Source organism: Delphinapterus leucas, chromosome 10, assembly GCF_059928025.1.
Source record: "Delphinapterus leucas isolate spDelLeu-1000000601 "Yukka" chromosome 10, BTC_Dleu_Yukka2, whole genome shotgun sequence".
Classification (NCBI taxonomy): domain Eukaryota; kingdom Metazoa; phylum Chordata; class Mammalia; order Artiodactyla; family Monodontidae; genus Delphinapterus; species Delphinapterus leucas.
The window spans coordinates 19,839-301,319 of NC_143138.1; the positions used below are offsets into that span (position 1 = coordinate 19,839).

The following is a 281,481-nucleotide window of genomic DNA, read 5'->3' on the forward strand; positions in this document are numbered from 1 at the left end:
TACCTGAGGCCTTGAGGCTGTGACTACATCAGGCCCTGATCATGTCTTTAACTAAGACCCTATTGCTGATCCAAAAAAGGCCCTGATGCAGCTCCTACATCATGCCCTGACAGTGTCCCCAGGTAAGGGCCTGATGCTAGGCCTCACTCAGGCCCTGTCGCTCTCCCTAAGTGAAGCACTGACACTGCCCCTACCTGAAGCCCTGATCTTGGTTCTAAATAAGGCCCTGATACTCTCAGTGACTAAGGTCTTGACACTATCCCTAAGTCATTTCCTGACACGATCCCTAAACTTTACCCTAACCCTGTCCCTAGCAACTGTACTGCCTCTTATGCTAACTGAAGCCCTCATGCTGTGCCTAACTCAGGCCCTGAATTTAGTCCCAAGGCCGTGACACTGTCCTTAAGGTCTAGATGCTCGTCCTAAATCCGGCCCAGAACTGTCCCTAACTAATGCCCTAACACTATTCCTAACTGAGGCCCTGACACTGTACCTAACAGAGGCCCAGATGCTAGTCCTATCTAAGGCCTTGACACTGTCCCTAACTAAGGCCCTACTGCCATCAATATCTAAAGTCCTGGCATTATCCTGAGCTAATATCCTCACCCATGTCTTACTAAGGTCCTAAAACTGTCCCAAAGTAAGCCCTGATGCTATCTCTAAGTTAGGTCCTGATAATGTCTTTAATGAAGACCCTAAGGCTGATCCTACAGAGGCCCTTATCCTGCTCCTAGGTCATGCCCTGACACTGTCCCTCACTCAGGCCCTAAAGACAGGCCTCACTGGGCCCTGTTGCCGTACCTTAGTTAGGCTCTGACGCTATCCCTACATCAAGCCCTGACGCTGATCCTGATTAAAGCCCTGACGCTGGTCCTAACTAAGACCCTGATGCCCTCAATAACTAATGTCTTCACGCTATCCCTAGCTCATTTCCTGACACTATACCTGGCCTGGAAGCTGACTCTGTCCCGAGCTAATTTCCTGCTTCTTATCCTCACTGAAGCCCTAATGTGCTCCATAACTAAGGCCCAGACTAATGCAAACTAAGGCCCTGACACTGTCTCTAACTACGGCCCGGAGTCTGTCCCTAATATAGGCCCTGCTGCTGGCAATAACTCAAATCTGGACACTACCCTGAGCTAATATCCTGACCCATTTCTAACCAAGGTCTAACCAAGGTCCTGACACTGTCCCTAAGAAAGCCCTGTCACTGTCCCTAAGTGAAGGCCTGATGCTAGGCCTCACTCAGGCCCTGTCACAATCCCTAAGTCAGGCTCTGATGCTGTCCCTACCTGAATCCTTGATACTGGTTCTAATTAAGGCCCTGATACTCTCAGTGACTAAGGTCTTGACACTATCCCTAGGTCATTTCCTGACATGATCCATAAACTTTACCCTAAACCTATCCCTAGCAACTGTCCTGTCTCTTAAGCTAACTGAAGCCCTTATGCTGTGAATACCTCAGGCCCTGAATTTTGTCCCAAGGCCATGACACTGTCCCTAACTAAGGCCTAGATGCTCGTCCTAAATCCGGCCCAGAACTGTCCCTAACTAATGCCCTAACACTATTTCTAACTCAGGCCCTGACATTGTACCTAACAGAGGACCAGATGCTAGTCCTAACTAAGGCCTTGATACTGTCCCTAACTAAGGCCCTGCTACCTTCAATATCTAATGTCCTGACAGTATCTTGAACTAATTTCCTGACCCATCTCATACCAAGGTCCTGAAACTGTCCCTAAGTAAGCCCTGATGCTGTCCCTAAGTGAGGCCCTGAGGATGTCCCTAACAGAGGCCCTGAGAATGTCATTTACAAAGACCCTAAGGCTGATCCTACTGAGGCCCTGATGCTGCTCCTAAGTCATGCCCTGCTACTATCCCTAGCTAAGGCCCTGATGGTAGTCCTCACTCAGGCCCTGTTGCTCTCCCTACGTCCGGCTGTGATGCTGCCCCTACCTGAAGCCTTGACACTGGTCCTAAATAAGGCCCTGATGCTCTAAGTAACTAAGGTCTTGGCACTATCCCTAGGTCATGCCTTGACACTATCCTTAGACCTTAAGCTTACCTTGTCTTGAACTAAATTCGAGCCTCTTATGCTAACTATATCCCTGATGCTGTCCCTAACTAAGGCCCTGAAATTAATCCCGAGGCCATGACGCTGTCCCTAACTGACGCCTCGAGGATCATCCTAACTCATGCCCTGACACTATTCCTAACTCAGGCCCTGACATGGTACCTAAGAGAGGCTCTGATGCTAGTCCTAATGCAGGCCCTGACACTGTGTCTAGCTAAGGCCCTGCTGCCGTCAATATCTAAAGTCCTGACATTATCCTGAGCTAATATCTTCACCCATGTCTTACTAAGGTCCTGAAACTGTCCCAAAGTAAGCCCTGATGCTGTCCCTAAGTGAGACCCAGAGGCTGTCCCTCACAGAGGCCCTGAGAATGTCTTTAACGAAGACCCTAAGGCTGATCCTACAGAGGCCCTTAAGCTGCTCCTAAGGCATGCCCTGACACTGTCCCTCACTCAGGCCCTAAATATAGGCCTCACTGGGCCCTGTTGCCCTACCTTAGTTAGGCCCTGACGCTGTCCCTACATCAAGACCTGACACCAGTCCTGATTAAAGCCCTGACACTGGTACTAATTAAGACCCTGACGCTCTCAATAACTAAGGTCTTCACGCTATCCCTAGCTCATTTCCTGACATTATCCCTGGCCTGGGAGCTGACTCTGTCCCGAGCTAATTTCCTGCCTCGTATCCTCACTGAAACCCTAATGCTCTCCCTAACTAAGGCCCAGACAAGTCCTAACTAAGGCCCTGACACTGTCTCTAACTAAGGCCCGGAATCTGTCCCTAATATAGGCCCTGCTGCCGGCAATAACTAAAATCCACACACTATCCTTAGCTAATATCCTGACCCATCTCTTACCAAGGGCCTGACACTGTCCCTAAGAAAGCCCTGTCACTGTCCCTAAGTGAAGGCCTGAGGCTGTGCCCAACTCAGGCCCTGAAGCTATGCCTACCTGAGGCCTTGAAGCTGTGACTACCTCAGGCCCTGATCATGTCTTTAACTAAGACCCTACTGCTGATCCAGCAAAGGCCCTGATGCGGCTCCTACATCATGCCCTGACAGTGTCCCCAGCTAAGGGCCTGACGCTAGGCCTCACTCAGGCCCTGTTGCTCTCCCTAAGTCAGGCACTGATGCTGTCCCTACCTGATTCCTTGATACTGGTTCTAATTAAGGCCCTGACACTCTCAGTGAGTAAGGTCTTGACACTATCCCCAGGTCATTTCCTGACACGATCCCTAAACTTTATCCTAACCCTGTCCCTAGCAACTGTCCTGCCTCTTATGCTAACTGAAGCCCTTATGCTGTGAATACCTCAGGCCCTGAATTTAGTCCCAAGGCCGTGACACTGTCCCTAACTAAGGCCTAGATGCTCATCCTAAATCTGGCCCTGACACTGTCCCTAACTACGGCCCTAACACTATTCCTAACTGAGGCCCTGACACTGTACCTAACAGAGACCCAGATGCTAGTCCTATCTAAGGCCTTGACACTGTCCCTAACTAAGGCCCTGCTGCCGTCAATATCTAAAGTCCTGAAAGTATCCTGAGCTCATTTTATCCTGACCCATCTCTTATTAAGGTCCTGAAACTGTCCCAAAGTAAGCCTTGATGCTGTCCCTATGTGAGGCCATGAGGCTGTCTCTAACAGAGGCCCTGATAATGTCTTTAAGAAACACCTTAGGCTGTTCCTACTGAGGCCCTTATGCTGCTCCTAAGTCATGCCCTGACACTCTCCCCAGCTAAGGCCCTGACTCTAAGCCTCACTCAGGCCCTGTTGCCCTCCCTATGTCAGGCTCCTACGCTGTCCCTACCTGAAGCCCTGACACTGGTCTTAAATTAGGCACTGATGCTCTAAGTAGCTATGGTCTTGACACTATCCCTACATCATTTCCTGACGCTATTCCTAGACCTTAACCTAACCTTGTCTTTAGCTAATGTCGAGCGTCTTATGCTAACTAAATCCTTGATGCTGTCCCTAACTGAGGCCCTGAATTTAGTCCCAAGGCCGTGAACCTGTCCCTAACTGAGGCCTGGAGGCTGTCCTTAACAAAGGCCCTCAACTTATCTTTAACTGAGGCCCTGACACTCTCCCTAATTAAGGACCGAGGCTGTCTCTAACTAAGGCCCTGAGTCTGTCTTTAACTACTGGCCTCACTCTTTCCCTAACAAAGGTCCTGGCACATTCCCTAACTAAGACCCTGACACGGTCCCTAATAACCTGAGCTGTCCCTCATTAATGCCCTGATGCGGCCCATAAATGATGTACTGAAGACGGCACTAAGGTCCAGACGATGTCACTAATGACCCAAAATGTCTCTTACTAAGGCCCTCAAATTACCTCTAACTGAGGCCCTAAAGATGTCCATAACTAAGGCCCTGACACTATCTCTAACTAAGACCCTCAAGTTATCTTTAACTGAGGCAATGACAGTGTGCCTAACGAAGAACCTGACAGTGTCTCTAACTAAGGCCCTGAGTCTGTCCTTACCTAACGGCCTCACTCTTTCCCCAACTACTCCCTGACACTGCCCCTACCCAAGGCCCTGACGGTGCCTAACTGCCTGAGCTGTCTTTCACTAATACCTGACCCTGTCCATAAATAGCACCCTGGTGATGTCCCTAACGAGCAGCCTGAACTGTCTCTTACTAAGGCCCTCAAGTTTTTCTCTGAGGCCCTGACACTCTCCCTAATTAAGGCCTTGACACTGTCTGTAAGTAATGGCCTGATGCAGCTCCTACCTGAGATGCTGCTGTTCTCACTAAGGCCTTGAAGTCTCTACCTGAGAAGCTGACACTGTTTGTAACTAATTTCCTGACTTTTCCCTTAACTAACATCCTAATTTTGTCCCTAAATAACGCCCTGACACTGACCTAACTACGACCCTGACGCTGACCCTATCTAAGGTCCTGACGATGTCCCTAATAGACTTAGATGTCCCTCACTGGGGTCCTGACCCTGTCCATTACTAAGGCCCTGAATATGTGCCTGAGGATGTCTCTGACCCTGTCCTAAGGCCCTGACCCTCTTCCTAACTAAGGGCCTTGATGCTGTCTCTACAGAAGGCCCTGACACTGCCCCTAAATAACGGCCTGACACTGGTCCCAAGTATGGACCTGATCCTGTCCATAACTAAGGCCCTGAAGATGTCCCTCATTAAGTCTCTGACACTGCCCTTAATAAGCCCCTGACACTGTCCCTAGCTAATGGCCTAAGCTATAACTTACAAAGTCCCTAACACTATCCCCAAGACGCTGACACCCTCCCTAACTTAGGCTTTGATGCTGTCCCTTAGTGCCTAAGTGGTCACAAAATAACACCTTGATTGTTACTAAGGCCCTGAATATATCCCTAAGAAAGTCTCTGAAGTGTCCCTAACTAACGGCCTAAACTGTCTCTTACGAAGGCCCTCAAGTGATCTCTGAGGGCCTGACAACACTGTCCCTAACTAAGGCCCTGTTGCTGGCCCTAACTAACGTCCTGATGCTGAACCTAACTGAGGCCCTGATGCTCTTCCTAACTAAGGCCTTGATGCCGATTCTACCTGAGGCCCTAAAACTGTCTGTAACTAATGACCTGACTCTTTCCCTAACTAACACCCTAATTTTGTCCCTCATTAATGCCCTGACACTGGTCGACACTACAGCCCTGATGCTGGCCTAATCTAAGGCCTTGACGAAGTCCCTAATAGCCTTAGATGTCCCTCACTGTTGGCCTGACCCTGTCCCTCACCAAGACCCTGACCCTCTTCCTAACTAAGGCTGTGATGATGTCTCTACCTGAGGCACTGTCACTGTCTATAATAACGGCCGACTCTTTCCCTAACACCCTGATGCTGTCCCTAATATCTTCATGTATCTCTCAATAATGCCCTGATCCTGTCCCTAACTAAGGCCCTGAATATGTCCCTAAGTATGTCTCTGACGCTGTCCTTAACTAAGGCCCTGATGCTCTCTCTACGTAAGGCACTGACACTATCTATAATAATGGCCTGACTCCTTCCCTAACTAATACCCTGATGCTATCCCTAATTGAGGCCCTGAAGATGTCCCTAATACCCTTAGGTGTTCCTCTGTATCACCCTGATCCTGTCCATAAATAAGGCCCTGAATATGTCCCTAGGTAAGTCTCTGACGCTGTCCCTAACTAAGGCCCTGATGCTGTCTCTACCTTAGAATCTGAAATTCTAATGTCCTGACCCTCCCTAACTAACATCCTGACGCTGCCCCTAAGTGAGGCCCCGACACTCTTCTTAACTAAGGACTTGCCGCTGTCCCTACCTAAAACCCTGACACTGTCTGTAACTAATGACCTCTTTCCCTAAATAACACCCTAGTTTTGGCCCTAACTAATGCCCTGACACTGGTTCTAATTATGGCCATGATGCTGGCTCTAAAGCCCTGAAGATATCCCTAAGTAACAGCCTGAACTGTGTCTAACTAAGGCTCTCATGTTATCTCTAAGTGAAGCACTGACACTGTCCCTAACTTAGGCCCTGATGCTGTCCCTTATAGTCTAAGCTGTCACTAAATAATGTCCTGATCCTGTCCATAACTAAGGCCCTGAATATGTCCCTAAGTGCATCTCTGATGATGTCCTTAACAGTCTGAACTCTCTTCAACTGATCTCTGAGGCTCTGACACTGGCCCTTCCTAAGGCCTCACCCTGGGGTTGTCCCAGGCTGCTGGGCAGTTTTCTCTTGTCCGTATCTCTAGCCAGCTGCCTGCCATCAGCCACTCTAAGATTCTGCGATGCAGTGGTCCCATGTGGGATGTGCCTGTGTAGGCTCACCTGCGGGAGGAGAGTCATGGCCACTCCGCCCTCCAGGGGACTGCGGCTCAGGGTAGGAGCCTCTCAGCCAGTGTCTGGACACAGGGTTCTGTGTCCTTGTTTGTTGTAAATCCCTTGGAGTTACCCCTAACATTTTTGAATGGATATGCCCCCCTCTGCATATTTATAATATAAATTATTTACCACATTAAGATCCAGGAATGACATTCTCAGAATGAGCAGGAGAACACTGGATGCCCCCCCAATGATCTATTACTTGGAGGATTTAAAATTCTAATGAGAAAACACTCACTCTCCTCACCCTCTTGGGCGTCAGCACAAGGCGGGAATCAGCTGCATCCTTTATTTATCCCTCTGATTTTCCAGAACCTTTCCTTCCAGGAGAAATCTCTGGGCTCTGCGGGAGCTGTGAGTGGTGGCCGTCAGGTAAATCTGAGACTGAAAAGCAAGAGGAAGAGAGACAGAGGAAGAGATGAGAATAGGTGACGGGGAGAAGCAGGGGCGTCCACATTCAATCGCAGGCTGAGAGTCTGGGTTAGTCTCCAGCGAAGCTAAGGACCACCAGGGTCTGGCCCCACTGGCCTTGTCACCTGGTGTGGGGACTGGGGACAGCCAAACCTCCATGGCCACTTTCAGAGAAATAAAGAAGGTGGGAGGGCACCCTGAGAGCCAGATGGAAAATGGTCATGCTGTGAAATAATAAGATGCCCTTTCAGAAAAGTGAGGACAGTTCTCTTGGTTCTCAAAGACTTGCAAATACTCTGTATCCTTCTGGAGGCATGCTGAAGCCTTCAGCCTTTGAGGGCAGTAATGGGAGTGCATCTGGGCTCAAAACCATCCAGCACTCACTCCCTGAGGGTGCTGAGGATGACCCGTGTCCACCCCTCGGGTGCTGTGGGGCCTGAAATCCCTTGATCACCGAGGACGGGAGGGACCGCACAGACACTGCACTGGACCACCGGGGGCTTGGCTGGTGGGCTACAGTCCTTTACCAGATACATGGTTTGCAAACATCTTGGGCCATTTTGGATGGTGGATTATCTTATTCCTTGCTCCTTTTATACACAACTGTCTTTCATTTTGAGGAAGTCCAATTCATCTATTTTGTCTTTTGTTGCTTGTGCTTTTGGTAGATCTAAGAAATCATGACCAAATCCAATGTCATGAAGATGTACTCTCATGTTTTCTTCTACGAGTTTTATAATTTTGGTTCTTGCATCTAGGCCTTTGTTCCATTTTGCGTTGATTTTGTATATGGGGTCGGGGGAGGTAAGAGTCCAACTTTACTCTTCTGCATGTGGATATCCAGTTGTTCCAGAACCTGTGCTCACTGTTTGGGAGAAAATACCTGCAAATGATGCGACCAACAAGGGCTTAATTCTAAAATATACAAACAGCTCATACAACTCAAAAAAGAAAAAAAAATCAAAAAATAGGCAGAAGGTCTAAATAGACATTTCTCCAAAGACATACAGATGGCCAAGAGGTACCTGAAAAGACACTCCACATAGCTGATTATTAGAGAATGCAAATCAAAACTACAGTGAGTTATCGCCTCGTAGCGGTCAGAATGGCCATCATTAAAATGTCTAGAAATAAATGCTGGAAGGGGTTAGGAGAAAAGGGAACCCTCCTACACTACTGGTGGGAATGTAAATTGATGCAGCCACTATGGAAAACAGTATGGAGATTCCTCAAAAACTAAAAATACAATTACCATATGAACCAGCAATCCCACTCCTGGGCACACATCCAGACAAAACTATAATTTGAAAAGATACATACACCCCAGCATTCACAGCAGCACTATTCACAATAGCCAAGACATGGAAGCAACCTGAATGTCCCTCAACAGATGAATGGATATAGAAGATGTGGTACATATATACAATGGAATATTACTCAGCCATAAAACAGAATGAAATAATGTCATTTGCAGCTACATGGATGGACCTAGAGGTTATCATACAAAGTGAAGTAAGTCAGACAGAGAACAACAAATACCATATGATATCACTTATATGTGGATTATAAAATGAGGCCCAAATGAACCTATCTACAGAACAAAAACAGACTCATAAATATAGAAAACAGACTTGTGGTTGTCAAGGGGAAGACAGGGGAGAGGGATGGATTGGGAGTTTGGGATTAGTAGATGCAAATTATTATATATAGGATGTATAAACAAAGTCTTACTGTACAGCACAGGGAACTGTATTTAATACACTGTAATAAACCATAATGGAAAAGAATATGAAAAAATGTATATATGTATGTATGTATGTATATATGAATCACTTTGTTGTACAGTAGAAATTAACACAACATTGTAGGTCAACTATACTTCAGTATCAATTAGTTTGAAGGCACTTTTACAAATTAGGTCTTATTTCTCTTGTCCTTTCATCCTGGGACAAATGTATAACAGAAACTAGCCTGGATTACTCCGGGATGAACTCATATCACACAGGACTTTAATTGTTGAATAAACCATGAATACCAGTTACACCATGGGATGTCCTGACCAAATACGAAGTTTGTAAACCTTGTATCAAGCCTGCAGAATCCACTAAATTTGGAAATTCAAACTGAAATGAAGCCACCTATCCCATGACTTCTCCACAACTAGTTATACAATATCAATTGGAAACCATATACAATCAAATGAAGGTAGACAGAAACAACTATAGCCTTCCTTTTTTTTTTTCTTTTTAGATGAAGATGGTATTTAAGGTGATGTCTTGGGCCATTTCAGGGTGTTACTCAATTTCCTGGGTATCTGCCATGCACACAGGAGGTACACATGTTAGTTAACTTGCTTGTGCAACTATATGAAGGTAGTTAATACCACAAAACTGTATGCATAAAGTGAATTAAATGCTAAAGTCGTGTTTTGTATTTTTAATGACAATGAAAAAAAAGTGCAGCGCTGATATTTGTTACAAAAATAAACATTCTTAGTGAAAAAAGCCATACAGAAAAGCCCACCTAGATCCCATACTCATCTTGTCTGCTTCAAATCCATCACGGTTGTCCAAATGAGGGAGAAACTCAGTAATGGGTCCAGAAAAAGAAAACTGGGTCAGGATGGAAAAAGACATTTTCATACAGTTGGGACAGTAGGTGAAAGTTGAAGTGGGGCTGAGTATTAAATTATAATGTGGACATCAGGATTTCTTCATTTAGGGGTTATGTGCTGGTTCCTTGGGCAAAACACACTGAGCATTTTGTGTGAAGTGGCAAACGTGAGTACTTTTTGCCATTATTGCAACTTTTCGGTACATTTTAAATTACTGGAAACTAAATTACTTTTCTAGACAACCATGTCAATATCATGCCAGAAAATCAGATAACAGAGACATCAAATTTTGTGATAGAGGCCAAGACTTACCCAGACCACGTTCAACCAGAGTTGTGATACTTATTTCCCTTGTAGGAGTCCGCATGGTATGAAGAGGCACCGTGGGAAGAGTATATTAGTAGCTACCATCTCTTGGGTCCTGTGGATTACGTGGGGTGCAGTAGAAACTGTGAGATTTTAGTATTGCAATTTTTCACATTACTTCAAAAAATATGTTAAAAAATAAATTCAGTAAAGTTTCAAAATACGGAATCAATATACACAAATCAGTTTTGTTTCTATACACTAATAATGAACCACCAGCAAGAAAAATTAAGAAAACAATCCCATTTACAATTCCATCAAAAAGAACGAACTATTTAGCAATAAATTTAACCAAGGACACGAAAGACCTATACTCAGAAAACTATAAAGCATTGATAAAGAAACTGAAGACACAATAGAAAACAATATTCCATGCTCATGCATCAGAAAAATTACTATTATTAAAATGTTTGGGAGAGGGGGAAGATGGCGGAAGAGTAAGACACGGAGCTCACCTTCCTCCCCACAGATGCACCAGAAATACATCTACACGTGGAACAACTCCTGCAGAACACCTACTGAATGCTGGCAGAAGACCTCAGACCTCCCAAAAGGCAAGAAACTCCCCACGTGCCTGGGTAGGGCAAAAGAATAAACAGAGACAAAAGAATAGGAACGGTACCTGCACCAGTGGGAGGGAGCTGTGAAGGAGGAAAGGTTTCCACACACTAAGAAGCCCCTTCGCAGGCGGAGACGGCGGGTGGCGGAGGGGGGCAGCTCAGGAGCCGTGGAGGAGAGCGCAGCCACAGGGGTGCAGAGGGCAAAGCAGGGAAATTCCCGCACAGAGGATCAGTGCTGACTGGCACTCACCAGCCCGAGAGCTTGTCTGCTCACCCGCTGGAGCGAGCGGGGCTGGGAGCCGAGGCGCAGGCTTCGGTCAGAGCGCAGGGAGAGGACTGGGGTTGGCTGCGTGAACACAGCCTGAAGGGGTTAGTGCACCATGGCTAGCCGGGAGGGAGTCCAGGAAAAGGTCTGGAGCTGCCGAAGAGGCAAGAGACTTTTTCTTCCCTCTTTGTTTCCTGGTGCGCGAGGAGAGGGGATTAAGAGCTCTGCTTAAAGGAACGCCAGAGACGGGCTCGAGCTGCGGCTAAAAGCGCAGACCCCAGAGACAGGCATGAGACGCTAAGGCTGCTGCTGCTGCCACCAAGAAGCCTGTGTGCGAGCACAGGTCACTCTCCACACCCCCTTTCCGGAGAGCCTGTGCAGCCCGCCACTGCTAGGGTCCCGGGATCCAGGGACAACTCCCCCGGGAGAATGCACGGCGCGCCTCAGGCTGGTGCAACGTCACGTCAGCCTCTGCCGCCGCAGGCTCGGCCCGCATCCGTGCCCCTCCCTCCCCCCAGCCTGAGTGAGCCGGAGCCCCCCAAATCAGCGGCTCCTTTAACCCCATCCTGTCTGAGCGAAGAACAGATGCCCTCCAGCCACCTACACGCAGAGGCGGGGCCAAATCCAAAGCTGAGCCCAGGGAGCTGTGCGAACAAAGAAGAGAAAGGGAAATCTCTCCCAGCAGCCTCAGAAGCAGCGGATTAAAGCTCTATGATCAACTTGATGTACCTGCATCTGTGGAATACATGAATAGACAACGAATCATCCCAAATTGAGGAGGTGGACTTTGAGAGCAAGATTTGTGATTTTTTCCCCTTTTCCTCTTGTTGTGAGTGTGTATGTGTATGCTTCTGTGTGAGATTTTGTCTGTATAGCTTTCCTTTCACCGTTTGTCCTAGGGTTCTATCCGTCCTTTTTTTTCCTTTGTTTTTTCTACTTTTTAAAAAAATTTTTCCTAATAATTATTTTTTTATTTTAATAACTTTTGCTTATTTTACCTTATTTTATTATCTATTGTCCTCTTTCTTTCTTTCTTTCTTTCTACTTTCTCTCCCTTTTATTCTGAGCTGTGTGGATGAAAGGCTCTTGGTGCTGCAGCCAGGAGTCAGTGCTGTGCCTCTGAGGTGGGAGAGCCAACTTCAGGACACTGGTCCACAAGAGACCTCCCAGCTCCACGTAATATCAAATGGCGAAAATCTCCCAGAGATCTCCATCTCAACACCAACAACCAGCTTCACTCAACGACCAGCAACTACAGTGCTGGACACCCTATGTCAAACAACTAGCAAGACAGGAACACAACCCCACCCATTAGCAGAGAGGCTGCCTGAAATCATATTAAGTCCACAGACACCCCAAAACACACCACCAGACGTGGACCTGCCCACCAGAAAGACAAGATCCAGCCTCATCCACTAGAACACAGGCACTAGTCCCCTCCACCAGGAGGCCTACACAACCCACTGAACCAACCTTAGCCACTGGGGACAGACACCAAAAACAACAGGAACTACGAACCTGCAGGCTGCAAAAAGGAGACCCCAAACACAGTAAGATAAGCAAAATGAGAAGACAGAAAAACACACAGCAGATGAAGGAGCAAGATAAAAACCCACCAGACCTAACAAATGAAGAGGAAATAGGCAGTCTACCGGAAAAACAATTCAGAATAATGATAGTAAAGATGATCCAAAATCTTGGAAATAGAATAGAGAAAATGCAAGAAACAGTTAACAAGGACCTAGAAGCACTAAAGATGAAACAAACAACGATGCACAACACAATAAATGAAGTGAAAAATACTCTAGATGGGATCAATAGCAGAATAACTGAGACAGAAGAATGGATGAGTGACCTGGAAGATAAGATAGTGGAAATAACTACTGCAGAGCAGAATAAAGAAAAAAGAATGAAAAGAACTGAGGACAGTCTCAGAGACCTCTGGGACAACATTAAATGCACCAACATTCGAATTATAGGGGTTCCAGACGAAGAAGAGAAAAAAGAAAGGGACCGAGAAAATATTTGAAGAGATTATAGTTGAAAACTTCCCTAATATGGGAAAGGAAATAGTTAATCAAGTCCAGGAAGCACAGAGAGTCCCACACAGGATAAATCCAAGGAGAAACACACCAAGACACATATTAATCAAACTGTCAAAAATTAAATACAGGGGGCTTCCCTGGTGTCGCAGTGGTTGAGAGTCTGCCTGCCGATGCAGGGGACACAGGTCCGTGCCCCGGTCCAGGAAGATCCCACATGCCATGGAGCGACTGCACCCGTGAGCCATGGCCACTGAGCCTGCGTGTCCGGAGCCTGTACTCCGCAACGGGAGAGGCCACAACAGTGAGAGGCCCGTGTACCACAAAAAAAAAAAAAAAAAAATTAAATACAAAGAAAACATGTTAAAAGCAGCAAGGGAAAAACAACAAATAACACACAAGGGAATCCCCATAAGGTTAACAGCTGATCTTTCAGCAGAAACTCTGCAAGCCAGAAGGGACAGGCAGGACATGTTTAAAGTGATGAAGGAGAAAAACCTATAACCAAGATTACTCTACCCAACAAGGTTCTCATTCAGATTTGATGGAGAAATTAAAACCTTTACAGACAAGCAAAAGCTGAGAGACTTCAGCACCACCAAACCAGCTTTACAACAAATGCTAAAGGATCTTCTCTAGGCAAGAAACACAAGAGAAGGAAAAGACCTATAATAACAAACCCAAAACAATTAAGAAAATGGGAAGAGGAACATACATATTGATAATTACCTTAAATGTAAGTGGATTAAATGCTCCCACCAAAAGACACAGACTGGCTGAATGGATACAAAAACAAGACCCATATATATGCTGTCTACAAGAGACCCACTTCAGACCTAGAGACACATACAGACTGAAAGTGAGGGGATGGAAAAAGATATTCCATGCAAATGGAAACCAAAAGAAAGCTGGAGTAGCAATTCTCATACCAGACAAAATAGACTTTAAAATAAAGACTATTAGAAGAGACAAACAAGGACACTACATAATGGTCAAGGGATTGATCCAAGAAGATATTATAACAACTATAAATATTTATGCACCCAACATAGGAGCACCTCAGTACATAAGGCAAATACTAACAGCCATAAAAGGGGAAATAGACAGTAACACTCATAGTGTTCATAGTAGGGGACTTTAACACCCCACTTTCCCCATAGTAGGGGACTTTAACACCCCACTTTCACCAATGGACAGATCATCCAAAATGAAAATAAATAAGGAAACACAAGCTTTAAATGATACATTAAACAAGATGGACTTAATTGATATTTATAGGACATTGCATCCAAAAACAACAGAATACACATTTTTCTCAAGTGCTCATGGAATATTCTCCAGGATAGATCATATCTTGGGTCACAAGTCAAGCCTTGGTAAATTTAAGAAAATTGAAATTGTACCAAGTATCTTTTCCAACCACAATGCTCTGAGACTAGACATCAATTACAGGAAAAGATCTGTAAAACGTACAAACACATGGAGGCTAAACAATACACTACTTAGTAACACAGTGATCACTGAAGAAATCAAAGGGGAAATCAAAAAATACCTAGAAACAAATGACAGTGGAGACACAATGACCCAAAACCTATGGGATGCAGCAAAAGCAGTTCTAAGAGGGAAGTTTATAGCAATATAATCCTACCTTAAGAAACAGGAAACACCTCAAAGAAACAAACTAACCTTGCACCTAGAGCAATTAGAGAAAGAAGAACAAACAACCCCCAAAGTTAGCAGAAGGAAAGAAATCATAAATATCAGATCAGAAATAAATTAAAAAGAAATGAAGGAAACGATAGCAAAGATCAATAAAACTAAAAGCTGGTTCTTGAGAAGATAAACAAAATTGATAAACCATTAGCCAGACTCATCAAGATAAAAAGGGAGAAGACTCAAATCAATAGAATTAGAAATGAAAAAGGAGAAGTAACAACTGACACTGCAGAAATACAAAAGATCATGAGAGATTACTACAAGCAACTCTATGCCAATAAAATGGACAATCTGGAAGAAATAGACAAATTCTTAGAAATGCACAACCTGCCAAGACTGAATCAGGAAGAAATAAAAAATATGAACAGACCAATCACAAGCACTGAAATTGAAACTGTGACTAAAAATCTTCCAACAGACAAAAGCCCAGGACCAGATGGCTTCACAGGCGAATTCTATCAAACATTTAGAGAAGAGCTGACACCTATCCTTCTCAAACTCTTCCAAAATATAGCAGAGGGAGGAACACTCCCAAACTCATTCTACAAGGCCACCATCACCCTGATACCAAAACCAGTCAAGGATGTCACAAAGAAAGAAAACTACAGGTCAATATCACTGATGAACATAGATGCAAAAATCCTCAACAAAATACTAGCAAACAGAATCCAACAGCACATTAAAAGGATCACACACCATGATCAAGTGGGGTTTATTGCAGGAATGCAAGGATTCTTCAATATACGCAAATCAATCAATGTGATACACCATATTAACAAATTGAAGGAGAAAAACCATATGGTCATCTCAATAGATGCAGAGAAAGCTTTCGACAAAATTCAACACCCATTTATGATAAAAACCCCTCCAAAAAGTAGGCATAGAAGGAACATTCCTCAACATAATAAAGGCCATATATGACAAACCCACAGCCAACATCGTCCTCAATGGTGAAAAACTGAAAGCATTTCCACTAAGATCAGGAACAAGACAAGGTTGCCCACTCTCACCACTCTTATTCAACATAGTTTTGGAAGTTTTAGCCACAGCAATCAGAGAAGAAAAGGAAATAAAAGGAATCCAAATCGGAAAAGAAGAAGTAAATCTGTCACTGTTTGCAGATGACATGATACTATACATAGAGAATCCTAAAGATGCTACCAGAAAACTACTAGAGCTAATCAATGAATTTGGTAAAGTAGCAGGATACAAAATTAATGCACAGAAATCTCTGGCATTCCTATACACTAATGATGAAAAATCTGAAAGTGAAATCAAGAAAACACTCCCATTTACCATTGCAACAAAAAGATTAAAATATCTAGGAATACACCTACCTAAGGAGACAAAAGACCTGTATGCAGAAAATTATAAGACACTGATGAAAGGAATTAAGGATGATACAAAGAGATGGAGAGATATACCATGTTCTTGGATTGGAAGAATCAGCGTTGTGAAAATGACTCTACTACCCAAAGCAATCTACAGATTCAATGCAATCCCTATCAAACTACCACTGGCATTTTTCACAGAACTAGAACAAAAAATTTCACAATTTGTATGGAAACACAAAAGACCCCGAATAACAAAAGCAATCTTGAGAACGAAAAACGGAGCTGGAGGAATCAGGCTCCCTGACTTCAGACTATACTACAAAGCTACAGTAATCAAGACAGTATGGTACTGGCACAAAAACAGAAATATAGATCAATGGAACAAGATAGAAAGCCCAGAGATAAACCCCCGCACATATGGTCACCTTATCTTTGATAAAGGAGGCAGGAATGTACAGTGGAGAAAGGACAGCCTCTTCAATAAGTGGTACTGAGAAAACTGGACAGGTACATGTAAAAGTATAAGTTTAGATCACTCCCTAACACCATACACAAAAATAAGCTCAAAATGGATTAAAGACCTAAATGTAAGGCCAGACACTATCAAACTCTTAGAGGAAAACATAGGCAGAACACTCTATGACATAAATCACAGCAAGATCCTTTGTGACCCACCTCATAGAGAAATGGAAATAAAAACAAAAATAAACAAATGGGACCTAATGAAACTTCAAAGCTTTTGCACAGCAAAGGAAACCATAAACAAGACAAAAAGACAACCCTCAGAATGGGAGAAAATATCTGCAAATGAAGCAACTGACAAAGGATTAATCTCCAAAATTTACAAGCAGCTCATGCAGCTCAATAACAAAAAACCAAACAACCCAATCCAAAAATGGGCAGAAGACCTAAATAGACATTTCTCCAAAGAAGATATACAGACTGCCAACAAACACATGAAAGAATGCTCAACATCATTAATCATTAGAGAAATGCAAATCAAAACTACAATGAGATATCATCTCACACCAGTCAGAATGGCCATCATCAAGAAATCTAGAAATAATAAATGCTGGAGAGGGTGTGGAGAAAAGGGAACACTCTTGCACTGCTGGTGGGAATGTGAATTGGTACAGCCACTATGGAGAACAGTATGGAGGTTCCTTAAAAAACTACAAATAGGGCTTCCCTGGTGGCGCAGTGGTTGAGAGTCCGCCTGCCGATGCAGGGGACACGGGTTTGTGCCCCGGTCCGGGAAGATCCCACATGCCGTGGAGCGGCTGGGCCCGTGAGCCATGGCCACTGAGCCTGCGCGTCCGGAGCCTGTGCTCCACAGCGGGAGAGGCCACAACAGTGAGAGGCCCGTGTACCGCAAAAAAAAAAAAAAACTACAAATAGAACTACCATATGACCCAGCAATCCCACTACTGGGTATATACCCTGAGAAAACCATAATTCAAAAAGACTCATGTACCAAAATCTTCATTGCAGCTCTATTTACAATAGCCAGGAGATGGAAACAACCTAAGCGTCCATCATCAGATGTATGGGTAAAGAAGATGTGGCACATATATACAATGGAATATTACTCAGCCATAAAAAGAAACGAAATTGAGCTATTTGTAATGAGGTGGATGGACCTAGAGTCTGTCATACAGAGTGAAGTAAGTCAGAAAGAGAAAGACAAATACCATATGCTAACACATATATATGGAAATTAAGAAAAAAAAAGAAATGTCATGAAGAACCTAGGGGTAAGACAGGAATACAGACCTACTAGAGAATGCACTTGAGGATATGGGGAGGGGGAAGGGTAAGCTGTGACAAAGTGAGAGAGAGGCATAGACATATATACACTACCAAACGTAAGGTAGATAGCTAGTGGGAAGCAGCCGCATAGCACCGGGAGATCTGCTCGGTGCTTTGTGACTGCCTGGAGGGGTGGGATAGGGAGGATGGGAGAGAGGGAGATGCAAGAGGGAAGAGATATGTGAACATATGTATATGTATAACTGATTCACTTTGTTATAAAGCAGAAACTAACACACCATTGTAAAGCAATTATACTCCAATAAAGATGTAAAAAAAAAAAGAAAGCAAGGACTAGAACAGATATCTGTACCCCATATTCATAGCAACATTATTCACAATAGCCAAAAGGTGGAAGCAACACAACACATCCTTCAACAGATGAATGGATAAGTACAGTGTAGTATATACACAATGGAATATGATTCAACCTTTAAAACTAAGGTAATTCTCACACATGCTACAATGTGGATGAACCTTGAAGTCATTATGCTAAGTGAAACCAGCCAGACACAAAAAGACAAACGTTCTATGATTCCACTAGTATGAGGTATGCAGATAAGTCAAATTCAAAGACAAAGTAGAATAAGGTTGCCAGGGGTTGAGGGGAGTTAGTGTTTAATGGCTACGGTTTCACATGGGGAAAATAAAGTTCTGGAGATGGATGGTGAGGATATTTTTACAACAATGTGAATGTACTTAAGGCCATAGTACTGTATACTTACAAATGGTTTAAATGGGGCTTCCCTCGTGGCACAGTGGTTAAGAATCCGCCTGCCAATTGCAGGGGACACGGGTTCAAGCACTGGTCCTGGAAGGTCCTGCATCCTGCAGAGCAACTAAGCCCGCGAACCACAGCTACTGAGCCCTCATGCCACAACTACTGAAACCCGTGTGCCTAGAGCCCATGCTCCATAACAAGGGAAGTCACCGCAATGAGAATCCTGCACATGGCAACGAAGAGTAGCCCCCACTTGCCTCAACTAGAGAAAGCCTGCGTGCAGCAACAAAGACCCGACACAGCCAAAAAGTAGAACATAAAATAAAATAATTTTTTAAAAAGGTTTTAAAAAATGGTTTAAATGGCAAATGTTATGTGTGTTTAATCACAATGGAAAAAATGAATGAAATAATGATCAATGTTACAATGCGGATAAACAGTGAAACCATCCCAAGTGAAAGAAGCCATACAGAAAACCACCCAGATCATGCTCATCTTGTACACTTTCAATCCAGCAAGGTTTTTAAAGTGAGGAAAAGCCCCAGTGATGGTTCCAAGAAGAGAAAACTGGATTCGAATAGAAAAATACATTTCCACAAAGCTGGGGCAGCTGGTGAAAGTTGAAGCGGGTCTGTGGATAGGATTATAATGTGGAAACCTTAATTATTCCTCACTTTGGGGTTATGTGCTGGTTCCCTGGGAGAGTGGCCCTCCCACTCTCACAGGGTAAAACAAACTGGAGTATTTTGTGAAGGTGGAAAACTTTATACTACTATTTAAAGTTTTTTATACACTTGAAATTTACTAGAAAATAAAGTACTTATCAAAACAACAACATCATACCACGCCAGAAATACATACATCAGACTCTGTTATAGAGGTCAAGCCCTACCCAGATCCAGTTCACACACAGTGGTGATGCTAATCACCCTTGTAGGAGTCCACATACTACAACAGGCACCATGGGAAGATTATATTGGGAGCCACTATGTCTTGGGTGCTGTGGATGACATGGATGTAGATGAAACAGTGGGATTTCTGAATTCTAGTTTTCCACATTCAACCACCAAAAAACTGTTACAACTAAAAAATGAATTCAGTAAAGCTGCAGGATACAAAAAAAAAAAAACAATGCACAAAAATCATTTGTGATTCCATACACTGATAATGAACAATCATAAAAAGAATTTTTTAAAAAATCCCGGGCTTCCCTGGTGGCGCAGTGGTTGAGAGTCCGCCTGCTGATGCAGGGGACGCGGGTTCGTGCCCCAGTCCGGGAAAATCCCACATACCGCGGAGCGGCTGGGCCCGTGAGCCATGGCCGCTGAGCCTGCGCGTCTGGAGCCTGTGCTCCGCAACGGGAGAGGCCACAACAGTGAGAGGCCCGCATACCGCAAAAAAAAAAAAAAAGAATACTGTGAAAATATGCATTCTAAGGTGGAACTTCCCTGGCCGTCCAGGGGTTGGGACTCTGCGTTCCCACTGCAGGGGGCGCAGGTTCGATCCCTGGTTGGGGAACTAAGATCCCGCATCCTGCATGCTACATGGTGTGGCCCCAAATCTTTTTTAATTTAAAAAGAATATACATTCTAGCCAAATTAATGTACACATTCAATGCAATCGTTACCAAAAGTCCAATGACATTTTCCGTAGAAACAGAACAAACAATCTTAAGATGTGTGTGGAACCACAAAGGACCCAGAAGAGCCAAAGTGACCCTGAGGAAGGAGAACGGTCTGGAGGCGTCTCCCTCCCTGATTTCACACTACATTACAAAGCTACAGTCCCCCAAAAGTGTGGAATTGGCACAAAAACAGGCACACAGACCAGAGGAACAGAGCAGAGAACCCAGGAATCAACCTACAGGCATGTGGTCAGTTAATTCACAAGAAAGGAGCCAAGAACATACACCAGGGAAAGGACAGTCCCGTCAATAAACGGTGCTGGGAAAACCAGACGCCACACGCCAAAGAACAACACTGCACTCTGTCTACACCACACACAAAAGGGGCCAAAATCCCAGTTTTCCACATCAAGCCCTTCCTCTCCTGGGTCCTCTGAAGACAGACACCCTCAGTGGTCAGCCACGCACAGGAACCTTCTGCCCACTTTTCCTCACCTTCTCCCTCAGCGGCATCACCTCCCGGCAGGTCCTGAGGAGACCAGGCTCCTGTCAGCATGAACTGGACCCCCCAGTGTCCCAAAGCTGAAGCCCCAGCGGGTCCTGAGGAGACCCGGCTTCTGTTAGTGTGGACTCGACCCCGGCTTGTCCCGAAGCCCCACCATCAGCGTGGACTCAGCCCCGCGTGTTCCAGAAGCCAAAGCCCCAGCAGGTCCTGAGGAGACAGGACTCCTCTCAGCTTGAACATGAACAGCATGATGTGAACAGACATCCAGACAGTAAAAGTCATACAGAAACAAGCTCAGCATCATATACCATTAGGGAACTACAAATTAAAATCATGAGATATCACAGCACACCTATTAGCACTGCTAAGCTCCAAAACTATGACAATACCAATTGCTAGAGGGTGAGGAACAAAAGGAACTCTCCCTCACAGCTGGGGGAATGCATGTGCTGCCACTTTGTAAGACAATTTGGCAGTTTTTTCCAAAGCTAAACAAGTCTCAAGTTGGGATCCAACAATCACACTTCCAGTATTCAGGCAACTGCTTTGAAAATCTATGTCCAAATGCAAACAAGGATGCACTTATGCACAGCAGCACTTCCATAATGGGTAAAAACTTGAAGAAATCAGGATATCCTTCAAAAGATGAATGCATAAGCAAATTGGGGCACATCCATGTCAAGGCGAGTAGAATATGCCACCCCAAAATATGTCTCTCTGGCATAAGGATTATTGGTCTGCTTAAAAAAAAAAAAAAAAAAACGACTTCCCTGGTGGCTCAGTGGTTAAGCGTCCGCCTGCTGATTCAGGGGACACAGGTTCGAGCCCTGGTCCAGGAAGGTCCCACATGCCTCAGAGCAACTAAGCCTGTGAGCCACAACTACTGAGCCTGCACTCTAGAGCCCACGAGACACAACTACTGAGCCCATGTGCCACAACTACTGAAGCCCGCACGCCTAGAACTTGTGCTCTGCGACAAGAAAAGCCACTACAATGAGAAGCCCGTGCACCGCAATGAAGAGTAGCCCCTGCTCGCCACAACCAGAGAAAAGCCTGCACGCAGCAACGAAGACCCAATGCAGCGAAAAATAAAATAAATTTAAAAACAAATCTCAGAAAACTGAGATTGCCGTTTAATGAAGGACATTTACAACAGAGAAATCTCCATTTATGAGGGTATGTCCCTCTTTGCACCAAAAATAGAAGAATAATTAAATCTTAAGTAACTCTTTTCAATGGGGAAGTCCTGACTTAAATGTGCAAACAGTCATACCCTTGTTTACTGTGCTTTGCATGATAACCTGCCGTAACTGGCCTTCCCCCCTTCCCCAGCATCTTTCTTCTGTTTTTAGCTGAAGACAGTATTTAAGGGGATGGTTTTGGTCATTTCAGGGCCTGACTCAGTTTCCCGTGGTATCCCCCCTGTATTCAGAAGGTATACATGTTATTAAACTTCGGCTTTTCTCCTGGTAATCTGTCTTTTATTACAGGGGCAGGGGGGGCCTCAACCAAGAACCTAGAAAAGTAGAGGGAAAATTGTTCTTCCTCCCATACACGTGCAGTGGAATACTACTCAGCAGAAGAGAATGCACCACCAACCTATGGAAAGACATGGATAAATCTTCAGTATACACTGCTAAGTGAAAGACTCCAGTCTGCGGAGGCTGCACACAGCATGACCCCATTGATGACATTCCGGGAAAGGCAAAGCTACGTAGATGATAAGCAGATCATGGGGTGGGGGTTTGAAGTAGTCCATGTGATACTCTAGGGTGGATACCTGTCACTATGCATTTGTCTAAGCCCACAGATGTGCATAGCCCAAGGGGCCAATCATAATCTATTCAAATTTAGTTATTTAGGATGTAGGAGTGTTGCAGGATGGAATACATAATGTCACAGAATCTAATTGTATTAGAAATATATGGAAACAACTCACTGTACGGGATGGGATAAAAGGTGCTGACCTAAGTTACCTTTGGAAATGAATGGAATCTGTAGACTAAAGGCAAAATGGACCATATATAAACAGTGGGCTTTATTCTACAAACTTCTTTCCAGGGTGTAGTAGCTAACAATTCTGAAACCTCTGCACATATAACCTGGAAAGGAGCAATGCACAGATAAATGGCAGACGGTGGGAGCCAGGGAGCCAGCCACAGCCTTGCTGTGGGAGTGGGAAGTTACAGATAAGCAAGGGGAGAGCCTATGCCCTCATAATCCTGGATCTGGGCTTCCTGGGAGGATGTGGACTGGCCGGGGGAAACACACAGAACTTCATGCTGGGAAGACCCTGCAGACATAGGAATTTCACACCCCATCTTTCCACCCATACCTTCTGGAAACATTCAGCCCTCCATTATCAGTCAATTGCAGCGTTTAAGACATTCTCACCCCCAGGCAGATAAAGGAGCATGAGGGTCTTGCTTACCCCTAAGCTGTCCCAGAATCCAGGCCCTGGGGGTGGATCCAGGTTGGGGGTTCCTGGGCCTCTGACCAGCAGGTGAGAGGAGGGAGGAACACTGGTCCTGAGGACAGAGGTTCCCTCAAGTCTGTGAGCCCAGGAGCCCCGATGGGATTCATTCCCAATGCGGACATGCGCAGGGCCTGCAGTGGTTCTCTGTTCACCCTGGGCCCTTTGATGAAGCCATGGCAGCACTGGGCCCAGACGTCTCCTGGCGGTGTCTCAAACTCTGACACAGCCGTTTTACAAAGGAACAGGAGAATGGAGCTGAGCCCCTGACGGCCACTCCTTTCTGTCTGAGTTGCTTCCACCAGGACCGCAGTCACCTGCACGTAGTCTGCTGTGACCTACCTGCCCCCACTGGCCTTTCCTCTCCCTCCCTGCGATGATTCCCGTGACATTTCCAGCCTGGATCCCTCTCCCAGGCCAGACGTCTCTGTCCAGCCATTGCATCCCCGTCTCACCTTCGGGGCTAACAGGCCCCTCAGAGGACTGGGCCCGCAGCTCCCCACACCCAGAAGCAGCCCCACCTTCCCAGGTTGCCGAGCCCAGGCACCGGGTGTAACCGAGCAGGACCCTACGGGGACTTCCCAGGACAGACCCCTCCCCCATATCCTCTGCTGTAGCTCCTCTCGGAAGTACCTGGATAACAGGGTCTGACACACGCTTCCTCCACCACCAAGCGGAAGAAATTAACTACTTGATGATCATGAACAGGTAGCCCCGGAGCTTCTGGTGCCTAAGAATTTATAATGTTTACCGCCTGTTACCTCACCATCAACCAGAGAATTGTGCACCAGCTGATCACATACCCTGCGACCCCCCCCTCCTTCACCTGGCCTTTAGTATTGCTTTACTGAAATCCTTCAGGGAGTTCGGGGTTTTAGAGCACAAGCCACCTGGACTCCTTGTATTGGCACTTGTACAATTAAGGCTGCACCTTCCTTCACCACACCCGGTGTCAGTAGACTGGCTTTACTGCACTCGGGCAAGCAGACCCAAGTTTTGTTCAGTAACACTGGCGTCTCCCAGGCTCCCACCCTCCTTGTGCCCCAGTGACTGTCATCTGCTCCTCCAGTCTTGTTGCAGCAAAAGTAGAAATGAAGTTTTCCTTCCCCTGAGAACAAGGAAAACAAAGGGAACAGCGAACAGGCTAGAGAAGAAACATAACCTGGCCTGAAAGAGTTCATCACTCCTTGTTTTACTTTGTCACTCATTTGTAGTAACTAGATTTGTACTTTACAAAGCTAACCTCACTCCCTGACACTATGTAATTTACATTCGGCACCCATCACCCCTGACTCTGTGTGAGTTACACCCCCTGCCTCTCACTCCCTAACCTTATTATGTCCAGCAATTACATTCTACATGCCCCTCATAACCAATCACCCCCTATAGTTTTTGCATTTCAGAAACGAGGTCACTGCCGATAAACCAGAGGCAAACGTATGCAATTACCAGACTGCTGGACCCCAACTACCGGGCAGCCTGATGCCAACTGTGACTGTTTTGAAATAATGCAAAGGAAAGGAGGAATGCAAGACCTTCACTACTTTTATCCTCATCCTATACCCCGGACTGCGAGAGCCCCACATATAAAATCTTCCCTAATTCTCAAGGAGGGGGGGGTGCCCAGTTCTTGAGGTGCTAGCCAGCTGTGTCTTCCCTTCTGCCTGGCAGAAAAATAAAGCCATCTCTTTTCCTCCAAAACCCATCTCCGTATTTCTGTTCAGCCTCGGTGCACAGGGAAGCCAAGATTTCGACAACAGTCTGTGGCCAGTTCCCACACTAATTCCCCTCTATGCCCACAGCCCTGGCCCAAGCCCGATCTTGTGCCTGGTTCCTCCATCAGGCCTGACAAAGCTCCCTGCCCGCACGGTGCGTCTCACATCCCACCCCAGCCTGGTCTTTCTGAAGCATAAACGAGACTGACTCTCTCCCGCCTGTAATCCCCCAAATGTTTCCCCACTTTCTCTAGGGTATCTGCCGGGAGAGACACCTGCCAAGGCCCTGAGAGTCCCCGGCATCCCCACTAGGCTGCTGGCTCCTGGGTTCCCTTCCTCAGCAGGCCAGGAGACATGGCAGGAAACCCAAGAACTGCTCACCTCAGGACGGGGCAGGCACTGCCACGGCCTCATCAGAGAGAGCAGAGAAGGGGTCCCCAGCTGGGACACAAACTCTGCACGAGTGGCCTCTCCTTGAGCCATTACATCACCTCGTGTGACTTGAGGGAAGGAAGGACTGAGGCACACTTGGTTCCTAAGGAGGATGGTATAGGCTCAGTCACATCCCCCCAAATTCACATGCTGAATCCCTAACACCCAGGACCCCAGGATGTGGCTGTATTTGGAGATGGGATTTTTAAAGAGGTGATCAAAGTAAAAATGAGGCCTGTAGGGTGGATCCTAATCCAATAAGATTGATGTCCTACAAGAAGAGATTAGGACACAGATAGGCACAGGGGGAGACCATGTGAGGACCTGGGGAGAAGATGGCTGTCTAAGCACCAAGGAGAGAGGCCTCAGCAGAAGCCAGCGTGCACACACCTTGATCTCAGCATCCAGGACCGGGAGATAGGTCCATTATTCAGGCTGCCCTGTCTGTGTTATTTGTTACGGCGGTCCTGAGCAGACTCACACGCAGGGTAACTCAGGGCTCAGACTGGACAGAGCCCACTCTCCATCCCCCTGTGAGTTACAGGAGCCCCAGGAACTGAGGAGGGGGTCCCTGAGGGGAGGCACAAGATAGAAGATGCTAGGCATTAACATGGCTGCATTCACGTTACACGTGCCTGAAGTCCAGTCACACGAGATGGTTTTGTCCTGTATGTACATCGGCACCTTCAGTCTGAACTGCAGATCTTTGGCTTCACCAACTCCACTGAGAGCATTAGCTTCCCTGCTGTGGACCATCTCCTATAGGATTTCCAGAACCACAAAGCATTGAAGCTTCACAGGACCCAGTGTCTGTGCGCTACCGTCCAGGCGACCCTCACAGGAGAGCCGCGCAGCTGCCCATCAGAACCCATTTCCCTTTTTCCTGTTCACAGCTACCCTGCACCTCCCAGCCTTCCCACTCCTTCCAGCTGGGGCATAGTGTCTCGTGTTACCAAGGGAAATGGGTGGAGGTGGTGAGGGCCTTGGCCAGCCTGCATCCTAGGACAGAAGGCATGATGCCCACCTGGTCACCCCACCCTGCTGGTTGGAGCCCTCACCTGGAAGCAGGGAGGAGAAGCAAGGGGGACAGAGCCTGGGACCTAACACTCACCTGCCCTGGACTCTCACAAGAAGGGGACACACACATCTTGAGCTCCAGCCCAGTTTGGGGAGACACTTTGTTCCAGCAACAAACTTTACCTTAAAACCCAAGGTGCTTTACAAAGCCCTCCCCAGCTGTCACAGAAAGTCAGGCTTCATCTCATCACACTTTTCTCAAACCCCAGCTCACGGTGAGACCACCTCTCAGGTGACGGTGTTTCAGAGCAGCCCCTTTAAAAGGTCCCTGGAGTTCAGCTCTCCCAGCCCTGCCTTCAGTTTAAGGGAGAAGTTTCCTTGACAAACCTTCTCTGTTTCCTTGACAACCAAGCTTCACAATCTCCCAAACTCTTCTCCTTCAAACGTTCCTATTCTAGGCTGGATGAGCCTAAAGAGACAGTGCTGTCATCACGTGCCAGAAAACGATTCCAAGCCCGTAGTTATTGGTCACATGATGCTATTGATGATGAGACCCCAGGAGAGCCAGCTTTGCAACATAACCATTTCTGGACTCGGCACTGGGTCCCTTTCCACGGACAGAGTGGAGTGGCTGTTTCCACGGACCCCATGGTAGAAGAGCTCACCTAATGCAGCCAGGACTTCATCCCTTCCAGGTGATTCCAGGGTCCTCACTCTGCCCAGACCCCACCCACATGGCTGCTGTCTGTGCCAGTCTATACGGGACCTTGGTAATCTACTAAAATGAGGGTTATTTTATACACAGACAATGGGTTGAATGCGGGCCCCAAAAGATGTGCCCCCCCAGAACACGTGAACAGGACCATATCTGGGAAAATGGTCTTTCTATATGTAGTTAAGGATCTCAAGGTGAGGTCATCTTGGGTTAGGGTGGCCCTCAATCCAATTGAGAGAGTCCTTATGAGAGACAAAACAGGAGAGACTCAGACACAGAGGAGAAGCCACGTGAAGACAGAGGCAGAGACGGGAGGGATGCAGCCACAAGCCTGGGGACGCCTGGAGACCCCAGAAGCTGGAAAAGGCAGGAAGAACCCTATCCTGGAGCCTCTGGAGGGACTTCAGTCCTACAACACCTTGATCTCAGATGTCTGGTCTCCAGGACTGGGGGAGGATGAATTCCTGTTGTCTTAAGCCACCCAACCCAGCTTGTGGTCATTTGTTACAGAAGACACAGAACAGTCACACCGACCCTGCTCTGTAGGATCCTGGAGTGTGGGTCTCATTAAAGGCCAACAGAGGCTGGATTGCAGAACCCTTCGAGTCAGCATTGGGCCCAAGAAATCCTAAAGCAGTGGCTGGACACCAGAACGTTGAGGGGTCAGTCGGAAGCCCATCCCTAAGGGTGCCGGCTGCACACGGCCTCCCCAGGTTTTTACGCCTGTACCTGTTGGGGATAAGTATTTCCAAGCTGATTCAGGAGCTTTGATGACACCGTTCATGTTGCTAATTAAGAAACCACTAGTTACACAGATGGGTCCTTGCTCCAGTGGTAAACAATTCTGAAGTTGGTCAGAGGTGGGGTATTTCTCACGGGCAGCCAGCAGCCCCCCGCAAGGAGTGTCCTCGTTGGAAAGCTGGGGGACCGTGGGGAGGCATCTCTGAATAAACAAACGTGAGCTGAGCCCCAGGCCAACTGCTGCTGAACTTTTCCAACCCTTCCCAGGTAAAACACCTGAACGTGTGCAAGGACCTTACAGGTTGCAGGAAAGGGCTCGGAGCCACATCCCAGTCACAGCACACATGCCAAGTTGGTGCCTGCAGGCCAGGCAGGATGGTCGTGGCCCCGGGCACTCTTCTGGAAGCTTTCCACTTCCCTACATGAGCTACCCCTCCTGTCCCGGCCCCCACTGCTTTTATCCTTCCTCACCTCTGCCTGAGGAGAACTTCCAGCGGCAGGTATGGGCAACAGATCCTCTTCCTTAGTATGTGGAAGCCTGGCAACTCCTGCAGAAGGCCCAGCAGAGCCCCACTCAGATGAGGCCACCCACAAGGCCACGGCCACTCACTCTCTCCCACCATCCCAGCTCTGCGGCTGCTGGGGGGGCAGAGAATATGGCGTCAGGCACAGCTGCAGGCGCTCTTGCTGCCTGGAGGGGGTATTGATATAGCCCTCAACCCAGGCACACCTGGGGAGGGCTGGCCAGCCGGTTCAGGCTGCCCACGTCAGCCAATCCTCACCCCTCAGGGGCTCACAGTTGCAGAAATGGGCCTTGCTGCACCGGCCAGGTCCAAGGACAGGTGTGGGATCCTGAGGGTCAGGGTGGACATTGGGTTGCAGCTCTGGCTTGTTTCCTAATCATTTTATCTGGCCCATGAGTGAGAGGCAACTTCAAGGAGACCCCTCTCCTCATGAGAGGAACCCAGGAGTCAGGGAGAGGAGGGGTGGTGGGTGGAGATAGAGGCACAGTTCCCCAGCTGCAGTGGAAGCCTCTGGAAGACCCGGTGGAGGGGGTCTGCACAGAGTGACGCCCGGGGTCACAGACCTGTCAGAGCTGCTGTTTGTTAGTTCAGGTCCTGCTCTGAGATGCTCAGGGTCAGCTCTGACCAACAGGCGGGCTGGGGGTGCTCTGCAATGAGGGCTATGTGCAGGGTTGCTGGGTGCTGAGCCCTGCTGGGTGCCTGCCCAGGTGAGCTCTGTATCCTGGGAGGAGCCTGATCACAAGAGCCCCTTGCGCTGGGAGGGGCATGTGAATGGGCGCCCTTTCTGTGCAGCCGGCACAGGGTAACTTAGCAACGCCCCTGTGGGCAGCCCTGGGATGAGGTGAGAACCACGAGACACTGCGGGGCCCCCTGAACCCCAAGCTGGGCTCATCAGAGAGATGAGGTCAGTAGGCGGGTGCTGACCTCTGTGCTGTGTGAGGGAGGCCCCATGGATACTTCTTGTTTCTTCCACCTGACACCAAAGAGGCCTCCCCAGTGCAGAGTGGACAGCTTGCCTGGGGCAGGTGGGAGCTCCGGATGACCCTGCAGGGAACACGGGAGGGAAGGACCAGGAGGGGAATGGACGCCCAGGCAGAGCCATGGGGCTCGGAGCCCGAGGGGGCCTTTCTGGGTCTGAGCTGGGAGTGGACGGGCAGGAGGTGAATCTGAGCCAGGGAAGCTGCCCTGGTGATGTGAGGCTGAAACCGCTTCAGAGTGACAAGCCTCCCAGGTGACCCCCAAAACGGGATTGAGATGAATCCCATTAAAGGAAGGTTTTGTAACATGAATCTCGCTGAAGGGTGGGTTTGCAAAGTAAATCCCGCTAAGAGGAGGCTCTGTGAGCTGGTCCCGGGAGGGGGGTGAAGGGAACAAGTGTGGAACCTGCTGCAGCAGGCAGTCCCCCTGGGCGGGCGGTGGGTGCAGACCCCGCTCCGTGGTCCCACATCTGTGCTTCTGGCTGGATTACTTGGTTTCTCGGAGCCTCAGCTTCCTAGTCTGCTCGTGGGGTGATGGCAGCACGGATGGACTAGTAATTTGCTCAGAACAGGGTAGAAAGAGGTCTTGTGGAAATCTCGCAGAACACCATCTGCAGGTGAATCACGGATCTGTCTTTAGGGTCAGGAGAGCAAATCCAAGCATATTTCCAGCAGAACCCGGGATGGTCTCGGTCTGGTGGATCCTCCTGTTTTCTGAATCATGGAGAGGGAAGACTCTAGTGGACACTGACAGGTCCATCCCACACCTGAAAGCGTCTGGGCCTCAAGACCCAGAAGCCCCCAGGCCCTGTATCTGGGCCTCTGAGAGGCAGGAGGGACAGGCCAGCCTCCTCACCTGCCCCCTTCCTGCCAGAATACGTGGGGCCCAGGCCAACATCAGGGAGAAACAGGGATGGCAGGGGCACATCCCATGCGGGAAGATGACACGTGGCAGCTTGTGTATGTGACGTCCACACCAGTAGTGTGGGTTGGTGGGACGTGGACACTGGGAGGTACAGGTGGTGGGTCTGAGCGAGCAGGGGGTCCCCATGGACGGGGTGCGTTGAGCTTTGCCTATGCCAGTCCTTGGACTCCACTGGCTTTCCCTCTCCTGGTCACCAGGCAGGAGGAGCTGAGCAGGGTTGGTGTAGTGACCATTCTCACCCTGTCGGTGCTTCAAGCTCTAGGTCGGGGAGCCTGTGGAGTGGGAGTCCAGCAGTACCCACCAGAGAGGCCTGGAGAGGATGGGCAGGAAGCACTGGTGTGGTTATCACCTGTGTGGAAGCTTAGGAGCCAGTGTCCGGCAGGAGCTCTTGCCCTGCACGTGGGTTTCATGTCCACAGCTCAGATCAGCTTCCAGTGGCTCAGTTTGTTTGCTAGACACAAAGCAAAGTCCTAATATCTAGTATGTCCACTGCCCATGAAAAAGTACATCTGATCTGGTGCCAGGTGCTGCCTCTGGGCCCCTTCTGACTGGACGCCTGGCAGCCAGTGTCACCGTGTCATGATTCTGTGTCAGGTGGTATTGGGCATTGAGGGGTCCAGGCCCATGAAGGGCCATACTGTCCACGGAGCCGGTGCTGTGGCTGTAGGTGTGCCCTCCAGTCACTCCGTGGGCAGAGACCACCGTCCCCGTATGGACGAGGAGACTGAGACAGGTGCTTGGGCTGACACCTGCGCTGGGACCTGTGGCTGGCATGGAGAATGGTCAGCAGGGGGCATGAGGTCAAGGAAGACTCTGTGTGTTTACATGGACGATGTGAACGTCAGTGCAGATGCAGAGCTGCCTGCAGACACTGCTATGAAAACCCCTGAATTCTTTCTTGAGAACATCAGGGGGTGGGCCTTCAGGCTACAGAGCCAACAGTGCCTTCTGCTTGCTCTTGTGGAGGAGTGGCAGCATAGGCAGGGGACCAGCCCACAAAAACCCAAAACAGCTCCCCGAACGGCTCCCGGAATGGCAAGGAGAAGAGGTTCTTCCATCTACTAGACGTGGAGGGAAGGGTTGGGGTCGACAGGGCCACCCTCACCTTCGGGGACTTGCTGGGAGGCTCACAGGGCTCAGCACACACTAGTGTGCTCACAGCTGAGGTGCGTCACGGTGCACAGTAGGGATGAACTGGGGCATCCGTGTGCCGGCTTCCTCCCGCCTGCTTCTTCCCACGAGGTTCACAAGAGTGCCTCTTCCCCCAGCCACAAAGGGTAAAACCGTGACATTTCCCCCCAGGGAAGCTCATTAGAGACTTGGCCCACAGCTGGGGCTGGTCACATGGTGGTGTCTGCCCTCACCCTCCAAAATGCCAGTGCCCAGGAGGGGAGCTGGTGTTCAGCATGAGCCACATGGTTTGTGCAAACAGTGTAGACGCAGAGGGCTGCCCCTAATCAGAGTGAGGGTTTGGATCAGGGCAGGGAGCTGCTCACCAGAGGGCAGGGAGTTGCTCACCAGCTGTATTAGCTCCCTATTACATAACAAATAACCACAAACAAAGGCTGAGGACAGCAGAAACCTGGAGACCCAGTCCTGGAGACCAGACGTCTGAGATCAAGATGTCCCAGAGCTGAGCTCCCACCAGAAGCTCCAGGGGAGGGTCCTTCCTGCCTCTTCCGGCTTCTGGGGGCTCCAGGTCCCTGGGCTTGTGGACGCATCTCTCCAGTCCCTCCCTCCATCTTCACGAGGCTTCTCCTCTGTGTCTCCTCTCCTATCTCTTAAGGACAAGGTCATTGGATTTAGGGCCACCCTCATCCAGGATGACCTCATCTCGAGATCCTTAATTATATCTGCAAAAATCATATTTCCAAATACGGTCCCATTCCCAGGTTCTGGGGGTCAGGACATGGACATAACTTTTGGGGGGCCCCCGTTCAACCAACTACTGCAGCCCAGTTCCCAGACACCAGCTGAGGGCCATCCTTGCTGACTGACCTTCCTCAGGACAGCAGTCAGGCTAGAGACATTGTCTTTCTGCATGGAGGTGTCTTTTGTTTCAACTCAGTGGGTGTTGGGAGGGGATGCTGCTGGCTGACTTCCCCGTCTTTCCTAGGACCATGACGAGGTGTTCTCCCTGGGGGTGCGGGGGCATCATCAGGGCTCCCTGTACAGCCTCTACACTGACTGCCTGAAAGGCCAGGTCATCATCAGGCCGGGTGAGAAAGTCTCTGATGATGGAGAACACAGCTGCCCTTGCCTGGTGAGCCAGGGCCTGATGTCCACCTTGTCGTCAGTCATGCCTCCCTACATCCTAGGACAGGGTCACACATGTGTATACAGCAGGATGCACAGCAGTGCATGCAGCAGGCCTGATGCCTACTTCTGCCCTGAAGGTGAGGGATTAGTGATGGTGGAACCTCCCTGCACGACATGGGGCTGACCCCGGGAAGGATGTTGAGGTGAAGCATTTTGGGAGCATCTGGAAGGAGACTTCACCTGTCAGCACAGATGGATTAAGGACACCACCTGAGGATGAGCAGGTGGGGGAGCCCAGGGAGGGTCCTGGGTCAGCCCTGAGGCCAGACAAGGGGTGTGGAGCTGGGGGTGATGTTGGTGAAGAGGAGGGGCCCAGTTCCACCACCTCAGGCCCAGCCTGACCCTGGCCCAGAAGAGAAGGGAAGCCAAGTCCCCACTGCTGAAAATACCAGTGTAATTGTCAGAAATTCACCCTCATCTTCGCTGCGGGGAGAAACCTGCAAACTTAATTGCAAACAGTGTTGGTGTTGAGGTGGGAGAGTGTGGGCACTTGGAGCCTAGAAAGGAGGGTTTCCTGCGGGGAACAAGGCCACAGGGAGACGGGCACAGACAGGGATGGACGTGGTTAGGGGCTGGGCATGGGATGGGGGGTAGGGATGGACAGGTGCGTGGACAGCAAGTGTCCAGCACTGGAGCATGAGGTCCCATTCTGAGGTCTTGGGAAGTCCATGCATCTTCCTGGGGGCCTCTTGGGGTGATAAATGCTGATGGTCAACACTAACATCATGGAAATATTTCTTTCATATAATTATATGCGGAAAATTTTACAGAAAGATACATATGGTATGAACACATTTGTTTTAAAACCCTCAACTACCAGAAATAGATTTGTATAAATACCTATATGTACATTGATGTGAATGCAAAGAATGGACTGAAGACATGGGCCTGGTTACATCTGAGCAGGGAAGTTGGTTTAGACGTGGTCAAAAGAGATCTTCACATCAATCAAGTTTTTTTTTATTGATTAAATGTTTTATCCCAGCATTGTTCATTATTTCTGCAACTGTAGAAATCAATAGAGTTTTTTAAAAAAATCTAAAACAGCAAGAAAATTGTGAAGCACGAAGTCTATGGGTTGTCCATGACAGAAACCCAAGCAGCCAGGGCCCCTAGGCATGTCTATTCTAAACCGCACGTGAGGGGACTTCCCTGATGGCACATTGGTTAAGAATCCACCTGCCAATGCAGGGGCCATGGGTTCGAGCCCTGGTCCGGGAAGATCCCACATGCCGTGGAGCAGCTAAGCCCGTGCACCACAACTACTGAGCCTGCGCTCTAGAGCCCGCGAGCCAGAACTACTGAGCCCACATGCTGCAACTACGAAGTCCACGCACCTAGAGCCAATGCTCCACAACAAGAGAAGCAACCTCAATGAGAAGCCCGTGCACCGCAACGAAGAGTAGTCCCCGCTCGCCACAACTAGAGAAAGCCCGCACAGCAACAAAGACCTGAGGCAGCCAAAAAAACACAAAAATGTGTTATTAAACTGCATGTGACCCACAGGATCACAGATGTGGATGCTGGAAAGGGCCTTAGAGATGTGACCAGCTTCCTCAGCTCAGTAAAGGCATCTTTTAGAATAAATCACAAGATAGGGGTCTGTGGTAGGGAATAGGGAGTGTAGATTATAGAAACAAGGGTTCTCCAGAACCAGTGGAAATTCCGGTTCATTCATTTTTTTTTTTCCAGTTCATTCTTAATTTTACTTTCATCTCAAAATGGCCTTGCCACATTAAATATTTTAATAAAATCTAATGCAATATTGGGAAACCCTTCCAAATGCTCTTTATTCCCAAGTGATGGTTGGGCCTCTTCTCTCCCATCTCATAATACACCCTCTTTACCCATACTCCTGAATTGTTCTCCCCCCTGGTCACCAAGAACCTTGCAGCCGTTCTAGCGACTACTTAGTCAGACTTCTAATTTCTACAGACTTCAGACTTTTAGGGACAATAAGAGCTTACTCCAAACTTCTTCTTTCCATAATTTAAAAAACAAAAAAGCAAACAAATGAAACAAAACCTTCTCTGGACCCTAGTTTTTATTCTCCCTCCAGCCCCTTGCATCCTTTTACTTTACCATGCTGTCTTTACCTTTCTCTTTAGACCAAGACCCTGAGGGGGAAATTCCCTACACCTCCATCACCCAATCACTTTTTTTTCTGGGCAGACTGCTGAACTTGGGGGATTTATTGCACCCAGGTTATACTCAGCCGCAAATGACAATAGAACCCACCCAGGATGGCACAGGTCCAAGGCACTGGGCCATAGGCAATGGTTTCAGTCCCTGTTAGGGTAGCTCTGTTATCAGATGTGCTCTTGACTAGGCAGAATCTGTTGATGAAGACAAGGTTTCACACATTGGTTGAGTGGGCCAAGTCCCAGCCAGCAGTTCAGTGTCCAGCACCTTGATTCCACGCTCCAGCTTTTATGCATTCACTGTACCACCCTCGGCCTGTTGTTTTGGATCCTTGCCCTGCCGTTTTTCTTTGAGCCTTTCAGCTGTCTCATATGCTTCTTCCTCCAATTCGCCCTCATGGCCCAGAGGGATCAGAGTGGAACTAGGGCTGTGGCACACCATTCTCTCTTTCATTCCTGCAAATCCTGCTGGCACATTGATTTGCATTGGTCAGTTCTCTCCAACAGCAAAGCCAATGACATTTGCATTAAAACATTTAAATATTCTGATTTACTTGCTGTTGGTCATACATTCCTTACTTCTCCTTCATCTCTGGTCTTTCCTTCCTATTACCCCTTTTTTCTAACAGTTTCTTAAATGACAATGTTCCTCGTTTCTGTCCTATTTCTCTCCTTGTTTTTCTCCTCTTTTCTTCCTTCCTTTTCCCTGTCTTTTTCTTCCCTTTCCTTCTGTTTTCAGTCTTTGCACCTCCTCTTCATGGCCTCGTCCTCCCTTGAGGATGTACTCTTGAACTCATCTCCAGACCTCTCTCCCAGTCATTGCCTCCTGGACGTCCCCACATCTGTGTCCCACAGGCACGTTGGCTTTGTCCAAGACAGACTGTATAATTCTCCCTCTAAACTTACTTATCCTTCCTGCCTCCCCAAAAAGTATCCATCCCAGCTATATACTTTTGCATCATCCTTGTTTCTTCCTCTATTCTTAATCAATTTGATCATGCCAATCCCATCTGCTCACAGGCTAAAATCTTAACTCTTGGCATATCACACAAGGAACTCCATGATCTGAAACTGCCAACCTCTCTCCAGCCTCATCTCTGACTGTCTGCATTGCCTGCACACGTGTACCTACACACTGGAAAGTCTTTACGGCTCTGCGTTTGGTGCCTTTGCTCAAGCTGCCCTCTTTGATGGAATCCTCTGCTCCCATTTGCCCACTCTTGAAAGCACATGTCTTTCAAGATTCAGCTAAAGTTTCTGTGATACCCCCATAAAACTATTCTTCTTTTCACAGGTAGAATTTACAGCTTCCTTTTTATATTTCCTCTGTGCTCTGGGCACGCTTTTTTTTACTGCAACAAAAAAGACATTTATATGTCTTAATTATTAAATGATAAGGCCCTTGGAGACAAATTCAGCATTAGTCACACAGCAGGCACTCGATGAATGTTTATTGCATGAATAAGTGAATGAATGAATGACAATAACTAACTAACTAAACTAGGGAATACTCCTGCTACAAAGGCAAAAATCAGTTTTTGTTTCTCAGTGGCCATCCAAAAACCCATAGTATCACTGCCTGGATGTGGGAGCGGACACTTGGGGGATATAAGAGAAAAGTCACGATTTTCATTGTATTGTCCCATCTTCAAGCGGGAAAATTTCTGAAAGAGTACCAAGTTGTTCAGTACTATGAATGTATTGGAAGTCCAGAAATGAGAAAGATGAGCATGTATGTCCATGGTCCCTTAGGATTTCATGTAGGAGCACAGAAAGGATGGGGGCGATCTAGACTAGAATGAGCAATATCTCTTTTAAAAAGAGGTGAGCAAGCAAAACAGCAAAACAACTGCTAACGTTCCTCAGTGTCTAAAAACTTCAACGATCTTCACAAATACTAGCAATATTTCTATGCAATTTTCAAATGCTGTTTCAGTTTTCAATTTCAAACATAATTTCACTGTAGCTCCACATACAACAGGCGCTAAATACAAGAAGGGCTCATTTATGCGGTGTTAGAAGCAGAATGAGGAGGACACAGGTCTTCTTAGATCTAACAGTGAGGCCAGGAGAGCAACTCATTTCAGGGGATCAGGAGATCTAGGCACTCAGAACATAGGAGTTGGCAGAGGCCTTACTCATCATCTAGCCTACCTAACCCCCTATCCAATATCCTCTGTGATGTCATTCAGGCTCTGCCAGGACGTGAACAATAATGGGGAGCAGATTATCTTCCACGGGAATAGATGGGGAAGCATTCCAGGTGAGGGAAAGAAAGGTATATCCAGAGAAATGCCAGGGTGATAGCTACGGGCCTGTAGAAGGTAGCTTCTGTGAGAAGATGTGCTCACATCTGGACACGTTGAGTGTGAGAGGATATCAGTAAATTCATAGGCAGCTGGCCTGTGGATGGGCACCGTGCTACATCTGAGTATAAGTGAGAGATTAGACCCCTGTAGGGAGAGATCCATATAGAAGCAGGAATTGGAGCCATGGGGCAAATGTTCTCCAGAAGTTTATTTTTAAATCAACTTTTCAGTAAGAAAAAATCCAAAAGGTGTGCCAAAAGAAAGTACTTGGGTACTTGGACTAGTGTACTTGAAACAGTCTCCTGTTTTAAAGGTGAATGGGTCTGTAATTTATTTTTACTGTGTAGGTCAATATAAAAAATCTGCTTTGCAAAGGCATAAGGTCTCTTAGCATAAATAAAATACAAGAAAATATGAAATATATAATGTGATCGACTGGCTTAGAATGCAATCAAATTCATACACAGTACTGCGACACCTGGCTGAACTGCGTTTCAATTTCCACATTTCTTTCATTTCCTTTATGAAAGCTACACTAAGAAAAAAAAACTCCCCTGAGTATTCTCATGATACCTTTGGTGAGTGAAACAGTAATCTCAGCAAAGTTCAGTCTTGGTATCAGAAAGGAAAATTTCAGGGTTTTGTTTTTTGTGGTTTTTTTGGCGAGGGAAGACTAACTGCCATTCAACATCAAAGACACAATATTTATTAGACTTATTTTTATTGAGAAGGTAGTCATTTATGGTTTAAGATATTATGCTATGATCTGCTGAAGTATCATGCGGTTCTAGCATATTATGAATGAAATTCCAGACAAAGGTGGAATATTTACTAGGAAAAAGGTCAACATTTAACAGTCCCTGAGAATGTACATTGAATGTTGTACATCTATATAGACCTAAATTAAAAATGCAAAGGTGACGTAATAAATAATACGGGCTTTTCTACTAACAATTGATAAACTTTAAAGGATATTAAAGTTTATATATATGCTAGTCTGTTGAGGAAAATTGAGATTCAACATTGTCTTATAAAGATAATCTACTATGGTTACTTTATTTATTTTTAACATCTTTATTGGGGTATAATTGCTTTACAATGGTGTGTTAGTTTCTGCTTCATAACAAAGTGAATCAGTTATACATATACATATGTTCCCATATCTCTTCCCTCTGCGTCTCCCTCCCTCCCACCCTCCCTATCCCACCCCCCCAGGCGGTCACAAAGCACCGAGCGGATCTCCCTGTGCCATGCGGCTGCTTCCCACTAGCTATCTACCTTACGTTTGTTAGTGTGTATATGTCCATGACTCTCTCTCACCCTGTCACAGCTCACCCTTCCCCCTCCCCATATCCTCAAGTCCTTTCTCCAGTAGGTCTGTGTCTTTATTCCTGTCTTACCCCTAGGTTCTTCATGATATGGTTACTTTATTATATTTATAGAACACTTTTGCTGGGAAGAAAGCCCTTAGTTACATTGATCGCCCCATGAGGGTCTATGCAGTCCTTCAGCACTTAGGTCATCACATCAGATCAGCAGGCGACAATGAACAGGCTAGTCACTGCAAAGTTAGGGCATTAGACCAAACCTCGGGGGCAAACAGATGGCAACCTGAAGTGGGCATCCTAGTTTTCTACAACAAAACCCTCTAACAAATACATTTCCTGTGATAAATATCCATGGTCTCAAGGTGGGACAATTAACAAAAACCCCAAACCCTTCAACATTATCTAAAAGATTTTGCCCTATCTAAACAAACTGATAAGCGCATTTTGTAATGACAACGTACAAAATAAGTATAGATTTAACTTAAAATTTATTGTAAAGGATACGTAAATATTTGCTAGACTTATCTTTCTAAGCACAGGCTAATGGTTAGTTAAGTACTTGACAATCTCAAAGCAACTGCTCCCTCTAAGGTCCCTGTTATTGAAGTTTGAGGCATCAAACCTCGTCCTAATTTTTAACCAAGGCTGAATTCAAGATATCAGAACCTTATAATTTTCTAAATCCTCTTAATGATGTAGAGAAGTTTATTTGGACATGAACATTCCATCAGACAGTGCTTCAACTATTTAGCCTAATATCAGGTAACGTTCTCCAACAAAGCAATATTAACAAGAGGGCGAGAGGACGCTTTTGGAGGTAACATGTATGTAATGGCACAGACTGGTGACAGCCACGGATGTATACTTATACCAAACTCATCAAGTTGTTTACATTAAATATGTACAGCTTTTTGTACGTCAATCTTACCTCAATAAAGTGTTTTCTTAAAAAAAGAACTGTTAGAAGAGGAATAGGCTGCTTGGAAGGTAATGAGGTTTGCTTCAGTGGAAGTGACAGATGGCCTTCCTCAAAGGCAGAGAAGAGGATGTCTATATCCCATCCAATTAAAACTTTAGAAAGTGCAGGCCATAGACACTGGCGAGGGACCTTGGCCTTACTTCCAGATGCTGGTGACTCAGAAATCCTACCACTGCTCCCCTTCACCCCTGCAGGCCTTTTGTAATTGGGCACCATTGAAACTGCATTTAGGGAAAATTACAGTGTGTATCTCTTAGCCACTTAATTCATAGAATGTGCGTAAGGCAATAGCAATGTTGATCAAGACACGGATGTAGGACTGATTCCAGCCTGTCCTCCCAACTTGGGCCTTACCTACTCCTTCCTGGTGGCACAGGTATGCATAGAGAATCTATCAGTGACGGAGGAACCATCTCTCCTCACCAACCACCAGGTTTCCTTCTCAAAGTCAACTTCCTGCTTCCAGGAGAGGCTGCCTGAAGCTCACCTCTTCTGCACTCTCACCTGAAGAATCAGTTAAAGAGGATGGGGGGCTTCCCTGGTGGCGCAGTGGTTGAGAGTCCGCCTGCCAATGCAGGGGACATGGGTTTGAGCCCTGGTCCGGGAAGATCCCACATGCTGAGGAGCAACTAGGCTCGTGAGCCACAACTACTGAGCCTGCTCATCTGGAGCTTGTGCTCCGCAACAAGAGAGGCCGCGATAGTGAGAAGCCCACGCACCATGATGAAGAGTGGCCCCCGCTCGCCGCAACTAGAGAAAGCCCACGCACAGAAACGAAGACCCAACACAGCAAAAATAAATAAATAAATAAATAAATAAATAAATAAGCTTTCATTTAAAAAAATTAAAAAAAAAAAAAAAAAGAGGAGTGGGCAGCCAGGGACCCAGACTCCGGAGAGAGGGGGAGAGCAGTGCTCTCTGTTTTCTTCTTGTTCCTCCCCAGGTGGCCCACAGCTGGAGGGCCGGCTGGGCAAACAGATTCTGGACAACCTTCGGCGTAGCTCGGAGCCTCCTTATTGGCAATTACAAAGCAGTGGAGAGAAAGGTGTTTCCAAGAACAGAAACTAGGAGGAGCTGGGCAAGGGTAACTGGGAAAGATTAAGCAGAGGAGGCTGCTTCATGTGCCCTCTGCGGCCTTTCTCCCCCACAGCGGTTCTGCAGAGGCAGCAGCTGCCATAATGGAGTCTACGCCATCAAGCAAGGTGAATTAGGGAGAGTACCGGTAGGGAAAGTACCTCCAAATCTCCCACACACGTTCTGCCACCTACCCATCAATGCGAACCTCTTCTAGTATCTTTTCTCTTTTTAGAGCTGGTCTTCCTGCAGTGACCTCAGCCTCATTCCAGTCATACTATTATTATCGCCATTTACAGATGAGAAACATTTCTGTGTTCCATAACCCTAGCAGGGTACGCATTTAGAATATGGTCTGCCCTTTGAGAAACTTACTGTTTCCTTAAGAATTTTGTGCCAGATGTCTTCCTTTGTTCTTCCAGACCCATTCTCCACCCTGACTGGTGCAGTGGAAGACAGACCAGAGTGGGCCACACAATGGCCCCGCCCTCTGATTTCCTGTTGGGGTCAGCCTGCAGGGATCCTGGGGGAGACCAGAAGTGAAGAGGGAAAGAGCTTCCCTTCAGGCCCAGCCGTGTTTGTGCAACCATCATTGCTCACCTCTCTTCCTGGGTTCTGGGCTCTCAGTATACTTAGAAGTGGTAAGTGCTTCCCTGTCACAAGGGCAGGAGTAAACTTCACTTTTCTTTGTGGTTTCCCTATTCCCTGTCCACACTTTTAAATAGGCTCCTTTATTAAACCCTTCTTATATATTCTAATTTAAAAATATCCTAATCACCTGTTTTCTGCTAGAACCCTAAAAAAAAATCAGTCTTACTCACATAAAGCAGACAACTATTTAAGAGGGAAAAAAAATGTTGGTAAGAACTGTAGATTTCAGAGATGGAAAAACTGATGTGGAACCTTGCTGTAAGACCTCAACCAACCCCAAAGGCCACCATGCACGGACATGTCATTCACGATCCAGGGGAAGCACCTGTTTCCCTAAAGCCTCCTAACTAGGACTTAAGCCCAATATTAAGGAGTCTCTTCTCTAGCTGTGTCACTGCCTCTACCCTTGATGTTTTCTTTTCGAATGAAACCCTTCTACATAGATGCAGGATAGCAGTTGAAGTTAGTGCTACAGTGTGATGCAGTGAACCAGATATTTTCTTCTCTGAGTAGAGGGTACCTGAAGTCTCTAGGAGTTCTTGTGTACCTGGGATGAAGATGCCAAATGGTATGGCAGGATGGGAGGCAGAGAAAGGCAAGTGCAGGTCTAGAAGGCAAACATGGGTGTGGAGTCTTCTCCAACCACTCCAATGTGTTCTCCTTACTGGGCTTAGGGCTTGACCTTGCTTTTCAAAAAGACAAGCTAAGGACAAAAGTGGAAACAAACTAAACGTCTAACCATTATGGCCCAGCAGCACAGTGAGGTGTGCAGGGTCTTGTGAAAACTGTGTAGAAGCATGGGAACTGTTCATGATACAGTGTTAAATGAATCAAGCAGAACATTGACATATGCCATGGTTACAGCTCTGCAAAGTGTATATGAACAGAGATTCTAGAAAGATAAAAGCGAACAAAGAAAATAGGATTATGGGTACTATTTTTCGTCTTTTATGTCTTTGTTGGAAGAGGTAGTCCTCTGTGGGCCTCTTGCCCCCTTAAACGCCTTTCTGGGAATGCCAGGGTACAAGGCCCTGACTGTCCCTTTAGCCATTTCTCAGCATTGTTTGTGTAGCTGGTAACCTTGAGAGATGTAACAATGTTCCCCAGACAAAGAGCAGGCTTGCTTACTACTTGCTATAAAAGCAGTGGATTCCCTAAACTGTGTTCCTCAGCTGTGATGCAAACCACTGTGCGTGTAGCATCGATTCCAGCCCATTGTATCACCTGCGTGGGAACCGAGGGCAAAGGGAACTGACTCAAGCCACTTGCTGTGCTGCGAGTCCTTTGTCTCTGGCCCAGAAGTCTCAAGTCTTCTGCCAACATCCATTAAACAGTAGTAACAGGTTGATTTACACAGCTTATAAGGAGGGTAACATCCAATCTCAGACCAATAGTCTTTAATATTATCACAAAATCAATTTGTAATTATTTCTTTAATATTTCTCTTTCCCACCAAACTGTGGATTTTAGGGGAAAAGATTTGCACCTGTCCTTTTCACAACTGTTCTCCCAATGCTGAAAGTTCGTAAAAGCTTCAACAAACATTTGTTGGGTGATGGATTGAAGTAGCAGAGGTGTCTAAGAAGCAAGTTCTGAAAATGAATTCAAACCCAAATATGGGGTTTGTAGTTTGGAATGACATTTTGCAATCATATGTCCCTATTGTTCAGCAACAATTAAAGCACCATGATTTACTGAGTACCAGACGCCAGGCCCTCTTCTGGGTGATTTTCCAAAGCTATCACATTCAAATGCTCACACCCTCCATTTTCCAGGCACCACCTTGTGTATCGTCAACCCTAAAGGAAAGCCGACAGGAATAGCGAGCAAAGGCTGACCTTCCTGAGGAGCTACTGTGCACCACACACTCTTCTTGGCTCATTAGGTGTGCAAACTTGTATAACCATCACATCTATTCTGTGAGCACATACCTTTATTGTCCCAGTTTTACAGTTGGAGAAATTGTGGGAAAGAGTGGTAACTGACCCGCCCACAGCCAACCTGCTGCTGAATGGTCAAGCTGCAGGCCGAGCGCACAGTCACTGGGCTCATTTTCTCAGAGACGAAGAGAGTGAAGCGAGTGGGTGTGAGTTCCTTTGTGGAGGTCAGCCAGCTGAAAAGCCACAAGCAATGTTGGAGCTGAACCCAAATCCGAGACCCAGTATCATAACCAACCCCAAAACTGACCTCTTTCTATGGTCTGAGGGCCCTTACAGTCCAGCCGCTGCAGCTTTCTGGTGACTCTTGCCAACTCTGCCTGCCTGGTGGCTGCTAATGGATTTGCCTCCCTCTGGCCCATGGCCTCAGACAAACTTTAGACAGAATCCCTGGACGTGTCCACAGGGTCGGTTGTTGCAGCATGAAAGAGGTCAGAGTTCTCACATTGGTATTCCCGAATCTGAGGGCAAGATTTGGAGATGGGGGCTCTGAGGCCCTGCAGCTGTGTGATTCTGAGTCAGCCACACTCTCCTCAGAGCGTCCTCATCAACGACAGGCCTGGGTCAGGTGGACTCTGAAGTCCTTCACTCTGCTTCTCACACATCACCTGTTGCACCATTTCCTCACAGCACACATTTGTGACTCCCTTTGGAGGGCCTGTGCTTTTTCCGTCCCCATCAGACCCACTAAGTGATGCTTCCTTACCCTCAGTTCCTTTCTGCTGCCCTTGACTGCGCCAGGCCCCTCCTGGCTTTCTCAGTAAGTTGCATATCAAAATTTTCCTACCCTATATTTTCTTCCCACAGGGCAGGAAAGTTTTGATATCTGTCCTTATACTTGCAAGGATACTTGCATTTGACCATATAAGTTGGAATTTTGGCTCTCCAGTTAATATTTCATTTCTTCCAGGAAATCTAATGCCTCGACTCTCTTAAACTATCTCTGTTGTAAAAGGCTTATATTCCCAAATATATTCATTCTTCCAGATCAGAAACAAGTCCACTGACATACATGATATTAACCTTGGAAGTGCCGATCCTTTATCTGTGTGTGGTAGGCAGGAGACTGAATGAATTAGCTAGCATGTCATCATTTACTAAGTGAATGAACATTGATTTATTGAACACTTACTTCCTATGTGCCAGGCACTGTGCCTAGGTGCCAAGAAGACACAATGAACACGGAAGGAAGGATATACTCAAGTAGTCTATTGTCTAGAGGGAAAGACAGACATGTACAAATTATTATATATTCCATGCCACAACACATCAACACACATGAGCAAGTGATAAACCATGTGGGGAGACCCAGGAAGGCTTTACAAAGGAGGTGACACCTGTTCTGAAAGCTTCATCTGAATTTCAGCCCACAGACCATATTCAGTGACTACTTTTCCCCACAGCTCTGGGCAGGACTTGACACAAAGATAGGTCAGTTAATGTGCGTGAAGCTGTAACAAGTTTCTCCATTACTTTTGAGTGGCAAAGGTCCTCTAGAGGGAGCCAGATGACTGTGGGAAAGGAACAAGCTTTGCGACATCTCTAATTTTTTTTTTTAAGATTTTTATATCACTTTTTCTGATTGAAGTATAATTGACTTAAAATATTTTATTAGCTTCAGGTATGCAACGCAGTGATTGGATATTTTTATGCATTATGAAATTATCACCACTGCAAGCCTATTTACCATCTGTTATCATACAAAGTTATTACAATATTATTGATTATATTCTCTATGCTGTACATTATATCCTTATGAGTTGTTTTTATTATAACTGGAAGTTTGTACCTATTAATCCCCTGTACCCATTTAGCACAGCTCCCCAGCAACCACTAGTTTGTTGTCTGTTCTCTGAGTCTGTTTCTGTTTTGTTTTGTTTATTTAGTTTTTTTAGATTCCACATATAAGAAAAATCATACAATATTTGTCTTTCTCTGTCTGACTTATTTCACTTAGCGTATTACTGTCTATGTCTTCCATCTATGTGTGTCCCCAATGGCAAGATTTCATTCTTTGTTATGGCTAAGTAATATTCCATGTTATATATACAAATATATATATATATAAAATACCTGTATGCATCTCACGTCTTCTTTATCCACTCATCTATTAATGGACACTTGGGTGGCTTCCATATCTTGGCTGTTGTAAATAGTGCTGCCAAGAACATCAGGGCCCATACTTTTTGAATTAGAGTTTGGGGTTTTTTTTCAGGTAAATACCCAGATGTGGAATTGCTGGATCATATGGTAGTTCTGTTTTTAATTAATTTTGAGGAAACTCCATATGTTTTTCCATAGTGGCTGCACCAATTTACAATCCCACCAATAGGGCCTGAGGGTTCCCTTTTCTCCACATCCTGGCCATCCTGTTATTTGTTATCTTTTTGATAACAGCCTTTCTGACAGGTGTGAGATGATATCTCATTGTACTTCTGACTTGCATTTCCCTGATGATTAGTGACGTTGAGCATCTTTTCATGTGCCCATTTGCCATCTGTATGCCCTCTTTGGGAAAATGTCTGTTCAGATTCTCTGCACACTTTTTAGTTGGATTTTTTCTTTTTCTGATGCTGAGTTGTATCAGTTCTTTGTATATTTTGGATATTAACCCCTCATTTGATGTATCGTTTGTAAATATCTTCTCCCATTCGGTAGGTTGTAAGGCACCCTCTTTGATGTTTGTGCAACTCCTCGTTTGCAAAACATTTTTGTTTTAATCAGAGTTGTCCCCAACTCCAAATCATTGTGTATGTATTGTCAGTTATTCTATAAATCTGGATGTTTCTTCCTGAGCAACTTTGTAGCTTCCCTTATTAATGTAAGAAATGAAACTGGATTTCCAGGTGGCACAGTGGGGAAGACTCGGCGCTCCCAATGCAGGGGGCCCGGGTTCGATCCCTGGTCAGGGAACTACATCCCACATGCATGCTGCAACTAAGAGTTTGCATGCCACAACTAAGGAGCCCAGCAGCCCGCCTGCTGCAGCTAAGACCCAACGCAACCAAATAAATAAGTAAATAAATAAATATATTTTTAAAAAGAAATGAAACTGGAGTCTGCTAATAGTACTTGAGTGTAGGTAACAATTCTAGATCTTTCCATAAAATTTAACACAAGGGTCCTCATGGGGAGGTTCCTTTCTTTCTCGTTTGAATGTTTATTCTCGCATTGGCTTGGCCATATCTCTGAAGGTGGTTTTTTGTTTTTATGTTTCTTTTGAAGAAAAAACAAGTCTTTGAGGCCTGTCTGTGAATTCTTGTTACTTCAGAACATAGCTCCTTTTTTCTGCTTTTTTTAAAGAAAAAAAGGCAGAAATTTATTCTCTCACAGCTCTAGAGGCCAGAAGTGTGAGATCAAGGTATCAGCAGGGCTGGCTCATTGTGAGCGCTCCTTGTGGCTGGCTGACAGTCGTCAGTATACCTGGTCCTTGCCTTCACCTTCACATGGAGCCGCCTTGTGTGCCTGTCTGTCTCCAAATCTCCCTTTTTTAGGAGGACTGCAGTCATGTTGAACAAGGGCCAACCCTAGTGACTTCATTTTAACTGGGTAACCTCTGTAAAGATTCTGTCTCCAAATAAGTTTATATTTTGAGGTTCTGGACATTAAGACTTTAACACATGAATTTGAGGGGAACACAGTTCAACCCACAACAGTGCCCAAGCTAGAAATCTCAGACTCAGCTTTCAGTGTTCCCTCCCTTGCTCCCTAACCCCAATCTTTAGCCAAGTTTTGCTGTTTCTCTCCATGTCCACCCCTAGTCTGCACCTTCATATTCAGGTGACCTCTGCCCTCTGACTCATCTCCTCCAGCCAGTTCTCCCTTGCAAACCGCTGTGGTCCTAAAATCAACTGGTACCAGGTTTGTCACATTTTTTTGGTTTCTCAGGGACACACAGTGACTCTCTAGTATTAATTCATTTAATCCCCACACTAACACCCCTTAAATGTGGATACTATTACTATTATTATCCACATTTAAGGGGTGTTAGTGTGTGGATTAAATGAATTAATACATGTATTATGCTTAGGTGCCAGGGACATAGTAAGTACTCTACAAATGTCACCTACTATTATTGGGACTAAATCACAATTACTGCAGGACATGATTCCTAAGTCAAATTATTGCCTGAGGTAGCTCTGGGGGTGAAAGGATTACACAATTTTGTCTGTACTTTCTACCTTCTGAATTTTTAAGAAGTGGAGCGCCGTGGGGACATTCCCACTGACGAATGACTCCTTCACACAAGAGGGGCATGATTTCCCTAGAACGTTGTGCCTAGTCTTCCAGATCGGCTACCTCTCAGAGGGACACCTTGCACGTTTCAAAAAGTAACTTCCTTAACGCACATCTGCTTGGTTTTCCTTCCTCTCTCTCCTCTTTGTTTCCTTTTTTCATATTTAAACTTTTGAGCATATTAACAAGAGCGAAAAATTTCCCCCAGTCCCTCTTTTAACTGCAACATGATTCAGCACACTTCTGATCATTCTTTTATTCTGGATATGTGGTTTTTCTTGACCTTTTTTAAGGACCTAGTTCTATGTGCTTGTCCTATGTGACTTACCGTGATGCCAGAAATAGACGGTGATTAATTACACTGTTGCTTTTTTCTTTTTCTGAAACCACAGTCACATTAATGGGTATCTGTCATTTGACATCTATGAGGTACATTTTGTGGTTTATTAATCTGAAGCCAGGATTCAAGGGAAGCACAATTCTCTTAGGAAGTTTATTTGGATGCTGAAAGAGTGTGTTTAGGACCACAAAGCAGTTCCGAGATAAAACTGGGATTTGATTGCTAAAGAATTAATGCGTTGAATTTCATGCAAGAACAAAATATCAGCAACGAGAAGGTGGCCCAGTTACTCTGTTGTGGTGGAATTAAGACGCGTATGTTACCAGAAATCACACTCTCCTTCCGTACTCTCTGGGGTAGATGCTTAGCTGAGGCTTTCTGGGATGCAGTATCATGTGATGAGAAGCAATAGGAAGAGTTGTGATGGGTAATGGCAGGTGACTGCTTTGTAGCATTGTTTTCTTCTAGAAGGGAGGTAGGGATCTTAATGGGAGAAAGAAACAAAAAGGACTAAAAGGTAATAGCTCCTAGAAAATATGAAGGTGGAACCAAGAACTAGAGGAATTAATGTTGTTAAGGGTTATAGTAGCTTGTGATGTCATTACATAATAAAATATAAGAAAAGTCATGATGTCTGTAAATACCTAATATCTGAAATAGTTTAGCAAAACTAAAATAAATAGATGAGAACAATAAAGATGGAGGACTCACACTACCTGATTCCAAGAATTACTATAAAGCTACAGTAATTAAGTTAGTGTGGCATTGACCTAAAGATAGATAGGTAGGTCAATGGATTAGAATAGAGAGTGCATCCAGAAATAGAACTATACAAATACAGTCAGTTGACAATTGACAAAGGTGCATAAACAGTTGATGGAGAAAGAAGAGTCTTTTCAGCAAACAGTGTTGGGATAATTTACATCCATATACAGAAAGATGAGCCTCGACCCATACCTCATACCCAATGCCAAAGCTAACTCAGAATGGATCATAGACCTAGGAATAAAACATAAACTATAAAACTTCATGAAGAAAATATACCAACTTTTAACATTTTGGTATATGTCTTTGTAGTATTCTATTCATATAAAATCATATCAGACTGTATATACTATGTTTGTAACCAGTTTTTTGTCACTTAACATTATATAATTAACATTTTTCCATTTTACTAAAAGGCTCCTCTTGCCGCTTCATTGAAGGCCATCCTCTGGTTCTAGGACAGAGGAAAGCTATGAAGCAGGCAATTCGTTAAGAACTTGGGCTCCTACAGTGGAATCCAGAAACACACTTGGTGGCCCAGCTCATCCATCCTGTAGGGTGGCCTCAGAATGAAGAACACAAACCTTTTCCAGTGACAAAACTCAGAACTGTGCTGGAAAATCATGTACCACACAAAGAATCCTGAAATTAAAATACCTGAAAAGAGAGGTGTTCTCCATAAGTTACCTGCTGTAGCTGTGGGGGCACACAGATGACTTCCTCAATGTCAGTAACTGACACTTAGAGTATTTGGCCTTCTTCCTCTGGGCTCAACTGCTTGTGTTTTCCAGACCACAACACTCTGCAGTGTCTGTGTCTATGCCTGCTAAGATCTTAAAAAAATCCCAAGCCACATAAATTGTAATAAACCAAGACATTTTGAATTCTACCCTTTAAGTTTGTGATCACATGTAAAAATCATGTCCTGGGTGTAGGTTGGTTGGTAGTGATGAATTCATTGTAGGAAATGGTCATATGACTTCCTTCTGGAGGAGAGGCCTCTGGGGGAGGGAATGCTTTGGCCCAAGTCCAGGGGACACAGGTATATTTAGCCTCTCATAACCATGAGCTGCTGGGGTTGAGTCAGACCAGTTTTACTCCTCTGTGAGGTCCTCAGGCATCACTTGGTGTATTGAGTAGATTCTATTCTCTGTCTCAGTTTCTCCATGTGAATGTAAGACCCACTCCATAGGAGCAGAGGCTGGACCACATCTGTTTTTTTCACCTCTGTATTCCAAGCATCAAACAAAGTGCTGGCATCTGATGGGTATGAAATTAAAACTGTGTAGGATGGATGGATAGATGGATGGATGGATGGATGAGTGGATGCATGAGTGGCTGGGTGGGTAGATGGGTGGATAGGTGGATGGATGGATGGATGGATGGGCAGATGGATGGATGAGTGGATGGATGAGTGGTTGGATGGGTGGATGGATGGGTTGATGGGTGGGTGGATGGGTGGATGGATAGATGGATGGATGGATGGATGGATGGATGGATGGAAGAATGCATGGATGAGTGGATGGATGAGCGGCTGGATGGGTGGATGGATGGATGGATGGGCAGATGGATGGATGAGTGGCTGGATGGGTGGATGGATGGATAGGATGACATGGTACTGATTTGTTGATCCTGTAGTTCAGTTTGAGTGCTTTATTGAAGTCATGTACCCGGGTGTCACACACCCCAAACATCAGCCTTCAGTTTAGGCAGCGCTTCCTCTCAGTCATGAGAGGAACAAGGTAATGAACACTCCTTTGATTTCTCTCTACTCCTTGTAAAACCCCTCAGTTTGCTCACTAAGTACATCAACAACAACGGAGATTTGGCACAATCCTTGCAGCCCCTCCCCTCCTGGCCAGGGACTTCCAGCACGGCAGGATTTGTCTTCCAAGCCATCTGCATTTGCTCATTAGGGCCACACATGTGTGTCCCTTCTGTCAGGTGTCCAGCACAGGCCAACCACATTCAGCCCTTTGGTAATGTGATTCAGCCCACCTGTGACGATGCTGTCACCCACTCACCTCAGGTGCCCAAGCAGGCACACTCCTCCCTTGTAGACTGTGGGTCTGTGCCATTCTGTAGCTGCCAGTTTGCTTCCTTTCTCAGATAGAGAAAAATTGATAAAGGGTCCTAGGCGAAAGCAAAGAAAGTAAGCTTTGGGGTCATTTTACGACAGGCATAGTAACTTGAAGTCAGGCACCTACTGGGCTTTTTAAAAGTTGAAACCCATACAGGACTCCCATTACAATCTTGGCATATCCCTTAGGGCTGCCCTTCTAGGAACCCACATTATCAGGCACTATCGGGCAACAATCAAGAGATACTTGCTTTTTGTTCACCTCGGTAGAAGTTTATTGAGGGCTGAATGTGGCAGGTACCATGAATTCTTGCTTAAAGAGAATTTACAACTTGGTTAGGATAAAAGGTGATATGATTAGAGAAGAAGGCAAAATACCCTCAGAAGGTGAACTCTACACCCTCCTGGTCCAAGAGGGAAGGAGTATCTTTCTCTGCCCTCAGGTGGAGAGTCATAAAGCAACTCCTAAAGTTAATCTATTAAAAAAGAGAAAGTTTAAAAATTCTTTAAATGTAATGACATCACACAGACAACTTATATCCATTCAAATATAAGTTGGAAACTGTTAATAAAATGAATCGGAACCACCTCCTAAAAAAATAAATAAATAAAACCTTCAGGGATTTAGGTTTCAGTTTCAACTATCTGAAATTTAGTTGCAAATTTAGGGGTAAATAACAAAAGCCCTCTAAACAGAAAAACAGATGCAGCAGGGTTTATGCACCCTACGTAAGTGAGCTCCATCTTCGTCCGGTTGAAAGAAGCATAACACTCCTGCTTACTAGACAAAAACTAGTTAACAGAAGATATTTCAAGCAGAAATAATGCTGCCAGAGATGGAATCTCTGAATTTAAAAGAGAGACAGCTGAAAGGGAAGAATTATATAAACTATTTTATAATATCAGGCACAAGAACTCAAAATGCAGAATAGTCTTAAGACATTTTACTATTCAAGCAACCAGGCTTACAATTTCATGGCTCCTCAAACAAAGTACAACACACTTCAAATGTCACCTGATTTTCTAACGTGATTTCTGTACACAACGGTAAGCTAGATGTTGGGAACACTGAGGAATTTCTTTTAGATATGATGGTACAAATAAAAATTCCATTTTCAGATCAGCCCCTAAGAGTAAATGACCTCCATAATACAACTGCAATATTTATAAATTGCAGTAAACATAACAGAAAACAATTCTAGAGCCACTGTCTTGTTTTGCTTTTTTTTTAACACGTGAAAGCCATATGGTAATACTAAAATAAGCCCATAGTTTGCAACTCTCCCCAGACCACTGGTCTGGTCCAGAGCCCAGGCCCATTTGGTGGAGATTGAATCACCCTTAGGACCAGTGCTTTTGCTTGATTTCCCACACAGACCACTGGAATCCAAAACAGGTAGAAATATGGATTGGGAATGTTTCATATGAAAGGATGCAGTGAGGGTTAGCACTTGCCTCAGTAAGGCCAGAAGAGAGCTGATTTGTCACCAGAACAGGTTAAGGACATTCTCCTCAATTTGCTGCATCTATTCTTTACTAAACCACGGAGGGCAGGGTCAGACCCCCTTGTATCCCCAGCACCTACTGAATGGCACATGGTAGACAATAAAGGTATTCTGAGCACATGAAACAATGAATGGAGGTAGATATCCTTTCCCAAAGAAAAGCAGCCACTGAAAGAGGAAGAGTCACCCTAGCCTAGGGATGGGGATCTAGGTCCCCACTGCCTACTCCCAGAATGTCCAAACTCAGGGGCTGGAGGCCGGAAAGCCAGGCACAGAGTGGCATCTGGAGCCACTGGGAACCCCAGCACCCCATGTAGCAGGAATTTCTAGGGAAGCAACAGCTAATAAGGAAGGGAGAGGAGAAGTATCCAGAATACTCAGTGTCAACTGGTGGTGGCATGAGAAAGAGAAAATGTACTAGCAGCCAGAGGTGAACTCATTTAGGTAAGAGACCTGCTAAAATGAATGTTCCTACTAGAAAATCTCTCAAGCCATAGGAAAAAAAAGTAAACTGTGTTTAGTTCCCTCTGAGAAACAAAAGAATATTCAATAGAAAGAATGCCCAAAAAATGCGTTAAAATTTTAAAAGAATTCATTATTTTTCATGAATTGAAAGAACGTTCCATTATTTGCAAAATGCACTGATGTGCTAGATAAATGGGAATTATTTCTCCCAGTCTGCAAGTTATTTTAACAGCTGATTAGAGTTCTATTTTTTAAAAAAAGTGTGACTCAATAGGATAAATCTTCCAGTCCAGTCTAATGTTAGAATATGTCTATACATGGTTTTTGAATGTCTCGATTTTCAGATTCATAAACAATGAAAATGATCTTCAGCTACACCCACCACAGGAAAACAGCTGTAATAACCAAAGGTAAAGGACTGTGTAATACATAGAACCAAAATGAATACAGCTGAAAGTAAGTTCTGCTTTTTAGATTTAGTTCATTGTTAAATAGCTTGTCAGACTAGCAGGAGAAAGTAGATAATTCAATAGCAAGGAAGATTGAACTAGTATGTTTCAAAATGATCCATTAGTCATCCAGATAGATCATGCTATTGCCAATCCTTTGTTGGAATCCCATCTGAGCGTCATGGTTCTAGGAACTATAGGAATTCCAGTCACTGATTATTCCTCAACAGATCAAACACAGCAGAAAAGTGGCAGACTGCAAAAAAAAAAAAAAAAAATCAACAAAGGCTAAAATCCTTAACAGAAAAAGCTCCTAAAAGTCAATATGAAAAACAAAAACAACTCAATTTTTTTAAATGACAAAGGATATGAGTAGCCAATTCACATAAGAATTATAAATGGCTAATAAGTATTTTAAAAGATTTTCAAGCCCCTGAAGATCAGGAATACACATATCTGACAACAAGATAGCATTTCCGGGCTTCCCTGGTGGCGCAGTGGTTGAGAGTCTGCCTACCGATGCAGGGGACACGGGTTCGTGCCCCGGTCCGGGAGGATCCCACATGCCACGGAGTGGCTGGGCCCGTGAGCCATGGCCGCTGAGCCTGCACGTCTGGAGCCTGTGCTCCACAACGGGAGAGGCCACAGCAGTGAGAGGCCCGCGTACCGCAAAAAAAAAAAAAAAAAAAAAGATAGCATTTCCAGTTATTAGGTGAGCAAAAGTTTAAAAGATTGCTAATATCCACTTTTGTGGAGAATGTAGGGCATTGTTTTCTAAGCATGATCTGAGGACCATCTGCATGAGAATCATTTGGTGGGTTTATTAAAAGGCAAATCACCGGAACCTGGAAACAACCCAGATTTCCTTCGAGTGCTGAGCTGACAAACTGTGTCAGGGCCACTACTAGAGAGCACTACTCAGCAACGAAAAGGAACGAGCTATCGACAGGCAACAGCTTGGGTGCTTCTCAACGGCATTACTCCAAATGAGAGAAGACAGTCTCAAAAGGTTACATACTGTGTGTTTCCAGACTCAAAAGGAAAAAAATTGATAGTGGCAGAGAAAAGACTAGTGTTCAGCAGGGGTTTGCAGTGGGGAGGCTGTGAGTACAGCTCCATAGCATGAAGGAGATTGCTGGGGTGTTGGAACGCTTCTGTAACCCAGTTGTGCTGGTCACACAAATCTACTACCTGTGTACAATTCATAGAACTGTACATGCCACCTCCCCAAGACTCAAACTTAACTGTGTGGAAATTGAAAAAAAACTGACAAAAATATGTATGGAGCCCACCTCAGACCTAACAATCCAATCCCTGGGCAGGTGGGGTTGGGCCTGTGAGCTTTTCCTAACAAGCTCCCAGTGATTCTCATGGACAGCAAGTTTTGAGAGTCACCAGCCCTCATAATTATTCATACGAGGGTGAATTTGTACTACGTTCTAGAGGACAGCTAGGAATATCTGTCAAAATGTGGAATATGCATATACTTTCACTCAGCAATCCATGTTTTAGGAATTTACTGCATGGATATACTCAGAAGAGTTTGCAAAAGCATGTACAGACATGGTTGCTGCAGCTATACACTAGCGAAAATCGAGAACAACTTAGTCTTCCACCAACAGGGAATAGCAAGATAAATTACGCTACAGCCATATTGTGCATTAGTAAGCATGCAGTGGAGAAAGAGAATGTGCCTTTAGTTTCATGTACGTATTTACATTCTAATACATCTGGGAGGAACCTTCCAGATGTCAGTGAACATGCTGCATCCCCAGGGAGGGGCTTTACCTGCACTCACCCTACCCACTAAGAAACTGAGAATGAGTAGCCACATACGAAGCTGGATGTGCAGCTCCTTCTGAAGAATCGGAAGGCCTGGCAGCTGGTGTGGCTCACACACTCTGCCCTTTCCCTCAGCACCGTTCTCCGTGTGTGTTATCAGGTACAGGAGACCTTGAGGTATGACGTACCTAATGAACCAAATTTTGTGTTTGCTTTTTTGTATGTGTCCCTGGGTGAATTGAAATTGATATGAAAGGTCTAACAGAAAGATACAAATTAAATCAAATTTAATGTTTTTATTATTATTCTGGGGCACCTTCTCTCTGATGAGGCTTTACACACGTTGTGTCTAATTCTCACAACAGCCTTAGGGTGGATTTTGTTATTCCCCTATACAAATGAGGAAACCATGGGACAGGGAGGTTAAGTCACTTGCCCAAGGCTCCCTACCCACCCATCTCTTTGTCCCCTTGGGCTCCGCCTACCTTTCCAAGTAGGTTCTGAATTGACAAACCAACCCATAAAAATAAAATTCAGCCAATATATAAGCATATTTCCATAATTTCACGTTAATTAAACAAATATTGATTGAATGTACACTGTGCAACAGAAACTATCAGTTCAAACATTATTTAAATTTGAAGTATTCGAGGTGAACAGCATCCATTCTGTTTTCTGCGCCTCCCTGGCTACGTCCCCGAGCGAGCTCTGGAAGAGTTCTTCTCCGTGTCCATAGCCCTCATCCTTCTGATTGGACCACGATTCTGATGGTTAGTTCCCTTGCTTACCAGTTGTGGAGGCTTTTGGATATCACTCCTTCTTACGTGAATGTTTGCTTTGTAACTCTTCCCTGATATGCATCACATCTCCCTTCCTCCTTCATCTCTACTGCTAAGCTGTCTCTTGTTTTCAAAGCATATGTGACTCTTGAAGTTCCTTCTGTCTGAATTGACCTTCTTTACTACTCCCTTGACCTCTCTAACAGCCTCAAGCTTCTGGTCACATCCTCTGAAAGCCTTCCCTGCCCAGTCACCTGGCACTCTTGGTGGTCCCCTCTGCCATGGACTCTTCTGCAACTGCTGTGAGTTTCCTGAGGGCGGCCTTACCTCTGTGTATCTTCCACAGGTGGCACAATACCTGTCACCCACTGTGTGCCTAGCACATGCTGCTTGACCCAGCTGGAGACTGATCAGGTGAACAGCACTTACAATGGACTGGCCATTGGGGAACACCTCTGATTTAGTTGTTGTCAGAGCCCAGACCCCGTGATGCCGTCTCTCACCAGGCAGTCGCAGGAGTGGCCAAACTTGAACCTGATGGGAGGAAGCGCAGTCCCGGAAAGGCTTTCACAGCTCCACCACCTCCTGGCTTCAACGGCCTGGCTGTTAACACAGTTTGGGGCTTGCCCCAGAAGTTGTTTCAGACAGACCGGGTACTAGCCCCACCCCCACCCGAAAGCCCTGACACCCCTTCCAGTCACCACTCCAGGAAGAAGGTGCTAATAAACATTCAAGTCTAGAGTCAGAAATTCAATGTTGATGTTGTGAGATTGTTGTTTTTATCCACAAAACATCTCTGTGTTCTGCAAAGCCCATGAAAACAAGCACCCGGAGGAAACAGTGGTGTGGCCCTCACTGCCCACCTCTCCCCCTGCCACCTGCCCAGCATTGGTCATGTATCCCTAGTTGCCCTGAAGGAATTTTCTGAAATAGAATACCCTCTCGTTGCCTCAAATCCAATGTGTCTAAACACAAAACTCGGTCTCCCACTCAAAACGCACTCACTACAGTCTCCAGTCTGCGGCCTTCCTGGCTTTCGGGCCTCTGGCGTAATCTCCCGCTCGCTGCCCCCTGAGCCTTCCTGGCTTTCGGGCCTCTGGCGTAATCTCCCGCTCGCTGCCCCCTGAGCCTTCCTCTCTCCTGTGCGATTAGCCACTAGGTCATTGTACTGATGAGAGGCTACCTTCTCTGCAACTCTTTTACATTTGTGTTTCTCTCTCATTTCCTCAGCCACCAGCAAGTCCAGACTCCCCTTTTCCTCCTATGTTTTCTGACCAGCAATGTCTACGGGCAAGGCAGGGCTCAGATGCCACCTCCAGGATTTTCCATTATTCTCTGAGCCTCTGGATTCACTATATTTCACTTCATGAAATGTCTCTAACCTGAGCTCCATCCTTCCCGCAGCTCCAGGACCTGGCATCTGGGTGCTCATGTGGAAGGGTTATCTGCTTCTAGAAAGGGAGGGAGGGAGGGATTATTCCACTAGAATACTCACTGATGTCCTTGTTTCATGTTTTGACCCCAGCTGAACCCAAGAGTTCTCAACTTTCTGGGGGTCTGATGTAAGCTATGGAATCCCTCCTCCAAAAGATGAATAAACCCACAAAATGATGGGTTTATTTAGGGAATCATAGGCCTCCAGAAGCCTATCCATAATCTCCAGGTTAGAAAGCCCTGCTTCATCCTTGCACCCAATTGAGAATGTTACTGTCAAATTAATCTTCCCAAAGTATGTCAAGAATCTATATCAGAAATGTACTGTCAAGTAGAGCAGAACTTCTTTGGCTTGGCACTCTTGGCTCTTTACTAATTGGCTATGCTTCTGCCCATCCGTATGTATTTACTACTCCCCAGGGTATAATCGGGCTGTTGATACCAGAGAGAAGTGTGTCATGCTCGGAAGTGACCAGCACTCTACAGCAGCTTTCTGAGCAGAATAGCCACCAGCAGTGCCACATACTGTCTTCCGGGACGATGAGGCCACATTTGCTGTGCAGTCTGGCCAGAAGCCTATGGGGATATCTACACAAGGTCTCACCTCCACCCATCAACTTTCTTCCTCCCTCCAGCTCATATGCTGTTCCCTTTACTCAACATGTGGTTCTTAGCTGGGACAGTTGTGCCCCCAGGGCACACGTAGCAGTGCCTGGAGGCATTTTTGGTTGTCACAACTGCGGAATGGGAGCTGCTGGCATCTAAAGGGTAGAGGGCAGGGGTGCTGCTTCATACCCTACAGCGCACAGGACGACCCCACAGCACAGAACCTTCAGGCCCCAAACGTCAACAGATCTGAGGCTGAGAAGTCCTGGTCGCCAAGGATCTCTCCACCAACAGTCAATCCTGAAACTTCCTCAAGTCCCACCGCCTCACTGAAATTTCCCAGGTCCTCAAGTCTACCAGGATCGTTCCTTCCTTAGACCCTAGCCTGCTTAGCATCTCCCCAACCTGCACAAATTAGCACTTGACACTTATATGTTGCCGAATCTTGCATTTGTTTCATCCCATATCCTCAATTAGGTTACAGGATCATTAAGGACAGTGATGTTTATTTTTCTATAGGTATGAGCATAAGGTACATATGGAATAAATACTTGTTCACCCAAGTAGTTCCCTGAGCACAGAATGAAAAATAAACTTAAATTCTAAGCTTAATTAAGCCAGTGCTTAAATTTACTGGCTCCTCTGAAGGATGCCAGGGTATGGAAGCAAAGGAATCTTGTTTAAATATAAAAGGGAAGTTCTAGAATTTCCACAGAATTTAAACTCTTCTTATGCTGAGGAATATACCTGGAAATGGAAGTCAAGTATCAGCTAGAGTCACAACTGTCCTTTGAAATTTAAATAAAATTTGACTCAACCCTTCAACAATGGGGAAAATCAGCATTTTTCCCGCCCAGTAACTCTTTGGGAAGTTCTGTGTGCAGAAGTCCCTTCTTCTGCTGAGACGCCCTCACTCTTCACCCCCGTGGCTGCCTGGGTGCTCAGCTCCTGTTCCCGTCTCCTGAAATCTCCCACAGAGGACTTTTATGTGTGCAGAAGCCTTTAGGGATGGTTAGAGGGACAGGGTGGAAAATGAAATCGTAGAAAGCACTATTTTTTTTCAGACAGCCCTATTTTTGCAAGTCCCTCAGTAAACCCAGTCCAGGAGTTTCCCACAGACCCTCCTTTTGCTCCAAACTTCAGTCTCTTGCTATGTCGCTCTGTGCCTTCTCTGCCTTCTTCCCTTTTCCGAAGACCCTCTGAACCACTTCTGCAAAGCAGCCAACAGTTCCTGCACCCCAAGCCGGCTAGGCTGGCCTTACCCTAAGCAAAGACAGTTCTCTTCCTAAAAAACCCGCCCGCCTTCTGTTCCTTCCTCTGCACAGACGTAACCTTGAGTCCAGTGAACAGAAGCATCTGCAGAGAACGCAGAGCTCCGCAGGGAAGGGCAGGTGCGTGGGCTGCCCTGTGGAGCAGGGACATTGCTGGTATAGCTCTCACCACTTCGCTGTGTGTCACAGTGGTTTTCTTGCTATCCAGATCTTGGAGGGCTGGGGACACCTTTAAAGCCCCGTGTGCCAGCCAGTCACCAGGCTGGCTGGGCCCCTCAGAACCAGCCAGCGCACCTCTGGCCGCACCCTTGCACCAGGTAGATGCAGATAGAGGCCTCGCTCACAATAAAGAAACACAGGTGAATGCGCGCCATTTGGGCTGGGCTTGCTTTTGCTGATGCACAAAAAGTGCCCTAAGGTTCTTGACTCTTATTTTGTAAGTGATACAAGCTCATTATAACCTCACTGGGAGAAACGATCTCTGTGAATATTTTAGTGCATTTCCTGCTCTGAGAAGGGTCCTTAGGGAATAAGACAAATGACTGGGTCAGTTTTACCCAAGGAAAAGGCCCATCTTATTTTACAGGGTCAGAAACCCCTTCTGACCTGCTCCTGGGAAGTGTCACATACCACCCCTTAAGTTAATATGGATATCCCCTGCGGAAACTCAGAGGCTTTCTTAGTTCTTTTGCCCCTTAGAATTATTTGAATTGTTCTATAAATATTTATTGAGTGCCAACTATTGTTACCAGACACCCGTCTAGGTGATGGGGATGCACTGGAGCAGACAGATCTCTACTCATGTGGCTCTTCCTCATGGGAGGAGATAGAGGAGGTGGGCACTCCCCTCATTTCTCTGGGCCTCAGTCTCCTTCCCGAGCAAATAAGGAAGGTTGGACCAGAAATTAAACATCTTCAGAACTTGGGAAACTCATTTGACAATGCCTGTGTGTTTTAAGAGAGAACATTTCTTCAAGGTTTCTTTTTTTTATCTTTTAAAATTATAATGAGCTCTGCATTTTATTTCCTGACGTGTCCAAGTGTTTTAAAACATGAAAACAATGCTTAAAATGATTTATCATGGAGTAAAAATTGTACTCTGGGAAAACATACCTTGATTATCCAATGACTGACACACCTACTCAGAAAGACACTCCACCTTGAGAAGCAGGACTCTTCCTACTCTGGTGGAACATGGGAGCAATTTCTACTGACGTTTTCTGGACAGCCAGTGCAGAAAGCAAGACATCCAGAAGCATGGTGCTTGAGGTGGGCAGAAGAAACCGCTGAGTGGGAACACATTTTCAGAAAATGGAAGCTGAAGACAAACTTCCCAGTTGTGCCACTGATGGGGCCTGAGGTCTGAGCCCTGTTGCTTCAGTCCTTGACAGATGAAATGACTTAATGCATGTTTTGAAGCTCCCAGACGCTTTCTATGACCTGACGTAATCCTCACAGTTACTCCGTGAGATGGAGAGCTTGGTCCCTTTTTTACAGATCTGAAAACACAATTAAAGAGGAAGGGCAACTTGCTTAAGGTCATGCAAATAGGGGACTCAGACAATGCCCCCTAATACCAAATTGGTTGCTTCTTCCCTGTACTATATACACTCCCTCTCTGGACCTAAAATCCCTATAAATTACTTAAAAGTGCAGACATGCTACACTGGTCACAAAGTGGCTTTGTGTTTTGCTCACTATCAGGTACCAATGACATTAAGCAAGGTGCCTAATGGAAGCCCAAAGGCTGGCTGGGAATGAGCTGACTGGCTGACCACATCTCCCTTGGGCTAGTTCGCCTCCAGGTGAGGAGCCTGAACCCAGGTTCCATAGCGGTGGTGAAGGGCCTCCCTGCCTGTGTCTCCTAGGCACCCACATCTACCAGCAGGCTCTGGTAGCAGCCTGGCTAGTCTCAGTTGACCTGACCCATTCACTGAGCCCTTTTCAGAGTAGCCATTATGTGTGAACTCTGCTGGGAGGCCTCTAGGAGGAAGAAAGACTTCTTAGAAGAACTTCTTTAGAAGCTGAGTTCTAAAGAAACCTCCAGTGTTCTTCATCAGGCGAGGACTTTTCTCTGCCTAAGAGATCGAGCGGTGGCTGCTGGGGCGGGGGATGAGGGGAGGCACATCGAGGGTCTCCATCAGGGAGCTTTGGCGGGATCTTCACAGCACTCTCTTCTTCCTGCCCTCCCCTAGGTGAAAGCAGCTTCAGTTTCTTAATCTGTAAAGTGAGAACAATAATAACCAATTTCAATGGTGTTTTCCTTTGAATTTTGAGAATTGAGCCTGACTGTCTTTAGCATTATTCTCCTCTACTCATGTGCCTAGTTTGAAATCTGAATCAACAGTTCTCAGAATAATTCAGGTTTGGGTGTGCGTGGAAGGAGGAGGGGTGGGGGGCCTGGTCAGTGGTTTAGAACTTTGCGGAAAGGTTGGAGATGTCACACTGGCTGTCAGCAGAGGTGTGTGAGAAGCTCAACCACAGAGCTGTACTGGGAGGGCAGGGCTGGGTGAGGTGAGGCTCATCAGAGGTGGTGATGAGGAGAGACTTCAGTAACACAGGAAAAGAAGGAGAGCAGGAGGGAATTTCTTTTTGGCCTGCAAGGGAACTTGTCTCTGAGGAAGGGGAAAGCACAAAATTGACCACTGCGTAAGCAGTTACATCGCACGCCAATGTTCACATACTGGTGAGATCAGTAAAAAGAGAAAGGGAAGGAGACCGCATATATCATGAAACTAAGCCATAAATAATGAAAGTACCAGTTACTCCCTAGGAGTATCTGTTTCTAACTGACTTTTTGTTAGATGGGGCAGGTATAAGCAAAAATAGCAAGACCAAAGCAGCACTTATTTTCTGTGGATAATAAGTGAACATGAAAGGATATTTCCTACACTGATGTATGTGATGGGCCAGGTGCCAGCTGAGGTCTCCCTATCCTTGAGAGATGTTTCATGGCTCCATCCCTTTATCCCACATTCTGTGGGAAGCCCATTGTCCCCTTTGGGACACAGGGACTCTCCTGGGCACTGCTGGGTCCCCTTTTCCCCTTTCTGCACTCCCTGAGCTCACAATCTCCCTTGGGTCTCGGTTCCCACAGCTGTCCTTGTCCCTCTCCTCTGCACAGATCCAATGTGGAACTTATTCCTTTTGTGTGAATCCCACACACCCAAACCAAAGCCCATGATATTAGGTGTGTTGCAAAATGTTGCAGGTTCAGTGTGAGAGGGACTGTCAGTAGATGTGCACAGATACCAGGCTGCTGCTGTCTTCACCTTTCCCGCCAGCCTGTTTCCGGGGCCCTTGCCCTCAGGCTACCCTCCTCGTGGACATTCCTCTCCCCACTTCTCCACTCTCTTGCCTCTCAAACTGGCTCCCCATTCAGCCCCTCCCTCAGCCTGAATTCAGCCCTTCCCTTTGCTCAGCCTCAACTTAGGCCTTCCCTTTGCTCATGAAGAACTCAATGACCCTGCTAAAATGAATGGTTTTATCCCTCAGTAACATGGAAGGATGTGCAGATCCTTTGAAGATTTCAGGTTTTCCTTTTCTTTCTCCTCCACCAGTGTCTCTAAATGCAGGGGAAAAGCATAGAGGTTTTCCCATTGGTGATATCCTTTGTGTCCCGTCTTCCTAGAATGCAGCGCATAGAAAACAAGCATTAGTTTTGAACAGCCAACATTTTTCCTGTTTCTTCAATAAGTGAAAATGAGTACTATTGAATAATGCACTGTCATATTACTTGTCCCTAAAGTGACGCTTGCTGCGCCATACTCACCTAAATGTGCTGTAGAGGCCTTTCCTCATTCTGCCTTCTCAACCCCAGACCCTATTTCCACACGTGCCTCTCCCCGCCCTCCACCACAGGCAGCGGTCTCCTCCTCTCTCTTCCACATCACCAGAATCCCATCCTGCCAACTCCAAGATGAACACCTGACCTCCCGTGCTGGACCTGCTGTTTATTTTCTTAGTATTCCTTGTAATTATTTCACACAACTTTGTCTTCTCTCCTTAATTTTAAATGGACTACTTAAGGCTTCAAGAATTTCAAGCCTTGAGGTCATCTAAATACATACACCAGCAGTGATGTGTCCTTGGTTATGTAACCCTATCAGCCTAAGTGTCTGTCTCCTCACCTGCACAATGGAAATGAAAATAGTACCTTCTTCAGAAGTGATGCTGTGAGGATTAAATGAGATTATGCTTCAAAGAGCTACGCACAGTGTTGCCACATGAGAAGGTCTCACTAAATGTCAGCTTTTATTATGCTGCGGATGACGATCAAGACGGGAGGTGTGAGCAAGACGAAGAAGATGAAGATAATCTGACCAAGTCAGTGAAATAACTGATTGGTCAAGCAAGGGAGACACACCAGCCCAGGAAGTTACCCGAATTATTGTGGACCAGAAAGAAGCCAGGTTGTTAGCTTGACTTATTAGCTTTTCAGCCTGTGATGGCATGTTTTGCAGACAATATGGTTTCTTGGGAGATTGTTCTAGCTACCACAAAGAGCACAGTGTGTCCCCTCTGCAAAGACCACTCTTGGCCAATAGTAAGAATAGAAAGTGATGACAACGATCAGTCTGCTGGCCAGATGGGATGCAAGGGGAATTCTTCCACAGATCATTGTAATTCCCCAAACTGAAAACTTGACCAAGTAGCCAGAAGGTTCACAAGGGGCCTCTGCTTGTCAACCCATGGCAGTCTGGTGGGTTTCAGGCAGGGTATCAGTATGAGCTTCTTTCTGCAGTGCAGGCTGGCATGTTGCTTCTGTCCTGACTCAAGGACCTACTCATGACATTCTGACTCACCAGCACCTCTTCCTGCAGCTTCTCTACACAAGACTCTCTCCCCCAAGGGCTAACGAATGATAAAACTCATAACCAACAGTTATTAAACATGTACTAGGTGTCAAGAGCTGTGTTATTATAGCAGCATAACAGCCTTATGAGGTGCCTACATCTGTTATCCCCTTTTTACAGAGGAGAAGACTGGGCTGTGATGTTTGGGTGAGTCTCCCCAGATTACAGTTTGTAGCGAAATGCAGACCCGAGCTCCTTGGCTCCAAAGTCCACATTCTTAACTGTTGGACAAAGAGACTGAGCACATCTCAGCCCACGTAATTTAGGGTTATGGTCAGTATCATAGTTAACAGATTAAATAAGTGCATATCTGGTATGATTTGAAAGGCAGTAAATGGCTATTTAAAACAAACAAGCAAAAGCAACAACTAAAACATCATCTGTATTTCCTGAAATTCTTATATTGCTCATCTCTTTAGATCAACACCCTAAGACTCTATCTACTAGGGAAAGAAATGTGCTCTATTAAACAGACGCTATGTGTCAGGCAACTGCCAGGGATCCTGGGCGATTCTTGGGCACATTAAAGTTTGAGAACCTCGCCCTAGAGCATGTCTCCATTCTCTCCGCTTCACCCGTCTCCCCTTGTAGATGACTCAGAACTCTCTCTGTTCCTGAGCTCAACACCACTCTTCTGGTAATCTGACAGTATCTGCACCCAGCTATCCCTTTGGCACTCAGTGGCCTCAAAGTCAGACTTTTTTTTTTTTTAATAAATGTATTCATTCTATTTATTTCATTTTTGGCTGTGTTGGGTCTTCATTGCACGCAGGCTTTCTCTAGTTGCGGCGAGCGGTGGCTATTCTTGGTTGCGGTGCACGGGCTTCTCATTGGGTGGCTTCTCTTGTTGTGGAGCACGGGCTCTAGGCGTGCAGGCTTCAGTAGTTGTGGCACGTGGGCTTCAGTAGTTGTGGCTCGTGGGCTCTAGAGCACGGGCTCAGTAGTTGTGGCACACGGGCTTAGTTGCTCCGTGGCATGTGGGACCTTCCCGGACCAGGGCTCAAACCCGTGTCCCCTGCATTAGCAGGCGGATTCTTAACCACTGCGCCACCAGGGAAGGCCCAGACTTTTTAAAAAATCCTTTCTGACTTCTCCATTCTAGTCAGTGTTGACACCATTTCTTTACCACCCAGGCTGGAAAACTCAGTCTCCCTGGATTCTCCCTTTAACTTGAGAGAACCAACTGAGTCCTATAGATTCTGCCTTTGGACGCTCCTTGGAACCTCCTTCCTCTGCTTCCCTCTCCTGTGGCTTTGTCCCTGTTCAGGAGCTGTTTGTTCTCCACCCCACCCACCACCACCAGGACTGGACGAATGGCCTATGCTGAGAGCCACTGTCCCAACTCCTGTCTCTCCCCACCACCGCCCCTGTGCACACCACCACAACTCGGACCACATCATTGCTGTCAAGGCTTCCCACCATCAGATGCTGTCACTGAAGGTCGTCCACAGGGCGGCTCTAACCTGCCTCGGTGCCGCTTCTCCAGCTCCCAGGCAAGCCCTGGCTCTTGCTGCCCGACCACAGCCCCTAAAGTTCTCTCCTTTGGAGTGCTCTTGCTGTCTCTCCACATAAACGCTCCGGAGTTTTTATTAAGACCCTTTCAAAGGCACACTTTCTCCAGGGCTTTTGCTGGTGGCTTCTGCCGCTCCGTCCCAGGAAAGAACTTGAGGACAGGACATGTGAGCCTCAATCCCGACCCAGTGCTTAGCAGCTGGATGGTCACAGAGAAACCAGCCCTGCAGAATGGGATTGAAATGGATAGGTAGGTAAGATGTGGAATAATGGGAACCAGCCTATCTTAAGCACCAGAAAGACAGTGTTTGAATCTAAGCTTAGCCCATGGTTAGCCACGTGGCCATAGTCGAATTGCCTGGACTTTGATTATTTATAATTTGATTTTCTTACCAGCAAAAATGAGAATAAGTATCTCTTTTAGAGAAGTTCTGTGAGGATGAGAATTAACAAATGCAAAGTGTTGCATACGTGACCCTCGACAACGGTGTTTTTATTGTTAGTATGCCTCCTGTCCAATAAGCATTGCACACAGTTACTGTGATTATTGCTCTCAGCGCTTTGCAGCTCCCTTGAAGCCTTATCTTTCTTTGCCATGTTTTCTACTTATTTTAAGATTGCCTTTCCCTTGACTAAACTTGGAACTTCCTAGAAGAGAGACTGCTTCTTACTTATCTTTGTATCTGTCATAGAAGCTAGCAACATGCCTGGCACACAGAAGTAGCACAGGTATGTGGGATTTGGTTAAATCTGAGAAGGAGAAAGGAGTCCCAGGTAGGCATGGAGGGTGGGAGGGGGTGTCCTCTGAGGCACAGCTGCGGGCAGCCTGAAAACAGCAACAGCAGAGAGACCCAGGGCAGCCAGGGTCATGGGTTTTCAGGATCTGGCAACTTCACAGTCCGCCTCGTGGGGAGGATAAGAGGCTGTGCTGCCGTGCGGTGTGATGTTCATGAAGGAACAGAGCCTTCAGTCACCCAAGCTTGGGTTCAAATTTGGGTTCTGCACTTAACCAGCTCCCTCAGCCTCCGTTCACTCCTCCGTAAGAGGCCAAATAAGAATAAGATGATGAGCTCCAGAGGGTTTTGAGAAGACGGATTCTCGGCAAAGTGCCTTGAATAACAATTTTCATCTTTCAATGTGATGACTGAGAGATGTGAAGGAAAATGGCCAAAGGGCAGGATTAGCTTAATCGCTAATCCTGTAGAAACTCCACCACATTACACCATCTCTTTGGTTGTAGGAAACCCCCCTCTTGGTCCCTGCCTTCCCATGAGCTAGTAACACAAATGCCAACTACTGGAAGTGATGCTCTACATCATGTGTCATAACCACCTGCATCCAGGGTGTGCACATTGGGGTGGAGGCACACCGGGTGAGGGAGTATGGGCACATGGGCTGTCATCCACGCTACTTAGAGCCCAAAAGGAGCTGAGAAGTCCAACAGTGGTCCGGTTATTGTCAACTTAATGCTGAAGGAAGCTTCAAATCCTGGCTTGTCTGACTTCAAAACCAGGCTGTCTTCTTGAGGCCACGACATCTCAGAAATGAAGAAGACATAGTCCCAGTTCTTAGGAAGTTCACAGTCTAATCCCAGATTTGGAGAAGAAATGAACTGATTGATTGATATGATCAGAAGGAAGAAACATCACACACCCTTAATGACCAAAAATTAAAACTAAAAAAGCCCCAAACTCTTTACTGACCAACTTCCTCCTACACTCCCCTGCACTTTTATCTTCCCTTCTAAGCAGAGGACCAGGGCAAAGACCAGACAACAACCTCTCCTCTTGTCTGTTTTCTGACATCTGTACTTTTGGGGAGAGGTACTGCTTCCTGAATTAATGTTCCAGAATCAGAGCAACTTGAGCCGTGAGATTTCTAAATCCCATCACATGAAGTACCAAGTGTGTGTGATGCTGTTTGGTACAGAAATCTGATTTCCTAAAAGGAAAATGCCCTTTTAGCACCAGCATTCATATTGAAGGGAGGCTGCAGCACCTCACTGCCCTGAGGGACCGAAAAGGGGCAGGAAAGCTGGTCGAAGATTCCCCTGGGCGAGAGTGTTGACCTGAGAGACGGTGACGACTTTTTTGAAGGTCCTTAAGCTCCTTGAGGGGTTACATTCTGAGGATTTACCTTGGAAGAAAAGAACAGGCTGGACGAAATAGGGGAAATATATGCTTACATGGAGGCATATAATAGACTATAGACCCAGAAGCAGCCTTGGAGATTTAGTCAGTCCAACCCTCTCATCTTACACACAAATTGACTAAGGCCCAGAGAGGTGAAGGAGCACGCCTAAGGCCACACAGCCAGCTAATGGCAGGAACCAAAGTTTCTTAGCAGCAATTCAACACTCTTCCACCATGTCAAGCTGCAGAGCAATATCTTACAGCCTTGGTGGGAAGTGGGGAGGCCAAAGCAGCTGTGCAAACCCCCAACCCTCCTCACAGGCTCTGAGTCCATCCTTTCCCAGCCTGGAGTAATAGACTGATGTGTCAACATCTTTGAGGAGACAATCCATGTGTTGTTCGCTTTCTATGTCTTCCCAGCCCCACCTCCGTCCTGCCAAGCACCACATCTTGCAGGGAAAGTGAAGCAGGTGCTGAGGGCATGTGGGCCACTTGCTGGGGCTCAGTGTGGTGAGCTAACTGAGCAAATGTAAAATAAAAGGATAAATCAACGAATTGCCTATATTTTCTTTTTTAAAACCTAAATCAATATCCTCCCGAATTAAAAAAAAATGAGTGAGTTTTAAAAATATAGATACAAGAAAAAAGTATTTCACATCTGCTCACTCTTATATATAACGTTTTTCACATATTCAGACTGTATACATCCGAATATCCTTAAATATTATTTTATACATTTGCTCACATAAGCCCTGTATTTTAGTTATATTTATTCCTAAGTATTTTTCCCTGTTTAAAAAAAATTTCAAACCCACAGAAAAGACAAAGGAACACCTAATCTACCTTTCACCCTAGATCTATCAATTGTTAACAGTTTGTCATATTTGTATTCCCTATCTCTTTCTCTGACAAACCGTCTGAAAGTATGTTGCACAAATCAGATCACTTTACCCCTAAAAGCTTTTGCATGTACTATCTAAGAACAAGGACATTCTCCTACATAACCACAGTAGCATTGTCGCAGCCAAGAAATTTAACGTATAAAGACATATAAGTTTTTTCGTGTGATTTAATTTGGAGCAGCATGTGTTGAAGAAATCTGGAAAAATTTGATGCTACTTCTACCAGATTGACTTGAAGCAGCAAAGTCTCAATTTTGCATTAATGCCAGTCTGGGTTCTGCCATAACCTTCACCACCTTGCCCACCCCCTGCAGATGTTGGCCTTTTCACACCTTAGGCACAGGGACTCTAAAGAAGCAGGCTCAAGGGAGGCTGCATCCCTTCTCATGCAGGGGCTGGCTTTTAGGCTTCTCAGCCAAAGTCATGAAATATTAGTATTAGACTAGCTTTAGAGGTGTCTGGGGATCTTGCTGATTTGAAAACATATATAGCTTATTTCCATTTCATGGAAGCCTCTTGTTTTCTGTCAGACAGAGCAGAGCATCGTGCAGATGTATTTTTCACTTTAACGTGATGCACTTACTTACTCTGCCTTCTGAGGTGACGTTTCTAATCGAGGGTGCTAGCAAGGCGCCCAAGTTCCTGTAAATGCTCCCACAGGCTCCAAGTAGCTGGCTGTGTGAAACTACAGCTGAGTGGCAAGGGAAGGCACAGTGACACAAAGAGAAGAGAAGTAACGAGTATTCAAGGAAGCACACCCAAAGGGTTAAATTTGAAAAGAGCCGCAGGAAACGTGAAACAAGGGCTGGTCTTCATGGAGAGACTAGAAACTTCTAAAAAAATTTAACACAGTTGCCAAAGACACAAAGAAGCAACTTGCAACCTCTAGCAGGGCCCTTAGAACACTTCTAACTCTGAGCTTCCTTAAAATGGATAGCTATGGTGACTTTAAAATAAATAATATCCTGCCTTTGAGGGCGGAGATGCTCAATTACGGGACACTTGAGAGTGTACTGCTAGGTCGGCCACTAGTTTTTGGCTGCAACGAAGTCCTCAGTTTCAGTCATTTAAACATGTAGAGTGGCATCTGGGGAGAGAATACACTTTCTGATAAGAAAGGAAACTTATTTTTTTTGAAACTGGTTAAAGATTGTCGAGTTTGTAATTCCCAGAGCTGAAAGAGCTATACTACTAAAGGAAGTGAAGACTGTGGTCCTGTATTTGTAAGATGACTAACAAAAACAAGGAAAATGAATGAACTCAAACGCGTAACAGACACGAAATTTCCACTCGGCTTCTTTCCTAAAAATTGTTTTTATTTGTCCCAATATTTTCCTCAAAAGAAAAAAAATGTAAGTGGGTTGTAAAGATAGATAGTTGGCATCTGTTAGGGTGGAAACTACCGTATTTTGTAATGGTCAGAATAGAAACATCAAACAACGCAAACAAGCTAAAAACTTTGCATCAATGCCCATACTTCAGGTTCACTTTTTAAGTAGATAAGCAAAGTTTTAAGAACTTGTAAACATACTAGATCTGTTGAGGATGGAAATCTAGACCCTTGTGCTTTTCTAAATAATAAAATGTACATTGGCCTCAGGAGGTGAATGTGTGCTTCTGAGATTCTCTTTCTGTAATGTGAAGGGTCAGTGTTCTTTTTCTTTTATCTGATGGTGGAAAATGTCATAGTGATACATCCAATTATATATTCTGCTGCCTCTTTTTCTTTCTTCTATTTGTCTGAGATCACACATTTGACTTTCCATGTCCCTGCGTGGTCCAGGGAGTGGAAATTCCGAGAGGCCTTACATGGGGAGTCCCCTTCCCTCCCGCCCCTCACATCCGAAGGCAGAGCAATGGAGGTATCTGAAGTCTGACAAGCTTGGCTCTAAAAAGGGACACTTTTTTTTTTTTTTTTTTGTGCGGTACGCGAGCCTCTTACTGTTGTGGCCTCTCCCCCTGCGGAGCACAGGCTCTGGACGTGCAGGCTCAGCGGCCATGGCTCACAGGCCCAGCCGCTCCGCGGCATGTGGGATCCTCCCGGACCGGGGCACGAACCCGTGTTGCCTGCATCGGCAGGCGGACTCTCAACCACTGTGCCACCAGGGAAGCGCTAAAAAGGGACACTTTTTATCCCATGTATTTTCTTATAAATGTGAGGGTATCATTTATTTTGGGTGAAAGCCTGCACAAAAGTGGTTTAGTAAAAAGCACATTAGAATTAAGCTGCTTCCGCTTTCATGCTTGTAGTTTCATTCCTAATTTATAGCTGTCAGAATTGAAGCTCCTGGGTTTTGCAACAATGACAGTAACAAAATCCTCTCCCACTTCTCTGTCTATTTGCTGATGAATTTGGGGAAGAGGGGTTTGGGTTTGACTGGTCCTCCCAGCCTGTGCTTTGTGCAGCCTCTCCACAGCCAAACACAACATCCAGTTACCAGAACAAACTTATGTCCCTACTTCAAACATAGACTCCCTTCGTTATTGTTCATTACAGCAGGTGACAATTCTCTTGGAAGTAGTTTTAGAGGAAGTCTTCCAGCCCATATGGCCCTAGTTCAGCTTATGTGGCAATTCACTCGTGTAATCTTACATGGTTTTGTCAGTATGGCCTGTCTCCACAGTAATGTTTTAGCTTCCTGGATCTCATTTTGTCTGTCTCTCCACTTGCAGTGTGGGAGAATGATGGCTTAACCACAGTCCAGGTTCTAGAAGGCTTGTGAAGCCCTCGTGCACAGTCTAGTTGGGAGAGGCATGGCTGGGGAGGGGGTGCTGAGAGTCAGACTCAAGGCTGCATGTCTCGTTTTCAGGAAGCAGAGCTGCTTTCTTCTGCGTGCAACCAGCCTGATCACCTGGGGCGGGGCAACCACGTGTCAGGCCCAGAAGCAGACACTGTGGGTACGTGCGCTCATTAAAGCCCGACAACAACCCTGTGAGGTAGATCAGATGACCATCCCTTTCCAGAAGAGGAAGACCAGGTCCGCGAGGGCTCACAGTGATGACGTAGGGTTGGAAACCTCTTTGCAGTACAGCATGGCAGGTGGTGGGGAAGTGGGTGCCCTCAGGAAGCCCTGCCAGTGCCATGGTTGAAAAGCTACCACCTGCCTTGGGCATCAGGCAAACAAAATACCTCATCCCTGCTTTTCGAGTTTTTATCTGAGTGGCTTCATCAAAGTTGCTTAACCCTCTTTCATATGTAAAACAGGGGTCAGAAAATTTACCCCACATTTACCATGTGAAAGCAATTAACTGAGGGCCAGTTCTGCCATAGGTGCTCAGCACATGTTAGCTGTGTTCTGCTCACGCCTGCACCCTTCCACCCTCAATGCCCCAGTGACTTCACACACCGTGCGGAGGGTGGTGCCAGCTGCTGCCTGCCTCACTCCCCCATCCTCTGCCAGCCTAGCCGGAGCTGCACCAGCTGCCCTCCTGCTGGGAGAGGGTGTCAGGGGTGAAAGAGAGTGTTTTCTAAGGGATGAGATGTGCAAATTTCCCAGGCACTGATTTCTCTTTTAGCTCTATTTACCCCAGTTGGAATTTAATAGCTCCTGAGTGGTGCTTATTCCCAGGGACTAGGTTGTCCTGAATAAGAACTGCGGGAGGCCTGGACAGGAAAGCGTGATGTTTCGGACCTCCACCTGTGACACCCTCTGGAAACATCTAAAGGACTTGAGAGCGTGGCAGAAGAGCCATTCCTCCAAGAATTACTTGCAAACATTCTTCCAACTATGTGCTGGACAGTCTTTAAAATGAAAACTAATTCTTCCTTTACATATGCCCGTTTTGTGCCAGGCACTACATGAGGCTCTTCACCTACCTTACTGCTAATTTCTACACCAGCTCTATGAAGTAGGTATTACTATATCCATTTTAGAGACGAAGAAACTAAGCAGAAGTAGAAATAGATTTAGGAAGTGACAGAAGCAAGCTTCAAGTCCGGGGCTCTCTGGATACAAGTAACCTTATCCCTCCCGCTCCATCTTTGGTTCTCACCTCCATTGGCTGCACCTCTGTTCCACCTCTCTGGCTTGGGCAGAAAATCAAACCCCCTAATCCCAACTCTGTAACTTCACCCCAATGATCTGAGCATTTATGCCTCACTACAAGGGATCACTCCTCCTTCTCTTCAAAGAGTAACCACCGCCTGGCCAGGCCAGAGTACCACTCTCTGCCCCCACCTTCCTGGGCTCCAAGTCACCTTTGCCTTCTCTGCTCCACCTCTGTCCCTTGACCCTCCAGTCCCAGGTCTCTCGACTCCATTAGTGCACTGGCCCCCAAACCTCCTGTCCGGGCGGATGCAGCCTCAGGCCGGGAAGTAACTTCATGAAGGAGGTGACTCACCTTGCAGAGCCCCAGAGACAGGATGTAACCTCCTTTAAGGGCACTGGCTCTGACCCTGCATCTCCACTGGCCTCAGGCGGGAGGCAGCATTTTGTGTGCTTAGGGCTCAGGCTCTGCCCTCACAGGGAGCTGGGCGCATAGCCAAGCCCCACGTGGCTGGGAAACCTGGGCTTTAATCGGCCATTACACTCTTTGTGAAATGGGAATAAAGTCTCCCAGCAGAGTCCTTAGGAGGATCAGATTAAAAAAAAAGAGAAACCTTATTTGACGTCCCTCCCATTACTGAAAGGCAAATAGATGGCAGTTGTCGTCCATTTGTCTGCATTCTTCTGGAGCGGCGCAGGCGGCCACGATGACACGTCCGTCCGCGGCGGCCGTGGGGACAACAATTAGCTGTCTCTGGGGACACAGCTGGGATGATTGGGTTCTCTCGGTTTTTCTCAGATGTCTTCACTCCAGACCCCCAGCTCCCTTTCGACCAAAGGTAAGCATTTTTCTGAAGGAGCGGTCAGTCTGCGGACTTGGAGTGAAGAGAAGTCCTTTCGGACCCTGGGCTGGAGACCCCGGCACCCAACCCTCTACAGCAGGGGCCGGGTCTGCAGCACCTCCCACCTAGGAGTCACTGCTCACATGCGCAGTGACTTCTACCCCGGCTGGGCCAAACATCACAGGTGAAAGGCAAGGCCTCTCACAAGACTGCCCTCACTTCTGATGCCAACCACGAGCTCCAGGGTCCCCAGGCCACCTGCACCTCTGACCAACAAGCTATAAATTCAGAGGTTCCCACAAGCCCTCAGGCCTGATCATTCACTGGATGATTCACAGAACTCAGGAAAATGGTACATGCATGATTATAGTTTCATTATAAAGGATACAAATCAGGACCAGACAAAGAGCCTGGGGTCCTGAGTGCAAAGCTTCTGTGCCCTCCTCTCCCCGTGTCCTCAGGAAGTGTCACCCTCCGGGCACATCAATGTGTTCACCAAGCAGGAAGCTCCACTGAGCCTTGGGGTAACGAGTTTATTGGGGTTTCATTCCACAGGCATGATCGATAGAATCACTGGCCATGAGGTTGAGTCAATCTCCAGCCTCCTTCCCTCCCCAGAGGTTGGGCCGACCTCACGTGGCTCAAAGCCTTGATCCTCTAATGATATCATTCGTCTTCCCAGTATGGCCAGCCCCCATTCTGAAGTATCTAGGCTCACCAGGAGTCACTTCATCAGCATAAACTATCAGGGCTTACCATGAACAGCAAAGTTACTCCAGTCACTGGGGAAATTCCAACGATTTTAGGGGTCCCACCCAGGAACTTGGACAAAGGCCAGTTAGATTCTTTATTAGGCAGGGGTATGTGTATCTACTTGCATGAGCCTTCACACACATGCACATGTATGTGTCCTCTGTCATCCAGAGGATAAAACTGTATCTCCTTAACATGCCACACAAAGTCCTTCATTATCTGGCCCCACTCCTCCTTCCCAGCTCTCCCTCCGGCTGCACAGAGCTCCTCACTCTTCCCGGGACACCAGCCCTTCCACTACTTCCCAGGTGCGCGTCTCATCCTCACTGCCTGACGTGAGGCTCCTTCATGGCCAGAGAAGGAGCCTCGTGTCCATGGCCCTCGCCAGGGAAGCCCTCGCCAGGGAAGCCCTCGCCAGGGAAGCCCTCGCCAGGGAAGCCCTCCCCAGGGAAGCCCTCGCCAGGGAAGCCCTCCCCAGGGAAGCCCTCGCCAGGGAAGCCCTCGCCAGGGAAGCCCTCCCCAGGGAAGCCCTCCCCAGGGAAGCCCTCGCCAGGGAAGCCCTCCCCAGGGAAGCCCTCCCCAGGGAAGCCCTCCCCAGGGAAGCCCTCGCCAGGGAAGCCCTCGCCAGGGAAGCCCTCGCCAGGGAAGCCCTCGCCAGGGAAGCCCTCCCCAGGGAAGCCCTCCCCAGGGAAGCTCTCCCCAGCTCCTTCCAGCAAGGCTGATTGTTCAGTCTTTGGTGTAGCCAAAGCTCTCTGATCAGATTTCTGTAATCATAATTAACATGATTACTTTTCTATTTAATTTAATAGTTTTCCCCACTTGATTTTTAAGCCTGTGTGTACATTAAATGGTGTTTTTGGCTACAAGTAATAGAAAAATCTGGCTTACATCACAAGGACTTTTCTAGTTTACTTAATAAGTCTAGAGATAGCTGAATCCAAAGTGTTTCAGCCACTCAGTGATGCTGTTGAGGACCGGGTTCTTTCCGTCCTTCTACTCTGCCACCCCTGGAGAGCTGGACTACCTGCCGAGTGTTCATCATCTAATGTGGAGAGATGGCAGCTGCCACAGTTGCAGGCATCATATGTCTTCACAGTTGTCCTAAGCAGGAACGGAGGGGAGGAACAAAGGACTTGCTCCTCCTGCATTTCTCTCCCTCAGAAGTAAAATAGTTTTAAGTAGCCCCCAGCACACTTCCTCTTATATCTCATTGGTCAACACTGGGTCACAAGCTCTCTCCTAGACCAGACCCTGGCAAGGGGAATACATTGCTACACTTTATTTGAGCTGTCATGTGTTCCCTAAGCACAAGTGAGGTTGTTTTAGGAAGGAAGATGGTGGGAATGGCTGGGGAGGGGTGGTCCTTTGACTTGGAGTAGTTGTAAAATGTGTCCTTAGACAAGAGAAAGGCAGTCAAGGGTATGAGGAAAGGAAGGAAGGAAGCAAGGAAGGAAAAGGGAAACAAGCAAGCAGGCAACGGTAGGAAGGGGGAGAAAGGAAACAAGACAGAAATATTTAAACAAAACAAAACGTAAAAAGGCAAGGTTCTAGCTTGTAGAAATTTTTAAAACTCAATTTATATTACAACTAAACCATATTATCATCACTTACTATGGCTTAATAGTTTTCAAACTTTTTGAAGCAAACTAACTTCTATGTCAAATAAATAAAATCTTGGTTTTTTTATTTTTTAAATTTTTATCATTATTATTATTATTATTATTTTTTAATTCTATGGGTCAATATAAGACAAAGATAACCTATTTTCCATCTGGAAGTGACTTGCACCACACACTTTTTGGCTTATTCCTGGTTTGCTCTTGGGAAAAAATGCTCCTTCCCTTTTTAGAGTGAAGATAAGCACTTTCTTTGGAGATTGACAGGGAGACAAAGCAGAATTAAATAATAAACTTCTGCAAATTTCAAATTTAATTTTTTTCAAAGGACCAATTTCTCCCAATCCCTCAACTTGTGTTGTCCTTGTTGAAGTCCTCCCTAGATTCTCAGGCAGTGCTGGTGGAACCTCAGCAACCGTGCTCTGGAAAGATGGATGAGCCTTCCTTCCATGATGCCTGCATTGGCAGAAGGGCAAGACAGAAGATGCACATTGGAAGTTGTGCCCCAGAAACAAAGGACAAAGGTGCATGATTTCATCCCTCCTCACAATGTCTAAAAGGAGAGAGGGGCTCAGCCAGGCAGTGGGTGCTGATGTGTGGACCGATTCTCACCTTCCTGCTGCCAGATGGATCCAGATCAGTTTCAATGGTTTTGAAATGAAACTCACCTGGTGTATGTGGTTTGGATTCATTCTTCAGGTGTAGGTGCTCCCCAAGGTCAAATTGAAACCCTCGAACCGGTGCCTCTTAAGAGGCCGACCCTTGTAAGTTATGCAATGCGTGCTTCAGACTCCCATCACCTGAGACAGGTGGATTCTCACAGGCTAGCAGGACCCACCTCCCAGCCAGTGACCCCCTGGAGTCCTGAGCTGACAAGAGAGACTTGTGTCCAGCACTGACTCAGAATGAAGGCATCTTGGACCCCAAAATAAACTCCCTTTACTCTAGACCCTGCCCCCTTAATCACATTTCCAGTACACAAAGATGATGTAAATCCTTCAAATTTATACCCAGATAAAATCATTATAACTAAATATATATATATATACACACAGTATGTATGTCCACACATATGTTTTTAAGTGTGTGTGTATATATACGATTCCAAATCTTGCTTTTTCACTTAATGATATGACTTGCAGAATTTTCCATATGATCATATTTAGACCTACCTCATCTTCTTTAATAGCTGCAAAATATTCCATGGTATGTATATGCTACAATTTATCTAGTCTTCTGTTTAGGAAATAGGAGGTTTCCTCTCCTTCCCTCTTTTTTGTTTTTTTAGCCTTACAAATAATGCTGCAATAAACAGCCTTAGACATAGATATCGATAGATAGATAGATAGATATGATACCTATTTACTTAAAAACACATGTCCATGGGGTATATAGATTTGCCTGGAAAAGAATATATGACTTTTAAATTTTGACAGGAGGGCTTCACTGATGGCGCAGTGGTTGAGAGAGTCTGCCTGCTGATGCAGGGGACGCGGTTCGTGCCCCAGTCCGGGAAGATCCCACGTGCCACAGAGCGGCTGGGCCCGTGAGCCATGGCCGCTGAGCCCGTGAGCCATGGCCGCTGAGCCTGTGCATCCGGAGCCTGTGCTCCGCAACGGGAGAGGCCACAACAGTGAGAGGCCCGCGTACCGCAGGAAAAAAAAAAAAATTTGACAGGAATTGCCCACCAAAATTATTGCACAAATTTACCTTCCCACCAGCACTGCAGGAGACTTCCAGGTAAACCTCACCAAAACAGGACTTTATCAAATGTTATTTGGTGCCATAGTTAAATAGATGGCCATGTACATTGCACTGTTACTTTGATTTGCATGTCTTTAATTATGAGTGTAACTGAGAAATCTGTTTGGTGGCTATTTACATTTTTATTGTCACGAACTGGATGTTGGTATATTATTTTTCCATAGAATTATTCACTTTTTTTTTTTTTTTTACTAATATAACAGAGCTCTTTGTACAGTAAGGAAAGAAGCCTGTGGTCCATCATGTTGCAAAATTTCCCCAGTATATTGTTTATCTTTTGGCTTTGTGTATTTTTTATGTAAAAGTTTAAAACAATTTTTGCAAGATTAATCAATATTTTTCTTTATTACTTCTGGCCTTCCTTTATCAAGATGATTTTTGAGATCAACCATCTTTTCTTAGAACTTACAGTTATAACTAATTTTAACGTATCACACAGCTTTTAAAAGATGACTGTTAATTCATAATCTCAGTGATTCCTGGGTGATGTTCCTGTGAAAGCTTTGGCACTTGTAAATGCACTTTTGTCCTACGTGACCTTTTCTCAAGGAAGACAAACTCATTAGCTGCTTGTCCTTCCCATCATATTGGTATGTGAGAAGATGAGTTTTTGAGGACACTGAATGCTGGTTAAATAATTATATGAACATTCATGGTAACAGCTGCCAAGTTTCCTGATTTTTTTAATTGTGAAAGATTCCTGGGCTGTTAGAGTCCTAATTTAATCTACAATTTACCTTATTCAATGGTAGTGCCATTTATTTTTGTTTAATTAGAGTGATATTTCTTTTGATGAAATACTTTGAAAGAGTGGCCTTCGGGACACGCTGAGCATGTTCAGTACTCGTGTCTATGGTGGGAAAGGGTGGGAGGAGGAAGGAGGGGGATGGGGCTTGGGTGAGCCAGCAGTATTTTCCATTCAGATTCTTCTCTGATGCCCTGGGCCGTGCTTCCCTTCCTTTTGGAGTATAACTTGTGGTTCTGGTTCCTTTAGGGAATGGGTCAAGTCATGCTAAAGGTTGCTGTGGTGGGAATGCATATCGCATATCAAATGGGAAATTGTTCTTCAATCACTCACACCAGTGCTGCGTTATTTTTTTCATTTACTTTTCAGTAATTTCAATACTTATGTAATGAACATGTATTAATTTTACTTTTTAAAAGAACAATGGATGTGGGAAAAAATTAAATAACAATAGTGTAGAAATTTAACTCTTGTTGGGTGAACAGAGAAGATTCCTGAGTTCATTCATTTTGAAACAAATGTGGGAGGGTGAGAATACACAAGCTGATAAGGGGCCCTAAAGATCAGCTGGCGATCAGATGTCCACGTGACAACAGAGGCAGAGACTGGAGTGATGCAGCTATAAGCCAAGGGATGGCAAGGATGGCCAGCAACCACCAGCAGATGGGAGAAAAGGAGACACGGCCTTGCCGACACCTTGATTTTGGACTTCTGGCTTCCAGAATGTGAGACAATAAATTTCTGTTCCTTTAATCTACCCAGTTTGTGGTAATTTGCTATGGCAGCCCTGGAAGCTAATACAGATACTGAGGCTCATTAAGTAGAAAGTATGACCAAATCCACTCAGCCAGGATTCACACTGAGGTGTCCCTGATTCCAAAAAAGTGATGTTTTTTCTGTGCTCCACACTGCCCTTCTAAGGCCAAGTGAGTGGTGGAGGTGACCTCACGGTGCACCCCTCAACCCCACTGCACTGGCAAAGACAGAGTGAAAGGAAGCGGGAGGATAAACCTCTCCCAGGGGTGTTACTTCTGCTCTGAGCTCGGCAATCATGCAAGCAGGTTTTCTCAAAGCAATAGCTACCACATAGAATAATCACAACTCCGCAGTTCAGCTAAGGAATAGTTACCTTAGGGACACAAATCAAGTTAGAAAAGGCTTAATAATAATAATAATAGTGGCAGGAGAATCGCTCAGGTGAAGGGCTTTGCAAACATCAGAGCATAAGTGACTTTCTTAAAGACACACAACAGAGAAGTGGGGTTCTGAGTTTTAACCCTATGAACTGACTCTACGCCAAGTGCTGCCCTAATAGAAAGTTGTCGTAAAGGATGAGCGCGCGAGAGAGCTTTGAGGGTGTAATTAGGTCACTTCCGCCAGGGCTTCCAGACAAAAGTCTCACTGTCAGCCCCTGGGGAGGATGCATTTGTCCTTTCAGACTCTTGGCCCAGGAATCTTTTTTTTTAATTTTTACTTTTTATTGGAGCATATTTGATTAACAGTGTTGTTAGTTTCAGGTGTGCAGCAAAGTGATTCAGTTATACATATATGTGTATCTATTCCTTTTCAAATTCTTTTCCCATTTCAGCTATTACAGAATACAGAGCAGAGTTCCCTGTGCTGTCGTTGTTGGTTATCTATTTTAAATATAGCAGCGTGTACATGTCAATCCCAAACTCCCCATCTGTCCCTCCCCCGACCCTTTCCCCCAGAAGAAACTGGATGTGGCAAATTGGAGGCTTGCCTGGGGGGGCCCTAGCCTTCAGGGAGGAGGGAGGGTGGGACTGAGAGACGCAAGGGAGGAAGGAGGCTCCTCTCCTCTCCCTCCCGGCCTCTCCACATGCATATTAAAAGTAGTCCATAAAATCTCTTCCTTTCAAAATACCTGGGTTTGTCGTTTCGTACCAATTACCCCAATCTTTTCTTTTCTCCTCCTCTTCCCTGTTCCTCTAAAGCTTAAAGTCACATAAACAGATGGCACTGGATGAAAGTAGTGTTGGGCGTGGGAGGGAGACGCCGTGGGCAGATGGACCAGTGCCAACAGAGGGTACTTGTGCGTGGAGGAGCTGCATCCTCATGGATTGTCCTGATGCAGCTTTTCAGTGTGTCAGGAGTTGTTCCCAAATCCCGTGTCAGAAATTCATCACATCTTATTAAAAGGACTATCTTATTCGTATACTCTCTTTTCTTTTTCCACAGTGAACACAGAGGAGCCTAAAGAGGATTTAAACTCAGGTTTAAATCAAAACTCCTATCAGTGAACATAAATATTTTCCCATTCAAAAAAGAAAAGGGAAAAAAGGTTTTGGAAACTTCCTTGGTGACTTGATTTTCCTTCACTTGTTGTGCTCTCTCTTCTCTCTCTCAAGGCCTCTTTCCATTTTTTCAGACATCACAAAGTAGAAAAGAAACTTATCTGACATAGACTCATCCAGGACGAGGAGCCCACCACACACCGAAGGCTGTCAGGGTGAATGTGGTTAATCGTTTCACAGAAGAAAACCTCTTTCTGGGGAGAGCAGAGAGAGAAGACGTTGAATTTTTTGCTCACTTGGAATTGACAAAATAAAATTGCAGAACTGGGGTCTGTAAGACCAAGAGGGACAGAGAAATAATGAAACAACAGCTGCTAGAACATCTCACCAGCCTGTGTCTTTCACAGCCCCACTGCCCTCTCTTCATGCTCCTGGAAAGCCAGGTCTCTGGGGTATTTTATCTGGGATGCTGATAGGGGAAAAGTAGGGTTCTAGGAAGAACTGTTAAAACAATCAGGAGTTTTGGATTTCTGACCTCAAACCTGCGTGGACAATAAATAGAACTTTCTATATCCAAAAACAATTTCTTCTTCCGTGTCCGTTTTGCCTGTTGGGAGAAACTTGTTTTCAGGCAAGTCAGGCCCTCACCCCCTCCCACCCCCCAGGATTGTCTTCAAATACAAAAGCAAAGCTCTCTTTCTACAGCCCTGTCCACCTCTGGAACACTCCGGTGTGCAGGCAGTCCCTCTACTGATGGCTGCTGGTGCCACACTGGGCACCCAGAGACCTAGAGAGCTTCCTTGGGCCATCCTCCCAGGTGCACCATTTCTATTTTTGCTTTCTTGGTAATTCCCTTTCCTCCTCTCGACCCCCAGCAACACTGTTCCACAAGTCACCTAGGACTTTGGAGGAAAGTATTCTGTGACACAAAATGCAGTGAAAACTCTACACTAATGTTGTTTTTTGATCCTATAAAGAGAAGGAAAACCCCTAAGTTGCTGCCAGCCTATCTGATTTTTTGTCTTCTTTCGTGTTACTTCAGGACTCCAAAACATCAACTAAAAATCAGAGTCTTGTCACAGAACAAAAGAAAATGCCATTTTCCCCATGATATGGATAAGCAAACACATACACACCAGTTCTCAGGGTTGGGCGTGCTGTAGCACCGTGCAAGTCTCATTCACTAATCGTAGAAATATAAATAGTATACAGCCTCGTGGTGAGTAACTTGGCAGGTAGGCATCTAAAACCCTTACACATTTGGAACACTGATCAATTCTACTTGGAAAAATTTTAATTATATGTTAAAAGTGACTCATATACCCAAAAATGTGTGTACACCATATTTATTAAAGTACGGCTTAAATAGTGAATAATTTGAAAACATTTAAAAATCCAAAAATGGGCTCACTATATATTTTAGGGTATTTTCATACAATGGAGAAAGTATACAGCCATTAAAACTTGTTGTAGATGAATATTTAGCCACATTAAAAATGTCACTGATATATTAGAAAGTTCATATTACAAAATAAGATTTATAGTATTGTTTTTATAGAAACATATTTATATTATGTAATATGAATAGAACAAAGACCAGATAAACCCCTAAAAGCTGAAATGTTATCATTAGTATTCCTAGATTATGGGCAATTAAATTTTTTTTCTTTTTCTAAAATGCTCACAATGTATTTTCTATACCTGTATAGTTTATAATTAGAACTTTTTAAAAGAAATTCACTGGATGAACGAGACAATACTTTTTAATATTTTGTTCTTTCCATCAAAATGTTCTCTCCAACATAAAGCCCAATAGAAGGTAGCACAGTGCTCAGCCCCTGCATACTTTATACAAGCTTGAAGAAGAAACTTCACAGAAATGAAAACTATTTGTGTTTCACACACCTGTTCTAAACTGGAGGCTAAAGATAACAGCTCCTGCTGAATTCAAAGCAAATTTACAAAAAACAAAAACAGTCTCCTCAAAAAACAAACAAAAAACCCCACCACCTACCACATACTCTTTCAGTGAACACTAAATTCACTTTCTAGTTGATTGTCCAGTTCCTCCCTATTATTTTTCCTGTAAAATGAGCCACTAAATTCATGATCACTCAAACCAGAAAGCTCTTATTGATCATTAGCAACACTGAAATCCAAGAATATAGAAATTGCACAAACCAGAGACCAAATCTGCAAAGGACAACCGAGAGGATGATCTAACAAAAGGAATTGCATATATAAAGGAGTGGTATTTATAGTATATATATATATATATATATATATATATATACTTTTTTCTTTAATATTCTTTATGATACATATATATATACATAAAAGAAAAAAATTATAGTTGGAAAGTCTCTTAGTAAATAAAAGGGCGCTCTTACTATATATCACTACATTACTATTAATTAATTTTAACTTTTGAAAGAATGTACTTCATAGAACTAAAAAACCACTGATGGTGCAAAGTGGAAACAACTGTTGAAATAATACATTTATTTGACTTGACTGTGTGCAGCATCTTTGCTCTCTTCCCCTGCCACACTCCAGAACACCAGTATCTCCCAGAGAGGAGCTTCTACACAAGTCTGGTGCCCCAGTTCTTATGTCTGGTGCCCAGCTTTTTGCAGCTGCCACCCAGAAGACACCCCTGATCACCTGGCTCTAGAGGCCAGGGGGGCTTAAGTTCCTGGGTTCCATTGAGACTGTCACAATTGGAGGGACAGTATTTGGCAGACTACTGCTCCCAGGGCACTGCAAACACAGCAGGCTGAAACACACCTCAGTCTTTCTGAGAAGGAGGCCTATTTGCCTGTCCAGAAGCTTCAGCTTGAGGAGCAGGCTTCTGGCATGCAGCACTTACAGGGGCCTACAAAGATGCTCCCAAGAAATGGAGGCTGGTGGAGGCAATCTTCATGCTTTGCCTCTGCCTTGCCCCAGATCACCAGTATCTTACAGAAAGGAGTTTATACCCTTCTCCGGCACCTTGATTTTTGTGGTTACTGCCAGGGGACACCTCTACATCTCCTGGCTTTGATGACTAGCATGGCTTATGCTTACAGGTCCCTCAAGACTGTAACCAACAGCAAAAGAATACTTAAATAACTACCACCCCCAGGGCACAGCAAGAGGCAACAGACCAAGGAGCTCAGTCTTTCTGGAAAGAGGCCTATTAGCTAATCATCATAGCTGCAGCTTGAGGGGCTTCTGATTAAGCACACATCTAAGGGCGGACTGTAAACCTTTCCTGATACCTCTGAGGGTGGGCACTGTGTTCATGCTGTCCCTCTGTTGCATGCCAGAGAGCCAGCATTTCTTGAAGGGGAGCTCTTACACATGTCTGGTACCCCAGTTTTTATGTCTGGTACCCTGGCTTTTGCAGCTGCCATTCAGGAGACACCCCTTTGCCTGAGTCTGGTGGCTGGGGGGCTTGCATTCTTGGCTCCCACAGGACTGTAACACCTAGAGGGAATGTTCTCAGAAGGCTACACCACCAGGGCTCTTATACAGGTACAGGGCACTGCACAGAGGGCAAAATGAAACACATTCCCAAACTTTTTGTGAAAAAGGCCTACTTGCTTGTCTTGGAGTGTCAGCCTTAGAGGCAACCTTCAGGTTTGGTACATCTAGAGGTCTATGGATGTGCTCGCAGGGAACATAGTCTGGAGGATGCCATCTTTGTGCTCTCCCTCTGCCTCACTACAGCTCATCAGTATCACCCAGAAGTGAGTTTTTATGCTCATCTGGAGCCCCAGTTTTTGCAAACTGCTGCCCAGGGAACAACTCCAGATCAACTGGCTTCAGGGGCCAGCAAGGCTTACACATGTGGTCCCACAGGACTGTATATATTTGCATTATTTAAAAGCTGTTACCTGAGGGTCTGGCTTCCAATCAGCCTGAATCTAAGTGCTGGCTGAGATCCTCCCCTTGGGGACACTGAGTGGTCTCGGCACACCTTCAACTACTAGGAGTTATTAAAAATAAAATAGGTTGCTTCAACAACCACAAAGGTTCGAGAGACATCCAAGGCCATGATTGAATGATAAGGTTTTCCTACACAAGGCCAACCCTTCAAGATTGGGAGAAGTGGCTGTTTTATCTAATGTGTAGAAACTAACACAGAGAGTCAAGCAAAATGAAGAAACAGAGGAATATATCCCAAATGAAAGAACAAGATAAAACCTTAGAAATACAGCTTAATGAAACAGACATAAACGATTTACTTGATAAAGAGTTCAAAGTAATGGTCATAAAAATGCTCACCAAACTTGGGAGAAGAATGGATGAACACAGTGAGAACTTCAACAAAGAGATAGAAAATATAAGAAAGTTCCAAATAGAAGTCACAGAACTGAAGAATACAATAACTACATGAAAAAAGACACCAGATGGATTCAACAACAGACTAGATGAAGCAGAAGAAAGGATCAGTGAACTCAAAGACAGGACAAAGGAACTCACCCAATCAAAGCAGCAAAAATAAAAAAGAATGGAAAAAATAAAAAAGAGTGAAGAAAGCTTAAGAGACTTATGGGACAACATCAAGCAGACTAACATTTGCATTGCAGAAGTACCAGAATGAGAAGAGGGAGAAAGGGGTAGAAAACTTCTTTAAAGAAATAATGGCTGAAAACTTTCCTAACATGGGGAAAGAAACAGAAATCCAGATCCAAGAAGCCCAGAGATTTCCGAAAAAGATGAACCTGAAGAGACCCACACCATTACACATTATAATTAAAATGTTGAGAACTGAGGCTCAAAGAAGTGAAGTTGTCCCTATCACAAGGTTAAGTAACCAGATAATATCAGAGCCAGGGCCAGAATCTAGGTCTTCTCATTTCTAGTAGAGAAGTCTTCACCTCCACCACATTCTCCTAGATCACGTCTCAGAATAGTGACACAACTTCCACTCCCTAGAAATGTTTGCCCTCTACATTGCCTAGGCACCTGAGGTTCTTGACTAACTACTGCTGCCCAGAAAAGGAAGTGGAGTGACTCAGTGAGCAGGCCCATTGCAGCTCAGGGTGTTGGAGTGCTGAGGAGACTCCGTGGGGATAACTCCTCTCTGTACCTTGAGTTATCACTATCATCATTTCAGCATCCAGTTCAGTGACTACACTCATTTCTTTGGACAATATTATGAACGATGGCTTATAACTGTTTATTATTTTAAAATCCATCTATTGATCTATCCTCGTTGATTTTACAATCCCATTTTTCCTATTTCTCTGTGCCCTTTGACCAGGAGTTTAAAAATAATATTAAAGACAGGCAAGTTATTCTTATACTTGAACCAATTCCAAGAACAGTGTTTTCCAGAGCAGTGAATCAGGAGGGGTTGCTTTGGCCTGAGTAGAGGTAGAGGAGCATTATTACGGCCTCGGACTGGGTCTAGTGCAAGCATCTCCTCTGATTAAGCACAGGAATCCTCTGAGATGCAATTAAAGGCACTATTGCCTTGGTGGCTCCTTTACATATAAAAATTTTTTTAAATTATTTTATGGCTGTATTGATACAATGACAAAATCCAGGTTGGAGTCATCATTATATACTCACTATTATTATATTTATTGTTTCTTCTGATTTTAAAAGAAATTAAAATTAATTATTTTTGAGGGTAGCATGGGCCCTGGGCCCCATGTCTCCCGTGCCTGTTGGAAGAGTGGGCCCTGATCAGACTTAGATGGGCTGAGGCAAATCCTGCTCCTGTTGCATACTCTTCGTGGTATCATGAGTTCCCCAAAGCCCTGTTTCTTTTTCTCTAAAATGGGGATGATCATCAATCTTCTACCCAGGGCTGCTGTGAGGATAGAAGGAAATAATACATATAAAAGGAATATCCACCCCCATCCCTCCATCTCCTCCCTTTCCTGGGAGACTGATCTGCAGCATGTGTCCTGGATTTCTCCCTTCTGTAATAACAGACAAACCACTGGTCAGTGGCAGAGCCATTAGCAGAATCTAGTTTTCTAGATATCAGCTCATTTTTCTCCCTCTGCTCTTGTCAACACGTTCAGAACATTGCTAAAACTTTCCCATGATGATGATTTCCAAATGATTTCATATCTCCCCATTTGTGCACAAACACAAGCTAACCTCATGTATAGAATAATTCACCTTGAGCATCTTTTTAAAAATTAGCTAAAAAACAGAGTTACTTCAACCACAGGAGACAGAGGAGGAATAACGTCCAATTAATGGTGAAAATATCATTCATTGATTCAAATTATTTGCTTTATCCTTTTACGTGTCAGGCACCAGAACAGTCTTATAAGCCAACACATTGGTATCTTCATAACCAAAATTCACTGTGAAAATAGACAAAGCATTTTTTTACAGTTACTTTTGGTACCTCAAAATCTTTGAGACAAATGCTCTAAAGCGTCATGTGATAGGCAATCGTATGGCTTTTCCAATAAAGGAAGTGTGACAGTTTTTACTCATGTAGGATAATAGGCATTACAAAACTGGCAGTAATGACTCCAGAGTTTCTAGTATAATTACCAAACTCTGGTGCAGTGGTTCTAAACCATTAGTTCTTAAGGCACAGACTTCCAAATCAGAAAAATTTTGGTAGTATTTGTGAAGGGTATAAAAGATAAAGAATGAATTAAAAAAATGAGCACAGAATTATTTATAATGGAGAAAAGTAAGGAAGTAAAAACACCCAACAGAAGGGATTAGTTATCAATCATGGCCTATCCATATGATGGAATGTTATAATATGGATTAAATTTTGGGGAATGGGATAGTGCTCATATCATGCAGAGAAAAAGCTGAAAAAAAAACAATAGTGATAGTATGATGCTCTCTAAATGGCACACACACAAAAAATGGTGAAAATAACCAAGATTGATGCATTCTGTAGTATCCTGAGGCCTGCCTTCCTCAGCTATTCATTTGTCATGAACAGTTGTGGAAGATTCTGAAGTGGGGGAAAAAGTGGGTGAATATATGGTGCAAATGATTCTTTTTCATATAAATGCAATTTAATTGTGTCCCTATTGGAAAGCAATTGATCATTGCCCTATGGAAGAACAATTTTAAGACTATTTGTAAATTCATTTTATAGTTCCTTATTCCCTCCCTATATGGTTCTTAGAATTCTCCCTTGAACTGGTTGTAACATCTTACTGCTTCCCTTATTTAATTAATGAGTACAATAAAACCTTTGATACATGTTCATTTTATATTTGTATTAGAGTCTGATTTTACCTTTTTGTAAAATTTTTCTTTGACATATTTCATCACCAATGATGAGATAACTCTTCCCTCCTTTATACAACCTCATCACCATCTGACATGGACCAAAGCCTAAAACCAGGTCTTTAAATCATTGGCCCATGATGGGTCTAGATTATCTGACAGAAGGAAAAGATATCAAGTAAAACAGATGTTATAAGATGAACAACTTCACTATGAAAAGTCTGGAAAACCAATCTCTGGTTACTGGTTTGAGATCATCAGATATGCATACTCTCCTTTGATAAATTTTAAATGTATGTGTTGTGCTAGGCTGAACTACAGGAAATTTCTATCTTATAGGTTAAAATTGTCAAATATCAGCATATTCAAACCATTCAATCTAATATATTATATATATATATAATATATGTATATATACACATACATACAGCACAGATTTATACAGAGTAAAACCCTAAATGATAATGGAATTTTCTGGGCTAATTTAGGAATAAGCAGAGAACTGCATTTCTTTGTGTTTCTCTGTTTCTTTAAGCTCTTATTTGTGAAACTTTCTGTGAAATGTCAAGAGGAGAAGCAGTGCAGTATTGTAAGAAACTTATTAATCCAGGAATGAAAAGACTTTTAGTCTAACTCTTGCTCTAAACTGTACTCATTCCATTAGCAAACATCACCTTAGAAAACTTTTCTTTGTTGATGAAGGATCTTGCACTTTATCTGGAGTACCATTTTGACAATCTGTTTTTCCTGATGATCTGGAATGAACAGGAAGTAAAGTAGAGTTGGAGCTTGAAATTCTCTGTTTTACTTTTGGCTGGTAAGCGTCAAGTTTTGAAGAAAAGCAATTCTTGATATGAAATTGTTTTTCTGATTGACTTCTTTCTACCAAAGGGGAGAGCAGCAAACACAAAGCCTGACTGAGATTCCTTTAGCAGAGTTTCAGTGATTCTGAGTTTGACTCTCCTATATTTTCATTCTACAGAGCACATCCCTCCCACACAAACTCACACTCTCCCATATCCATCATGGTGAGTGTGCCACTCATGAAGATAATGGCTCAGGCATGCAGGAGTAGGACGATGCCCTGCCCATAACACCACATGTGCTCTTGGTGCCAGTTACGGCAAAGACTTGCGTTGAGTCATCTTCAAGTTCTCACCTTCTCCTCGGCAGTGCATGTGACCTTCAAGCACAGGTCTTAGAAAAATGACCAGGATGATGGAGAGACAAAAGAGAAAGGGTACACACTTTTTTATATAATAGCTTTATTGAGATATTATTCATATACCATAAAACTCAACCTTTTTAAGCATCAGATTCAGTGATTTTAATGCATTCAAAGCATTGTGTAATCATAGCCACTAATTTAGAACATTTTTATCATCCCTTCCCAAAAAAAATCTCTCTTACTCATTAGTAGTCAACTCCCTATTTTCCTCTCCCCCAGCCCCTGGCAACCAGTAATCTACTTTCCATGCCTACGGATTTGCCTATTCTACACATTTTATATAAAAGACTCATACAATACGTGGCCTTTTTTGTCTGACTTCTTTCACTTACCACGTTTTCAAGGTTCATCCATGTTGTAGTATGTATGAGCACTTCATTCTTTTTATGGCTGAATGATATTTCATGGTATGAATCTATACCACATTTTGTTTATCAACTGATGGATATCTGAAACTTTTCTACTCTTTGGCTAGTATAAAAATGCTGCTCCTGTGAACATTTATATACAAGTTTTTGTGTAGATGTATGTTTTCATTTCTCTTTTTTTTTTTTTTTTTTTTGCGCTACGCGGGCCTCTCACTGTTGTGGCCTCTCCCATTGCGGAGCACAGGCTCTGGACGCGCAGGCTCAGCGGCCATGGCCCACGGGCCCAGCCACTCCGCGGCATGTGGGATCCTCCCGGACCGGGGCACAAACCCGTGTCCCCTGCATCGGCAGGCGGACTCTCAACCACTGAGCCACCAGGGAAGCCCTCATTTCTCTTTTTTTAATTGCAGTAGAGTTGATTTACAGTGTTGTGCCACCCTCTGCTGCACAGCAAAGTGACTCAGTTATACACAGAGACACATTCTTTTTTTATATTCTTTTCCATTACGGTTTATTACAGGATAATGAGTATAGTTCCCTGAGCTATACATTAGGACCTTGTTGTTTACCCATCATTTCTCTTGAGCATATATCTAGGAGTGGAATTTCTAGGTCATGTGAGAACTCTGTATTTAATATTGTGAAGAACTGCCAACGGTTCTCCAAAGTGGCTGCATCACTTTACATTCCTATAAATAAAACAAGAGTGTTCCAATTTCTCCACATCTTTGCCAACACTTGTTATTATTTGTCTCCTTGATTATAGTCATCCTAATGGGTGCAAAGTAGTATCTCATTGTGGCTTTGATTTTCGTTTCCCTAATGGCTAATGATTTTGAGCATCTTTTCACGTGCTTATTGGTCATTTATACATTTTGTTTGGAGAAATGTCTCTTCAGATCCTTTGCCTTTTTTTTTTTTTTTTTTTTTGCGGTACGCAGGCCTGTCACTGTTGTGGCCTCTCCCGTTGCAGAGCACAGGCTCCGGACATGCAGACTCAGTGGCCATGGCTCACAGGCCCAGCCACTCCATGGCATGTGGGATCCTCCCAGACTGGGGCACGAACCTGTGTCCCCTGCATCGGCAGGTGGACTCTCAACCACTGCGCCACCAGAGAAGCCCCTTTTGCCCTTTTTTTAAAAAAATAGGTTATTTTTCTCCTTATTATTAAGTTGTAAAAGTTCTATATTTATTATGAACACAAGTCCCATGTAAGACATATGGTTTTGCAAATATTTTTTTGCGTTTTATGAGTGGTCTTTTCATTTTCTTGATGGTGCCTTTTGCAGAACAAAAGTTTTAAAATTTGATCAAGTACAATTCATCTATTTTTTCTTTTGTCACTTGTGACTTGGTTTTGTATCTAGGAAGGCTTTGCCCTATTCAAGGGTATAAAGATGTACTCTTATAATTTCTCCCAAGAGTGTTATAGTTTTAGCTCTTACATTAAGCTTTATGACCCACAAAGAGTTAATATTTGTATATAAGGAAGGAGACAAACTTCATTCTTTGGTATGTGGATGACCAGTTCTCTCAACACTATTTGTTGAAAAGATTTCCCCATTAAATTGTCTTGGCGCCCTTGCCAAAAATCAATTGACCACAAATGTGAGGGTTTATTTATGGACTCTAAATTCTTTTCCATGGATCTACATATTTATCCTTATGCCAGTACCACACTGTCTTGCTTTCTGTTGTTTTGTAGGCTTTGAAATTGGAAGGATGACCCTCTTCTAACTTTGTTCTTACTTTACAAGATTATTCTGGCTATTCTGTGTCCCTTGATTTCCATATGAGTTTTCTGCCAAAAAAAAAAAAACAAAGCCAGCTGGGATTTTGATAGGATTTTGATTTGCATTGAATCTGTAGATCAATTTGGGGAGTATTTTCATCTTAACAATAAGTATTAGGTATTCCAATCTATGAACATGGAATGTCTTTCCATTAATTTAGGTCTTCTTTAATTTTTTTGATGATGTTCTGTAGCTTTCACTATACAGGTCTTACATTTCCCGTGTTAAATTTATCCCTAAGCATTTTATTCTTTTTGAGACTATTGTAAATTGAACCATTTTCCTAATTTCATTTTCAGATTGTTCATTGCTAGTGTATAAACTCAATTATCTTCTGTACATTGATCTCGTACCCTGCAATCTGGATGAATTGGTTTATTAGTTCTACTATTTTGTTTTGTGGCTTGCTTCAGATTTCTGTATATAAGATCGCGTCATCTGCAAATGAAGAGGGTTTTAATTCTCTCTTTACAGTCTGGATGTCTTCTTCTCGTTCTTGTATAATTGCCCTGACTCAATCCTCCGGTACAATGTTGAATAGAAGTAATGAGAGTGGACATTCTTGTCCTGTTTCTGATTTTCGGGGAAAACTTTCAGTCTTTTACTATATAGTGTGATGTTAACTGTGAATTTTTTATAGAGACTCTTTATCACATTGAGAAAATTCCTTTATATTCTTAGGTTTTTGGATGCTTTTATTATGAAAGGGTGTTGGATTTTGTAAAATTCTTTTTCTCCATCTATTGAGATGACCGTGTAGCTCTGTTAATTATTCTATTATTATGGTGTATCACGTTGATTGCTTTTACAATGTCAAACCAACCTTAGATTCGTTGGCTAAATCTTATTTGAATTAATCCTCTTTATATGTTTCTGGACTCAGTTTGTTAGTATTTTGTTGAGGACTTTGTGTCTATATTTTTAAGGGATTATTGGTCTATAGTTTTTTTTTTAATTTTTATTGGAGTATAGTTGCTTTATGATATTGTGTTAGTTTATACTGTACAGCAACGTGAATCAGCTATATGTATACATATATCCCCTCTTTTTTGGATTTCCTTCTCATTTAGGTCACCACAGAGCACTGAGTAGAGGTCCCTGTGCTAAACAGTAGGTTTTCGTTAGTTATCTTACACATAGTAATGTATATCTGTCAATCCCAATCCCCCAATTCATCCCATCCTCCCTCCCACCTTGGTATCCATACTTTTGTTCTCTATGTCTGTGTCTCCATTTCTGCTTTGTAAATAAGATCGCCTATACCAATTTTTTCGGATTCCACATATAGACATTAATATATGATATCTGTTTTTCTCTTTCTGACTTACTTAACTGTGTAACAGTCTCTAGGTCCACCCATGTCTCTATAAATGACCCAATTTCGTTCCTTTTTATGGCTGAGTAACATTCCATTGTATATATGTACTACATCTTCTTTATCCATTCCTCTGTTGATGGACATTTAGGCTGCTTCCATGTTCTGGCTATTTTAAATAGTGGTCTGTAGTTTTGTTTTCTTTTCTTGTGGTGTTTTCATCAGGTTTGGGTACCAGTGTGATGCTAGCTTCATGGAATAACTTGGAAAGTGTTCCTTCATGTTCTGTATTTTGAAAAAGTTTGTGATGAATTGAAGTTAGTTATGCTTTAAACATTTGGTAGAATTCATCAGTGAAGCCATGAGAGTCTGAGCTTTTATTTGTAGGAAGCTTTTTGAAGACTAATTCAATCTCTTTACTTGTTATATGTCTATTCAGATTTTCTGTCAGTTTTGGTAATTTGTTTCTGGTACACACATGTTAAAAGAAAAAACTTAATTTGAAACTTCTTTCCCTCCCTCTCATCTACCTTGTTAATTCATCTCCCTGACAGTCACTGTAGAAAAAAATGAGAAAGAAAAAAATACTATCTGTTTACATATTGCAGATTCCTTTAGATTTTGCTGCCCATGGTTTCTCTTCATATACATGGTCTCCTTCTAGCTACTGCTCCTTGTCTTGAAAACTACTCAACTATAGAGAAACATAAAAAGTCGGGGGGAGGGTGATGAGGTGGGGGAGAGACTGCCCCAGTAAGATTTAAGTCCATTTTGCTTGGCCACGTGGATAAAAAGGTAGGCACACCAAATTTCACTAATGCCCCCGTGTGGGCATCATAAAGCTCTTATAGTGAGTAACTGTTAACACAGGTGTGATGATTCATAACTTCAGCAGAAATGAGAACATGAAATCCTTTATTTCCTTCCTCCTTAGGATTGTTCAGAGGGAGAGAATACTGTTTCTTCTAGGAAAGTAAATTGCAAGTTTCTTTCCTTTCTTTCTGAATCAAATCTTACATTTATTGATGGAGAACCACTTCCACAAAGAATGAGGTAAAAAAGATTACAATTCTCATATTAATTCCAAGGTGATTTAACAAAGAGGCATCAATACTGTTGTTATTAGAAGGAGATGAATTATTTTCCCCTCAATGTACTTTAAAAAATGAAAACTAAACACCACACCACCAACAAATACCCCTTCAACTTGTATTCAGACTTCAGTGAGAAAAATTATTTTAGCAAAGTTAGCATTTTCCTAGTATTGCCCCATCTTGGATTTGAGCTTTTAAATGGTCATGGGCAGTGCCTTTTCTTCTGAGAGGTTTAACAGCCTTTTCTGCAGGCCATTCCCTCCAACTCTACCTGCACGGTAATATTTTATTTTATTTACCAAGAAGTAAATGTTACAGTCTTGGGGACTAGACTGCACAGAAATTATCTAGCAGTTGTGTCCGCTGAAGGGTTTCACTGCATCTGAATTTGCCCTAAACACTCCCCACCACTGCACGGCTATTAGGTCACGAAAGGAAGACCAGCAGCTTCTCCATGACCTGGACCCTGGCTTATGGTTTTACAGTTAACTGTGTGCAACCCTGGAATAATCATTTACACTCAATTGTATAGTTTCTCTTACATTTTCTTAAAGCTGCTGTTCTTTACCTTTATAAAAATAATGCTGATTCAAGTTGACTGCCAGTCTTTTCATTTACTGATAAACTTGTTATTTTGAAATAATTTCAGACTTGCAGAAAAGTTGCAGAAATAGCAAAAAGGACCCCTTCACCTTCACCCTTTCCTTCACCAGGTGTCCCCAGGTGGTAGTATTTTACCAGATTTCTTTTGCCTATGTTAATATTTTTAAAACAGCAGTGATCTCAAGGGGGGATTGTGGAATGTGTGTTCTCATTTCATCAGGGGGCAGGCAATCAACTATCAATAAAATGTAAAACATTAACGAGGCAGCTTTGTTGCTATCAAAACTCATCTCCAACTTTCTTAATCAGTGTTTTTCTTGTTTTCCTTCTTAGTTTGTTTGCTTCTGGAGCCCTGTTTCAGAAAGTCTTAGAACATACTTTCTTGTCCATTTAATAAACATTGCAGGATCTGAAAAAGCCTGTCCTCAATTATTTCAAAACTGAAACTAAAGCAAGTTTTAGCATGTCAATCTGATATTGTAAGCTACACACAGGAAGCCCACGTTTGTCATAGAGTGTCTTAGTTCTGAATGGTAAGCAAGGCATTTTTTTTTTTTTTTTTTTTTTTTTGCGGCACGCGGGCCTCTCACTGTTGTGGCCTCTCCCGTTGCGGAGCACAGGCTCCAAACGCGCAGGCTCAGCGGCCATGGCTCACGCGCCCAGCCGCTCCGCGGCATGTGGGATCTTCCCGGACCGGGCACGAACCCGTGTCCCCTGCATCGGCAGGCGGACTCTCAACCACTGCGCCACCAGGGAAGCCCTAGCAAGGCATTATTGCTTCTTATAAAGTAGTCTATAAAGTAAGGCTAACACTCATTTATCAGCATGTATAGCTTAACTCAGATATTAAACAAATTAAAGAGACCTTTATTTTCTACCTGACAGTGACAAAGTAAGTGTCACAACAGGTAGAATAATAACAAAACAAAAATATTTAATATGTCATGTTTATTTTCTAGTTTGAGAGAAACAAGGACATTATTTTGACACTATAATTACTCTTTTCCACTTTCTTTCTTGTCCATGGATCTTATCTGCACAGACTTAGATTATTCATAATCCTTGGTTCATGACACACTCACCATTGGTCCATATCTGGCTCTTTTATTAATTTACCTATTTATTTATTTATTTTTAATAATATAAAAACACCCATGAACCCACTACCCATCATCACCAACACACAAGCCAGTACTTTGGCAATAATTTGGTTCTAGTGTTCTGGTCCTCTCCCATTTTATATCTGTGCTTCTCCCCACCCAGCATTTAGGACTGTAGCCACCATCCTAAATTCTTTGTTTATCATTCCCTTGCCTTTCTTTTTAATGTGAATTTTTTTCTTTGCTTCTCTTGATTAGCAGATCAACTTATTTTGTTTATTTTTAAGTCCTTCCCAGGTTTCACTCAGATATGCCTTTCACATAATTGTATTTGAGAGAATGTTTTTGTTCATCAGTGTTGGGGTAATCAATTCTTCATTTATTCTTATGACTGGCAAGGGCAGGGGAAAAACCCCATCTCACTGGACAATAAAAACAAGAAGTTGTTCTGTGAGTTGTCTTAGTTACCTCATGCTGAGTCTTCTCATGACACGCCAGCTTTGGGGGGCTTCTCCTCCACTCATTGAATAGTACCTGTGGCTAGCCAAGTTCTGTGATGACTGACACTGTGAGTTTCCTTTTCAAGAGTTTTTCTATATGATGGCTGACTTATGAACCCACACTGAGGAAGTTTTAAACAAGGGAGGCTGACTTTGGGGGCGTTTGGCTGTATTATCCATTGAGGTCAATGGAAGTTGGTTCCACAGGAAGGGAAAATTACAGAGTAGTACAAAGAGTACTGGCTTCAGAGCTTGGAGACATGAATTGTAGTTTCGGTTCTGCAGCAAACTAGCTGTGTGACCTTGGGCGAGTGGTTTTGACCTCTCTGGGCCTCAGCTTCCTCTTCTGTAGAATAAATACTTAAACCAAATAATTTCTAAGGGCCCTTTCAGAGGAGGAACCTGCAGAAAGAGTGGTTAAGTAGGCTGCTGAGGGTTCCAAGGCTCTTCCTTCAGGCATTTAGTTGTAGAGTCAACATTCAATCCCTTGAGCTCCTACAATGTGCCAGGGATACAGGGATGAATAAAACACTTATGGCTCCTGGCCCAGGAACTCAGAGTCCTGCCACACTGGGAAGTATTGTAAAATGTATTTTTCAGTCTGACTTACTAAACGAAGATCTGCTTATGGACAGGACACCATGTTAAGAGTCTTGAATGTAAGCAACAGAAGCACACTGGGCACTAACTTAAGCAAAAGGGGAGATTTATTTTAAGAAAACAGGGGTATGGAGTGTTTCATGAAATCATAAGCAGAAATACAACTGGGATTCAGTAAAAGACCAGAGACATTAGCTTGTTTGTAAGGGGCACCCAGGAAACCATCTCTCTCCATCTTTATCTCCAATTCTCCTGTCAGCTTTCTTCATTCTTCATTTTTTCAGTAGCTGTCACTTGGCAGAAAATAGCTTTGACAATTACACTGTTTTATATGGAGGGAGACATACTCTTTTCCTCTTGGTCTCAATTCCGAATTCCTAGGAAAGAACTGTGATTGGCCCATTTCGTGTCAGCCACTCCACCCTCCCAATCCAATCTACTGTGGCCAAGTTGGGGTGGAGGTTAGGGAGGTTATGTCACACCAATATGGCCTCTAGCTTTTCCACTACAAGGATGGGGTGTGGGAGACATGCCTGGGAAAGGCACTCTGGCCTCCAGCTCTGACAGAGGCCCATGATCAATACTGGCTCACTCATGTCTCCATTCTAGGCTCCAGCCCAGAACAGGTACTCAGTATATGCTTTTTTTGGGGGGAAAGGGTATAGTTGCTTTAAAATGTTGTGTTAGGTTCTGTTGTACAACAAAGTGAATCAGCTGTATGTATACATATATCCCCTCTCTCTTGGACCTACCTCCTACCACCCCCCATCCCATCCATCTAGGTCACCACAGAGCACCAATAAATGCACAAATGAATACTATCAACTAAAAGTGAAATTTTAAGGAAAGACTCAGCAAGAGAACCCCATTTTGGGCTTTAAAATGAAAGTAAAAGAATATTAGCCCAAAAGAACAAGTCACACAATCCTGAAATAGATGTTCCTAGAAGGCAGTGAAACTTGACACTAGACACAGTGCATATAGAATCATGTATTAATCCATGCGACAGAAAGAAAGGTTGATTATGACCCTTAGGATGAACGTGTATTTTCTTATAAGGCGTCAAACAAAAAGGAAGTGGTAATAGAATGATATCTTTTTTGGGATTTCAGTGACTTCGAGGTCTTTCTCAAAGCTCCTCACATTCCTTTAAAAATAGACACCAGAAAAGAATGGCCAAGGTAGACAGGGAAGCCCCTTTGCAGTTTACCTTCTAGTGGTCATGACCTTAAAGTCTAAAGAAAGCTTCGAATGAAGACTTGTGGCACTTTAGAGCTGAAATGAGCCTAGCACAACATCTCACTCTTTGCCCTAATTCTATAGAAGAGACTCAACTATTCACTGCCAGCTAGAGGCAGTGACCCAGCTTGGTGTTCTGGAGAATCACAGTCTTTAGCTGTCACTAATGTTATGTGTGTACAATACTTAACATTTGTCCTGCCACTCAGAGCTGAAGAGGCAAATCAAGAGCAAAGGTGCAGACTAGGACCGCTAACAATTTAGCTATTACTGACGCAGTAAAGAGAAGTCTGGCCCTGACCTGGATGTGCTCAGAGCTAAGCATTGTGTTTGCACCCAGTTACTTGCTATGTATCATCTAAATTAGTGCTGTTATGATGGTGTTTTGACCTGATTTGTGCCTGAGTATTCGCATCCTCCCGGGCCTGTCTAGCAAATGCTGTCAAAGCCGGGCCCGAGCCCTGCTGGCCCCTGTGTAGGTGCCCAAAGGAGGGTTACAGGTCAGCATTTATACAGTCAGCCAGCTGGTCAGCATATGAACACGCTGTGGTAGGCGAGCTGTAATACTGTATGTTACGTTATATTTATTTTTTATAGACAGAAAGATATAGATATGTATGTATAGATATATATATTTAGATAACATATTTATATAAATGTATATATTAAATATATAGATATATAGCTTGCGACAAGGGTATCTTTTCCCTAGATTTTATCTATTTTGTATCTCATGGGACTTTTTTAAGGGAAGGAATATTTGGCAATTTTATTATTAAAAATGTAAAGCTGATCACGTTAAGTTAATTTAAAGTTTTAACTTAGATCTAAAGTTCCTTGGGGAAAAAAGCTCATGAAAAATGTTTCAGCATCAGAATTCCACTTGTATCATTTAAGAACAATATACCCATTTACAAAGCCAACATGTTTTCCTCTAAAGCACTGAATGTGCTCTAGGAAAACATACTTCCTGGAGAAGTGATTTCCTTTTGAAAATGTATTTTATTTGGCTGTGACTGTTATTGGTTGGCTAATGATGAGAAACCTCCCATTGGTGAGGTAATTCTAAATCTGATGCTGTCACCATAGGGGAAAGAATTTCCCCTATGAGAAATTTCTAATTTCTTGCTAAGAGGAAGGAAGTCAGTGCCTGGGACAGATAATCACTTCCCTGAAAGAATAACATCTCTTGATAAGTTGAACTTTTTAAGCTTAAAAAATAATTTTTAATGCTTAAAAATTGAAACTATTGCTATAATTGATAAAGTGGATACAAATTAAAGATTACATGTGTAAGGTAAGCATGGAAAATAAATTTTATGGAAATAGAATTTCTCGGATATTCCTCAGGTCAGAAGAAGGTGTGGGCCAGGTCTTTTGAGAGCAACCCAGAAAATGTTCTATATCTCATACTGGTGGAGGTTAAAGGAATATCTACATATAAAAGGGCAATAATATTATGTGCTTTACTGTATGTAATTTATACCTCATTTAAAAAGTCCAGGCAAACTAGCAAGGCAGCTAGAGAGCAGTGCAGAGAGCTTCTCTCCACACTTGCTATCAGCTCTAACCATGCCCTTCTCTGCTCCTGGCTCTGAACCAGCCAGGTACTCTACTCAGCTTTGACAAGTTGCCTGAGGGCGACAGAGAAGTGGTCTGCACTGCTCCAGCTTCCATTTTGTTGCTGGGGAGGAATGATCGTTACCCACTCCTGATTCGACTCCTCCCCCACCTGCTGGAATTTGGAAGGGGAACCAGATGGTGTGCAGCCCCTTCTGCCTCTTTCCTCAGCACGAGATGCTCATGGGAAGCCCACGTTTGCCATGGCTCCTCCATGCTGCAAGTCCTGCAGAGACAGACCTGCCACGAGGGGAGGACTCTGACATTACCTGTGACTGGGTTGGTAAGCCCATGCTTGCCTGTAAATATAAGTTATTTCTTCATTAATATATCAACTCATCTACCTTATTTCTTAATTGGTTCAAGCCTCAGGTGGGAATGAAATGCGACGATCGTTAGGTTCCCACAAAGACCCTAACAATTGCCTTCCAGGCAAGAATAGATAAAAAGCTCCCTGCTTCTCTGAAACTAAAACTGGCATACCTGATTTAAGCCTTGCTAAAGCCTTGTAGAATTATTATATAAGAGTATCAGCTGACTTTTATTTGTTAACTTTTAAATATCTTTCATTTTGAGGAAAATTAAATCTACTATTATTTTTGATGTTTGAGAATGAATTAATGACACACAGACACAGAAGCCAGATGTGGATCAACATATTGGCTTTGCTACTGGTAAGGTTAGATTAAAAATCTTGGCTTGCACCCAAGGCCCAAATGGTCTTCAAGTTACCACCCACCCACAGGCAAAACAGCTGTAAGCCTCCCCCAGCAAGGGCAGCACCTGGCTCCTTGGGCTCGCCCCAGGAGGGGACGAGGACAGGTGCATCCTGTGGCCAGGCTGTTTTAAAAAATGTTGAGAGAGAGAGACAGAGCACCAAGGGGAGGGAGGAGGGGGAGAAGAGAACTATATGTTGACCCTGATCCATAGTGGGTAGCATCAGCAGTTAGCCTTGCTGAAGAGTTAGAGAAGGGAAAAAGAAGAGAGGGAAAAGGTCCTTTCCAATACTTCTGAAAAGTTGGGTTGAGGCAGGAGCAGGTGGGGTCAGGGAGATGTCTCCCTTTGATGGATGATTCCAGTAGGTCACCGAGAATGTTATTGTGAGCCAAAACTGAAACTAGGCTTTGCCTAACAGGCCTTTGCTTGTAATGCACCAAAACTTGAGAGCCCAGCAAAAGTTTTAAATATCATTTAAAAAAGACTGTGCATGCATTTAAATCCCACCTCCCCAACAAATACTCTGCCACCAGCACTATAGCCTCACCAGAAGAGGTCATGAGCCCAGATCAAGTCTCAGGCCAGCCTGGGAACCAGCAAAGATTATGGGACTAGAGACTCAATGTCCCTCTCTGGGCATAGGGAGTGTCCCTCTCTTCCTCTCCCCTTCCCTTTGCCGGCTGCATACCCTGATGCTTCTTTTGATTTGAGGAATTTTCCCTGCTGCTTGTCTCTAGCATCCAAATTCGTAGTTAGGAAGCTGAAGGTAGAAGAGTTCCATTCCAATAAGTGTTGGAATTCTCTCAGCCAGTGACCTATTGAGTACTTACTATGTGCTATTCTAGGTGCCAGATATGCTACACCAAACAAAATGGTTTCTATTCTAGTGGAAGGAAGCAGCAGTGAACAAGTGATTAATTTTTGGAGATAATTTTGCTTGTGTGTGTTTGCCTTTTACATGCTTTCACATAAACCAGTACATTAATAAGACATATTTCAGTTACTTCAAAGACAGTCATTGAGACAGTTCTTTGAGGAGTGATTATTGTAAGAAGGCATGAGTGACAAATCACAGACACCAACACAGAAACACAAAATTGATTTATTGACCATTCAGGCTGTGCAACAAACACTTTCATTTGAAAGCTTACTATATTGCAGGAAGTATATTAAAACCAAAACCTGATTCCTTTTTAATTGTGGACAATAAACCTTGAACTCACATCTCCGCTTTGTTTTAAACAGATAGCCAAAAAGCAATAGTAAAAGCTTTTGGCCTTTTCTGTTTTCTTTCAAATAAAGACAAGTTTGAGAGGCAGATTTTCAAACTTATTCTTTAACCAAGTCACTTTATTGATCTGTGCCCAGTGACAATTGTTTCTTGGAGCCCACATCCTCGGGCTGCCTATGCTTTTTGCCCTTACTGGCTCTTTATAAACAACCATTTATTTATTTTGCAATCCAAAGGAAAGACACTTTTGTCAGATTGCAGCCTGTTGTCTGTATGTAGACTTATAGACTCAGCATGGGAGGAGCCTGAGACACCATGAAGTCCAATCTTGCCTGCAACATACCTGAGAGATGGTCATCTATTTGGTGGCTACAGGGCCCCAGTGAGCACATGCACTTCTGAGAAGGAACAACTATTCAATTGTTGTCCAGATGTGATTGTTAGAAAGTTCCCTCATGTATTGTGATACACCACATTAACAAATTGAAGAATAAAACCATATGATCATCTCAATAAATGCAGAAAAAGCATTTGACACAATTCAACATCCATTTTTGATAAAAAACTCTCCAGAAAGTGGGTATAGAGGGAACATACCTCAACATAATAAAGACCATGGATGACAAGCCCTTCACTAACATCATACTCAATGGTGAAAAGCTGAAAGCATTTCCTCTAAGATCAGGAATAAGAAAAGTATGCCCAGTCTCACCACTTTTGTTCAACATAGTATTGGAAGTCCTAGACACAGCCATCAGACAAGAAAAACAAATAAAAGGCATCCAAATTGGAAAGGAAGAAGTAAAACTGTCACTGTTTGCAGATGACATGACGCTACACATATAAAATCCTAAAGACACCATCAAACAGCTACTAAGGCTCATCAATGAATTCAATAAAGTTGCAGGATACAAAACTAATAAACAGAAATCTGTTGTATTTCTGTACACTAACAATGAACTATCAGAGAAATTAAGGAAGTCATCCCATTTGTCATCACATCAAAAAGAATAAAATACCTAGGAATAAACCTACGTAAGGAAGTAAAAGACCTATACTCAGAAAACTATAGGACACTGATGAAAGACATTGAAGACAACACAAACAGGTGGAAAGATATACCATGTTCATGGATTAGAAGAATTAATATTGTTAAAATGACCATATTACCCAAGGCAATCTACAGATTCAGTGCAATCTCTATCAAAATACCCATGACATTTTTCACAAAACTAGAACAACTAATTTAAAAATTTGTATGGAAACACAAAAGACCCCAAATAGCCAAACCAATTTTAAGAAAAAAGAACAGAGATGGAGGAATTACACTCCTTGACTTCAGACTATACTACAAAGCTACAGTAATCAAAACAGTATGGTACTGGCACAAAAAAAGACACATAGATCAATGGAACAGAATAGAGAGCCCAGAAATAAACCCACCCACTTATGGTCAATTAACCTATGACAAAGGAGGCAAGAATACACAATGGAGAAAAGACAGTCTCTTCAATACTTGGTACTGGGACAACTTGATAGCTACCTGTAAAAGAGTGAAATTAGAACATTATCTAACACCACATACAAAAATAAACTCAAAATGGAATAAAGACCTAAATGTTAGACTGGAAACCATAAAACTCTTAGAAGAAAACATAAGCAGAACAGTCTTTGACATAAATCATAGCAATATTTTCTTAGATCAGTCTCCCAAGGCAAAAGAAATAAAAGCAAAAATAAACAAATGGGACCTAATCAAACTTGAAAGCTTTTGCACAGCAAAGGAAACCACTGACAAAATGAAAAGACAACTTACTGAATGGGAGAAAAATTTGCAAATGGTATGGATAAGAGGTTAATATTCAAAATATATTAACAGCACATACAACTCAGCATCAAAAACGCAAACAACCCAGTTAGAAAGTGGGCAGAATACCTGAATAGACATTTTTCCAAAGAAGACATACAAATGCCAACAGGCACATGAAAAGATGCTCAACATCACTATTCATCAGTGAAATGCAAATCAAACCACAGTGAGATATCACCTCCCACCTGTCAGAATAACTATTATCAAAAAAGCAAGAAACGAGTGTTGCTAAAGATGTGGAGAAAAGGGTACCCTTATGCACTGTTAGTGGGAATGTAAATTTGTCCAGCCACTATGCAAAACAGTATAGAGGTTCTTCAAAGAACTAAAAATAGAACGTCCATATAACCCATTAATTCCACTTCTGGGTATATATCCAAATAAATCAAAATAGCTTATTCAAAAAGATACATGTACCCCTATGTTCATTGCAACACTATTTACAATAGTCAAGATATGGAAGCAACCTGTGTCCATTGATAGATAAATGGATGAAGATGTGATGCACACACACACACACACACACACACACACACACACAATGGAATATTACTCAGCCATAAAAAAGAATGAAATCTTGCCATTTGAGGCAACATGGATAGACCTGGAGGATACTATGCTAAGTGAAATAAGTCAGACAGGGAAAGGCAAACATCATGTGATTTCACTTATATGTGGAACCTAAAAAACAAAACAGGGGCTTCCCTGGTGCTGCAGTGGTTAAGAATCTGCCTGCCAATGCAGGGTTAAGGTTAGAGTTCGAGCCCTGGTCCGGGAAGATCCCACATACCACAGAGCAACTAAGCCCGTGCGCCACAACTACTGAGCCTGCACTCTACAGCCCGTGAGCCACAACTACTGAGCCTGTGTGCCTAGAGCCCATGCTCTGCAACAAGAGAAGCCACTGCAATAAGCAGCCCACACACCACAACGAAGAGCAGCCCCCACTCGCCACAACTAGAGAAAGCCTGCATGCAGCAACAAAGACCCAACACAGCCAAAAATAAATAAATTTTAAAAAATAAAAAACAAAATAAACAAAACAAAACAGACTTATAGATACAGAGAACAAGCAGATGGTTGCCATAGGGGAGGGATATGTGGGGGACAGATGAAAAAGATGAAGGGGATAAAGAGGTACAAACCTCCAGCTATAAAAAAAAAATAAGGCTTTCCATAAACTTTGTATAAAATAGATACATAATAAGGACCTCCTGTATAGCACTACAGGAGGGAACTCTACTCAATACTCTGTAATGACCTATATGGGAAAAGAATCTTAAAAAGAGTGGATATATGTGTATGTATAACTGATTCACCTTTCTATACAGTAGAAACAAACACAATATTGTAAATCAACTATACTCCAACAAAAAATTTAAAAAATTTTTTCCCAAAGGGAAAAAAAAAAGTTACAGAGATGTAACATACAACATAGGATATAATATTGTAAAAACTTTGGTGACATGTGGTAATTAGATTATTGTAGTGATCATTTCATAATGTATAAAAATATTGAATCACTATGTTGCTATGTTGTACACCTGAAACTACTATAATGTTGTATGTTAATTGTCATTCAATAAATAAATCCAACAAATATAAAAATAAAGAATTAGATTTAATGATTAATTACAAGAACTTACAGAGTTTGGCAAAGCTGTTATACTCATGGTTACAATTTACTACAGCAAAGGATACAGATTAAAATCCAAAAGAAAAAGGCACATAGGGCAGAATGCAGGAGACCAGGCACAAGCTTCAAGGTGTCCCCTCCCACTGGAGTCTTTTTGATAACATTTAATTCTTCCAACAATGATGTGTGACAACATGCAGAAAGTGTTGCCAACCAGGTAAGCTCACCCAAGGCTTTATGTCAAGGGTTTTTATCCAGGGTCAGTCATGTAGACAAGGCTGACTCTGTGGCTGAATTTGGTCTCCATTAAGGCCCAACCATAAATCAGGGTATCAGCATAAACTCTCTGGTGTGGCCTCAGGTACTCTTAACTGACAGGGCTTAGAGGCTATCTCCTGGGAGCCCAGCAGGAGCCTGACCTTCCTTTGGAAACTACAAGTCTGTATGAGTTAACCCTTTACTGCACAGAAGGTAATCTTCTATTTCAAAAATTTTGCTTTGATCCATTTTAGTTAATTTTAGTTAATTAAAACAAATCGTAAATTCAAAAGAAACAAAATGGTATACAATGAAAAGTATTCCTCTCACCTCTACTCAGCTTCCTTCCGAAAAACAACCTGTGTTCTCAAATTCTTGTATGTAATTCCAGTTATACTTTAGTTGCCTATGCATATATAAGCAAATATATGCTGTATGCTTGAAACTTCTACTACAAATAGCAGCTGAGAATTGTGAGTGGAAAAATGACACATTAACCACCAGGTGTTTTTTTTTTTTTTTTTCTTTTGAGGGCACTGTTTCTTCTTCTCCTTCTTTCTTATTGTGGAAAATTTATACAACATGAAATTTATCATTTAAAATATTTTTAGGTGTACAATTCAGTGGTATTGATTACATTCACAATGTTCTGCCACCATTATCACTGCTTCCAAAACTTTTTCAATCACCCCCAAACAGAAACCTTGTACCCAGTAAGCTATAACTCCTCATTGCTTCCCCACCCCCACCCAGCCCTTGATAACCTCTAATTTATTTCTATCTCTGTGTATTTGCCTATTCTAGATATTGCAAATAAGAGTAATCATGTGATATTTTTGTCCTTTTGTGTCTGGCTTATTGCATTCAGCATATTGTTTTCAAGGTTCATCTGTGTTGCAGCGTGAAGCAGAACTTCATTCCTTTATATGCCCAAATAATATTCTATTGAATGTATATACCACATTTTATGTATCCATTCATCTATTTGTGGATAATTGAATGGTTTCTACCTTTTGACTATTGTAAATAATGCTGCAGTGAACACTGGCACAAAGTATCTGTTTGAGTTCCTATTTTCGATTCTTTTGGGTATATACCTAGGACTGGAATTCCTGGGTAATGTGGTAATTCTATGTTTAACCTTTTGAGGAGCCACCAAACTGTTTTTCACAATGGCTGAACCATTTTAAATTACCATCAGCAATTTCTAATTCTAATTCTAATTTCTCCACATTCTTGCCAACACTTATAATTTTCTATTGTTTTAGTTATAGTCATCCTGGTAGGTGTAAAGTGGTATCATTTTGATTTTGATTTGCATTTCTCTAATCATTCAATGATGTTGCGAATCTTTTCATGTGCTTATTGGCTGGTTGTATATCTTCTTTGGAAAAATGTCTATTCAAGCCCTTTACCCATTTTATTTATTCTTTAATTTGTCTTTGTGTTGTTGAGTTGTAGGAGTTCTCTATATATTCTGGATATCAATCCCTTATCAAATATACGATTTGCAAATATTTTTCTCGCTTTCTGTAGGGTGTCTTCCACTTTCTTGATAATCTCCTTTGATGTATAAATTTTAAAATTTTGATAGTCAATTTATCTATTTTTTTCTTTTGTTGACTGAGCTTTTGGTGTCTTATCTGAGTATTCATTAACAAATTCAAGGTTATGAACATTTATTCCTATGTTTTCTTCTAAGAGTTGTATTATTTTAGCCCTTATATTTAGGTCACGACCCATTTTGAGTTAATTTTTATATATGGTGTAAGGTAGGGGTCCAACTTCATTCTTTTGCATATGGAAATTCAAGTGTCCTTGCACCATTTGTTGATGAGATGATTTCTTCCCCTATTGAATGCAGTTGGTGCCCATGTCAAAAATCAAGTAGCCATAGATGTATGGGTTTATTTCCAGCCCCTTGATTCTATTCCATTTGTCTATATATCTATTCCTCTGCCAGTATCACATTGTTTTGACTAGTGTAGCTTTGCAGTCAATTTTGAAATCAGGAAGTGTGAATTTTCCAACTTTGTTTTACTTTTTCAAGATTATTTGTCTATTTGGGGCCCCTTGTAATTCCCTATGATTCTGAGAATCAACTTTTCCATTTCTGCAGAAAAGGTTATTGGTATTTTGAAAAGGACTTCATTGAATCTGTAGATTGTTATGAGTAGTATTAACATATTAACAACATTAAATCTTCCAGCCCATAAGTATAGGATGCCTTTCCACTTATTTTTGTCTTCTTTAATTTCTTTAAGCAATATTTTATAGTTTTCAGTGTAAAGTCTTTCCTGGTTAAATTTATTCCTAGGTATTTATTATTTTAGATGCTAATGTAAATAAAATTGACTTCTAAATGTCCTTTTTGATTGTTCACTGCTGGCATACAGAAACACAACTGAATTTTTGTGTGTTGATCTTGCAACCTACAACTTCACTGCACTTGTTTTCTTGTGGATTCTTTAGGAGTCTGTACATATAGAATCATGTCCTCTGCAAATGCAGATACTTTTCCTTCTTCCTTTCCAATCTGGATGCCTTTTGTTTCTTTTTATTGTCTAATTGCTCTAGCTAGAACATTCAGTACAATTTTGAATAGCAGGAGTGGAAATGGGCATGCTTGTCTTGTTTCTGACCTTAGGGGAAAGGTTTTAGTCTTTCACAATTGAGTAATATATTAACTGTGGGTTTTTAATAAATGACTTTTATCCTGTTTAGGAAGTTTTCTTCTGTTCCTAGTTTCTTAGTGATTTTTCAACCATGAAAGGGTGTTGGACTTTGTCAAATGCCTTTTCTGCATCAATCTAGATGATCATATGTTCCCCCTTCCTTCTTTTAATGTGATCAACCTATTATGTTGATTGCTTTTCTTATTTTGAAACACATTTGTATTCCTGGCATAAATCCCACTTGGTCATGGTGTATTGTCCTTTTAATATGCCATTGGATTCCATTTTCTAATATTCTGTTGAGGATTTTTCCATCTATGTTCATAAAAGATATTGGTTTATAATTTTTCTTTCTTGTAATGTCTTCTGACTTTGACGTCAGGGTGATTCTGGTCTCATGGAATGAGTTAGGAAGTATTCTCTCCTTTTCTATATTTTGGGAAGAGTTGATAAAGGATTGATTGTTAGTTCTTCTTTAAGTGTTTTGTAGAATTCACAAGTGAAGCCATCTGGTCCTGGACATTTCATTGTTTGGAGATTTGGGGATTGCTGATTAAATCTATTCACTTATTACAGATCTGTTCAGACTTTCTATTTCTTCTTCAGTCATTTTGTCCATTTTATCTGGGTTATCTAATTTGTTGGTTACAATTGTTCATAGTATTCCCTTATAATCTTGTTATTTCTATAAAATACATGTCCCCATTTTTATTGGTTTTTAAATTTTTTTACATCTTTATTGGAGTATAATTGCTTTACAATGGTGTGTTAGTTTCTGCTTTATAACAAAGTGAATCAGCTATACATATACATATGTTCCCATATCTCTTCCCTCTTGCATCTCCCTCCCTCCCACCCTCCCTATCCCACGCCTCCAAGTGGTCACAAAGCACTGAGCTGATCTCCCTGTGCTATGCAGCTGCTTCCCACTACCTATCTACCTTATGTTTGGTAGTGTATATATGTCCATGCCTCTCTCTCGCTTTGTCACAGCTTACCCTTCCCCCTCCCCATATCCTCAAGTCCATTCTCTAGTAGGTCTGTGTCTTTGTTCCTGTCTTACCCCTAGGTTCCTCATGACATTTTTTTTCTTAAATTCCATATATATGTGTTAGCATACGGTATTTGTCTTTCTCTTTCTGACTTACTTCACTCTGTATGACAGACTCTAGGTCTATCCACCTCATTAAAAATAGCTCAATTTCGTTTCTTTTTATGGCTGAGTAATATTCCATTGTATATATGTGCCACATCTTCTTTATCCATTCATCCGATGATGGACACTTAGGTTGTTTCCATCTCCTGGCTATTGTAAATAGAGAAGCAATGAACATTTTGGTACATGACTCTTTTTGAATTATGGTTTTCTCAGGGTATATGCCCAGTAGTGGGATTGCTGGGTCATATGGTAGTTCTATTTGTAGTTTTGTAAGGAACCTCCATACTGTTCTCCACAGTGGCTGTATCAATTTACATTCCCACCAGCAGTGCAAGAGGGTTACCTTTTCTTCACACCCTCTCCAGGATTTATTGTTTCTAGATTTTTTGATGATGGCCATTCTGACTGGTGTGAGATGATATCTCATTGTAGTTTTGATTTGCATTTCTCTAATGATTAATGATGTTGAGCATTCTTTCATGTGTTTGTTGGCAGTCTGTATATCTTCTTTGGAGAAATGTCTATTTAGGTCTTCTGCCCATTTTTGGATTGGGTTGTTTGGTTTTTTGTTATTGAGCTGCATGAGCTGCTTGTAAATTTTGGAGATTAATCCTTTGTCAGTTGCTTCATTTGCAGATATTTTCTCCCATTCTGAGGGTTGTCTTTTTGTCTTGTTTATGGTTTCCTTTGCTGTGCAAAAGCTTTGAAGTTTCATTAGGTCCCATTTGTTTATTTTTGTTTTTATTTCCATTTCTCTATGAGGTGGGTCACAAAGGATCTTGCTGTGATTTATGTCATAGAGTGTTCTGCCTATGTTTTCCTCTAAGAGTTTGATAGCGTCTGGCCTTACATTTAGGTCTTTAATCCATTTTGAGCTTATTTTTGTGTATGGTGTTAGGGAGTGATCTAATCTCATACTTCTACATGTACCTGTCTTGTTCTCCCAGCACCACTTATTGAAGAGGCTGTCCTTTCTCCACTGTACATTCCTGCCTCCTTTATCAAAGATAAGGTGACCATATGTGCGGGGGTTTATCTCTGGGCTTTCTATCCTGCTCCATTGATCTTTCTGTTTTTGTGCCAGTACCATACTGTCTTGATTACTGTAGCTTTGTAGTATAGTCTGAAGTCAGGGAGCCTGATTCCTCTGGCTCCGTTTTTCGTTCTCAAGATTGCTTTGGCTATTTGGGGTCTTTTGTGTTTCCATACAAATTGTGAAAGATTTTGTTCTAGGTCTGTGAAAAATGTCAGTGGTAGTTTGATAGGGATTGCATTGAATCTGTAGATTGCTTTGGGTAGTAGAGTCATTTTCACAACGTTGACTCTTCCAATCCAAGAACATGGTATATCTCTCCATCTATTTGTATCATCTTTAATTTCTTTCATCAGTGTCTTATAATTTTCTGCATACAGGTCTGTTGTCTCCTTAGGTAGGTTTATTCCTAGATATTTTATTCTTTTTGTTGCAATGGTAAATGGGAGTGTTTTCTTGATTTCACTTTCAGATATTTCATCATTAGTATATAGGAATGCCAGAGATTTCTGTGCATTAATTTTGTATCCTGCTACTTTACCAAATTCATTGATTAGCTCTAGTAGTTCTCTGGTAGCATCTTTAGGATTCTCTATGTATAGTATCATGTCATCTGCAAACAGTGACAGCTTTACTTCTTCTTTTCCGATTTGAATTCCTTTTATTTCCTTTTCTTCTCTGATTGCTGTGGCTAAAACTTCCAAAACTATGTTGAATAAGAGTGGTGAGAGTGGGCAACCTTGTCTTGTTCCTGATCTTAGTGGAAATGCTTTCAGTTTTTCACCATTGAGGACGATGTTGGCTGTGGGTTTGTCATATACAGCCTTTATTATGTTGAGGAAAGTTCCCCTCTATGCCTACTTTCTGCAGGGTTTTTATCATAAATGGGTGTTGAATTTTGTCGAAAGCTTTCTCTGCATCTATCGAGATGATCATATGGTTTTTCTCCTTCGCCACTTTTATTTTTTATTTTACTTCTTTGTGCCGTCTCTTTTTTCTTTGTCAGTATAGCTAAAAGCTCGTCAATTTTGTTATTTTTTCAAAAAAACAATTTTTGGTCTTATTGACTTTCTATTTTTCTATTCTTTATTTCATTTATTTCCACTCTAATATTTATTATTTTCTTCCTTCTTTTAGTTTTGCAGAAGGATGTGTAGTTTTCCCTCTTTCTCTCTCTTTTTCATAGATCCTCCAGGTGTAAAGTTAGGTTATTGATTTAGAATCTTTTTTCTGTTTTAATGTAGATATTTACAGCTATAAGTTTCCCCTTGAGCATTGCTTTTGCTGCATCCCATGAGTTTTCATTTTTCTTCATCTCTAAGTATTTTCTAATTTCCCTTGTGGTTTCTTCTTTGAGCCATTTGTTGTTTAAGAGCATGTTGTTTAATTTCCACATATTTGTGACCAATTTTCCTTCTGCTTTTTGTTTCTAACTTATTCCACTGAGATTGGAGAAGATACTTTGTATTATTTCAATCTTTTAAAATTTACTGAGACAGTTTGTGCCCTAATATATGTTCTATCCTTGGGAATGTTCCATGTGTACTTAAAAAGAATGTGTATTCTGATGTTGTTGGGTGGGGTGTTCTGCATATCTCTGTTAGATGTAGGTTTATAGTGTTATTTGAGTCCTCTATTTCTTATTGATATTCTTTCCCTATGTCTTACCCATTATTGAAAATGATATATTGAAATCTTTAACTATTATTATAGAAATGTTTTTCCCTTCAATTCTGTCACTGTTTGCTTCATATATTTTGACTCTGCTGTTTTATGCACATATATTTATAATTATTAGATATTTTTCGTGAATCTACCCCTATACTCTTGCCAACACAGTGCCATCATACTTTCATCTCTGCCAATATGCTTGGTTTATTTGAACTTTTCTTATTATGAGTGCAATTGAGCATCTTTTTATGTGCTAAAAGTCATTTGTTTTTTCTTTTCTATAAACCCTCTGCTCATATTCTTAGCTCATTTTTCTGCTACTTAAATATTACTGACATATATATATATACATATACATATACATATATATGTGTATATATAAAATCACAATATATTGCGGTAGTTAGTCCTTTGTTTCAATGTGATTTGTAAATATCCATTTACTCAGTGTATCATTTGTTCTTTGACTCTGCTTATGATGGCTTTTGCTATGCAGAAATGTTTGACTTTCGTGTATCTAAATTTATTAATATTTTCTGAGTTTAGTATAATAGTTAGCCAGGGATACTTCACTGAACGGTAGTTTTAAAAACTTTTTTTTCTTTAGTTTTTAGTTTCTTTAGTTGTTTTGTTTTGTTTTGTTTTGTACCTTCTGGTTTCATTTTTTTTTTCAAACTTATTATTAAATAAGTTCCTTTGGGAATGTATGCTGGTGCAAAGTGTAAGGTATGGATTCATACTTACTTATTTTTCCAGATGGCTTTCCAATTATCCCAGACTATGTATTGACAACAAGCTTTTATGTGACTTAGCTTTAACAATCTGCTGTTCTCCCTGATCAGGCAGATTTCTACTCACCACAGCATTACTTAAGAAAAGCCCACCTAAGAATGTAACTCTGTCCTATATTTTGCTACCAAATCTGTCCATAGTAGAAAAGGCATCTATGGATCCCTAAGGTAGATAATTTGTCACCAAGTCAATATTCCTGTTTGTTCTACTCTGACCTGTTCCAGTTTAGTAAATGGGCTTTCGTAGTCAAGACTCCATCTGTACCCCATTTCAGGACCATATCTTTATTTTGTACAGATTTGAGTGGGCCACTGCCTTGAAAACTTGTTTAGTACCCTTATTTCCTTCATGACTGAGAAATGGAGCCCTATTATAACTTGTAGTGAGAATACTCTAAGGCCAACCATTTATCAGCTGATCTGTACCTCTGAATGGTGTTTCCTCAGACTTTCTATTGTGAAGCTCCATGGAGAAAGTATTTGCAAATCACACATCTGCTAAAAACAAACAAACAAACAAACAAACACCTTGTTTCACTCCTTTTTATGGCTAATATTCCACTGTATATATGTACCACATCTTCTTTATCCATTCATCTGTTGATGGACATTTAGGTTGCTTCCATGTCCTGGCTATTGTAAATAGTGCCGTGATAAACATTGGGGTGCACTGTCTTTTAGAATTACGGTTTTCTCAGGGTACATGCCCAGTGGTGGGATTGCTGGGTCATATGGTAGTTCTATTTTCCATTTTTTAAGGAACCTCCATACTATTCTCCACAGTGGCTGTATCAATTTGCATTCCCACCAACAGTGCAAGTGGGTTCCCTTTGTTACAAAGTGAAGTAAGTCAGAAAGAGAAAAACAAATATTAACGCATATATGTGGAATCTAGAAAAATGGCACAGATGAACCTATTTGCAGGGCAGGAATAGAGACGCAGATGTAGAGAACAGACGTGTGGACAAAGGGTGTAGGAAGGGGAGGTGGGATAAATTGGGAGAGTGGGATTGACATATATACACTACCATGTGTAAAACAGACGGCTAGTGGGAACCTGCTGTATGGAGCAGGAACTCAGCTCGGTGCTCTGTGGTGATGTAGGTGGGCGGGATGGGGGGTGGCAGTTCCAAGTGGGAGGGGATATAGGTGTACATAGAGTAGATTCACTTCGTTGTACAGCAGAAACTAACACAACATTGTAAAGCAACTATACCCCAATTAAGAGAAAAAAAAAAAAACCTTGTATCTTGAATACATAAATAATTCTCAAAGCCCAATAATAAGACAATAAACTACCCTATCAAAATGTTCAATTTGTATAGACATTTTAACAAAGCAGATTGACATATAGAAAATAAGCACAGGAAAACATGTTCAGTATCATATGTCATTAAGGAATGAGATACCACTTCACATCTATTAGAATGTCTAAAATTACAGAGAGTGACCAAAGTAGGTGTTGGTAAAAATGTGGAACAACTGGACCTCTCATACACTTTTGGTGGGAATGTAAGTCAAACATATTCAAACGTACACCTACCATACAATATAGCCATGTTTATACAAAGATTATACATAAATATTTATGACAGCTTTATGTGTAATAGCCATAACCTGAAAACAATCTAAATGTCCACCAACAGGTGAATGGATAAACAAATTTGGTATATCCATACAGTTGAATAGTACTCAATAATAGAAAGGAAATCAATAATGACACATGCAACAATATGGATGAATCTCAGAATAACTGTGCAAAGTGAAGGCAGACAGACCAAAAAAGTGTACAAACTCATGATTCTATTTATATAAAATTCTAGAAAGTACTAACTAATCTTTAGTGACAGAAAGCAGGTCAGTGGTTGCCTGGGGATGGAAGGTATACAGAGAGGGGAACGAGAGAGAAATTACTAAAAGGTTCATGAGGAAACTTTTGGGGATGATGGATAAATTTATTTACTCACTTGATTGTGGCAATGGCTTCAGAGGCAAAACAACAAATTATACAGTTCAAACGTGTACAATTTATTGTATATCAATTACACCTATGTCAATAAAGTTGTAAAAGATAGGTATATAAGCTGAGAATTGATATTCGAGTCTGTATGCAATAAGCAAGTCACAGGAAGGTTTTGAGAGAAAGGTGATGCCCATAGGGCTATATGTAAAATTATAATTGAATTGATGAAACTGATACTTATGGGAAATTTTTTTCAAATTATTACTCCCTAGAATGAGCTATGTGGTACTAGGTTAGAGTTAGAGACATCAGAATGAGCTCATGTTTAGCTTAACACAGACATAGATGGACAGATAAAGAAATTATAGATATTCATGTATACATGGGTTAGTGTACGTATGTATGCATATATATATATATATACCATATATGTCCTAACTCTGTCTACTAAGAGGGCCTAGAAGCAGTGGGACCATAGTAGCAATGAGCATACTCAGATCTTGATTTCTAACAACACCATTCTCTGACAAAAGGAACAAGGGCTCTTTGGAGAAAAGGCTAAGTCTGTGGCAGGGAAAAGACAAGGTGAGATTGGAGCATCTAGTAGTGCCAGCAGTAAAGGAAGTACTCAAGAAACAAAATGATTCAATCATGTCACAGGGACACAAGAGCCAAGCTGAAAGAGCTCCCAATGGCAAAATTTGGAAAACTCTGAGCAACAAAATAAATAACATAGTATTGGACTATAAACATCCATGAGTCCATACTGATATAAATAAGTGGTTGAATGAGTGAATAAATGAAGAAAGAAAGAAAGAAAGAAAGAAAGAAAGAAAGAAAGAAAGAAAGGGATCTTATATATAAAAGAATGACAAATAATTTATGTAGATACTTTGCCTTCCAAGAGGTATTGCTTAATCCTTCCTCCCTGCCCCAGACTCCTCTTGAGTATGGGCTCTGCTTGATGACTTGCTTCCAAGGAGAAGAATAAGGACAAGGTAGGGGTAACTTTACAGTAAGGATACCTGGAAAACACTACTTCAGCCAGGTGGTCAAGATTACCATCACTGATAAGTCACACTGATAACATGTAACCCTAATATGATCAGAATGGCACTTCACCTCTGTGGTCTTCCTTCTAAAAACCCATAACCATAGTCTAACCATGAGCAAACATCAGACAAACCCAAATTGAGGAACATTTCTACAAATACCTGACTAATACTCCTCAAAACTTTCAAGGTTATCAAAAACAAAGAAAGGGCTTCCCTGGTGGCGCAGTGGTTGAGAGTCCGCCTGCCAATGCAGGGGACACGGGTTTGTGCCCCGGTCCGGGAAGATCCCACATGCCGCGGAGCGGCTGGGCCCGTGAGCCATGGCCACTGAGCCTGCATGTCCCGAGCCTGTGCTCCGCAACGGGAGAGGCCACAACAGTGAGAGGCCTGCGTACTGGAAAAAAAAAAAAAAAAAAAAGCAGTGACTATAACAAAAAAGAAGCCATCTCACAGATATAGAGAACAAACTAGTGGTTACCAGTGGGGAGAGGGAAGAGGGGAGGGGCAATATAGGGTTAGGGGATTAAGAGGTACAAACTATTGGTATAAAATAAGCTACAAGGATATATTGTACAACACAGGGAATATAGTTATACATGGAGTATAACCTTTAAAAATTGTGGAACATTATGTTGTACACCTGTAACATATAATATTGTACATCAATTATACTTCAATAAAAATTAAATAGAGAGATAAAAGACAATGGGGAAAGACAGAGCAAGTTTCTGCCCTTTCTTCGCAACTTTTCTATAAATCTAAACCTATTCTAAAATAAAATGTTTATTTAAAAAAGTATTATCCACCTTATTCTGATCTTTAGGCAGGCTATTACAAACCAAACCAAAACAAACAAACAAAAACAAAGTAAAAACTATGGCCAAGATCAACTTTGTTCATCTCAAAGTGATATCTCATGAGAAAAGAAGAAAAAGTCCTCCTATTCCAAATCTAACACTTGGCTCTGGGTGTTACTGACTAAATTCCCAACGTTTTATAGCTTAAATCTGAGGTCTTTCTTAGTATTCCCAACCTGGTAAATGAAGTTCCATAAAGGAAATCATTGGTGGGCTAACAGGGGTCTAGTGAACTTGTTGAAGGTCCCCAGAGAAGCAGATTATGTTGATGGCTTCTTCCAGTTGGGGAGAGAAGCCTTAGAAGAAAGGTGCTGGAAGGCTTTATCCAAGGACAGAGGGTGGGGGGATGATCTCCACTATCAGAAATAAAGGCTGAGAACACAAGTCTTTGAAGTTCCCTGTTGTCGTATTTTAAGTCTCCCTGAAATATCATGAATTTCCTGTATCCTCCAACTGGGTTAGATCCCCTACTCTGCTTTCAAAACACATTAAATATCCCATTTTGGCACCTGTGATTATTTAGTTAGTATTTCTTTCCCTAGCCAGATGGTAAACTCCATGAAGGTCATGTCTCTGCCTGTATCCTTCCCCACTCCCCTCAGCCCACTCTGACCTTGTGCCTTGCACTCAATAAATATTTTGTATTAGTTTCTGCCCTAATATTACCACAAACTTAGTAACTTAAAACAACACAAATTAATTAGCTTACAGTTCTGTAGGTCAGAAAGCTGACATGGTTTTCACTAGAATAAAATCAATGTATTAGAAAGTCTACATTCCTTTCTGGAGTTTATAGAGGAAATCTGTTTCCTCCTAATTTGGCTTGCTGGCAGAATCCAGTTCCTTGCAGTTGTAGGATGGATGCAGGCTCATGTTTTCTTGCTGACTGTAATCTGAGAGCTATTCCTGGCTTCTAGAGGCCATGGGATTCCTGGGCTCTTGTCCCCCCTCCTCCATCTTTAAAGAAATGGCACTTTTCACACTGCATCTTTCCAACTCACTCTTCTTTTGTCATCGTCCACTTTTAAGGGTTGAGCCAGGATAATCTCCCCATCTCAGGGTTCTTAACCTTAATTATATCTGCAAAGCCCGTTTTGCCATTTGAGGTAAGATATTCACAGATACCAGGGATTAGCCTGTGGACATGTCTGGGGGGAGAGCATTTTTCTGCCTACCACCACGTTTGTTGAATGAGTCAAATTATACAGTGAAAAGTTTTGTTTTAATACACTACAGGAACTTCGTAAGTTTTGTAATTTCTTTACATTCATTATTTGTTGTTTTACCTCATTTCATTTTTTCTGTAGTGATTAGTTTTGTTATGATTGGCAGTGACACTGTAAAAAACAAAAGAAGAAAGTGTTCCACTTTAGAAAATCAAATCATAAAAGCACTTACTAAGCACTAAGATGTCCCAGGGACTCTGCTAAGTGCTTCAGATGCATTATATCCTTTGATTCTCACAAACCGTAGAAACTTAATACAGGTATTATGTCCTCATTTTGCAGATGAGGAAGCCAAGTTTAAAATATTTAATAAATCTCCCAAGTTCATACCACTCATCACTAGTGGAGGAGCTGGAATTCAAAACCAGTTCTGACGAAGTCCAGAGCAGAATTAGCTACCCAAGGAGGAACTCTGCCTAGCAAGGAAGAGGCTAATACAGGAAACCCTAGCATTAGCCCTTAAGCTGAGTTTCAGAGTTAAAAAATCCCAAGAGTTGGAAAGGATGGTGTCTAACTACCAACAGAAAGAAAAGAAAAATGAATTATTTGTGGCCTGAGCAAAGGAAAAAATAAGAACAAGTAGGACAAGGCTGAAACTACGGGTGGATGAGAGGAGCTGATCTGAGTGCGGGAAGGGATCCAGGAACTGACTTCTGTCACTCTACTGAAATTGTATATGTATAAAATTTATTTGTGTCATCTTTAAATCTTCTCAGCATTTCCCCCAACAGCGTTATTGAGATACAATTTATTGCCATAATATTCACCCTTTTAAAGTGTAAAATTCAATGGTTTTTAGTATATATATTCAGACAATTGTGCAACCATCATCACAATCTAATTTCAGAATATTTCTAATTACCTAAAAGAAACCCAGTACCCACCAGCCGTCAGTCCTCATGCCCGCTCCTCAACCTGAGGCAACCACTAATTTATTTTTGGTCTGTATAGATTTGCCTATTCTGGACATTTCATGTGAATTGAATCACGCAATATTTATCCTTCTGTTTCTGGTTTCTTTCACTGTGCACAATGTCTTCAAGGTTCATCCATGTTACAGCATATATCAGAATTTCATTTCATTTTAAAGCTAAATATCATTCGAGTGCATAATATACCACATTTTGTTTACCCATTCATCTGTTGATGGACATTTGTGTTGTTTCCACCTTTTGGCTATTGGGAATAATGCTGCTATGAACATGGATGTACAAATATATGTTCAAGTCCCTGATTTCAATCCCCTTGTGTATATACTCAGAAGTGGAATCCTAGATCATATGGTGATTCTGTGTTTAAATGTAATTACACAGAATGTAAAAGCGTCTGCACTGTTTTACATTTTCACCGAAAGTGTTAAACAGTGCCAGTTTCTCCACATTCCCACTAACACTTGTTGTTTTCTGTATTTTGGGGTTTTAAAATAATAGTCATCCTAGTGCTGTGACATGGTATCTCGTGATTTTGATGTGTATTTCCTTAATGATTAGTGATATTGAACTTTATTGGCCATTTGTATATCTTCTTTGGAGAAATGTCTGTTCAAGACGTTTGCCCATTTTTGAATTGTGTTGTTTGTTTTTTACGGTTGTTGAGTTTTAGGCATTCTTTATATATTCTGGATAGTAATGCATTATCAGATATGTGGTTTGCAAATATTTTCTCTCATTCTGTGGGTTGCCTTTTTACTGTATTGATAGGGTTTTATGCAAAGAGTTTTAAATTCTGATGGAATCCGATTTGTGTATTTTTTCTTTTGTTGCCTGTGATTTTGGTGTCATATCCAAGATATTCCAAATCTAATGTCATGAAATTTTGAGTTAATTTTGTATATGGTGTTGGGTAAGGGTCTAAATTCATTCTTTTGTATATGGATACCCAGTTTTCCCAGCACCACTTGTTGAAAATAACATCTTTCCCCTTGAATGGTTTGAGTATACTTGTCAAAAAACATTTGACCATATATCTGTGGGCTTATTTCTGAGCTCTCTGTCTCATCTATTGGTCTATGCATATGTCTTCATGCCAGTACCACACTGCTTTGACTTCTGTAAATTTGTATTGTAGTAAGTTTTTTTTGTTTTTTTTTTGGTTTTTTTTTTGCGGTATGCGGGCCTCTCACTGCTGTGGCCTCTCCCGTTGTGGAGCACAGGCTCCGGACGCGCAGGGTCAGCGGCCATGGCTCACGGGGCCCAGCCGCTCTGTGGCATGTGGGATCTTCCCAGACCGGGGCACGAACCCGTGTCCCCGGCATCGGCAGGCAGACCCTCAACCACTGCGCCACCAGGGAAGCCCTGTAGTAAGTTTTTAAATCAGGAAGTGTGAGTACTCCAAATTTGGTCTTTTCTTCTGGACTGTTGGGGCAATATAAAGTCCCTTTCAGATTCCATACGAATTTTAGTATGAATTTTTTATTCCTGCAAAAACTAATTGTTGATATTTTGGTAGGGATTGTATTGACTCTATAGACCCCTTTGGGGAGTAGTGACGTCTTAAAAATATGACAATTGAACATGGGATGTATCTGTATTTATCTCTAATTTCTTTCAACAATGTTTTATAGTTTTCAGTACAAGTTTTTCACCTCCTTGGTTAACTCCTAAGTAGCTTATTATTTTCAATACTATTGTAAATGAAGTTGTTTTCTTAATTTCCTTTTTGGGTTGTTTATTGTAAGTGTATAGAAAAGCAAATGGGTTTTGTGTGTTGATTTTGTATTCTGCAACTTGGCTGAAATTGCATATTAGTTCTAACAGTTTTTGCTTCTCTCTGTCTCTGTTTCTCTCTTTTGCTCTGTGTGTGTGTGTGTGTGTGTGTGTGTGTCTGTAAGAAATTTTGGGGGTTTTCTACATATAAAATCATGCCATCTGTGAATAGATATGATTTTACTTTTTCCTTTCTAGTTTGAATATTTTTATTCATTTTCTTGCCTAATTGCTATGGTTATGTTACGGACTGAATGCTCCCCCGCCCCCATTGTCAAATTCATATGTTGAAGCCCTAATCCTCAAACTGCTGATATTTGGAAATGGATCCTTTAGGAGGTAATCTGGTCATGGGAGAGGAGTCCTCATGAATGAGATTCATACCCTTATTTTTTTAAAAAAAGAAAACACAAGAGAGATGATCTCTCTCTTTCAGCAAAGTAAGGGTACAGCAAGGGGGAGGCAATCAGCAAACCAAAAGTAGAGTTCTCACCAGGACCCATGTTGCCTTTGATCTTAGCTTTCCCAGACTCCAGGACTGTGAGAAATAAATGTCTGTTGTTTAAGCCACCTGATTTGTGGTATTTTGTTACAGCAGCCCAAACTGACTAAAACAGGCTAGAACTTTCAATACTCTGTTGAATAGAAATGGTAAAAATTAACATTCTGGTCTTGTTTCTGATTTTAGAGGAAAAGCTCTCAGTCTTTCACTACTGAGTGTGATGTTAGCTGTGGGTTTTTCATATATAGCCTTTATTATGTTGAGTAGTTTTCTTCTATTACTAGTTTGTTGAGTGTTTTTATCCATGAAAGGGCATTGGATTTTGTCAAATGCTTTTCCTGCATTAATTGAGATGATCATGTAATTTTTCCCTCTGCATTCTGTTAATAGGTGTATTTCACGATTGATTTTCATATGTTGAAGCATCTTCACATTGCAGGAATAAATCCCACTTGGCCATGGTGTATAATCCTTTCAATATGCTCATGAATTCAGTTTGGCTATATTTTCTTGAAGGCTTTTGGATCAATAATTCATAAGGGACATTCGTCTGTAGCTTTCTTTTCTTGTAGCGTTCTGTGGCTTTGGTATCAGGGCATTGCTAGCCTCTTAGAATAAGTTTAGAAGTATTCCCTTCTCTTGAATTTTTTGAGTTTGAGAAGGATTGCTGTTATTTCTTCTTTAAGTGTGTGGTAGAATGCACGAGTGATGCCATCTGCTCCTGGGCTTTTCTTTGTAGGGAGGTTTTTGATTACTGATTCAATCTCCTCACTAGTTACAGATCTATTCAGATTTTCTATTTCTTCATGATTCAGTCTTGGTGGGTTTTGTGTCTCTAGGATTTTGTCCATTTCATTTAGGTTATCCAATCTGTTGGTATATAGTTGTTTATGTGCCCTCTTATAATCTTTTGTATATCTGTAGATTTGGTAGTAATTTCCCCACTTTCATTTCTGACTTTAGTAATCTGAGTCTTTCTTTTTGCCTCAGTCCAGCTAGCTAAAGGTATGTCAATTTTGTTGATTTCTTTGAAGAACCAACTTCTGGCTTCATTGAATTTCTCCATTGTTTTTCTATTCTCTATTTTATTTATCTCTGTTCTAATCTTTATTATTTCCTTCCTTCTGCTAGCTTTGAGGTTAGTTTGTTCTTCTTTTTCTAGTTCCTTAAAGGATAAATTTAGATTGTTGATTTGATATCTTTCTTCTTTTTTAAAGTAAGCATTTACAGTTATAAATTTTCCTCTTTACAGTGCTTTCACTGCATCTTATCAATTTTGGTATGTTGTATTTTAATTCAATTCTAAGTATTTTCTAATTTCTTTTGTGATTTCTTCTTTGAACAAGAAAGAAGAAATCTTTGTTTGTTAAAGACTATACTTTTACATGATTACATATTTGTAAATTTTTTTAACATCTTTATTGGAGTATAATTGCTTTACAAGAGTGTGTTAGTTTCTGCTGTATAACAAAGTTAATCAGCTATACATATACATATATCCCCATATCTCTTCCCTCTTGCGTCTCCCTCCCACCCTCCCTATCCCATCCCTCTAGGTGGGCACAAAGCCCCGAGCCGATCTCCCTGTGCTATGCGGCTGCTTCCCACTAGCTATCTATTTTACATTTTATAGTGTATATATGTCCATGCCACTCTCTCACTTCATCCCAGCTTACCCTTCCCCCTCCCCATGTCCTCAAGTCCATTCTCTACATCTGCACCTTTATTCCTGTCCTGCCCCTAGGTTCTTCAGAACCACTTTTTTTTTTTTTTTAGATTCCATATATATATGTTAGCATACAGTATTTGTTTTTCTCTTTCTGACTTACTTCACTCTGTATGACAGTCCCTAGGTCCATCACCTCACTACAAATAACAATTTCATTTCTTTTTATAGCTGAGTAATATTCCATTGTATATATGTGCCACATCTTCTTTACCCATTCATCTGTTGATAGAATTTTTTTTGTTTCCTTTCTGTTATTAATTTCTAACTTCAACTTGTGTTTAGAAAAGGTACTTTGTGTGATATCAATTTTTTAAAATCTATTGAGACTAGTTTTGTGGCCTAACGTATGGTCTATCCTACAGAATGTGCCATGTGCACTTGAGAAGAATGTGTATGCTGTTGTTGTTGGATGAAGTGTTCTGTGTATGTTTGTTAGATCTAGCTGGTTTGTTGTGTTGTTCAAGTCTTCTGTTTTCTTACTTATTTCTGTCTGGTTGTTCTATCCATTATTTTTTTTTAAATAAATTTATTTATTTATTTATTGGTTGCATTGGGTCTTTGTTGCTACATGCAGGCTTCCTCTAGTTGCAGCGAGCAGGGGCTACTCTTCATTGCAGTGCGCAGGCTTCTCATTGCGGTGGCTTCTCTTGCTGCAGAGCACGGACTCTAGAGGATGCGGGCTTCAGTAGTTGTTGCACACAGGCTCAGTACCTGTGGCTCACGGGTTCTAGAGAGCAGGCTCAGTAGTTGTGGTGCACAGGCTTAGTTGCTTCATGGCATGTGGGATCTTCCTGGACCAGGGCTTGAACCTGTGTCCCCTGAATTTGGCAGGCAGATTCTTAACCACTGCACCACCAGGGAAGTCCCTGTTCTATTCATTATTGAAGGTGGGGTAATGAAATCTCCAACTATTATTGTAGAATTGTCTATATCTCCCTTAAATTCTGTCAGTTTTTGCTTCATATGTATTTTGAGGGCCTGTTATTAGGTGTGTAAATATTTATAATGGTTATATAATCTTGCTGTACTGAAACTTATTAATATATAATGAGTTTTTTATCTCTTACAGGCTTTTTAAAGTCTATTTTGTATGATATTAGTATAACCTCCCCAACTCTCTTGGTTACTATTTACATAGAATACCTTTTTCCATCTTTTCACCCTAAATCCTTTTGTGTCTTTGAATCTAAAGTGAATTCCTTGTAGGCAGCATATAGTTGGATTATTTTTAAAAATCCATTCTGCAAATCTCTGTCTTTTCATTTGAGAGTTTAATCCATTTACATTTAAACTACTGATAAGGAGGGGCTTGCTTCTGTCATTTTGCTATTTGTTTTCTGTAGGGTTTATTGCTTCTTTGTCCTTCATTTCCTGCATCACTGTATTATTTTGTGTTTAATTGAAACATTTGCCTTCTCTTCTCATTTCCTTCTATGTACATACTATAGCTATTTTCTTTGTGGTTACCATGGGGGTTATATTTAATATCTTAAAGTTATAACATTCTAATTTGAGGTTTACCAGTTTGAGTTTAATACCATACAAAATCTCTGCTCCTATACAGCTCTGTCCCCACCCTCTGTCAGTTATTGATGTCACAAATTACAAAGTTGCACACTGTGTTTCCTAAAACAATGACTAGTAATTGTTTTTCTACGCATTTGTCTTTTAAAACTTGTAGAAAATAAAGAAGAGTTACAAACCAAAAATACAATAATACTAGTTTTTATAATGTCTATGTATTTACTTTTACTGGAAACATTTATTTCTTCAAATGGCTCTGAGTTCCTGTCTAGCATCCTTTTATTTCAACCTGAAGAATTTCCTTTAGCATTTCTTGCAAGAAGGTCAGATGCTAATGATTCCCCTCAGCTTTTGTTTATCTGAAAATTTCTTAATTTCTCCTTTATTTTTGAAGAAGAGTTTTGCTAAATGTAGAATTCTCAGTTGACAGTTTTCTTCTCTCAGCACTTTAATTATCTCAACCCAATGCCTTCTGGTCTCCAAGGCTTCTGGGTGTCATGTGTATGATGAATAACTTCTCTCTTCTACTTTCAAGATACTCTTTGCCTTTGTTTTTCAACAGTTTGAGTGTAACTTACCTCAGTGTGAATGTCTTTGAATTTATCCTGCTTGGAGTCCATTGAGCTTCTTGGATTTGAAGATTCATACCTTGCTTCAAATTTGGGAAGTTTTTAGTCATTATTTCTTCAAATATCTCTCTGCACCTTTCTCTCTCTCCTCTTCTGGGACAATGCTTATGTTCCTTTTCTTGATGATGTTCCACAGATCCCTTAGGCTCTATTCCTATTTCTTCAACCTTTTTCCTTTCTGTTCCTTAGACTTGATCATTTCAATTGTCCTTTCTTCAAGTCTACTGATTCTTTCTTCTGCCTGCTCAAATATGCTTTTGAATCCCTTTAGTGAATTTTTCATTTCAGTTATACTTTTCAATTTCAGGATTTGTTTTTGTTCCTTTTATGCTTTCTGTGTCTTTATTGATATTTCTATTCTGTCCATACATTGTTTTCCTGATTTTGTCCATGTCTTCCTTTAGCTCTTTGAGCATCTTTAAGAAAGTTGCTTTAAAGACTTTGTCAAGTCTGGCATTTGGTCTTCCTCAGGAATCACTTCTATCCATATGTTTTGTCTCTCTGCATGGGTCATACTTTCCTGTTACTTTGTATACCTTATAATTTGTTGTTGTTGTTGAAACCTGGACATTTGAATCTTATAATACGGTGACTCTGGAAATTAGACTCTCTCCATTCCCCAAGGTCTGCTGTTTTGTTTTGTTTTTTTCCCTATGAAGAAAGGCAGACAAACTTTTGAAATATTGGGAGCATCATATGCCATGCATTCTGACCTTTACATGTGACGTTTTATTGCTGAAAACTATTTGTGAAATGGAATGAGAACTTTCCCTTATGTTAAAAAATGTATAGTGTAATAAATCTTTGACATTTGCTAGATCATTTTGAGACCTTTTCCATTTCCCCAAATTTGCAAATATCTTTGTGTCATAGCAGTTGAATTTCTTCTGAGGCCATCTCACAAAGAACAAAGCTTTTATCTATTTATGGTGATGAATAGAGTACAACAAACCCTAAACGAAATTTGGATACTGATCAGTGGGTAAGCACACATATCAACTAAGTGACTTGGTACTACACATTATAAAGCAAAAATGATTCAAATTTGCCTCAGCACAATTATACATGACCATATGTTAAAGACCTTTGACATCTCTCATGTTTAATATTTAAATGCTGTTGTACAGATTTAGACCATAAGTAGCATTTATATTTTTCCTTTGTTCATTTTAGTTTTCTCTCTCTCTCCCTGCCTTCCTCCATCCTTCCCTCCACCCCTCTTTCTCTCTCTCATGGCAGAAAAAAGAAAATCTGAGCTGCTTATTTAGGACAGGTCTTGTCATTGTGCTTAATTTAAAAAGTCACAACAGCCTTAATAAAAATGATAGAATCCTTATACTGTGTACATAAAAACGACCACCAAGTACTTACCATGGGCAAGACACTGAGTTGTTTACATGTTTCTTTGCCCTGCCCATGCAGTATAATCACCCAGGGAACTTTTTAAAACACAGATACCCAGGTCTAGGCTCAGACCTGCTGAACCAAAGGCAGGTAACCAGTGGATTCCTGGGCTCCTAGCTACACTAGCCACTTTCATGCATGTCACTTAGTTCTCATAACTGTGCTAGGTGGTATCTTGTCACACACTATGCCTGAGATGACTGACTCACTTTAGCAACTTGCCCAGGGTTACATGGCTGTTGAGTGTAGCAAGATTTAAACTGAAATCTGTTTGATGCCATAGCCCATGTTCTTTCCACTGTGTGATAAGTTAACAAATGCTACAAAAATTTAATCTTTGTAGGTGTTTTTTTTTCTCTCTTTCCAGCATTTCCCCTTGATATCCTTGGCTGTACTGTGTGTTTTATTTAAATGGAAAAATATATCAAGAATTTCCCTTTTGTAAGAGCCTCTTTTATTTTTGTGGTTCCTGTAATACCAGCTCCTCCTCCATTTCTCTAATTCTTTTTTGTTTGTTTGTTTTATTGAGATATAATTAACACATAACATTGTATTCGTTTTAGGTGTACAACATAATAATCTGATATATGTATATATTGTGAAATGACATCACAATAAGCTTAGCTAACACATATCACCTCACATAGTTACAAATGTTTTCTTCTGTGATAAGAACTATTAAGATCGACTATCTTAGCAACTTTGAAATATACAGTATAGTATTATTAACTATAGTCACCATGCTGTTCATTATTATATCTGCAGAACTTATTTATCTCATAACTGAAAGTTTGTACCTTTTGACAACCCTCACCCACTTCTCCCACACCCACCCATTGCTTCTGGCAAATACCAATCTATTCTCCTTTTCTCTGAGGTGTTTTTTTTTTTTTCCCATATATAAGTGAGATCATACTGTATTTGTCTTTCTCTGCGTGACTTATTTCACTTAGCATAATGCCCTCAAGGTCCATTCATGTTGTCACAAATGGCAGGATTTTTAATGGCTAAATAATATTCCATTATAGATATAGATCTATAAAATCACATTTTCTTTATTCATTGATCCATTAATGGACACTCAGATTGGTTCCCAGCCTAGGCTATTTTGAAAATGCTGCAGTGAATATTGGATGCAGCCATCTCTTAGAGATAGTGATATAGTGATTTCATTTCCTTCAGACATATACCAAGTAGTGGAATTGCTGGGTCATATGGTAGTCTTATTTTTAGCTCTTTGAGGAACCTCCACACCATTTTCCACTGTGGTGTATCAGTTTACATTCCCACCGATGGTGAACAGGGATTCTTTTTCTTCACATCCTTGCCTGCATTTGTTATCTCTTACCTTTTTGATGACAGTCATACTAATATGTGTGAGGTGATAAATCACTGTGGTTTTGGTTTGCATTTATCTGATGATTAGTGATGTTAAGCATTTTTTCATGTACTCATTGGCCATCTGTATGTCTTCTCTGGAAAAATGTCTAGTTCTTTTGCCCACTTTGTAGTTCAGATTGTTTGTTTTTATGCTGTTGAGGTGTATGAGTTTTATATATTTGGATATTAACCCCTTATCAGATATATGATTTGCAAATATTTTATCCCATTCTGTATGTTACCTTTTTATTTAGGTGATGTTTTCCTTTGCTGTGCAGAAGCTTTTTAGTTTGATACAGTCGCATTTGTTTATTTTTGCTTTCATTGCCTTTGTTTTTGGTATCAAATACAAAAAAACTTTGTCAAGGTCTATGTCAAAGAGTTTACCCTCAATGTTTTCTCCTAGGAGTTGTATGGTTTCAGTTCTTATGTTCAAGTCTTTAATCCATTTTGAGCTGGTTTTTTGTGTGTATGGTATAAGATAAGGGCCCAGTTTCATTCTTTGGCATGTGGCTGTCCAGTTCTCCAAACACCACTTATTGAAGAGACTATCTTTTCCCCATTGTATATCCTTGACTCTTTCATCATAAATGAATTGACCATATGTGCATGGGTTTATTTTTTGGCTCTATATTCTGCTCCCTTGATCTATGTTTCTGTTTTGATGCCAAGTCTATACTATATTACAAAGCCATAGCTTTGTAATATAGTTTGAAATCAGGAAGTGTGATGCCTCCAGCTTTGTTCTTCTTTCTCAAGATGGCTTTGGCTATTTGGGGTCTTCTGTGGTTCTCTACAACTTCTAGAATTGTTTATTCTATTTCTTTAGGAAAAAAATGCCATTGAAATTTTGATAGGGATGACAATAAATCTGTAGATTGCTTTCAGTAGCATGGACATTTTAACAATATTAATTCTTCCAATTTATGAGCACAGAATATCTTTCCATTTATTTGTGTCATCTTCAATTTCTTTTCTCCATGTCTTATAGTTTTCAGAATATAGGTCTTTCACCGTCCTGGTTAAATTTATTCCTACGTACTTAATTTTTTTTGATACAATTGTAAATGGCATTCTTCTCTTCATTTCTCTTTCTGATAGTTCATTACTAGTGTATAGAAATACAACTGACTTTTGTATATTGATTTTGTATCTTGCAACTTTACTTGTTTATTAGTTCTAACAGTGTTGGTAGAGTCTTTTAGGATTTTCTATATATAATATTATGTCATCTGCAGATAGAGAGTTTTCCTTCTTTCTTTTTGATTTGGATGTCATTTATTTCTTTTTCTTCCTAGTTGCTCTGGCTAGGAATTCCAGTACTATGTTAAATAAAAGTGGCAAGAGGAGGCATCCTTGTCTTGTTCCTGAGCTTAGAGAAAAAGCTTTCAGCTTTTCACCATTGAGTATGATGTCAATAGAATCCTCCATATAGGTAAATAGTTTTGAGAGGGATAAACAGGCAACAGTAAAGGTTACCACTTCTGAAGTATTAGTGTAAAATCTCATTCATATGCTTCATATTTTTGGTAGAATCATCACTAGACATTTCTTGCATTAGCCCATTAACTTTAGTTCTCATCAAATAATATTTCAATGTTATTTGGAAAAACTTCTGCCACTACACTGTGTTGGCCATCATTATCACATAATAAAATCATGACCCAGTCATCTAGTCAGAATTTCAATTTTTAAGTTTCATCCATATTTACTTTTTTAGCGTTCACAGACATCACTTTGCTAAAGCTTCATCTAATAATTACCATTGCTCTAGAATAGTCTTCAATACACAGGGTTAGATGTCCAGGGTTAGGCCTTGTCTGCACTAAATGTCCCTGACTTCAGGGTCATAACTGATAAACCCAGGGGTGGGCATCTCACCTAACCTGGGCCAATCAAATTTTTTTCTCCCATGGATTTAAAGTCTAGAAGTAAAAATGCAGATTTATATTAGGAGTTGTTGGAGGAGAGTCACATTATTGTATTATCTAGGGAAAAGCTTCACAAATCCCTCCTGCTCAGATCCTTGGAGACATGCTGGGAATTTCTCTTCTGACTATTGGTTGCTTTATTTTTCATTTGATTCTGTGAGGTAACTCATTGTTCACTGCCTACTCAAGAACCCTCCCCTATTCTTCTTTGCTTAAAACCCCCAGATATTTCCCAAGATGGTCTCTCATGAGATGACTTATAATTGCTCTAAGACTTTCCAGACAATATAGTTCATCTTTGCCAGGTACTCTATTTTTTTATCCTTTCTTGCAACAAGTGTGGCCACATGACCCTGTTCTGATCAAAGATATACAAGAAAGTTTGAAGGAGAGATTCTGTAATAGCTCTCCCTCTGTTTTCTAACCTTGAAAGTAGACATAGTGCCTGGGACTGCAGCAACATCAGCAAGTCAAAACACTAAAGATGGTAGAGTAGAAAGATGAAAGAGGCCAGACCCTGATGGGCACCCAAACCTAATCTCACTGCCTCCAGACCCCATTCTATCACAGAAAAATAATTCCTATTGCTTTAACTCACTAGCAGTCAGGTTTTCTATTTGCAGCTTCAAAATTCTTAACTAATCTCTATGTACGGCAGGCAGAATACATCAAAGATGTCCATATCCTAATCCCCTGTGAATACACTGCCGCCTTACATGGCAAAATGCACTCTGCGGATGTGATTAAGGTTAGGAACCTTGAGACAGAGATATTATCCTGGCCCAGTCTAAACATGTGAATCCCTAAAAGTGGAAGACAATGAAAGAAGAGTGGTTCAGAGAAACGCAGAGTGCAAAGGATTCAGGCTGCTAATGCTTTGAAGATGGAGAAAGCAATCTAGTGACCTCCAGAAGCTGGAAATGGCCCTCAACTTACAGCCAGCAAGAAAACATGGACATAGGTTTTACAACTGCAGGGACTGAATTCTGCCAGCAGACCAATGAGGAGGAACCAGACTCTCCTCTACAACCTCCAGAAAGGAAGGCAGCCTGCCAACACCTGGATTTTAGCCCAGTGAAACCCATGTCAGACCTCTAACCTGCAAAACTGTAAGCTAATAAATTTGTTTCGTTTTAAGCCACCAAGTTTGTGGTAAATTGTTAAAACAGCAAGAGAAAATTAATTAACATAATATTATCTCAGGAAATTCAATTTCTCTCCCCTAGAACTAGAAGAATTTTTGTAATTCAAGAATTCAGTTTTATAAAATTAAAACCGTATCTTCTCTGCATTAAAAGGAAACTATGCTTTCCCGAGACTCTCAGACATGTGCCTGGCTGTGCCCAGTATTATCATTTATTTGTTTTGTTTTAGTTTTTTTTGTTAGTCTACACTCTAAGAAGACAAGGAAATTTCTATATTTCTCTCTGTTATTCTTCAGAATTATATCTGGAGTTGTGGTTCCTCTTTGTTGCTTCCTCCATCAACTTAGACAAACTCAGCCAAGCAGAGACAAATATTTAGATGTTCTTCTTTTAGCAGAATTAGAATCACAGTAGATGTCTAGAAATATAAGTGTGTGAAATAAAAAACAATAAGTTCTAATCTGTGATTCTATTAATCAGCTCAACGTAAGGAAAAATTTTTAATATTATTAAAAATTAAAAACAATTTTATTATTTAAAAAATGGTTGTTAGAAATCCATGTGGGGTTGCTCTGTAATTATCTCTAATGAAATACAGTGTTGTAAGTAAGTGTGCACAGTAGAGAAAGAATTCACATTGGAGTAGTAGTTAAGTGCTGGTGCCCTGAAGACACACCACCTGGTAGAAACACCACACTTTCCACTTACTCAGCACATGATTACGGGGAGTTACCCTCTTTTAACTTTAGTTTTTGGTCAGTTAAAATGGGAATCATAGAACTGTAAGCATTAATAACCCATACTAATGCTAAAAAATTATTTGTTGTGTATGTAAAATTCAAATTTAATTTTTTTTTTTTCTGATAACCCTACCCATACTTGAGCTGCCAAAGAGATGCAGAATAATTTGACTCCATGGGAAGAGGGGAAGCCCAATCCTGGAGTCCCAGGCACACAGGACCCATCTGAGACTGCAGCTAGACCAGGACAACAAAGCATTCTCCCGTTTCCCATCACAAAGATAGTGAGCGCTAAGGAACAAGCAACGGCCGTCTACCACTGGGAGTTGACATATTTACACAGAATTTTTTTTATTGTTTTTGTGAAATTCAGATTTAGCTCTAGCTTTACTTGCTAAACCTGGTAACCCTCGTGTTGCAGTTCCCGGCCCTCTCCCAGTGGCAGGAGCCCTCCAAGGTACTGGTATGGGATCCTGGGCCAGGACTGTTTCCCGTCCCTCCCCCAGAGATAGATCGTTTTTATTTTTAATCTTTCCTCAGACACAACATATGCTCCTTTGTGCATGTCCCTCTCCCAGGGACGTAGAGCTTTAGTCGCAAAGGGGAGACAGGCCTGGATGGGACTCGGATTTCCCTGGGCTGGCAGCACTCCCCTCGTCCACGTCTGCGCCCCACAGGGGCTGCCTCCCACCTCCTACCCCCAGCCCCAGTCGCACCGATAGGGATCTGATGAAAGTCTGTGGGGAAGAGGCTGTGAGTGGGCACAGACTCTCCTCATGTCACCTGGGGGCCTTTCACACTAGCTCGTACTTGGCCTCTAGCAATCTGTTACCAAAATTTTAGCTCTTACCTCCTTGTATGGTGCCCGATACCTTTTCCTGCTATCTTCTACCATGGGTGGGCAAGTGCTTGTATCCTCTCTATCCTTGAAAGGGCATACGTTTCCTTGGACTTGGGGCTATTTAGTTTACCTGTGACCTCAGGTCTCTGGTGGGTTCAAGAAAAGTTATAATTATATAGTTTATCTAGTTTTTACTTGTTAGAGTAGGAGCAATACTCCTTGTCTTCTGTATGTTTAGAACTCCTTGCCTTTCTATTTATGTCTTAAGTGAAATTTCAATTAGGATATAACAAAGTACATAGTTATTTTATTGCAATAAAGAAAATGCATGGTGCCTTATCTTTCTTATTATCCAAGTATATATTAGGGGCATTTGTTTGACCAACAGTATAACCAAACAGATGTTTTTGCAAGGGACTTTTAGGAGGACTGAGAGCCATTTCTCAAGGAGGCTGTCTCTCTTTTATACTACTTGGCACCTGAGGAATACCTGCTGACCATAATTAGGGTTGTCAGAACTACCAAGCCACTGAAGTTGAGGTGGATGATAAAATAAATTATTTCGAATTAAGATCTCATAAAACCATCTTTGGAGTCTCTTATTTAGAATACACAGGCACCTTTATTATCTTTACAAGTTTCGGCATTGCATAGTTCACTTCCTCATTATTTGTTGCCTATTAGAGCTAATTTGAGATGATACACTAGAAAGAGGCCTCCTGCGTGACATGTATAATTTGCTGTACCAGTGGGGTTTAAGAGTTGTTGCCTTTATCTGGCCCTTATTCCTATTATTATTTTCTATTGCTGACAACATAACTGGAATGTGATTTATGAGTAGCTTGGTCATCACGCTAGTGTTCAGTTGGAAAACTTGAGGCATATACCATGTCCATATTTAATTCCATCCTCTTTGGGTCACTCTTTTGTTTCATTTTTGTAGCTCCATCAGTTATTCCTGGAAGACTCTATTTTATTCATCTTTCACTATTACCTTCCTATCTCCCAATACCTATTTTAGTACTTTATGTAAAATTGGAACAATAATTGCTTGTTTAAAAAATTATTGAAATAACACGCTTATCACTATGACCTAATCATGGTGGTATTTGCTTATCTCTCAGAACAAAGGTAGGAAAAATAGTCACTTTTTAGAGCCATCAAAATACTGTGATTTATGCTGTAAGACACAACACAATTTAAGTCATCACTGGGCTTTCTATATTTCCTGGAGTAATTTAGCTCCGTGTTTTCTACCTGGATAACCCAGAGGTGTGTGAAACTCGGCATGTCCAGACAATAACCATCACCCTCCCACTAGCCCTGCCCCTCCTCCTGTCTCCCACTCTTGTGAATGGCGCCACCATCTATACAGTTACCAAAGCTAGAAACCTGGGGGTAACCCTTTGCTCTTCCCCCTTTCCAATTTCCTATATCCAATTAATCTTCAAGTCCTATGAATTCTCCCTCTTCCCTTTTCCCCAACCAGCCCTTCTCTCCATCCCCTCTGCCAATCTTATTTAGGGCTCTCATTATTTTTCACCAGGCAATGGCCTTCTAAGTGATCTCCCCATCTTCAGTCTCACCTACTAAAATATGACATACTCCAAAAAGCCCTCAAGATGCTCATTCTAAAATCCAAATCCTGCAAAGGGTCCCCAACATCTCTGAGAGGGAGCCTAAACTTCCTGGCATGGCATATGAAGAAGTCTTTAAACTGGCTCTGCCCCCCTTCCACTGATGTCTTGCCTTTCTCCACTTTGCATTCTATGTTGCCACCTTGGTAAACCACCTCAGGTCCCCAAAGGTGCCACAGTCTCTCTTGCCAACATGCCTTTGTGCCTGTAACATCCTCTTTCGGAATTGTCCTTTATTCAGGCTTCATCATCTGGCTGATGGCTATCAGGGATGCAACCTGGACTGGTGGCTTCTGAGCTAGGCAGGCTTGAGTATGAAAACTGGCTTAGCCATTTGCTCAACCTCTTTGAGCCTAATTCTCTTATCTGTAAAAAGGGGAAAATAATACCAACCTTCCTGGACTGCTAGGATGAACTAGAAATAATAAATAGAAAGGGTATGGTGGTAAAAACAACACACACAACTCATATTACGGTACAAGTAAGCTTCTAAGTACTTTATTCATATTAACTCATTTATTATTCCACACTCAGTTCAAGAGCCACCTCCTCCATGGAGCCCTTCTTTTCAAAACTTGATGAGATGTCTTTGCTGATCATTTTCCGTTTGTCCCCCCGAATCCATTCTTACCCTTCTCTGTCCTGCAAGTGCCCTGGGAGAGTGTACATATGGAACAAATCACTTGGGCTCCTTTGCTGGCCTCCAGGTAGGTTTACTTTTTAAGTGAGATCAGAGAGCAGTTGGAGAGAGAGGCTAGGGTATCTCTTCCCCATGGCTTCCCTGACAAAGTCACGGTTCTGGCAGTGGCTGCTTCCTTCTCTGTATTCGTTTTCTAGAACTACTGCCATAACAAAGTACCACAGACTGGACAGACAACATCTGTTATTTCTTTTAACAGCAGAACATTATTGTCTCACAGTTCTGGAAGCTGGAAGTCCAAGACCAAGGTGTCAGCAGAGTTGGTTCCTCCTGAGGCCTCTCTCCTTGGTGTGTAGGCAGTGGTCTTCTCCCTGTGTCCTCATAAGGTCTGTCCCTCTGTGTGTGTCTGTGTCCTAATCGCCTCTTCCTTCTTAAGATAGGATGCTTATTTTTATAGAAAAGAAGAGCCAGCTAAGGCAGTTCTGAGTGCCCTCCTCTAAGTTCCAAAAAGCAAGTTTTACAAACTCAGAGTATACCATATTACATGGAAATTATTTATGTGTAAGTCCCTATTTCCAATGAACTTATAAATAAATGTGAGTTGAGTGTGGGGCAGTTTTGTTTTTATTTCTGTATCCTCAGCTTCTGGCACAATGCCTAGAACCTAGTAGGTTTTCAATAAATGTTGGTCGAATGAATAAAAATGTCACCTTAATGCTTGGAAATGGGGTTGCAGAAGGATATCTAAGGCCGTGTTACCTGGGGAGCAGTAACTAGGCTGAGGGACAGTAGGCAGTGAGGGGGAGTTACGAGGAGAAAGAAGATGCTCAATTAAAGCATTTATGTACCCAAACCCTCCGCTTTGTGAAAATCTAACTGCTTTTAGGAAACTGTCCATTTTCCTTGAAATAAGTACTCTTTCAAGCATTGTGATCTCGTCAATTTAATACTATAAGGAAAATCTATTAGGCTCTCATGGTTACTCTGAGATAGTTTCTAGGGAAAATATTCAAATTGAACCTAACACAACTATTGATTTGTTTTGGGGAAGATCAATATGCATTTTTCTTCAGGGAGAAATACGGACATTGACTTTTCTTTAGCCAATACTTCCCTTCTGGAAAGTAGCAGCTGCTATAACTGTTAAGGAGAGACCAGTTCCTGCCACATAGGAGCAGCTGAAGACAGCCTGGCTCTGTCCAGTAATGGGAGACAACTGCTCCTTTCCAACATTTCACACCTGGAACTATTTGTAAATAAAGAGGAAGGTGCTTAAGTAAAAATTAAGTATTTTTTCTTATTTAAAGCTAATGTGTATTTCCCCAAAATACATCATAGATCTAGGGTAACCAGCTGTCCTGGATTGCCAAGGGTTAAAGGGCTTCCTGGGACACAGGACTCCCAGTTCTAAAATGAGGGAAATCCTGGGCAAACTGGGACAAGATAGTAACACTCATAACAGATGCTTTATACTGAGTAAAGGGACCAAACTGTCCCCTTTTTTTTTTTTTTTTTTTGCAGTACGCGGGCCTCTCACCGCGGTGGCCTCTCCCGTTGCGGAGCACAGGCTCCGGACGCGCAGGCTCAGTGGCCAAGGCTCACAGGACCAGCCACTCCGCGGCATGTGGGATCTTCCCGGACCGGGGCACAAACCCACGTCCCCTGCATCAGCAGGCGGACTCTCAACCACTGCGCCCCCAGGGAAGCCCTGTCCCCTCTTTTTTATGTGATAACTAAACATTTTAGAAATAAGAAATTTCATAAAATTAAAAAGAACAGAAAGTGACGGATACAAACTAAAACCATATATTTTTTTAGGAAATAGGTAAAGAGGGCTAAGGGGTTATTATCTTGACTCAGTGAAACTTTACACTTAACAACCAGAAGGGAGCACGGTCTGTTTCAAGGTAGTTCTGCCTCTACCACACAGCAGACATTTTACCTCTGCAGCCCTGTCATAGCCAGATATGTAATTCTGGAGATCAGAATCAACACTTACACCGACTCTGAAGTCCTAGAGTTACTGTTACTCAAGGAAAAAAAACACACACATACCTTTATACCAAAAGGAAACTTCATACATGGCTTGAATAAAATAACCACAAAGCAGAGAGCTTCCTGCCCCATTTGCTTGGTTGTTATGACTGCAATGAACATAGTGAGATTTTAAAAGCAAAAGTTCACCTTAAATTGTACATTTTTTTGTTATATTCAATATCTTGCAATAACCTATAATGAAAAATAATCTGAAAATGTGTAATATATATAACTGAATCACTTAGCTATACACATGAAACCAACACAACATTGTAAATGACTATACTTCAAAAAATTATACACATTTTTAGAAGCACTGCAGTGAGGAAAGACGTCCACATACCATACTGTCTTATATATCAATTATCTCTCTAACCAACCACTGCACTTGCCCTTGGGCTGCCTTACAAAACCTTGACAAGCAGGAGAGGAGACTGCTATTTAAAAGTCACAAAGTTTTCTATGTTTAGAGACAGAGATCTCACACCACCTTGAAGACAAACTGTGCCTTTGATAGGGTAAAAGCACCATCATGAACCCTTTAATTACAAGAGAGGTAAAGTAAGGACTCCCTTGTATTTTGAAGCAGAATGGGGAGAAACTGATGTCATTATGAAGCCAAATATAAATGTTTTTAGATTGAGACATTGCTCTAGTCTGTGCAGTATGCAAGTTGTGTGTTGGTGAATCAGGGCGAGCATTGCCTCAGACTTTCCTGCCCTCTTTCAGGGGTTACTGGATGTATGAGAGGTGAAAGAGAAACACACCCTAACTTCCTGTGAACTGAATACACCTCGTGCTACCGTGGCTTGATCCTCCTTGCAGCAGTTGCTCCTGTGCTAGTGGCTGTCTATGCAGATCTGGAGTTGAAGCTCTGCATAGAAAGGACACACAGGTATGACAGAGATGGTAAAAAGTGCAGGCCAACTAGCACTGGAAAGGTGCCAGTCTTTGAACAGCAATACGCAGCTCTGAGTGAAACTGTCTTGTCTGGGTGGAGGCAGGTGGTCTCCTGCAGACCAAGAGATGGTCAGTGAGAAAACACAAACGCCCCGTCGTGTATAAGAAAGAAAATGATCCTGATCTATTGTTTAGCCTGAGTAGCACTTTATGTATAATGGTCTTTCTGTAATTCACAGGGTTTTAATGATGAATGACAAATCAAAATAATGATAAATATTAACAAATTGCCCAACAGAGTGTTGAACAATGACACCACTATGTCATATGAAATGGACTTCCCCTCTCACAACAAGTGAAATTTCTCTTGGGACATTCCATCCTCTGAGGAAACCCCCTTCCCCATCCAGCCCCCTACCCAGACACTTTTTAATGTCTTCAGATCTAGTTCAATTTCTGTTTCACATAAAAGGGGGAAAAAAACAAACAAAACTAACCAACATGAAGCTCTTCAGTAGGAAAGAACTCTAAAGTAACATTCTGCAGGTGCGGATCAGTCTCTCTAAGGGGAGCTGCCCCTGCCCAGCTGTTTCTCAGAGCTGGGGCTTCTCTTGCCATGTTCTCTCGTGTCTTCACTTCAGGGCTGCCCCCAGCCACCAAAGGCATTTGAAGAAGCAGAAGTACGCCTCCCAGAGGGCAGCTGGGCATGCAGGTGTGGTAAATGCAGACGGATCCTCTGGCCAGGGACACTCAGGGGCTATCCCACTCTCCACTAGATTGCAGGCCATGCAGTCACTTTGAATAGGGTTTTAGGAAGATCTGGAGACCGTGAAAACAGTCTGAATCACTTAGCTACACACATGAAACCAGCTAACATCACCTATTAGTGTACATTTGAGTGGTTATCAAGTGAGAGAAAGAGAGAAAGAGACACACAGAGAAAGAAATCTCATCCCTAAAATATCTCATCCCTATGGGCCCACTGCACAAACAACACTGGCATGGGCTGCATTTGCTCTCCAAGGGCTGCAGACGTTTCTGACCATCATCAGGGAAGTACCTGGTGTGTCTCCTTGCACCCAGATGAGCTAGAATAAAAAGTAAGGCCCAGGTTGTATCTTATGCCAGCCTTGTCACACACAGATGGAAAGGACAATTATTCTACTGAATCTAAAATACATTAGTTGTTCAGATTTTGTCAGCTGTTTTGGGCTGGGATCATCAACCATGAAAGGCTTCTGTTTTTTTCACCATGAAGAGTTTTAAAGGACCTGTTTGTTGTCTCAGGTCGACCTTCCTTAGTAGAGAGAGGGGAGTGCAGAGGTGGAGTCAAACCATTCCAGATAAGAAAAAGAACCATAGCCAACCTGCAAGATGATGTTCATAAACCAGGAATGCTTTCCTAACCAAAGCTCAAAGAACAGCATGATGTCAAGGGCAGAATTACAGAAAGTGCTGGGCTCTGCCAACCACAGCTATGGCTGCAAATCAAGAGGAAGGGCACAGCAACACATGCAAGCACTGTGTTCAATCTCCCTCCCTCTCTCTCTCTCTTTCTCTCTCTCTCTCCACCCCCCCCCCCGCCCCTCTCTCTCTCTCTCTCTGTCTTTCTGTCTCTCTCTCACCAGTATATACTGCATCAGTTTCAAAAACAAAGCACAGTAGGACTTTGGTCACTCCTAGATCACAGCCATCCCACATGGAAATTGCATTGCTCTAGAAAAGGCAGGCTAAGTAGATACAGCATTGACAGAGTATCTGGCATATAAAGGGATGAATTATTTGTGAACCTTACATCTGGATAAATGCAACAATCTCCCAGTTGTGTTTTCTCTCCTTAATCAACAAACATCTGAAAGTTTCCCCACATAGTAGGGGCTATTTCAGGTGCTGGATACTAAGATTGATGACAACTTGTCCCTGCCCTCATGAAGCTTACAATTTTGGAAACTAGGTATACTGACAACACGCAGGCATACGTGCTACAACCTGTAGGCTGACAGCAGTGTCACCTTCCTCCAGTCTTTAGGGACCCGGGCTCTGTCTTATTCCCCCTTTGCCTGATACTCTGCCTTACAATCTGCCTCACAGCTCCATTCCTCCACAACTGGGCAGGCCTTGCCTCTGCCAACCCAGCTGGGAGCTCTACATGTCAACGTAGTTGATTGATACCCAACTGCATGCCTGCCGGCGTCTCTCCACTTACCTCCCCCCAGACTCTCCACCACGCCTCTCCGCCCTGCTTACCTGCCTGGGTATTCATTCCTCCTCCCGGACTCTCCACCACGCCTCTCCGCCCTGCTTACCTACCTGGGTATTCATTCCTCCTCCCAGACTCTCCACCACGCCTCTCCGCCCTGCTTACCTACCTGGGTATTCATTCCTCCCCCCAGACTCTCCACCACGTCTCTCCGCCCTGCTTACCTACCTGGGTATTCATTCCTCCTGCTGTTTTCCCCTGACGCCACACTCTCCAGTTGTCAGTGCTCTGAGATCCGCGGTCCCCAAACCTCTTAAGTGGAAGAAGGAAACCAAGTTCATGTTCAGGAGACTGCTTGGAGGCTGGAAATTAGTGGCCTTTCAAACGCTGAGGTCACTGAAGGGGCCATCCTTGTGCTCACACTGCTCGGCATGGCCCCAAGCACTCAACTGGATACCCACTCTCTTTCTGGACAGTTCTGGAGAAGCAGAGAAAAATGTTTTGTGCTTTTGCTTCAGTAGTTATAGACTTTTTTTTTTTTTTTTACTTATTTCCACAATTCATTAGGTTCTAGCTTTTTTTTTTAACTTTCAGTCATGTTTTGGCTAGATTAGCTCTTCACCTTAACCTCTTGTTCTTAATTGGTTCTAATTTGACCGTGTGGCCTGAGGATTCTGCAGAGGGCTAACATCACCTATTAGTGTACATTTAAGTGGTTACCAAGTGAGAGAAAGAGAGAGGGAAAGAGGCACACAGAGAAAGAAATCTCGTCCCTAAAAGATCTCACCCCTATGCGCCCACTGCACAAACAACACTGGCAGGGGCTGCATTTGCTCTCTAAGGGCTGCAGACGTTTCTGACCATCATGACAGAGGGGTGCCACTGGCATCCAGCAGTAGAGGCCAGGGATACTGCTAAACATCGTACAACGCACAGGACAGCCCCACAAGAAAAAAAAAAAAAAAAAGATCTAGCCCCAAATGTCAGCAGTGCTGAGGCTGAGACACTCCAGATTACAGTATGTTCAAAAGGCCAAGGAAGATTACTTAACTACTTCCCACTTGGGCCAAGGTTTATCTCAATTCTCTGAATTACCAGCAACACCCGTAATGACCTGGCTGTGGCTCTAATGGCTGAACTTCTGCTTGTGGGCTTTTACACACTCCCACCTTAAAGTTCAAAGTTATTGCTCACTAAACACACCACTAACTGGTTATCCTTAACCACATGCGTATGGTCCCTGCTGGCCCACGTGACTGGTAACCATTCCGCACTGTGCACACATGAAAGCTTTATTTGTTTGGGAGTTGCTGCCAAAATGTGTGGTGTTGGCTGTGCTGAGACAGGAAAACAGCAGGAAGAAAAGTAGAAGTAAAAATCTTACATGGAGTGAAATTCCACTAGGCTTATGATGCCTTAACAATTTTACGAATAAGAATGCAAGTGCATAGATTCTACTCTAAACGTGAATCTAAATAAATTCTACTCCAGCTTCGTCTAGGAGTCTTCTTCCCTCCCTTCTTTCCATTATCAGCAGCTATAAAGAATAAAAGAGGAAGACAGGAAGGAGCTTGGAAATGAGTATGTCACCTGTTCAGCATGAGAGCTGAACCTGAAAATCTCTGAGGTGGTGCTATGAAAATTAAAAGAGAAAATCAGGACATGTCAAAATGGATCAGACTTTCTCTTTTCCTTTTCTTTAGTCACAGAATTGCAACACATGACAACGGCAATTTGGGTTATGATGCAGAGGGTTGGGGTTAGCTTCAAGGATACGGTGGACGGGAGTGCAGGGAGATAGAGTCCCTCGTGGAAAACTTTCCCGACACACCCATGCACGCACAGACACACGTGCACACACACGCACAAAGACACACACACACAAATACAGACACACAAACGCACACACACGCACACACCATAGCTGGTCCTGAGCTTAGGAGGGCTTGTTAAGCAGATGGTCTGAGCTAGGAAAATAAGTTTATAAGAAATGAATAAGAGAAAGAAAATGTTCCAAATGGATGGCAGAAGAAAAACTGGGTGTGGCTCTGTCATTTATGGGCAAGTACTAACTCAAGAATTGTTCATGTTTTCGAAAGTTCATCTGAACTGGAAGCAACGACAGCACAAGCAGAGGAGGGAAATAATCGTTCACTGATTGCTGGCTAGGACCTTTGAAAATTCACAGTCCAATGCTCTATTTTAAGGAGGAAAAAAATGGTTCAGAAAAGCTGATCATCTTGCCCAATAGCACTCTGAGATTTAGGGACACAGGCTGGTCTTGGGATTCCCCAGGCAGCCCACTAACCATGCTGTGCTGTCTATAAGCAGGAAGGCAGTACAAGTAATGACGGTGAGGGGCAGAGGAGGTGGCCTGTCCAGGTGACTGGGAGGGGGAGGGAAAAGAGGAAGTGAAGGTGGTGGGGAAGGAACACCCCAGAAGCAAGGGATAGGAAGGGTCCTATCCTACCCACGGGGGACAATTTGGGTGCACACCAAGGGGGGCTTCCTACACGTGGGGCTCTGGTACCTGTTAAGGCCCAGAAGACATCAACAAGGAGGGAAATGACTAAGATGGAGTCTGCAAGTTCTTTTCAAAATGTCAGCCTTCCTTAGAGCCTCACTACTGTTTCCTCAGTCTTCTGGAATTTGTGAACTTATTCCACAAATATTTACTGAACGCCTATTTTGTGCCAGGCCCTGTCCCTGGCCATGTGGCTACAGCAGTGAATAAGACAGACAAGGTCCTTTTCCTCTGCAGGATGCTTTCCAGTGAGATAGATAGCAAATAAATACGAGAATGTCCACTCATCTTAATTGCTATGAAGAAAACAATACAGGGTAATATGATGGTGACTGGAGAATCTCCTTTAGATCGGGTGGTCAGGAAAAGCCTCTTTGAGGAGGTGACATCTGGGCTGGGAGCTTGAAAGGAAGAGCCAGCTAGGGACTGAGACGGCTGGGTGGAGAGCACAGCCCACACAAAGGCTCAAGGCCATGGTCAAGTGATCAAGCGCCAAGGGTGGCACGTTCAAGGGACACACAGAAAGTCTGTGTGGCTGCGACTCGGGAAAGGAGGAGCAGATGAAATGAGGTCATCGGAGGTGAGCCCGGCCGTATCAGAATGAGGCATCCGTTCATTTAACAAATAATTATCAAGCACCCACGATGTGCAGGGCATTGCTGAGGGTATAAGAAGGAAATGGCTAAACGCCTAGTTCAAGGATTCTGTCCGCAGGGAAGAAGTCAGTTTAGTAAGGGTGACAGAATACTTAACACAATTCTGCTACAGGTTAGAAAGTGTTCCACTCCAGGCAGAACCACAACGCAGACATTACCGTGTTGCTTAGCAAGGAAAGGGGCTTTCCAGAAGCAATTGTATCAACATACCCATGCAACTACTAGAGCCAGTTTACAATCTGAAGGGGACACGCTGGCCGTCCAAAGTCACGGTATGACGTCTGACATCCGGACATCTGCTCTGCCAGGGTCGGGAGGTTAGGTCATCCCAGAGATGAGTCACCGAGCCCACCTTCTCCACCGGGTGAGCCTTCTCGCTCTTCGTGGGTGCGGCAGGGCCGTAGGAATCCCCCCACCCGGCCTAAATCGGTAGCACTCAGAAAACCCAGGCAGGGGAGCCTGCAAGGCCAAGGCTTCGATTAGCACCTGATTCACCCAGGCAGTCAAGGCAGGGCGGCGACTGCCGGTAACAGGCCCCCAGTGGCCCCGGGGAAAGGCCTGCCGGAGTTTTGGTGACCCTGACCCCCGGGGAGCGACCCGTGACACGCCTCACTGGGTAGGGGCTGCGCCTGCGTGACCAGCGGCCCCGCCCCGTCTCGGAACGCGCAGGGCGACGGCGGTCGGGGCGGGGGGTGCGCGTGCGCCCTGCGCCCGGGCCCCCGAGTAGCCAGAATCCTGGAGGCCCCCGCTTCCAGGAGTCATGTCCCTGCACCCTGGCCTCCGGGAGACATAATCCCTGCGCCCCGGCCGGGCCCCTAGGAGCCGCGTCCACAAGTCCCGGGGGCCGGCGTGGCAGGCGCCGGGCTCACTCCGGGAGGGGGCGGGCGCCGCGATCCCCTTCCCGCAGGGGCGCCTGTGCCGCTGTCCGGCGGCCGGGGAGCCCGGGGGCCGCGGGGGACAGGAGCGCAGCGGACAGAGAGGCCTGGGCGCCGCCGGTCCGTGTTGCTGTTTACGCTGCGGGCGCGCAGTGACCCCTGCCCGCCCTCCCGCTGCTCCCCCGCCCGCTCCAACATGCCCTCAGTGCGCCTGCCGCCGCGCCCCGGGCGCTAGACCGCGCGGCCGCCATGGGGAATGGGATGAACAAGGTAACGTGTCCCTCGTTCCTGCCCTCTGCCTCCACTCCTCAGCCTGCCTGCGCGGGGCTTTGCCGGCGAGGGGAGCCCTCCGCGCCCCGTCCGCGCCCCCGGGCCCCCGAGAGGCGGGGGCCGCCGCGTGCCTGCGTGTGCGAGGCCCCCGGGCCCCGCCGCTTCCGGCTTGTGGCTGAGAACTAGCCGTGCCCTTTAGCGGCGCCGGCGCTTGTTCTGCCCCGACTTGGGCTGAGCTCACAAGGATTGTGGTTTCTGCCTTTTCTCCCCTCCCCTTCACCCCCAGACTCGGCTCTTGAAGCATCACCACCCACATCATTACTAAAGTGGAGTAGATAAGTGTCTTCTCTTCCGTAATTTCCTCTTCCCAGATTTTTTTTTTCCGTGTACGCAGATAACTTTTTCTTGTGGACAGAAAAGTTGACAGAGGCCTAAATCCTGAGGTGCTTTTAATTCCCTGGGGGGCGGGGGGGGGCGGGTGGTGAGAGCACAGATTCAGAGCTGATTTATCCGGATCGCGTGGTTTCTGCGCAGGGCGACCTGTGCCTTCTAGAATAGAAAACCCGGCTTGCTCTGCTCTCCGGCGCCCCAGACCCTTCTTCCGAGGCCGTGGGATGGTCTGTGCCTTTCCTGCCGGTGGAGGGGACCAGATTCCAGCTCTTACAGTTGAGAGTTGCTTGGGGTGTATTCACGTCAAGCGCAAGGTTAAGGAGCTTTTGATCTGGTACTTCTGGTTTAAAGAAAAGACTTACAAAACTTTCTTTTATTTAAAGCCCTCATCTTCACGGGTCTTTGAAATGGTCCTGGATCAGAGATTAGTCTCTGGTCTGCTTCTCTTCCCCGGTGTATTCCACTCACCCGCGTCTCCTCGCACTTTCAGCTTCCCTACTGGGTGGGTATAAAGCTGATTTGTCAGCCCTGGGGTTCTTTCAGCTGGAGTGTTAGCAGTCCAGGCAGGTAGGAAAGGCACCCACTTAACTCTTCCCCTGCCACGTCAAGTTCACTGTCATGGAGACTCAGTTTATATAAAAGGGGATTGTGTGGTTTAGGCCTGCGTACCGGAGGTTTTTTGGTAACCAGAATGGTATTCCTTGTGAGGGCTTTTTCGGTGGGAAGGGTGGGTGGAAAGAGACTCTTTCTTTCTTGGATAAGTACTCGCAGTATGTATGTCCCCATTAGCACTGGAATCTGTCAGCACCATGCGCTTCTGCTTTTTTAATGCAAACAGAACAATAAAGGGGCTTCTGCGAGTTTGTGGGCTCTGTTTGCCTTCCCATTAGTTGTGGTCACACCTCAGCTTTACTTTGTTTTTTTCCTACAGTTATTTCCCCTTGAGGTGTTCACTCTCCACCTCTTTCAGCATTAATTTGTAATATTTTTCTATTATAACTCAAAGAACGTGTTTAGGCATACAAATCATTGCCTAAGTGTTCAAAATTAATTGCAGGCTTTTCAGCAAAAGCAGTCATATTCATATCATGATTTTTACCTTTCAGAGAAAGCACTACATTTCTTGATGATGTTATTCTCATGACCATCTTATATTGTACGTAGAGCCACTATCTCCAATGTAGAGACGGGGAAACATACATACAGACAGATTTAGAGACACCATTAAATCAACGAACTGCTATTGTGTACTTACTATTAGCCAGGTGCTGTATTGGTTGAGGGGCTAGGAGAGGTGCAATGGTAAAAAACACAGACAGAGGTCTTTCACAGAACCTTCAGTATAGACCAGCAGTTGCCCGATAGAAATATAATGTGAGCTATATATGTAACTTAAATTTTTCTAGTAGCCACATTAAAAAAGTAAAAAGAAACTAATTTTAATAATATATTTAACTGAAATATGTTGAGAATATTGTTGTTTCAACATTTAACCATGATAAAGTTACTCTTAGAATGGTTTGTATATATTTTTTTGGGCTAAGTCTTCAAAGTCTGGTGTGTATTTGATACTTAAATCACATCTCATTTGGGATTAGCCACATTTTAAGTACTCAAAGCCACTGTGGCTAATGGCTACTGTATTACACAACACGGGTTGTGTGAGTGTGTGTGTGTGTGTGTGAGAGAAAGAGAGAGAAAACAAACACAAGGTGGGGAGGAGTGAGGGCTCCAGAGGATGATAGGCAATTTCTTGAGAGTCGGGTAAGTAGATGTGATGAGCACAACCTAGAAGCAGCATTCAGTCCAGGCCAAGGATCATGCTGGAGAACAGATGTTTAAGCTGAGATCTGAAGAATTGCTCTAAGTTGCAAGGTTGTTTAGTGGCAAAGTAGATTGCTGGAAGCGAGAAATTAAAAGCCTTAATTAGAATTTGCTCATGTGTTAGTGTGTGACTTGGAACTAGGCTTCATTTTTTCTGTTAAAAATTTAAAAAAAGAATGGTTGATTTGCAGACCTAGTGGAATTAGTATAAGGTGCTAGCCGTAGAAATGCTTTTCTAAGAACATTTATAGATAAAAACGCAGTGCCTTTGGAACTGAAAACTTTATTTGCCGTGTGTGTGCCCTGAGGTGCCTGGGACAAGATTTATTTCCAGCCTCACAAAAGTCGGTCATCCTTGGCAAAAGGAAACTTATGAACTAAACAATGCAGCAGTTTTTGAATACAGCAGTTTTTATTTCTATTCTTTGTCCTCGTGGAGGATCTTCTCATCAATACGCCCCCAGTCTCCTGTGTGGCAGAATATCGTGCCCATCTCAGTTAGGTGTACACAGCGTGCTACTTGGAGAGTGTTAGGGGAAGAAACATCTGTGTTCTGGCCAATTATAGGTGATGAGGAGGGCTTCCCTGGTGGCGCAGTGGTGGAGAGTCCGCCTGCCGATGCAGGGGATGCGGGTTCGTGCCCCGGTCCGGGAAGATCCCACATGCCGCGGAGCGGCTGGGCCCGTGAGCCATGGCCGCTGAGCCTGCGCGTCCAGAGCCTGTGCTCCACAACGGGAGAGGCCACAGCAGTGAGAGGCCCGCGTACCGCAAAAAAAAAAAAAAAAAAAAAAAAAAAGATGATGAGGAAACAGAATACAGCAGTTGTAATCTTTTTTTTTTTTTTTGAGCCTCATACAGTGTGCCTGCAGTTTATAAAATCCAAGCCTCACTATAGCCCTAGGCGTCAGTCTGCCTTATCTTACTCTCTGTGCAGATTAGGAAATGGAGACTCAGGTTAAGTAGCATGTCTAAGGTCCTAATGCTAGGAAGTGGCCGAACTGGGTTTTGAACCCAGTTCCCACTGATGTTGAAGATAGTAGAAGTCTTCCTTTGAACTAATACCAGTTCATTCCAAGTGGTTTCTGAAGACACTGAAAAAAGCTCCCTGGAGTCCCAAATTAGTTGCAAAATAGGAAAAGCCTTCTCCTCTCTCCCTTCATGTTTGATATTGATATAAGGAGGAGAGGGTTAAGTCAGGCAACTACAACTATTTTTTCATTGTTCTTTGTGCAGTTTCCAAATAGATCCTCTAAAGTGACCAAAATTATAGTCACTGATGAACTTACGGTGTGCCAAGGCCTGTTTTGAGACTTCACCACATGGAGTAACTCATTGAATCCCCACCACAACTCCAGGAAGCAGGTGCTGCCATTTTCATCCCTGCTTTACAGATGACCTGGCCAGAGTCACCCACTGGGTGAGTGGCAGAGCCTGGACTCAAAGCCAGGTGGCCTAGCTCTTGGCGTCATGCAGGTTGCCCCGCCTTGCTGCTGAAGGCCAGTCTAGCAAGTGTCTCTAGTAGGATTAGGTTAAACTAAACAGGCTGCTGCAAGCAAATGTGTTTCTGTGGAGCCTTTGAAAATTCCTAGTTGAGTCGAAGTTTTCTCAAAGGTCTGACCCCCAAATCTTTTGGGGGAGGGCCTATAAAGAAAAGTCCTCATTCTCGTCTTATTAGTCTTAAGTACTATAATAGCCCATTAAAAACAAAAATCTAATCTCTCTGGCCAAGCACTCTATTAGAGAAATGTGCATGTTTTTATCTTGAGCAACCTGAACTAATGATCTAAAAGTGGGCTGAAGCATTACCATTCTAGGGCAGGTTGTAAGGACCCAGCGTTGGTTCAGTTCATCCAGCACACAGCTGCCCAGTCTGGCGGCCTTTTCGTTCCTCACTGCCCTGTTTCCCCTGAAAGCATCCTACCTGGTGGAAACAGATGCTGCCCAGTATTTCATGGGCAACTTACTCATGGCAGCGGGAGGCAAACACTTAACTTGGTGCATCACTTTTCTATGAGAAGACCACTGTTGTGAAAGAGAGGGGCAGAGCTATCAGAAAGCCTGATTTGTGGTTTCTACCACTCTGCTACTGCATGGGTGTGTTCTTGAACAAGTCACTCCGTTTCTGAGCATCAATTTCTTTATTGCCCTTGATTCATAGGGATGGTGGTTTGCTTAACTAGTCTCCTTATTTGGCTCTAAAATGAGTATAATGTTACTTCCCCCAATTACTACCCAGATTCTTGGGAGAAGCAAATGAGAATGTATTAGAAGACATTTTTGCAAACTGTAAAGTACAAATATGCACTGCTATTAGTGTTCTTGGATTTTTCCCATCAACGGTGACAGCGAAGACATCTGCTTTAGATATGGTTGACACCTGTTTTAGGATGACTTCTCTTCTTAGGAAGACAAGGGAGTACGGTTGAGAAAGGAGTATAGTCCAAGGGCAAAGAGCAAGGAGAATACGTCCCCCTAGGCATAGCCCGTTCCTCAACCTCTGCACTGTTGACACTTGGGGCTGGATCATTCTTTGATGTGGACCCCAGTGGGGGCTTCATGGCGTTGTGGTGAACAACATACCAGCCTCCACCCGCTAGATGCCAGTAGCACTCTCCCCTCATGGTGACAACCAGAAATTTCTCTGGGCACTGCCAGATGTCCTCTGGAGGGTAAAACTACAGTTGAGAGCCACTGGCCTGGGGTTCTCCATTCACAATCTCCCGAGCCCTGTGTGATATGGAACTGAATCGTTATCAGAAGGTGGAATAAGGCTGAAGAGGTTGGGAAGCATGGTTTTAGTTTGGGAAGCGTCTGGAAGGTCACACGTCCTCGTGCTGTTAGATGCTGCTGTTTCCACGACGGAGCAGCCGACGTGGCTGCCTTCGTAACTCACTCGTCTGTCCATTCACCAGCTCATCAAATTAGGCTATTGAATTCCTGCTATTGTCAAGGCACCGTCCTAGATCCTGTAGTGGGAAATAGCGTGAAAGACAAGACCCTGCCACCCAAATTGGTCACAGGCAGCCTACAGAGGAGTCCTGCAGGAGGGAGCACGCCGCAGGCGGCGTGGCTGTGGGCCTGGCGGATGCATGGTTCCATGCTGGTGGTTTCTGTCTTCTGCACACCACCCCTTGAATGTTTTTTCTTCTCAACATTACAGTTTTATTTCATTTTAAAGAAATAGATGCTTAAGGCACTGTTCTAAGTGCACACAAGAGTATTCTCAGATTCTTCCTTTCATAAATGCACACTGTTAAGTTCATGGTGAAATGGCATTAAGAAAGTCTGTGACATTTAGACCTTCAGGGAATCCACCAAAGTCTTCCCCGTCGCCCCTGGCTTTGAAGCCCACAGAGTCCTTTCTAACCTAGGAAGAATTAAGGTGCCCCGCCCCGTGACCGTGTACTGCTACTTGATCAGGCATTTGATCTTACATCTGTTTGGGGGGTGCCCTCGGATTCCATGGCATCCTGAAGTACTAAGAAAAATGTTTAAAAAATAAACTTAAAATATTTCCTGTCTTAGAAGCAATGTTGTTTTGTGCCCAAGTGCTTTTTTTTGGCGAAGGATTTGATTTTGTCCATGTGTCTGTGGTCAGTGTTCGGACAGTGTGGCTGTGAAGGAGGCTGACCAAGAGGAGCCATCAGCCATGGTCAGGCAGGGTTTCTGCAGGATAACCTTCGTTATCTCTCCCAGACAGTGTTCTAGTAGAAAACAAGGATCATTTTTGACCAGCAGAATGTCAGAGAGTGTTTCCCTTTGTGGTGTGTTTCATCACCTTTTATTCAGTGATTATCGCTTCATGTGCCCATCTCTGGGCCTGGCTTTTGGGACACAGCAGGGAACAAGACAGACACAACCCCTGCTTTAAGGTCAATCAAAAAAGTAAGCAAACAAATGAAAAAAATTTAGGTAGTGATCAACGTGATAAAGAAAATAAAACAGGGTAATGTGACAGAGGGTGCCAGGGAGTTTGATGGTCAGGGAAGATCTCCCTGGGAGCTGTTATCTCATATGAGACCTGAGTGACAGACAAGCAGCCACCCAGGTGGATGATGGGGCATGAACATCCTCAGCACAGGGAAAGAACAATGGTTTCCAAGGCCCAAGGATGGTTGGGAGCAATTCTCTACTTTTCTTTTAGAGCCATAGAACATTCCCACGTTGCATTTACAGACGTTTTCCTTGATCTATCCTTACTTCTCACTATGTGGTGATAACTTCACTCCCCCTGTGTTCTTGCTTCTGGCTTGAGTTCAGACTTTCCACGAATTCACTGGTCAGCCGCTTTGTCCCAGATGCCCACTCTGCCCTTCCCTGGCCTCCCCCATGGGCCAAGAGGAGCCATGAGCCTGCTGGAAAAAGATTTCATTTCATTTTCTCTTTCTCTGTACTTAGGGATTTACCAGCAGCAATAATACCAGGGGAGTCAACCAGTCAGATTTTTTGAGTTTTAAGTTTGAACTGAGGCTGACTGGTATAGAAATTTAAATATTTACGGGCTTTTTTTTTCTCCTTGAAAACAAAAATGTAATTTCTCTGTCTGGCAATGGCCAGTTCTCCAGCCTTCCTGGATCTTGTTTTGTAATTTTATATGGAAGAAACTACAGAAACTGGGATTGAGCAATTTGCTTTCTATTTCCAGCCCCTGAATCTGTAGCTTATTCTCCTAGTCTGGAAAATGGAGTTAAAAGTTTACTGGCACAACTCTGTCCTCTCCTTATAATTAAAATATTTAAGTGCATGTAAAATGTGCATCTTACATGATTTTTGGTAAGTTGCCTCCTTGATTTTGCTAAGTTCAGACCTCTGTCCTTGCCAGCGCTCTGCCCCGGGGTCTCTTCTGGGAGCTGCTCTCCTTTAACACCAGCCCCAGAGCCACTGGCCCTGAACAGAAAACTTCCCAGAGCAGGAAGGGGTAAAGCATGATCTCTCAGGCCTCACTCATCATGGTTTTCCATCTTTCTCTTCCTTGCTTGGCCCACTCCCACCTGACTCACGTTGTCTACTTGTTCATTCGTTTGTTGAAGAAACATTTACTTAAGTATCTACCAGTCAATGGAGAACCACTCAAGTTTAGAGAAAACATATTCACAAATATGATGCAGGCAGCAGATAGAGGTCATAAACTAGATGTCTATGGGCCATACTCAGCCTACAGATGTTTTATTTATCACAGTATTTAAGGTTTTAAAAAAATACAGTTGACAGTATTTGAAAATTGGGCTGTTTCCCATAAAACCCAGATGTTGGAATTGGGGATCCTGGCCTGCATCTCTGCATCATCACCTTGGCCAGCCATGGGGCGGAGGCTAAAGACCTAGAAACCTCCATCCTTGAAGGTCTTTCTTGCTGAGGTGTCGAATTTCTGATAGCTACTTGGAGCCCTAAGGAGATTTTAGTGTGTTGAAGGAGGCTTGAGGAATCCTTTGGAGGGACCAGTCCAGAGGCAGGGAGGTCTCTAAGAGCTGTTGCAGTAGGTCAGGCAGGAGCTGAACAAAGGCACTGCATCAGGGCCCAGAGGCGCAGACTAACTGGGGATCTGTGGAGGAGTGGAAGCTAGTGCTGACTGAGGCAGGCGTGGTGTCCAGAGGAGGGAGGCGTCTCCTGTTGGCTCCTGGAGTGCCAGTGGGGCTGCCCTTGTAGGTGGGTGGGGCTTTGCTAGTCTGTGACTTGCTTGAAGGTCTGTGCAGTTCATTTGCATTTGTGCGTTTTTCTGGGTTGAACGGCCAACATCAGGGTCCCTGGTTGTAAGCAACAGAATCCAAATGTGACTCCTTTAGGTAGAATAGGTCAGAAGGCTGGGAAGTCTGGAGAACCAGATTTAGGCTACCTGCCAGGAGCAGATCCTAGAACTGGTCTGGTGAGAGCATTTCTGCGGCTGCCCCAAGATGCTACTGCTGCTGCCAGTGGGTCCTGCGTGTTCCACCTGCCCTACTGCAAGAGAGGATGCTCTGAGTTGTCTCTGGCTTCGTCTGGAGGAGCTGTGGAGACGTGTTGCACTTATGTCCCATGTCCCTGCTGTAGCAGGAAGGCAAATGGGAGTGGGGATCTTATGTAGGAAGAGCTGGGCTCTGCTTCCCACTAAGACTCCAGAGTGGGGATGGGGATTCTCCAAACACAGGAAAGGGCTTCAGAGGCTAGGAAACCAATAAAATAGCTGTCAATTACAGGGTTTATAATTTTCAAACATACCCATGGGATGAGGGACCCCAAAGAGTGAGCATCTCTTCCCTGTTTAGAGAGAGTATTGGGAGCAGAGCAGGTGATGTTCCAAGGTGGAACCAGGAGGGGATATTGGGAAAATGGGGGTTATCTGGCCTTACTGGAGATTGAAGAGAAGTGGGGAATCCTTTAGAGGCAGGAAGCCACGTTGAAACTCTCAGCTCATTTTCAGTTTTGGCCTTCATTTTCTTGGGAAAGGGTTTGCCAACAGACATTTTGACCTAGAAAATGACCCAATGAGAATATGGCTTTCAGAAATTAATTTGATGAGACAGAGAAGTTCAGTGGCTACTGCTCTAGCCTGTGAGGTTCTGCACTGGGACCCTTGGCCTCACAACCAAGGGGCAAGGGCCGTGATGGGACTTGGTAGCTCACTGAGAGCTACCAAGGGGAGGGGTAGCTGGGAGGGGGCTCCACGTTTTTCATTCTGGGTGACGGGGAGAAGGTGACACCGTGAGGGGACAGGTGGGATCAATAGTGGGGGTGGGAGGATAATGGGGTGCAGGGTCTGGAAGACGCCCTGGAGGTGAGTTCCAAAGGATAGATTCAAGGAACATACAATCAGTTCGAGAGCAGTAGAGCCCAGAGATGAGCTAATCTCATGCCCCTGTTTTATTTTATTTGAAAATAATATGAAATATATTCACTTATGTTTAGTAGAGAAGGTAGTAGAAGTACAAAGAAGAAAAGCAAAAATGGGCCATAATCTTTTCCCCAAATAACCCCACTTGACTTTCTGGAAAAACTAAATTGAAGTAATGCATGTGCACGATATGTAAAAGTGCCAACGGAAATCTAGAAGTGGTCTTTCCAGACCTCCCAGCCCCCAGTGTCCCCTTCCAGAGGTGAGCACAATAAGGAAAGCATTCCTTTATATTTATCATGATCTTTCCCAGATACAGTAGATAAAAATACTTCTCTCTAACAGCCACACACACCTAGCATCTCAGAGGCACTTAACCTAGAGCCTGAACACTTGCAGCGGCTGCCCCTCCTCTGCCCCTTCCGTCTCGCCTCCTTCACGCTTGCTCCCAGGAGAGACGGGCCTTCCTTCTCAGGGCTGGCTGTCTCCACCGCCCCCTGCCTGTCCTGCCTCTCTCCCAGCCCGCTTCTTTTGGACATCAGGGCCCCTGAGTGTCATCGCCTCCTGAAGGTCCTCGGGGACCCCAGAGTGGTCAAGGCGCCTCTTCCCTCCCTAGGCAAGCAACTCAGCAAGGGAAGTGGGACACTGGCAGGGCCATGTCTCTCGGTCACACTGTATCCCGAGTGCCCAGAGGGTACCCGTGTGTGACAGGAACTCAGGAAACCATTCAGCCACTATGATGCATTCTGCAACTTTGGGGAAGCAAACGTGCTCCATGATTGTGTTCTGGTCCATTGTAACTGTCAGCTGTATGAATTGGGAGACTGCTGTGGTCAGTGTTAGGAAAGAAAAATAATTTTGACACATTGGAAATGGCAAGGATGATTCTATTCAAGACCATTACAAGTGGGAGATGGAGCTCCACTCCCAGTGCAACCGGGGCAGGTGAGGGAGTGGGTGGAAATCACTGATGGAGCTTGATCAGATGCCAAGGGTGGAGGAAGAGGGGCTTGACTGATACCAAGAGCGGGTGGGCACTTGACACCTGGCTCAGCAGCGTTCTTGGCTAAATCTGGCCAAGGACCAGCCAGGTGGAGAAGACTCGAAGTTCGGTCAGGGAGGAAGTCTGTGTCCCCATCAGCCAAAGGAGCTGGGTGATGATTTTGCCCTTGAGTATCTAATGAAGATAGGAGAGACCCTGGAGAAGCGCAGATGACACGTGAAAAAGCTCTGTGCAGGCAAGAGCTGCCAGAGAGCATCAGTTCGAGGCATCTCCCAGGTGAACTTGCATTGTTCTTACGTTGTTTTAAAACAGGAATGGTGAACTGTTTACTCCACCCTTCCTCCCAGGAGAATCCCAAAGACTGATTATGTTTCAAGAAAGACCCGTCAAGTGTTTTAGTTCCTTGGCAGTTTTCCATTTCCTGGTTCCAGGGCTAACCCTGCCAGCCTCAGTGCTGTGACTCTCTCAGTCCCCTGGGGCACTCTCCAAGCCAGTTTTGCCTCCCCGGGTATTGAGTCAGCCAGAGTGACCACATGTCTCCATGACGACGATGTCACTTCTGGATTTTGCCTTTTGTCCTAGATTATTAATAGTACCCCTTTTCACTCTCACAAGTGTCCTATTTTGGTCGATTAGTTCTTTGGTCCCCATGACAGACGCTGACCCTGGACCCAGTACTGCTGTGTCCCAGTACATCCCCGCAGGCAGCTGGTTGTCAGCAAGATGCTTGAAGGAATCCAAGCACGTGAAGGACGGCACTACCTGCTGCTTTCAGCTTTCTTAGTGGAAGTGGAAAAAAACAATGGAGAGTGTGAAGCAGATGGGGCTGATGAGGGTGTCGCCAGGGCACCAGGGGTTGCACTGAAGTGTCCCCAAGGCCAGTGTGCTGTGTGCACTTGGAAATCGTATACGTGGTGTAGCTTCCAAAGCAGTGTCCATATTTGGATTTCAGAGGTTCCATACGGAGTAGCGGCAGGACAGGAATTAGCTTCGTGTTTTGCAAAGTGGGGGGTGCTTTAAGGTGAGAATTACAGTCACCCGTTTCCGCCTCAGGTCTACTGAATCATTCTATGTGGAGCCTGGGGCTGGGGGCTTCCCAGAAACCTGAAGTTTTAATAGATTCCACTGATTCTGGTGGATAGTCGGGCTTGAGAACCACTGCCTTAGAAGTAGATGTTTTGCAGCAAATGTGTGTTCTTATTAACGTGCACGTTTAGACAGTTCTTTCATTCATTTAGCAACTCTTTATTGAATGGTAATCACGGGCCAAGCCCTGGGCCAGGAGCTGGGTGTGCAGCCCAGCAGAGGGGACAGGCCTCCACCTAGTAACGTCCATGACAGCATCACTGCAAGGGGAAGACAGTGGGCGCTGAAGCAGGGCTCAGGACAGGCCTCCCCAGGGCATGGGTCAGAGCTGGGGCCTGAAGGATAGGGAGAGCGGGAGTAGAGCTGCTGCCTGGCTGCGGAACAGCATGTGCGAAGCCTCAGACTGCAGAGGGCGGGTTTGCTGGAGCTGAGAGAGAAGTGGGAGGGGGGAAGCGGGGGGCGGGCAGGCAGGACGCGAGGAAGGGATGCTGGCGGCGCTTGGTTTGGGGCTGGGCTCAGAAAGAGACAAGGATGCTTGTCGTCCGTGCTGTCCACCTGGGAAGGTGCTGGGAGGTGGGTGTGGTGGGCACAGGCCTGGGCTGCGCTTCCACCTCCTGGAGGGCCCCGCCTCGTGCCAGATGCCGTCAGCCGCGGGCCTGTAACACTCGCGTCTGGTCTGTGTCTCCCCCTAGATCCTGCCTGGCCTGTATATCGGCAGCTTCAAAGGTGAGTTCTCCTTTTTTATTATTGGGGTAAAATATGTAAACTATTAAATAGGCCATTTTAACCTCTTTTGAAGCGTGCAGGTCAGTGGCATTAAGTCCATTCACACCGTCGTGCAGCCGTCACCACCATCCGTCCACAGAACTCCCATTTTCCCAACTGAATCTGTCTCCATTGGACACTAACTCCCCATGCCCCAACCCAGCCCCTGGAAACCACACCCCTCCTTTCTGTCTATGAATCTGATGGCTCTGGGGACCTCGTATGAGTGGAGTCATGCAGTATTAGTCCTTTCGTGACTGACTTATTTCACTGGGCATAACAAGGTTGATTCACTTTTGTAGCCTGTGTCAGAATTTCCTTCCTGTTTAAGGCTGAATAACGTTCCAGTGTGTGGATGAACCACACTGTGTTTGTCCATCACCTGTGGACGGACACTTGGACGCCCCTGCTAGTGGTGAGTTCACTGTTTTAAAGATTACCTTTAGGCTCTCACGCATGATGGAGCCCAGGTGTAGACGTCAGTTCATGCAGAGTCTGCTCTGGACGTGGCCACCACTGTGCTCTGGTCCTTGTACCCCGACACCTTGGCCAATGGCTGGCAGAGTGGCGTGGAGCCCTGCAGATTCCACCTTGACCTCTGCCTTTTTTAACTCTGCACGCTTGCTGGAGCTTTATTATCAAAAGAAGATGGCTAAAAGGCACATTTAGCAGCCATGTAATGTGTTTGTCATCTTTGTCACTTTTATTTTCTAGTTATTAATAAATTTTCAGAAACCCGTTTTTCTAATTACCTGGGGAAAACAAGTGGCAGTTTCATCTCCGGCAGATTATTCTTATCCTGTGTTGACTTTTCTGCTTACACATGTCTCTGCAGCTTGTTGAATATTTGTTGATATGCTGTCTGCTACTGACCTTTTATTTTTGGCTCGTTTGTCTCAAAATGCTCTGTAGATGCAAAGGTGAGTAGCAACCCACGGAGCAAAGTGCATGCGGAGGGGAGGGGCTGGTCCCCACCTTGTGAGGCGTTTGAGTGTGTGTGATGGGGAGCCCGGTCTGCCTCGCGCTGGAGATGGACTGTGCGTCATCCATGGACTTGGCCCAGGACATGTGCAGAAACAAGCCTCCTGTTTTGGTGGCGAGGGCCCTCCTCACCACGCCTGGCTCCCCAGACAAACAAGAACACACTCCTGTCTGTTTTCTGGTTGTTGCTTAAATCTGTGAGCTCAGGTTCACATCGACTGTTAAAACAGTCTCAATGACTTCTCTGCGTGATGTTCATTTCCTTTTCCCCCTGGGCTCCGAGGGCAGCTAACTGGCCTCAAAGAGAATTCAGCACAGTGAGCTGACAGCTGCTAATTGCTGCCAGAACATGTTAAAAATAGTCCTGGAGTTCCTAAATTAGTAAGCTCTGTAGTTCTGAAAAAGCAGCAGTGCTTTGTGGCAGGTAGGGGAGTGGTGCTAGAATGCATGAACATCTTTATGGTTATTTAGTGAATTATTATTAACACTTTCATGGGGAGAGGGGAATGTCTTTGTTTTTGAAAACAACAGAATTTAGGATAAATTCTTGGAAGTAGAATTGCTGGGTGAATATTTTTACAAATCAGAAATTGTAATAAATACCAACCAAATTCAATACTCCTGCCAACAGTTTCCATCACGCTCACAGATGGTGCCAGGCTGCTGCTTGCCAGACCTCGGTTTGAGCAGCAAAGGACTAAGTTCTCCAAAGATTTCGTGCTCGGGGAGAGCTTGTGCACGTGCACGTGGGCTAGCTGATGACCCCACGGCAGACCTTCCAGCTGCATTCACACCGTTACCACGGTGCCCATGGCCCTAGACAGCCATCCACCAATAACATGTAGTCCTGAAGAATAAATGTCATCATTCCAATAGTGTTGGCTGAGCACTCATGCACGTAAATGGGTGGACAGAGCCTGTGCTTATGGGAAAGAGTAATCTGAAGGTGGCGTATGCATGCGGACGGATGGCGCTGCAAGAGAATAGAAAGGAGCGCAGAGCAGAAGGGGCACAAGCATCCCCAGGAGTCACTTCTGTTTTCTCTGGGGCCCAACAGTCAGTTTTCTCATCTGTGGTATCAAGGGTGGTTGTATTCGAAAACAATTTTATCCCCAAACCACCTTTTTTGTTGTTGTTTATCTTAATCTGTGTTACAAAAGTATATTTATGGGGTGATGAAAATACTCTAAAGTTAGATTGTGGTGATGGTTAAACAATTCTGAATATACTAAAACCCATTGCATTGTACGCTTTAAAAGGGTGAATTTTATGGTATGTGAATTATCTCAGTAACACTGTTTTTTAAAAAAGGAAAACACGTATATTTAAACAGTCTTTAAAATTCAAGTCCTGGGTGGAGTCAGAATCTGGAAGAGCCTGGCCTGGAGTGCCTTGCGGGGAGACCCCGCCCAGCTGCTCCGAACGCCTCGCTGCCCCGCCTTGTCTGGGCGCCAGCAGCTCCAGCTTGACCTTGTTTCACCGCTTGTCTAAAATGCACGTACTGGTGGGGACTGGAAAACCACAACTCGGTGAACACGTGGGGTCTGCCTGCCTGTGGGACCCTAAATAATTTGAGTTCCCGCCGAATTCAAAACTCACTGAAGCCCCGGCTTGGCGTAGTTGGCGGAGGGTCTGCTGGGCCGGGTCCTATGTGATGGACGTGGAGGCTGCTTGGGGTTGTTGCGGCAGTTAAAAGAGTCTTAAAGTAAAACCGACGTTTTAAAATTACTTTTAAAGATCATTCTCTTGACTCTAAAAATGTTACATGCTAATTGCAAAATGTTTAGAATGGTGTTTCTTAGTTTCTGCTTAATCACCAAGGCTTATTAGAAATGCAGGTTCCCAGCCCTGCCATAGACCTTGAACTAAGTTGGAGCCCAGGAATCTGCCTTTCTAAAAAAAACCCAGGTAGTTCATAGGCATGTTAAACTTTTACAACCACCTGTGTTGAATACACACAAAAAAACTATAAAGAAAAAAAGATTAAAACACTTGTAATTCCATCTCTTCAAGATTATCACCGTTTGGACTAATTCCTTAGAGCAGTTTTCCCCCACTGTGTGTGTTTGTCTTTATGTGTTTTAACAAATTGAGTTTATATTGTATTTGTAGTTTGGTACCTGCTCCCCCTCTCCCCGGCTAATACCGTATCCTGAGCATTTTCCCATGTCATTAATATTCTCCAGAAACATCATAATTAAACATTTGATTTTCAGTCCATTTTACCCTCTATCATTTTCAAAGGCTTGCCCCAGGCCAGAACAGGGGCAGAGGGGGAGCGGACCTCCTTGATTCTTGCTGGGCCCTGTTTTGTAGATTAGCAGAAGTTCCAACTTGAGGGGATTTATTCCAACTTTCTTCTACACGTATGATCACTGGAAGGAAATGTAATTTTGGTGTCTCCTTAGTGTCATATGCAGATAATTTAATAGCCAACTTATAACTTATGGACTATTTTGTTTGGAATTTCCAGAAAATGTTCCATTTTTAGTTTTGCCATAAAGTGAATGTAGATGTTATAAACCACAGTCTTATCTGCATCTGGAGCCATTCCCTGGTGTTTGACATTAGGGTTGATAAGTCTGGCAGATTCCTGTATCTTATATAGTAAGTTGCTTTTTTGTATTTAATTTTAACTTAGATTACTAATCATTAAGAGGTAGTTAAAAAATATTTGAAACATCTTTCTTATTACATGTTTCACGTAAAATACTAACCTAAGGGTCTACAACTTAACAAGTGTCAACTACAAAGTGACTCCCTCTAAACAGTAACGCTCATGATTATAAAGTTTATTAATCTAAATATATTTCAAGTTTTATATGACTACTTTTTAACAGAAGATGTGCCAATCAGAAATAAATTTAGTTATCTGCAGAATACCTAAAAGCAATAATCCTAGATTCCCTAAGTCTAGATTATTCTGGTCTAGTCAGTTATGAATTTTTAAGAGAGAAACATGCAAGTCATTTTGTGTTCTTTTGCCGGCTAAACTTAAGGAGTACTTCACTTGCAGAAAACATTAAAATGTCCTCCTCTTTCTTCTGTGACAGATGCCAGAGATGCAGAGCAGTTGAGCAAGAACCAGGTGACACACATTCTGTCTGTGCACGACAGCGCCAGGCCAGCACTGGAGGTGAGAGAACTGAGGTGCACGCGTGTCTGCACTGTGCTCCTGGGTCCAGGGGGCACTGACGAAGCAGCCATGTTCTCTGCAGCACCGCTGTGCCCCTGTGTCACCGGCCGTGTTAATCTTGCGCTCAGGCCACGTCTGTGCCTGGTCCGTGGCGTGGCGGGAGGACGCCTTCTCTTCCTGATCGTCCTTCTGTTACGCTGCTAGCTTGGCTTTCTTGGCTGAATGCCGAAGAACAAGCTGACGCTGCATTTCCCTTTGGATCTTAAGGACATTTAAAACCTATTTTAATTCCTTTCAAAATTATCTCCCGTTTTAGAATCCAGAAGAATTCGGTCTGCTCATTTCCTGATTTTTTCCATTTAAGCTCAATTATTTGCTAGGAAAAAAAAGGCAATGGAGGATAAATTGTCCCTGGAGATTTTCCGGGGCTTCTCTGTGCAGACTGTCAGTGCAGAAGCTGTTGTTGTCTTTTAGGTTTTAGAGTAAACAGGGTGTGTCTGCCTTCACACTAATTCCAAAAGCATCTTCAATTTTACCCTAATGGACGGTTTGAGCTGTTGGCTGGGAGCAAAATATATTTCTGTTTATTAGCCTTGACAGAGCCCAAACTACCTCTTTGTAGAATATAATGCGAGTGTGGTTGTGATGTGTATGTTTTTCTATTTTAGGGTTGGGTATTGGAGAGGGAGCTGTGGCTTGTTCTGAAAGAAATAATCCTAGTTCAATCAGTTTACACTTAAATTCATATTATGCGAGAGTAGGTAATATATTTTTATTTCAAATTTATCTATTTTACTTGTCCATTACAGCTGCCAGATTTCAGTCAGTTTCAAATAAATGAGGATATAGAGTAATAAGTGATTCTACTGACATCACCATACAGAGGACGGTGGGATGTGAACAAACCTCTGTTCCTTTCTCCAGATTTTTGAGCTTGCACTTCCCTTTGTTGTTTCAGCTCATGGGTTTTGTTAAGGTGCTATAATTTGTGCTGCAGCGTGATTTTATTGGAAACAACAACAACCACACATCATTTTTCTGGAGCCTAACATTTCCCTAGAAAATAGCTACTCCATTTTTCATATATCAACAGTAGTTTATATTAAACATATAGCCAAGCTATGGCCTAGATGATAAGTTAAACGTAAACTGGTCATGATTTACTTCCTCTTAAATCACAAGATGAGGCTTGAGGTTTCCTTTATTTTAATAAATTGCATAGATGTCCTCCCCACCCTCGCCCTCTAGGCTGCCTCGCACCCTTGTGCCCTGTTCGGCACAACACGTTGTCAGGTAGGAACACGGCCCCGGAATCCGTCCACACTGTGGCTTCCGTCCAGATACCAGATCTTCAGGCTCACAGAACTTCCTCCATGCGGGAGTTCTGTGAGCCTTGCTGCCCTGCCCGACACTGGAGGTGCTTCTCTGATGGATGAGATCAGGTTTGCTTATCCTCTGAACCCTGGGGTGATGTGGTCAGTGGAGGGAAACAGGTCCGAGCCTCCGGGTACCAGATCTACTGCCTTTTCCCCATGGGACTGCTTTTATTTGGCAACATTCTGTTTCAGCCTTTGGGTGCTTTTATTACCTCTCTTGATAGTAAGTACTTTCCTGTGATTTCATTTTATTAAGGGTTAGACCTTCGTTTTATAGCATGACATACTTTAACGTTGCCCCTCTTACTTTATTCATTTTTAACTTCACAAGTAATTCATGAATATATTCTTAGTTTAAAAATTAAAACGATAGATTCTCTGATTGCACAGGTGGGGAAAACTGAGGCGTCAAAAGTTATCTGATCGGGCGTGCTTGCCTTGAGTGGTTGGGGCCGAGGACGCTCGCCAGGGCCCCAGAAGCTCCGGACCTTTGTGTAGCCCTCTGCCTGATGCATAAAGGCAGTTGTGTCTCTTAAGTTTCAAACTCAGTTCCAGAAGCCATAATTTCACCCAGCCTGAGATGAGTCAGGGAAGTTGCTTGTTTGGAGTCGGTAGGGAATTAATGGATAGCTTTTATGTTTCAGCAGCTCCATGTTTTGCTGGCCCTGATCCTTGGATGGAAGTAGGGCAGGAATGAGGTGAGAGGGCAGATGGTTTCAGGGCCCTGATAAAGGGTGGAGGACTAAGAGATAGGAGAGAAGGGAGCTGGCACCTCGTGCCCTTTCTGAGATCTTCAAAGCCATGCATGTTTATAGAACAGGCCCTAACTTTCTCTGGGCAGCCCTGGGCTGGGCTGGGCTGGGCTGGGCTGGAAGTGGGGAGGTAGTTACTATCCAAAATAGAAAGGTTTCAGTCCTGTCACATCCATGCGGGAGTTCTGTGAGCCTTGCTGCCCTGCACGGCACCGTAGGTGCTTCTCTGGTGGATGAGATCAGGTTTGCTTATCCTCTGAACGCTGTGGCGAGGTGTTCAGTGGAGGGAAAGAGGCCCAAGGCTCCAATTACTGTCTCTTCAGAAGAGTATCTGAGGGTTAGATCTTCCAGAATAAAGGGTCTTAGAGACTTGGCAGAAACTTAGGAGCCTCATGCTCACTGAGTCAGCTCTAAACTAATATCTGAGATTTTGAGGAGCTCTGGCTCCATTTTTATGCCTACTGCTCTTTGTTTGATGTAGGAATCCCAGCTGAACAGGGTCCTAGAGATCACCTACCTGACTCCATCACTGTGTGGACAGGAAGCTGAAGTTCAGAGACATGAAGGGACTCTCACAATCCCACTGCTGTTTTAGATAGCTTGATGGAAACCTGGATCTTCTCTCCCAGGCCAGAGATTTTCCCAGAAGGCTTCACTGCCTTGGTCCTCTTCTAGCATGACTGATACTTCTGACTTTGCTAGCAGTATTAGTAGATATTGACACATCAGCTTTGGAAAGGTTGTACCATTTGTACCCCCACTGGCAGTATATCAAAATACCTGTTTCCCCAAACCATCACCAGCACAGAGTTTTGCTCTTCTTTACTTTTAATTAGCAGTATTTTTGTTTTGTTTTATTTTCTGTGAATGCCTTCCTCACACTGTCGAGTCCCCTGTCCAGACAATTCTTCCATTTGAAGGCAGGGAGTGGATGGTTTACTCTTGAGCTCCTGCCGCATGCAGGGCCCTGGAACAGGTGCTAGCGATAAAGTGAATGCCAGTGTCTGCCATGGTGAAGCCCTCAGTGAATAAACAAAATGCACGCGGTAACTCTTTCATACATATTACTAATAATTACCATCAGGCTCAGGGCAGGAACCGCTCAGGGAACAAGGTTCCTCCTTTACCACGTCAGTCTGGAGGCATTTGCGGTGCTGGGCTTTTGGCTGGGCCTTTGGAGACAACTGGGGATTTAGAAAATTTGGTTGGTACCGCTCTGGCTGGTAGAGTACCAGGATATGCCTTCTGGTGGGGCCCTGACTCCACGGAATCACATCGGTCCTGCTCATCCCCCATGGATCCTGGGGACCCAGCCTGGAGGATAGCAGTGTTCTGGTTCCTTTGTAGCATAACCAGACCTGGCGGCCTGCCCACGTCACCTGCTAGCAGATGGCGGAGCCGGGGGAGAAATCATTGCCATGTAGATGAATTTCAAGTAGGAATTAAGCCGAAATCTGTAATCATAACATCTAAGCGGGAAAAATCCCTTCCTCCGATTCCACATTGAGGACTGGGTGGGGCAGTGGCCTGCGTTTGCTGAAAGTGTTTCTTTATTTGTGGGCTGTGTTTTCAGTGCCTACTGGTTGCTCCAGATTTGAGGGATGGTGAAAACTCCTGTCACAAAGACAGTGCTTTTTCAAATCAGAAACCCCGTGTTGTTTGTAGGTGCTGAGGAAGTAATATTGAGCAATGAAAGGTTTCTCCCTTCCTCTGAAAAAAGAACCAGAAGTCTATCTTTCTAGTGTAAAAATTTCAGAGTTTGTTTCATCTTTCATGTTGGGTATTTAACCAGAGCACCTGCAGGAAACAACTATTTTTCACTATTAACAAAAATGCTTTAAAAAGTATTCTCATTCTTTCTCTGGGCTAATAACAGAAACAATTTAATTTTTAAGTGATTTACATTTTAGGATTAAATAGAAAACAAATCGTTTATATACATATATTCAAATCAGGGCGTTGCATGCATGATGCCACATGGATTTTCTGAGCTTGAGTTCGGCTTGCATATTCTTCCCATTTTAAGTTGTGACTTTCGTATTTTGAACCATTTAAGCGTTTGTTTCTGTTTTCAAGAATAGGATGTTTTCATAGGCCAGCATTTACTCCTGGTGATTCTGTTTTATATTTCCTTTAACACAAAAGACATTTTCTTGAGTTATCCAGACTCAGGATTTAATTTTGTTAGTTTTCTGTGTAGTTGACCACTTCTCCTGGTTCTGACACTTACTGTTATTTATGTGTCTGTACATATAGGTGTGTATCTCCAAGAGATGCCCAGTCTGCTTGGACAGTGGTGCTGAGAGCCTGAGGGGCTCCTGTAGGGACCTCGTTCCCCTGCTGCATTTCTGTCTGGTGACCCACCCCGTTTCTCACCCTCAAAATTTTTGTTGGCTTCCTAAATGTAAAACAAGCCCAGTCCAAGGTGTGAAATGGCATTTGAAGTTTAAGAAACTGTGCTTCTGTGTCCACTTCTTTCTTCCACCCTTCTTTTGCCCACCCAAGTCCTACCCTCCCTCAGACCTTGGCCCAGCTCCTTTTCTGAGAAGGACACTCCCGGTGACCTCCAACCTCAGGAATTCTTCCCTTTTTCCTATAATACTTATAGTTTGCACTCTTTGTTGGGCCCTGAATTGTGAGTGCTCTGTGACAGACCCTGCAGGCCATCAAATGGCCGTCTGACCTCCGTCTGATGGTCTAGCTCCTCAGCTGGTCTCAGGCCACTGCGAGCAGTGGATTTCTGCCGTGTTGGACTTCTGGTCTCCCCAGCACTCCGCCTGGATCTGGTTCTGCAGATGCTTGCTGACACACTCAGAGCCGAGTGCATTTAAGCTCCACTCCCAAGTGAGAAGCCACGTCTTCGGTCATTTGTGGCTGACTTCAGGGTGTGAAAGAAGAGCAGTGTCAAGAATGGTATATTGACCACCAGTGATCTGTGAGGCTAGAGGTCTGTTAATGCAGCGTAGCCTCACTGCCCTCCCCCCACTGTCAGGAAGCCTGGGCAGGTGCAGATGTTCTGCCATACACAGCTGGAGTGGCCTCCAGTTCAGAATTCCCTCTTGCTAAGTTCCTGCAACCACGTGACTCTTCTGTGACTCTCTGGCTGACCTCTCAGCGGTGCTTCATCTACCTTTGGTCTGCGTTGGAAGCCTGGTCCTACAAGGAAAGCACAGTCTAAGACACGGACAGTAGACGACCAATTAAAAGAAGACTGGCCACAGCCAGGGCAGCTCGAGGTTGGGAGGGTTGGCTGAGACATCCTCTCGGATCTCGGGAGCTTGTGGCCGGATCATGAAAGGCTGGGAGGACTTTCCAGGCACCGGGGCCGTGTTCTGACTCATCAGGGAGACCTTGGTTACCTTGTCCTCCTCTGGAGGCTTCGTAGGCAGACCCAGCTCTGCCTTTCTGCCTACCTGGTGACCATGTCAGCTCAGCTCTTAGGACTCTGAGGCCCCTCCTGTCCATGACCTTCAAGTCACAGGGGCTATTGGCCACATTTCCCCTGGCACGAGGAAGAGAATTGCTGAAAGCCACATGCCTTGTCCTGTACACACAGGTGTAGGCAGGGAGGTTCACTGCAGGTCTGTTTGTAATGCAAAAAATTGGAGCCAACCCACATATCCGGCAGAAGGGTACCTGTCAGCTGTGATACACCTGTGTGAAAGAGACACTGCAGCAGTTCAAACAGAAGAGGAAGGCTTACATGTGTGCACAGGAAAAGGTTGATTGCTAAGCAAAAGAAGCAAGTTGTAGAATAATATACATAATATGATCCCATTTGTGTAAAATTGCATATCAATAATGTATTCCTGTATGTACATAAATAAGTGTGTAAATGTACAGATAAGAGCTTGAAAGGACCATATCAGACTCCTGGGAATGGTAAAGAGCAGTAGGATAGGAGAAGAGAGTGGAAAGGATGAGTTTCACTTTTTTCTCTATTTATTTTCCACAATGGGAGTATCTTCATAGTATCATTTTGAAGGAAGAGAGGTAGGGAAGGAAGGTAAGCAGGTGGCCACACTTGGTGTCTGGAGTGGTGACAGGTAGATTGCACTTGGATGTCCAGGCTTGGCTGGAATGGGCTCTGTGTTTGGTAACAATGTTTCCCATGGATTCACATGTGAATGTGTGGCCTCAGACACACTGCATGCTTGTCTTCCTCCTGGGTCAGTGGATACAAAGCATCTCTTTTAGTCATCTTAATCTTCAAAGGGAGAAGAAAGCCCATGACACACCTCTCAACTGTGCACATTTTATTTTCAATATCAGTTATGTTGTACTTCTACTTGAACATTTCAGTTAAATGAGTTTATATCCTTTTTTAGGATTCACAGATCCCCTAGTGATACAGCTTGAAGCACTGGGCAGGGTTTCCTGGTCAGATTGGTCGGTGTGGATGAGTTCTGTTACTTTACTGGCATTACAGAAACCACCACACTATCATAATTGCTGATGAGGTCCAGGGCCTTTGAAAGCAAATCGTTGTTCGACCTGGGATCGTTCTCAGGTTGACAGTTGTTTCCATCTCTCCGGTAAAGTCTTTGAGTATCGGTGGCACCTCCTGTGCCAAAAGTTTGCAGCTTTCATGTGTTGAGGCAAATTTCTTTGAAGCCAACCCCAGACTTAAATAGAAATGACTCAAATAGAAATGATTATGGTAGGTATCGAAAACTGTCTAGTAATCGCTCTTTCTCGAATCCAGCCGTGTCTGAGTTCCCCGTGTGTGGGCCGTCAAGCGCGAAGAAGGCGGCTCCCCTGGCTGCTGGCCTTCTGTGACAAATGGAATTCTGAAGCCAGAATTCCAGCGCGGATGAGCCAGAGGGGCTGAAATTGCCGAGGCCTGCGTTGGTTCCAGGCAGGAAAGCAGTGCTTCTTGTCTGTAAGTGAAAGAGGTGTGTTAACTTCCCTTTGCCCGGCTCCCTGGAGCTCCTGGCACTTCAGCTGTGGGCACGCTCTCTAGTTCTCACACTTACTGACCAGCCTCCACCACGTAACTGAAGACTTTTGCAAAACACTCTTCTTCCTAGACTTATCCTCTCAGTCAAGTCCCAGTTTCTTGAGCATCTCCTGCTGAGCTTCCGTCTCCTCTCTCTTCTGCAGACGCCCCTGTGCGATCACGTCCTGTGCATGGGCGCCAAGCACTGCTTCTGGAGGGGACTCTCCTAGCTCAGACCCCTCCCAGAGTCCTCAACAGGGAGTATGCTAGTGGCAGGATCTGCCAGGATTTCCAAACCGAGGTCTCAGGAGAAGCATGTGACACGTGGTCTCTCCCCTCTGCTCCAGCTGGAATGGCAGTATGCACTGACACACTGCGGCAGGATTGCCCGTAAGTGCTGGATGGTAGTTGGTCTGTTTGTACAACATCCTCATGCCCATGGACTGAGGGTTGGGGAAGACTTTGTGAAGAGGAGTGTTGAGGCAGCCTTGCAGGACTGGTATGTCCGCTTCAGTGGGGAGGTGTGTCTCAAGTAGGACCAGCCCTGGGCTGGTCAGGAAGGGGGAAATAAGGACACGTGTGGATGTCGTCTGGTTATAGAGTGGAGAGGGTGGTCAGCGTGGGGGGTGAGGGTGGTGCTATCTTCAGTTCTCCTTTTGGCTAAGTTGGGAGTTACTCCTTCAGATTCAGCAAATGTTAACTGAGCACCTACCTGTAGCAGGGATTGGGGATAAAATGCAAAGAGAAGTACGCTGTGGCCCCGCACTAAGAAGAGACAGGCACGGAAATCCTTAAACGGTGCGGAGCTGCGAGTGCACGTCAGAGCTGAGGGGCCTGGGGCACCGTCCCCGCTGGGTCAGCCAGGCCTCGCCACAGAGCGGGCAGTGTGGACTGACCCTCCAGGATAGGAGGGTCTGCTGGGGAGCGGGGGATGGATGCTGGGTGAGGGCATGTGTGCAGGGCACCGGGTGTGCAGAGCACAGGGCTCAGCGGGGCAGGAGCGCCAGGAGCCAGGCTGGAGGGGCAGAGGCGCGGGGAAGATTAGGAAAGGTTTATTCGTCAAGCCGAGGAGTCTGAGCTTCGTCTTGTGTGTGAAGCAGAGACTCAGCAAAGACTTATGAACAAAGTCAGGTGACTCCTTCACATTTCTTTTCCAAGATTCTGACTAGGGGATGGGATGGAGGGAGGGAGACAGATACCAAGGAAACTGCTGGGAAGCTCTTACGGTAATCCTGGTCAGAAACCGTGAGGGCTGAACTGGGACGCCAGGAAGTAGAGGAATCATCTGAACAAAGAGACACAGCAAGGTTAGAAATCAAAGGATGGGAAACGGGTCTCCAGCAAACATGAACCAAAAGAAAGGTGGCATAATAGTCTTATCAGACAAAATAGAATTCTTGTGGGCACCTTATAAAACCCTAAGCAGATTTGCCATTTTCAGGTGCTCCTATAATTCATTACCAGGTAGGCATTGCCAGTGGGCCCTGTGCCTGCCACACCTGCAAGGGAAGTGGCCCAACCTGACTCCAGAAGCTGGGGGTGAAGCAACAGTACCAGCTGGTGCCATCGCCTCGCTGCAGCCGAGGTCCTGCCTTCCCCTCTCTGTGCTCTGACTCCTGGGATGTTGCGGGACGTTTGCGTGTGTGCCAGGGCAGAGACTGGCAGAGGCCCCGGGTCTGGAGTGAGAAATTGTTTCTCTCCTCTCAGCTATCACCACGAGAGGAGCACAGGTGTGGTTCCAACATCCGTGACTGAGCAGGGCGTCTGCAGCCGCTCTGCTCTCTCTTCTAAGGGAAAATCACTGAATCTGCGGTGAGGGCGGAGGCTGGCTGACGGAGAGGACACGGGTGCGTCTGCATTCTGAGTGGGATCCCCCTCCTCTTGAGGGCCAACTGTGGACAGGCTTGGTGGCTTCCCAGACTTTGTCCCAACTAAAGGAGCATCATCCATAGAACTACTGCCAGAGCCAGAGAAAGGAGAGGCCACCCAGCATTGTCCCAGTGGCTGCAAAGGGACCCTGCCGCGACTTGTGCGATCACCTGAGGCGTCTCAGACAACAGAGTAGAGCCTGGGCTTCGGCTTGAGCGTTCCAGGCCTGGAAACTCTTCCTAACCAGAGTAGTTCAGAGGTCGTTGCCGACTGTACTGGCCTTCAGAGTCCTCAGGGCCTAGCGACGGTGGAGCTGGTCCGACCTGAACTTACCTGTGTAACCAGACCAGCCCCACGGAATCCAAGTGGAAGGCACTCCCAGATCCCCAGATCAACCCAAAGGGACTGAATTCAAACGGCCTTGTAGAACACCCCGACTCATGGCGAAGAATGACCTTCCCAAGTGTTTGCCTTTCTCCCACGCCCCCTCCCGTGTTCCTGTAACCTGACACTTCCCCACTTTTCCGCTGGAACCCTCTCCTGCTGCCACCCCTGCACTTGCAGTGGCGTCAAGACCAGTGGTTTCAACCAGTTGTCTTGACGTCCTGCCCACCCCCATGAAGGACCTCTGGCCTCCCCACACAGCTCTCCCCTCTGTGCCCACTGCAAGAGGATGCAGCTGTCAAAATAAGAATGGCCCGTAGGCTTGCTTTCAGTGGCAGCCGTCTGGGAGGGAGGGCTTGGTGAAGTGTTGCCCTTCAAGGAAGGCCTGGGGCACTGAGCAGAGCGGAGTCAGTCTTAGAGCAGAGCAGGGAAGGCGCCCCTCCCCTGTAGTGCTGGAGGTTGGACCCCCACACTGTGGTATGTCGGTGACCCGCGCGCCAGGGAGATCCAGTGCAATCTGACCGTCCACACGTACCTGCCTTGGAGAGCGCGCCCTTCCTCACGCCCAGGAGAAGCGGGAGTCATGGACTCACGCGCTGGCCTTTACCGCATCCCACCTCTGCGTGTCCGTACCCTGACCCCACCCATGCAGGACTGGCTATCTCGCAGGGCAGTGCCCTGGTCTGGGTCAGTGTTTGCTTCATTCTCGAAACACACCATTTCTGGGGTCTGACCCCACTTGGAGGATGTGATGTTAGGCCCGAGGGACCTTGAATGCTGCTTAGAAAAAGCTCCTCAAGTGCCGAGGATTGCGCCCCAGTGGAATCTGCGGCGTTGGCCACTCGCCTGTAGGGAGGTCTCGTCCCATTGGGAGGGAGGGAGTCTGGACTCATTTGCTTGGCAACCTGCAAGAGGGACCACAGACAACATTCCAAACGCTGAGCTCCTTGCAGAGGAGGGGCTGGGCACCCTCCTGCACAGAGGCGAGGCCAGCCGGCAGCGCACCCACGCGTGAGCCCGGCCCTCCAAACCCCCGGGCGACACCTCTGTAGCCTGGTCTGTGCTGGTGACAACACGTACCTTGTTTCTTTGTTAGCACCTCCAGCCGCTCAGTGCTTCACAGGTGGAATCAAATCTCCTTTTTTAAAAAAGTCCTGTGTTGGAGAGAAATTCCTCTGTGCCTCTCTCCAGAGTGGGGAAGAGAGCCAGGCACAAGTGATGGTTTAGAATCAGGCAATCCCAAGGCCTGAGCCCCCAAGGCCTGATCCTCATATCCCGTGTGTGGAAGAGGAATGCGACGTGTGATTTACCTAATGAGCTCCAGGTTGTCACAGTGACCTCGGAAGCGTCACTGTCCGACCAGGGCTCAGCACACCTTCTGTCACGGGCCAGATGATGAATATGTTCGGCTCTAGGACCCTGAGGTTTCCGGGCAGCACTCTGCCGCCCCTCCCACCCGTGTCCTGAGAGAAGCTGCAGGCCACACGCAGATGAACAGGCGGGCTGTGTCCGGACACACACGGGCCTGTTTGTCACGTCTGGTCTTGGTGGCCAGGTGGCAGGGAGTGTAGCTGGGGTGCACCTCAGGGACTGAGCCAGCGGTTTCCAGGGGCCTGTGTTGGGAATGAAACTTGGGGCCACTGAGTCCCCAGTTTAATGCACTCCTGGAAATTTCTGAGCATCTGGCCAGCCTCCACCTTAGTAATAGTTTTTCATTGTTGGTGAGGTGGGCCACAGCATCCTGCTGAGATTTAGAGCTCATAGGACCCTGCAGATGGAGACATCGCCCTTTAAAACAGCTTGGCCTGCCTGCCTGCCCTGGGCGGTGCTTCCTGCCAACTCTAGGGGCCTCTGGCCCCCCGGACACGGGACTCTCAGGGCACATTGGAATTTAATATTCTAAAGGTGGATCTCCCTTCCTTCACTTAGTGACCATGTATTGATGATCTCTGGAGAGAGAGGTGCCTAGGGTGCTGCAAGAAAGATGAGTGAGATGGGACCCAGGCACTGAAGGAAACTGGGGTCTAAGGGAGATACCCTCAAGTCAATTACCGTCCTCTGTGCTGGGACCCCGGCACCCTGTGCGGCCCATTGGGTGCTGGGTGGCAGTTAGAGAAATCGCTGGAGTCAGCCTGGGATGGGGGTGCTTTCTGAGGAAGTGCCCCCCAGGACTCCTGAGGGAGAGAAGGACCCACAGGAGCCTGGGGAGGGGTAAGCAGGAAAGTGCAGGGTGCCTGGGGGTCTCAGGCAGCAGGTGCCTGGGCTTGGTGAGCTGGAGGAAGGGGGGTCGTAACAGAGCCACAGAGCTTGGGAGGGGGTCGTTTTACTTTGCAGACAGGGTGTTTCACCAGCCGAGACACATGATCAGATAAAAATCCACCTTTGTGTCTTTTACAGGCAAACTTGGTCCACTGCTGATCACTCCTGAGGAGTGTTTCATTCACGGTGACTTTCAACGTGGTCGTGTAGCATTAACACCCGTTAGGTTACACCGTAGAATTGCTCGATTTGGAGAGATTTTGCCGAAACTGCCCTGTTTTCACGAGTCACATCGGGCGCACCAGCAGGTCCTCAGACAGAACCCAGGTCGCGGAAGAGGGTTAGGTGGTTAGGCTGGCGTGACCTCCCCATCGCCCGCCCTCGCAGCCTGAGGGACTCCAGCGGACTGTGCCCGTGTTAGCAAAAGGAGTTAGAGCAAAAATAAGCCTTTGGGTTCTCCACCTGTTGACCTGACGAGTCAAATGTATGTCGTTTTTTGACTAACCTGAAAGAAGCCAGCAGGTGCTGGAGGGTTCTCATTTGCATTTTTTCTCACAAAATCAAACTGAGGGCTAAATCTTGTCTCTCCACTCTGACCTTCCCACCCCTCCCCTCCCCACCAAGCGCCACAGAGTTCTTGGAAGTTGTTATTTGTGGTGGTGTTTCCTAAATTTAGCTGATGCAGGAAGAATCAGTGGCAAATGGGGACGTTAAGAAAAGGCATCTTGGGTTTAGAACCTGGATTTAAGATGTGTATTATGTGGCACAACTAAAGGGCCGCATTTAGCTTCTGGGGTGATTTTCTACAGTAGTTTCTTTGAGATTTTTGCTGCGGTATAAACAACCAAACAAGAGAGATGGCGGAGCCTCACCCTCGGGACCTTCCCTGTCTGGTGTTTTGTGCTGATTTCCAGTTCTTAGTCCGCAGACGCACATCGGGTTTTCCAGATGTAACCTCTTTATGGATATAACTTTGTACTGTACTTTTTCCTTTTAAAATGTTATTGGCTGGGTGAAAATTCTTACATCGAGGAGAAATACTAATCAAAGTGTATGTGCCAGGAGCTGGGCTTGGCTTCCACGTACATGAGCGATTTGGGCATCTTCCTGGGCCTTCTCTGCACTGAGCCTCTGCCAGGAAGGGCCCTGGAAACAGACAGTGAGGCTGTCAAACCTGGTATGTTTGTCCAAAAGCAATTCCAAGTCAGCAGTTGCCATCTCTTGGGTATGTGACCTTTAAGAGTGTGGCCAGACTAATTTTTTCAGAGTTTACCTACCTTTAGGTTTATATAAAAGTGCAGAAGTTGTCAAATTCATAGCGACAGAAAGTAGAAGGCTCCCAGGGGCTGGGGAGGGGTGGGAGCTAGTGTTTAATGGGGACCGAGTTTCCATTTGGGAAGATGAAAAGGTTCTGAAGATGGGTGGCAGGGATGTGAATGTGAATACATTTAATGCCTGTGAGCTGTATACTTAAAATGGTTAATTCTATGCTATGTATATTTTACCACACCAAAAAAGTGGAGAGAGGGATTGTCTCAAGTGAGAAAGACTTTTTTAAAATTAGTATGTAAGCTGTGGTCCTGCTTCTGATCAGGTGTGAGACAGTTCAAATTTAATTCTTTTTTTATTTAACACTGTATTTCCAGTCCTATTTATTTATTTATTTTTTATTTTTGGCTGCGTTGGGCCTTCATTGCTTTGCGCAGGCTTTCTGTAGTTGCGGTGAGCAGGGGCTACTCTTCGTTGCCATGCACAGGCTTCTCATTGCAGTGGCTTCTCTTGTTGCGGAGAACAGGCTCTAGGTGCACGGGCTTCAGTGGTTGCAGCACATGGGCTCAGTAGTTGCAGCGTGTGGGCTCAGTAGTTGTGGCGCACAGGCTCTAGGGTGCGGGGGCTCAGCAGTTGTGGCGCACGGGCTTAGTTGCTCTGTGGCATGTGGGATCTTCCCAGAACAGGGCTCGAACCCATGTCCCCTGCATTGGCAGGTGGATTCTTAACCACTGCGCCACCAGGGAAGTCGCCACATTTAATTCTCTTTAATTTTATGTTTATTTTCTGGACTCAGAGTTTTTTGGGAATGTGGTGAAACTAGCTTTTCATGGGGTCTTCAGCTTATTTTCTCAAGCCATGCAGTACAGCCCCCAAACATGCTGGTCAAAGGAAAAACGCAGTCTCTTCAGGGGTCCTCCCATGCACACCCAAGTTGCTGCTGGCACTGAACGGGATAAATGAGAAACCAAGATTTCTGATTATGTTGTTTCTGCCTGGATTTCCCGACTCTGGCCCCTTAAGTGAGCCCCTGCTTCTCCTACTGATGTTTCCTCTTAGGTTGTAAATAGGCAGGAAGGAGTTATTTTCTGTAACTGGTCTCCATTAGCTTCCTAGGAGAGAGAAGACAGCTCTGAAGGGCTTGGCCTTTCCTTTGAAAAGTAGAATGTCAACTAGGTTCTTCAGAAGACTCTTACTTATGATGTTTCAGAAAGAAAAGAACAGTGAATTTTAGAAATTGTACTTGAAACAAGCGAGAGTTTGATTCCTTCAGTAGTCCTGAAATCAGAACCTTGGCCCTGCTTTTCAAGTACTTGCCTACGTATCGTTTTAAGTGTAATCTTTAGTTTCAGACCCAAAGAAAGGCAAAAACCTTACTCTTGGTGGTTACTATGCTTGTTGAAACAGAAAACTGAAAATTATTAGAACTTTTGAGAATACGGACTTAGAAAGCTTTAACCTTTTGTTCAAGAAGAGCCTCTGGAATACTTTCTAAACTTTCTTTTCAGTCAAGTGATGACTACCGCTTCTTTGAAAACCTAACAAAAACAAAAACTTCATCCAAAAAGCGCTCCTTGGCAAACCCCACCTAACTCTTCCTTCCTTCCTGTATTTTCCTGATGTTTTTCCTACGTTTTGTCACATTAGTGTGACATCATGTCACACTAATCGATGTGTCACTTGGTATTGTGAATATTTAGTGTATATGTTTTTTGCCTTTTTCCTCCTTCTGGTTCCCATTTCATCAGTATTGGTGCCATTCTCAGGACATGTGAGGCCATTCAGAAGGTCATGTAGTCCAAAGAAATTGGTTGCTCTTTCTTTGTCCCTCGTAGAAACCGTGGCCGTCTTAACTGAGCTTCTTTTTGTACTTCAGTGGGCACTCCTGGGCCAGCTCTCTAAGTTGAGAGTCTGTAACTCGACATTTATTAGCTCCATAAAAGTTTAATGTCAATTAGCTTTCCAACAATCACTTCTTTGAAGATCATGGAAATACTGAATTTTTATTTATTTAGTAAGAATTTTGTTTCAAAGAAGATAACTGATTTTAGGGTTTTTAAAAAAATACCAGCGGTAAATACGAAGGAGTAGATACCCCCCTAGCAAACGCTGTAGTAAAAGGGAGAACATGGCTGCTGTTTTTATTGCTTATGAAGTTTTCAGATTGCTCTAGAATTTTGTCCTATAATAAGACGTTCTTTATTTTTTTGCTAAACTTTCCGCAACTTAGCTAAACACCTGTCTCTCTGAACTCCAGCGCTACAGAAAGGTCCTTTGTTCAGGTCCAAGTAGATGAAAAATTCTGTTCCACATCATATTAAAACATTTGCTGAGCCCAGTCCTTTAATAATTTTAAGTCTGTCCGGCTCTCTCATTAGCGTTGAGGTCCTTCACGCTGCCAGCACTCTTGCTGCTTTCTGAATTAGTAATTAACTGAATTGTACACATGTGCAGGCATCTGAAGCCTTTTTTCAGGCACCTTATGTTCTGCAGTCTGTGGCCTCCAAGAAAGATACTTTTTGTGCTTTGTTAATGACTAAGCCAGGATAAGTAGACGTTCTTGGGTGGTGAGCAACTGAACCTTTTCGACAGTTTTGACTCCTTTCTTCACTGTATTTGCATAGTTTGTTCCCTTCTTATTGTAGATCACGGTGAGCTGCTTCTTAGCTGTGTCCCGCTGGAGCGTGTGTGTGCGCGTGCCCCCATCGTGGCGTGCCTCTTGTTTCTGTGGTCACCAGAATAAGGCCTGGGCACTTCACAGTATTTTTCTCCCCTTGTACTATTCTTACGATGTGATCTTCATGTTAACTGATTTTCACCTCGTTCTTATCATCCAGCAGACGTTTAGTAAGTGCCTGTGGTGTGCCAGGCATCGTTCCAGGGAAGGTTCTTACTGCTGTTATTGTGTCTTTGAGAGAACATGATCTTATATTGTATATTTTCAGCGTCCTTCCTTTGCAGTAGGGGATCCCCAAACTTGTGGCCAGGAGACCCTTTGTTCCTCCTTAAATGCGTCACAGATGGGAAGCCATCATTGCCACGTGCCCGTCCCAGCTAGTGAGGCTGAGGGGACCGACATGGCCGAAAGGTGCTTCCTCACCCTCGGCAGGCACGGAGTGGGGGCACCCCTTGCCACCTTCTCCCGGCTTGCTCCTGCTGTGTGGGGCTGGCCTCTTTCCCTTCGTACGTCAGGCACCACAGAGGGGAACGAGACCCCATCCAGAGACCCCTGAAGCAGCAGAGCACTCCGCCCGACACCATGCTGGCGTTGATGGCGGACGCTCTCGATAAGCTGAGAGCCACTTACCCTCCCCTCCTTCTCTTCCTTCTCTCCATTTTTTTCTCTCCTCCCGACATATGGACTGGGCCGGTTCTGGATTCTGCAGGATTAAGGGGCTGTCGGTCGGAAAGTGCGGTAGGTGCTTTCATCCCACATTAGAGGGACCCGCCTCAGCATCGCTGACTAGCAGGATGCTCAGACTGACAGTCGCAGGAGAAGGGAAAGTGGAACCCTGAGAACCCTTCCCGTCCCTCGGGAAGGGTTGGTCTGAAGGAAATTGGGGGAAGTGTGTGGGAGGGAAGCATTTCACAAGCTTCTGGGCCTGATCCAGCCGACTCTCACTTCAGAGTAAAAGGAAAAAAGTAAATGAGTCATTTCAATGGCGGATCACAAGATGATCAGTGTGTGTCTACACCAGCAAGCCTGTTGGCCTCCATGAGGGGAGGCGTGAAATGACTCTTTTTAACAGTGTCGTTTCCTTTTCCATTTTCTTTCCCTTCGTATCAGGGCTGTCAAACCTGTCTGGGTTTGGAGATGCTTAGAACTTCAGGCAGCCGCTTCACTGTTTCCAGCAGAGCAGATGCCCAGAGTCCAGGGCACGGGGACGGACGGGGACAGTGAGGTGACGAAGCGAAGCTTGAGTGACGGACAGCCTGTTGCTTCACGTTCTTCTCCCAGCGGCTAACCCGTGGCGTGTTAGCACGTTTGGCCACATGTGGAGTGTTCCGCTGTGGTTAAGTAGCAGTAAAACTCATCTTCTTGGAGATCCACAGGAGCCTTTGTTAGAAGATGTCATGACTGACTCAAAACTGAAAAATATATATATACATATATACATATACGTGTGTGTGTGTGTGTGTGTGTGTGTGTGTGTGTGTGTGTGAAATAAGCAGGAGAAATGATTTTTCTGACCTCTCATAATGGTGGGGGACAGGAAGGGGAATTGTGTCACTCAGATCTTAGTTGCAGACAACAGATTCCACTCTGAGGCACTTCAGCAGAAAGGGGCTTGTTAAGAGAGAGCCGAGGGCTATGATCTCCTCAGAAGAGCTGGAGAGACAGGCTGCCAACTGCAGCTCGAGGAACAACACCCAGTGCACAACATACAACTGCCCACTGTGACCTGCTGCCACGTCCGCCCAGCACTTCCCGCCTCAGCCGCCACCTGCACCTGTTGAGCAGGTGCTCTTTACCCATCTGACACTCCCGTGTCCTGTTTCCAAATCTGCCGCAAGTAGGTGTGTCAGATGATGCAACCAGGTCCCGAGTCTGCACCCTAGCAGCAAAGGAGGTTGAGAAACATAGTTTCTATAGCTTCTGTGTTGGAAAGTGGGATCCACAACGTGGAGGAGGACCACATGTTCCTCACAAGACTGCACTAGCAAATACAACACAGAAATTCCTAATGATACGAGTTGAGTGTAAAATTTTAATGATCAACTGCAAAAAAATGGCAAATAATTCTAGGAATAATAATTTTATGCCTTCAACTGCTAAGGGACATGTGGTTGTCTGTACCATGATTCCACATATTTCTCCTTCTTTGACTCTCTTAGGTTGGTTACTTTTCTAGTTTCTGAAAATGTTTTCCCCGTTAATTATCTATGACCTGGTGGCTAGATTCTGCTAGATTAGGCTATCAAGAGAGAAAGGTTTAAAAGTGGTTTATTTAAGGCTTCATGAAGCCATTTTCCTTCGCAAAGTTTGCTGAGATTTCTAGACTTTGTTTTTTTACTTGACATTGAAGACCTTTTGAATTATACTTTAAATCCCTCCAAAGAAGAGGCAACCAAGCTTTTAATAAAACTCAAATTTGGCATGATTTTTTTATAGTATGAATTTACATAAACATTTTTATAGATTTTTATAGTGAACAATGTGAAGTTCATTTTTTTCAAATTGGGTCATTCTTTTAAAAATATATGAGTTTGGTATGTAAACTTTTACTCTTCTGAAAAGCAAGCAAAATAAATCAAATTGTTTCGAGTGTGTGAAGCTCCTACCACTGCATCAGTGAAACTGTAACTCTCCTCCTCCTAAGGCTGTCGCATGACATGTCATCATGGTAAGGTTTTTACTATCAGTGCTTCCTTTTTGGCCATTCAGGATCTTAAATGAAATAGATTTAAAGAGTAGAGTATTTGAACAAGCATCAGAGATGATAGTTTTGAAACTTGTAGACACTTCCTGGGAAGGACTCAGTCATCTCACTTCTTTGATAAACCCTGTCTAACCTACAAACGAGAGCATGAATATTTGTGTGCATGGTCATAGAAAATGACCAGGAACTTAACTAAGAGTTTTCCTCCAGTTCCTTGGCAATAGAAGTTGAGTGAAAAACTTCTCCTTTTTACTTTTTATTTTTTGACCTGAGTAAATAGTTCCTTTAAATACTTTTCTCCACAGAGTATCATCTTTTTATCTTATTTTATTTTTTATCATTCCACAGGGGGTTAAATACCTGTGCATTCCAGCAGCGGATTCACCATCTCAAAACCTGTAAGTTTTTTTCTGTATTATTTGGACATATTAAAGATAAAGGACTTAAAGCCATCAGAGCAGAGGGACCTCGATGCACAGCTGCCGCCCGGCCGCGAGGGGGGAGGCCCAGGAGGTCAGCGCTGCTCGTTTGACGGTCCTTCCCCTGTGCAGCTCTGACAGTGGGGTGTGTATGAGGAGCCTAATTTTGTACAGGGTGCCTCAAACCAAACCTTTAGCATGTTCACCCTTTCCCTGGAAGCTGTTGCACTTTATCCAACAGAAACACAATATGAGCCACAGACACAAGCCACACATATAATTTTAGATATTCTAGGGGCCACACTAAAAAGTAGAAAAGAGAAAGGTGACAATAATTTTAATAGTACGTTTTATTTAACCCCATATACTCAGAATACTATCAACTCAGCATGTGCTCAGCATTTTAAAAATGAGATATTTTATACCCTTTTATTCATACAAAGTCTTCAAAACCTGGTGCGCTTTTTATACTTACATCACATTCCATTCGGACCAGCTCCGTCTCAAGTGCCTAGCAGCCTCACGTGGCCAGTGGCCACCTGAGGGACAGCATCCTTGGAAAGCTGGTCTGAGTTGAGAGACCACGTTTTTCTGGTTAGGAAAATCCTGCCCTCTCTTCCCCACAGCTGAATACATCTCCGGTGCCGCTTTAGCTCTGTGTGTCCCTCCAAAGAGAGATTCATAGTCGCTCTCCTTTCCAGATTCCCCACAGTCATACGAGACCTGTGGGACAGGGGTTGCAGACCAACGAGGTTACAGCTGTGACACCACGCTCCTCGGTGTCTGGAGGTGATGTGGAGGTGATGTGGACTAGATGAAAGTTCTCCTGAGCCTGGATTTGAACCAGGCAGGCTGAGAGCCACAGGAGTCGAGGACATGGCTGTTCAGTACGTCCAGCAACCCAGCCTCTGCCTCAGACTCACCTTTGCTGCCTGTTCTAGGGCAGACACAACAACCCTTCCAGAATGACATGTTGCTGCATTTCATCAGGGAAGAGGCTGTGGTGTTGGAGAATTTGGGAGTCCATGGGCTTGTCAGGATTGAGAACCTTCATGGTTCTCAAGCTTTATCGCCTGCAAGGCCTACATATCAGAAGTACAGACCATACAACTTTACCACTCTGAAGGCTGTCCAATACTGAATGTCAGCCAACCTTGGTTTTTCACTGCTGGAGAGCAGAGAAATCACAGGTTACGCAATAATTTTGTGAGGTCTACCTGTTTGGAAAAACGGGAGGCTATAGTCAGATGGACTGATGGGGGAAAGAGTAAAGGTGAGGGCAGGGGCAGGAGGTGTAGAGTCAGACCAGGAAGGGGCAGGGGAGGCTGGATGCAGGGCCAAAACCTCCTACCCAAAGCCTGTGTTTCCACAACAGCTCTCCATGTTTCACAGAAAAGGTCAGTCTTTAAGATCGAGGATGGTGAGGAAAGATTTTATAGGATCACCAGGAAAACAGTAGTAGCCTAGATCTGGAAGGAGAAGAAGTATCAGAGAACCTCCTTGGTTACTAGTCGTGTCGAGAAACAGAAGTGGTTGGAGGGCATGGTGTATACGGAAGGAAGCGAGCCACTGCCTTTCTCTCGAGACCACGGCAGTCTTCTGCCCATGTTTTGGTGGCTATTTTTAGAATGGTTGCTCTGCTCTTATCTCAAACCGAAATTCTAACATACTGTTGAACTTGTCGGTACCTGATTGGCATTCTGACCCTCCGGAAGAATCTGACTGCAGCAGCCCGTGGGTGTTCGTGGTCAGGGCAGATGGCCACTCTGCTCGAACCGCCCCAGGATGCTTCAGCTTCGGTGGAGGCAGGCACTGTGCTCCACATCTGGGGCAAGGACCCTAGCTCACCAGGTGAAGACAGCGCTCAGCGGTCCTGCCCTGTGCAGACAAGTGAGCGGTAGACCCAGACTGCTTAGAGATCTCAGGTTCAAAAGCAGCTCCCTCTGCCTCGGGCCAGTCATTCTAACGCCCCTGAACTTCAGTTCTCTCATCTGCAAACGCCTGCCTCCAGGATTTGTGGAGATGAGACCATGTGTGTGGAAGTGTTCTCTGTGACCTCTGAGCACTTTTGAAAATAAGTGTGTTTTTACTCCAAGTGCGTTGGTGCGTCCTGAGAGTTACAGGTGCCCAGGAGGCCCACTACGGATGCTGGGAAGGTGTGATCCAGGGGAGGGCGGGGACAGAGGGTGCAGCAGCCGCTCCCCCGACTTCCGATGTCTCCTGGGTCTGTTCAGATCTTCTGGCAAAACCAGCTCGAGCCCAGTCAGCCTGGGGCCAGAGGACTAGCTCATAAGATTTGAACTTGTTCTCTCCTGTCCCAAGTGTGTACAGATGTCTTGTTACGATGTGTGGTTTGCCTTCTTACCCTTTCCTGGAATCGGGCCAAGAGTGTGGTCCAGCAGGTGGGTGCTGCGGCGTCTGTGCTCGGGGCTGGTGACAGGTCGAGCTGGGCAGTGGCCGTTGCTGCCGTCGTGAGTGAAGCCCTGCAGCAGCCTGACCTCGGGTTCAGTTGGAAAAGGGGGTCCAGACCATAACTCAGGGAAAGACAGTTGTGCTCATAGGCACGTGTGTGATTCTTTAGGGAAACTTTTATTTTTGATCCATTAGTAATAGCAAAGCTTATACACAGGTAGGGATTTAGGTGCATAAATGTGCACGATTCTATAAATGTTTCTTGCTTTAGTGAAGTTATATAGAGATCGTGAAGTTAAGCTTGGAATTCGAGGGTACTTCGTATGTTAAGAGACAGCCTATGAAATAGTTTGAGTTTCTCTACCTGTTACAGATATTTCATTGGAAAGCACAGCCTGCCTTTTAACCGCGAGCATGCATTCATTGTACAGTGAGACGGTTAACGCTGGCAGGCAGAACTCTTGACTTCTCTGTATCACCCACCTCGCTTTGGGTAGCTTGTGTTTATTACTCACCAAGTAGTAGGAGCATGTGCAGGCTGACCGTGAACCTTCAGTTTCTGTATCATCAACCGATGTAGATGGTCAGGAGGCAAATCCTCTTACTGCTCTGGAAGCCCAGTTAGAACCAGAGGTCCTTTAGTCTAGCAGCTTTTACTTCCTGGTGCCTGAGAGTTCCTATATTTAAGGACAAAAATAAATTCTAGAAAACTGTATTGCTTATTTTTTTTAACTTAAAGATTTTAAAAATTCTTTCCAACTTTGGATATAATTTAAGGTTTTATACCCTAACTCTTTCCCCACAAACCCCGACACCAGCAGGAATTCTTCTTGCTAATTATGCTCAGTAAGAGGGTTGTGACCTTTGGAGACTACCTGCGTTGGGCCACCGCAGACGCGCCAGAAAGGTCAGTTTTCTGTCTTGGCCGTACTCCTCACAAATTCCCCTCTGATCTTCCAGGAATTTGAAATGCAGAACCCTGACCAGAGACAACAGTAACACATCAGAATTTTAGCTTGGTCCCGACTACCACCCTGCCTCACAAAGTCAGGACACATGAAAGTTCAGGTTCTCACAGCGGTGACAACCCCACAGAACCCAGGCTGATGCGTTCTGCGTGATTTGCAGAATTGGAGGCATCGTCGGGTTTATATCAAATGCACACCCCTTCTGCCAGTGGCAGACGTGCAGTGGTTGAGTGAACTGAGGCTTTTGGAAATGTTTGCTTTTGCTTTCTGTCTGTGCTTCCCTGGGCAGGTCGTTTGAACCTCACTTGTCTCCCCTGTGAAATACCTGTCTCACACGATTTCTGTAGCATTAGGTGAGGTAGTGCAAGTGTGTAAAAAGACACTAAGTGTCTCCAAAGAATCAGATTCCATATGCTGCCTCTTCAAGAAAGGAGTGTTAACGTGTCTTGAGAGTGAATGGTTGGCGGTATCGCAGCTTATTGTATTCATTCCTAGTTTAGTATTTATCAGATTGGTGTTTGGATTTAGACACCATAAGGGAAGGGTTATCTTTTCTGTCTTCTCTGTGGAGCTGCAGCATCGCATCTTCGCAGCAGAAACTTGGTGACAACAGTGGCTTGAGAGTCGAGCAGGGTCTCAGGTTCCTGGGGTTTTTGTGGAGAGAAGAGGCATCAGAAATGCAGAGAGCTTGCGTTAAACCCTCCTTGCTTTATTCCACCTCCTGTCTTTTTGTGTGTGTTTTCTTTAGTTTAGCTCATGTCTTCTGTACTTCCAGCTCTCTTTTTCTCTCATTTACATTTTTCTTTACTTTTATTATTAAAAGGCAGTTTTGCAAGATCAGAGCTAAGTGGGCCCTGATGTGCTCTGTCCTGCTTCCAGACAGAGATGCACATACACACCTGCACATACACGACTCCTGAGGATGCTGCAGTCGCAGAAATGAGAAATATGTGGAAAACGTGTATTGCGTTTTTCATAAGACTCTTCACTTATTCAACTTAAAAACCTATTTTTTAGTCTTAGACTATGTCGTCCTTGCTTTTTTGGGGTGGAAATGTTCTTTGTAAAATGATGTTGTAGTAGATGGTAGAGAGGGGATTTTTTTTGTTTGTTTTTAAAATGACCTTATTTGGCAAAATGAAAAGTACAGTACACATATTCCCCGCAATTTTTCTTTAAATGTTGACAATGCAGGAAATGTAAAAGTTGCGGAAGCCTTGACATAAATGTGCTGAAGGCTGTGTGCAGTCTGCTCCGGGTGGGGAAGTTTCCTTCCCGCTCACCTCGGGTGCAGTGAGAGCTGCCCGGTCAGCGCAGGGCCTGGGGGGGCTGGACTGACTCTGCCCAGGAGGAAGCAGCTCTCTGATCTGAGCCCACCCTCCAGAGCCTGCACCCAGAGAGGACACTCCACCCATAGGCTTTTTTTTTAAACATTCTTTTCTGAGGGAAAAAACCCCTAAGGGTGCTGGCCTTTCCTGGTCTTTTTCTCCTTTGCTTTCCTGTATACATACCGCATACACGTGCACACACACGTGCACACACATGTTCATACTCTCATGAGGGGCAGGAGAAGTGGCCTGGATCTTGTGGCTGTGCTGTCAGCGCAGCCTGGTCTGGCACTGCTGGCTTTGGGGTGAGCCCAGCTGCCCCCCGAGGTGCTGGGCCAGACCTCCCACAAGCAGAGTCCCTCCCAGCAGGACAGGACCGCCTCAGACCTCCCAACAGTGGGGACCACAGCCTCCAAGTCTTGCAGTCTTGGAGTGAGAAGAGATTGTCCAGACTCAAAGAATGAGCGTCGTGTGGTGCGGCTTTGCTAGATTCATCCAGCATCCTTTCCCGAAGGTTAGGAACACCCAGCTGGTCCTGCTTTGGGCGTCTGGATGGAGAGGGCGGGCTGGGATGCACTGCCCAGTGGGGAGGACCAGCACAGACTGGGGAGGAGGAAGAAGGGGACAGTGGCACAGCTGCCGGGCTGTGTACCAACCCCACGGAAGGGCGTCTCTCGCCCGGCCCCCGTGCTCTCGGCGATTGTCGGCAGCTACACACTGGCAGCCACGGGCACGTGTAGGCACGCGTGCTTTTGGACGCACCCAGGTGGCTGTCCTCCGGCAGAGCTTGACCGCGTGTCTTTGTGTGGAAGTAAAGGTACAGCACGAAGATCAGGAATAGGGAACCGGCGTTCAGTGGAACAGCCTGTGGCAGATGTGCTTCCCTCTGGGCTTCTGCTTTGATCCAGGGTTGAGCAACGTGCGGCCCGGAGCCCCGGGTATTTCCCACTGTGGAGGAGGGGGTGTGATGGCCGGGCCAGGGCTTATGTCACGAGCTTCCCTGGAAATAACCTACCCCAAGAGCACTGAGCACACCTGCCTCCTGGCTTTCCTTGGAAGAGGCACTTCTAGGAGTGTCTGTCCGGCTTGGCCTCGTGTCCGGTCTTGCCCATGAGTCAGGTTTCGAGGTGGGGCTCCGAGCGGGCCCTCCGTGGGCATCATTAAGCTCCTGGGCCGGAGCCCTTGTCCCAACACAGCGATGGGCAGGAGCCATCGGTAGGTTTTCCCTGGACTTGACGCCTGATGCAGACAGAGCCGAAAGAGGAGAGGCTGGGGGGAGACCCTCCTCACAGCTCCCTTGTCGGGGGGCCCCTCGCATACACGCTCTGGGCTCCGGCCACTTTAGACATTTCCCTGCTGACCACACCCCACCTCAGTCTCTCATGCTGAGGTGTGGCAAAACTGACCCTTGAACCCAGCACCACGCCTTATTTAGGACCTGGGTTTCATCCTGCGTGTGGTTTCGGACATGCAGGCGTGAAAGGCAGACAGAAGAGGTTCCCACCCTGGGGTTTCAGTAAACGGGCTCACTTGTCGTCTCTGTAAGGTGTCGGTGGCCTCCCCAGGGCCGACAGGTCCCCGGGACAAGCCACCTGCCTGGCGTAGCCTCCACAGTGTGTTCTGAGGCCGTCCGTGCTCCCCACGCGCTCAGGCCGTTGTCTCTCGTTTCCTGATTCGCTCTTCCTTTGCTTGGAGGGTGTTCTTCGCACCTGTCTCATCTCAGACACAGCTCTCCTGGACCAGAAAGAGCCCCACAGAGCACAGGCTAGAGCATGGGCTGCAGGCATGGAGAGGCCTCTTGGGAACCCTTGGATACTGCAGTGTGGCCAGCCTAGGGTACGGAGGCCACTAGCCTGCAGTTGAGATGAGCCTGGGTCCTGGGCGAACTGCCTAGCCCTGGACCTACAGTCAAACCTGCCCACCCTCTGGCGTGTCTGCATGGGATACCACGAGGCAGAGGGTGGGCGGGCCGCCTGTAGGTGGCCACATGAGTGGCTCCTCGGCCACATGAGTGGCTCAGTGTCTTTAAAACCGTTGCACTTGTTAATATCAGGTAGACAGTGCTTGGCTGTAAATAGCAGAATATCTGATTGACAGTGTTTTAAGTTATAAAGACATTGATTTACTTCACTCCCTGCCCAAGAAGCCTGGGGTGGGTGCTCCAGGTCTGGGCAGCAGCTCCTGGAGCCCCCTTCCACCCCGGAGGCCTGCCACCTGTGGTCGCAGAGCGGCTGACGCAACTCTGGGCATGAGCCACTTCCCAGTCCCCTGGCAGGAAGCCTGGGGCAGAGATGCCCTTCCTTTTATCAGGAGGGGCCCCCAGCCCACAGCCTCCCCTTTACTTCTCTGTGGCCGGAACTGGAGGGAAGACGGGCCTCCGAGGGACTGGGAACTGCTGCCCCGACAGCCTCAGGGTGACAGAGGAGACCCCCTCAGCCCCAGCACTTCCCAATCATCAGAAGAGTTCACCGCCAGCTCCGCCTGCTGAGAGACAGGATGAGCGGCGCTCCCCGCCCTGGACCGTCACTCCTGCCTGTGCACTGGCAGCCTCGCCTCCAGGGCCACACCCTCCGCCCCTCCCTGCTCTGCTGCCTGGCCTTCCTGGCTTCTGCCTCACAGCCCTGCTCCGAGGAGGTCTCCTCGGATTTCAGGATCACAGCAGGAATCTTTCCTTGCCTGTTTTACAACAGGTCGGTTGGGGGAGTAGCGTCGCGGCGCCCTGCTTACTTTGTACGTTTACACCTGGAGCGTTTGCCCCTGGGAAAGTCAGCAGAAGCACCCCTTGCCCTGCTCTATAGTCAGGTTTCAGGTGAGAGTCTAGAGTCTGTGGGTGGGAGCTTGGCCCCTCCACACATGGCGGCATCAGGCCTGCCACTAGAGTCTCTGTGCCAGCTGCCCTAATCTAGCCGGGCACCGGCACTTAGGTTGCTGAGTTTCTTCTGCAGTCTATAGCTGGCTGAGTTTGTTTGTCCCAACACCTGAATTTCCCCATTCTTACTGGATTCATTCACCCTGACATGAGACAGCAGACCTAGTTTGTGTGGCTGGGAACCACATTTTATTCAGCTCTGAATCTCTTGCATCTTAGCAGAGTCCCTGCTAAATAATCAGTACTCAGTAGGTGTTGTGACTTTAGTCCATGGGCATCTTTAGGTGTTTTGCTGCATTATAAGCCATTCAAAGGCAGGAGACATCGAAAAGCACGTACTTTGTAGTTCCCCTCAGAGTACTTGTACTTAACCCACCTACCCATCTAGAACATGCTGGTGCACGCAGCTGGGCAGGAACCAGGGACAGGGGAAGGGGGTCCTATAAAAGCCGAGGGTCAGGAGAAAAGATCACGGTTTCACCTTCATGCAGGACCTCAGAGTTTGCAAAGCACATTGTTATATGTTTCTTCGTCCCAGCCTGTGACACATAGCTCCCACTTTCTAGGTGAGGTTAAGGGAAGCCAGGTGATATTCCCAAAGTCCCATATCCAGTGAGGCCGAGCGGGACTGGAGCAGCAGTTCCCCTTCCCCGGCCTGGAGGACGGGCAGACAGGACCTATCCACAGACGGTCAGAAGTGAACTGGCTTTAGAGCTCAGGGAGCCCACACTGGGTGGGCACCTCCCTCGCCTGGGTGGCTGGTAGGCAGGTCGCTGTACTGCAGAGTGTTGAGGGACCCAGACTGGCCATGGGGCTGGGCAGGACCCACCCCCCACAAGTCAGCAGCAACTGTGTGTTTCAGGGATCCCTTGCAGAGAACTTCTGACAATTCCAGCGGATGGGCTGCCCTCCCGGACCTCAGCGGTGTGGGTCGGATTCAAAGCCGAGGCCGTTCTAGCCCCGGTCGGTGACTGGGGTCTGAAGCTGTGAACTCAAGACCTTTACAATAAACCTCAGTGGAGTTTTCTTTTCATCGTATGTTGAGTAAAGTACAGAGATGTCACGTCTCTCCTTTTCCCTCACCCCAGGGCAAGACATTTCAAAGAAAGTATTCAATTCATCCACGAGTGCCGCCTGCGAGGTGAGGGCTGCCTTGTTCACTGGTACGTGTGCCCCTGCCGGATGACCCCTGGCCTGTTCTGCTTACCTCCCGCAAACGCCCAGTGCACACCCCACCTGACCCCACCTGCTTGTTAGTCATTGTTTGCTTTTGTGCAAAGAGAACCGTACATTTTTTCTTTCCTTTCCACTTAGGATTTTCATTTTCTCAGTTAGGTTTCTGCAGGGACTGTTGAGGTCACGACACAGAAACTCCTTTTCCAGCCTTCCTCCGAGATCCCGACAGAATATGGGCTCTGCCCAGTGCCCATTCAAAACACTGCTTCTTGCTGGAGAGTTTTGATTGCATGTGTGGGTGTTTAGCATTGCGTTACTGTCACACCAAAATGACCATTTCTTCTCAGTTTATAGATTGGAGCTTTTATGTGTTTGGGGCTTATACTTTGCTTTAAAGAGAACTGAATAGACTCTTAGAATTGAGCAGTTCCTATGCAGCTATCCACCTGCATTCAGCTGCCGTCTGTGTGGTACACACACATATACCTGTACACACATTGTGCAGAGAAAGCTCCTCTGAGACACAGAACTCAAGCACGGTGCCCCGCACCTGACACATCGCAAGCACTCAGGGAATGTGGGCCCTCGTTTCATCGCTGCCCATTTTCATTTTACTTTTAAAAGGAGCAGGACATGTGATAAACACAAAGTGCAGGTTTTGTGACATTTGCTTCAAAACGCTTTGCGGCGCAGTCAGGGCCGTTTCAAGGGGCTCTGGAGTCCTGTGCCTGGTGAGGGCATCTGCCCGGGTGCAGCCCAAGAGTATGTATTTTTTTTAACGCTCTCTCAGTTTTTCTGATATGCAGGAAGAACCGCTACTTGAGAGTGGTTTTTTACTATTACTATTATTTATATTTGAATATGTGCAGTCCTGATGTTCTAGGAATTTGTATCTCATACAGTTGTGTCAATCTGAAGGTAGGCTTTTCTAAAAATGAGAAATTTGCTAAACTTCCCCATCTTAAACCGTTGCTGAGCACTCCAAGTCTGACGCAGCACAACCTCTCTGTGACTGCCGTAATTTGCATGTGCATTTAAAATCGGTCCCTTACTCAGCCTGTGAGAGAAAATTGACCGTTATGGCCTGCAGAGCGTGCCCACGCTGGCACTCTGCTTATGTATGTGAAGAGGATCACAAAATATTTGGTAAGGGCTTCTGTATTTAATGAGTTTTTTAAGTTATAGACTTGGCCCTTATATCCCTAAGAAAACCAGACTCTAAAAACGTGAAGCTGTCTGAACGGCTGCAGATTATAACTGGGTTTGTTGCTCAGATCCTGGACCCCTCCAGTCCCTGGATGTCCTTTAGTTACTTTATCTGTCCAGGGAAATGGGGACTATCTGAAGAGGAGCTCAGGAGCAATAGGGAATCAGACAGTGAAGTGTCCGGAGACACAGCCAGTAGAAAACCAATTAAAAAATGAGGCTACACAGGTAAAGGATGCCTGAGATTCTAGTGTCATAAGGGAGAGAGAGCTGGTATGTTCTGAGTAATTTCCTAGTAACGTGCTGGCTTGCTGTGCACTCGCACCCCAGGGCAGGCAGGCTTCCGCAGTGAAGCCTTCAGAGTCCCCGACCCTCCCTTGCCTGTGTGGTTCTTGGCCCTGCAGCCTGGCCGGCGTCTCCAGGAGTGTGACTCTGGTGGTCGCATACATCATGACGGTCACCGACTTCGGCTGGGAAGATGCCCTGCGCACTGTGCGTGCGGGGAGGTCCTGTGCAAACCCCAACCTGGGCTTCCAGAGGCAGCTGCAGGAGTTTGAGGAACACCAGGTCTGTCAGGTGAGCGTGCTCAGGGGCTGGGAACACACCTCCGTCTTTCCGTGCCCGCCTAGACTTGTGGAGGCTGTAAAGGCCCCCAGAGGTCGGCTGTTCCGAGGACACCCCTTCAGCCCCTCTGCAGTATCACTGGCCACTCGTCCACCAGCCGCTGCGGTCATTCCCTTTTCCCACTGTCCTCAGGCCCCATGTTAGTTTCTGTTTCTCTGCCTTGGGGTCAAGTGCCATTTCCTTGGTCAGGCTTGCTTTCACGTTCTCAGGCCAGAACCTGGAAGAAGCAGTCATTTCTCTTGCTAGACACTGGCTGGCCAGCCTCAGAGCTGACTGCCCGATGCCCCTTGGCCCCCTGTTCATAGGGGCAAACCTACACCATCAGGTAACAGGTGAGAGTGTAGGGGATGAGCTGTGTGACATCCTGGTTTGTTTCACTTCTCCAGTTCCGCCAGTGGCTGAAGGAGGAGTACGGAGAGAGCCCTTTGCGGGATGCAGAAGAAGCCAGAGGCATTCTGGGTAAATACAAAGAGCAGGGGCGCGCGGAGCCCCCGCCTGGCGCCAGGCGCTGGGGTGGCCTCCCGGCCTCACCTCCTCTGGCCTACGGCAGCTGCACCACGGAGACCTAGCTGAGCCCTTGGCGCCCCTGCCCGCGGACAGGAAGGGGTGTCCCGGTGGATCCAGGCCCCCCCGAGACCCCAGCAGCCCCACCCCCAGCTTCTGCGCCACAGGCTGGGGAGTGTGCACGCGCGCGCGCTCGTGTGTGTGTGTGTGTGTGTGTGTGTGAGTGAGCGTGAGTGCTGGATGTGCGCGCTGCGGGAGCTGCCGTGAAAGCCACACTGCCGGCGTCGGCCTCACTGCCTTTCCCCGTGCCGGAAGGCACTTGGAGGTGGCCGTGGAGGGCCCCCTGCTGCAGCCGGCCCTGCCCAGCCCTGCCCTTCCGCGCCCTACTCGGTGGTGCCTGCCTGAACCGCCTGCCCTTGGGTCGTGTGGGGAGCACCCCAGACGCCCGCCCCCGGCGCCCGTCCAGCTCCCCCTCCTCCCAGCCCCCCCGCCGCTCTCACTCTGGGGGCCTCCTCACAAGGCTTGCGCGCACCTTTGGGGTTCGGGAAGAAAGAAGAGCAGTCGTCAAGGCTTGCGCGCACCTTTGGGGTTCGGGAAGGAAGAGCAGTCGTCAAGGCTTGCGCGCACCTTTGGGGTTCGGGAAGGAAGAGCAGTCGTCAAGGCTTGCGCGCACCTTTGGGATTCGGGAAGAAAGAGCAGTCGTCAGGCGCTGTCACGGTTTGCGCTTAAAAATACATTTAAAATGCCTGAGCACTTATTAAGCGCCTTTGTGTCTGCTGTGGATTTGGGATTTGATCTCAGCTACCTCATGAAATGGTTTTTGAAAAAGTGTTTTTCATTATTCCAATCAACTCTGCCTCATGGGTGAAAGCGTTTGGTCACGATGGCTTTTGAAGCCAACGGGAAAAGGATCGTATCATTGGGCCACTCGAAGCTTCTGATGCGGGCTTTGGGGGTGCTTTGTGGTGGGTAAAGCCGAAGTCAGGCCAAGCCGGGGGCCAGGCTCCACACTCGTGCGGGCCGCAGATGTGCAGCAGGAAAGGAAAGCGCAGCCGCGGAGCTCCTCACCTACAGCCACGGCAGTTTGCTCTAAAGTAATGTTTTCCTTAAACCAAAAACAAATGTAAATATGTTAACAGAAGTATTTAGGAGTCAGCTTGAAGGCTTAAATGCGGGTACAATGTGAACGCCTAGATCTGTTCCTGTAACCTGAAATGTTGTCCTAATATCGGTTGCCAGTAACATTCTTTCTCCACAGCCACCCCAGGGATTCTGAAGTACTGGGCCTCTCTCAGAAGACTGTAATGTACCTGAAATATTGCAAAGCCAGAGTTTAGGTGCTGCCCGGAAGAAAAGCAGCCAGAGTTCATTTTTCAGTGTCCAGAAGTAATGTGTGAACTCACCTGTTTTCATTTTAAACATATGCAATTGTGTATCACGTTGGGAGCTACGCGTCCTCTTTGACAAGGGAAGGATTTTTACCTAATTCCCCTGCTGTGGCTCCTTCTTCGCCCGCCCGTAGCCCTGCTGCCCCCAGGCCATCTCAGGGCCCTGCTGCCCCACCCGGTGACCATGTGGTGATCGCGGTTGCCACTCCTGAGGGCCCTGCTGGGCACACCTGCCCCTGGGGACTGTCTCCTGGGCTGTTTCGTCCTGGGGTCTCGCCTCCACCACACGTGCATGCATCTGAGGTGAAGGGCAGCTGCACGCGCTGCGCCTGCCCTTAGCTGGGGTGTGGATCCCACTTGCTCTTCCACGGGCGCCACGAGGCACATTCGGAGGCTGCCCCTGGCAGTGATGCTGCTTTATTTTAAGGCCACTGCCATCCTCCAGAAGGAGGGTAGTGACGGCAGGAGACGTGAACTACTTTCCCTGGGAGAGAAAGCGAGTCCCCCGCTTGAGCAGAGGGAAGTCCGGAGGGTGCGCAGGGCCATCTCCCAACTCCAGTCTCAGCTTCAATGTGAAGGACAGTAGCTGGTGTGAAGAGCAGTTTAAGTTGATTTCCCAGCGTTCTCTCGTCTAACTCACTCCAGTGGGGGAAGAAGGAAGTGTAACGGTTTACTTAAAGGAGAGGTCTGGCGGGACCACGGGAGCTGAGGCGCGTGGGCTCAGTGGCTGAAGGAGGCTTGACCTGTGTGCTGCGTCTGCAGCGCCTGGGCGCTCCTGGCAAGGGCTCGGGGCAGGACACTTTGTGCCAGAACGGCCCCTGATGGGTGTGGGGTGACGGGCACCACAATGCTTATTCTGACTTAGTAGGCCTACCTGGGTGAAGAACAGGTGATCCAGGTGGAGGTGCCAGGCCTCGAGGCCCCGAGGTGTCTCCACTGCCCACCTGTGAGGGCGTGCCGGGGGGCGTGAGGAAACAGCATGAGGGAAGCAGGGTTTCTGGCGACGGCCCCAACCCTGTGGGCTCCCCTACCCCTCGTGGCACCCACGACAATCACCCAGTAATCGGTGCTCTGCGGGTCACGAACTATCACCTTGAAGCCGTATAAACCCACAGAGAAGGTATTATTTCATTCACTTGAGGCTCAGAGAGGCCAAGAAACACACCGAAAACTAAAAACGTTAGTGCTACTTCGCCTGAACCCAGGTTTTGATCTCAAATCAGTGTGCGATGTGAGAGGGAGGGGCAGAGTGCCCTGGGCTTTGCACTTAGAGGTTTGTGAGGCTCTAACGCCAGGGCCCCTGGGAGAGCCAGCACCGCTGCCGTGTGCACGGCTGTCCAAGCCAAAGCCAGCACCGCTGCCGTGTGCACGGCTGTCCGAGCCAAAGCCTCTGCCCGCTCCCCCCAGTCTCTCTGGGGGTTTTGTTTGGGGCCATGGTGGGTGGTGGCCAAATGCACACGGACGTTTCCGTTAGATGGTATTAACCGTGCTTAGATGTTAGAGGCAGAGGCCCCTTCTCCGAGACCAGAGCAGGTGTTCAGGTCACATGGACGTGGGGACGGTGAACCCCCCTGCCCCAAGGGCCTTGCCTTGTTAGAGGAAGGGTCGTGGCCCTGGCAGTTTCTTTAGGCTGTCTTTTCTGTGATGTTCTTTGAACACAGGTCTGTCCAGCCTGGGTCTCAGGATCGTGGCCCATGGTGGAAGAGACCTGCACTGCCTCTCTTCATTCAGTCATTTGCCAGTTTGCTTGAGAAATGCTTATTCATCCCAGCTGGCACTCTGGGACTCAGGCAGGGTGCACAGACCCACCCCTGATTCTCAGAAAGACTAGCTTGGTGGGGTTGGCAGTTAGGAAAACTGGTGGTTACAGAGCCGGCCATAAGCACTGGTATAGGTGCCCCTGGTGCTGTGTGTGGGGAAGGCACAGAGAGGCCATTCCAGTTTGGGTGAGGGAGGTCGTGTCCCAGGACGGCATCTCAGAGGAGGTGGTACCTTATCGGGGCCTGAAGCATGAGTGCTGGAGTTGGCTGGCACAGTGGGTGCGGGGGAGTCCAGGCAGGGGCCTGGCATGCGCGCAGGAGAGGCCACAGTCTCTCTGGGTGACCAGAGTAGGCACAGGGGTGGGCGCTGATGAGAGGTGCAGACAAAGCTGCAGAAACAGGCAAAGGCCCAGGCTTTCGCTCTCTGCTTGGCACAGTAACTGGTTTCCTTCTCACGCCAGCCCTGGAGCTGACCAAGCTCAGAGGGCGGGTGCCCTGCAGCTTCCCGCGGTCTGGTCCCCAGGCGTGGAGCCTTGCAAGCGCGTGGACGCCGTTTTGCAGGCACGGAGTGGGGCTTGCCAAACGTGCTGGGCAAGCAGGCACCGTGATGGTGCGGGGGAAGGGGGCCCACGCTGGGGGCCTGTCGGGAGGCAGCAATCACGGCCATCCAGGCGACAGTCGTGGCGCCCAGAGCGGGGCTTTGGTGCGGAGGCGAATGGGGCTTGAGGGAGACTGGGGAGGGGGAGGCCATTGCTCCCAGGACCAGAACCCGTGAGGGGCTTGCTTCCCTGGCGATGGCTCTTCCCACACCGAGGTGGGGTGTGGACTCTGGCACGTTGAGGGCAGACTGAAGGGGCCGCTGGCCAGAGGCGTCCACGGGGCTCACGCCCTGCTGGCACCCAGCTTCGCGCACCAGGGGCTCAAGTCTGTCCACAGACCCGGAACAGACTCCCAGGCACCATACTTGCGACAATTCATGTCCAATCCAAATGTCCAATTTATTAATTTATTGTGAAAGATAAAACATTAGCTTTATGAAGACTAATTTTATCCCCTAACTAGGCTGTCTTTCATTATCAGATTTTTGGAAGCCAACACGCTGTACACCTTAACTTACACAATGTTATATGTCAGTTATATCTCAATAAAGCGGGAAAAGAAAAGGAGTAAAGCACCTTGTAAATTAGTCCTGAGGTATCTCCCTACGCTCCTGGATGTGGGGGCTGAGACCTGGGGGCGGGGTGTCCTGACAGGCGTGCCCAGAGAGGCGTGCTGTTGCCATCGCGCCCTGGAGCATTTCTGCAGCCTCCAGCCTCCTATGTCCCCGTCCATGTTCTCAGCAGCCACCCTGGTCCGCGCTCCCTCTGCCTGAGCTGGTTCTCTGACTTAACTCACGTCTCTCAGAGCAACTTTGTGAACCTTGGGCTTCCCCCTGGGGATAGGTTCCCCCTGGGGGCTTTTTTATGTATGGGGTGCTGATTCTCTCCAGCTTCCGTCTCAGCAGGGGACCCTACTTCCAACTTCTGGGGCTGCTTCCTGTTGCTGGTGCATGAGACAGACAGCCTACAAATTCCAGGGACTGCTGTGCATGCGTGTGTGTGCACACAGCTGTGTTCTGTTGTTTTTAAATTTTATTTTAGAGGACTCCTTAGCGTTCAGGGGAGCCATGTGGGCAACGTCAAGGGGCATTGGGACCTTAGGCAGCAGAACCTGGGAGCCCAGGGAAAGTCAGAGCTGGTCACGACAGGCTGCCCTGCACACCAGCATCTAGTCTTGAAAATAGGGAACATGCTAAGACTCAATACCCTGTGATCCCACATTAGGTGACCCCTCCCATCCTGACCCTGCGTTATTAATAATTTTATCGAGAATGTGCTTTCAACACGCTTGTATTTATAGATGTACTTAAGAAGAAATCACCAAGACTTCGGAGGGAAGTTCCTCTTCCCTTTCCTTTTTGTTGCCCAGAGAAAGGGAGGGAAAAAGAAACAAAAAAAAAAAAGGCCTTTGACTTGTTCCCGGAGGCTTGAGAACGTTCACCGTCCCTTCTGAGGGTTTACTGGGGTCTCGCTGGGCCCCCAGCTAGGACACCCAGGCTGTCAGGTGCTTGAATCCGGTGACGGCGGCTGCATTTCACCGGGACACTTTGCTCTCTTGCTTCCCCCCCAGCTGCAACAGTGGGACGTGATTATCGCAGCCAGTATCAGAATTCGCGTTCTCTCCTGCAGCCTGGGCTCCGCTGCGAGGCCGCGAGGCCGCGGGGCCTCTCTGGGCTCACTGTCGGGGAAGCGTTGCCATCCGCGGCTGAGCAAACACCTGCACGGTGTGTAAAGGGCTCTGGCGGCCTTGACTGAGCACAGGCCGCCGGTGTTCTGATCCCGGCGGTGTGCTGCGTCTGTGGGGAAGGGATCGGACCTGAGAACGTCCTTTATACCAAGGCCTGTGTAGGAAAACTAGATGGGGCAGGGGGGCTGGTTCTGGGGGAGGACAATCCCTTCTAGTATCGATAGTTCGGGACAGTTTTTGGAAACAACGCAGACCATGCCAAGTGCGTTCTGTGAGCTCGACCCAGGGAGACACATCAGCTCACGGGGGTTGGGGCCTGGCCCCCCGGACACTCTCACGATGAGCACGTGTGTGATGGGACCTTGACGTGTGTGTCCCTCCGGCCACAGAGAGGGACAGAGTCCACTTGCCCCCAGACGTGGCCAGACCAGCACAGACAGGAACCGTGCTTTCTGGCGAGCTGCCCTGCCTGTCAGTCGGCTCTGGGTTTCCCCAAGGCACTGATGGGAGCCTTTTTGGAAAATAATAATCGAAAGGCCAACATGTGCCCCAGAGAAATGTCACCTGCTTTGCAAAGGGTGTGCCCTTCATGGCAAGAGGCCACGGGCGCCCAGCTTCCTCAGAGGGCATCCAGAGAGGCCCGTCCCGGCTCTGCCGGACGTTCCATTCCCCTTGGTGTGTGTGAAGCACGCGGATGCCAACAGGAACAGCAGGACGGTGTGAGATCAGGTGCGTCTCAGGTGTGCTGCACGGTGGGCCATTCCCGCGGCACGAGAGCCCCTCCTGAGTCATCCGCTGCTGGGAGCTCAGAGCTGCGGGTACCGATGCGCAGCTCGGGGCAGAGGTGGTGCCGGGCCGGGAGAGCGCAGCCGAGGCCTTGGACCCGTGACCAGGTGGCCTGGTAGAAGTCCACTGCGACCCCAGTTCCCTGGAACACCTTGGGAGCCCCCGAGGAGGCAGCCCACTCCATGGGGACTTCTTCTCAGACCCGCCTGAAAGAAACTCCCTGGGAGGGGTGAGCAGGGTTGGACGGCACCCTGTTTGGTGGCGCAGAGGCGTAGCCAGAGCCCACCTTGCAGCCCCCGGGGTGGCCCCTGATGGTCTAGGAAGGCCCCTTTGGCCCCCCTCCCCCCATCTGGAGGACAGGACAGGCAGCCTCTGGATGGTCGACAGTCACTGAGCACTTAGTGTGTGATGTTCCCGAAAGCGCATCCTCTCGACAATCTTGTCACATAGGTTTTACTTTTATCCCCAATTTTGAGATGAAGAAACTCTAGAAATTCTAGAGAACTTGAGTGTTGTCCAGTCTCAGGCCAGGAAGTGGCAGAGTGAGGCCTGGAGTCCAAGCAGCCTGACCCCACTGCGCTAAGGTCGCCACTTCCTTGTAAACGCCAGCACCCCTGGGGCAATGCCAGTGGGTGCGGGCATCCACGCTGGAGTTCTCTCCTGAGGTCGGGGCCTCGTGGGGAGACAGGAGGAACACAGGTGAGGCACGAGGGAAGCCTTTCTTCTTCCCACCACATCCCCTTGCGTGGGCGCTGTGTCCGCCATACGTGCCTCCACCGGGCCTTCCTGATACCTCCCAGGGTGGCGGGCAGAGTCCTGGGGTGTCGTGGTGCCCCAGGAGGCCCTTTTCAGGAACACGGAATTGGACCAGAGTGGGGTTGGTGCTGGGAGCCCAGCACCCGAAGCAGACGGCGTTCTGTCCTTGAGGTGCAGCGTTACACAAGTTGAGGGGCTCCGGGGTGGGGGGGTTGTGCAAGAAGCCCAGGGATTTGCTGTTATTCAGCTCAGATAACTCAGTGGAGACTCATCAAGGACAGAGGCAGGGGAAGCAACAGTGTGTTGAAGGAACAGGGGCCCTCCTTCTGACTTTGGGGCTGAGGGCAGGGCTGGGGGCAGGGAGGCAGGGCAGGTCTTCAAGAAGGACGGGAAAGCTGGGGGCAGAAGAAGTTTCCCATCCTGTGTCCTGTCCTGACTCCCCAGACCCAATGGGATGCTGGCTGGCAGGGTTTTCTGCTCGCTGTGGGCCAGACTCCTTCCTGCAGGCAGCCCTGGCCCTCAGCATGGGCGGGACGGAGAGTCCGTGGTAGGAGGAGGAAGTACCACCGGCTTCCAAGAGCATCAGCGTCAGCAGCTGACGCTAAACGTGGTCTGAGAGGAGCCCGGCTTCTCCCCCACGCTTTGGCCTGGAAGCATGCTGTCGGGGGCCTGGCCTGCGACTCACCGCTTTCATCTTTAAAACGCATCCTAGAAGCATCCATGCCTGCCAGTGTGCCCCCCCCGCCCCGATCTGTACTTCCCGTGGCCCATCTGGAGGAATGACACCCTCCAAGGGAAGGCCAGCAGGGTCGGGTGGCCTCTGACATCTGCTATGAACTGTGCCCCCCTGTGAAGGGCGGGGGAGGAGGGACTGCGTGCCTCAGTCAGGCCTCACTGCCCAGCTCGCGCAGGCGCCCAGCAGCTCGCGCAGGCCGCCATGGGGGAGGGGAGGAGCCAGGCTTGGCGGCCCTGCCTTCAAAGGCTTTTTAACTGAGTTGGGGAGAGGGGGCAGTCACTCCGGAATGTCCTGTGAGCAAATGCTGAGCTAGAAGCACAAATGCAGGCCAGGAGGCCCCTGCAGTGGAGGGTGCGCTGGCTGGGGCTGGAAAGGGAGGGGAGTCAAGGGCCTGCTGGGCGGAGGGCGAAGGAGGGGGGCGGCACGGCCAGGTGCACTTGGAAGCAGATGTGCAGGGCATCTGGGGGCCTGGCTATGACTGGCAGGCAGGATGGGCTGGAGGCGGGGGAAGATCTGTGAGGGAGGGCAGGCGTCAGCCCGATGGGCTCCCGCGGGACCTTCCCAAATACGAATCCACCAGGCCGGGGGACTGACATAGGTAGGTCATCGGCACCTTGAAGTAGTGGCGGGCAGTGCTGGTTTGGGTCCCCGAGAGGCAGAGAGGGTCAGGCGCCAAAGGTGACTGGCGGGTAGCACCTGAAACGGGCGGGGGAGGAGGCTGGAGGGGCCGGGGGCTATCAGGCCGGGGGCGGTACGGCGGCCCCAGAGAGTGGCCCGAGCCCGGCGGCGCTCACCGTGCGCCCAGGCTGGGGCGGCCCGGCCGCTCTCCGGGGTCCCCAGGTGCTGCAATGCGACCCTGCAGAGGTACTTCTGCACAAGGGTGTCCCCGGCAGGGCCGCCGAAATGCTTCAGCCGCGCTCCAGACTCCAGAGCTGGAGCTTCCAGGCAGCATGGTCACCAGGTGCCCCTGGCGACCTGAAGTCCCCTCCCCGCCCCCAGGTGCGGCACCAGGACTTGGGGGATCCCTTCTGCCCCTCCTCACAGCCGTCCCTCCAGGGGGGCAGCAGGGCCTCAGCGCTCCCAGTGCAGGAGATGTGGAGACGCACTGGCCACAGAGCATTTACTACAAATAACTTTTAGTAATAAACAACTAAACGTTGATCTGTCTACCAAGAGCCAGCAATCCTAAACCATTCCAGTGCTAAAATACTCCTCCCCCAAAATTTCTTTGGTTGACCCAAGTCTAAATAACGGCTGTGTCTGCTGTAGAGTCTTAATAATATTACATCACCTTTAGATGTGATTGTTTTTATTACATCATCTTTAATTAACGATGTTTTCTACACGATGTGAATGTAGAGAATCCCAGTTAACAGGCAGCACTGGCACAGAGGGAATCAGCTAGGCTTAGCTTTGCCTTTTTCTTTTTCACTAAATTCAGAAAGACTTGGAATCTGAGCCCCACGGGGGCAGTTTGGTCTCCAGCCTGCAGAGTAGATTTGAAATAACCAAGGGCAGCCCCTGTGTAACCACCTGAACATTTACTTGCCTTTGCAATTTTGGGGCTGGAGAGATATTTGAAAGCTACCAGAATTGGTCCCAAAGACGCATAGACATGCTATTTATGGAATTTGATGTGAAATGGGTTTTCTATAAATGTTTCCCAATCTTATGCTTTTAAAACTTTTCCTAACTATTTGTATCGATATATCTGTTGCTTAACATGAAAGAAATTTTTCAAAATTAAAATAAAGCAAAAGAGGTCTGTGATCAATGATGGGAGAAGATAGATGGACAAATCTGACATAAAGAGAAGTTCGGTTCTCCTTATGTTTATTTGTTAACTTTTGCAACAAATTTACAAAAGTTAAGGCTTTAAAACAAATTGTAATTATTCATTAATGTGACAGACCAACGTATAGGTACATATGTATTTCCCCAATTTTCAAAATATACTTTATTGCAATTGAAAAGTATTAGTCGACTTTTTTCTTCTTTTTACTGTGATATTTATTTAATTTTTGTTCTCATTTATTTATTGGAGCGATAAGTATAAAATTCAACAAGAACATTTTTAACAGCATGTGTTTATGTTCTGTCCCGTATTCTTTTTTGTTTAATTCCGTGACCATTACTGGCTGTCACACAGAGGACCCTGGTGTCATGTATGCTGTGTGGACCTGTGCTCACAAGCTCCCTAGGAAACACTGAGGCCCTGAAGCCCACTGGTTTTACTGCAGCCTATGTGCGTGGGTCTCCCGACCCCATTCTGATTTGGTTTTTTCACGTTTCCTAATACCCGAGACTTCACCAATCTGTTTCTGTTTCATTCTCTGTAGAGGCACAAGTGAAAAGATAATGAAAATTCTCTGATTTTTCAAATGTTCATTTTTTCTGGTCCTTTCTTCAAAGATAATTGAAGATTATTATTGTTATTTGGGGGGACCCTCGGTGAGAAAGCTGCTCTATGTTTCCTGTGCAGTGTTCTCCTGTGGGTGTCCCTTCCATTAAGAGGCTCACATATGAGAATCTGCACTTCACAAGACGTGAGCAGAGGCTGAAGCATCCCCCCTCTCGCATCAATGTGTCTTTAAATTGCCGTCTCTCCTAGTGCATTTCAGAGACTCAGATATATAATAATTCTACAAACATACAACTTATTAAGACTGTCTCCTCTATTGCAAAAATCACGATGTTCCTCTATTTGGTGAGGGACCTAATTTAAGTGTTTGTGAGATTTTGATGAATCCCAGTCATAAAGCACGCCCTTCTCCTGTGCCAAAAATCACCAAGTGCATTTCTTTCTTTTTTTTTCTACTGAAGTTTAGTTGATTTACAATATTGTGTTAGCTTCAAGTGTACAGCAAAATGACTCAGTTTTACCTACTTTTTCCACATTCTTTTCCATTGTAAGTTATTACAAGATACTGAGTAGAGCTCCCTGTGCTGCACAGTAAATCCTTGTCGCTCACCAAATGCATTTCTAAGGTGGGAGTGCCAGCCTCGGCAGCGGGCCCTCAGCTCCCTGAGGGCGGGGCCTGGGGGCGGGGCCTGGCTCGCGGCAGGTGCCTGAGTCTCCTGGTCATAGCTCCCGGAGTCTTGCTCCCATCAGGCTGTCCTGCCCCGAGCAGGGCGCCTCAGAGGCCCCAGCTCTGCCCTGCTCGCTCCCCAGACCCCAGGCTCCGGTCTGTGCTTCCCTCCTGGCCCCTCACGACTGCGCTGTGGGAGCCCCCCATCTTCACTTTCTGGCTCGCGAGAGGGCGGGCTGAGCCATCCGACGGAGGACAGGAGCCCCTCTGCTCACCGGGTCCTGCCTACCCACCCACCCAGTTTCCAGAAACGCGCTCAGGACCTCGTTTGCCCTCATACAGTTAGCACCTTGGAAACTAGGAATCTGAGCCCACTGTGGACCAGGCAGGACCCGGTTCAGCCCACCTGGAGTTTCGTAACCTCCCCTGTGTGCTGACATCATTTGTTTCTGAGCCTTTCTTTAAAAAATAAATACATAAAAGTCAAATGTTCTGGGAAATGAATCTTAGCCTCTTAAACATTCTTTTTATCAAGGCCTCACCACTAGGACCCTAATCTTATTTTATTTTGCTTCTTAAGCTAAAAAAATAATTCCGCTGACATGTTTATTTCCTTTTTCTGTATTTAAGTCAATCAGTCAAAACTATTGGTGGCCCCGCTGTGCTCACAGCCCTGGGCCAGGTCCCCGCCCAGCCGAGCCCATGTGTCCCCCCAGGGTGCAGGGTGCCTCTGGTGCAGAGGAGAGGCCTGTTCCGGGGTCTCCTCTGCGGCTCCCTTCTGCAGCCCCAACCAGAGCCCAGCCACACGTTTCTGGCTTCAGCTACCTTCCTGTGGCTTGGATCTTTAAACTCTTACATATTTCTTACAATACCGTGGACCTTATTCTTGTTACCTTTCACTCCAATCCATGCACTTGCTATCTGATAGCCTTGTTCTGTTTCCTGGATTTCTTCATTCACTGCCTTTCTCACAATTTACATTCATTTCTCAGAAGAGTTTTGATGCTGATTGTTTACTGTGAAACTAGCTCTGGACAAAGTTCACGGTACCAGTTGAAATGGTTGCTTAAAGCCACTTTTCTTCTCTCTAGAGAAGCACAACTTCTGGTCCTAGAATCACACACCTCTTTGGAAAAGACACGAGCTGACGTCGGGCGACCGGGATGTTGCACCGTAAGCCAGCCTGCTGGCGGCAAGGCTCCTGTGCAGCCTCTCGATCGGATCTGAAGTGCTTTACTGTATTACAGTGTCCAGACGTATCTGTTCTATTTTACCCCTCTTTTCTTCAGGTTTCTCTGGGAAAAGTCCAGACTCTCTAGATTTTCTGTTCAATAGCTTCTTCCTCAGATTATGAAAATTTGTTTTCCCTCACAAAATGAAAGAAGTCTACAGTGCCATTCAGAAAATTACTTTTATTTTGTAAATCCTATAACGCTTCATAAAGTGTTTCCATATAGAGAGCACCTTCACGTACATTAATTCATTTTCCCAGCAAAGCTGTGGAATCACCAGCACCCACGTTCAGCTGCTCAGTAGCAGAACAGGACCTAGAACTCAGGTCTGACTCATAATCCATTGCTCTTTGCTCTATACCATGTTGGAACCAATGAGCAACGAGCTCTCCATGTGAGCAAATCAAAGATAACCTGCCAAAATGATTTAGAAACAAAGGTTGAGGCAACGTTATCATGTGACATAGTCGGGTCCCAGTGGATTGATTTATGAATTAATAAAGTGGAATTGAATCGCAGAAGAGGCCACAGTTACCTGGTCCACGAGAGACCAGGTCATGTCTCCACATGATACATTTACACAGGGAAGTGTCTTTCCTCAAGGACTGTGGATCTGAAATCATCTTGAGGCTTGTAGACTTGAATTGGTTGTGTCTGAGATCCACTAAACAGGTCTAGACATGCCAGTGGGTGGCATCTCGGTTAGAAGGGGCAGCAGGTAGAGATGGTGTCTGTCTAGGAGGGACCTGCTGGAAGAACCAAGACAAAGGTGCAGAATATAAGCCAGAGGCAGGGCAGAAGCTGCCCGGGAGAAGCAATGGGGCAGGTGGCCCAAGAACTGAGCAGACAGGAAGGAGGGACATTGGGCCAGGTTGGGATGGACCCTGCGGTCCTGGGGACCTGCCAGGCGGAGTGAGGGATGCTGCTGTCTACACCGCACAGGCCGGCACCAAGTCACACGGTCTCACAAACACAACTCTGGACCAATGACAGCTGTTCCGTCTTAACACCAAATCGTCAGACATATCTTAACATACTTTTAAGACCAAAGAATCAGTCTCCTCTTGTCGAGAATTGTTTTGCCCCAAAACAAAACAAAAACAAACAAGACAAAACAAAAGCTCTCAAGTCCATGGAAAAGAATTAACTTTTTCAAAAGAAAACTTTGTGTAGGAAAGGAAACAATGGGGCAGTTGAAAAGTAGTTATAACAACCATTATAAAAAGGCAATGAGTAAATATTTTAACAGACGATGGTTAAGTATAGTGGTGAATACATCTCTGACTTCCTTAGCTAGAATAAACCCAGTTGGGTTGCTGAATCAGTAACCCCACCCCCCCCTTTGGTTTCTATAAGTTTAAAACTCAAAGCTAAGAAAGCAGGGAACCATCATGCCCTCTGGAAGTAAAAGACAACTTCGTATTTTGGAAAATAGCCTAACCTGCGCCACTTAGGTAGTGAGGGCTTTACCCCAGCCATATGCCTCTCGCTCCGATCCTGGCACTTGACAACTGCCAAGATCTGGAAAGAAAACTTGCAAAATTACTTCTGAAGCTTATATTTATGTATTTTTCAAGAAGAGGTAGGCAGAAAACCATGACTTTGGGTCTTCTCTAGCAATGTCACCTTTTTCTTATTCCCATGTTTTAGGAGATGCTTATTTTTAACATGTGTTTGTTGCCTGGACCCTGTTCAGCAAAACGTCGCTGTAAAATTGTGCACATTTCCCAGAATACGCGTGAGACAAACAATTTTCTAGGAAACCAGTGGGATTTAACTGGGTAGATCATCATCCTTCCTGCCCTCAGCCCACTTCGGAAGTTGGGCCTAATCAGAATTATTTGTCGTTCAGTTATTTTTCCTGAAATGTTGGCAGGCGTCACCCACCTTCCTAGCTGCCATATCCGTCAGGGCCAGTGTGAGTTCTCCTGTCCTCAGTTTACCGGGTCTTAAAATACAGAATTTCTCAGAATTTCAGTGTTTTGTCTCGAATCAGATGTAGAGTCATTAAAAGAGAAAAGTATCTTTTTGTGTGCGTGGCCTTTGGGGAAAATGTAAATTGTTGAAATTATCTCTTCCAAGGCCGCACAGCTTCCAGCTAAAGGAGATAGGGGTGAATTTACTATCAACACCTTCCTTTACCCAAAACTTCGCCACAATGAGGTCTTGGGATAACTTACCCAACAGCCTCAATTTCTAACCCATTTCTCGATTTTCTTGGGTACATCAGACCTGAAGATTCTAAAAATTTCAATACACACACTTAGGGCTGTATGTGTATTGGGTCCAGTAGGTATTTATAACTTGACCAGGGAAAGCTCTCCTGCCTGAGACAGGTTACCAACCCCTGGAAACGACTAGCCCTCCAGGTAAGAGAAGATATTTCCGTTCCCTAAGAAGGCATGTGCTGTCCCATTTACAATAAAAGAGACCCCAGAATTTCTTTGAATAGCAACAACAGCTGTTATTTAAGGCACACCAAAGGAGATAGACTTGGTTTTTTTTTTTTTACTGTGACAAGAGGTTTGAGTCGGCCATGGGGGATTCTGGGGGCTTTCAAACCTTTTTCCCCTTTGCATTTTATGTCACGCTAGGCATGCTTCACCATGAACTATTTCACATGCTAACAGAAGACGGAGATGGTCTTATAGGGCAGACCCCTGCTGATTGCCCGTCTTCTTCCTGGCCAGGTTGGACATGGGTGACCATGCATACACAATGTTTTCCATAGAAAGACACAGACCAGCACTGACTACACAGCCCGTTGGATGGCATCAGGTGCTAACAGACGATGCAGCTGTTTGGCAAAAACACCTCAGGCTTGTTCTAACGGTCGCTCGGGCCAGGAGAAGGCGGGGCTCTGACGTCTGTTTGGGGAGACTGCTGTCCGGAGTCAAAGCAAGTCGCTGGGATCAGGGTGGCCCCTGTTTTGATTCTTCCTTGGGCGATACGTTTACCCTCCTATTGTTTTTTTCATGTTTTTTTAAAAACAGCTTTATTGAGGTCAAATTTACATGCTATATGTAAATAGTACACATCTACCGTGTGCTATTCAGTGAGGTTAAGAACACCGACCCAGTTGTGCAGCTGTCACCATAACCAGATGCAGAGCAGTGTCATCACCCCTCCTTCCCACACTGACACCCGCCCACAGATGCACTTTCTTTCTCTGTAGAGCTGCCTCGCAGGCTAGTTCATATAAATGGGACCATACAGTGTGTGGTCTTTGGGTCTGGCGTCCTTCCTGGTATAAAGTTTTTGAGAGTCATCCACGGTGTACCTTGTGTTGGTGTTTCTTTCCTTTTTATTGAACAGCCTGGATTTTTTTAAATTGGAGTTGAGGGTCTCCATGGGGCCTGCCTGTGTGATGTCCGGAGGCACCGTGACTGTCACACGTGGGTGGGGGCTGCTCCTGGCATCTGGTGGACGAAGGCCAGTGATGCTGCTAAACACCCGCACGCGAATAATGACCTTTCCCAAAACGTCAGCGGTGCTGAGACTGAGAATCCCTGGTGGGCTTCACAAAATTCCCTCTTATCCTCAGGGTACACGTCTAAAGCCAAGTGTTGCCTGACGGGAGCCTTCCCTTTGATTGCACTGCATATCATTGAATTGGGATTCCGTTTGTCTAATTTATATGTATGTTTAAAATATAAACTCATTTGTTAAATGTAATTTTTTTTACCATTTGGGAAAATTTTGGAATCTCCTAAAATATTATTCATTGGGTTGCACTGTCCACCAGAGAGAAAGGTGAGGAAAGAGAGTGTACAATTCTTGTTTCCTGGCTGAGATCTCAGCGTTGCTTGGTTTTGGAAACTTAGCGACAGAAAAGTAGCAAATGGTGTGGCTTGTACAGTTTTAAGTTCCAGGAACTGCAGGAATCTTTGGGAGGCTTATAATAGAGGAATTTAATAAAGGACATTAAGTTTGTTTAGCAACAAATTGCGCTATAATTTTTGTGGCTTAGGGTCCAATGTTACGTACTCTGGTTATATTTTTCCACTTCAGCTCCAGAATTTTGACTCTACTATGTTATTCTTAACATTAATGAATAAAGTTTACAGGGGCCAGGGATTAAAAGAAACAGATCCAAAAATCAAAAACTAAAGAAGTTCTTATCACCCAGCATAAAACACCTCTTGGGAAAAAGAAGAAATCAGTCAGAATTTAAATACTTTGTTTTATCTGAGACCAGGGACCTCGGACTGCTCGATTTTTCCTCTGGGGTTGTTGAGGTGCCAGGAGGCGGGATTCTGTCTTGGTTCTTTTGAGTTTTGTGTGATGATGAATAAGAAACACAGTTCTCTGGAGCTTAATAATGTAAGAGGAGACCCAAGTGCTGTGAGTCGGTAAACCATCCTGGGCAGGGTTACCTTTGGGAATTTAACAAGTAAACAGTGCATTTCAACTGCCCTGGGTAACTTCTCACTCCGACCACTCTGGGGTCCCAGTGGGCAGCTCTGCCTCAGCCCCGGGGGAGGGGGTGCCGGGCAGGAGTGCTGGTTGGCAGGGGCCGGCAGAGCTGGGTCTCCTGCAGGCTCCCCTGCATCTGACCTCCTGTACCACCTCTGTGTCTCATCAGCACCGCCTGCTAGAAATACACAGCGGCAGTAAAATGAGGGCAAAATGCAAATGCACATGCACACGTGTGTACACATATAACATACATGTATCCAGATGGGCATATGCAGTATATGCCTGTACAGTCCTACGTGCACACACAGCACACAACACATATGCACATACACACAACATGTGTGCACGGCACATATGCACACGCACATTCCTCAGAATGACCGTAAGCACTTTGTACACATTTGTTCATCGCTGCCAGATAGTTGTTTTGTGTCTGTGTTACAGTTGAGGATGCTTAGGCTCAGAGAGGTTGAGCAATTTGATCAGGGCCACACAGCTGATAAGCAGTAGAGTTTAGAAATTAGAACGGAGTTTTCTGTAAATCCAAATTCCAAAGAAAGAAGCAGTACAAAAGGAGATCTGGCCTTTAAAAAGCTGTAACCCAGGGACTTCCCTGGCGATCCAGTGGTTACGAGTCCACCTTCCAATGCAGGGGATGTGGGTTCAATCCCAGATCAGGGAACTAAGATCCCACATGCATGGGGCAACTAAGCCCACAGGCTCTGGAGCCTGCCCAACACAACCAGAGAGAAGCCCGCACGCTGCAATGAAATACCCTGCGTGCCGCAACTAAGACCCGAGGCAGCCAAATAAATAAATAAATATTTAAAAAAAAAAAAAAAAGCTGTAACCCCAACATAAAAATACCAGTGGTTGTGGCAGTGGAAGGAGATGAGTAGACAGTGCAAATACTGTGTATGATGTTATAATGTGGATACATATCATTATACATTTGTCCAAACCTGCAGAACGCACAGCACCGCGAGTGGACCCTGATATGAACTATGGGTGGTGCTGATGTCGTAACTGGGTGACTGGGTGTCCATATAGGTTCATCGATTGTAACACCTGCATCATCTGGTGGGGATGCTGATAGCAGGGGAGGCTCTGTGTGTGTGTGCCTGTGTCTGTGTCTCTGTGTGTATGTGTCTGTGTGTGTGTCTGTGTCTCTGTGTGTATCTGTGTCTGTGTGTGTCTCTGTGTGTGTCTGTGTGTGTGTGTGTGTGTGTCTGTGTGTGTGTCTGTGTCTGTGTGTGTCTGTATGTCTGTGTGTGTGTGTCTGTGTGTGTGTGTGTGTGTGTCTCTGTGGGGGGGGAGGGGCGGGGTACATGGGAGATCTCTGTACCTTTCAATTTTGTTGTGAACCTAAAACTGCTCTAAATAAAGAAAGTCTGTAAAAAAAAAAAGCTATAACTCCACACTTGGGCTCCAGCTCAGTTGTTTCAACACCCTTTACAGAAGATTCAACTTGGTTGATCAAATGCCTGAATCTAAAACTCTGGAATATGATCAACCTTGGTCTGTCTGTGTCTCTCTTAAAATAAACGTAGCTTTTTTTCTGAAGATAAAAATGACATATGCTAATTACTGAAGTAGTATACATGTATATGAAATATTTTTTAAAAGTAAAAATTATCTCCACCTCTTCACCTAGAGATAAGCAATGTGAACACATCCACATAGCTCTCCTGCAGTCTCTCTAGGCAGATTAGATAGATAGATGACAGAGAAAGCGGGTAGAGTTTTACATAAGTGATACTAGAGTATAGACAGGTAATTAAAAGAAGGAGATCTAGGTGAAGGTCTCCTTCCCACTCTCACTGAAAAACAAACTATTGTAGACATAAGCATTTTGATGTTCGCTGGCGGAGGGGAAGTGTTCTGAGAATTTCCTTTGTGTTCATCTTGGCTCCACGATTGATTAACGGATGAAGCTCCCAGAACCTCAGAGAGAAGCAGGTGTTTGTCCTTTTTACCATCTCCCCTGTAAGAATGTGTCTGTTCTTCCATTATGGTGATACTCTGACCCCTGGGAAATGCTCACTGCCAGCACAAACCACAAATCTCTGAGTGCAGGGCATTCTCAGTTCAGTAGGAAACTGTTCCCCTTCGGAACTTTACCCCCAAACCTGCGTTCCCGGGACAAAGCTGCTCTGTCCTGACCGCGGCCTCCTCCCCAGTACCTGCCTCCGCTTTTCAAGCCTCCCTTCTGTGACCTCCTTCTCCTTCTAAGGTCTTCTTTGAGACCTTTTCTTTTGTAAAGAGGATTTCAATCACTGCTATTTTTAGCTGACGGCACTTCTATATGCTGAGCCCCCTGGTTTCCAGATTCACACACCATCTCCTCTGACAAAGAGCACGCGGCTCTCTAAGGAGATTTTTAGCCCTCACGCTACTGCTCTTAGGAAGCAGAGGTGCCTTTCATTGGTCCTGCCGGGAGAGAGCCGTTTCCTGTTAGCTGCCTCCCGGAGAGCAGAGGGTGGTGCCAGCTCCCTCCTCCAGCCCCGCTTGCCGAGGGCTTCACTGCCCCGCGTCACGTCGCTTGGCGTCGGGTAGGTCTGACCCTTCCGCTGGCAGACTGTTGGTCACATAGTTGGAAGCGGTGTCTCCAGGACCCAGACGAGCATGGCCTTGACCCCGCTGTGCGCTGGGTCCGAGGCAGAAATGCCCCCATGAGCTCTTGCCCTGCCCCAGGCCAGGGACGAGGCCCACAGGAGTGTGGAGAACTTGGGTCCTGATCACACAGGTGACCTGCAGGCAGGACCTCACAGGCAGCTTCAGGCGAGTTCTTGCCCCGCCCTTGCCCTTGGGGAGCTGTCGGGTAAGCCTCCCAGAGGAGTTGAAGAGAAAGTTCTGGATTAGGAACCGTGAATGGAGCAGGGCTGTCAGCCACCTGGGTTCCCAAGCTTTGCTGGCTTTTCTAAAAAAGAAATCCAAAATATACAAAGTACAATATAACGAACAGCCAGGTTTCCACTATAAGTATTGGTACTTAATAGTTTGTCATGTTTACTTTTCTATAAAACGCTACAAATATAATTTCTAGAACCTTTATAAAAACAAGCAAAAAATAGCATATACTATTCACAGATGTACATATAAAGGCTAGAAATAGGTGGGGAGATAATGGGCCCAAATTGCTGTCGTGGTGCCTCTGGGGAGAGCCTGGGGCAGGACCGGGGCGGAAACTGCAAAGCCAGGAACATCCATACAGAGCGGGTGACCTCCCCTGCCCCCCCAGGACAGAGAGATTCACTTGAAATCACAAGGTCTTCCGGAAGGTCCGCCTGGCCTTCGGTACAGGCCTTCAGCTCCCTGGGAGAGGCTGTGAGGCAACGGGCTGTGGAGGGCATGACGTGGCAGAGACTGGTGGCATGAACACGCCTCTCCCAAGAGCCTCCTGGGCGCTTCCCTCCCAGGCTGCTTTGCTGTCCCTTGGGGTGCCACGCACCCTAAGGCATCCTTGCTTCTGCACAGCTGACCACTCAGGCTGGCCTGCTCCCTCTCGTGGGGGCCTGTCTCGGGGGGAAGACGCCGAGCTCCCTCTCCCCCAGGACTCGGCCCCTCCCCCCTGAGCCCTCCCTGCTTCCCCCAGGTGCGTCCCTTGCTGCGCCCACAGAACCTCGTCCTATATCACTTATCACACTGTACGCGTGTGCATGTGTGTGTGTGGAGAGGGAGCTCCGTTAAGCCAGGGCAGTGTCTTAGCTCAGCACCAGCTTCTTACATGCTGTCTGGTATAGGTTATTAAACGAGTCATTCATTCAGTGAGTGTGGCGTTTGGGTGATTCTAAGCCAGTGTACGCAAGACTTTTACATGATCACTGGGATAGATCAGTAGCTGATACTTTAGGGTAAAGCGGATGTCTGGTGTGAGGTTTGATGTTAATGACAGAAGGCGGAAATCCACCGTATTAGTTTGACTGGACTGAGGTACAAACTACCACAGGCAGCTTCAACAAGCGTGTATTTCCCACAGTTCCAGAGGCTGTGACACCAGGATCAAGGTGTCGGCAGATATGGTGTCTGGTGAGGCCCCCTTCCCGGTTCACAGACGGCTGTGTTCCTGCTGTGTCCTCCCGTGGCAGAAGGGGCGAGGGAGCCCTCTGGGGTCCCTTCTGAAGGGACACTGATCCCATTCATGAGGCTCCATCCTCAGGACCTGATCACCTCCTACCTCCTCACACCATCACCTTGGGGTTAGGGTTTCACACGTGAATTTCGTGGGGACACATTCAGTCTATAGCACCTACATTTCATATAGCCATTCTGAGAATCGCAAATGTTGGGGACTGATTTCCTGTTAGATTAGTACTGCATGTCTTTAACCTGGAAACAGCTGACAAAGAGCTTGTTCTCAGAGTGAAGGAGGCTCTGGGTTGCTGTTTGCTTGCTCTTTATTACCGCCATCTTTCATTCACAGTTTCTTGCTAATAGTTCTTTTGGGGGCTGTCTGCTCAACACCAGAAGATGCTACCTGCAAATCCACCTAAGGGGCCCCGCAGGGCCCGGTGGCGGTCACCACTACGGCCCTCCCCGTGGAGGGGCCACTGTCACTCTCTAGGCTAAGCATGAGGTCGGCTCTTTTTTTTTTTTTTTTTTTTTTTTTGCTGTACTCGGGCCTCTCACTGCTATGGCCTCTCCCGTTGCGGAGCACAGGCTCCGGACGCACAGGCTCAGCGGCCATGGCTCACGGGCCCAGCCGCTCCGCGGCATGTGGGATCTTCCCAGACCAGGGCACGAACCCGTGTCCCCCGCATCGGCAGGCGGACTCTCAACCACTGCGCCACCAGGGAAGCCCTCGGCTCATTTTTTAAATTTTATATTAAAACAAATAGAAACAGAAGTTCTGATATATCCTTTTGGAGATGCTTTTGTGCTCTGCTGACTAAGGAGGCACTCACTTGGACCTGCGGTACCCCAGCCCCTAGAATAGCGCGGGGCACGTGGCAGGTACACGACACAGGCTAGTTGAAGGAGAGTAGGAATTAGGACCAAAGTCACCTTCACGAATCAAAGACTGACGTGGTGGCAGGTGATAAACGGTCAGGTGGAGCTAAGCCTCAGTGCCTGTCGTCTCGGGACTGGAGCTCGCTCTGGCCTGCGGGCCCTCAGGAGGCTCGCCAGACTTCCACGCATGCGCCCCATGAAGTCTGAGCGGGCAAACGATGCCTCGGGAAGTGCAGGGAGTAACGGCGGGGCCTGGGATGCGAACTCGGGGGTGTCCGTCTTTAGGCTCTGCCTTTTGTGCTGTCACCTCTCAAAGTGAGTCGGGAGCCAGGCTGACACTGAACAGCTTGTGCGTCCCTGTGAGTTGACCCAGCTCCCGACGCTGCGAACCCGGGAGTCCGCCGGGCCCCGGGGCATCATGGGCAAACCAAGAGAGGGGTTTAGTCTCACTCGTGTCACTCAGACCTTCACTCAGACCTTATTTTCGAAAAGTTCGACGTCAGAGTGTCTCACAATAATAAAGGTACATGTTAAAGTGCTTCATTGTAGATGAATTCAACAGCCATGCTCAGCGGCAGCGCCTCCCCCTTTCTCCTGGGGCCGCCCCCACAGCCCCCGGGGCTCTGGACCCCCGCCCCCCCCGCGCCCCCCACCCCCGGGGCTCTGGTGCCCCCGCTCTCCTGTGGGCTCCTGCGTCCGGCACGTGTGGGCAAAGGAGCTTTTCGGATCCGCGTGCGTGTGCGCGTTAGAGGCCGAGCTCCCTGAGGTCCTGTGACACACGTGTGCCTCTTTCCTGGCTGCTGGAACGGCACTCAGTTCTGCGGAGGTGACTTACACTCTCCTGGATTCTGTATCCTTAGGAGCTACTTTTAGAAAAATGAGGACAGACGCTTGGTTCCTAGTTTCCGGCGCCCCAGGCTGGCGGAAGCTGGAGCTGTTTCCAAGCCCGACGCCTGCGGCCCACTTGCCAGCGGCCGCTCCTGAGCGATGCGAGTCCGGGGTCGGCGGGGTGGCACCTCTGCTCCCTGCCCGGACCGCCCGCGGCTCGGGCTGAGCGGACGAGAAGGCCTGGCTCCGGGCCGAGTCTCCCCCGGAAGGTGGTGTTTGGCTGCAACTGTGACTGTGAACCGGAGACTCAGAAACCGGGGCGAGGTTCCAGCGAGGCCGCCCTGCAGTCTGTTCCGAACAAGGCGACCTTGCCATGGGGTCCGGTTGTGAGCCTGAGACGTGTGGGGCTAGAAAACTGGGATGGGTTTGAAAAACAGAGGGAGGTGCCACGAGGGCGCAGACAGCCCCCCGAAGGAGCCCCCTAGGGTCAAAACCGGCCTGATGTGAGCAGCCAAGTGGACAGTGGCGCCTAAAACATCAATTACAAGAGTTGGATCCTAATCCACAGAACAAAATAAGTATTCATGAGTCCACGGTGATGTAAATAAACAAATAAATAGATAAACAAGCGGCAGAGACGGGCAGCCCTTCCTTACAGAACTCAAGTTAACAAATGTGGAAGAAAGGAGGAAAGCACCAAATCACCAATAGGCAAACATTACGGTAAAAGTCGCTGCAGGAAGGATCTACTGACGGATACAAAGATCACTGGGCTAAGCTCTGACAAAAAACAAGGATTGATGATCAACTAGAAAGAGAAAAATAATCACTTTACAGTCTTTCCCATGGAGAACATCTGCAGGCATCGTAACCAGGTGCGGAAAGTAACATCTCCAGGAAGAAGATGCAGCCCTGGTGTGATGCTCCGAGGAGGACCAAGTACCATCTCCATGGGATTCCTGCCAAAATGCATCAACTCAACCAATCAATACTGAGAGAACATCAGACAAGTCCTCACTCTGAGGCTTTCTGCAAAGCTCACTGACTAGAACCATCAAGGGTCAAGGGTGTGAAAGACAAGAAAAGATTGAGAAACCGTAAAAAAAAATCCAGTGATCTGTCTGCTCACCTAAAAAAACAAAGAGATGGGAAAAAAAAAAAAAAGAGAGAGATGAGGGTTGAGATGGAGAGCTGCCCGTAAGCCCTAGCCGGAGCTGGGCGTCGCCTGGAAGGCTTGAGAGTCCAGTGAAATGTGGCCCTGAGGTCTCTGCAGGGATGAAATGAAGTATGAGAGAAAAGCACCTGAATGTGGCCAACGTAGATGGACAGGTAGGATAATGCAAACTCAAATTTCTTATTTTAAAAAAATTAGCTTCATTTGAAAAATTACCTGAATTCTTGACTTCATGTTGGCTGCCAGAGAGCTTACTTCGTACAGAGCGCTAGTCTAAGTCCTGCGAAAAATAAAAGAATTAGAAAATGTGATACTTACCTTTAGAACTGGGGGGGGAAATAAGATATTACAAGAGAAATACACAAATCAAAGATTAAAATATGCCTCCAAGCACTAACCACACACTTCCCTCAACTTCAGTGTTAGCTACCAGTCTGATCTTTGCCTCTAAATTGCAATAGTTTGAGGACAGTTGTCAGTCTATCCATGGCTCCTCTCACAGCCTAGGGAGTGCCTTGCATGCTGTAAAAGGCACTCAGAAATGTTTGCTGTGTGAATAAAATGTCTTACAAGTTTAAAAATGCTTATAACGAATGGATAAAGAAATGTCGTGTATACAGACATGGGATATTGTTTGGTCTTAAAACAAGGACATCCTGCCATTTGCGACAACACGGACAGAACTCGCTGGAGGACATTGTACTCAGTGAGGTAGGCAGACGCAGGGCAGATCCTTTGTGGCCTCACTTGTAACGTGGAATCTCAGTCACACAGAAGAGGGGACAAGAGTGGCTGCCAGGGGCTGGAGGAGGAGGGGAGAGGTAAGTGATGGCCAAACGGCACAGTTGCGCTTGTGCAGGACAGACAAGTCCTGGAAGCCTGTGTACAGCCTGGTGCCTGCTGCTGAGAGTACTGACCTTATGTTAAGTGTTCTTACCCCAGAATAACAGCAGCGATAGTAGCAGTAACAGTAGTAATAAAAGGGGATATGGGAGGAGCCTTTGGGAGGTGACGGGTATGTTTCTGGCCTTGATGGTGGTGATGGTTTCACAGGTTCTATTTATCCCCAAGCTCAAGTTACATACATTAAGTATGTACAGCTTTTTCCATGTCAAACATACCTCAGTAAAGCAGGTTAAAATTTAAATACATAATTAATTAATTTTAAAAGCCATGCCCATAGGTATTACACATACTCTGATGTAGAACTTCTGCTAAGCAAAGGGACAGCCCATTAAAGGTGAGTGGGACAGATGGGACCAGCCCAGGAAGAGGAAGTCAAAGCTGTGGTTGAATCCTTGAATTCAGGCTGCGAGGAGAATATTCTGGGATGGAGAGAGACCTACCTTTTTCTGCTGAAGACACAGCACTGAATCACGAGGAGCTGGTAGAGGTGAGAGGCAGCAGTGGGGTTTGCTTTTCTGGTTGAAGAGAGCAGAATAGGCCACTGGGCCCAAGGTGATGAGGGTAACTGGTGTCAGGAAGATAAACATCTCTGAAGTATTTGGTCAGATAATCATGGTTGGTTCCAGAGCACTGTGAGGCCTGGAGATGCTGAAAAGCAGGAAATGAATTCGGTTCGACACCAACAGAATATGAGAGAGATGATTACAGAGCAGGAGGCCCCTGAAGACCAGACCCGAGCACATCGTTGAGAAGGGGCTGGTGGGCCTCTGCAGAGGAGCTGAGAGCTCAGAAAAGGGATGAGGCCATTGGATTTTTGCCACAAGTATGTCATTGGTGGTTTGTTAATAAAAGTAGTTCCTCCAAGGTAAAGACCAGAGAACCAGAGGTATTCAACTGAAAATTTATTGAGGGCAGGAAGCATACTCTAATATATCTTTGTATTTTCCCAAAGCACCTCTCTTGCCCAGAGACCATCTTTGAACTTTGACAGTGGAGTTCTGCGTTTCCCTGCCAAGAGCTTCAAACCAAGCCAGACTTCAAGCAATCTAGAAAAAGACACCAGCGTGAAAACAGGAGTAACTTGAACCAAAAACGTTTGAGGAAGGAATTGTACAGCAAGAAAGAAGAGAATGCAAGCCTGGCACAGACTGAGGGCTGCAGAAACGTGCAGGTCAAGAGGTGGTATCATAGCGTTTGACATAAACCAACGTGGGCAATCAGTCTTAGTGTGTGTGGATTTTCTGTCCTTAGAACATGTTTTTATGGTTTTGGTTATACCATATTTTATCTCTAAAAAACTGTAAACTTCAGAAAGAACGTGGAGGAAAGGACAATTCATATGAGCAACGCGAGAGCTCCCGCCATGGGGTCCCTAACTCTGGCGTGTTTTCTGTTAAGGCCACACTGTGCATGTGATTTGCACCCCACTCTTCTCCTTTAACTTCATATCATAAGCATTTTCCAAAAATTAACAAAAATTTTCAGAACTGTAATTTCCCAACTGTGTGGATGTACTAACGTGTATTTAATTGTTTCCAATAATTATATATTTAACTAAATTCCAAGTGTTACAGTAACAAATGCTGAGGTGAGCATTTTGAACAAGGATGTCCAGCCACACTTGTCTCACGTGGTCTCGTTTAAATGGGTGTGAACTTGCTGTCCCTTTGCAATGATCACTCACTCATGTACTCGTTCACGGAGCATCTAATGTGTGCGGACACAGCCCTGCCCTCACGGGGCCACGCTTTGGAGAGCGGAGGTGACAGGCGTGGACGGTGAAGGGCAGCAGAGGCCGCCTTGCGTGGGACCTGAAGGACTGTCCGATCCAGGGCTGCTCCTGAGCCGCAGTTTTCAGTGTTGGTCACTTTGGGCTCAGCTCAGAGGAGGCGGGTGGCCGAGGGGCCTCTGTGCCCAGCTTGTCTGATCTCAGGGGTTCATCCCTAAGGGTAATCACAACACCTGCCCCCTTCCCCGCCAGCTCTCCGTGGGCTACAAGGAGGCAGAGAAGGGAGCCCCGCATGGCAGCCGCAGACCAGACACAAGGTTGGGGCTCTGCAATTGCCCCGAACCCTGACCCAAAGGGAAGCCTGGTGGAGACCTCTGACCTCCCCGCAGTTGTGGGAACGGTCATGGCCGTGGGAACCAGCCCCTGAGTGCACACGGCCCTGCTGCCCACTTCCAGGCGGGCTGAGCAGCTTCCTGGCTGAGTGTGCTTGGGGGAACCCTCCACAGAGTTGCTGTGCCCACAGGGCGCCCCCCGCCGTGTTTGCCCTTCTTCTCTCCGATCCTTTTCCCTCCTCCCCTTGCCGCGTCTGCGCTGAGCGGCCGGTGCGGCGTCTCCTTCCAGGGCCGGGGAGTCTTCAAGGAAGTCATCTTGGGCGGCTCACACCAGGGACACCCCAAAGCCGTGCCAGTGAAACCTCCTGGGAGGGAAGTGTGGCACCAAGGTCAGGGGAAGCTGAGTGCCTCCTGACCTCCCCCTGCCCCCAGCCTGAGCGTCCTGGGCGGACAAACAGAGAAGCTCACCGGCCACCAACCGCAGGATCCTCCTTTACCGCCAGGGCCCTATCCGCCCACCGCCAGCCTGTGCCCTGCGGGCCACCCTCCGCAGCGGATTCCACTCCTCTTTACAGGCCCACCCGCCCAAACGTCCCTCTGACTGCCCACGTCCGGTTCCCGGGTCAGACTTGCCACCCTCCGTCCTACACGTGGTCACCCTCTGTGCTGGTCCTCGGCGCACCCTGGCCCACCTGGCACCCACGCCGCCCTCGCTGGGACCTCCTGGGCCCCCAGGCCCACCAGCGCCGCACCTCCTGGCCCACCTCACCCCCGCCGCAAAGCGGTCTTCCTGAAGCTCGAGCTGGGCTGTGTCACTTTCTGCTCTAAAACAGTCAGTGTGCCCCCCATGGCCCCCCTTTCTCCCAGCTGTGTTCAAAGTGAGTGGTGCTGGGACCCTGGAGCCAAACTCCCACCCTCTGATGGAAAGGCAGGCTCCTGGGCCCAGCGGCTGAGTCTGAACCCCTGCACTCACAGTGACGCTGAAGGGCCAGTGTCCCGTCCATGCAGTGCAGGTCCCTCGGCTGTTCGTGAGGCTCCCGTGGTCCTCCTGGGGAGCACTGAGCCCCCTCCCTGGCCTTTTACCCTGAGTCCTCCTCCTTCCGGAGCACCTTCCCCCATGGCACCCCAGCCTCTAACGTCCTTCGCCTCTTCTGTGACATTGAAGCCTTCAAGGTTCAGGTCAAACACCATCTTCACGACGCTCTGAGTTCCCTCGTGGCCGCCCCCTTTCTGTCTGTCTGATCAGATTTTCTTCTGGGGGGGAGGGCGGGACATGTGCACAGCAGGAGGGGGCAGGGGAGGGCACAGCCGGGGGGACTCCAGGCAGGCCATCCTCCTGGCTTCCTAGGTGCCTGGTGCCAGGCCTCCCAGAATCTCAGAAGAAAACCTTTGCTGAGATTCAGGGTGTAATTCCAGCCCGAAACGGGTGCGAGGGAAATCAGGGTCCTTGCTTCCAATTTCGGGGCTCTGCTTTCCAAAGCCCCACCTTCCTGGAACAGGGGGGCCTGCAGCAGAATCTTACTGAGGGAGCGTCTGCGCCAGGCTGGAGAGGGGTCTCAGGATGTCACAGGAGCGTTCATTACCACGTGGGGAGGCCAGCCCCTGACCCCATCTGGGACCCGCAGGGCGGGCACGGGGGCCAGATCACGGGCAGGGCACCTGCTCATACTGAGACCTGGCCGCAAAGTGGGGGTCGCAGCCTGAGGCAAAGCTGGGGCCCTGAGGTTCTGCTGCTGCAGGTTGAGACACCTGGACGACAGAACGGAAAGCTGGGGACGCACTGAAGGACAGACGCCAGCGAGCTCATGGAGTCTCCTCACAAAGCACTGAAGCGCCCACATTACTGAGACCTGCGCGTGATTTTCAGTGTTTCAGGAATAAGCTTTTTCCCTGAACATTATTCAGTAAGCTAATGCAAAAAAACAGCACCCACTAAATATTTGCTCGCCACCTGGGTGCTTTACCTTGAGAATCAAAATAAACAGGAACTTTGCTGATGGAACCTGAATTTGATTTTCAAAAGGAAGAAATTTCGAAGGAATTGGGAAGTTTCAATGAACTTTTAAAAAGGAATATTGATTTTTAATTTATAAAGATGGAGGCAGCGATGAATGGATTAGGACTTTTGTTATAGATGCTACAAAAAGAAGTCAAGAAATAGCAAAAATTCACCCCCCAAAAAGATGGCATGTTAATTTATAAAATAAAAAGTTTATATAAGTCACAAATTTTAAGGCTCCCGAAAGTTCTATGTAGGTCACCCAGGATGAGCACCCCCGAGTACTTGTAAGAATCCATTTACAACCTGTGACCATCAGGGATGCCGGCGACACTTAGTTCAAGATAAAAGCAAAGAGCATCTACCGAAGAAACGGAATCAGGGTATTCACGGTGCCGCTCCACTGAGGCCTTATCTCCCAAGTTGGTTCTTTCCTACATTTGACAGACGATACCAAATAAAAACAGAGAACTGAATTCAGTATGCAGAAAGGAACACTCAAGTTCATGGGTTTATTCAAAATGCACTGCCTACTGGCTTTGAATGATGATTCTGCAAAGAGTTGAAAGAAAAAGCACAACGTTTAGAAGAGAAAGGGAATTTCTGAAGGGAGTTTCAAAACAGAAATTTCAGTGTAAATGAGACGAAGGACACAGGCTCGTTCAGTAACCACTGAGAGCCTCCGGGGTGCTGGGGGCCCAGGAGGAGCTGCAGGGGTCAGACAGTTTCCAGCGCGCTGCGAGGCCACACATAAAGGGCCAGAGGGGCAGAAGGGGAGGACGGTCCCACAAGGTCAGCAGGGAGGACAGCTCCCTCAGCCATGTCTCGGCAGAGCCATCCCAGCCGCTCACGTCAGGGCTGTTACTGGTGCGGTCCGAGCCGCATGCAAATCAACCTACCACGACGTACGCCTTTCAACAAAGCCAAACATCTGTCACTGTCCAGATTGTCCCCGTCACTCCCCAGGGGCCATGAGTACCTTGGCCACATGGACCTTTCAGAACTCTGAAGATTGGAGGCAGATCGGCCAGTCGGGTCACTAGGACCTGACTCTGCGTGGGCCCCTCCAGCCACCCCTCCATACACTCCTGTGGCCTGTGGGCAAGTGCAAGTGGGGCAGGAACCCCGCTGATAGAGGAAGCACCTCGGCTCCATGTGAAGGAGGTGGCCGAGGGCCGGTGGCTTTGCTCCTCAGTTAGGGCCAGCTGAGCGAGGGAGGGGCAAGTGGAGGTGTGGAGGTGCTGGTCCTGGGGGGCCTGGCAGGAAGGCCGGATGAAAGGTCCGAGGCCAGGGGGCTGCGGGCATCCGCAAGGTGGGTGGCCTCAGTGACCAGCTTGTTCTGCTGACATCTGTGCCTCTAATTACCCCTCGATCACAAGTGTTCACCTCTCACATGGAATGATAGCACTCGCCTCACTTCCCCACTGACCAGGGAAACTACCCTTGACCACGTCACAGAGCCTGTCTGACGTGTCAGGCCGTTGCTGGGCGTGGGGAGGGGGGAGCGCCAGGGCACGTCCCTGAGCTCAGAAAGGGCAGACCACGTCTGGGGGCCGGGCTGGGCTTTCTAACCAGATGGGGCAGGCCTCGCTTCGCCCTCAGTGTCCCAGGGCAAGTGTCAGGTGCCATGCACCCTCCTGGAGGAGACCCCACTTTCGCAGTGCCAGGCTTTGTTTCATTCAGAGCTCGGAAGCAGGAATTCCACATCACATTTCCCAGGGTGTCCGCTTCCGCAGCTGCGGGTGGCTTGGCAGGATCGGTGGGGGACGTGTAGCTGAGCCCCTAAATCAGATCGCGTCTGACTTGGCCTGGTAGCCCCCTCACACTTCTCCAACAGAGCTAACCATTTGCATTCATAAATGAAGCCTTACAACATTAAAAAGAAAATACGCTCAGATTTTTTAAGCTAACCACATGTGGAGAGTAGTTGAAAGAGAATTTTTTGAGTTGCTTAACATCCAGGTTAAAGTAAAGTTAGCGACTCTTGCTAAAATCAGTTAATGTGTATAAAGCACTTAAACGGCTGTGTGTCAGAGGCTGTCTGACATGTAAAGCACAGAGCAAAGGAGGAACCAATGATTTCCAGCCGAAAATACCATCTGTGAATCTCCCCAAGCAGCAGAGGGATGATGCTCCTTCCTGGCCAGCCTCTCCCCTTCCCGATGGATCGTGGCCCTGCTCGTGCCAACCGCCCCTCAGTTCCCACACCAGGCCTCGATTCCCCTGCTGGAAGCCGGGATCAGTGTGGGCTTTTCTGCTCCCACCTCACGGAGAGGTGCCATGCCCTCCACCAGACCGAGGGGAACTGGCCTGGTGCATCCCGTCGGCGGATTGCACAGATAAGGACGGAGGTCCAGAGGAGACGTGCACTGCGCCCCGCGGCAGAGTCCCGACCCGCCTGACTGCCCTGGACTCTCTGAGCTGGCAGGAGTGCCCCCTCCTACGAAGGCTACTGCTCCCCTTATTTGGAAACGATGCAGAGGCCCCTCTTCTGCCAGACAACACGTGCCCACTCAGGCTCGGACCCATTGCTCCTCCTGGCTGGCCGCTGGGGTCAGACTGCCAGACAGCCTGGCGGGGGTGTGCGGGGGTGGACCAGCGGAACGCGGGGTGGTGCTCCTGGACCTGGGATGGTCCCCTGGCCGCTGCGGGGGACCTTCAGGGAAGACAGACAGGACTGAACACCCAGCACGGAGATGCCGGACACACGCAGGAAGGAGGAGAGAGCGACGGCCGCACCAAGGAGGGCAGGAAAGCCTCGGGCAGGGAGGGTGGTGGGAGAAGGGGCGGGACCTGCATACTCCGGAGTCTCTGCAGCCGGCACGTGGCTCAGGGAGCCTGGAGAGGTGGGGGGGGCGGTTAGGACCAGCAGTGTCGTCACTCACAGAGACCCGTCAGGGAGGGGTGCCCCCGCGTCCCGTCGGGTCCCCCTCCAACCTGCTCCTCACACCCCATCTTTTGTGTGTGTGTTGGGGGGAGTGGTACAAGGGCCTCTCACCGCTGTGGCCTCTCCCGTTGCGGAGCACAGGCTCCGGACGCGCAGGCTCAGCGGCCATGGCTCACGGGCCCAGCCGCTCCGCGGCATGTGGGATCTTCCCGGACCGGGGCACAAACCCGCGTCCCCTGCATCGGCAGGCGGACTCTCAACCACTGCGCCACCAGGGAAGCCCCTCACCCGCTATCTTTGATCCTGGAAACTCCAGTGACGTTAGCTCGAGCTCAACGCACATGCACCCGCGCCCCCTGCGCGCTGCCGCCTTCCTCTGACCACCCTCCACGCACCCTGGTCCGAGAGGCCGTCGCTCTCCCTGGGCTCCCCCAGGGCTCCTGCCTCAGCCAGGCCACACCAGGCCCTCCTTCCTTCCACCAGGGGCGCAGGAGTCACGGGGAGAGGAAAGCTCAGAGAACAGCACTGGCTCTTTCTGACCCCGTCTCTTTGCCCTGTGGCCAGGAAGGTTCTGGACGCACGCGGCTTTGTTGGCCTGAGTTCTCAGAGCGGTGACGAGCAGGACAAATGACTCGCGTGAGCAAGACACATCCCTGCGTGGTTCCAAGCCCCTGAGGTTGGGGGACTGGGTACCGGGGCATAACCGGCTGTCACAAACTGCCACCGAGAGGACCCTCAAGTCTCAGAAGTGACACCTCTTATGTGACAAGTGACAGTGTGCCTCACAGCGTCCAGCTGGAAGGAGGGTTGAGCTGGAGAACAGCCCAGCCTGTGAACTGCTGCAAATGGGAGGGACTGGCTTTTCACCTATTGCTTCAATTTTCAGAAAATTGCCCAAAGTCTTTGCAAACCGTTTGCCCCTTTGTTGGCTTGGTGAAGGGAGCTGGCAGAATCGTAAGGTCCCTTGTTAAAGCCACGTCACTGCTTATGTAGAGTCATAGAAAGGACGCGTCATAGGAGACTTCTCAGAACACTGGCAAGAAGAGGAGGCAAAAGGCAACAGCTGCTTGCACAGTGTATTTGACTCTGTGACTTTTTACTACATAACTCATTAATCACAAGTCCAGTGTCCTATATGCCTGGCAGTGGGCTGTCCTCTTGCCAAGGGGCTACAGGGTCCCAGAGCCAATGCTCGAGGCTGTTCTGCAGAGCCCATTCATTGAAGAGATGCAGGGCACTTAGCAAATTAAATTAGGAAAGTGTATACAGTTCTGCATGAAAAAAGATCCAGGTTTAGGTGCCCTGTTGGTATTGCCAAGGAGTTCATCACATTACCAAGTTCAACTCAATTCCTATAAACTGGGTGCGCTGTGACAGCATTTAACATACAACTTCTTTTCCAGAGCATTCCACCCTAACTGCTGTCCTGTATAAGTAGCTTATAAGGTTAGATTTTCCCAGAGGATTAAATATTTGAAAGCAGGACCTGTTTCCTCAGAGTGACTATAGCTTCATGGAGAAGAATGAAGTGGAGACCAGACAGGTCAGTGGCTTTAAAACAAAAAAAGGCGGTTTTTCTTACTCTGAACTTACCGTAACCAGAAAGGCCACTGGTTCTAAGAGCCGAAAGAAGAAAACAATTGTTTAGGGTTGGAAGAAGTTTCAGTGGTTGCTGCTTCCAGCCTCAGCGGAGGCTGGAGAAGAGGTGGGGAAGACTGCGCCTTGCCCGCTCACGGGAGGGAGCCAGGCTGCCGTGCAAGTGCCACCAGGCTGACAGGCCTGCGCTCAGAGGCTGCTTTTGAAAGAGTATCGCGACAGGCAGCCAAGGACCTGTAGACCCCGGCAGAGGACAGAATGGGTCTTAGGGTAAGCCATGTGGAACTCAGCAGACCCCCTTTGAATCTCTTTTCTTATCTGTACCCGGGCCTGAGCACTGCCTGCCCTGCCCCCTGGGGCAGCTTTGGTTGGAGACCAAGTGAGATAGAGTCTATGAAACTTCCCTAAATGCTGAAGCACAATGTAAGTGATAATAGTCTTGCCTTGTTGAACACAGGATGTGCCAGGCATGGGCTCAGCACCGTCTCGTTATCACAGCACGCTGGGAGGCGAGAAAGCTGTCACCTCCGCTGCACGCGGGAAGGTGAGACTTCCCTTAAATAGTCCATCAAGGCCTCAGGAGCTTGAAGCAGCTGTCCCACACCCGAGCATTTAATTATTAATAATGTCATGCAGTAAGAATACCATATCACACACTACAACATTATGTCACGATATGACGCTGCTCTACTTCACTAGTACTGTGATGCACGAGCACCATATCACTGTGGCATCGAGTATATTGTATGGTATATACCATAGCATATTACTATATTACTGATTATTGCTGTACATTACTGTGCTATTACATAGTATATATTACTATTTATATGAAGACATAATAATACAATAATAATATAATAGTACTGCTATATAGGATGCCACGGTCAAAGGCAATAATTAGCATTGCATACACATACAGCCAGAGAGCATTAGAGGAGCTCTTTATCTTATACGAACTGCACCATTTTTAGTATTTTCCTGTTTTTTCACAAGTAACTAAAAATCACTGCCCTTTAAATGTTTTCAGTGATATCATTGCACTGTTTTTAATACATTTAGTTCCCTCCTTCTGAAAGAATAATTAGTGAGAAAATAGGTTTATCCACAACAAGGGTTTCAATAATTTATTTTTTGGGTCTAGTATGGGTTTTTCTAAACTACTTTTCTTGCATACGAATGTATAATTTTAAAAGATTGATTTGTAAAATATTGCATTTACGTAAATTAAGCTTCTCTTACGGTTTCTTTACAACAAATATGAAAGGAAAATTGAGCCTCGGCGTTCAGACTGGGCTGCATCCACAGCAGCACTTCCACGTCTGGACAATTCACGGAAGTAAGTCACCTCCTCACAGAATACGATGATCGGCCCTGTTTTGGAGAGACATTCAATGACCTGCGTCCTTACTTGTTTTCACTTTTTTACAAGCTGTGACGTTTGAAGATAATGTCTAGTCTTTCACTGAGGGGCACTTTGATCTCCTCAAGTGTTGGGGGCGGAGGGCCAACTTTAAAACTTCTGTCATTTCCCTTTCAACTGTGACTACGATGGAAAAGTCTTCTGTGAGCAGCCGGCGGGGCCTGCCTGTCACCCACCACTTCCCAGGGCCAGTGAGGACACCAAGAGTTTCAGTGATTAAAATACACTATTCTTTGTATCCGCCTCATGATACGAGAGAAAATACCACTTCTGGTAGATCTATATGACAAATGAGTAAACCAGAAGATGGCGTTGAAGGTTTGCAATCACATTTTAAAACAAGGTAAACGTGGTTTTCAACGTCTGAAAGCAGATGAGTGAGGAGAATGCTGAAACAGCTAAGTCTGGGCAGAGGACACGTGTGCGAAAGTGCAAAAAGCTCGTGTGCCATTTTTGTTCTTAGCAATCTCCCGTCTGTTGCTGGTGAGCACTGATTAAAGTGTAAAGATGTGCCCTTTGTTCACTGAGGTATCCCAGGCGCCAAGAACGGTTCGTAATAAGCAGAGGTGTTCGAAAAATATTTGTTGAATGAATGAATCCATGAAAGAAGAAGAAAAACCGCTGTGACCATAATTTTCTTTGAAAAAAAAAAACCTGTTGTTTATTACATAGATTCTGATAATGGAAAACTTACTTAAGTGAATAAAAACATGGCATCCTGTTAATTTCTGAGAAAGTCATTGGTTTGAGGAAGAGCATCCCCACTCTGCACCTCATGCCTGTTTTGCTCTAACCTGAACTTAGTTTGTTCTTTGGGTAGGAGACAATGGCCCAATATGTAAGATTAAAAGAAAAACTGAGAAATCAGAAGCTTCTCAAAAGTTGCGAGCTGACCTGGGATGGTGGTGGTCTAAAATCATATAGAAACCAGTGATCTGACGGTTTACCTGAAATTGTTAACTACACAAACATGCTGAAGCATCCAGGATGCTCTGGGGGAGTTCAGTGGGCAGGTGCTCAGGGAGTTTATTTCGATATTAAGGAGATCCTGGAAAATTAAGTAAAATCACTCCGCTTAAATATTGTTCCTATTCTGGACATTTAAAACCCCACTTGTGAATTGTTTCTTACCAGGCTAAGCTTAAAGCTATGTCACTCCGAAGCCCAGAAGCAGTTAAGCGCTTGGATGCTTGGGGATCCTTCCCGTTCTTTCCTGTTGCCATAATTAAAACGTCAGACGTCGGGGGCTGTGCATTGTCTGAGTCACTGCAATTCACCAGTTTAAGAGACGCACGAGTATGTGAGCGTTTCAAACATGCGGCCAGTGGGTGAGCCGCAGTTCATAGCTCAAGGGATCTGGGACATTTCCTTTTTTCTTTTCAATGAGTGTGACGTTCTCTAAACACCGCGGAGGGGCGGGGCTCTCGGTGACAGCGGCCGAGCCAAGGGTGGCCCCCAGCTACCCGCAGGTCTTCGATGTGGACAGCCCTCCGTCTTTGGTTACGCCAAGCCCCCTTCGCGCCGGACTGCCGCTCCTGCACAGGCCCTGCTACCCGCTCTTACAGCGCCGCTGTAGCGTGACTTTCGTTAGTTACCGGCGGGCCTCCCGCAGTCCCTGCGCGCAGGCCAAGTCCCCATTCGCGCCTTGCCCTTGGCAGGAAACCGCCCGACTGAGGTTCCCGTGCGCCCGACTCGAGGTGCGTCCCCAGCGCGGCCCCGCGCGCCCAGCTTTGCGCCCGCAGCCCCCTAGTCCCGCCAGGAGGCGCCCCCGGTTCGCCCCGCCCCGCCCCAGGCCCCGCCCCAAGCGGGGCTTTTAAGCTTTATAAAGTTCCTCTTTCGCACTTCGGAGGCTTAGTTTCACTGCTTGAACTTGGGACTCACCGCTGCCCTCAGCTCCGCGTCGGGGGCAAGGTAAGACTTGGGTCGGGAAGGAGCACGGCTGCGAGGCGGGCACCACAGCGAACCTGGCGCGAGGCCAGAGGTCTCGGGGTCCATCTCGAGGGCAGCGCAGGGGCCCCAGTGTCGTCGCCAGCAGGGAGCACGCCCCTCGAGGTCGCCCCGACGCCCGTTCCATCCGCTCTTGGCCGGGCGCTCCCGCGACCCCGGCGCGCATGGGTCGGCCCAGCCCGGGCCCGGGGAGGCCACGCTGTGGACCGGGTCGGATAACGAGCTCGTCGGGGGCCCAGGCGTGGCCGAGGTGGGGCCGTAGAAGGGACCCACAGCGGGAGGCAGGCTTAACCGCGGGGGACGGTCCCCCCGCCCCGGGGCTGCTTCCCCTGCTCCTCCTTGAGGGGCTCAAACTCACCTCGGCCTCAGGCTCTGGCTTCCCGGCTCGTGGTGGAAGAGAGGCGCTCCGAATTTCGGCCGCTCCGGGCCCCGCGCTCCGCGACCCCTCGCCCTACCCGGCACCTTCCCCGCCTCCGCTCTCCCCGGCCGGGCTCCGGCTCCAGCTGACGCTCGGCGCGCGGGGATCCCCCGCTACGAGGCTGCGCGGCTCGCTAAGGCTGGCTCGCTCTCAGCCTCTTGGGGCTCGCGGGGCCCACCTGATGGTCGTCAGCTGCCAGGGCTCAGGGGCAAAAGAGTGTGCTGGGGCAGAGAGTGCGGGTCCCGGCGAAGGCCGCGGGGGGAGCTGCGGGCGCCGCGCGCCTGGAACGCCGGCCCAAAGGGGAGCCCGCGTGCGAGACACGCCGGGCCACCAAGGGAGTGGAAACTTGGGAGAGGGCACCAGTGGAAACTGACAGTGGCGCGGGAAATGGACTGGCCTCGGCTCGGGCCCGGGCAGGGGAGCAGCAACTACGAGTGCGCAGAGTGTCACGCGCGGTGGCGGTGGGATGGGGAGGGGGGCCAGTGGGTGCGCGAAGGCCAGAGCCGCAAGTCTGGGCAGCGCGCGGGCTGCGGGGCGTGACAAGAATGGAGAGTCCGGAAGGTGGGGTGGGAGGACGGCCTCCGGGGAGGCGGCAGGACGGCGCGCGCCCAGGGCACCAGCCGGGCCGGCTGAAAGGTGCCTTCTCTTGGGACCTTAGCCGCCCCCGACTCGGTAGCGCGCGCCTTGCCGCCTCGGAGACTCCGGGGCCTCGTGGTCATTGCCGGAGGGCGGCCCTCCTCTCCCCCGCAGCGCAGAGCGGGCGCAGGAGCGGATCTTGGGCGCGCGAGGGGACTGTGCCGGCACGCTGGACATGAACCTGGAGGGCAGCAGCCGAGGCGGCGAGTTCGGCATGAGCTCCGTGAGCTGCGGCAACGGGAAGCTCCGCCAGTGGCTGATCGACCAGATCGACAGCGGCAAGTACCCGGGGCTGGTGTGGGAGAACGAGGAGAAGAGCATCTTCCGCATCCCCTGGAAGCACGCGGGCAAGCAAGACTACAACCGCGAGGAGGACGCCGCGCTCTTCAAGGTGCCTGGGGCGCGGCTTGGGGGGGTGGCGGGGGGCAGCGGCCCGCGCGTCCCGACCTGACCCGGGCTCTGCGGGCCCAGTGCGAAGCCGGCAGGCCGGCGGTTCTCAGCGGGGAGGGACGCGCGGGCGCCCCGGAGCGCCAGCTGGCCAGCGCCCCAAGCCCTGGGAGAAGGAGAGGGTTCAGCTTCTCTAGTGACTCGCAGAGGGAGGACCCGGTCCCAAGTCAGAGCGTGTGGGGCGCGCAGACCCCTAGGGTCAGATGCCGGAGGCTCGCCCACTAGGGAGAGGGGCGGTCCAAGGCCGCACCGCTGTTTCCGCCGGATCCTCTTTGTGAACCTCTGGATCCCTCTTCGCCTCCCTTGATCCACACGCGTCTGTGTTTCAGGCTCCCCTTCTGTGAACGCCGGTGGGTGTGCTGGACTGTGCCCCTCACTGTCTGGTCTCTGCTCCTCTGCGTCTGTTCTCTCCCGTCTCTCCCTGAATATTTTTTCGTCTTCTCACTCTCTGTCTCCGGCCTTCACTCTCCTACCTCTCTCTCCTCTCTGGTCCTTCCATCTGTGTGTCTCCCAATGTCTCACTGTCTCTGTCTGACTCCCTCTTTCCAAGTCTCTCTGGAAAGTTCTGTGCGGGTCTCTCTCCCGTCCCCATTGCCTTTGTGTTTCTCTCCCTTCCGCTTTCTCCCCTCTGTCCCTCTCAGGGTCTGTCTGGGGGTTTCTCTCTTGTCCTCTGTGTGTGCGTCGCTGTCCTGTTTCCCCCTCGGGCAGTTTACCCAGCGACCTGCGCATTAGGGCCCAGCCCTACCACCAGTGGGCAGAGCAGGCGAAGGGGACTTCCTCAGGGAACTGGCATGCAGAATACCTCAGATCCTCTGACGTCCAGAGGTGCTCTATGGGTGGGCCCTCACCCCACAGCTCTGTCCCTGCTTCCAAGCCAACTCGCGCCAGACCCTGTGGGTGGAGCCCTTCCAGGGGTCCTCCAATCTCACCCGCCTTTTACAAACACCTGCTGTCTTTCTGTCCCACGTTTTGGGCAACAGTGTGAACCTGAAGCCCCTGACACCATTCTTTCCTTTACAAATGCAATTCCCAGATTCTTTTTGGAAAGACCTGGATTTTAACTTTTTCCCCTCTTCCTTCCCACCAGGCTTGGGCGCTATTTAAAGGAAAGTTTCGGGAAGGCATCGACAAGCCGGACCCTCCTACTTGGAAGACACGTCTGCGATGCGCTCTGAACAAGAGCAACGACTTCGAGGAACTGGTGGAGCGCAGCCAGCTGGACATCTCTGAGCCCTACAAGGTGTACAGGATCGTGCCTGAGGGGGCCAAGAAAGGTGGGCTTCCTGGGTCGGGCCGCCTCGCTTTCACTGTGAGGGTCCCTCTCTCCGCTGCTTCTTACAGCGCCTGCCTCAGCCTCCCATTCACGCCCACAGGCGATTCGCCCAAGTTCTCTGGATCATAAATTGAAATTCTCGTGGTTTTAGTGCAGAATAATTTCTCAGACTCCAAGTCTCTACCTGTGTGCGTGCATGTGTGTGTGCTTTCCAGTACTTCTGCTACGATACGGGCCAGATTTCCAAGCCAAAAATGGAAAAGCTGTTTGAAGCTTTACTCCTCCATCAGTCTCTCTTGATTAGCCATTTTGTAGAAGGGAAGCGTTCGTGATCCAAATATTGTTACCATTCATAGTAATTTTAGAGTGTGCCATGGTCAACTGGGGTGCTTATTCAAATTCACATTCCCACTCGCCAAGATTCTGACCTGTGTGTCAGAGTAGAGCCCAGGAATCTGCAGTTTAAACAAACCGCTAGGTGACCCCACTAGCCGCGCATCTCGCTGGGGAGCCCTCGAGGCCACAAGGCCCGCCACGCACTGTTTCTCTACTACTATGCTCCATACATACATTGGACCTTGTGGGAACCAATTTAATGGCCTGGATAAATAATTGCCCAAGGAAACTGTAGGAAAACGCCTTACTTGTCAGTACTGTGTTCTGCATTCTAGGAATTAAACTCTCAGGTATTTTTCTAAGCCCTTCCAGTTCCCGTTTTCAACACTGTGCCTCTCCCTTTGGCCCAAACACTCAGGAGCGAAGCAGCTGACCCTGGAGGAGCCACAGGTGCCCATGAGCCGCCCATACAGCATGCCGGCTCCTTACTGCTCACTTCCAGCCCAGGTACGGGAGGGGGGCAGGGCTTCCAGGAGGGGAGGCGGGTCTGCGCGAGGCCCGGGGAGAGACCTACAAGCAAAGCAGCAGAACTCCGTTTCTGCTCTTTGTCAATCTGCCAAACCAAATCCCGGGTCATTGGATGAACGTCTCAGTTTCCACCTGGTGTTGCTGGTTGGAAGTTAGGGAGGGGAGGGTGGGTGTGTCTGCCTGTCGGTTAGACTCTGAAATCTGGGAAACCGACCTTAGAGTCCAAGATTTTGGGAGCAGGGCTTTATCATGTGAAACCGCAGGGCAGCTGATCCCTGCAGACGCTTCTGATGTGAATCACAGCTCTGTTTTATTCACTGTGCTGGTAAGGGAAGGCACATTTCCCTGCGGTACTTTGGTGCCAGGTTTACCCATATGATGAAGCCTCACATAGGTCATCACTTTACAACACTGTCTCCATTGTGCCTTTTGGTTCTTCATGGCGGGTTTCCACCAAGCCTCTTTGGAAGATAAGGGAGCTCCCGAGGAGTCTGGGGGCTCCCCGAGGCCATCCCCGGGCTGGTCGCTGTCCCCCCAGCTCCCCTCTGGCCCCTCCAGCAGGCTCACACCTACATGATTCCGCCCCACGACCGAGGCTGGAGAGAGTACGTCCCTGATCAGCCCCACCCGGAGACTCCGTACCAGTGTCCTGTGACCTTCGGGCCTCGCAGCCACCACTGGCAAGGCCCAGCCTGTGAAAACGGTAAGGAGGGAGCTGGGGCAGTTCCTGTGGCCAGAGGGCCTGGCCCCGCCTGGTCTGTCCTCTGTGCCCTCCCACGGCTCTCACCTCCTCCGAGCCGCTAGGAAAGGCCCCGCATGCGGTGAAGGAGGGAAAAGGCCCCCAGAGGAGGACACCAAGGTTCACTGACGCCTGGTCTGCTGTGTGCCAGGACCCAGGCTCGGGCTGCCTCGTGGAACCTTCTTTAAGCATTGCAGGGATCTCGCCAGGCCCCTGAAAACTGCCCTGCTTTGTATAGGGATTCGCTCACAGAATGCAAGCAACGTGCCCGAAGCTACTCGGTGAGAGTGAGGGCTGGGTTCAACTCCAGATCTCCCAGCTCCGGAGCCAGGCCACGTAGGACGGGGTGTCAGGTTTCAGACTGGTTGGCTATATGTTTTAAATTAGCTACTTAATAAGTTAACATGTTTCTTCCTTCCTGAATAATCTTAAAGTTTATGTTTTAATCTTGGGCAAAAAGTAGTCGGTTTTGTCAGTCTTCCCAGAGAAGACTAGACTGTCCCTGAACGCTGACTGTCTCTGTCTACACTTCTGTGAAGTCAGCGTCCTGCAGCTGAGCCCAGGCACCCCTCCACAGGGACACCAGGAGATTATCGCGCTGGTGGATTTCTCTCAGGCAGTGGTGTGCCCACGGCAGTTGTCACTGGGATTAGAGGTGATAGTAAGAAGGGGATGAATAAATACTATGAAGAAAACAGAAAAGCTCTCCACAAAAGGGTGCCCGGTTGGTGTTGGCGCTGGACTAGATTAGATGTGGTCCCCCCGGAGGCCTTCCCCAGACGTCAGGATGAGATCTCTCAGCGAAAGCACTGATTTGCTAAGTGCAGAGAAGATTTCACACAGTACGTTCGTGCAGCAAAGCACAAGCTTGCAGGACTTTTGAGCTGTTATTGAAATAGAAATCCTGAGATCAGTCAACACACAGATGGTCTCGTGTGTCCTAGGAGTATTCTCTCCTTTTTCCAGCCAGGTCCGGGTCACTCTTGGCTTGTGGGATTGAAGATGTATGCCATTATTTAAGATTTGTATTGAGTGGCATGTTTACAAAAAAGCTGAGAATTTGGTTTTATTAGCTTCTCAAGAGTGATTTGCAGTGGAGGTTTGTTTTCCGTACTGTAGTGAGGGAATCAGCTGACATTGGACGGGTTTCTGGAATTCAGACCTGCGTCCAGGGCATGAGCTCTGCTGAACTAGTGACCCTGGTGAGGAGACAACGCCTAGAGCTGTGAGAGAATAGACTGGTGGACATATCTTGAAGCATAAGTGACATTAGATGATGCGCCAGCACAGCGAGGTTCTACCACACACTCCTTCTCTGCTGACATTTAACAGCACACGGCAGCTGTGCCGGCAGGGACGTGGCTCAGCCCCTCCTGGTTCCAGAAGCAGCGGTGAAGGGAATGCGGACAAAGCCACGGGCAGGGTTTTGATCCGGCTGTTGGGCGTCAGATCTCACGTAGAGAGACCTGGGCTCACAGCTCTGCCGCGAACTTGCTATGTGAACAGGGGTGAATCACGCTGTGTCTCTGAGCCTCAGTTACCCTGCATATCAGTGACGGAGGAATGTTGGTCAAACGGCACAAACTTCAGTTAGGAGGTGAATATGTTCTGTGGCTTCAGCCTGGCGAGCACAGTTAGCAATGCTCTGCTGTATTGAAAGTTGCTAGGAAAGTAGGTCTGAAATGTTCTCAGCGTGCGCGCACACACACACAGGTAATGATGTGAGGCGCGGAGGTGTTAACTAACAAAAAAAGGAAGGAAGGAAGGAAAGAAGGGAGGGAGGGAGGGAGGAAGAAAATGACAGAGGGCGACTCCAATTTCCCTCCGGCTGTGAACAGGCTCCTCCCTCCTTCAACCTTGGTTTTCCCGACTGGACCTCGGCCTCCTTGCCTCTCGAGGGCCCAGGCCCTCCCCCACCGGGCTGGTGCACCCCCGGGGACCCGCGGGCCCCCCTCAGGGAGCCGCCTCCGCTCCCTCTGCCTCCGAGGGGCTCTGTCTAGGCCGCATCTGATTTTTATTTGCAAATGCAGGTTGCCAGGTGACAGGAACCTTTTATGCTTGTGCCCCGCCCGAGTCCCAGGCCCCCGGGATCCCCATAGAGCCAAGCATAAGGTCTGCCGAAGCCTTGGCCCTCTCAGGTGAGTGGGGCTCCCCGGAGGCGGCGTCTGTGAGGGTCCCCTCACCTTTGGGTGGATTCGTGGGGTTGGTGAGCTCAGCTGGGGCCTGGAGCGGGTGGACGCCTCTGACTCCCAGCTGGGAGAACAAGGTTAGCACAGTTAGCACCGAGAGGCCGGCTTCGGACCCTGATCCACTTCTGCAGGCTGGTCTGAACTGAGTCATTCTAAGCTCTGTACTGGCGTCTGACTGTCCAGAAATGTGCAGACCCTCCAGTTCCGTTTACCGAGGGCCCCCCTACAGCCAGCACCCCCATGACGCAGTGCAGCTTCTTGCAACAGCACAGGGGCTGCTCGTTTTTAGAAAGCTCATCCTCCCTGCAGGCTTAGCCACAAACAGTTGGCCCCATCGGTTTCCCGGGACGCGAGCTCTGGGTTCTCCGTCCTCGTCACGCTTGGTGCCTCAGTGAGGAGCATCTTGCATCATGTGTCTTGCAAACAAATACAGATCAGATCTGGCTTTTAGAGTCTCTTCTCTAAAGGAATCCCCATACCTCAGCGGTCTCGCCTGTTTTAAGGAAGATACCTGAGGTTTACTGAGCACGTGTAGTGTATGTATATTTACTTTTTAGATAATGTTTTGATTGTTTTAAAATGAGATTTGCCTATATTGAAAATGGATAGCTTAAGCTTCAGAATTCTCACCTTGCCCCCTGGCCTCTTTGAAAATCAGCGACAGAAAACATAAGCTGAATTCTCAAGGTTTCAGGAGAGGAGAGCTGGGGGCCCTTCCTTGCACCCAGGGGAGCTGGCCCACTGTTAGGCTCCTTTTGGTTCTGAGACTCTGAGGGAAGCTTGCTGCCTTCCTTCTTAGCTGCTCCTGGACAGTGGAGGGAGGAGAGGTTTCTGAGCAGAAAGGCCTGTTTGTTTTTAGGAACTTTCAAACCCTTTTCTTGAGCACATAAGACTTGTGTGGGTGCCTGAAGAGTAGGAAATAAACAGCTATTTATATCCCCGTGACCTCGTGATTTCTGATGACGTTCAGTGAAATGAAACCTCGAGTGGCCGACACCCACTCCTTGGGGTTCACAGCGGCAGGAGTCACAGAGGAGGCTTGAGGCAGTGATGTGGGTTGTTTGAGTCTCAAAACCTGCCCTTGAGGGATGAGAGGCTTTTGTGGGTTTCTCTGGGTGTGCACAGTACAGACTAGTTACCAGCCTGGCCCGTTGTTCAGAGGACTGCCACCCGCTCAGGTTTGAACCCCGCAGTTACTGTGGGAGCTGTTGCCTCTCGGGAAGCCCTTTGGCACTTCAGGTCAGTGGCCCTTGGCAAACCTGGCTTGGTCCTTTCAGCCCATGGGTCGCATTTTAAAGAAGGTTCTAAAATCAGCAAAGTTTCGAAAATGAGTTCATCTCGTTTAGTGTTTGAGAAGCACAGTTCTAGAGCCAGCCTCAGACTCAAAACACAAAGCGAAGTGGGTCTCAGCAGACTTTACGCTTGGGACGTTTCCCTCACGAGGTAATTTTATTATACAAGTGGTATGTATACAGTGGAAAAATAATTTAGAAATCAGAAAAGCAAAAAATGGAAAATAGAAACGTCATAGTCCCACCACCCAGAGATCACCACTGTCAAGGCTTATGCTTCCCAAAACTTCAACGCGTACTTGGATGTGTATAATTTTTTTAATGTAACTGGTATCATATTGATATTTTAGGGTAGTTTTGGATATGTGGACATATTTGCTTTTTTTTTCTGAAACACCATTGTACTCTTTTTGCTGGTAGAAATTATTTAAACTTAGGGTTTACTTCTTCCAAACTCAAAACTGATTGCTGTGCTTAAAATGAACTTTTGTTCGGTGGCACATGACTCGCTGTATTAGACCTAAGTGTTGCCATCACCACCCCTGTGCTCTCCCCCCCCAAAAAAATCCATGTCCCATACATTTGGAAAATGCTGAGCTAGAGGACATTACCCAGACTCTTACAGAACTTCACCACCACGGGGTGAGTCTCCGGGAGGGACGTAAGGCCTTGCAACATCCGTCCCCCAGGCCCCTTCTTGCGAGCGTCCCACCAAGGACACTTTGCTCTGGGCAGTCATTTGGCATCCTGGTGGGCACCAGCACCTTGACTCCTTAGCACTGACCCCGACGGGTCTGTGTTTGCAGACTGCCGGCTCCACATCTGCCTGTACTACCGGGAAGTCCTGGTGAAAGAGCTGACCACATCCAGCCCCGAAGGCTGCCGGCTCTCCCACGCCCACACCTATGACGCCAGCAGCCTGGACCAGGTCCTCTTTCCCTACCCGGAGGACAATGGCCAGAGGAAGAACATCGAGAAGCTGCTGAGCCACCTGGAAAGGGGCGTGGTCCTCTGGATGGCCCCCGACGGGCTTTACGCCAAGAGGCTGTGCCAGAGCAGGGTCTACTGGGACGGGCCCCTGGCACTGTGCAGCGACCGGCCCAACAAGCTGGAGAGAGACCAGGCCTGCAAGCTCTTTGACACGCAGCAGTTCTTATCAGGTGAGGTGGCGTGTGTCTGCCGGAATGGGCCCTACCTGTGAGGCTTGGGGAGGATGGAGCTGGCGACGGCACGCCTGCCACAGGGGGCGAAGGCCGCAGGCCACTCCCAGCAGGTCTTCCTTCTGTGAGGCCCTGAGCCCGCGGGGCCCGATCCCAGAGTAGGTCTCCCGTTGGTCCGCCTGCCGCCCCATCAGAAGGGCTGTGGAGGGGGATTGTCGGGGGCTGTGGTTCAGGCTGAGGTCTTGAAGCGCCGGGATTCATCCAATACTCACCAACTAACAAGCTTCATACTTCACCGGCCAGTGTGTTCTCAGCAAGCACACCTGTTGGTGTTTCAGCTCTTTTAAGGGTCCTAGAAAAATCATAGGGTTCTAAGTACACTGTGAGCGTCCGTGGTTCTGAGACGTATCAACCCCGAGCAGATGCTTTCCAGCAGCTGGGACCACGGCGAGCGTGTTGAACTGATTTTGCAGAGGGGAAATTATGAGACGGCTTTGAGTTGTTTCTAGGTTTCAAATCACATTTTCCAGAACCAGTAGGTTCTGTTTTCCTAGTTTTGATTTCACGACAATTCAGTCAGCCCTGGGCCGGCTTTGGTGAGGCCTTCGGCCACCTTCTGGTGGAAGGTGGTCCAGAGTTTCCACTTAGCTGTCCCCATTCACAGTGCTGCTTCTGGACGGAGAAGCGGTTGCCCTGCTGGCTACTGCCCGTCCTTCCTCAACCTCATTCTTAACTCTTCTCATACAGGCGCGTCCTCAGGAACACCCTATGTCTTTGGGCTGTCACGGGCCCCTCCTTTCCCTGAAGCTGCTTCGTGATTCAGTTCACGTGAAGCACAGAGCGCCTGTGAGCTCCACCACCAGACACTCGCTCAGCCTTTGGGGCTCAAGTGGCCCACATTTGCTCAGGCTCCTCCAAATTCTCTTGCTGCTCCAAACAAACATGTCCCTGGATGACTCACCCTCCCCCAGAGGCAAAACGGGAGGAAGAGGGAGAGCTGAGGCTCTGGTCTCCAGGCAGCCCCTCCCGACCCAAGCCGCGAGCTGCCTCCGAGCGGACTGTTCTGTCCATCCTGGGGCCCAGCATGTGGACTGAGGGGGGCTCCAAGGAGGGGCCGAGGGCCGCACCTCTGGGGTCTGAAAGAGCCCTGCCTTTGGATCTCCTCCAAGGCCGTGGGTCTTGGAAGCAGAAGACATGCTGGGCCGGGGGCTTCATCCAGGGAAGGGGCCCGCTTCTCTGGCAGGCGGGGTGCCGGCAGTCGGCCTCCCGGGGCGGTGTGCTCGCTCATGCTTGCGACCAAGAGCTGCTCTGGCTTGGCTGCTTCCTCTGTGCCCAGGGCAACCTCTTATCTTGAAGTGTTTACTGAGGTTCAAGGAGGAAACTGTGAACTAAAAAGCTGCAGCTGTGCAGACCAGCCCCACAGTCGCGGATTCCCGCGAACATTCTCGAGCTACCAGGCAACTCGGCCGACTTTTTCAGAGAACTGTGCCAACGCGGCAGGCGTGGGTGTCACCTCCCACCTCGCACTGTGGAAGCTTTGCACACGTTCTGCCGAAGTCGGTTAGGTTTGATTTGAATTCTGGAAGAGAAGAAAGCAGGAAGTCAAATGGCCCAGTGAGTGAGCTAGAAACTTTTCTTCGGTTGAAGAGAACGGTGGAAACCTTTGAGATCCACCCATTCAGGCCCCGCAGGCTGCTGGGACAGCCCCGCCGCGCAGCGGCTCACGTCTGACAAGGCGGCAGCCGCAGCTCTGCAGACGGGCTAGCGCCTGCGTGAGCGCACTTCTGCTGGGGACCTGACGTTGACCCTAGAGGACAAGCAGGACAGCCGGAGGCCTGAGGGTGGGCAGGGACAGTGTCCCGTCAGGGTGAACGCAGGCGCCTTCGGGACACGCATCCACAAAGGTGGGCCCGGCACTTCATCCAGCGCCGCCCTCCCATCTCAAACCCACGGCTGCCCCTGATGGGCTCAGCCTCCCAGATTCTGCGGTGCCCGAGTCACGTGGACCGCGGGTTTGAGGGCTCGGCAGCTCTGAGATGAGGTTTCTAAGTCATCCTGGCTCAAGTCAGAAAAGTCTGACTTTAAAGCACACTTTCTCCGTGTGTGAGGGACTCTTTCGGCTCCATTCCCTTTTCCTCCTTCACCCCTTCCTGCTGCCCTCGCCTCCTCTGGGTCCAAGGCTGCAGAGCAAGGTGCGTGGCCCCCTTGAAGTGAAGGCGGGGCCGCGGGAGAGACCCGCGTGAACGCGCGTGCGCACTCCTGCGTCTGCTCCCACTGTCCCCCCTGCTCTGGCCTCCAGGTCAGCGTGGGCTCCCTCCCCAGCCTGCGTCCAGTGCTCAGCTGGCTTTCTGAGAGGTTTCTCTTGTGCCCTCTGCAGAGCTCCAAGCCTTTGCTCACCATGGCCGGCCTCTGCCAAGGTTCCAGGTGACGCTGTGCTTCGGGGAAGAGTTTCCAGATCCCCAGAGGCAACGGAAGCTCATCACTGCTCACGTGAGTGTCCAGTCACCTTCGGGTGTTTGAGTTTCCCTGACCCTCGTCAGGGGCAGGGCCCCATTTAGAGGAGTTCAGATGAGAAGTAAGTGTCCAGGGACCTGGGCAGAGGGGATGGAGGGAGGGAAGGTGTCCAGTGAGTGGTGCAGGGGTGCAGCCCAAGGACCATGTGCCTCCCAGCCCTGGACATCTGCTCATCACCGCTGGGGGTGACCTCCAGCCCTGGGCGGCACCCATCCCATCTTTTTTATTTTTCAAGGAAATTGTCATCTTCCCATTTTACAGGGTTATAAAAGGATGATGCTAAAAGTTGCCCTTTAAAATTCTTCACGTTTAATATTGCTTTTAAAATGCCAACCAGCTGATCTTCACTTGAAGGGAAAGTTTTTCCTAAGTGGGAAGCTGTCCACTGACTTGAGTATTTTGTAGGCCCCCTCCTAATGTCCCCCCAAATCCTCTTTTATCTCTGGATTTTTAGAAACTATTTAATTTTTGGAAACCAAGGGCCATGTGCTATTTGGAGGCGTGAAATCTCTCAAGGGCGTCAAGTCGCTCAGGCCACGGTCATGTTCTCCAGCAGAGCTTAAGACGCATTCACCTGTGCAAAGGAAACATCTTTCACAGAAAAGGAAAGAAAAAGGGTTAGATAGATAACATGTAGCATTAATTTGCCACAGAAAACAGAGTTTTGAATACTTAAGAGTTTTGAATCTGAAATTTGAAGACTCTGTATTGCTACATACCTGCAAGGGTTATTAATGGGCCCAGGTAATGGGCAGCAACAGGTAAAAAGTTACATCAAATAATAACAGAATTCAAGTCAGATTTTATTTTATTTTTTTTAACATCTTTATTGGAGTATAATTGCTTTACAATGGTGTGTTAGTTTCTGCTTTATAACAAAGTGAATCAGCTATACGTATACATATATCCCCATATCCCCTCCCTCTTGCGTCTCCCGCCCACCCTCCCTATCCCACCCCTCCAGGCGGTCACAAAGCACTGAGCTGATCTCCCTGTGCTATGTGGCTGCTTCCCACTAGCTATCTATTTTACATTTGGTAGTGTATATATGTCCATGCCACTCTCTCACTTCGTCCCAGCTTACCCTTCCCCCTCCCCATGTCCTCAAGTCCATTCTCTAGTAAGTCTGCATCTTTATTCCCGTCCTGCCCCTAGGTTCATCAGCACCATTTTTATTTTAGATTCCATGTATATGTGTTAGCATATGGTATTTGTTTTTCTCTTTCTGACTTACTTCCCTCTGTATGACAGACTCTAGGTCCTTCCACCTCATTACAAATAGCTCAATTTCGTTTCTTTTTATGGCTGAGTAATATTCCATTGTATACATGTGCCACATCTTCCTTATCCATTCATCTGGCGATGGACATTTAGGTTGCTTCCATGTCCTGGCTATTGTAAATAGAGCTGCAATGAACATTGTGGTACATCTAATGATGTTCCTTATTGAAATCTGAAATAAAACACTGTCTAATCTTAAACACACACCCCCTGCTTCTTGATTATAAAATCAAAAAACAACCAACCAATAAACAGAAATATAGTCCCCACAAACTTTAGAGTTTTCTCATGGATTCTCTCCAGCGATCGATAGATTTATTGATATAATAACTGATTCTTGTTAACAACTGTCAAAGGACTAAATGGTCTCGGTCCTGGTGAGTAACATCTCTGAAAGCGGTGGTGAGCCCCTGCGTCTGAGTCTCAGGGCTTGGACACACCGGCCTGGCTTGGTGAGGACATAGCCCCAGCTGGGACCATGAGCCCGAGTTGATGGAGGATGGATGCGTGTGCACCCAGGAGTCCTGCTCCTCTTATTATGGATTTAATTTTCTTCAGTTACCGCAAATGAGTTACGCTTAAGTCATTTTATGTCAAATAACATAAAGGCTCACGTTACTAGCACAATCGATTGGCTGAAAGCATTCGGATCTCTTAGATGCTGCAAATTCAGGAAAAGCTGAATGTTGGATACTTTCTGGTGAATGTGGTCCACACTAATAACCAAACTAGAGGAATCTTGGGTCAGTTAACTTCTCTTTTTCCACAGTAGCAGTTTTGCTGTTGTTTGGTTTTGCTTCTTTCTTTCTTTTATCTTTGGTTTAGAAATATACAGACTACCAGGTCATCCATGAATTGTAAATCACTGAGCCCCTCATCCCTGTCAAACTGCAGATGTGGAAAAATAAATCCATTGGCCTACATTATCCGATTACCTTAAATTTACCTTTAACTTGGCCGTTTTATCCGATTAGCTTCATTCAGTCCTAGTTTAACGTAAATTTCAAGCGGCGGCTGGTTTACAGGTACCATCTTTCCCTTTCCCTTCAACTGAAACCCAGAATTAAGTATATTCTGCTTATAGGTTGGCGTATGCAAGGACTCACAGAAAGTCAGTTCTCCAGAGGCTCCCAGTATGACGTGTTTTGATGAGTCATAGCACCTAACTTTAGACTTGACTGTACCCTTAGATATGGAGGGTTATTACAGGATGTTAGTTAAAAGAGCTCAGTAACATCTTTTTTCAATCTTTCACTAAAGGTCGAACCTCTGCTAGCCAGGCAGCTGTATTATTTTGCCCAGCAAAACAGTGGACATTTCCTGAGAGGCTACGACTTACCCGAGCACGTCAGCAGCCCCGAGGATTTCCACAGGCCCATCCGCCACTCCTCCATCCAAGAGTGAGGACGCCAAGACCAGAGACGTTGCTTCATTGTAAATGAAGAGAACAGCTGACTGAACCCCTACTTTTTCTTTTGAGGAATGTGGAAATTGGGGCTTCAGTCCCACACCTGAGGAAAACATTTAATTGACAGATGAGCTTTTTCCAAAAGGAAGAATGGTATCCAGGGTCTTCTGTAGACCCTGACGATAATGTGAAAACTGACTAAAATGTGTTTACATTTACTGAAATGCCATGTCCAGTTTGATGTGGACTCTTTCTTGCATGAAGACTGAGAAACCTGTGTTTCAGTGCTTACCACTAAGGACGGCATGAAGGCGCCCAAGTGCCGTTCTGTTTCTCAGGGAAGTAAAACCTAAGTTTGAGTCTGCTCTGCCCACAGGAGAAATGTACCAACACCTGTGGACGGCTGCTCTGTAGGAAATGCTTGCTGATAGAAGGACACAGACTCAGCCCTGGGGGTCCCTCCCCAGGATGGCCCCCGCCCACCTCCCATCCACACTCCCTATGGCCCCAGAAGCTAGTAGGCGAGACTCCGCTGTGTTTTCTTGAGCCAAAAGCATTAGGGCCGCCCTGAATAGAGCATTTTTTCTACCAATGACTGGTTAAGATAGTTGTCTTTTTGTCTCTCGTTCTATAGAAATTATTGCTAAAATTTTTTTTCTTAAAGACAACAACAAAAAAAGACAGCTCAGCAATCCGAGTACTAAAGGTGTATTTTTGAAACGTGGTCGACATTTCCCCTCTGGTCCTGCTTGTTTGTTAGGCGACCAGTTACCACGGCAACACTAAGAGGAGGAGCCCCTACTTGTCCCGGTGGCGAGTCCTGTAGGGAAGGGAGGACAGGGCTTCACAGGTTGAGTAGTTGCAGGCTCAGTGAGCTGCTTTGCTTATCGGTATATTATATGCTTCCTCATGCCAGTGACGGTTTGACAGGGCCTTAAAAATTCTGGGCTTTTTCCAAATACAGCTCTTCATAGAATTGCTAAGATCTCCACTTGCGTGCTTAAACCTGATCGCTTATTTGTTGTTCCTTCTGGAAAAGTAGAGATATTTAGACTGTGATGTAGCAGCTGTATTTCTGTCATACTGGGAAATAACTGCTGTTACTTTTAGGCTCCGCACAGGACTTGATAGTTCTCTTATTCTAGTCTATATTTTTAATTCATTCAACAAACTTGCATTAGACAGATTGGAGCTTTTATCCAGCTTAGTAAGCAATGAAGCCTGAGAATGTCATTTCTTTCTGTTCTTTCTTTTGAAGAAGTTTTTAGGGATAAAATAATACATATCAACTACAGAAAATATAAACTGTATAAAAGGGCAAAAACCAAGTGAATCTTCCTTTTTTCCAGGCCAAATCCTCCTCCCTAGAGCTGTCCACAAGAAGAGTTTGATTCTTCCAACACGTTTTGCTTTTCTATCAATATACATAAACTTAAAAAACCTCGGGGGTCTTTCGTGCACTCACTTGTATGCAGTGTTCTGTTAACCCCACGACACAGGCTCACCTCATTCTCCTCAGAGGTGGAGCTTCAGAAGCCACCTCGTGGTCATCAGCACAGTTTAAGGTGCATTAGCCACTCGGAATAAACACACTTGGACAGTAGATGGTATTCTGTGGTCTGCAGTGACTTATGCATCTTATAGATGCGAGTATTGGGGGTATATTACCCCAAGGGGGAGACAGATGAGCCACTAGCGCCCAGAGCGGTAGGTGTGTCCCGGCTGTGCCGCCCTCCCGGCTCTTCAAGGAGACGCTTAGTTTCAGTTGTTGTTGTGGGCCCTTTCCTTTTTCTCCCTTTTCAAACATTAAGCTGCTTTGACTCTGGAGTTACATTTTCTGGAAAATGCTGTTGGCCTGGGCCAGGCCCCCTTCCCACCTCCACACTCAGGTGCGTTGGCGTTCTGAGGGATCCAGAGCGTGAGGGGTAAATGGACTAATTATGAAACGGTCCCGATGAAGGATCCTGACCGCTGTCTCAGGACATTTGAGAAGGGGCCTCCTTCCCTGACAGTGGCCTCAGCAAACCAGAGTTTAGTTTGTTCGCAGAGTTTAGATGCTGCAGAGTTTAGGCCCTTGTTATTCGAAGGAGCTTTTAGGTTCGCAGGAGGAGAAAGTGTAGGCCACAGGGACGTTCCTGGCTTATTTCTTGTTCTTGAGATTTAGGAACACCATGGGCAGTAACTGGTGTCTTCCGGAACACTACGGAGAGCTCGTTTAAACCAAAGCTTTGGAAGCCCCTCGGTCACCGTACAGAGCACCCAGAAAGACGGCCCTGTTTGAGACTGCTCCCCTGGGAGAGAGTGCACCACGGTGTGGGAATCACCTACACCGGCCGTGAGCAGAGCGGCATCCGTGAGGCTCAGGTGTGAACAAGATCTTCTTCCTGTGTCACTGCGTGCAAGCCTTGGTGCAGGTCTGCCGTGGGCCGATGTCCACGAGGCTGGTGATGGGGTTGCATCCACAGGGAAGGCTGCACCAGGGAAGGTTGTTTTTTGGTTTTTTGGGTTTTTTTTTGCATGAGTCATTTTTTTAGTAAAAATCCAGACACAGTTCAAAGCCCCTTCCGTTCCTCTTTGGTCACGTTTCTCCCCTTTCTCCACGGGCGAATGCCTCTCTGACGGTGGCGCACTTCCCCAAGCTCTGTATTTTAACACGCGCCCCCCTGCACGGCTTGTAGCTGGCTGGCGCCGATCTCAATGCCGCTTTCGGGCCGCCCTGCCACAGGCATCATTGTGCAGCTTGCCTTTTCCACGGCCCGTCTCAGAGCTGGACCCCCGTCAGTGTGCTCACTGCGGTGGGAGAGCCGTCACGTGAATGCAGTGAAGGTCGGCTCTGCTGGTATTTCTCTTCCCGGCTTTCAGGAGGACATGTGTGTGGAGTATGGCTGAAGCTCAGGAGAGACGGGCCAACCTCCTCCAGGGTCAGCTCGCATCTTGCCTTGGACCCTTGGAGACGGGAGGGGCCTGACAGGTCGCGGGTGCCCCCTGCGTCCCGCTCTGCAGGCGGAGAGGGCCACGTGGCTCCCTCACCCCGATGCCGCGCTGTGCAGCCGCCCGGGCGCCAGGCTGAGCGTTCCTTGGACAAGCGTACATCATCGTGTCACGAATTCTGCTGTAAATCGCTTTTCAAAGCAGACTGATATTTGTGATAACATGGCGTTTTAGATACTTGATAAATAAAGACTTTGTAAAAAAGTGATCATTTACGGGCCCGTGCGTGTTATTAATCCCTTATCTGGATAGCTTTTTAATACTTCCTCCTTCTGCTGCGTTCGGCAGCCTGTTTCCTTCCTGGTTCCCGTGAGCCTCGCTAAAATCAGATCTCAGAGTGCGCAGCTTGTTCATAAACACCTGCCCCCCACGCCCACCCTCCTCCGATGCCCGCTAAGCAGGACAGGAACGCCCCTCGCCCCCTGGCTGCGTCTCACAAGTTCCCGCAGAGCCGAGGACACTGTGTCAACATTTCCTTCGATTCTGTCGCTGTTGCTAAAGGGCAGGGGCTGTAACATCTTGAACGTGGAAAATGACATAAAGCCGTGTGTGGGGAGCACAGATGAGGCCGTGAGCCCTCCTCCCCCGGCTCTGGCCGCTGTGACCCGCCCTTCAGCCCGCCAGCTCCTGTTCGCGGTCACAGTGTTAAAATCCTTGCAGCGAAGATGGAGTGGAGCTGTCAGCAGTGACTGCACTTTGCAGCCAGGAGCCCAGAATGTTAGCTAAGAACAATTTTGGATGTGCTAAGTGGTAACCAAACAGAAATAATGGGAAAATAAACTATGACACTGCTTTTGGGGGCTCTGTCTGCTCAGAAAGTGTGGAAGGATGTGAGTCAGTGTCACAGCGAGCTTTTTCACATGATCTATCAAGTCATTACAGCTGAAAGAAGGTTTAAAGGGATTCTGTGCCCTTGAACTTGTTCTCAAGTAATTCCACACCTCTGTCAAGTACCACATTTGTAAGATTCCTTCACACACAGGGCACGTTTGGCTGCATTGGATTCAGTTTCCTTGACAAGTAAACCCTTTTATGTGGAGTGCATGAGCAAAGCATGCCTCTGCCAGAAAAAAATCATCACCTTTCACATCATCTCTCTGGAAAGAAACTCCAGGGGTCATACTAGGTCATTTTCTTCCGGGAGAAGCTATACCTAAATTAACCCTGGCAGCTGGATCAACATCTTCTGACTTAGAGGAGAGTTATGAATTCAAGGCTGCTACAGGCACCTGGAGAACTGGGAACTCTTTCAGTGACCCCTGTCCCCCAGGGGACAGTGTGTATCCCATGGCTGTCCTTGGAGACTTCCTGGAGGGCAGAGGCCTTGGTGCCGTCAGCAGGCATCTGGCACAATATATCATAAAGTTCATTTTACCCCAGTCCTTGAGCGAATGGTCAGAAGTTTGGAATCTGTGGCCACTTTATGATCCTTGAAAGCTGTTACTTTGCTTCTTTAAAAATTACCATTCTCAGTTTCCCCCCTTTCCCATCTGGCAGGCATGATGGTGGCTTCGTAGAAAATCATCCCAGCAAATAAAACATCTTTGCCTCTTTTGTCCTCTCTTTCTGGGTCAGGTTTCCACAGCAACCTTCCCCTGGAGGAGAATCAGCAGGTCATCCAACACCTCGGTCCTCATTTCTCACCATCTCCTCGGTCCTGCTGAGCGGCCGCAGGGCCCCAGGCCCCTCCTCTCTCCTGGAAGACCTCTCCTGCTGCCACATGGCCACCCCTTTCCTCCACCAGGTCCCAGCTCTGACGGCGTCCCTTTCTGGAGGCATTTCTTCACCCCCAGGGAGCCTTTCCTGGTTGCACCCGCTGTTTGGCTCAATGAAGGGTAATGTTGAAATACTGAAGAAACGCTCCTTCCATGTATACCCACCTTGCTCACTCGCAGGGCAGAAAGAGGACACTGTGGCTCTTATCCTCCAAAGACACTGGCTCTTGTTGAGAAAGGAGTGGACTCAAGGAGACTGGAGTTAAAGAAAGATCAACCCTTTCAGCCCTTCTGGACTCAGATGCCCAGAGCCGAGGACAGAAGACAGAATGAGAAGAAGTGAGGGTGCAGTTGTCAGTGGCTCCCAGGTGAAGGAGAGCTGTCCTCTGTCTCCTGGAAGGAGGCTCTAGGGAGTGGACCTGAAAATAGCTTGTTGGAGGAGCAGTTCACGCAGGTTCAGAGGGTGGGGGCTGGACGGGAGGAGAGCTCCGCGCACTCTGTACGGGCTGAGCGGTGGACACTTGGGTGTGTCTGAGTGGAGATCAAGCTGAGGACCAGTGCCCCACACTTTCTCCCCTGCCCAACCACCTGGCACCACAGAGGCAGCACCAAATGTAGTGCCAACTCAAGGAAAGGGGAGCGATCCAAAGTGAATTGAGATTGAAATTCCCTGGGGGAGTAAGAGCTAAAATGAAAATTACACTGTTAAAGAAAACATGAATTATATTTCTTGAAAACATTAGCCAAGGCTTCCATTTGTACCTGCTGCGTCTGTAGTATGACACTGGCCATTCTTTGTTGTAGTCGCCTATTCATTAATTTTCTTCCCTAAATAAACTGCTTGAAGACGGGCGCTGGGCCTCACCATGTACAGTAAATCCCCTACATACGAACCTTCAAGTTGCAAACTTTCAAAGATGTGAACGTGCGTTCACACGCCCAATCACGTAAGTTAGTTCACGTGTCTGGCGTACATTGTCACGTGCCTGCATCCTTGACAATGGTTGTACTTTCGTGTACTTTACTATACAGAGTACAGTAGCAGTACAGTATCTTTATTTCAAGCCCAGGATGTCCAGAAGCAAGTGTAAAAGCTGTAGCTGGGACTGCTATACTTTCCAAAGTCCTGTACTGTAAGATTAAAAATGTTTTCTTTATTTTCGTGTTTGTTTTTTATGTATTATCTGTGTGAAAAATATTATAAACCTATTACAGTACAGTACTACATAGCCAATTGTGTTAGTTGGGTACCTAGGCTAACTTTGTTGGACTTACAAACAAATTAGCTTACGAACGCGCTCTTGGAATGTAACTTGTTCATATATAGGGGACTTACTGTACCTGGTACCTGCAGGGCACCACACACGTGACTCGGAAGGATCTGTCCACTACATCCAGCAGTGTCCAGGGCTTGTGAGCTAAATGAAGGCCACGTATAGAATGGGACACCATGTCCCATTTCAACATGTGCAGTGGAGAAATGTTTGTTACGTGGTTAGGTGAAAAGAAAGCAGGTTTTACAACAATGTGATAAATGTTGGAAATTTTTATGAAATCCATGTGTGAATTTTTTGAAGAGTCAAAAGTGTAAATTGTAACTCTGAGTGTTGGAGTGACGGAGATTTTTATTTTTCTTGTCCACTTTTCTGTATTTTCCAAAGTTTCTCCTATGATCATATATTTAGTACCAGAAGGGAAAAACAAAAAAGCACAAAATGTAGTCCTTCTAGGTTGGTATATCCTTTTCAATGTGTGTGTGTGGGTTTTCTTTCTTAAGTCGCTATATGGGGTCCCCAGTGGTCCCGTTTCCAGGGGACACAGAGCACAGGGTGGCCTTCCTGCCGGGAAGCAAGGGACCCCTGGTGCTCAGCCCTCCCCTGGCCCCAGGGGCTGCCAGTCTCCCGCCTTCCTTGGGTCCTTGTCTTCCTGCTATTTCCCCTGGAAAGACGATCTCCTCAGAACCATCTGTTCTCCACCATGGACGCTCCATATTATGCTTGAGGCCCTCTCTGGTCCCTCTGAGGTCCTCCCTAAGCCTCCATCACCTCCACGCTCCCTGGGGGACCTGCATCCCTCCCTCCCCCCGCCACCAACCCTATTTGCTCCTGCAGCCTCACTCTTTGCCTTGGGCCCCACTATTTACTTCGTGTGAATGGCAAAAGGTAGGGTTGCTTGAAAACAGGAAAGAAAAAAGCCTTGATGTATATTTTTAATTGTGGTAAAATGTATGATCTTTAAGCCCATGGCTCAGTGGCATCATGTACGTTCACTTAATGCTGTGCAGCCTTCACCACCATCATCCCCAGAACTCTTTTCATCTCTCCAACTGAAACTCTGTCCCCAATGACACTAACTTCCCCTCCCTCTCCCTCAGCCCCTAGAAACCACCATCTACTTTCTGTCTATGAATCAGACTCTAGGGGCCTCATGTAAGTAAAGTCATTCAGTACTTATTCTTTGTAACTGGTTGATTTCATGAACATAATGTCCTCAAGGCCCGCCCGTGTTGTAGCCTGTGTCAGGATTTCCCTCCTTTTTAAGGCTGAATAATGTTCCATTGTGTGGATGGACCACATGTTGATTATCCATTCACCCTTCTACGGATGGACATGTGGGTTTCCTTCACCTTTCAGCTACTGTGGCTAATGCTGCTGTCAATATGGGGGTACAATACCTGTTCGGGACCTTTCTTCTAATTCTTTGGGATGTATGTGGAATTGCCAAGTTGCCTGGTAATTCACTTTTAATTTCTGAGGATCCTCCGTACTGTTTTCCACAGCAGCTGCACAGCTTCACACTCCCACCACCAGGGCACGAGAGTGCCAATTTTTCCACATCCTTACCGACACTTGTTATTTTCTGAGGAGCATTTTTTTTTAAACTCTATTCATTAACAAACACCTCCTGAAGATTCACCGTGTTCCTGGCCCTCTGCTGGCCTGCACAGCCTCCACAGGACAACAGTCAGGCTGTCGAAGGAGGGGCGTGGACTGAACAGGTGTTGTGGGCAGGCGTCTCCACTGGCTGGGCGGCAGTGTGGCTTCCAAGAAGGATGCATTTTCATCCTTCATTTTTAAGCTGCAGAAACTGAGGCTCAGAAATCCTAAAGTTACTGCCCAATGTTGGACAACTACTAAGAGGCAAAGCCAGGACTCTAATGTAGATCTTTCTAACTTCAAGCTGTAGTCGAGGGGCAGAGAGGCTGAGAGTGCCCATCCTCAGCCATCAAACCCAGACTTTCTGAGATGTTTGGCCTTTTTCACCAAGACAACACCCACAGGTGGGGGCCCATCCCTTTAGATGGGAAAGTGACCAGAAACAGAGACTTCCCTAAAGGGAGAAGAACCAAGGATGTGGGATCACGTGCTGAGGTATGGTAACCCTCTCTCGGGTTCTCTTTACTGTTTCCCGGGTGCTAAGTTCCTGTGATCCTTGACGGAATCCTAGCGGACAAATATTGTATTTCTCGCCTGTTGTTGGGGAAACTGAGAGCCGTGAAAGTAGGTACCTTGTTACAGTTGTGTGGCCAGCAAGTCCCCGGGAAGAAACCTGACCCCAGGTCGTCCTGCACCGTGGCCCCATCTTCCTGCTGTGAAACGCTCTGTTTTTGAGTTTCTTTTTTTTTTTTTAATTTTTTTTTTTTTTTTTTGCGTTGGGTCTTCGTTGCTGCGCGCGGGCTTTCTCTAGTTGCCGCGAGCGGGGGCTGCTCTTCATTGTGCTGCGCGGGCTTCTCATTGCGGTGGCTTCTCTTGTTGCGGAGCTCGGGCTCTAGGCACGCGGGCTTCAGTAGTTGCAGCACGTGGGCTCAGTAGTTGTGGCGCACGGGCTTAGTTGCTCCGCGGCATGTGGGATCTTCCCGGACCGGGGCTCGAACCCGTGTCCCCTGCATTGGCAGGTGGACTCTCAACCACTGCGCCGTCAGGGAAGCCCTGTTTTTGAGTTTCTTGGGCATCATTGCGCTAGATGCTGAGAGTTAGTGACATGGAGACGTGGGTGGTTGCTAGGTTAAGCTTGGTACTTATCATGAGCTCCTTCGAGGGGAGGGAAGGTATCTTAGTTCAGTGTTTCCTAAATTTTAGTCACATATATTCTGCCTTCAAAATTTTGTTTATAATTATGTAAATATTATCGAATTAACATTTATGATGACAAATACTATTTATTCAATATGCTATTATCTATGTAAAATGTGACTTCTCAAAATACATTTAAAAGTCCTGTTATTTTTTTTTTTTGCGGTACGCGGGCCTCTCACTGTTGTGGCCTCTCCCCTTGCGGAGCACAGGCTCCGGACACGCAGGCTCAGCGGCCATGGCTCACGGGCCCAGCCGCTCCGCGGCATGTGGGATCTTCCCGGACTGGGGCACGAACCCGCGTCCCCTGTATCGGCAGGCGAACTCTCAACCACTGCGCCACCAGGGAAGCCAGTCCTATTTTTTAAAGATTTTTAAAAAAATCTTTAGTTTGACTCACTTTTCAAGTTTAAATGTCTGCTTTAGCATCATTGTAAGCAATGAAAACTTGTAAATACACAAAGTGGATGTGCTTGTTATATATCTATTTTCCAATATCCATTTAAAATAAATAATAACGACTGAAATAAAAAGGTCCACCCCTGAACCATCTGAAACACCCCTCCCGGGGAGACACCAAGGTCCTCAGGCCCCCATCTTCCCACAGCACCCAGCAAGGTCTTTGTGTCAGTGTTTACCAAATGAATGGAGTATTTAATCAATCAGAAAGAATTAATTTCTTGATTGACTATTGACTTCATGGGAAATACATTCTATCCCTAACCTGGTCACTTTCACAAGCAGTGACATCTCCTATTAATGAAAATGCTGTAATACACTTGTTTCTTTTTTTAAAGAAGGTTCAAGGGTTCAGTTTGCAGAAATGGGACATGGCAGGTCTTAAAGACACGCCTCCCCCGGGGACCACGCGCCGTCTGCCCACTGGCCTCTCCAGGGCCCATGGGGCTCTCTAGCACTCAGGTGGGACAGGCTGGGACAGGCAGGCCCCTCTGACCCCCCACCCCCACCCCGCTCCAGGAGCGACCTCACCCCGCGGACTCTCTCTGTGATTCTGGTCTCACATCCCTGCTGCCCAGGGCCTGGATGGCTCCCGGGATGCAGCTCAGCGGCTGCTTTCCATGGCAACAAACAGCTGCAGCAAATTCAAGGTCTTCTGACACTTAGGGTCCCAGTCACCGTGTGGGACATTAAACTTTGAAGGAAAAAGAGAACCGCTTAAGTTTGGATAAAAGTGTCTCTTCCTCTTCTACTTTTGAAGCAAGTGTGAGGGCTGGCGACGGGCAATTAATTCTCTGTCCGTGAGAAGTGCCCGCCCCTCGGGCCACTTTCCTCCTCCCTCATCTGTGACCCGCGGGCGGCCCTGGGGGTCTCTCTGCGCCTTCCAGCTGGAGCCAGGGCTCCCATCACCATGATGACCAGGATGGGTTACAGAAGAGAAGGTTCTGCGGAGGGCGCTCTCCGACTTGAGGGTCTAGGAGGGGGGGTGGGGGAGGGGGGAGAGGCAGGGGTCGGCACACTTCCACTCATCCCAGATGCCTTCTTCTGCCCCGACGACTCTGAAGGCAGAAGGGCCCTCAGAAGTCCCACTGGAGATGCCGGCAAAACATCCAGCTTTAACACAGCTATTTGGACAATAGCGAGATTTGTGGGACCAGAATATTTGAGTGAGAATTGGGTGGACCCTAAGCATCCTGGTCAAAGCTTCCTTCTGGGGACGTTGGAGAGGAATATGGCCCCTTGAAGGATGGACCAAAGGGGAGGAGAGAGGGGTTCAGAGGGGGGCGTCGGGGGCAAGGTTGGGGGAGCAAACCCGGTCCTTCCCAGGACGTTGCCCAGTGAGCTCCAAGGAACTTTCGGCCTCTTCCGCTGACAGGGAGTCGGAGAGGGTGGGGTTAAGGCCCTGGCAGGCTCCTCCCCCCGCCCCGCCCCGCCCCAGCAGGCGCCCACCGGGGAGCCGCGGGAGCACAGGGTGGGGCGCAGTTGGCGTCAAGGCGCCCGCCGGTCGTTCACCCTTCCCGGGCTCCTGGAGGTTCCCTCACCCCCGCCTGCCGAGGCCGGGGCGCGAGCGAGAACCCCCGGCCAGCCTGTTCCTGGAAGCCCAGCGAAAGCCCCCTGCAGCCCGGGGCGTTGAATGACTGCCTCGCAATTAGAAAGCAGCAGCAGCAACGAAAGCGAAACCTCAGGTCGGGGGAAAAACGGCGCTCAGCTCATCCGACAGCCCAGGCCTCGGGGCCCCCCCGGTGCCAGCAGCGTGGGCCCCCTCGGGGCTCTGCGTCCCTGGGGGCCTGGGGCGGAGCCACCCTTCCCCATGCGAGGGTTCTGCCTTTCCCCTGGGGCCTCCCGCCTGGGTCTCCTCCAGGGTGTCCGCCAGCCCCGCGGTCTCCTCGGACCAAGGCGCCCGCAGGCTTCCTCAAGCTGCGAGAGCCCCCGTGGGGCTCGGCTGGGAGCGACCGCCCTCGCGCTGCGGGGCTGCGGCGTCAGCGGGGCTGCGTCGGCGCGGGAGGGCCGGCGGGGACCACGGGGCCGCGGAGGGGCGGAGCCTGAGGCCGGAAAGAGGGGCCGGCGGCCGAGCCCGCGGGAGCCGCCCGTAGAGGTCGGGCGGCGCGTGCGCTGAACAGAAGGCAGGAAACTCCGCCGCTGCCTTCTCCGGTGCCTCTTTGCATGTCTCCTGGGGTCAGTGCCGCCTCCTCGCCGGGAGGGGAAAATGAGTGCCGCGCGGGGTTTCCTGTGAGTCAGAAGCTGGTGTGCGCGCTGCTCTGGGTGGTGGGCGCGAGGGCACAGGACGGGGAAGGCCGCGGCGACACCCTCGGGGGAGGACGCGCCGGCATCGCTGGTCCAGCCTCTGCCTCCTGCCCCCGGCGCCGGGTCTGCTGGGTCCAGTGGCCGCTCCACAGAGCCACGGCGGAAAATTAAATAAGCGTGTAATACACCATATTAAAGGAAAGACAGCAGGTCCTCCAAACAGCATTTCCAAATTATTTGGCTGCCGTTTACTGTCGTCTCTGCCCTGGGGGCTATGTGCGTAACCGTGTCCGTGCTGCGGAAGCACTTCACGGCCCTGAGCCGCCGCCCGGGTCTCCCGACTGCGCCCCTGTGACCACGGTGGGAGCGTTCGCCCCACGGCACTCGGGGGCCGTGGCACCTCCTCCAGCCGGGCCCGCGGAGAGGCAGGTGCAGGTGGGAAGGACCCGGGGCCTCCCGAGCGGGCCCAGGGGAGGTTTATAGGGGCGAGGGGAGAATGGGAGAATGCGTGCTGCTCCCAGACTTGAGGCTGCCCCCCCTCAACGCCGCCGGCCACCTCCTTCTGCGGGGCCTGCTCTTCCACACCCGACGGCGGCCGCCCCACACTGTGGCTCGCTGGCCCTCTCTCTGTGGTCCCCGTTCCTTCTCTTGGCCATGGAAATGCGCCACGGACCTCTCCCCGGTGCGGACTCTCCAGTCCTCCCAGCAGTGTGTTTCCTGGAGCCCCTCCCTGGGCCAGGGCACAGAAGAGGCAGCCCGCACCCCCCGCCCCGGGGCAAGGGACACACAGGCGTTGCCTGCCGTGCAGTCTGTCACCCTAACCCTCTATGAGGCAGGAGAGGCGGTAGGGACCTGGGCAGGGTAACCCCCAGATCACTTCCCCATTTCTTTCCTAAGCGGGCTTCTGCTCGTCTCTGGTCACTGGCTGCTTCACCAGCCCGGTGCCCCACAAATAAGAGAAGAGCTCGGGAGAGACGGGGTGTAACACGTGTGCTTCCGGAGAGGATGGGCTTGGATGGACCCTAAGCACCCCTCCTCCGTGGGGTGGGGCAGCTGCAGAGCGCCCGGCACAGGCTTGCGCGGGCTCACCCTGGAGAGCAAGCGCGAAGCCTCTGCCCGTGGCCCGCACGTGGTGAGTGTGCTCCTTCATTGTAGCCGTATTTGCCATCAGAAAAGGGACCTCCAAGGGCAGGGCCACGGCCACGTTTGTGCAGTGCCTCAGCGGGCACACATGCTGAGGGGCTCTGTCCCTTGGCGTTTGTGTGCGCGTGCTGGGGGGAGGGCTCAGCAGGGACCGCCCACTCCTCCAGGCTCATCACTGCCCGCGGCGCAGCAAGCCGCCACCTAAGAGGAGGCGCCCGCAGGGAGGCCTGGCGAGGGGGCTGCCGCCTTCGCAGCCCCTTGTGGTGGGAGGAGTCACCAGGGCGGGCTCTCCAGGACACAGGCCCAGCAGCCCCGAGAGGCTATCCTCCACCTGTGGACTCTCTCGGAAAGGTCCGGGGCCCCAGGTGGGGTCAGCCAGCAGGAGAGATGCACCATGATGACTTGGTTAGAGGGGAGTCCCTTGGGCCCAACAGAGCAGGCCACACCCTGCTCTTCCCAGACCTAACGGTTTAACTCAGCAGGGGTGGGAAGAGGGATATACAAGAGGGCAAAAATATACCAGGGAAAGTGGCCCAAATGGCAGGCTCAGCCCACCTCCCAGCTGTTTCCATGGCACCATTGGTTCTGTCCCATGCTTGTCACCCAGGCCAGGAAGGCACGTGGCGATGAGGCGCCCAGGTGAACGGTGTGGCTTTCTGGGGTAAGGACTGCCTCAGACCCCAGCCCTTGACCCCGAGACAGGCTTCACACCTTCGAGTGGGTTGTGTGCACTGCACGGGTGACCTGCGTTCTGTTCTGTCTGCCATATCCTGTTCCTGAAACACTGAAGGTCAAGGCTGATCCTCCAGATGCAAACAGGGCCGCGTGGAACAAGGGGAGACTATCGCATTGCTGTTTCTACAGGCCAGGTTTCTGCCAAGTGGCTGAAATAATGTTCGAACTGTCGTGTAGACAGAGGGACCCCTTTCAGAGGGTGTGCGTCTGGGGTCTGTTTTCCACATCTTTATTCCAATGATGTTATTCTCCTAATTTGGACACCTTAAATTCAGCTGCATACCCATACCGCCGTTATGTCATTATTAGTAATCCCAACTTCTTGTTTAATTTGCATGCAAGATAGGGCTTGCCTGTAAAATGCATTGACAGAGGCAGTGTTCTATTTTTAGTGAAAGAGATGTTATCTCCAAATTACAGAGAAATGATTACATCAAGGTCCTCTGTTGATGAAAGAAATAAACCACGAGAAAGAAAGAATGTGTATGAGTTGCTGAGAACCAAAGCTCGTTGGCTTTCTTGCGTCTGAAGGTCCCTTTGCCCACAAGTGTTGTCCAAGTGAACAGGTCACATGGCCGTGCGCCCTTCGTGGTTCAAGGAACAGCGACTGTGACGATCCTCTACGTCCCAAGAAAGTCCTCGACCACAACCCACCAGGGCAGGTGAGTGTGTTTAGGGGGACGAGAAGCAATATGTCCCTTTGGCTTCTACCTCCGCGGCGGAGGTCCTTCCACTCTTCTGGACCCAGAGACGGAGGTGCAGGGCGGGGAGGCTGTGAAGACAGAGACCCCTGGACGCGGGGTCTCGAGCCCCAGCGCCACTTCTGCAGGGGTAACCTTGACAGTCTTCTGACATCCTTGGGCTCAGATCTCCCCAGGTGCAGAGCGAGGACAGCCTGGTCCCCCCCGCTGCCGTAGCCACACTCTCCCTGGGGCGGGGTCCTCCCAGGGTGACCTCCCTCCAGGGTTCTGGGAAGGACGCCCCTTCCTCAGAGGACCAGTCAGGTACTTCGAGTTGTTAAAAATGTGTATCAGAAAGCTCCCATGTTCCATTTCTCTGATAATTAGTGATGTGGAGCATCTTTTCATGTGCTTTTTGGCCCTCTTTGTGTCTTCTTGGGAGAAATGTCTCTTTAGATCTTTGGCCCATTTTTTGATTGGGTTGTTTGTTTTTTTGACATAGAGCTGCATGAGCTGTTTGTATATTGTGGAGATTAATCCCTTGCTGGTCGCTTCATCTGCAAATATGTGCTCCCATTCTGTGGGTTTTCTTTCTGTTTTGTTCCAGACCGGCTTGGATGCAGGGCTTGATGTTTACAGAGACGAGGTTCCTGTGAGGGGATGGGGTGGGAATGCTGGACTCCCTGTGCCTACGTTTCCTGTCAAACCTAAACCTGTTCTAAAAGATAAAGCCTGTGGATTAACAAAAAGATGGTATCACTGCCGTCTAGGTGATTACAGTCAGCGCCATGCTTAGCCTGCTGGGACCTTTGTGCAAATTAGACACACATTTCTTTCTTAAGGCATTTTATTGCCAGCAACCAGGGAGTTGTGCTGGTAAATATATAAATGTTGTATATGTCTATGTTTATAAATATGGACACAAGACTGAAGGCAGCGCAGTGTAAGACCTGCACGACAGTGCACGGAGGCCCTGCTTCTCCATCAGCCCACGGGGGAAGCAGACACACAAATTAGTTACTTGACAGAAAGGCAGGATGAGCCAAGTCCAGTAACGAGCGGAAAACAAAACCACGGGAAGACAGAGGATGAAGAGAACTGCACGGCCGGGAAGACAAATGTCAGAGGCAAGAAAAGAAGTGGGGCCGCTGAATGGACTGAACCCTCGCCGTCTGCGGTCACTGTTCGGGCAAGCAGAGGGTCTGCTGACGGGCTCCTGGCCTGGCTCTAAGGGCGAGGGTCTGCGCAAACCTTGAGGCCACGCAAACATGAGACACTGAGTGGCCTCACAGCTCTCCTGGGCGACCCACCAGGAAGGGGCTGTCCTCTTCACTCTGGCTGTCACAGCCCCCAAAGCAGCCTTGAAACTCACTCTGCCCCCCAGGGCTGAGGCCGTGACCACAGCCCAGGGCGTGCGCGGAACTGTCTCGTGGTGGAGCCTCGGCTCCTGCACTCGCCTTTGCCCAGATGCCCACGGAAACATATTTGGAGACGGCTGAGCCCCGGTTGGCGCCCACTGGTTTCTGGGTCATGGCTTTAGCCTCCCTGCCCTCGTTCACAAGACAAACACGCTAAACCAGCCTGGCTCCACGGAGAGCTGCCCCGGGTCCGTGTCCGAATGAGCTACCAAAGCTCACGCCCAGCGGGGGCAGAGCCCCCGCATGGTGTCCTGTAGGGCAGGGCAGGGCGGGCGGGGGCAGCCAGCCGGGGTGGGATCCAGCCCACGTGGGAGCGGGGCAGCCACGGCCGGGCAGAGCCCTGGGCAGAAACAGGGTGGGGGGGGGGGTCCCATCGACCCGTGCTCGCCTCGCATCCCAGCCGCCCTGTCGAGGGAGAGGCTGCAGGAGAAGGGCCAGAGCTGCCGGAGCATGGAACACACGAGCTGTCCTCACCACGGAGGCTGGGGAGACGTGGGCTCGAAGAGGTAGATCTTTAAAATTGGTGGCACTCTCCACGTCCATTGTGTTTTTCCAGAACTATTCCGTTTTCACTCTCTCTAGCTATGTTGTTTGTGTATATTTACATGTAAGGGGTGAATGAGCAAAACCAGTCATAGAGATTACCAACCTCAGGCCAGAAACTAAATCTCCTAGACATTAGCGGGGGTAGGCGGATAGGCATCTGTTGTATTAGTATGTGCGTGTCTGAAATATCTCATTAACAAATAAACCTCCACCAAAGAAGCTATACGGATGGCAAGTAAGCACGTGGATAGATGTTCAGTATCATTAGTCATTAAAGAAATTCAAATTTAAACTATAACAAGTTCTATATGCCTACTGGAATGGCTAAAATAAGAAAGAAAAAACCTGACAAGGGCAAGGGTTGACAAGAATGCAGGGCAACCAAAACTCTCATAGGTTGTTGGTAAAGAGGCAAATGTGAAAACCAGTTTGAAAAACAGTTTGGTGGTTTCTTATAAACATACACTTACCATATGACCAAAGTATCCCACTACCAGGTATTTAACCAAGAAAAATGAAAACTTATGTTCACATAAATTATTTCTTAAATGCATTTTTTAAGTGAAAGGAGCCAGACTCAGAAGCTACCTACTGTGTGATTCCACTTACATGACACTCTGGAAACGTCAAGAAACGATCAGAACAGAGAAAAGATCGGTGGACACCAGGGGTGCAGGTGTGGGAGTTTGGGGAAGGCTGACTGGCGGTGGTCACCCAACTGTGCATTTGTCAAAACGAGAACTGCACGTCGAAAAGAGGATTTTACTGCATGTACATTAAGGAAAAAAAAGTCTACATCTAAAGTAGGTTTACCTAGTGGCTTCAGATCTCAGGAAAATCATTTCCCCTTCTGAATGTCATAGAATTCTATTTTCCTAATAGGTAACATTCCTCGAAGTGCCGACTTAAATTTCAGAAAGAAAAACGAAAGAAGCTGACGTCACTGACACCTTCTGCGGGTCCCAACATGGAGGGTCAAGAAACGGTCGGAAAAGAGAGGCCAGCCTCCAGAGGGCCACGGCGAGCCCCTGAAAGCCACAGGAGGTTAAGTCAGAAGCATTTCTGAGATCGCAGTTTGTTTCTCCGTCAGTGTGGAAGCTGAGGCCCCGTGCGCTCAGTGTGGGCTGAGGACGGAGCGGGGAGAGTGGACAGCAGGGCAGGTGCCTCGAGGCGTGAACCTGGTGCTCCTCCTCTGTCTGTCACCAAACTCCCATGGCCCCTTCCCTTCCCTTCCCTTGGCCTTTCTCTCTTGCTGGACAAAGTTTCAAAATGCCACAATCCAAGAAACCTTCAGCAGCCCAGCCAGGTCCCCCGAGCACAGAAAAGTCAGAATCCCATGGTCACTCCTTTCTTGGCCTGCGCACCTGCTGGCTCCCCCAAGACTCTGTGGGAGCCCGCGGTTTGAAGATGCGGTGGGGTCCCTGGGCGGTCGGCAATCTCCCTTCACTATAGTCCTGGGGCTGCTAGTGCTATGGGCTGTGTCTCACTCATCCCACATCCCCAGAGACCGACAGATCGTTCCGGGTATCATTGATTTGTGAAGATGTGCAGAAAGGAAGAAAGAGCAGGGCACCTGGGCTCGGACTCCTGCCTCTGGCTCTGCCTCTCCCAGGAAGGGGGAAACTCCTGAGACAAAAGAGCAGATCTTCTGGGGGAAAGCTAACTGATCTTCGATGGGTCATTTGCACAGCACCTCAGACCACACACACTCAGAATGAATATTTCATAACTGAAATGAGAATTACCTTAATTGCAGAACCAGCCAAGTGATTTCTAAAGAGAGTGCGTTCAGTTCCCTTTGGCCCAGCTAGAACACACGGGCTCCTGTGTGATGTGTGGTCTCTTCTCTACGCTGGGGGCCTTGCCGGTGAGACCGCTGGTCATGCGGGGCAGCAGAGACACAGCAAGGAAGAGCCGCGGCCAAGACGAGTGGTCAGAGCAGCGACTCATCTCACTTGCTGCAGGACTGATCAACGTTCGCTTTCACAGGGAAAACGCCCAGGCCAAACTCGGTTCTTCAGTTATTAGAATTGCCATGTGGTTCCCCAAATCCTTGGCCTTAGTCACTGGCACGAGCTGAAGTGCAAGAGGAGGTCTGCCTGGAAGCTGGCCTCATTTGTTTCTGATTAAGATGAACTTTGTGTTAGAAAGGGAAAAGAAACAAGTCTTTCTGAGGTCTTTGGGCCGGAGTTTGGGCTTGGGACCTGCAGAGGCAGGAGTTCTGGCCCAGAGGCTCTCCTGCTCCACAGGCTGCAGGAGAAACCTTGGAGCCGTTGCCCCGAGGGACGGGCACCTGCCAGCCCGGCTTGGCCTCCCAGCCTCTGGGCCCTGTGGCCTGGCCCAGGCTCCAGGTCTTGAGACACTTTGTGGTGGCCCCACGTGTGGGCCTCAGAGCTAGACACTGTCGTTGACGGGAACCTGAGTAATGTTTGGTGGTTTCCCCAAATCAATCTCACCGGCAACTATTGTGAATACTCAAAGTAATGCATTATGTTCTGCTCTGGAAAGAGTTCCAGAAGGAGGACACTGGCTGTGGCTCTGAGGTGTTTATACACAGAACATAAAATTGACCATCTTGACCACTTTCAACTGAGAGCTCAGTGGCCTTAAGTACATTCACACTGTAGTGCAACCATCACCGCCGAACTCTCTGAAACTGAACCTCTGTCCCCATTAAACTCTGACTCCCCACCCCCTCCTCCAGCCCCTGGCACCTACCCTCCTGCTGTCTGTCTCTGTGAATCTGATTCCGCCAGGGACCTCATGTGAGTAGAATCACACAGTACTTGTCTTTTTGTGACTGGTTTATTCCACTAGGCGTCACGTTCTCAAATTTCATCCATGTTGCACCAGGTGTCAGGATTTCCTTCCTTTCTGAGGCTGAATAATATTCCATTGTTTGGATGGACCGCATTGTGTTTATCCATCGTCCTTCTACGGATGAACACTGGGGTTGCTTCCACCTCCTAGCTATTGTGAACAATGCTGCTGTGAATATGGGGGTACGAATATCTCTTTGAGATCCTGCTTTCATGTCTTCTGGGTACACACCCAGATGTGGAATTCCTAGACCACGTGGTAGTTCCATGTTTGATTTTTTGCGGAGGCTCCATACTGGTTTTCCACAGTGGCTGCCCCGTGTCTCACTCCCATCCTGCCTTGGTCAGTGTGGGCTGCTGCAACCAACTACTGGGTTTTTATAAACAAGAAGGATTTACTTCTCACGGTTCTGGAGGTTGAAGGCCACAGGGTGATGCAGGCAGGCTTGGTGCCTGGGGAGGACCCTTCCGGGTTCACAGACAGTCATCTTCTGGCCGTGTCCTCACATGATGGATGGAAAGGGCATGGGAGCTTCCTGGGGTCTCTTTTACAAGGCCACTAATCCCAGGACGTGAAGCCTCAGGACCCGGTCACCTCCCAAAGCCCCCACATACTCATTCCCTAAGCCTAACCCGGACCCTGACCCTAACCCTAGCCCTAGCCCTAGCCCTGACCCTGACCCTGACCCTAACCCTAGCCCTAGCCCTAGCCCTGACCCTGACCCTGACCCTAACCCTAGCCCTAGCCCTAGCCCTGACCCTGACCCTGACCCTAACCCTAACCCCATTACTCTGGGGTTAGGATTTCAGCATATGCACTCAGGGGAACACAGGCATTCAGACCACAGCACCCCAGGACTGAATTTTCTTTAAGTTGGAGACATACAGGTGCAGTTTTAAGCGAATGGAGTTGGTGGGTAACTGGGGGCTGGGGAGCAGGAACCCCGGATCAACCCATCACCAGCCATCTGGCATTTTCAGGGGCCTCTTCAAAAGATGGGTCCTTGGTGGAGTTTTGAAGGAAGGCACTTTGTCAGGAGGCAGGGAGGGACACAAAGGTGCTGCGCAGTGCCCGTTCAGAGTCCCTGGTGGAGTAGGGCCCTTGCCACGTCCTCAACGTGGACTGCGGGGAAAGCCCAGCGGGTAAAGTGCAGCAGCTTGAACCTGGCAAGAGCTGGGGGCTCAGTGCACCTGGGGGACAGATTGGGTTTTCGGGTTTTGGGGGTTTTTTTGGCAAGGAGGGTAGATCTAGGAGAATCAACTGCAGGGACCCGCTGATGTGAATTCAGACGCTTTGAGGATAATGATCACAGTACACATGCAAATAGCCACGATTCACGGGTGTTAACTTACTGATTCCCTAACACAGCTCCACGCAGGAGGAACTATACACCGCCACTTTACAGAGGTGAAGTGAGTCACCCAAGGTCACGTGACTTACGGGGAGGAGCCCGGATTCAACTCCAGGCTGTCTGGCTCCAGAGCCCAGGCCTCTGTGCACTGCTCTGTCTTCTCTGCCGAAAAAAGCGCCTTGAAAACCCAGACGCCTGCCCTCGAGGTGAGGGCGATGCAGGTGGGGAGACAGAAATGAACGAACAAACGAACAAGATACATAGCACGGGGGCTGTCAAATGTAAATATTTTTGGCTCTACAGGCCCAAAGGAAAAGCCGAGAGTGTTCAGTCCGTCTCCGTGGCAGCTACTCGATGGCCCCACTGGGTCGAGACGGCATCAGACGACACAGCCGAGAATCCCGTGACCGTGGCTCCAATTCAAGTCCGTTTATGGAAACTGACATTGCATGCCTGATGAGCTTGGGCCCCCAGAACGGGGGCGAGGGGACTTGTACCTTCATTTTTGTCTTAGACGCGTCTCTACCTGATACCATAGGAGGGTCTGCAAACCACAGTCCATGGGTCCAGTCCCACTTCTTAGTTCCACCGTATTTGACCTCACTGAACAATTTCCATTATCTACAGCAGCACCAGGAGTTGCTCTGGTTGCCTTAAATGACCTTGTCGGCCCAAAGTGTAAAGAAAGTGACTTTTAAACCAACTATACCACATGCCAAGCACACAGCCTGGGGCATGTGCTCAGGGCAGCTCCAACAGTTCCTGAGGTTGGGGGGGACTTTTGCTCCATCTGTGACCCTCCTGCTACCCCCTCCGCCAGGATTATTGCAAAATAAATCCCAGGCATCACACCAAGAAATAAATTGGTTTTAAAAACACATATGCCTTAGAAAATTTTTTATTTAACATAAATATATCAAGCAAATCAATTAAGGGTTATAGTAAATGTCCATGAATTTGTATTGCTTTAGATTCATCTGAGTTTACCAGAAAAATCCTCAATATTTCCTGATATAAATGCACCAAAGACATCTCACTAATCTAGTTGAACTGAAATCAGATTCCAGGGCACATTCATTTAAAAAAAAAAAAAAAGCCAAGGCCAAAGAGAACATCACGCAATATTAGAAAACACAGGAAGTTTTAATTTCCTCGGAGAGCCCTGCTGACCTGCGGGCGGGGGTATAACGAAGCCACTCCTGCCGGAGCTGGTGTGCAAAATCCAGAGGAAGCCCAAGGACGGGATGTTTGCAGCCGCTCCTCTGAGAAAGATGGGCTGACACGCATGCAGCTCAGACCAAAATCGTCCCTAAGAACCAGCACTCTGTGACCTGTAACCTGTGCCCTGGGTCACGATGGAATATCCAACATTCATCCAGCACTTTTCAGCCAGCAGGGCACTTTCTCTCCCACGTCATTTCACTTGTGCCTCTAGGAAGCTTGTTCAGAATCAGGAGAGCTTGGATCACAGCCTGTCCCTGTAAACCGCCGCATCTGGACACAGCCTCTCCCTCCGCTGGAAAGGCCCCTTCTGGTCACATCTTTCTGCTGAACTACATTTGTCCTCAACAGCCTGGCCAGAAAGAGGCCTCCGACCTCGGGGGACGGGGCTGGGGCAGGGCAGCCACGTGTCCTGGAGAGGACCAGCCGGCAGTGTCCCCGGGCGGCAGTGTCCCTGCCCGCCCGGGGGATGGGGGGCAGGTTCCAGTCCCTCCACAGCGGCCAGTCAGGGCCTCGGACACCCTGTTGCCTATGGTTGAGGCTGCACCTGCGAGCCTGTCCCAGCGTCACAGGCAAAACCCAGTCACCGTCGCGGGCTTTTCAGGGCTCCTCACCTTCTTGCAACGGATGAGATGTGAGAGGAAGTGCCACGAGTCACCCGCAGTGGCCGCCCGAAGAGACGGCCTTCGCTCTGCCCGCGTCCCGACTCAGGATGGGGCCTCCTCCGCCGGAGGCTGCAGTGGCCGAGCTCCGCGGCCTCAGGCTCCGCGGGGAACGCCCGCTTCAGCTCCAGACGCGCTTTTCCACCTGCGGACGAAGGTCGAGTTGGAAAGGGTGGTTTAGCAGTGGGGCGCTGTGGGGCTGCGGGCTCGGTGCGTCCTGCCCTGCGGGGCCCACGCGGCGGGCGCTGGTCTGCATGCTCCACAACGGGGCACGCGGCCAACGGGACACCTTGTAGACGTGCGGCGACGGCCATCCCGCTGCCCTGGACATACTGAGGGGCGTTCCCGGACCCAGGCAATCCTGTCTTAAGAATGGGACGGTCCTGGGTCCGTCTGGACAAGTTGGTCACCGCCACATGTCTGGGGACCCTTCCCTGCACTGCCTGCTCCCCCCCGGGCATAGTTAACCCTCTCAGAGGGGGAGGGGTAACACTTTTCAACCCAGGCATATTCTTTTCCTCCTCCTACAGTACGCCGTTTCCTTTGTTTTCTTCCTCAGAATGAAGAGCCACGTGCATGGTGAGGAGCAGTGCCTGTGCCTCAGAAAGCGCGGGGCTGGGACCCCCGCCAGGTCACGAAGATTCATACTCCTCTGTGTGTCCCGGAGCCCAAGGATGCGCATGACGCCCCTGGTCCCTGGAGTCCACCGGCCACAGCGGCCCTGAGGATAAGCAGAGGGGCAGTGCAGGCTGCAAGTCTCCCCCCGTTCCGTCTGCTCCCAAACTGTGTCCCCAGAAAACGGGAAGAAGGTGGCTAAGTGCCCTCCCTGCAGCACGTGACCAGGGAAGCTCCGGGCCGGATGACCCTGTTCTAGAGCTTTCTCGCAGGTGAACGGTCGGGGGAGTGCTGCCTTTGGTGTGCGGGGACGTTTCTCTAAACTCCCAGTTCCACCTTCGCGCCGGGGCGGGGTGGGCCCTCTCGCCATCTGTCTGTACCGTGTCCGCGCTGGACACACCACGAACGTGCAGGGTGACCAACCATCCCCCGGCCCGAGCCCGCGGGGCTCCCAGGACGCAGGCTGGCCCCGCACGGAGGCTTTCTGCGCGTCCAGGTGCAGGGACACCGGCTCTTCACAGCTTGCATCGCTGGCCCCGTGGCAAGACCGGCCCATCGTCAATCCTGTCTGTGGACATTTGGGGCGCAGATGGGTTCAGGACAGACGGAGAAGCGGGGCGGCGGGAGCTCGCCTGGCACCTCACGGGGGGTGGGTGCCCATCTCACGAGGAGGTCAAGGCACGGAAGCGGGTAGCAGAGCCTCCCGGGAAGCTCTGTTCCCTGCCCGGCCAGCAGCTGGACACCACCTGTGAGCAGGGGTCCTGCCTGCGGCGCGCACCTCCCACTCGACGCCTCACGGCCAAGGTCGGGCTGCTCCCGGGGCTGAGAAGCACCGCCTGCCCCGTCCCCATCCCCGCTCAGAGACGCACAGGGAGGCAGCTCTTCTGCCCCCACCCCCAGCTGCATCCACCTGCAGGGACCCCAGGCTCTTTGCCCTCCCCTGCTCCTGGCTCCGTGCCGTCCCTTGTGCCCCGCGGCGCCCACTCACCACAGACCTTCCCTCAGTCATCATGGGGGCCCGTCACTGGTCAGAGCACTTAGAGCCCTGGGAACCCGTCTGTGTACTCGTGTCGCCGAGCTCCCAGGCCCATGAGGCTCCGGGCCGCCCTGCTCGGTCTGTGAAGCACTCCTTCCTCAGCCAGTCCCCCGACCCTTCATCACTGCCCCGCCCCACCCCGGGCTCCCTCCTTTGAGGGAACGGCCCTTCTCCATCTTCACATTTCCTGGCCACAGACCGGCTCGGTCCCTCCAGCCGCTGTAGCAAAGCACCACGGACGGGGGCGGCTTGAACGGCAGACATTTCTTTCCCACGTTTCTGGAGGCTGAGCCCGGGTCAGGGTGCCACCCGGGCTGGTGTCCCGTCGCTCGTCCTGCTTGTAGCTGCCATCCTCTCGCTGTGCCCTCACAGGTCCCCTCGGAATGGCTTCTCATAAGGACACTAATCCTATCTCGGGGGACCCACCACGTGGCCTGATCACCCACAAAGGCCCCTCCTAGCTGCACACCTTGGGGTCAGGCTTCAGCATACGATTCTGGGGGGACACGTTCGTCCCATGGCAGAGGTGTCCCTCTTACAAGTGTCCCTCTGTCATCGCACGCTTCCTCCTTCTTCCAGTCATGCCTCCCGATGGCCGAGGCGGGGCTGGTGCTTTGGTCCCACCTGGAACGTCGGGCCCAGGCACTGTTGAAGGGGGCACGCGCACCCTTCGGGCACGGCACACCCTTTTGCTTTTCCTCATTCCTCTCCAGTGTTTGCCCGTAGTCACGCCTGTCCGCGTGGCGGTCACTGTAGAATAAATCGCGGTACCAGTGACTCGTAATACAATCAGCATTTTCTGAGTTGCTGCAGAGAACTCGTACTGTGTGGCGTCAGTTCTCTGCTGTTAGCATGCAGGTTCCTCCATCACCCGCGTTCCTGTATGTCTGCGATTACTCCCAGATGGTCACGTGGCGCGAACGATTCCCGGGAGGCCCAGGGCTCTGCAGGGCAGGCGTCTCCTCACCTCATCAACCTTCTCCTGCCGTTTGAACGGCTCTCCGATGTCTTCCTTCATGTATCTTTAGTTTTGGACTGTTGTTTACGTTTGTCCTCCTCCTCCTCTTGGTGCTGGAAACACGCAGCTCATAAAACACCAAAGCCTGCGCTGCTCTCTGACTCTCTAAAGGACCCCGGGAGGGAGGCGAGGCAGGACTGGTCACCCAGGAAGCCATCGCCCGGGTGATACCGCCTGCTGCTAACTGGCGAACCGAGAGTCCGGTTCCTCTGATTCTTAGTTCTCTGGTCGGTCTTTAATAATAAACATCAAGGTGACGCGCACACGTGGTAGAGACCGAAGGATGCCGCACGGGCTGCGCCTTGTCCCCGCCGGCCCCGTGTTCTCTGACCAGCTCCTGGCGGACGCCCCTGAACCCCGACGTTTCCCACCGCCCTTCCCCAGGGCATGGATTTTAAGCGAGCTCCTGCGCTCCTGCCTGGGGGCCACAGCTGCTGGAGCTTTGGCTGCCTGTCTCTGAGACTCAGAGCCGTGCCCCCATCTGGCGGAGCCTGGAGACCCTGGCCTCCTCTGTGAGCTGCATGGTGGCCCCAGAGCCCACACATTCCCTCCATCAGCAAACTGGCCCTGAGGACGCAGATGTAATGCTCCGCCAGCCCTGTCCCTGGGGGGCTGACACAGCAGCCCTGCTCCCCTGGGCCATGGGCTCTCACAGGGTCCCTGATGGACTACTTGGGCCCAAGGTGGGACACGGTGGGAAACAGGACCAGGAAACGCTGGTCTTCGTTTCATCCCCAGGCTCAGCAGAGACCAGCGAGGGCCTCCTCGGAGCCAGAGGGCACGAGGGCACCCCTGGGGTCTCCAGCCCTGGAGGCGAGCGAGCCCGGAGGACACAGCTATGGTCAGGAAAGGCACGCAGATGGGGGTCACGGAAAAAAGGACGATTCACTGAGAGAAACGTTTGCACGTGAAATGACAGGGCTTCCTGGAGGCTGAAGGGGTGACCCCTCAACGCCCTGTGAGGCCCTTGATCCCACCCTGGACCAGAAACAACCGTGGTCTTCTTTTCTATCGAGAACGTTAGTGAGATGATTGGTGAAGTCAGAATATTGCCTGGAGAGCAGATTGCAGGACCGAGGTGATGATTCTCGACGTGGGTAACGGACGGTGCCGGGCTGTGCGCGATGCCTTTGCCTTTAACTCTAGGGAACACACAAGAAGTTAGTGGTGAAGGAGCATGATGTCTGAGCTCCCAAATGGTTCAGGAAAAAAAAACATGCAGAGAAAGAGGTGGGTGGGGAGAGGTAATGGGAAGCAAGTATAAAACACCAACTCAGAAACTGGGTGGAGGGAACATGGGAATTCTTTATACTATGGCAGCAACTCACGTGTAAGTCTAAATGGTTTCAAAATAAAATGTTGAAGAACGACCACACAGACAGGATGGGGTCAGACGAGGAACCCAGCCCTCAAGCCGTAGCGCGGATGCGCGAGCTGAGGGGCGGCAGGCGCCGGTGGGTGGGAGGGCAGGGACCCTTGTGGGGCAGGAGCTGCGGGGAAAGAGGCGGGTGGGCCTGGACCCTCTCCCGGAACTCAGAACGCTCTCCGCTGGGGACCCCGCCACGCACAGTCCTGAATCTCAGGTGGTTTCCTTCCCTTCAGCTGAAGCTGTCTTTTTCCTCCTCTGTCAATCCATCGGACTGGGGTTGATCCTCCCTCCGCCATGAAAGGCTCCCTAGTTACTCAGCCCCTAATCTAACCTAATCTGATCTGATCTGATGCTCCCTTAGAAACCAAGGCCCAGCTCTGCTCCTGCACTGGAATCCCACCAGGGGACTTATATGGCTTTTCGAGGTGGCCCCAGCTTCGTGGTCAGGCCTGTGTGCCTTTGTGTCATTCGAGCTCTGCTGCTGACCCGCTGGGGCGACCCTGCTGGGGCTCTGCTGTCCATTAATCGGCCTGACAGCGGACCCCAGCCTCTCCCACCACTAGACGCTCGCTGGGACACAGCTGGGCCCACCACCAGCCTGCCCTCTCGGCCCTGCCTGGTGGGAGGATCCTGAGGGGGACAGTTGGCAGGGGGGAGCCTGGGGAGGGACAGCCTGGGGGTAGAACGGCATGGGGAGGGGGCAGCCTGGAGGGGCGGCCTGGGGGACAGTGTGGGAAGGCGGCAGCCTGCTGAGGCACAGAAGCAGGTACGTGGGGAGTCCATGTGACAATGTGCTGAATGAGTGTTGAATGAACTTGAAATCAAAGACGAAACCACAGCCCGTGAGAGGGAATGAGGATGGTTCTAGAGAGAGTGAGGCTGCATATGCAGCTCAGAAAGGATGGAAAAGCCGGGCCGGAGGGTGGGGTGTAGGGCAGGGCGGGGCAGGGGTGGGGGGCGGCTCAGAAGCCCAGGCTGTGTGAGGCTTTGGTTTTTACTTTTCAGATGACGGCGGTGATTGTTTTCTTCTTTTTCAGACTTTGAAGTGATCCATTAGGGGGTTCATAAGAATCATGGTAAATAAGCAGCCTGGGCACATCTTCACGACCTGCTGGCGGCCACTGGTTTCCGTGGTCTCTGCGCCATTGTTATGACACAGAGTCTGGAACAAACACGGGTGAGGGTGGAGAGCTGCACCCAGGAGCCCAGGTCTGGGCCTTTCCAGAAGCCGTCATCGGGACTGATCAAAGAAAATGGCAAAAAGTGGATTGGCAAAGACAAACACATCTTTCCTCAATAAAGTGCATCTTGTATTAAGATTAGAGATTCCAGTTGGGAAGCCACAGGGGCCATGGGCCCCTCAGGGAGCCAGGAACAGAGACGCCCTGATCCTCTGGGAGCGGACGGGCCCCCACCGGCGTCCCGCGAATCAGGAAGCTGGGGCGGTGGTCTACAGCAGGTCTAGCCCTTCAAGGAGGGGACAGCGGGCAGGGGCCATGGACACTGGGGTCACGTGGGCGTCCAGAGGTCTCCACGGGCTCAGCACCAAGTCACATTTTTAATGGAAATATTTGGAACCTGTCCCTTAACTCCTGCCCCAGGTTCCGATCTTGTGTGGGCCGGCCCGTTCCGGCTCTGGGCCTGGGCTTCCAATCCCTCTCCACCTGATTCCCAGGACCTGGCGCCTGCCGGCCTGCCAGAGCTGCAGCTCCTCCCCCCAGCCCAGCCCCCATGCCACTCAGCAGGACGGAGAGCTGGATGCCCTCCGTGGGGCTGGGGGAGGGGCACAGGCAGGGGAGGGATTGTTTTAGCTGCGGCACCTAGAAAATTCTAGAGCAGATACAAGTCAGCCATGTGGCGTGAGGACACGCAGATTTGAGTGACAACAAGAGGAAGGCTCCACTTTTGTCCCCTGGCGGCTGCCTGCCCGGGTCCCTGGCCTTCCGTGGCTTGTGCTGGCGTGGACACGGCATCACCCCCAGCCTGTCCTGAACGGCGGCGCCAGGGACGGGGGACGGTGGGTGAAGAGGTGGAGCTCACCTCTTCCAGCCTCTACTTTGTGACTGACGCGGTCTTCACAAACGCACAGGACAGACACATGCAAAACAACCCCGCCTCCTGATGGCCCTGGGAAGACGAGCGTCTCAGTGGAAACAGTGATGGAGCCGTGTTTGGCCGGCTCGGCAGCGAGTGCGAGTACCCGTCCTGACTCAGGGGAAGGAAGTAGTGTTTCCACTCAGCTCAAAACAAGTGGTTTGAGGACGGCTTGTGTGTCACTGGCATTTCCCTGTTGTGTTTATGAGACGAGGCGGGAATAGGCCTCGTGGTTACTCTAATCTCGTCTTTTACAAGAAATAAGAAGCCCCTAGTGGAACACTGGCGGGGGGCTGTGCGGCCCGGGAGACGCTGGGGAAACCCAAGGGCGCCCGCGGGGAGGGGCCCCATTTCAGGGTGGAAACCTGGGCCGCCTTCTCGGGCTGGGCCGTGTAAACAGCAGGCGCCCGGGGATGGCGTGCAGCCAGGGGTGCCTTGGAAGGTGGGTCAGCATGCAGCAGGCGTGTGGGGCGCAGTGACCCCTGTGTCCTGGGGACTCTTGCTGAGGTCAGCCGTTTCCCCAGAAACCAGATCCACGGTCCAGAGGTCCCAGTTCCCACTCTGCGGGGACAGGACTGCATTGATAAGGGTTGACGCGGGTGAACTGTCCCAGAGATGGGTGGACGGCTTCTGCATCCTTGGGGAAGCCGGGCCACATTCCCAGAATGCAGTGCCAGCGGAGGCCCAGACACAGGCCCGGGCTGGGGGGCCGGGGGCTGGCGGAGGGGTGTCTGGGAGCCAGGGGGCTGAGGGCGGCGGGGCTGGGGACCAGGGGCTGGAGGCTGGCCTCCTCTCCCTGGAAGGCAGACTCCAGTGGAATCTCCCAGTCCAAGCAGCCCCAAAGACTAGGCTGCCTTTGAAGTGACATCTCGGGTTCGTGTCTATATTTAAACTGGAGTGAAAGAAAATAAACCAGATGAAAGAGTTCACTAAAAACAGCCACCTCGGGGAGCAGCGACACCTGCCAGCCACGCCGTCTGGGCAACGCCCACGTTCCACTCACCTGTTCGGGTTGTGATCTGGCAGCAAAACAATGGGAGGAAAAAATCCCCACATTTTCACAAGGAGGTTTAGTGGAAAATCTTCTAACAAACAGAGTCAGAAGCGCGGCACAGCAATCTCGAAACCACCTTCTCATCGTTGAAATGTTGTTTTCAAAATCGCCCCTCTCCTTGGCCACCTCTGGTGGTCCGGCAGTCACATGGCTGCACCCCAGGCTGCACCGATATCACCCGTCAGGGGATGAACTTGTCCCCCCAAAATTCGTACGCTGCAGCACCTCAGGAGGTGCTGTGTTTGGAGACGGGGCCTGTAAGGAGGTGTTTAGGTGAGGTGGGGTCACTAGGGTGAGGCCCTAATCCCACAGGACAGGTGCCCCCAGACAAAGAGGCGATGAGGACGCAGACAACAGGGCCCACACAGGATGACATCACCCGCAGTCACGGGGAGGAGGTGGCATCCACAGGCCCAGGAGAGAGGCCTCGGGAGGGATCACCCGGCCGACACCTTGGTCCCGGCCGTCCAGCCTCCAGGACTGAGTGGAAACAAACTTCCTGTGTGTTTAAGCCTCCCCGACTGTGGAACTTAGTTATTTGCGGCGGCCCTAGCAGACCCGTGCCATCTTCCTAGAGACTGTTTTTATTAAAAAAAGGAAGCTTGGAGGTCAGCGAGCCCCCTCACTTTACAGATGAGGAAAATGAGGGAGGCCCCAAATCTCGGTGACTGAACCCACAACCACTGAGCAAACCGACAGGCTCCCTACTGTACAGAGTGGCCGGGAGGCCCCCGCAGGGTCCAGGCGAGAAGGGAGGGTGCCAGCAGGGGCAAGTTCTGGACATATTTTAAAGGTAGACTTAACGGTATTTACCAATAGAGCAGATGTGGGTGCAAGAGAGAAAAGAACAGCCAAGAATGATGCCAAGAGTTTGGCTGGAGCGCAGAGACCTGAGGTCCTTGGCTTGGACAAGGTCACCAAGGTCCCAGATGGGCCAGGGGCTCGGGCGAAGCTGAGGGGAGCCACAGGGCCAGGCCGTGGCCAGGACGCAGCAGAGGCCGAGATTCAGGGGCTGAGTGCCTGCTGCGTCCCTCCCACCCAGACGTGGATTCTGGGTCACGACACACGGCCATCCCTCAGTGTAAGAAGGTACGTTACAGTTTCCTCCTTCCCATCTGGTGCTCCTGTCATAAATCTTCTTCTACATGTTACAAAACCCCGTATTACCTTTTCCTACTTTTGGTTTAGACAGTCTTTTAAAGCAATCAAAAATAAGAAAAATGTCTTTGATGTATATTCTCATTTTGAAAATGTGCAGGGTTTTTGTGTGTGTGTGTGTGTGTGTGTGTGTGTGTGTGTGTGTGTGTAGATAATTTCCACCTAGCATCTTCCTTTTGATTGAAAAATTTCCTTTAGCATTTCTTGTAATGTAGGTCTGCTGTGAGTTCTCTCAGCTTCTGTTTGCTGGAAATGAATTGCCTCAGCTGCAGTTTATCTGAAAACACCTATATTTTAATTTTACTCCCTCATTCTGGAGGGAGACTTTGATTCGGTAAGAAATTCTGGATAGGCAATTTGCTTCAGTACTAAAGATGTTTATCCACTGTCTTTGGCAGGATTAGTCCTCCTCTAGTTTCCGCTCATTAAACCTACCCGTTTAGGCTAAAAATAAGTTCGATACATCTTGTGCGTGATAGCTCTTCACATACTTGAGGACAAACATTATCCATCAGTCTATTAAAGACTTAGTGCCGACGTGCCAGACACGAGAGTAACAGAAGCTAAAGTCAGAGACGAAAACAGTAGAATTCTTGCTTTCTGGGACCTCGAGGCCTAGCAAAGACAGAAAACTATTGCAACACGGTAGGTGAACTTCCACAGAGAATTGGGGAGCGCAGAGAAAGGATACCCGGCTGGAGGGATCAAGAGTGTGAGGAACAGGCGCCTGGGAGAGAAGCAGGAGCTTGCTGGGCCTGGGGCAGGGGGTGGGGGCCCCTGGGCGTGGATGCTGCGACACGGCTCACGTGTGGGGTGAGGGCGGGGGAGCGGGCCTGGACCACATCGTGGGGCGCTGGGCAGTGGGCAGCCTAGACACAGGGGCAGACACACCCGTGACGGTGTTTCCGAGTGCAGGAGCAGAAGGGCGCTGTTCCCGGCTGTGCTCTCAGGGCTAAGTCCGCTCCTTAGAAAGAGAATCTCTACACGCGTGAGTCCGGACAGGGTTTCACAGGTAGAACAGCACGGGCACGCCCGGAGACGGCACTCAGTGGGCTGGGCCGGGGCCTGGAATGAAGAGACAAGCGCCATCGGACAGAGACCCGGGTGCGGGCAGCCGCCTTGGGAAGCCCCCGGGAGCAGGCGAGGCCGGGGTTGGGGCACAGGTACGGGTAGACCTGAGGCTGGGAGGGAGGAAGACGGTCATTTTTAGTTAAAGCTTAGAGGGTGAGGGGAAGCCGTGCCTGAGGACCAATACAGAGAAGGCAGGGATGCCTGGCACAGAGAAGGCTGAGCGCGTGGCCTGGGGCAGAAGTGACGGCTGAGGCAGCATCCGGGACGTGGACAGGAGGGGGCAGGACAGGACTGGTGGTCGGCCTGGGCACCAGCTGGGCGTCCGGCGGGGCCCACACGCCGCGCACACCAGGGTAACTGCTACCACGGAGGCCTCGGGGAGACAGGGCTGTGGGCTCCTGTGGGTGCGGGCCGCAGCAAGCCCACCCCATGGGAGCCTGGAAGGAGGAGGGTGCAGAACAGACTCAGCAGCGAGGCTGGAGGAACGTGGCTCAGGTCAAGGGCAAGGTCGCCCTCACTGCAGCTCCCGCCAGGCCTCCCGGTGCCCTCCACCTCCGGAGCCACAGTGGGGCTGGGTAGCGGGGCGGTGAACCGGGCAGGTGCCAAACTGTTCCTGAAGCTCTCAGCGCTCCACCACCGTCCCCACCCCCGTCCTTCGTTCTCCGGGCACCCTCTGAGCCCCTTTAGGTGGTGGGGGGGGCGGGGGGTGGGGGACTCGAACTTCTGGCATGTTGAGAACATGGTCCTCAAATTGCCCCCGAACTACTTCTTCTGAAATAATTTTAGGCTTCAGGAAGATGGCAAAGACAGTTCGGGGAGTCCACAGCCGGCGCCCGGTTCCCCTGATGTCAGGATCTTACACACGTGTCATCAGTGACCAGAACGAGGCCCCGGGCCTGTAGAAACGTGGCTTTCTATGCAGGTCTGGCAGCCGGAGGAGCTCGCGCACACCCATCCCAAGTGAACAAGCCCCAGGGATGGAGCGAGAACAAGCCCCCTTGATGTGGCCCTCGGGGAAGAAGCCGGTAGCTTCCACCCTGGACGGCGCCTCCCCGCCAGTGGCTGGGGAGAGACGGGCTGCCCAAAGGCGCAAAAATGACTGAAGGGGCAGGCTCACCTCTGGTGGCAGGAAGGGCAGCTGGAGGCCGGGGCTCCTGCGGGGTCACAGCCCAGGGAGGGCAGCCGCTCCAAATTTCCAAGCCCATTTCTGTTCTTCTCCATATTTCCCGACTCAGGTGGGAAAACTCACATAGACGAGAACAGAGCTGACGTGACCGGGTCTTCTGGGCGTCTTGGCATCTGAGATGCGGGACCGAGCGGGTGCGGGACCCGCTGCCACCCAGGCCCAGGGCAGGGATGCTCCAGGCTCTGGGCCCAGACGCGGACCCTTGACTCCTGGTTCCCGAAGCCCCCGACTTCCAGGGGAACCTTCCCGCCTAACGACCGTGCTGCATCTTGATGTTTTAAAGATATCCCGAAGCACTTGAGTCTCACCTGTACGTGAAGGAGCAAACGTATCATCTATTTTTGTAAAGAAACGTTTTATTTTCTGAATGAAGTTGCGTTGGGATCTTCTCACAAGTGAAGTGACACAGAGGCTCCCCGAAATGAAGGAATGAGGTCCGCCTGGCCAGGGTGGGCGAGCGGGGCCTCAGCCCTCGCCTCGGGCTCAGCTGGAGGGAACCACACACCAGAGGCCGTTAGACGGTCTGGGCTGAAGGGCGATCTTCACCCCCGCTCAGCCGGCTGCCCCCCGCACCCCCTCTTCCGCAGACGCCGCTCTTTTCCAGGGTCTCCTTGAAAGCGGGGAAGGGAAAACCAGGGTCTTCTCTTGGCCAAGCCCCTCCCCCAGCCCCTGTTGTAAAACGCGGAGGTGGACACGGGGGGAGGGGCCCGGCTGGGGAGGCTGATTCCAGGGCTTTGGCCCCCTGCTCCTGGGGACGCCCCAGCCTCGCAGGCAGAATCCTGTATCCAGGTGAGAAGCCGTCTCAAAGGCCGGCCGGGCCCCACCCGACCAGGTTGAGGTTGGAGGAGAGGCTCAGAATCCGGGAATTTACACCGGAAGCCTGGCTGGAGCCCTTTGGGTCCATGGACGTGGATTTAATGAAACAAGATCCCTGCAGGGAGGAAGGCAAAGTAGAGGGGAGTCCGTTCTGGGGATAAGTGTGTGGAAACAGCACAGGTGCTCAGAGCAACGCTCGGGTCGGGTCAGGGACCCCAGAAATTCTAGGACACGGAGCAGCTAAATGACTAAGTTTGAACACGTTTTCTAAAAAGTAGACTTCGGTGCAACCCCTTCCTGTCGCCTTGGCCCCAGAGCCCCTGCGCCTGCTGGGTCCCCTGTGTCCTGCACTTGCCCCAACCCATGACCCAGGAGTCCTGTCCTGGACCTGCCCGTCTTCCTGTCTGACATGATCCCATCCCTCCGTGGCTTTCTTGCTCACAGCCCTGGGGGTCCTGAGTAGTACATATGATTTCTTCAAACCCAAACAGAAATGTCAGGGAGTTGGGGAAGAAGAGAATAAATGCTTACGTGTAAACTCAGAACAAGACTGACAAAGAGTTAAGTGCTCCAGGCGATCAAGGTGCCCGAGGTCAGGGCGCCGAGTCTGGGAGAGCAGATGCTCAGACCGTGTGACCAGGGCCACCCAGTGCCTGGGCCCCCGGCCCGTGGACGCTGCGCATACTGACGTCAGAAGGTAGGCGAGTGGCTGGGCGTTGGTGCCCACATCCTTTTAATCAGCGGGAGGGAGCTGGAGAAGTCGGTGACGGGGACAGTGTGGGAAGCACACCTCACCTGTGTCTCCATATGTCCGGAGACACACAGGCAGTTTTCAGAGGTTCTGATGAGGAGCCTGCAAGTGTCATTCACACGGTCAGTGCAGGTAACACACCATGCACTCCCTCCCCCCCGTGGAGGGTTTCCTGCTGTGCCCTGGTGCTGTGACGCTGAGGTGATGGGCCTCAAAGACCCCCCAGCCGCCTTCTCCTCACAACGGTCTCTCTTCTGACGAGGATGGAGGTTGTGTGTGAAGTGACAGGACCGGGCGGAGGGGCCGTGAGGATCTTGCTGGCTTGGATGTCCGCCCTCCCCATTGACCATCAAATCCAGGGCCAGGGGCTCAGTTTGATCACAGAATCACCTCGCTTTAAAAAGCGGTTTATGTTTCCTGTTTCCCCCTTCTTTCCGGGCTGTCTCTGCTTCTCACGCCGTCCACCTGGCCTGTCTCTGTCCTGCCTTTGGACCTGGCCGTCCCCGTTGTATCTCTGTTTCTATTTTCTTTGGGATCATTAACTTCTTCCTTTTACCTTCTGAGTTTGACGCTTAGCTCATGTTCGGTATGTCTTCCTCCTGAAGTTTTTCTTCAGCTGCATCTCACACTTCGGTGTAAAATTTTTCATTAGTATTCAGCTCTCGATTTTTTTCTAATTTTTGTGATGGCTTCTTCTTTGACCAATATGCTCTTCAGAAATCTGTTCTAGAATTCTCACACATGTATGGGGTTTTAAAAGTTATCTTCTCATTACCGATTTCTATAATAAAATTTTATTGTGGTTAGGGAACTTGATACTGATCCTTTGTTATTTCTTGAGACTTGCTTTGTGGCTACTATGTGGTCAATTCTCTAATTAATGAATGTAAGCTTCTATACGTTTCTGCCAGATTGTCTTCTAATTGTGCTTTTCAAATTTTCTTTAAATTTGATATTTTGCCTACTTAATCCATTAATACTGGAAAAAAATGTGTTAAAAATCTACCAATCTGATTTTGGATTTCAGCAATTTAAAAATTATATACCTTGAGGTTATATTATTAAGTGGACCTAAATTTAGAACTATTTTATCTTCCTGGCAAACTATTACTTTTATCACCATGTAGTAGTTATTTTTATTCATGAGCACATTTTGCCTTAAAGTGTCATTTGATAACAAATTAGCACTACTAGCTTTCTTTTTCATCAATATTTTCATGGCATTTTTTTTTTGGCCTGGCATTCTTTTGCTTTCAACCTTTATGAATCTTTGTCCTTTAGGACCCAGAAATACCATACAGACGCAATTATTGTTGTTCTAATCTGAGGTTCTATTTTATCTGAAAACATTAGCTTGTGACATTGTGTCAATTCATTTAAAAATATACTTACCTTCGTGTTCACATTTTCCATTTTCTCTTTTTTGTGCTTCGCCTCCCCCCAAATTAATTGTTTCTACTGTTTTTTTAATTCCTCACCAATATACACTGATTTGAAAGTTTTCTGTATTTTTCTTTTTAAAAAATTAAAACACAACTTTTCATTTTTAAATAATTTAAGACTTACAAAAAAGTTTCAAAAATAGTATAAAGAATTTGCGTCTTCCTTCTCTTCACCCAACTCCTCCAAATATTAATCACTGCACAATGACCCAAACCAGGAAATTCACACTGATAGGATTAATTATTAACGCATCTGCAGATCTTATTCAAACGTCACCAAGTGTCCACTGATGTCCTTTTCCCGGTTCAGGATCCCATCCAGGACCATGCATCACAGGTAACTGTCGGGTCTCTAACCTGGGACAGTGCCTGGTCGTCTTCTGTGACTCGACCCTCTGGAGACGATTAGTTTGGGGTTTTGTGGAATGTCCCTTAGTTGTGCTTGTTTCGTGTTTCCTTGTGATTAAATTCAAGTTATGAGCATTGCTTCTCTGGCATTTTTGCCAAAAAATATGTTAATGCTGCCAGTTGGCAAACTGGAGGTGTTTCGCTCCAGTGTGCGTTCTCCTCCAGATACTCTGCGCATCACGTCCCGTTCTGGCCACACCCCCTAACTGGCATCTGGAGGAGCGCAGGCCCAGGCAGCCCGCTGAACCCCACATGTCCAGAACTGCCCCGCGTAGCTGCCTGGGGTGTCTGACGGGGCGGCCTCTTGGGAGCCGGTCTGGAGAACTTAACTTGAGACGGTCCAGTACTACTCAGAAGGATGGCGATCTGTTAAAGTCTGAGATTTCAGTGATGTGCTTCCTCCTGGACATCAGAGCCATATTCTAAATTGTTATTTTAGGAATCCAGTAACTTTAAGAAAGAACCTTATTTAAAGAGAGCTGGGGGCATATTAGAGATGCTCCTTGTGCCTGTCTTACCAGAATTTATTTTGAGGCAGAAAACATTTCACTTTGCCGAGTGTCTGATTAAATCTTAAAAATAATGCAGACAACTCATAAGGGGAAATAGACCCAAAGAACAAAGACAATGATTTTCCAAGGGCCTCAGGAGCAAGTCAAACAGAAATCAACTTGGACCTCCTACCCCTGGTTTGCAGTGGCTGCGAGAACAAAGTCACCGGCAGATAAGTCAACGGTCTTGTGCATGAGGCAGAGCCAACTGTTTGTGTCCCATCTATGTCCCTGGAATACATTCCTGAGTGCTAAGAGAACACAAACCAGTCAATCTCATGCTTGGAGACGTGATCGCGTTTTGAGGCTTCATTTATTCAGCATCTTTACTGAGCAACTGCCAGTACGTACCTATGGTTAAAATCCCACTTCTGTTCCTTTTCAGCCTCGGAAGCACCTAGAAATCTAGAGCAGTGTGTGTGTCATCTGAGCCCGAACACTTGCTACACAGATGAGTAAACAGATGCATCGAAAGGTGAAGAGCTTTCCCAGCATCTGCAGAGCTGAAGCCAGAGGCTGGATGGAGCGGCCAGCTCAGAACCCTCCCGACCACCTCCCACCCTTACTGTCCTTCATCCCACCACGTGGGGCTTCCTTTTCCCTTCTTACCACGGGATCTTAGGTCGTCAATTGACATCTGTTTTCTTATCTAACACAAGCATGTAAAGTCTGTAACTCTCCCCTAAGTGTTCCTTTAGCTGCATCCCCCAAATTTTCATGTTTCATTCCATTTATTTACTTTCCATTCAGTTCAAAATATTTTCTAAATTCTCTGGTGATTTCCTCCTCGACTCGGGTTATTTAGAAGTGTGTTAGTTTAACTTCCAAATATTTAGCTTTTCTAAATATTTTGTTGACTTCCAATTTAATTCTCTGTATGATTATATGCTATTATTTTTAGATTTGTCTTACAGCCCCGTGTATGGTCAGTCTATCCCGGCAAATGTTCCATGGAACTTAAGAAATAGTGTGTACCCTACAGCTGCCGTGTAGTGGTGTTTCATAAATGTCGCTCAGATCAAGGTAGCTAGTAGTATTACTCAGAACCTATGTCTTTCCTGATTTTTTTGTCTAGTTGTGTCAATTGCCTAGGAGTTTAAAACTCTCCAAATAGAAGAATAACGGAATCGCACATTTCTCCCTTTAATTCTGTCAGTCTCTGCTTCATGTATTTTAATGCTCTATTATTAGGCCAGACACATGTAGAATTATGTCTTTCTGACCATTTTATAATTATGAAAAATTCTTCATCTGACACTTTTCGTCTTGAAACACCTACTTTATCTCATATTAATATAGCCACGCCAGCCTTCTTTATGCTTAACTGTGTGCATGGTGTATTTTTTCCATCCAGTTACTTTCAACCTAACTGTGCCTTTAAATATAAAGTGCATCTCTTGTATATAGCATAGTTGGTTTATGCTGTTTACAATCCATTCTGACATCCTCTGCCTTTTAATTGAAATGTTTAGTGCATTAATGTTTGATGAAACTGTTGCTATGGTTTTGTTTGGGTAAACCATCCTGTTGTTTGTTTTCTACTGTTCTGTTTTCTGTTCTTCCTTTCATGCCTTTTAAATATTATTTGAATATGAAATACTTCAAACTGTAACTGAATTTTTCCGTTACAATTTTCCTATTGCTTTTTAAGCTATACTTCTCTATGTAACTTATTGATTGTTGTGGGATAATAATTTATCCCTTTTGCACAGTCCATTTGCAGTCAATTATTATTTCATGTAACATGTAGAAATCTTACAATCACACGTCCATACCCCCTTCTCTCACGTTACACCTGTAGGTGCTATAAACCCACATCAGACATATTACGAGTATGTCACATATATCATAAAAATCTTTAGAGAAGAAAAAAGCAAAGGAAGTTTTGTATTTCCTCAGCTCTGAGATGTATTTATATCAGGCACATAGGTGTCTGTACAAATACTGAGGTGTATTTACCATCTCAGATGCTCTCTGTCAGTTTCTGAAGACGTGAGGCTCCATCAGATGTCACCCCCTCTCAGTTTGAAGAACTTCATCATTTCTTATGGTGCAGGTCTGCTGGCAACACGTTCTCTTAGTTTTATCTGAAAATGTCTTTATTTTGCTTTCATTCTGGAAGAATATTTTCACTCGACATAGAAGTCTGGTTGACAGTTTCTTCCTTCTGTCACTTCAGACGTGGCTATTTCACTCTCTCCTGGGTCCGTAGTTTCTGATGTGAGGTCAGAATGAATTCAAAACCTGCCCCACCTGTGACAGCTTGTTTTTCTACTGCCGCTACCGGAGTTGCTCTTTATCTTTTTTGCTTCTCTTACTTGTTCTCCTTCTAGAACTCTGACTAAACATATGTCACACTATCTGGTTACATGTAACACTTTATCCTAAACATTCTCCTCTCTATTCTACATTTTAGATGATACCCATTGGTCTACTGAGGTCGGTCTCAGTTGATTTTCCTGTTCTCTTGAAAATGTCCTCCATTTTCCTTGTTCTTCATGTGTCAGGTGATTTTGGGTGTTAATTCTAGACATTAGGAGATAAGCTGCTAATAATCTGGATCAGCAACCAAATGCAGTTGATTTGACTTGAATTGCAAACTCAGTCTTTGCATGTTTCTTGACCGGTAGCTTTCATCTCAGGCTGCGTCTTCATCTTTAGCTGAACTGTTCTGCTTCATTCAGGTGCTGTTCAGGGGTGTCAGCCAGAGGGTTAGACAAACAGAATTTGGGGGTCTCTTCTCTGGTTCCTTCTTTTCTAAAATTCTCCCTCTCTCTCCAGTAGCTGCACTTTTCTGGATACAATCTTCTAAGAGCAGAAACACATCAGTTTTCCCACCGGCGCCCCTTGTCACCCTCTTCACACCAGGTGTGCCAACTACACCTGGTTCCCAGCTAAAAGCCACAAAAATGGGAAATCACTCCATGTACCTCTGATAATGTGAGTGTGGATTCTGCCTGCTCTGTTCACTCCTTAGTGCCTTCAGGTTGTTGCTTTATGAATTATGGCTGTAGTTTATGGTTGTTATCTGCAAGAGTGTCATCTGATAGGATTTTATCCAGCAAGGAGAAGAATTAGAACTCAGTACCTTTTGAAACATTAAGCTTTACTCTGACTATAATCATTATCCCCTAAAATACTAATACTCCTAGTGTGCATAATGAAAGGGAAATACTTTCATTTTTCTACGTAAAATTACCTCCTTTTATAGAGATCATCCTTTTTCTGAGACTTACTTTGAAAATATACCCACAACGATATGCTGGAACCTATGCCTGCAGCAACCATCACCGCCCTACTTATGCTAAGACAAGACTGCAGCTCTGATTCCTCATGACGTGACCCATGAAAACCTGCCTTAGCACAGAGCTCAGCCCGCACCTTCCTGTTCAGCAGGACGTGCAGGCACACAGTGGTCCTCACGGTGCCTCTCGGCCCCTGCAGGTGTCTGATGCCCACTCACTCTCCAGTCATCTCTTTCCGGTCATGAAAGGGTTCGATATCAATTACCTGTACTTGTTCAGTTGATGACACTTTAGTATAAATGAGCTGGGTTATTCAGTGGCTATCTTTCTATGTCCGTCCTCCTTAAAAAATTTTACTACGGAAAATTTCAAATATATCCAAAGTGAAGAGAATGATGTATGTCTCTCACTTTAAATTAAGCTTAGTGAGGAAGGCACGTCGAAAGGTGAGATAAGGCCCCTGTGCCAGTTAGCCAAGTTGTGAAGGCAAAGGAAAAGTTCTTAAAGGAAATGAAAAGTGCTCCTCCAGTGAACACATGAATGGTAAGAAAGTGAGACAGCCTTACTACTGATATGGAGAAAGTTTTAGTGTCTGGATAGAAGATCAAACCGGCCACAACATTCCCTTAAGCCAAGTCTAATCCAGAGCAAGGCCCCAACTCTCCTCAATGCTATGAAGGCCGAGAAAGGTGAGGAAGCTGCAGGAGGAAAGCGTGAAGCCAGCAGAGGCTGGTTCCGAGGTTGAAGGAGAGAAGCCGTCTCCATAACAGAAAAGTGCCAGGTGAAGCACCAAGTGCTGATGGAGAAGCCACAGCAAGTTGTCCAGAAGATCGAGCTAATATAATTCACGAACGTGGCTCCACTGAACAACAGACCTTCAACGCAGAAGGAACAGCTTTCTACTGGGAGAAGATGCCATCCAGGACTTTCAAACCTTAAGAGAAGTCAATGCCTGGCTTCAAAGCTTCAAAGGACGGGCTGACTCTCGTTAGGGGCTCTTGCAGCTGGTGACTTTTAAGTGAAGCCAGTGCTCATTTACCATCTGAAAATCCCAGGGCCCTTAAGAACTATGCTAAATCTACTCTGCCCGTGCTCTATGAATGGAACCACAAAGCCTGGATGGCAGCACATCTGTTTACCGCATGGTTTACTGACTATTTTAAGCCCACCGTTGAGACCTACCGCTCAGAAAGTAAGATTCCTTTCCAAATATTACTGCTCACTGACAAGGTACCCGATCACCCAAGAACTATGATGTACAATGAGGTTCATGCTCTTTTCATGTCTGCTAACACATCCATCCTGCAGCCCGTGGATCAAGGAGCCATCCTGACTTTCAAGTCGCACCATTTAAGAAGTGCATTTCGCAAGGCTACAGCTGCAGTAGACAGTGACTCCTCTCATAGATCAGGGCAAAGGAAACTGAAAAGCTTCTGGGACGGATTCAGCAATCTAGATGCCATTAAGGATCTGTGATTCATGGGAAGAGGTCAAAATGTCAACATGAACAGGGGTTTGGAAGAAGTGGATTCCAACCCTCAGGGATGACCTTGAGGGGCTCAAGACTTCAGTGGAGGAAGGAACTGCAGATGTGGTGGAAACACAAGAGAACTAGAATTAGAAGTGGGGTCTAAGATGTGACTGAACTGCTGTAATCTCAGGATAAAATCCGAACAGATGAGGAGTTGCTTCTTATGGATGAGCAAAGAAAGTGGTTTCTTGAGATAGAATTTACTCCTGGTAAAGATGCTGTGAAGATTGCTGAAATTCTAACAAAGGATTTAGAATAGTGCCTAAAGTTAGCTGCTAAAACAGTGGCAGATTTTGAGAGGACTCCAATTTCGAAAGAAGTTCTACTGTGGGTAAAATACTATCAAACAACATTGCAGGCTACAGAGAAATCGTCCGTGAAAGGAAGAGTCAGTCCATGTGGCAAACTTCATTGTCTTATTTTAAGAAATGGCTGCGGCCACCCCAGCCTTCAGAGACCACCACCCTGATCAGCCAGCAGCCACCACCAAGCAAGGCAAGACCCTCCCACCAGCAAAAAGATTATGACTCGCTGAAGGCTCAGATGATGGCTAGTGATTTTTAGCAATAAAGTATTTTTTAATTAAGGCATGTACATTTTTTTTAGGTATAATGCTATTGCACACTTACAGTATGGTATAAACACAACTGTTATATGCACTGGGAAACCA

At 47.1% G+C, this 281,481-nt stretch overlaps 2 protein-coding genes and 2 long non-coding RNA genes across 12 annotated transcripts; 3 read left to right on the forward strand and 1 right to left on the reverse strand.

The window, feature by feature from the left end:
- Window positions 1-114,295: 114,295 nt before the first annotated feature.
- LOC111181292 (uncharacterized) lies at window positions 114,296-143,167 on the reverse strand. 2 transcript variants are annotated; one of them, XR_002646428.3, is made up of 3 exons: window positions 142,362-143,167; window positions 139,200-139,449; window positions 114,296-137,590 (listed from the first exon to the last, which is right to left on the reverse strand). It is a non-coding gene; the product is annotated as an uncharacterized LOC111181292 (long non-coding RNA). The 2 variants fall into 2 exon arrangements; XR_002646429.3 differs by having other exon boundaries at window positions 114,296-137,859.
- Window positions 143,162-215,236, forward strand: DUSP22 (dual specificity phosphatase 22). 5 transcript variants are annotated; one of them, XM_089918179.1, is made up of 8 exons: window positions 143,162-143,296; window positions 155,100-155,133; window positions 159,207-159,289; window positions 177,867-177,916; window positions 186,603-186,677; window positions 188,301-188,472; window positions 188,907-188,979; window positions 211,227-214,220. In XM_089918179.1, exons 1-8 carry the CDS (start codon window positions 143,276-143,278, stop codon window positions 211,418-211,420), a joined length of 702 nt encoding a protein of 233 aa, XP_089774305.1. In that variant the 5' UTR covers window positions 143,162-143,275; the 3' UTR covers window positions 211,421-214,220. The 5 variants fall into 5 exon arrangements, with proteins under 5 accessions (XP_089774305.1, XP_022442219.1, XP_022442221.1 ...); XM_022586513.3 differs by lacking the exon at window positions 211,227-214,220 and adding an exon at window positions 214,227-215,236 and having other exon boundaries at window positions 143,164-143,296; XM_022586514.3 differs by lacking the exon at window positions 211,227-214,220 and adding an exon at window positions 200,857-210,992 and having other exon boundaries at window positions 143,164-143,296.
- A 9,862-nt stretch (window positions 215,237-225,098) lies between these two features.
- IRF4 (interferon regulatory factor 4) lies at window positions 225,099-242,607 on the forward strand. Of its 3 annotated transcripts, none has more exons than XM_022586516.2 (9): window positions 225,099-225,151; window positions 226,356-226,632; window positions 227,776-227,962; window positions 228,716-228,804; window positions 229,384-229,528; window positions 231,595-231,702; window positions 233,852-234,205; window positions 236,583-236,695; window positions 239,261-242,607. In XM_022586516.2, the coding sequence occupies exons 2-9, from the start codon at window positions 226,417-226,419 to the stop codon at window positions 239,402-239,404; spliced, it is 1,356 nt and encodes a 451-aa protein (XP_022442224.1). In that variant the 5' UTR covers window positions 225,099-225,151; window positions 226,356-226,416; the 3' UTR covers window positions 239,405-242,607. The 3 variants fall into 3 exon arrangements, with proteins under 3 accessions (XP_022442224.1, XP_022442225.1, XP_022442226.1); XM_022586517.2 differs by having other exon boundaries at window positions 229,387-229,528; XM_022586518.2 differs by lacking the exon at window positions 231,595-231,702.
- A 7,191-nt stretch (window positions 242,608-249,798) lies between these two features.
- LOC111181294 (uncharacterized) lies at window positions 249,799-264,129 on the forward strand. Of its 2 annotated transcripts, none has more exons than XR_002646430.3 (3): window positions 249,799-250,875; window positions 253,189-253,430; window positions 254,056-264,129. It is a non-coding gene; the product is annotated as an uncharacterized LOC111181294 (long non-coding RNA). The 2 variants fall into 2 exon arrangements; XR_016394487.1 differs by having other exon boundaries at window positions 249,800-250,331.
- Window positions 264,130-281,481: the final 17,352 nt, after the last annotated feature.

What these genes read in the sequence shown, in the direction of transcription:
- DUSP22 (XM_089918179.1), top strand. Translation starts at nt 143,276, where the DNA reads ATGGGGAATGGGATGAACAAG. An exon ending in GCGCCAGGCCAGCACTGGAG is followed by an intron (nt 159,290 to 177,866) that starts GTGAGAGAACTG and finishes ATCATTCCACAG; the next exon opens with GGGGTTAAATACCTGTGCAT. An exon ending in GAGGGCTGCCTTGTTCACTG is followed by an intron (nt 186,678 to 188,300) that starts GTACGTGTGCCC and finishes TTGGCCCTGCAG; the next exon opens with CCTGGCCGGCGTCTCCAGGA.
- IRF4 (XM_022586516.2), top strand. Translation starts at nt 226,417, where the DNA reads ATGAACCTGGAGGGCAGCAGCCGAGGCGGCGAGTTCGGCATGAGCTCC. An exon ending in GCCTGAGGGGGCCAAGAAAG is followed by an intron (nt 227,963 to 228,715) that starts GTGGGCTTCCTG and finishes CCAAACACTCAG; the next exon opens with GAGCGAAGCAGCTGACCCTG. An exon ending in CACGCAGCAGTTCTTATCAG is followed by an intron (nt 234,206 to 236,582) that starts GTGAGGTGGCGT and finishes TGCCCTCTGCAG; the next exon opens with AGCTCCAAGCCTTTGCTCAC.